The sequence below is a fragment of the Triturus cristatus genome, chromosome 10, assembly GCF_964204655.1.
Source record: "Triturus cristatus chromosome 10, aTriCri1.1, whole genome shotgun sequence".
Classification (NCBI taxonomy): domain Eukaryota; kingdom Metazoa; phylum Chordata; class Amphibia; order Caudata; family Salamandridae; genus Triturus; species Triturus cristatus.
Window position 1 is genome coordinate 43,302,620 of NC_140593.1, and position 288,358 is coordinate 43,590,977.

A 288,358-nucleotide genomic window follows, 5' to 3' on the forward strand; every position below is an offset into this window, starting at 1 on the left:
GACACAGCGCTTCCCTCCGCATTGCCGTGTGTAGCACTACAGACCCTCAGTGACACAGCGCTTCCTTCCTCGTGGCCGTCAGTAGCAGTACAGACCCTCAGTGACACGGCGCTTCCCTGCGCACGGCCTTCAGTAGCAGTACAGACACTCAGTGACACAGCGCTTCCCTCCTTGTGGCCTTCTGTAGCTGTACAGACCCTGAGTGACACAGCACTTCCCTCCGCACAGCCTTCAGTAGCAGTACAGACCCTAAATGACACAGCGCTTCCCTCCTCGTGGCCTTTAGTAGCAGTACAGACCATGAGTGGCACAGGGCTTCCCTGTGCATGGCCGTGTGTAGCGGTACAGAGCCTCAGTGACTAAGCGCTTCCCTCCTCGTGGCCTTCAGTAGCAGTACAGACCCTCAGTGACACAGCGCTTCCCTGCGCACGGCCTTCAGTAGCAGTACAGACCCTCAGTGAGACACCGCTTCTCTCCTCGTGGCCTTCAGTAGCAGTTCAGACCCACAGTGACACAGCGCTTCCCTGCGCACGGCCTTCAGTAGCAGTACAGACCCTCAGTGACACAGCGCTTCCCTCTTCGTGGCCTTCAGTAGCAGTACAGACCCTTAGTGACACAGCGCTTCCCTCCGCATGGCTGTGTGTAGCAGTACAGACCCTTAGTGACACAGCACTTCCCTCCGCATGGCCGTGTGTAGCGGTACAGGCCCTCAGTGACACAGCGCTTCCCTTCGCATGGCCGTTTGTAGCAGTACAGACGCTCAGTGACACAGTGCTTCCCTCTGCATGGCCGTGTGTAACAGTACAGACCCTCAGTGACACAGCGCTTCCCTCATCGTGGACTTCTGCAGCTGTCCAGACCCTCAGTGACACAGCGCTTCCCTTTGCATGGCCTTTGCTAGCAGTACAGACCCTCAGTGACACATGGCTTCCCTGTGCATGGCCGTGTGTAGCAGTACAGACCCTCAGTGACACAGTGCTTCCCTCTTCGTGGCCTTCAGTAGCAGTACAGACCCTCTGTGACAGCTCTTCCCTCTGCAGGGCCTTCGCTAGCAGTACAGACCCTCAGTGACACAGCGCTTCCCTGAGCATGGCCTTCAGTAGCAGTCCAGACCCTCAGTGACACAGCGCTTCCCTCCTCGTGGCCTTCTGCAGCTGTCCAGAGCCTCAGTAATACAGCGCTTCCCTCCGCATGGCCGTGTGTAGCGGTACAGGCCCTCAGTGACACAGCGCTTCCCTTCGCATGGCCGTTTGTAGCAGTACAGACGCTCAGTGACACAGTGCTTCCCTCTGCATGGCCGTGTGTAGCAGTACACCCTCAGTGACACAGCGCTTCCCTCATCGTGGACTTCTGCAGCTGTCCAGACCCTCAGTGACACAGTGCTGCTCTCCTCGTGGCCGTGTGTAGCATTACAGACCCTCAGTGTCACAGCACTTCCCTCTGCTAGGCCTTCAATAGCAGTACAGACCCTCAGTGACTCAGCGCTTCCCTGTGCATGGCCGTGTGTAGCGGTACAGACCCTCAGTGACACAGCGCTTCCCTCCGCATTGCCGTGTGTAGCACTACAGACCCTCAGTGACACAGCGCTTCCCTGCGCACGGCCTTCAGTAGCAGTACAGACCCTCAGTGACACAGCGCTTCCCTCCTTGTGGCCTTCTGTAGCTGTACAGACCCTGAGTGACACAGCACTTCCCTCCGCACGGCCTTCAGTAGCAGTACAGACCCTCAGAGACATAGCGCTTCCCTCCTCGTGGCCTTTAGTAGCAGTACAGACCACGAGTGGCACAGGGCTTCCCTGTGCATGGCCGTGTGTAGCGGTACAGACCCTCAGTGACACAGCGCTTCCCTCCGCATAGCCATGCGTAGCAGTAGAGACCATCAGTGACTAAGCGCTTCCCTCCTCGTGGCCTTCAGTAGCAGTACAGACCCTCAGTGACACAGCGCTTCCCTGTGCACGGCCTTCAGTAGCAGTACAGACCCTCAGTGAGACAGCGCTTCCCTCCTCGTGGCCTTCAGTAGCAGTCCAGACCCTCAGTGACACAGCGCTTCCCTGCGCATGGCCTTCAGTAGCAGTACAGACCCTCAGTGACACAGCGCTTCCCTCTTCGTGGCCTTCAGTAGCAGTACAGACCCTTAGTGACATAGCACTTCCCTCCGCATGGCCGTGTATAGCGGTACAGGCCCTCAGTGACACAGCGCTTCCCTTCGCATAGCCGTGTGTAGTAGTACAGACCCTCAGTGACACAGCGCTTCCCTTCGCATGGCCGTGTGTAGCAGTAACAGACCCTCAGTGACACAGTGCTTCCCTCTGCATGGCCTTCGCTAGCAGTACAGACCCTCAGTGACACAGGGCTTCCCTGTGCATGGCCGTGTGTAGCAGTACAGACCCTCAGTGACACAGTGCTTCCCTCTTCGTGGCCTTCAGTAGCAGTACAGACCCTCTGTGACAGCTCTTCCCTCCGCATGGCCTTCGCTAGCAGTACAGACCCTCAGTGACACAGTGCTTCCCTGAGCACGGCCTTCAGTAGCAGTCCAGACCCTCAGTGACACAGTGCTTCCCTCCTCGTGGACTTCTGCAGCTGTCCAAACCCTTAGTGACACAGCGCTACCCTCTGCATGGCCTTCGCTAGCAGTCCAGACCCTCAGTTACACAGCGCTTCCCTCCTTGTGGCCTTCTGCAGCTGTCCAGACCCTCAGTGACACAGCTCTTCCCTCTGCATGGCCTTCACTAGCAGTACAGACCCTCAATGACACAGCGCTTCTCTCTGCATGTCCTTCAATAGCAGAACAGACCCTCAGTGACACAGTGCTTCCCTCCTCTGCAAGGCCTTCAGTAGCAGTCCAGACCCTCAGTGACACAGGGCTTCCCTGCGCACGGCCTTCAATAGCAGTCCAAACCCTCAATGACACAGCGCTTCTCTCTGTATGTCCTTCAATAGCAGGACAGACCCTCAGTGACACAGTGCTTCCCTCCTCTGCAAGGCCTACAGTAGCAGTCCAGACCCTCAGTGACACAGCGCTTTCCTCCACATGGCCTTCAGTAGCAGTACAGACCCTAATTGACACATCGCTTCTCTCAGACCCTCAGTGACACATCGCTTCTCTCAGACCCTCAATGACACAGGGCTTCCCTCTGCATGGCCGTCAGTAGCAGTACAGACCCTCAGTGACACAGCTCTTCCCTGAGCACAGCCTTCAGTAGCAGTCCAGACCCTCAGTGACACAGCGCTTCCCTCCTCGTGGCCTTCTGCTGCTGTCCAGACCCTCAGTGACACAGCGCTTCCGTGAGCACGGCCTTCAGTAGCAGTCCAGACCCTCAGTGACACAGCGCTTCCCTCCTCGTGGCCTTCTGCAGCTGTCCAGACCCTCAGTGACACAGCGCTTCCGTGAGCACGGCCTTCAGTAGCAGTCCAGACCCTCAGTGACACAGCGCTTCCCTCCTCGTGGCCTTCTGCAGCTGTCCAGACCCTCAGTGACACAGTGCTTCCCTTTGCATGTCCTTCGCTAGCAGTACAGACCCTCAATGACAAAGCGCTTCCCTGCGCATGGCCTTCAGTAGCAGTCCAGACCCTCAGTGACACAGTGCTTCCCTGCGCATGGCCGTGTGTAGCAGTCCAGACACTCTGTGACACAGTGCTTCCCTGTGCATGGCCGTGAGTAGCAGTCCAGACACTCGGTGTCACAGCGCTTCCCTGTGCATGGCCGTGTGTAGCAGTCCAGACACTCGGTGTCACAGCGGTTCCCTGTGCATGGCCGTGTGTAGCAGTCCAGACACTTGGTGTCACAGCGCTTCCCTGTGCATGGGCGTGTGTAGCAGTCCAGACACTCGGTGACACAGCACTTCCCTCCGTATGGCCGTGTGTAGCGGTACAGGCCCTCAGTAACACAGCGCTTCCCTTCGCATGGCCGTGTGTAGTAGTACAGACCCTCAGTGACACAGCGCTTCCCTTTGCATGGCCGTGTGTAGCAGTACAGACCCTCAGTGACATAGTGCTTCCCTCTGCATGGCCTTCGCTAGCAGTACAGACCCTCAGTGACACAGGGCTTCCCTCCTCGTGGCCTTCAGTAGCAGTACAGACCCTCAGTGACACAGCGCTTCCCTGCGCACGGCCTTCAGTAGCAGTACAGACCCTCAGTGAGACAGCGCTTTCCTCCTCGTGGCCTTCAGTAGCAGTCCAGACCCTCAGTGACACAGCGCTTCCCTGCGTACGGCCTTCAGTAGCAGTCCAGACCCTCAGTGACATAGCGCTTCCCTTCTCGTGGCCTTCAGTAGCAGTACAGACCCTCAGTGACACAGCGCTTCCCTTCGCATGGCCGTGTGTAGCAGTACAGACCCTCAGTGACACAGTGCTTCCCTCTGCATGGCCTTCGCTAGCAGTACAGACCCTCAGTGACACAGGGCTTCCCTGTGCATTGCTGAGTGTAGCAGTACAGACCCTCAGTGACACAGTGCTTCCCTCTTCATGGCCTTCAGTAGCACTACAGACCCTCAGTGACACAGCGCTTCTCTCCTTGTGGACTTCAGTAGCTGTACAGACCCTGAGTGACACAGCACTTCCCTCCGCACGGCCTTCAGTAGCAGTACAGACCCTCATTGACATAGCGCATCCCTTCTTGTGGCCTTCAGTAGCAGTACAGATCATCAGTGACACAGGCCTTCCCTGTGCATGGCCGTGTGTAGTGGTACAGACCCTCAGTGACACAGCGCTTCCCTCCGCATGGCCATGTGTAGCAGTACAGACCATCAGTGATAAAGCGCTTCCCTCCTCGTGGCCTTCAGTAGCAGTCCAAACCCTCAGTGACACAGCGCTTCCCTGCGCACGGCCTTCAGTAGCAGTACAGACCCTCAGTGACACAGCGCTTCCCTCTTTGTGGCCTTCAGTAGCAGTGCAGACCCTTAGTGACACAGCGCTTCCCTTCGCATGGCCGTGTGTAGCGGTACAGACCCTCAGTGACACAGCGCTTCCCTTCGCATGGCCGTGTGTAGCGGTACAGACCCTCAGTGACACAGCGCTTCCCTTCGCATGGCCGTGTGTAACAGTACAGACCCTCAGTGACAAAGGGCTTCCCTGTGCATGGCCGTGTGTAGTGTTACAGACCCTCAGTGACACAGTGCTTCCCTCTTCGTGGCCTTCAGTAGCAGTACAGACCCTCTGTGACAGCTCTTCCCTCCGCATGGCCTTCGCTAGCAGTACAGACCCTCAGTGAAACAGCGCTTCCCTGAGCAAGGCCTTCAGTAGCAGTCCAGTCCCTCAGTGACACAGCGCTTCCCTCCACGTGGCCTTCGCTAGCAGTCCAGACCCTCAATGACACATCGCTTCTCTCTGCATGTCCTTCAATAGCAGAACAGACCCTCAGTGACACAGTGCTTCCCTCCTCTGCAAGGCCTTCAGTAGCAGTCCAGACCTTCAGTGACACAGGGCTTCCCTGCGCACGGCCTTCAATAGCAGTCCAAACCCTCAATGATACAGCGCTTTCCTCTGCATTGGCTTCAGTAGCAGTACAGACCCTCAATGACACATCGCTTCTCTCAGACCCTCAGTGACACATCGCTTCTCTCAGACCCTCAGTGCCACAGGGCATCCCTCTGCATGGCCGTCAGTAGCAGTACAGATCCTCAATGACAATGCGCTTCCCTGCGCACGGCCTTCAGTAGCAGTCCAGACACTCAGTGACACAGCGCTTCCCTCCTTGTGGCCTTCTGCAACTGTCCAGACACTCAGTGACACAGCGTTTCCTTCCGCATGGCCGTGTGTAGCAGTACAGACCCTCAGTGACACAGTGCTTCCCTCCTTGTGGTCTTCAGTAGCAGTACAGACCCTCAGTGACACAGTGCTTCTCTCTGCATGCCCTTCCCTAGCAGTACAGACCCTCAGTGACACAGCGCTTCCCTGTGCATGGCCGTGTGTAGCGGTACAGACTCTCAGTGACACAGCGCTTCCTTCCGCATGGTCGTGTGTAGCAGTACAGACACTCAGTGACACAGCGCTTCCTTCCTCTTGGTCTTCAGTAGCAGTACAGACCCTCAGTGACACAGCGCTTCCCTGTGCATGGCCGTGTGTAGCGGTACAGACTCTCAGTGACACAGCGCTTCCATGCGCACAGCCTTCAGTAGCAGTACAGACCCTCAGTGACACAGCGCTTCCCTCCTTGTGGCCTTCATTTGCTGTACAGACCCTGAGTGACATAGCACTTCCCTCCGCACGGCCTTCAGTAGCAGTACAGACCCTCAGTGACATAGCGCTTCCCTCCTCATTGCCTTCAGTAGCAGTACAGACCCTGAGTGACACAGGGCTTCCCTGTGCATGGCCGTGTGTAGCGGTACAGACCCTCAGTGACACAGCGCTTCCCTCTGTATGGCGTGTGTAGCAGTACAGACTGTCAGAGACAAAGCGCTTCCCTTCTCATGGCCTTCAGTAGCAGTACAGACCCTCAGTGACACAGCACTTCCCTCCTTGTGGCCTTCAGTAGCAGTCCAGACCCTTATTGACACACAACTTACCTGCGCACGGATTTCAGTAGCAGTATAGACCCTTAGTGACACAGCGCTTCCCACCGCATGGCCGTGTGTAGCAGTACAGACCCTAAGTGACACAGCATTTCCCTCCGCATGGCCGTTTGTAGCGGTACAGACCCTCAGTGACAAAGCGCTTCCCTTCGCATGACCATGTGTAGCAGTACAGACCCTCAGTGACACAGGGCTTCCCTGTGCATGGCTGTGTGTAGCGTTACAGACCCTCAGTGACACAGTGCTTCCCTCTGCATAGCATTCGCTAGCAGTACAGACCCTCAGTGACACAGGGCTTCCCTGTGCATGGCCGTGTGTAGCAGTTCAGACCCTCAGTGACACAGCATTTCCCTCCGCATGCCCGTGTGTAGCGGTACAGACCCTCAGTGACCCAGCGCTTCCCTTAGCATGGCCGTGTGTAGCAGTACAGACCCTCAGTGACACAGTGCTTCCCTCCTTGAGGTCTTCAGTAGCAGTACAGACCCTCAGTGACACAGTGCTTCTCTCTGCATGCCCTTCCCTAGCAGTACAGACCCTCAGTGACACAGCGCTTCCCTGTGCATGGCCGTGTGTAGCGGTACAGACTCTCAGTGACACAGCGCTTCCTTCCGCATGGTCGTGTGTAGCAGTACAGACACTCAGTGACACAGCGCTTCCTTCCTCTTGGTCTTCAGTAGCAGTACAGACCCTCAGTGACACAGCGCTTCCCTGTGCATGGCCGTGTGTAGCGGTACAGACTCTCAGTGACACAGCGCTTCCATGCGCACAGCCTTCAGTAGCAGTACAGACCCTCAGTGACACAGCGCTTCCCTCCTTGTGGCCTTCATTTGCTGTACAGACCCTGAGTGACATAGCACTTCCCTCCGCACGGCCTTCAGTAGCAGTACAGACCCTCAGTGACATAGCGCTTCCCTCCTCATTGCCTTCAGTAGCAGTACAGACCCTGAGTGACACAGGGCTTCCCTGTGCATGGCCGTGTGTAGCGGTACAGACCCTCAGTGACACAGCGCTTCCCTCTGTATGGCGTGTGTAGCAGTACAGACTGTCAGAGACAAAGCGCTTCCCTTCTCATGGCCTTCAGTAGCAGTACAGACCCTCAGTGACACAGCACTTCCCTCCTTGTGGCCTTCAGTAGCAGTCCAGACCCTTATTGACACACAACTTACCTGCGCACGGATTTCAGTAGCAGTACAGACCCTTAGTGACACAGCGCTTCCCACCGCATGGCCGTGTGTAGCAGTACAGACCCTAAGTGACACAGCATTTCCCTCCGCATGGCCGTTTGTAGCGGTACAGACCCTCAGTGACAAAGCGCTTCCCTTCGCATGACCATGTGTAGCAGTACAGACCCTCAGTGACACAGGGCTTCCCTGTGCATGGCTGTGTGTAGCGTTACAGACCCTCAGTGACACAGTGCTTCCCTCTGCATAGCATTCGCTAGCAGTACAGACCCTCAGTGACACAGGGCTTCCCTGTGCATGGCCGTGTGTAGCAGTTCAGACCCTCAGTGACACAGCATTTCCCTCCGCATGCCCGTGTGTAGCGGTACAGACCCTCAGTGACCCAGCGCTTCCCTTAGCATGGCCGTGTGTAGCAGTACAGACCCTCAGTGACACAGGGCTTTCCTGTGCATGGCTGTGTGTAGCGTTACAGACCCTCAGTGACACAGTGCTTCCCTCTGCATAGCCTTCGCTAGCAGTACAGACCCTCAGTGACACAGGGATTCCCTGTGCATGGCCGTGTGTAGCAGTTCAGACCCTCAGTGACACAGCGCTTCCCTTCGCATGGCCGTGTGTAGCAGTACAGACCCTCAGTGACACAGGGCTTCCCTGTGCATGGCAGTGTGTAGCGTTACAGACCCTCTGTGACACAGTGCTTACCTCTGCATGGCCTTCGCTAGCAGTACAGACCCTCAGTGACACAGGGCTTCCCTGTGCATGGCCGTGTGTAGCAGTTCAGACCCTCAGTGACACAGCGCTTCCTTCCTCATGACCTTCAGTAGCAGTACAGCCCCTCAGTGACACAGCGCACGGCCTTCAGTAGCAGTACAGACCCTCAGTGACACAGCGCTTCCCTTCACATGGTCTATATAGCAGTCGAGGCTCTCAGTGACACAGCGATTCCCTGTGCATTGCCGTGTGTAGCAGTCCAGACCCTCAGTGAGACAGGGCTTCCCTGTGCATGGCAGTGTGTAGCGTTACAGACCCTCCGTGACACAGTGCTTCCCTCTGCATGCCTTCGGTATCAGTACAGACCCTCAGTGACACAGCGCTTCCCTCCGTAAGTCCACCCAGTACCCCAAAGCAAGGATGGCCAAACTGTGCCAGTGCATGCAGCCAGAACCAACACTGGAGGTAGGCTGGAGGCAGTAAAGCTGAGCCACTATTAGATTGAGCAATATCGTTGCTAGTACTGCGCTAAGTCTTCAAACTCAATTTCTTTTATGAGGACACATCTTGAAGGTGAAACAAAAAGTGTCTAAGACTTCTCTTTTGCTTGAATTAATCAATATTTTTAATTATTTTCTTTATTAGATTTTTAGCCTTCCAATTGCCAAAACAATTTTTTAAGGGGGTCAATAAATAAAAAATGACAAATAGTTTGTGATAATTTCACCACACCATTCATTAATTCACAATTAACATACTGTTCTCGCATACCAAGCAATCTTATCCATTCATGCATTCGCATACATGCTTTTCAATCAGGAAGTTTTTAAATGAGGAAACATATTTAGCAATCTTTCTATTTGGACCACAGAAAAGACATTCTACAACATGAATCTCTGTAAATGTTTTTTGTCTAAAAAGTTACGGAATTCTTGTGGTCTTTTCACAAGATTGATTAATTCAAGCAAAAGAGAAGTCTTAGACACTTTTTGTTTCACCTTCAAGATGTGTCCTCATAAAAGAAATTGAGTTTGAAGACTTAGCGCAGTACTAGCAACGATATTGCTCAATCCAGTGCATGCAGCCAGCACCTCAGAGCAAGGACAGCCAAGCCACACCGGTGTATGCAGCACAGCATCCCGAAACAAGGATGGCTGTTACACCACTGCATGCAGCCCACCACCTCTTCCTTGAATCCCTCTGTTTGGATTTCAAAAGAACAAGCTGGAGAACATGGCGGCCATTAGGATGTGACCGCCATCTTTGGTAGCTCTGGCAAATGGAGCAGAGTAAACTACTTTATGCCATCGTTTTATGTGATGAAGAAACCTCAAGACACACTGCATAAAATGTAAGCCAAAGAAGTAAATAAAAACAGTATTGCACTACTGGAAATTTGAAGTTTTATTTCTGATATTTTAAAGAAGAAACATTGATTTTAAAATATGCTGATATTTTGCGGCCCGAATCCAGTGTGGTAAGCACCCACACTGAGCGTACCAAAGGAGAGCTGCTATCCCTACAAGTGCTTTAGTAGCGGGGGACTCTGGGCACAGGGGTCAAACTCAGAGTGCTCGTCACTGAAGGATATGACGTTGAGGCTGGAACATTACAACGAGGACAGGTATCTCCCCAGAGCAACACTTGTGGTTTTACTTCAACATCACTTCCTTCCTCTGAGCTCATGGGACTCCCCTAAGCGACAGGAAGCAGAGCAAACACGTCTGTGCCCAGCATCGAAAGGAGTTAAAAGGGCGCCAATCACACCTACGCCAAAGAGCCCTCACAAAACACACAGGCCAGCTGCCATACTGCAGCTCCTTCTCATCTACACCAAGACATGTCCCAGAGGGCGAGGATGGTGGGCACGCCATCAAAATGAAGTGGGGCCGCAGGACTAAGAGGGCAGCTGCCACTGGGGTAAAAATCTCTTCCCCTCACATTTCCGTCCCTTGTCCCCCAGACGCGTGAGACATTCTAAACCAGCCAGAAAACAATATGTGGTCAACCAAGTCAAAGGAATAGGATGCCTGGCCAAATCTGTCCTTGAACATGATTCGGACAAATTCAGTGTTTAGTAGGAAGCGAAGGCATTATTGTTGCTGCCTTGGCCCAGCGGCTCGAGTCCAACTACCTCACACTAGAGTGATCTGACAAATGGTGTACTATTATTGAATCCAACAGACAGCTCACTGCGCAAAGGAGCCTTTCGAACCTCAACTGACTCCGCTAAGATCGGCGCCAGGAACAAAGGACCTAAGCCACAACCCAAGAATTCTGCACAGTCCAAATAAAACCTGCATGCCCCTTTCATAGGACTTCAACACTCTTCAGCTGTGGACAGCCACTTCACCTTCAAAGAAGATTATGGAAAGAAGGCATGAGGAAAAATGGACTGCTCCATATGAAAATCTGACAGAATTTTAAGTCAAAAGATTGGCGGTCTCAGGACTTCTTGTACTAGCACAGCACATTATCAGACTGAAGGTGTGTCAGGGGTTATAACTACAAATCGGCCAACCTTCTGGGTGAGGCGACCACACTGAGACAGATGGCAGTCCAGGTCATTTGTTTAATGTCTCAAGAAGCTACAGATTCAAAGGGCTCTGAGCCAGCAAAAATAATACAACAATTAAACGCTAAGCGGGTCTGGATCGTCTGCGTACATAAGAAAGCAACCCTTTAAAATGCTGTTTGAAGGCAGAATATTTGATGACGAGTTGTAAAGGAAGCCACTGGTGCTATTCTGAGGGAGTGGGTTCCACCCAGTGACCGGCCTCCTTGAATCCCCATCCAATCCTCATTTTATTTCTTTGGCAGTGGACTGAAGGGCTGTCTCTTGGTTCCTATATTAGGCAAATAGAAGCTCATATCCTGTGCCAAGCATGGTAGCCCACCACCAGACCACAGGTTAAGGGGATCTCTGGCACGTAAAGAAGAAGTGGAATGCTTCTGTAAAGCTACGGGAGTGCACTATGGAGGATAAACTGGAACCACAGCTCAACCGAATAATGCTCAGATTAGGGTTTGGCGCTTTGATGTCTAAAGGATTATTTGACTTCATTCCCTGAAAGACCAAGATCCGAGAGAAGCAATATCATGTGTTGCAGAGAGACTGCTGCTGAAAGGAAGACATCACCAGCAATTCATCATGGTGGCAGCCCAGGTTAGCATCTGGATGACTCAAACGTGCCACCACTGACTGCATAATGTTAGCGTGAATCCTGGGTTCAGAAGTAGAGCACTCATCACAAATCTCGGACAGTTTTGGTGGAGTTTTGAACTTGGCATGTGGAAACACACTTCCTTGATATCTACGTAAGAAAGCTAGTTCCTTTTCTGAAGGCAACGATGATATGTTAGGCCCCAGGAACATCTTTAAAAATATGTTCAGTTAGGAATGAATGTTACAAAGAGCTCAGCTCTTGAATACCGCAAGCAGAAAAGGATGAGCGACGCTAGCGGAACAGTTTCTCTTACATCTACGTATAGAATTTACGGGCTTGTAACAAGTGCTCTAAACAGAGTGCATGAGCATGAGAAGGTCATTCCACAGAAGGGTGTGAATCTCACCAATGACAAAACCAAAGGGTTTTTCAAGAGTTGTTTTCAGTCTTCGAGGCTAAGAGCCAAGGGGTGGGTCATATCAGTGTGAAGTCAATTCTGTTTCTTGTGCTTAGTTGAACCAATAAAACCCTCTATGATCCTTGTGCCTTTCCCTTCTGGCACTGGAGGATAAGCTGGTCTAGTGCTGGAGCTGGTGAATCTCCATATACCAAGGATTGCTCTTGCCCAATCAGCCTTCAGAGGCAGCAGCAGGTGGGTGAGAGATCCGTGGAGGAAGTGTAGAGAGAATATATACAAAGATCCTTCTGTCACTGTGGCTCATCTGGCCATGCATCATGAGTTCTAAGCCTGTAGAAGCTGCGACTGATCATTTCCCTTCAATTGGGAAAGTAAGCACCTTTTCCCGTGGTTAGAGAGAGAGGTAAAAAGTAAAATGAAAACTTGATAAAACGTAAAAACTAAAAGAAAATGTGTTGTCTTATAACCTCATCTTACCCAAAGATTGGCTTAAATGGCAAGGTGAATAGTGTCAAAAAATTGAATACCTTTCCAGTGCTGCACAGGAAGATGGGCTTCTGGTGCCACAAAGTGCTCCCCGATGCCAGGCAAGAACGATTAACAGAGGTCACGCTTCATGGACTGAATTACTTCATGGCACAGTAATGCCTTTAGAAAATACACTACCCTTCTTAAGCACATTCTTTAAAATCAGGATAGTGGGTACTTAGAAGGGCCTTTGGAGAAGTACGAGGGTCAAAACAATCACCCGATCCGTTCCATGATGCTGCCCCTGTGTATGTAGTGTGCTCGCTACACTACAACGTCCTTCAGTCTTTTCATGTCGGTGGCAGGTTCTGTGCTTGGCTAACTCAGGAGAAGAATAGACAGCAGTGGCCTCCAATAGTTAGAAGGAATGGGCCAGGGATGGCTCAGAAACTGGATCCACACATGGAGGTGGTTCAGGTCTGTAGAAAGGACAGTCAAGGTGAGGCCCAAATAGAAGCTTAGGGCACAGTCTGCAACATCAGTAGCCCTGGTGGAGTAAAGAAACCCTATAGGCTCAGAGGGAGGTTACTAGACTGCTCAAATATGGGGCATACTTGGCTAAAATATCTGAGGCAGCAACATATACACAGATATTACGCATAATTCACTGGGGGAAGGTGCGCCGAAGGCTACTGGGCTGGAGGAGCAAAATAGTGGGTGCAGAAAACAGGTGGAACTAAGCCTTCAGCACGATCCTGAGATGGTCACTGACCAGGAATTCATAAGCTAGGCACTAGAAAGGCAGGACGGAGCAGCTCATGCATAATTCACCAAGAATTACTTCTTCAGGAGTGGCTGTTCTTGGGATTGACTCAGAAAGAGAACCACAAGAGAGCACAGAGAGGTCCGGAGTGCACAGGATCGCAGCTGAAGAAACTACAAGAAAGCAAAGAGAGAGTGCATAAGACCTCATCTGAAGAAATCACAGGACAGCACAGAGATCCTGAGCGCACTGGACTTCAGCTGAAGAAACCACAAGATAAAACAGAGAGAGATCATAAGTGCATAGGACCTCAGCTGAAGAAACCACAAGCGGGCACAGAGAGAGTCTGAGTGCTCAAGACCTCATCTGAAGAAACTACAAGAAAGCATAGAGAGATTCCGAGCGCATAGGACCTCATCTGAAGAAATCACGGACGAACACAGAGATATTTTGAGTGCATAGGACCTCAGCTGAAGAAATCACTGGACAGCACAGAGATCCTGAGTGCACTGGACTTCAGCTGAAGAAACCACAAGATAAAACAGAGAGGGATCATAAGTGCATAGGACCTCAGCTGAAGAAACCACAAGCGGGCACAGAGAGATTATAAGTGCAAAAGACCTCAGCTGAAGACACCACAAGCAGACACAGAGAGATTCTGAGTGCACAAGACCTCAGCTGAAGAAACTACAAGAAAGCACAGAGAGATTCTGAGTGCATAGGACCTCAGCTGTAGAAATCAGAGGACAGCACAGAGAGATTCTGAGTGCACAGGACCTCACCTGACGAAATCACAAGAAAGCACAGAGGGCATAGGACCTCATCTGAAGAAATCACAGACGAACACAGAGAGATTCTGAGCGCATAGGACCTCAGCTGAAGAAATCACAGGACAGCACAGAGACTCTGAGTGCATAGGACCTCACCTGAAGAAACCACAAGATACCACAGAGAGAGTGCCTATGACCTCATATGAAGAAATCACAGACACGCACAGAGAGATTCTGAGCGCATAGGACCTCAGCTGAAGAAATTACAAGAAAGCACAGAGAGGGACACTGAGTGCAGAGGACCCCAACTGAAGAAACTATAAAAAAGCACACACAGAGTGCATAAGACCTCATCTGAAGAAATCACAGGAGAGCACAGAGAGACCTTGAGCGCACGAGACTTCAGCTGAAGAAACCACAAGATAAAACAGAGAGAGATCATAAGTGCATAGGACCTCAGCTGAAGAAACCACAAGCGGACACAGAGAGATTCTGAGTGCACAAGACTTCAGCTGAAGAAACCACAAGCGGACACAGAGAGATTCTGGGTGCACGAGAACTCAGCTGAAGAAATCACATGAGAGCACAGAGAAAACCTGAGTGCACGAGACCTCAGCTGAAGAAACCACAAGAGAAAATAGAGAGAGATCATAAGTGCATGGGACCTCAGCTGAAGAAACCACAAGCGGACACAGAGAGATCCTGAGTGTACAGGACCTCAGCTGAAGAAATCACATGAAAGCACAGAGAAAACCCGAGTGCACGAGACCTCAGCTGAAGAAATCAAATGAAAGCACAGAGAAAACCTGAGTGCACGAGACCTCAGCTGAAGAAATCACAAGCGAGCACAGAGAGACCTTGAGTACACAGGATCTCCATTGAAGAAATGACAGGAGAGTACAGAGAGATTCTGAGTACACTGGACCTAAGATGTAGAAACCACATGTGAGGACAGAGAGATCCAGAGTGCAGGGGACCTCGGCTTAAAAAAACACAAGCGGACACAGAGAGATTGAGTGCACAAGACCTCAGCTGAAGAAACCACAGGATGGCACAGAAAGCTCAAGAGTACACGGGACCTCAGATGAAGAAATCACAAGAGAGCACAAAGAGATCCAGAGTGCTTGGGTCTTCAGGTGAAGAAATCACCGAAGAGCATAGAGAGATCCCTAGCACACATGACCTCGGTTGAAGAAACCACAAAAGAGCACAAAGAAATACAGAGTGCATGGGACCTAAGATGAAGAAACCCCAAGATGGAACCTAGAAATCCTGAGTTCATTGGACCTCAGATGAAACATCTTTGAAGCGGGAGACCTGCAGCAAACGTATCAAAACAACAAGACAATTGTGGTGTCCCAAGGAAACAACCTGCATGTACACCTCCTGTGCACAGATACCTCCAACCTGTGCAAACAAGATGTCCAGATTCCTACCGCAGACAGAAGAAATGTGGGCATGAAAGCCAGTGAATGAGTAGGTAGGGCGCTCAGAACAGGCACCAACAGGCCTGAAGGAAGGAGTGCTGAGACACAAGAGTAAAGGGCTCACAACTTGTGCTTAGGCAAAGCTTTAACATAATCCAAAGACCCAGGAACCCCATTCCCATTAAGAGACAGAAGTAAATAAATGACAGTGAGGTACACAATGGCATGGAGGAGTGCCCCGTGACCAGCATCACTCTTAGTATCTGTGATTGGGAACTGATGAAATGGGTCTGCAATTGCTCCTTGAAGCCAAGAGGGAGCTTAAATGCAGGTGGTCCCCAGTCAGACCTGGATCATTGGATTCAGAATCAGGCAAGTGACAGGGAAGTGATGAGGCAATATCAACATAAGCCACTAAGGCACTGACTCTGTCCTCTGCGGACATCCTACAGGAAGTGATTGGGAGTACAGGAAGCTTGCAATTCACTCAGAAGGCACTATAAAAAGCACACAAGTATATAACTAGCAACAACTAATACTGCATTGCATGGCTTGAGTGAGACGACACACCAGCACAGTACAGGCTGCAGCCACCACAAGCCAGAACTAATCGGTGCTTTCCCGTAGTAGAGCAGCCCTCCTGTATGAGGCGAGGTTCTCGATACCCACAAAGTGCATTATTCTGGGTCAAAGGAGTGCAAAGGTTTCTCTTTCTTGAAAGACCTTGAAAGCTTCTGAAAATCAAGTTTCATGTGTACTGTTTCCACTACGCTTTTAGTCCAAGTAGGCGAGCAGAATTCAGGACATCATCCCTGGTGATATAGCAGCCGCAAAGTTGCCGGTAACCGTTGAAAGACTCTCGGCCATGCAAAACACGCCAGTTGTCCACAAACAGTGCCTGGAAGAAAAGGAAATGTATCAGGACCAAATGTTCTCATCTTGAAGCCCCAGACAATTTATGCTTAGTTACTATTATATTTTTTTACTATTATTATAGTTTCAATACAACTTTTGGTGTCACTTGTTGCGGGACTGAGACTGTTCTGAACAGCAGTTTTGTACTACTGACCCAGATCTGAGGAGGAAAGACTGGCAGACTCCTCTGATGTACACTGCGTTTGCTTTCAGGTCTAAAATGATGACCGGCTAAGAATCTGTTCATATTTCTCAGGACGATGCAGACATGGACAATCTCTGGTACTTACTGCATGGCTCTATGAGTCACAGAAGGACTTCCACACAAAATGCAGATCCTGCCCATCCATGCTACTTATTGCAATGCTTCTGAGTGAGTCCTGAAAGTATTATTAAACAAGATGCAGACCCAGCCCATCTCTGCTACTCATTGCACTGCTCTACGAGTCTGACGTACCTCTAAACAAGATGCAGACCCAGCCCATCTCTGCTACTCATTGCACTGCTCTACGAGTCCGACGTACCTCCAAACAAGATGCAGACCCAGCCCATCTCTGCTATTCATTGCACTGCTCTACGAGTCTGACGTACTTCCAAACAAGATGCAGACCCAGCCCATCTCTGCTACTCATTGCACTACTCTACGAGTCCGACGTACCTCCAAACAAGATGCAGACCCAGCCCATCTCTGCTACTCATTGCACTGCTGTACGAGTCTGACGTATTTCCAAACAAGATGCAGACCCAGCCCATCTCTGCTACTCATTGCACTGCTCTACGAGTCTGACGTATTTACAAACAAGATGCAGACCCAGCCCATCTCTGCTACTCATTGCACTGCTCTACGAGTCTGACGTACCTCCAAACAAGATGCAGACCCAGCCCATCTCTGCTGCTCATTGCACTGCTCTACGAGTCTCACGTACCTCCAAACAAGATGCAGACCCAGCCCATCTCTGCTACTCATTGCACTGCTCTACGAGTCTGACGTACCTCCAAACAAGATGCAGACCCAGCCCATCTCTGCTACTCACTGCACTGCTCTACGAGTCAGACGTATTTACAAACAAGATGCAGACCCAGCCTATCTCTGCTACTCATTGCACTGCTCTACGAGAATGACGTATTTACAAACAAGATGCAGACCCAGCCCATCTCTGCTACTCACTGCACTGCTCTACGAGTCTGACGTACTTCCAAACAAGATGCAGACCCAGCCCATCTCTGCTACTCACTGCACTGCTCTACGAGTCTGACGTACCTCCAAACAAGATGCAGACCCAGCCCATCTCTGCTACTCATTGCACTGCTCTACGAGTCTGACGTACCTCCAAACAAGATGCAGACCCAGCCCATCTCTGCTACTCATTGCACTGCTCTACGAGTCTGACGTACCTCCAAACAAGATGCAGACCCAGCCCATCTCTGCTACTCATTGCACTGCTCTACGAGTCTGACGTACCTCCAAACAAGAGGCAGACTCAGCCCATCTCTGCTACTCATTGCACTGCTCTACGAGAATGACGTATTTACAAACAAGATGCAGACCCAGCCCATCTCTGCTACTCATTGCACTGCTCTACGAGTCTGACGTATTTAAAAACAAGATGCAGACCCAGCCCATCTCTGCTACTCATTGCACTGTTCTACGAGTCTGACGTATTTACAAACAAGATGCAGACCCAGCCCATCTCTGCTACTCATTGCACTGCTCTACGAGTCTGACGTATTTACAAACAAGATGCAGACCCAGCCCATCTCTGCTACTCATTGCACTGCTCTACGAGTCTGACGTATTTACAAACAAGATGCAGACCCAGCCCATCTCTGCTACTCATTGCACTGTTCTACGAGTCTGACGTATTTACAAACAAGATGCAGACCCAGCCCATCTCTGCTACTCATTGCACTGCTCTACGAGTCTGACGTATTTAAAAACAAGATGCAGACCCAGCCCATCTCTGCTACTCATTGCACTGTTCTACGAGTCTGACGTATTTACAAACAAGATGCAGACCCAGCCCATCTCTGCTACTCATTGCACTGCTCTACGAGTCTGACGTACTTCCAAACTAGATGCAGACCCAGCCCATCTCTGCTACTCACTGCACTGCTGTACGAGTCTGACGTATTTACAAACAAGATGCAGACCCAGCCCATCTCTGCTACTCATTGCACTGCTCTACGAATCTGACGTATTTACAAACCAGGTGCAGACCCAGCCCATCTCTACTACTCATTGCACTGCTCTACGAGAATGACGTATTTACAAACAAGATGCAGACCCAGCCCATCTCTGCTACTCATTGCCCTGCTCTACGAGTCTGACGTACTTCCAAACTAGATGCAGACCCAGCCCATCTCTGCTACTCATTGCACTGCTCTACGAGAATGACGTATTTACAAAGAAGATGCAGACCCAGCCCATCTCTGCTACTCATTGCACTGCTCTATGAGTCTGACGTACCTCCAAACAAGATGCAGACCCAGCCCATCTCTGCTACTCATTGCACTGCTCTACGAGTCTGACGGATTTCCAAACAAGATGCAGACCCAGCCCATCTCTGCTAGTCACTGCACTGCTCTACGAGTCTGACGTATTTCCAAACAAGATTCAGACCCAGCCCATCTCTGCTACTCATTGCACTGCTCTACGAGTCTGACGTACCTCCAACCAAGATGCAGACCCAGCCCATCTCTGCTACTCATTGCACTGCTCTACGAGAATGACGTATATACAAACAAGATGCAGACCCAGCCCATCTCTGCTACTCATTGCACTGCTCTACGAGTCTGACGTACCTCCAACCAAGATGCAGACCCAGCCCATCTCTGCTACTCATTGCACTGCTCTACGAGAATGACGTATTTACAAACAAGATGCAGACCCAGCCCATCTCTGCTACTCATTGCACTGCTCCACGAGAATGACGTATTTACAAACAAGATTCTGACCCAGCCCATCTCTGCTACTCATTGCACTGCTCTACGAGTCTGAAGTACCTCCAAACAAGATGCAGACCCAGCCCATCTCTGCTCCTCATTGCACTGCTCCACGAGAATGACGTATTTCCAAACTAGATGCAGACCCAGCCCATCTCTGCTACTCATTGCACTGCTCTATGAGTCTGACGTACTTCCAAACAAGATGCAGACCCAGCCCATCTCTGCTCCTCATTGCACTGCTCCACGAGAATGACGTATTTACAAACAAGGTGCAGACCCAGCCCATCTCTGCTACTCATTGCACTGCTCTACGAGTCTGACGTATTTCCAAACAAGATGCAGACCCAGCCCATCTCTGCTATCCATTGCACTGCTCTACGAGTCTGACGTACCTCCAAACAAGATGCAGACTCAGCCCATCTCTGCTACTCATTGCACTGCTCTACGAGTCTGACGTATTTACAAACAAGATGCAGACCCAGCCCATCTCTGCTATCCATTGCACTGCTCTACGAGTCTGACGTACCTCCAAACAAGATGCAGACTCAGCCCATCTCTGCTACTCATTGCACTGCTCTACGAGTCTGACGTATTTACAAACCAGGTGCAGACCCAGCCCATCTCTGCTACTCATTGCACTGCTCTACGAGAATGACGTATACACAAACAAGATGCAGACCCAGCCCATCTCTGCTACTCATTGCACTGCTCTACAAGAATGACGTATTTACAAACCAGGTGCAGACCCAGCCCATCTCTGCTACTCATTGCACTGCTCTACGAGTCTGACGTATTTACAAACAAGATGCAGACCCAGCCCATCTCTGCTACTCATTGCACTGCTCTACGAGTCTGACGTACCTCCAAACAAGATGCAGACCCAGCCCATCTCTGCTACTCATTGCACTGGTCTACGAGTCTGACGTATTTACAAACAAGATGCAGACCCAGCCCATCTCTGCTACTCGTTGCACTGCTCTACGAGTCTGACGTACTTCCAAACTAGATGCAGACCCAGCCCATCTCTGCTACTCATTGCACTGCTCTATGAGTCCGACGTATTTACAAACAAGATGCAGACCCAGCCCATCTCTGCTACTCATTGCACTGCTCTACGAGTCTGACGTATTTACAAACAAGATGTAGACCCAGCCCATCTCTGCTACTCATTGCACTGCGCTACGAGTCTGACGGATTTCCAAACAAGATGCAGACCCAGCCCATCTCTGCTACTCACTGCACTGCTCTACGAGAATGACGTATTTACAAACAAGATGCAGACCCAGCCCATCTCTGCTACTCATTGCACTGCTGTACGAGTCTGACGTATTTACAAACAAGATGCAGACCCAGCCCATCTCTGCTACTCATTGCACTGCTGTACGAGTCTGACGTATTTACAAACAAGATGCAGACCCAGCCCATCTCTGCTACTCATTGCACTGCTCTACGAGAATGACGTATTTACAAAGAAGATGCAGACCCAGCCCATCTCTGCTACTCATTGCACTGCTCTACGAGTCTGACGTATTTCCAAACAAGAGGCAGACCCAGCCCATCTCTGCTCCTCATTGCACTGCTCTACGAGTCTGACGTTCCTCCAAACAAGATGCAGACCCAGCCCATCTCTGCTGCTCATTGCACTGCTCTACGAGTCTGACGTACCTCCAAACAAGATGCAGACCCAGCCCATCTCTGCTCCTCATTGCACTGCTCCACGAGAATGACGTATTTACAAACAAGGTGCAGACCCAGCCCATCTCTGCTACTCATTGCACTGCTCTACGAGTCTGACGTATTTCCAAACAAGATGCAGACCCAGCCCATCTCTGCTACTCATTGCACTGCTCTGCGAGTCTGACGTACCTCCAAACAAGATGCAGACTCAGCCCATCTCTGCTACTCATTGCACTGCTCTACGAGTCTGACGTATTTACAAACAAGATGCAGACCCAGCCCATCTCTGCTACTCATTGCACTGCTCTACGAGTCCGACGTACCTCCAAACAAGATGCAGAGTCAGCCCATCTCTGCTACTCATTGCACTGCTCTACGAGAATGACGTATTTACAAACAAGATGCAGACCTAGCCCATCTCTGCTACTCACTGCACTGCTCTACGAGTCTGACGTACTTCCAAACTAGATGCAGACCCAGCCCATCTCTGCTACTCATTGCACTGCTCTACGAGTCTGACGTATTTACAAAGAAGATACAGACCCAGCCCATCTCTGCTACTCATTGCACTGCTCTACGAGTCTGACATATTTACAAACCAGGTGCAGACCCAGCCCATCTCTGCTACTCATTGCACTGCTCTACGAGTTTGACGTATTTACAAACAAGATGCAGACCCAGCCCATCTCTGCTACTCATTGCACTGCTCTACGAGTCTGACGTATTTACAAACAATATGCAGACCCAGCCCATCTCTGCTACTCATTGCACTGCTCTACGAGTCTGACATATTTACAAACCAGGTGCAGACCCAGCCCATCTCTGCTACTCATTGCACTGCTCTACGAGTTTGACGTATTTACAAACAAGATGCAGACCCAGCCCATCTCTGCTACTCATTGCACTGCTCTACGAGTCTGACGTACCTCCAAACAAGATGCAGACCCAGCCCATCTCTGCTACTCATTGCACTGCTCTACGAGTCTGACGTATTTACAAACAAGATGCAGACCCAGCCCATCTCTGCTACTCGTTGCACTGCTCTACGAGTCTGACGTACCTCCAAACAAGATGCAGACCCAGCCCATCTCTGCTACTCATTGCACTGCTCTACGAGTCTGACGTACCTCCAAACTAGATGCAGACCCAGCCCATCTCTGCTACTCGTTGCACTGCTCTACGAGTCTGACGTACCTCCAAACAAGATGCAGACCCAGCCCATCTCTGCTACTCATTGCACTGCTCTACGAGAATGACGTATTTACAAAGAAGATGCAGACCCAGCCCATCTCTGCTACTCATTGCACTGCTCTACGAGTCTGAAATATTTCCAAACAAGAGGCAGACCCAGCCCATCTCTGCTCCTCATTGCACTGCTCTACGAGTCTGACGTACCTCCAAACAAGATGCAGACCCAGCCCATCTCTGCTACTCATTGCACTGCTCTACGAGTCTGACGTACCTCCAAACAAGATGCAGACCCAGCCCATCTCTGCTGCTCATTGCACTGCTCTACGAGTCTGACGTACCTCCAAACAAGATGCAGACCCAGCCCATCTCTGCTACTCATTGCACTGCTCTACGAGTCTGACGTACCTCCAAACAAGATGCAGACCCAGCCCATCTCCGCTACTCATTGCACTGCTCTACGAGTCTGACGTATTTACAAACAAGATGCAGACCCAGCCCATCTCTGCTACTCATTGCACTGCTGTACGAGTCTGACGTATTTACAAACAAGATGCAGACCCAGCCCATCTCTGCTACTCATTGCACTGCTCTACGAGTCTGACGTACTTCCAAACAAGAGGCAGACCCAGCCCATCTCTGCTCCTCATTGCACTGCTCTACGAGTCTGACGTATTTACAAACAAGATGCAGACCCAGCCCATCTCTGCTTCTCATTGCACTGCTCTACGAGTCTGACGTACCTCCAAACAAGATGCAGACCCAGCCCATCTCTGCTACTCATTGCACTGCTCTATGAGTCTGACGGATTTCCAAACAAGATGCAGACCCAGCCCATCTCTGCTACTCATTGCACTGCTCTACGAGTCTCACGTACCTCCAAACAAGATGCAGACCCAGCCCATCTCTGCTACTCATTGCACTGCTCTACGAGTCTGACGTACCTCCAAACAAGATGCAGACCCAGCCCATCTCTGCTACTCATTGCACTGCTCTACGAGTCTGACGGACCTCCAAACAAGATGCAGACCCAGCCCATCTCCGCTACTCATTGCACTGCTCTAGGAGTCTGACGTATTTACAAACAAGATGCAGACCCAGCCCATCTCTGCTACTCATTGCACTGCTCTAGGAGTCCGACGTACCTCCAAACAAGATGCAGACCCAGCCCATCTCTGCTACTCATTGCACTGCTGTACGAGTCTGACGTATTTACAAACAAGATGCAGACCCAGCCCATCTCTGCTACTCATTGCACTGCTCTACGAGTCTGACGTATTTACAAACCAGGTGCAGACCCAGCCCATCTCTGCTACTCATTGCACTGCTCTACGAGTCTGATGTACCTCCAAACAAGATGCAGACCCAGCCCATCTCTGCTACTCATTGCACTGCTCTACGAGAATGACGTATTTACAAAGAAGATGCAGACCCAGCCCATCTCTGCTACTCATTGCACTGCTATACGAGTCTGACGTATTTCCAAACAAGAGGCAGACCCAGCCCATCTCTGCTCCTCATTGCACTGCTCTACGAGTCTGACGTTCCTCCAAACAAGATGCAGACCCAGCCCATCTCTGCTACTCATTGCACTGCTCTACGAGTCTGACGTACCTCCAAACAAGATGCAGACCCAGCCCATCTCTGCTGCTCATTGCACTGCTCTACGAGTCTGACGTACCTCCAAACAAGATGCAGACCCAGCCCATCTCTGCTCCTCATTGCACTGCTCCACGAGAATGACGTATTTACAAACAAGGTGCAGACCCAGCCCATCTCTGCTACTCATTGCACTGCTCTACGAGTCTGACGTATTTCCAAACAAGATGCAGACCCAGCCCATCTCTGCTACTCATTGCACTGCTCTACGAGTCTGACGTATTTACAAACAAGATGCAGACCCAGCCCATCTCTGCTACTCATTGCACTGCTCTACGAGTCCGACGTACCTCCAAACAAGATGCAGAGTCAGCCCATCTCTGCTACTCATTGCACTGCTCTACGAGAATGACGTATTAACAAACAAGATGCAGACCTAGCCCATCTCTGCTACTCACTGCACTGCTCTACGAGTCTGACGTACCTCCAAACAAGATGCAGACCCAGCCCATCTCTGCTACTCATTGCACTGCTCTACGAGTCTGACATACCTCCAAACAAGATGCAGACCCAGCCCATCTCTGCTACTCATTGCACTGCTCTACGAGTCTGACGTATTTACAAACCAGGTGCAGACCCAGCCCATCTCTGCTACTCATTGCACTGCTCTACGAGTCTGACGTATTTACAAACAAGATGCAGACCCAGCCCATCTCTGCTACTCATTGCACTGCTCTACGAGTCTGACATACCTCCAAACAAGATGCAGACCCAGCCCATCTCTGCTACTCATTGCACTGCTCTACGAGTCTGACGTATTTACAAACAAGATGCAGACCCAGCCCATCTCCGCTACTCACTGCACTGCTCTACGAGTCTGACGTATTTACAAACAAGATGCAGACCCAGCCCATCTCTGCTACTCGTTGCAGTGCTCTACGAGTCTGACGTATTTACAAACAAGATGCAGACCCAGCCCATCTCTGCTACTCATTGCACTGCTCTACGAGTCTCACGTACCTCCAAACTAGATGCAGACCCAGCCCATCTCTGCTACTCATTGCACTGCTCTACGAGTCTGACGTACCTCCAAACAAGATGCAGACCCAGCCCATCTCTGCTACTCACTGCACTGCTCTACGAGAATGACGTATTTACAAACAAGATGCAGACCTAGCCCATCACCGCTACTCATTGCACTGCTCTACGAGTCTGACGTATTTCCAAACAAGAGGCAGACCCAGCCCATCTCTGCTCCTCATTGCACTGCTCTACGAGTCTGACGTACCTCCAAACAAGATGCAGACCCAGCCCATCTCTGCTACTCATTGCACTGCTCTACGAGTCTGACGTACCTCCAAACAAGATGCAGACCCAGCCCATCTCTGCTGCTCATTGCACTGCTCTACGAGTCTGACGTACCTCCAAACAAGATGCAGACCCAGCCCATCTCTGCTACTCATTGCACTGCTCTACGAGTCTGACGTATTTACAAAGAAGGTGCAGACCCAGCCCATCTCTGCTACTCATTGCACTGCTCTACGAGTCTGACGTACCTCCAAACAAGATGCAGACCCAGCCCATCTCTGCTACTCATTGCACTGCTCTACGAATCTGACGTACCTCCAAACAAGATGCAGACCCAGCCCATCTCCGCTACTCATTGCACTGCTCTAGGAGTCTGACGTATTTACAAACAAGATGCAGACCCAGCCCATCTCTGCTACTCATTGCACTGCTGTACGAGTCTGACGTATTTACAAACAAGATGCAGACCCAGCCCATCTCTGCTACTCATTGCACTGCTCTACGAGAATGACGTATTTACAAAGAAGATGCAGACCCAGCTCATCTCTGCTGCTCATTGCACTGCTCTACGAGTCTCACGTACCTCCAAACAAGATGCAGACCCAGCCCATCTCTGCTACTCATTGCACTGCTCTACGAGTCTGACGTACCTCCAAACAAGAGGCAGACCCAGCCCATCTCTGCTCCTCATTGCACTGCTCTACGAGTCTGACGTTCCTCCAAACAAGATGCAGACCCAGCCCATCTCTGCTGCTCATTGCACTGCTCTACGAGTCTCACGTACCTCCAAACAAGATGCAGACCCAGCCCATCTCTGCTACTCATTGCACTGCTCTACGAGTCTGACGTACCTCCAAACAAGATGCAGACCCAGCCCATCTCCGCTACTCATTGCACTGCTCTAGGAGTCTGACGTATTTACAAACAAGATGCAGACCCAGCCCATCTCTGCTACTCATTGCACTGCTCTACGAGAATGACATATTTACAAACAAGATGCAGACCCAGCCCATCTCTGCTACTCATTGCACTGCTCTACGAGTCTGACGTACCTCCAAACAAGATGCAGACCCAGCCCATCTCTGCTACTCATTGCACTGCTCTACGAGTCTGACGTATTTACAAAGAAGGTGCAGACCCAGCCCATCTCTGCTACTCATTGCACTGCTCTACGAGTCTGATGTACCTCCAAACAAGATGCAGACCCAGCCCATCTTTGCTTCTCATTGCACTGCTCTACGAGTCTGACGTACCTCCAAACAAGATGCAGACCCAGCCCATCTCTGCTGCTCATTGCACTGCTCTACGAGTCTCACGTACCTCCAAACAAGATGCAGACCCAGCCCATCTCTGCTACTCATTGCACTGCTCTACGAGTCTGACGTACCTCCAAACAAGATGCAGACCCAGCCCATCTCTGCTACTCATTGCACTGCTCTACGAGTCTGACGTACCTCCAAACAAGATGCAGACCCAGCCCATCTCTGCTACTCATTGCACTGCTCTACGAGTCTGACGTACCTCCAAACAAGATGCAGACCCAGCCCATCTCTGCTACTCATTGCACTGGTCTACGAGTCTGACGTACCTCCAAACAAGATGCAGACCCAGCCCATCTCTGCTGCTCATTGCACTGCTCTACGAGTCTGACGTACCTCCAAACAAGATGCAGACCCAGCCCATCTCTGCTACTCATTGCACTGCTCTACGAGTCTGACGTATTTACAAACAAGATGCAGACCCAGCCCATCTCTGCTACTCATTGCACTGCTCTACGAGTCTGACGTACTTCCAAACTAGATGCAGACCCAGCCCATCTCTGCTACTCATTGCACTGCTCTACGAGTCTGACGTATTTACAAAGAAGATACAGACCCAGCCCATCTCTGCTACTCATTGCACTGCTGTACGAGTCTGACGTACCTCCAAACAAGATGCAGACCCAGCCCATCTCTGCTACTCATTGCACTGCTCTACGAGTCTGACGTACTTCCAAACTAGATGCAGACCCAGCCCATCTCTGCTACTCATTGCACTGCTCTATGAGTCTGACGTACTTCCAAACTAGATGCAGACCCAGCCCATCTCTGCTACTCATTGCACTGCTCTACGAGTCTGACGTATTTACAAAGAAGATGCAGACCCAGCCCATCTCTGCTACTCATTGCACTGCTGTACGAGTCTGACGTACCTCCAAACAAGATGCAGACCCAGCCCATCTCTTCTACTCATTGCACTGCTCTATGAGTCCGACGTATTTACAAACAAGATGCAGACCCAGCCCATCTCTGCTACTCATTGCACTGCTCTACGAGTCTGACGTACCTCCAAACAAGATGCAGACCCAGCCCATCTCTGCTACTCATTGCACTGCTCTACGAGAATGACGTACCTCCAAACAAGATGCAGACCCAGCCCATCTCTGCTACTCATTGCACTGCTCTATGAGTCTGACGTACCTCCAAACAAGATGCAGACCCAGCCCATCTCTGCTCCTCATTGCACTGCTCTACGAGTCTGACGTACCTCCAAACAAGATGCAGACCCAGCCCATCTCTGCTACTCATTGCACTGCTCTACGAGTCTGACGTACCTCCAAACAAGATGCAGACCCAGCTCATCTCTGTTACTCATTGCACTGCTCTACGAGAATGACATATTTACAAACAAGATGCAGACCCAGCCCATCTCTGCTACTCATTGCACTGCTCTACGAGTCTGACGTACCTCCAAACAAGATGCAGACCCAGCCCATCTCTGCTACTCATTGCACTGCTCTACGAGTCTGACGTATTTACAAAGAAGGTGCAGACCCAGCCCATCTCTGCTACTCATTGCACTGCTCTACGAGTCTGATGTACCTCCAAACAAGATGCAGACCCAGCCCATCTCTGCTTCTCATTGCACTGCTCTACGAGTCTGACGTACCTCCAAACAAGATGCAGACCCAGCCCATCTCTGCTGCTCATTGCACTGCTCTACGAGTCTCACGTACCTCCAAACAAGATGCAGACCCAGCCCATCTCTGCTACTCATTGCACTGCTCTACGAGTCTGACGTACCTCCAAACAAGATGCAGACCCAGCCCATCTCTGCTACTCATTGCACTGCTCTACGAGTCTGACGTACCTCCAAACAAGATGCAGACCCAGCCCATCTCTGCTACTCATTGCACTGCTCTACGAGTCTGACGTATTTACAAAGAAGGTGCAGACCCAGCCCATCTCTGCTACTCATTGCACTGCTCTACGAGTCTGATGTACCTCCAAACAAGATGCAGACCCAGCCCATCTCTGCTACTCATTGCACTGCTCTACGAGTCTGATGTCCTCCAAACAAGATGCAGACCCAGCCCATCTCTGCTACTCATTGCACTGCTCTACGAGTCTGACGTATTTACAAACAAGATGCAGACCCAGCCCATCTCTGCTCCTCATTGCACTGCTCTACGAGTCTGACGTTCCTCCAAACAAGATGCAGACCCAGCCCATCTCTGCTGCTCATTGCACTGCTCTACGAGACTGACGTTCCTCCAAACAAGATGCAGACCCAGCCCATCTCTGCTGCTCATTGCACTGCTCTACGAGTCTGACGTACCTCCAAACAAGATGCAGACCCAGCCCATCTCTGCTACTCATTGCACTGCTCTACGAGTCTGACGTATTTACAAACAAGATGCAGACCCAGCCCATCTCTGCTACTCATTGCACTGCTCTACGAGTCTGACGTATTTCCAAACTATATGCAGACCCAGCCCATCTCTGCTACTCATTGCACTGCTCTACGAGTCTGACGTATTTACAAAGAAGATGCAGACCCAGCCCATCTCTGCTACTCATTGCACTGCTGTACGAGTCTGACGTACCTCCAAACAAGATGCAGACCCAGCCCATCTCTGCTACTCATTGCACTGCTCTACGAGTCTGACGTACTTCCAAACTAGATGCAGACCCAGCCCATCTCTGCTACTCATTGCACTGCTCTACGAGTCTGACGTACCTCCAAACAAGATGCAGACCCAGCCCATCTCTGCTGCTCATTGCACTGCTCTACGAGTCTGACGTACTTCCAAACTAGATGCAGACCCAGCCCATCTCTGCTACTCATTGCACTGCTCTACGAGTCTGACGTATTTACAAAGAAGATGCAGACCCAGCCCATCTCTGCTACTCATTGCACTGCTGTACGAGTCTGACGTACCTCCAAACAAGATGCAGACCCAGCCCATCTCTGCTACTCATTGCACTGCTCTATGAGTCCGACGTATTTACAAACAAGATGCAGACCCAGCCCATCTCTGCTACTCATTGCACTGCTCTACGAGTCTGACGTACCTCCAAACAAGATGCAGACCCAGCCCATCTCTGCTACTCATTGCACTGCTCTACGAGAATGACGTACCTCCAAACAAGATGCAGACCCAGCCCATCTCTGCTACTCATTGCACTGCTCTATGAGTCTGACGTACCTCCAAACAAGATGCAGACCCAGCCCATCTCTGCTACTCATTGCACTGCTCTACGAGTCTGACGTACCTCCAAACAAGATGCAGACCCAGCCCATCTCTGTTACTCATTGCACTGCTCTACGAGTCTGCCGTACTTCCAAACAAGATGCAGCCCCAGCCCATCTCTGCTACTCATTGCACTGCTCTACGAGTCTGACGTACCTCCAAACAAGATGCAGACCCAGCTCATCTCTGTTACTCATTGCACTGCTCTACGAGTCTGCCGTACTTCCAAACAAGATGCAGACCCAGCCCATCTCTGCTACTCATTGCACTGCTCTACGAGTCTGACGTATTTACAAAGAAGATGCAGACCCAGCCCATCTCTGCTACTCATTGCACTGCTCTATGAGTCTGACGTACCTCCAAACAAGATGCAGACCCAGCCCATCTCTGCTACTCATTGCACTGCTCTACGAGTCTGACGTACCTCCAAACAAGATGCAGACCCAGCTCATCTCTGTTACTCATTGCACTGCTCTACGAGTCTGCCGTACTTCCAAACAAGATGCAGACCCAGCCCATCTCTGCTACTCATTGCACTGCTCTACGAGTCTGACGTATTTACAAAGAAGATGCAGACCCAGCCCATCTCTGCTACTCATTGCACTGCTTTATGAGTCTGACGTACCTCCAAACAAGATGCAGACCCAGCCCATCTCTGCTACTCATTGCACTGCTCTACGAGTCTGACGTACCTCCAAACAAGATGCAGACCCAGCCCATCTCTGCTACTCATTGCACTGCTCTACGAGTCTGCCGTACTTCCAAACAAGATGCAGACCCAGCCCATCTCTGCTACTCATTGCACTGCTCTACGAGTCTGACGTATTTACAAAGAAGATGCAGACCCAGCCCATCTCTGCTACTCATTGCACTGCTCTATGAGTCTGACGTACCTCCAAACAAGATGCAGACCCAGCCCATCTCTGCTACTCATTGCACTGCTCTACAAGTCTGACGGATTTCCAAACAAGATGCAGACCCAGCCCATCTCTGCTACTTATTGCACTGCTCTACGACTCCCGGACGTACTTTAAAACAACATGTAGACCCAGAATATCTCTGCTACTTATTGTCCTACTCTACAAGTCTGACGTACTTCTAAACAAGATGCAGACCCAGCCCATCCCTGCCCCTTATTGCACTGATCTACGAGTCTGCAAGTACTTCCAAACAAGTCGCAGACCCAGCCCATCTCTGCTCACAGCAATGCTCATCGAGTCCAAAGCCTACCTTGCACTCTTTAATTTTAAAGTTTCTGGTAGGAAGACTCAGGAGGCATGCAGGAACAGATGCTTTATTAAGGACCAAGTTATGAGTAAGAGAACCTTACCAGCAGCTAGGTTGTAACCAGCTCAGCCGTTGTCTGTAGACAGAAACCCCCACTGACAAGGATAGAAGTTTCACACTAAAGACATCACACCTTCCTCATGAACCACACTCAACTAGCGAGAACAGAGACACCAATCTAGAACAAGGTCAGGATCCCATGGACTTCTATCTGTTTCCATCATGACTGCCCCATCATAAGCTATTGAGGGGTAAAGCTCTTGTGGCAGCTGTATACATATTGTGCTCTGGACCGAAGTAATCCCAAGGCGTGCATGACATGCATGAGTGGGGAGAGTTTGAACATTTCCATAGTGTACCCCAGACATTGCCATCCACCCACAGTCAGAAGATCAACAAAGACTTTGGGAGAGTGAATGGTCTCTCTCATTGTGAAGATATTCCTGGCAGAATATTAGTGATTCCTATCCAACCCCTTTGGGAACAAGACAACCAATTAATGCAGCAACACTGACACCCTTCATTCAACAACCAATGACTGCAGCAACACTGACACCCTTCATTCAACAACCAATGACTGCTGCAGTACTGAAACCCTTCATTTAACAACCAATGACTGCTGCAGTACTGAAACCCTTCATTCAACAACCAATGACTGCTGCAACACTGACACCCTTCATTCAACAACCAATGACTGCAGCAACACCGACACCCTTCATTCAACAACCAATGACTGCAGCAACACCGACACCCTTCATTCAACAACCAATGACTGCAGCAACACTGAAACTCTTCATTTAACAACCAATGACTCCAGCAACACCGACACCCTTCATTCAACAACCAATGACTGCAGCAACACTGACACCCTTCATTCAACAACCAATGACTCCAGCAACACCGACACCCTTCATTTAACAACCAATGGCTCCAGCAGTACTGAAACTCTTCATTTAACAACCAATGGCTGCAGCAGCACTGACACCCTTCGTTCAACAACCAATGGCTCCAGCAACACCGACACCCTTCATTTAACAACCAATGGCTCCAGCAACACCGACACCCTTCATTTAACAACCAATGACTGCAGTATTACTGGAACCCTTTATTTAACAACCAATGTCTGCAGCAGCTCTGAAAACCTACAAAACCCAGCAGGGAATCTTCAGGAATTGACAGTAATAGGGTGAATTTCTACCTCACCAGGATACAACTGCAGACAAACAGAATCCTTTGAGGAACAAATGCCAAAAAGCTAGAATATAAGTGCTTGTCAAGGAGTTAGGATGACAAGTCTGTCTTAGGGGATCACGCCTCCTTCCCCAGTTCTTAGCAAAAGAAGTTCATTGTTAGATGACATGCTTGAAGTAGGGGTGTCAGATGGGAGTTTGGAGGAACTGTCATGTTGTGGGGTTGGCATTCCTGAACAGAGACGTGCATATTACAATGCAGTGGGTGTGATGGTTCCGTGGGCATCAATTTATTGATCAGACCATGTAAGTCTTTACCACTCCTGTCGATGTTTCCAGAGGATGAGTAAACAAAGTAAAGTTCAAGTTGAAGGTATCCAGTTGTGAGTTGACTTCATTACTTAAGTAAACCAAAGGAGCCCAGTGAGTTAAAAAGAAGCCAGATGCCTTTCTCCGCCAGGCAGCCTCACCAGTAAGCGACTGCAGCATCTAACAGGAAAAGATCACAGTGTGTGACACCTTGCACACAGACTGCGGTCCAGCATAGAGCAGCCACTGATGGGCCACTGATGGAGATGCTGCTGTAGGGGCTTCCATCTCCCCTCTTTTGCCAGGTGTTGGCAGATCAAACCTTGCGGGTTGGGGTGACCTGCCTGGCAGGTGTAGTTGCCTCACTCAGCATCATCTGCCTTCTGTGGTGGAGACACTGGGACAAGCATGGCAGATGACAGGACTCCTGACATATCTGTTCTCACTTCTTTTCAATTCCACTGCCAGCGCTGTTGGTTGCATGGGGATGGATGGCATCTTGGGAAGTGGCATGTGGAACCTGCAGCCCCCTTGGAACTTGAGATCTGGTTCCATCTGCAGAATAATGGACCGCTGGTCATCCTGTGCCCCCATCTCTCATCTGAAGCCTCCATTTCATGGTGTTCTTCCTTGTTGGAAGGCGGACCTCGGGGGGGTCGGAAAGACCACCCAGGGGGGCCCCCACACTGTACGAAGTAGCCGAGCGCTGCTGAGAAGCCTCCTAGGAGAGGTCCTTCTCCTATACCGTACTAGCACAGTAACACCACCACACAGGACTCGAGGATGTTTATCAAGACGAGCAATTCTTTATCAGCATTTAGGACGTTACGGTTATCGATATATACAAGGGGGATCGAGGGATCCGCAAGAGTCTCAAAGTCTTTGGTAGGGACGGGGTAGCGGACAGTCTTTAGTAGCAGCTGGGTACGAGGGTACCTTAGGCCCAGTTCTTGATCCTCAAGCTGGAGGGACTCCGGGTCCCGGAGTGGTCGAGCCGCGTCGGCGTCAGTAGGGCTCTAGCGATCAGTTCGTGGAGCTTGAGCCGCGACTAGGTCAGCAGGGCTCTTAAGGTGTTTCAGTTCAGCTCGAGCCGCGACGGCGTCAGCAGGGCTCCGGGGGAGGTTTCAGCGAGGTTGGGCCGCGACAGCGTCAGCAGGGCCCCGATGTTCCGTGAGGTTCCTTGTCTCAATAAGGTGGAGCCGCGACGCAGTCAGCAGGGCTCGTGGTATAGTGTCAAGCAAGAGTTCTTCTCCGTAGGGTCAGCCGCGATTCCATCAGCAGGGCTCTTGACTCCGGGATACAACTACTGTCCCATTGCGGGGTTGCCCCAGATATAGGTCTGGAGCCCTTTGATGTCCGGACCCTTGCGCCTGGGGGGCGGAGAGGCCGGGCTGGGAGAGGCCAGACGCCCAGCGGGAGAGGCGCCAGGCCCGGGGAGGCCGGAGGACGATCGCACCTAGGTGTTGAGGGACGGTGGGGGTCCCATCGAAACTCTCCTCCTCCGGGAGTGGTGAAGTGGCCATGCGGTGCCCCCTGGCCAGATCTTGGTGCCTCGATGTCGGGGCTTCGCTGGGGCCGAGGCCGGTGGGAGCCGGGCTGCGTGGGTTGGTGCGTGGAGCAAGCATGGGGGGGACCCCGAAGGGATGAGGGGTCCCTGTGCGGCCTGGAAAAGGGGGCCGCTGAGGCGGGTGTAGGAAAACGGGTACAATCCAAAGGGGGCCTCGAAGGGAGGAGGGGTCCCTGGCGGCCTGAAAGGGCGGCCCGTGTAGGCCGGTGCGGGGGACAAGCACAATCCAAGAGGGTTAAGACCACGCCACGAGGCCGGGTCCAACAGGCGTCCCCCCCAGCCGAAGGCAGGGAGAGTCACCCATTTCCTTGGGGGTTCTCCTCGTCGAGGCGGAAGAGGCGGGACAGGCCGTCGGCGTTGGCGTGGTCATTGCCGGGCCGGTGTTCAACAGAGAAGTCCATCCCTTGCAGCGAGATGGACCATCGCAGCAGCTTGGCGTTCTCGCCCCTCATTTGCATTAACCACCGCAAGGGCCGGTGGTCGGTCTGGACCCGGAAGTGGGTGCCGAAGAGATAGGGCCGGAGCTTTTTGAGGGCCCACACTACAGCGAAGGCCTCTCGCTCGATGGTGCTCCACCCCTGCTCCCGGGGCAGCAGCCGTCGGCTGATGAAGGCCACGGGTCTGTCGAGTCCGTCCGAATCTACCTGGGACAGGACGGCCCCAATTCCATATTCGGAGGCGTCCGTCTGCACCAAGAACTCCTTGCTGTAGTCAGGGGCCTGTAGCACGGGGGCAGTGCACATCGCCGTTTTGAGAGTCTCGAAGGCCGTCTGGCAGCGGGGGGTCCAGTGTACCTTCTTGGGCTGCTTTTTTGACGTGAGCTCTGTGAGGGGGCCGACAATGCTCCCATAGTCTCTGATGAATCGCCGGTAGTACCCGGTGAGGCCCAGGAAGGCCCGGACAGCTGTCTGGGTGGTGGGGGGTTCCCACGCCTGGATGGCATCAACTTTCGGTTGGAGGGGAGCCACCTGACCGCTCCCTACTTGATGGCCCAGATAGGTCACCGATCCTTGGCCTATCTGGCATTTGCTGGCCTTGATCGTGAGTCCGGCCCTTTGGAGGGCGGCCAGGACTGCTTTGAGGTGCCCCAGGTGCTCAGCCCAGTGGCTGCTGTATACGGCAATGTCATCTAAATAAGCCGCGCTGAAGGCTTCTAGCCCGGCCAGGACCTTGTTCACTAGTCTCTGGAAGGTGGCCGGGGCGTTCTTCATGCCGAAGGGCATCACCCGAAAGTGGTAGTGCCCATCAGGGGTGGAGAAAGCAGATCTCTCTTGGGCACCGGGGGTGAGCTGGATCTGCCAGTACCCGGCGGTGAGGTCAAAAGTGCTCAGGTAGCGGGCTGCTCCTAAGCGGTCGATGAGCTCGTCGGCCCGGGGAAGAGGATGGGCATCGGTCTTGGTAACAGTGTTCAGGGCCCGGTAGTCCACACAAAATCGTAGCTCCGGGGGGTGCCTGGTGCGGCGGCCTTTGGCACCAGGACGACGGGACTGGCCCACGGGCTGACGGAGGGCTCGATGACCCCGAGGGCCAGCATCTTCGCCACCTCCGCCTGGATGCAGGCCCGCACCCGGTCAGGTACTCTGTAGGCTCTGTGTCGCACGGGGGGACTGTTCCCAGTGTCGACGTCATGGACACACCATGGCGTCACCCCCGGAGTGAGGGAGAAGAGGGCCGCAAAGGGCTGTAACAGTTGCTGACAGTCGTGGTGCTGTTCCGGGGTCAGGGAGGAGGCGAGTTGGACGCCTTCGATGGTCCCGTCGTGGTCGTTGGCCCGCAGGAGGTCGGGTAGGGGCTCGGAGTCGCCTTCGCCCCCGTAGTCGGTCGCTAGCAGTAGGCTTAGTTCGGTCCGGGCAAAGTGGGGTTTGAGCCGGTTAGCGTGTAGAACCCGGAGGGGGTTCCGGGGAGACTCCATGTCGATCAGGTAGGTGACAGGGCTCTTCTTTTCCACCACCTTGAAGGGCCCTGTCCATTTGTCCTGGAGGGCGCAGGGGTCAACCGGTGACATGACCCAGACTTGCTGGCCCGGCTCAAACTCGATGGTAGAGGCGTTTTGATCGTACCATCTTTTCATGTCCTCTTGGCTGGCCTCGAGGTTGGCTTCGGCCAGGGCTCTGAACCTCCGTGTCTGGTTTCGTAGGGTCAGGAGTTATCTGTAGACGTCGGGAGGGGCATCTCGGGGCTTCGTCTCCCAGCTCTCCTTGACCAGGCTGAGGGGTCCTCGGACTGGATGCCCGTACAACAATTCGAAAGGGCTGAACCCCAGGGACTTCTGCGGGACCTCCCGATAGGCAAACAGGAGGCACGGCAGCAGGACATCCCAACTCCGCCGTAGGGGTTCTTCCAGGCCCTTGATCATGCCTTTTAAGGTTCTGTTGAACCGCTCGACCAGTCCGTTCCCCTGAGGGTGGTATAGGGTGGTGAACTTATACGTGACCCCGCACTGCTGCCACAGGGACGGCATGTATTTAGAGATGAAGTTCGTACCTCGGTCGCTCACCACTTCTCGGGGGAACCCCACTCTCGAGAAGATCCCCATTAAGGCCCGGCCCACTACGGGGGCTATCACAGTTCGAAGCGGGATGGCCTCAGGGTACCTGGTCGCGTGGTCTACGAGGACCAGGATGAAGCGGTGACCCAGGGCGGTCCGGGGGTCCAGGGGCCCTACGATGTCTATTCCGACCCGTTCGAACGGGGTGTTGACTGCTGGGAAGGGCTGGAGAGGGGCTTTGACCCGTCCCCCCGTCTTGCCGCTGGCTTGGCAGGTCTGGCAGGACCGGCAGTGGTTGTCCACGTCCCTCCGCATCCGGGGCCAGTAAAAGTGGGTCACCAGGCAGCTGTAGGTTTTGTCCTGCCCCAGGTGCCTGGCGAGGGGCACATCATGTGCCAGGGTAAGGAGGAACTCCCGGAATCGGAGGGGGACCACCAGCACTCGTCTGGCCCCCAGTTCTGCAATCTTCTGCTCGCTGTATAGTAGTCCTTCGGCCCAATAGACCCAGTGGGTTCCGGTCTGGTCACCGTTGGCCTGCGAGGCCGCTTGCTGCCGGACTCCTTCAAGGGAGGGGCAGGTCTTCTGTTCCTGCAAGAACTGTTCTCTGGTGGGGCCCCCGTCGTGGCGCCATTGGGCAAGCTCCGGGAGTGTGCCGAGAGGGGCGATTTCGTCCGGGGGGGGGTACCGTGGATCTGGCATCGGTGTCCGCTTCTTCCTCTCTGGAGGCAGGTGGTGGCACGGGCCCCTCGGGCTCGACGGTGTCGGCGGCCATGGACGAACGGGGGGCCTGGGCGGCCATGGACCGGGTGGTGGCGCAGGCCCATTCGGGTAGTCCTAGCATTCGGAGATGCTCTTGCCGCTCCACTTGAGCCCAGGGGGAACTCTCGAGGTCGTTCCCCAGGAGGCAGTCCACCGGAGCGTCGTCGCGGACAGTCACCTTCAGCATGCCCGTCACCCCTCCCCATTCGAAGGGAATCTGGGCCATCTGGCACATGCTCTCGCTGTTGTCGGCTGTACGGACGGGGCATAGCACATTCAGCAGGATCTGTTCGGGGGCCACCAGGTGGCAGCGGACAGCGGTGACACTGGCTCCGGTGTCACGGAGGGCTTCGGCCCGTCGTCCATTGATAGTGACCCACTGTTGGTACTTCTGGGTGTTGCTCGGGATGGGTGTTCGGGGCACCATTTCTAGGCTGCCCAGGCAGACCAGGGACATGGCCGCCGGCTCCCACTCAGTGGACCCCCCGTAGAGGGGTTCTTCCTCTTCCTCCCCTTCTCCCAGGGCGGCAGCCGCGAGTTGTCGGGGCGGGGGCCCGCTGGTCCCACTTCGTCGGTTCATGGGGCAGGCAGGGTCGCTGGCATAGTGTCCTGTTTGTTGGCAGCCGTAGCAGGTTATCGTGGGCCGGGGTCCGGTTCTGGCTGGCGTCGTCCCTCTTCGGGCTAGGTTCGGGGAGGTGTGTTGCCGGGGCGGCCCCCGAGGCGGACTACGGGGCGGCCCGGCTGGGATGTCCCGATTCCTGTTCGACCCTCCTCCCCCGCCACGCTGGCGGGGGGATCCGGTGGGGTTTCACTGGTACTCCCCCATCGAGCTCCGGGGGACTCGGGTGTTGACCCATCGATCGGCCTCGGCGGCGAGCTTCCGCGGCTCGGTCAGCTTGCTGTCGAGGAGGTGTTGTCTTAGCTCCACGAAGCAGTTGTTGGAGAGGTGTTCCCAAATAATGAGGTCGACCAGCTGCCCGTAGGTGGTGACCTTGCTCCCCTTGATCCAACCTTCTAGGGCCCGGCTGAAAAAGTCAACATACTCTACCCACGTGGTACCGGGGATTTTCTTGCAGTCTCTGAAACGTTGGCGGTACATTTCCGCGGTTAGTCCATAGCGGGTGAGCAGGGCCTCCTTCATATGGTCGTACGAGGTCATCACCTCTTCCGGGAGCTGGAGCAGGGTGTCTCGGCCCCCGCTAAGGAACCGACCCCATAGGCCGGCACCCCAATCCTTCCGGGGTACCCGATGGGAGGTCATGGCCACCTCGTACGCCTTAAACCACTGCTGGATGTCGTCGTTTTTATAGTACTCATTGACAACATCTTTGGGAATATGGACCTTGGCTTCGGTGGGCGGCAGAGCGTCTCTATTGCTGGGGGTGCCGGTCTCCCCCCTCTGGGCCTTGAGCTCGAGTTCTTTGAGGCCCCGCTCGTGTTCGAGGGTCAGCCTTTTCTCCTCCAGCTCTCGATGCCGCTTCTTCTCCTCTATCTCCTCTTGTAGCCGTAGCTGTTCCATGGCCAATTTCTTTTCGGCCAGCAGGAGTTCGCCGTCCAGCCGAAGTCGTGCGAGCTCTAGCTCATGGGTCCGGACCTTCTCCCGCTCTCGTATTTCTTCCGCGGAGAGGCCGGTTTCCAGGCTGTTTCTCCCTCCGTTCGCTGGGGTCGGTGCTGGTGGCGTGGCTGCATTCAGGGGCAGGGGACCTTCACTCTGGGAGGGACCCGCCTCGGACTCTATCCAGGTTCTCAGGGCTTTCTGCATCTCTTCCTTGGTACCTAGGCCGGTGGTCGCAATGCCTTTGTCCTTGCAAAACTGTTTTAACTCTTTGTGCGTGTACTCTTCCAATCGTTCTGGTTGGAACTCCATGGTCGCGGTGGTTTCCTGGTTGCTCATGGTCTCTGTTCGTCTGGATGGATATCGAGTGGGTTACTTGCTTGTACGATCTGCGTTCGGCTCGGATCCCGTCGCTGGCCACCAAATGTTGGAAGGCGGACCTCGGGGGGGTCGGAGAGACCACCCAGGGGGGCCCCCACACTGTACGAAGTAGCCGAGCGCTACTGAGAAGCCTCCTAGGAGAGGTTCTTCTCCTATACCGTACTAGCACAGTAACACCACCACACAGGACTCGAGGATGTTTATCAAGACGAGCAATTCTTTATCAGCATTTAGGACGTTACGGTTATCGATGTATACAAGGGGGGATCGAGGGATCCGCAAGAGTCTCAAAGTCTTTGGTAGGGACGGGGTAGCGGGACAGTCTTTAGTAGCAGCTGGGTACGAGGGTACCTTAGGCCCAGTTCTTGATCCTCAAGCTGGAGGAACTCCGGGTCCCGGAGTGGTCGAGCCGCGACGGCGTCAGCAGGGCTCTAGCGATCAGTTCGTGGAGCTTGAGCCGCGACTAGGTCAGCAGGGCTCTTAAGGTGTTTCAGTTCAGCTCGAGCCGCGACGGCGTCAGCAGGGCTCCGGGGGAGGTTTCAGCGAGGTTGGGCCGCGACAGCGTCAGCAGGGCCCCGATGTTCCGTGAGGTACCTTGTCTCTATAAGGTGGAGCCGCGACGCAGTCAGCAGGGCTCGTGGTATAGTGTCAAGCAAGAGTTCTTCTCCGTAGGGTCAGCCGCGATTCCATCAGCAGGGCTCTTGACTCCGGGATACAACTACTGTCCCATTGCCCCAGATATAGGTCTGGAGCCCTTTGATGTCCGGACCCTTGCGCCTGGGGGGGCGGAGAGGCCGGGCTGGGAGAAGCCAGACGCCCAGCGGGAGAGGCGCCAGGCCCGGGGAGGCCGGAGGACCATCGCACCTAGGTGTTGAGGGACGGTGGGGGTCCCATCGAAACTCTCCTCCTCCGGGAGTGGTGAAGTGGCCATGCGGTGCCCCCTGGCCAGATCTTGGTGCCTCGATGTCGGGGCTTCGCTGGGGCCGAGGCCGGAGGGAGCCGCGCTGCGTGGGCTGGTGCGTGGAGCAAGCATGGGGGGGACCCCGAAGGGATGAGGGGTCCCTGTGCGGCCTGGAAAAGGGGGCCGCTGAGGCGGGTGTAGGAAAACGGGTACAATCCAAAGGGGGCCTCGAAGGGAGTAGGGGTCCCTGGCGGCCTGAAAGGGCGGCCCGTGTAGGCCGGTGCGGGGGACGAGCACAATCCAAGAGGGTTAAGACCACGCCACGAGGCCGGGTCCAACATTCCTCTATCGTTTCTTGAGAAGGGGCTGCAGCGTCTCCTTCCATTCTTCGGGGCGGGGGGGGGGTCCTGCGTGTTTATGACATGCAATTCATGCTGTGTTGGGATGTCCTGAGTTGTGGGCATGGGGCCACTGACACAAGGACTCTGAAGTCAGGACTCCATGCATTTCTTTTTGAGAGGCAGCAGTGAGACTGCAATGAATTTTGTTTAAGTCTCTCATCCTTATGACAGGCATTGACACAAGTCTTTTCTTTCTTACCATTTTGTTTTCACCTTTTATTCGATTTCACTTGTTTGACAGATGGTAATACCACTGGACGATCCCAGCTGGAACCAATGGCTCTGGTGCCCTACTAACCTCAGACAAGGCGCGCAGCCTATCTATGCACTTCCAGGACAGGGTTGCTGGAGGCATCAATAACAACACCCTGCGTTGCCAAGTCCTTTCTCAGCGAGCACATACCAAGTCAAGAAACACAGTGGGACAGACTAGGGACGCTCACCTGGCACCAACATGCGACAGTGCCCAGGGGCACCAGGGCAAGCACTCTAGAACCTACCAGTCCTGGCTTCAGCTTCACCCACAGCTTGTTTTCTGGCTTCCTCAGCTCTGTTGTCAGAGTTCGGTGTGCCACGTACCAGCGATGCACAACGTCATGAGGAACAGTAGTGATGACAGCGCGGTCATAGTTGTTATATCTAGAAAGAAGGAGAGCACGTCTTTAAATAATTCAGACATTGGGGTCATTCATACCATGAACATAAGGCTTGCCACAGCCCCTCCACCCAACATTCATAGACCAAGAGAGGTTGTGCCACCACCCAGCATGAAGTCCAGCATTGCCCAAGCACACCACAGCAAATGCCACTAACCCCTAAAACTAACAACTCTCTCTCCCAATGAAGAGGCTTCTCGCTGGACCCCCATAAGGAGCAGTGATCACAGACAAAGCACACAAAAACGAGCTGCAGGGCATTGGGCAAATCCCAGGGGTTTCTCACCATCCATAGACCTCTGTTCTGCATGAGCCCCTTGTGTTTGAACTTTAAGAGGAAGCCTAGTTATAAGTAAACAATGAGCAGATAACTTTACTTCGAGAACAGTTTGTCAAACCCCACTGTAAAGAAGCAGTGATTTCATCCTCCGATTCCAGAGTGAGCACCTGATCATGTAGAGCTCCTTGTTCCAGGAGTAGGCGCTGAGCACCGGTCCGACGCCAATCATGTGGTTGTCGCAGATGTGCGTGTGCTCGATGTACTCGTGCTTCAGAGGCACCGTGCTGAGAAGGTGGAAGTCTTCCGGGTGGTGCTGATGTAGCTGCTCTGCTGCGTAGAACCCGTCTACCAGCAGCGTGCGACCCCCCGTGCCACTGTGCGCCAGGCAGTGGAAGAGTTGCATTCTGGGAAAGAAGAAGAATGAGGAGAACCATCAGGCACATCACCATCACACAGGGTCATGGACAGTGAGGTCAGCGGTGAGAAGGACTGACAAGAGTATGTAACCAGGGAACCCATCACCTTTATCCAGGGTCATGGAGAGTGAGATCAGCAATGATGAGGGGCAGAGAAGAGTGAGTAACCAGGGAACCCATCACTTTCACTGAGGGTCATAAAGAGTGAGGTCAGCAATGATGAGGGGCAGAGAAGAGTGAGTAACCAGGGAACCCATCACCTTCACTGAGGGTCATAGAGAGTGAGGTCAGCAATGATGAGGGGCAGAGAAGAGTGAGTAACCAGGGAACCCATCACCTTCACCCATAGTCATAGAGAGTGAGGTCAGCAATGATGAGGGGCAGAGAAGAGTGAGTAACCAGGGAACCCATCACTTTCACTGAGGGTCATAAAGAGTGAGGTCAGCAATGATGAGGGGCAGAGAAGAGTGAGTAACCAGGGAACCCATCACCTTCACTGAGGGTCATAGAGAGTGAGGTCAGCAATGATGAGGGGCAGAGAAGAGTGAGTAACCAGGGAACCCATCACCTTCACCCATAGTCATAGAGAGTGAGGTCAGCAATGATGAGGGGCAGAGAAGAGTAAGTAACCAGGGAACCCATCACCTTCACTAAGGGTCATGGAGAGTGAGGTCAGCAATGATGAGGGGCAGAGAAGAGTGAGTAACCAGGGAACCCATCACCTTCACCCATGGTCATACAGAGTGAGGTCAGCAATGATGAGGGGCAGAGAAGAGTGAGTAACCAGGGAACCCATCACCTTCACCCATGGTCATAAAGAGTGAGGTCAGCAACGATGAGGGGCAGAGAAGAGTGAGTAACCAGGGAACCCATCACCTTCACTGAGGGTCATAGAGAGTGAGGTCAGCAATGATGAGGGGCAGAGAAGAGTGAGTAACCAGGGAACCCATCACCTTCACCCATGGTCATAGAGAGTGAGGTCAGCAATGATAAGGGGCAGAGAAGAGTGAGTAACCAGGGAACCCATCACCTTCACCCATGGTCATACAGAGTGAGGTCAGCAATGATGAGGGGCAGAGAAGAGTGAGTAACCAGGGAACCCATCACCTTCACCCACGGTCATAAAGAGTGAGGTTAGCAATGATGAGGGGCAGAGAAGAGGGAGTAACCAGGGAACCCATCACCTTCACCCATGGTCATAGAGAGTGAGGTCAGCAATGATGAGGGGCAGAGAAGAGTGAGTAACCAGGGAACCCATCACCTTCACCCATGGTCATAAAGAGTGAGGTCAGCAATGATGAGGGGCAGAGAAGAGTGAGTAACCAGGGAACCCATCACCTTCATTGAGGGTCATAGAGAGTGAGGTCAGCAATGAAGAGGGGCAGAGAAGAGTGAGTAACCAGGGAACCCATCACCTTCATTGAGGGTCATGGAGAGTGAGATCAGTGGTGATGAGGGACAGTGAAGAGTGAGTAACCGGGGAATCTATCCTCTTCACTGAGGGTCATGGAGAGTGAGGTCAGCAATGATGAGGGGCAGAGAAGAGTGAGTAACCAGGGAACCCATCACCTTCATTGAGGGTCATGGAGAGTGAGGTCAGCAATGATGAGGGGCAGAGAAGAGTGAGTAACCGGGGAATCTATCCCCTTCACTGAGGGTCATGGAGAGTGAGGTCAGCACTGATGAGGGGCAGAGAAGAGTGAGTAACCAGGGAACCCATCACCTTCACCCATGGTCATAGAGAGTGAGGTCAGCAATGATGAGGGGCAGAGAAGAGTGAGTAACCAGGTAACCCATCACCTTCACCCATGGTCATAGAAAGTGAGGTCAGCAATGATGAGGGGCAGAGAAGAGTGAGTAACCAGGGAACCCATCACCTTCACTGAGGGTCATGGAGAGTGAGGTCAGCAATGATGAGGGGCAGAGAAGAGTGAGTAACCAGGGAACCCATCACCTTCACTGAGGGTGATGGAGAGTGAGGTCAGCAATGATGAGGGGCAGAGAAGAGTGATTAACCGGGGAACCCATCACCTTCACCCATGGTCATAGAGAGTGAGGTCAGCAATGATGAGGGGCAGAGAAGAGTGAGTAACTGGGGAACCCATCCCCTCAACTGAGGGTCAAGGAGAGTGAGGTCAGTGATGATGACAGACAATAAACAACAACTATTTGAACTTATATCAATGCTAGTAGATTGCATGCTTTACCCACCACTCCCTCTTAATAGGAAGACCATGTGGGGTTAGTGGAGGTTCAACAAGACTGCCAAGAACGGGAGCTTTGAGGTGGCCCCAATCCTCTTCTGCTGATTGTGTAAGAGGGGCCTGTTGGACAGTGCAGGGTAAGGGGCAAATATTCCCTTCAGCACAAAGGGGTCTCTTGCTTCCAAGCACAGCTCACTGACATCTCCTTGCTGCAGATGGTTTGAAGACGACGGCATTTTTGACTGCTCGGAGGAAGAGAGCAGCAGAGGCCTCCAAAGCAGGAGCAGAGAGAAGTGTCGTGGGTTTTACCCTGAGAAATGCAAGTCAATTGTGTGTCTACTCACATTCCCTGCGGAGGAAGCATACTGCATGCATGCATAATGTACTAGAAGCATTTTTGTAATTTTCTAAAGTGGTGTACGGTGTGGCACTAGAACGCTGCCTGCTCTGCCCCTCAGTGCGGTCACTGTGGCACAGCGAAGGATTGACGCAACGCCAAACTATGCACTTCTGAGACCCCTGAGCGCTCAGTGGCTCCCTCCCCCTCCACTCACAGCAAACGCTGCAGCAGTGCATCCTGGCCCTGGCGCTCTGTGGCTCCCTCCACTCACAGCAAACACTGCAGCAGTGCATCCTGGCCCTGGGGCTTTGTGGCTCCCTCCACTCACAGCAAACACTGCAGCAGTGCATCCTGGCCCTGGGGCTCTGTGGCTCTCTCCACTCACAGCAAACACTGCAGCAGTGCATCCTGGCCCTGGGGCTTTGTGGCTCCCTCCACTCACAGCAAACACTGCAGCAGTGCATCCTGGCCCTGGGGCTCTGTGACTCCCTCCACTCACAGCAAACACTGCAGCAGTGCATCCTAGCCCTGGGGCTCTGTGGTTCCCTTCACTCACAGCAAACGCTGCAGCAGTGCATCCTGGCCCTGGGGCTCTGTGACTCCCTCCACTCACAGCAAACACTGCAGCAGTGCATCCTGGCCCTGGGGCTCTGTGGCTCTCTCCACTCACAGCAAACACTGCAGCAGTGCATCCTGGCCCTGGGGCTTTGTGGCTCCCTCCACTCACAGCAAACACTGCAGCAGTGCATCCTGGCCCTGGGGCTCTGTGACTCCCTCCACTCACAGCAAACACTGCAGCAGTGCATCCTAGCCCTGGGGCTCTGTGGTTCCCTTCACTCACAGCAAACGCTGCAGCAGTGCATCCTGGCCCTGGGGCTCTGTGACTCCCTCCACTCACAGCAAACACTGCAGCAGTGCATCCTGGCCCTGGGGCTTTGTGGCTCCCTCCACTCACAGCAAACACTGCAGCAGTGCATCCTGGCCCTGGGGCTTTGTGGCTCCCTCCACTCACAGCACACGCTGCAGCGGTGCGTCCTGGCCCTGGGCCTCCATGACTCCCTCCCCTTTCAACTCATAGCACACGCTGCAGCAGAGCGTCCTGGCTCTGGGGCTCCACGCTGCCCTCTTCTCCCTGACCCTTTGTGGGTGCAGAAAGCAGCACCCATATTCTGGGCATCCTTTGCTTCTGGGTCACAGTGTTCACAAAATGACACATCACTGTGGGCACCCATGATTCCGATTCAGACCTAAATATTGGCATTTCATGTCTGTATCACACATCAGAGTTCTGTGTTTATCTTTAATGTCAGCCTGCACATATTCCTCTCTCCAGCGCTGTCCCCTCCACGAAAAGGCAGTGGTGTGTGTATCTCCCCTCATTCAAGCCCAAAGAGCAGTGTGTCTATCTCCCCATTCAAACCCTCCACTAAAGAGCAGTGTATGTGTGTATTTCCCCCATTCAAACCCTCCACTAAAGAGCAGCATGTGAGTATCTCCCCATTCAAGCCCAAAGAGCAGTGTGTGTATATCTCCCCCATTCAAACCCTCCACTAAAGAGCAGTGTGTGTGTGTATATCTCCCCACATTCAAGCACTTCACTAAAGAGCAGTGTGTGTGCGTGTGTGTGTGTCCCATTCAAGCCCTCCACTAAAGAGCAGTGTGTGTGTCTCTCCCCCATTCAAGCCCAAAGAGCAGTGTGTGTATCTCCCCCATTCAAACCCTCCACTAAAGAGCAGTGTACGTGTGTATCTCCCCCATTCAAAGCCTCCACTAAAGAGCAGTGTGTTTGTGTGTGTGTACCTCCCCATTCACACCCAAAGAGCAGTGTGTGTGCATGTCCCCCATTCAAACCCTCCACTAAAGAACAGTGTGTGTATCTCCCCTCATTCAAGCCCACCACTAAAGAGCAGTGTGTGTGTCTCCTCCATTCAAACCCTCCACTAAAGAGCAGAGTGTGTGTTTCCCCCATTTCAAGCCCTCCACTAAAGAGCAGTGTGTGTGTCTCCTCCATTCAATCCCTGCACTAAAGAGCGGTGTATGTGTATCTCCCCCATTCAAGCCCTCCACTAAAGAGCAGTGTGTGTGTCTCCCCCATTCAAGCCTTCCACTAAAGAGCAGTGTGTGTATCTCCTCCATTCAAACCCTCCACTAAAGAGCAGTGTGTGTGTGTCTCCCCCATCCAAGCCCTCCACTAAAGAGCAGTGTGTGTATCTCCTCCATTCAAACCCTTCACTAAAGTGCAGTGTGTGTGTGTGTGTCACCTCCATTCAAACCCTCCACTAAAGAGCAGTGTGTGCGTGCATCTCCCCCATTCAAGCTCTTCACTAAAGAACAGTGTGCGTGTGTGTGTATCTCCTCCATTCAAGCCCTCCACTAAAGAGCAGTGTGTGTGTATCTCCCCATTCAAGCCCTCCACTAAAGAGCAGTGTGTGTGTGTGTGTGTGTCCTCCATTCAGGCCCTCCATGAAAGAGCAGTGTGAGTATCTCCCCCATTCAAGCCCTCCGCTAAAGAACAGTGTGTGTGTATCTCCCCCATTCAAGCCCTCCATGTGAGAAAGTGCCATCTTTCTTGCATGGTAGGCCCCCACTTTTTGCTGAATTGCTGAATGTACTTTGACTGAGTGTGCCCTGGACTCCTGCCAATCAGGTGCCCAGGGCCTATTTTCCTTCCCTAAAACCTAAAACCCAAATTGTCAAACCCTGGCCACATGGCAGCCCCTGGTAAATGGTACCCTAGGTACCCAGGGCCTTGTGACCAGGGAAGGCCTCTAAGGGCTGCAGCACTTATTGAGCCACCCTTAGAGGCTCCGTACCCTAACACAAACACACTGCCCTTGCAGGCTGAGTGTCTGGGTACAAGACAAAGCAAAGAGTCCCTGTGTGCCATGCCCACAACCTACACTGCCCTGGCATACATCAGCCACCCCTCTAGCTGGTTGCCTTATGCCAGTGGTGTGGGCACAGGAGCATGAGCCCTGTGCCCCTACAGTACCCAGGTCCATTCTTGGGCACAGTAAGTGCAGTGCTGCCATTTAAGAGTATATGGTGCTGAGAGCTCGTCAAACACGAACTCCACAGCACCATAATGGCAACACTGAAGACTGAGAAGTTTGGTATCAAACTTCTCAGCACATTAAGCCTGCACTGATGCCAGTGTGGGATTTAATGTACAAGGCACTACAGAGGGCATCTTAGAGATGCCCCCTGAAACCTAACCTACAATCCACGTCTTGTATGAGAGACTGCCTAGGCTGCCACACAGCAGACATGTTGCTGGACCCCTGGGTAGAGAGCCCCCGCTCTCCTGGGTCTGCAACAATGCACATCCTGGACGAGGTGCTAGGTCTCCTCCCCCAGGATGGGCAGGGGGAAGCTTCAAAGGCATGCCGCCTTTGTGAGCTTCTCCAGGTCACTTGCTGTACCCAGCAACTGGCCCCCACCGGTTCTGACCCCCACTCTAGCGGGAAGACTGGCCGGAAACCCCAAGTAAAGACAGGGGATGTGCCAGCCTCTGCCAACCCCACCCCTCAGGTGGGAGAGGCGAGGTGAAGCACATCGCCGGGCTCTCAGCATCTTGGAGATGGGAAGCCCTGCCCAATCAAGACTAGGCTACTGCCCCCCTCCCACAGGAGAGTGGCAGGATAGGAGGTGTACCCACCCCAGGGCAGGGACCCATTGGTCCCTGCCCTTTACCTACCTGTACACCCCTAAATCTAGTATTTAGGGCCACCCTGAACCTTCCTTCCTTAGATTCCAGATTCTGAAAAAGCAAAGAAGAACAAGAAGAAAGAAGACCTGCCGTGCAGCTGCTAAGAAGAGAAAGACACCAACTGCTTTGGCCCCAGCCCTACAGGCCTGTCGACCCTCGAACCTGCTCAATCCCGGCACCTCCTGTGGCCAGCAACCTCACAAACCCTGGAGGGCCTGGCTACCTTGTCACTCTGAGCATCTGGGACTCCCATGAGCAGTGGCTCTGCTCAAAGCAAGTTTCTAACCCCTGGCATCAGCCCGGAACCGCGAACCCTGCACACTTTGCACCCACCAAGCCTGGCCTGTGCCGGAGTGGACAAAGACCCCAAGGACATCCCCCCAGCGACTGTGACCCCGAATCCGGCACCCAAGGACCCACCTCAACGCTCCTGACGACGCCTGCAGCCTCAGAACCAGGGACCCCACCAACCGTCATCAACAGAGGGTAAGATCTCCCGACATCAAAAGGCACCCCTGCACATGGCGCCCTGCGGCCCCCTGTGCCCGACTCCTGGGTACCTACCTATCCTCCAACTACCCAACTTACCTCTCGAAGTGGTGGTGGTACCCGAAGAATCTTCGTCCCCGAGCTTGCAGCCTTTGTTCGTCCTTGAGCTTTCCCATTGAGATCCATTGAGCGCCCGAAGGCTCAAAAGCACCCTGCACCCAAAGCACCCTGCACCCAGCCGCCCGAGTGGCCCTGGCAGTGCAACTTCTACTCCTACCTACTTCCCCATTTGCCCTGAGCAAGTGACCAGGAGTCCAGCTCCCACAGCCGCGAGGCCTGCTAGTCAGCAGCCACCCACAAAGGCCATCTGCCTCCCGTAGGATAATATTGGGCCTAACTCACTCTGCACCCAGCCGCTTCAGTGTCGCTGAGGGTGTAACAACTGTACCTACCTGACCCTGGGAGACCCCCGAGTCTGTGCTCAGAACCTTAACTCTGCCAGTCGAGTACTTACCCTAAAGCCGATAACCCAATTTCCTTCCATAGGGTAACATTGACTGGTTTCTTCTGAAATTTCTTTCAAGTGTGGAGTTTCTAAAACTTAAAATATTGACCTAAAATCAACCGAGTAACGAAAACGGAAATACTCACCTGCTATTAGGAGAGATACCAGTGCTGGATCTTGGTGCCCAGCACTGACCCTGAAAAGTATTCACAACCGTACTTACCTCTAACTCAATTATCTCCCATAGGAAATCATTGACTGTTTTTCTGTGAAATTTCTTCTAAGTGTCGATTTTTGCAAACTACAAATATTCTTTAAAAATCGTACCAACTATGAAAACGTAATTACTTACCTGTTTTTGATAGAGGTCCCAGTACTGAGCCTAGAAGCCCAGCCCTGGATTACAAAAGTAACGAGAACATACTTTACCCGTAACTTGAATTTTATCCCATAGGGAACCATTGACTGTTTTTCTATGAAATTTCTTCTAAGTGTCGATTTTGCAATTCCTTAAAAATTGCCTGTATAACTTAAACACAGTTTCTCAACTGCTTACAGGTGGTACACCAGTGCTGGATCCAGGATCCAACACTGACCTAGAAAAAATAACCATAACCCCACTTACCTGCTAAGTGAATTTCCTTCCATAGGATAACATTGGTAATTTGATCAGAAAAAGTTTCTAAGTGTCAACTTTTAAAATAGCAAAATATTGCTTATAAATCACAACAGTAACTTAACCGAATTTACTTACTTGTTTCCAAGAACTGTCCCAGGACTGAATCTAGGATCCAGTCCTGGGGTTAGAAAAGTAATCTTGAAAGTAATCAATTGCAGATAACTTAAAATTCCCATTGAGCTCAATGTATTATTGTGTTTGAAATTGTGTTGCCTATTGCAACAAACTGTAATTATTATCTGCAAAAGTCAATTGCCTATTGCAAAGTATTTAACTAAAGCATCTCATTCTGAGAAAGTATATTTTGATACCTATTGTTGGTTCTAAAATAAAACAACCATATATTTTTTATACAAACCATTGGCCTAGAGTTCAGTTCTTGAGTGTGTGAGACCATTTGCTGACTGAGTGTGTACAACAAATGCTTTACACTGTCCTCTGATACTGCCTTACTGCTCGACCAAGCTACCACTTTAGAGAGTAAGGTTATATCTAACTTTAACCTCTGCCAAACCTCTGGGGACAAATAGGTACACACTGTACCTATTTGGGGACAGTATATACAGAGCCACTTTCTCACATTGGTGGATCAGCAGTGGGATACAAACATGCATTTGTTGCACTACTTGGTTACCATCTGATCACACGACAGAACTCTTAAATTTGCCTTTAGAATTCTGATTGGTCTTTTCCAAAAATACTGAAAGTCTTGTCAGGGCCTTGCTTAAGTCCCATTTGAATTTTAGAAAAATAAAAGTCACTATAGTCAGGGTAGAGGATTAAAACTGCCAGGTTAGAATGACTCGAACAAACCCAGCTATTAGTGAAGATAATAACATGCAGGACCTGGTGGAGGAGCTCGACCTCACACCTTACTTACATTTGTCTTTCAAGGAATTGAGGTCCGTATGCAAACTTAAAAATTTACCAATGGGCCTGCATCCAACCAAACTAGGGCTCCAGGAGCTCTTGGCTGAGTATGCTAAGGACCACTCATCTGAACATGGTGATGGCCATCAGATGAGGAAAGGGAAGAGGAGGAGGAGGGTAATAACCCCCCTACAATATTCCCTAGGAAGGAAAGGGCCCCCATGCCCTTGAATCCAAGAATTAGCATCTGGGAACCTAGAGATCACACAGGTGAACCAGGTACCAGAGAGATCACTGGAGGACCCACCAGGGAAGAGGACAGCTTTTTAGCAAATCTGGCCAAAAAGTTGGATCTAGAGTCCAGGCTCCTGGCTCTAGAAAAAGAAAGGAGAGAGATGCGTTTAGCACCCATCAATGGAGGAAGCAATAATAAAAACAAGGATAAGGAAGAAACTTCTGATCCTAAAATCCCCAAAGGGATTGTCCCTAAATTTGAGGAATGTGATGACATCACCAAATGGTTCACAGCCTTTGAGAGGGCTTGTGAAATAAGAAGAGTAAAGAAACCTCTCTGGGGGGCACTCCTGTGGGAACTGTTCTCTGGTAACTGCAGAGACAGGCTACTGACCCTCTCTGGGCCAGATGCAGGATCCTATGACCTCATGAGGAAGACTCTGATTGAGGGATTTGGAATCACTACTGAGGAGTATGGAATTAGATTCAGGGGGGCTCACAAAACCCAGACCCAGTCCTGGATTGACTTCGTAGACTTCTCAGTAAAGACACTGGATGGTTGGTTAGCTGGACATGGTGTGCATGATTTTACTGGATTGTACAATTTTTCCATGAAGGAACATATATTAAGTAATTGCACAAATGAAAAGTTTCATCAGCATTTGGCAGACCTAGGTCTAAATTCTCCCCAAGAATTGGGAAAGACGGCAGACCACTGGGTCTAGACTAGGGTGACAAGGACAGCCACTGGGGGTGACCAGAAGAAGGTGATCACAAAACCTCCCCAGGGGAAAGGTGGTGAGAATCCCCAAGATAAAAAGTCTGAGTCTTCCAAAGGGCCCCAAAAACCTGTTCAGGGGGGAGGGACCCAAACTAATCCCTATGTGCCTCAACCCTATAGGGGGAAGAACTTTGATCCCTTAAAGGCCTGGTGTAATAACTGTAAGAGGTCAGGACACCTAACTGTAGATAAATCTTGCCCCCACAACAACGCCCCTAAGGCACCCAGTACAGCTACTCCTGGGGCAGCAAGTTTACAGATGGGATCAGAAGTGTACCCTGAGCAAATCTGGGAACACACTGAGGCAAGTCTAGTCTCACTGGGGGAAGTGGAGTTTGCCACTGTAGATGTGTGGCCACCCAACTTAAATACATATTTGCAGTACCCCTGGGTGAAAGGAACTAGGGTAGAAGCTCTGAGGGATACAGGTGCCAGTGTCACTATGGTGAAAGACACACTGGTTTCCCCTGAGCAATATTTGATTGGGAAAACTTACCCAGTCACCAATGCTGACAGTGTCACCACTAGTCATCCCATGGCCATGGTGACATTAGGCTGGGGGGGTTACTGGCCTGAAACAGGTAGTGGTCTCTCCAAAGTTGCCAGCTGCATGTCTGCTAGGAAATGATCTGGAAACCTCAGCCTGGGTTGAAGTTGAGTTGAAAACCCATGCAGCCATGCTGGGTATCCCTGAATTGGTGTGTGTGCAAACCAGAGCACAGAGCAAGAGGAAGGGTGAAAAAGTAGGTTTGGAGCCTGAAAGTATGGCCCAACCAACCAAGAGAAAAGGCAAGAAGACTGGGGGGCAGTTTCTGTACAGCAAACCACTCAGGATCCCTCCCCACAGGGAAAGGACCTGGACACCCCAGAGGGAACTGAGCCCATGGAGTTAGACCCTTACCAGGTTGAACTCTTGGGCCCAGGGGGACCCACTAGGGAAGAGCTGTGCCAGGGTCACCGAGACTGTCCCACTCTTGAAAGCCTGAGGCAGCAAGCTGTTTCGGAAGCAAAGGGAGATGTCAGTGGTACCCACAGAGCTTATTGGGCAGAGGGATTATGGTATGCTGAGACAAGAAACCCCACTCCTGGAACCACCAGGAGGGCGGTAGTGCCACAGAAGTACAGGGAGTTCCTCCTAACTTTGGCTCTTGACATCCCACTAGCTGGACATCTGAAGCAAACCAAAACTTGGGAAAGGCTAATTAGTCCCTTTTACTCTCCCCAGATGCACCAAAAGGTGAAGGAGTTTGTCAGCTCCTCTGTTACCTGTCAAGCCAGTGGTAAGACAGGTGGCCACCCAAAGGCCCCTCTAATTCCACTGCCAGTGGTGGGGGTACCCTTTGAAAGGGTAGGTGTGGACATTGTGGGTCCACTTGAAACTCCCACAGCCTCAGGGAACAAATTCATTCTAATAGTAGTGGATCATGATACTAGGTACCCTGAAGCAATTCCCCTTAGGACTACTACAGCTCCTGCAGGAGCCAAGGCCCTCCTGGGTGTCTACACCAGGGTAGAATTTCCTAAGGAGGTGGTTTCAGACAGAGGTTCCAACTTCATGTCTGCTTACCTGAAACACATGTGGAAGGAGTGTGGACTGCAGTACAACTTTACTCCACCCTACCATCCACGAACCAATGGCCTTGTTGAGAGATTCAACAAGGCATTGACAGGCATGAACATGGGACTCCCTGAAAAACTCAAGAGGAGATGGGATGTCCTGTTGCCATGCCTGCTTTGTGCTCACAGAGACGTGCCACAGAAGGAAGTAGGTTTCTCACCCTTTGAACTTCTGTTTGGTCATCCAGTGAGGGGACCACTTTGTCGTGTAAAGGAGGGCTGGGAGAGGCATCTCCAAGAGCCCAAACAAGACATAGTGGTCTATGTGCTTGGCTTAAGGTCCAGAATCGCTGAGTACATGGAAAAAGCATCCAAGAATCTTGAGGCCAGCCAGGAGCTTCAGAAGCACTGGTATGACCAAAAAGCTGTACTGGTTGAATTTCTACCTGGGCAACAGGTGTGGAGTTTGGAGCCAGTGGCACCAAGGGCACTCCAAGATAGATGGAGTGGCCCTTACTCTATCCTAGAAAAAAAGAGTGAGGTCACCTACTTAGATGACCTGGGCACTAGCAGCAAACCCAAAAGGGTTATCCATGTGAACCGCCTTAAGCTCTACAATGACAGAGCTGACATCACCATGCTGATGGTGACTGACAAGGAACAGGAAGCAGAGAGTGAACCTCTCCCTGATCTCCTCTCCTACAGCCCAAAAGATGGGTCAGTAGATGGAGTTGTCTTTTCAGACACCCTCTCTGCCCAACAGCAGACTGACTGCAAGCAAGTCTTGCAACAGTATGCTAGTCTCTTTTCCCTGACCCCTGGTCTGATAAACTGGTGTACCCATGATATGGACACTGGTGACAGTGCACCTGTCAAAAACAAGATCTATCATCAGTCAGACCAAGTCAAGGAAAGCATTGAAGCTGAGGTCAGCAAGATGCTGGAGTTAGGGGTAATTGAATCCTCTGAGAGCCCCTGGGCTAGCCCAGTGGTTCTAGTCCCCAAACCTCACCCACAGGGTGGAAAGAGAGAAATTAGGTTTTGTGTGGACTATAGAGAGCTCAACTCTGTCACCAAGACAGATGCTCACCCTATCCCAAGAGCAGATGAACTGATAGACAAACTAGGGGCAGCCACATTTCTCAGTACCTTTGACTTAACTGCAGGGTACTGGCAGATTGGCATGGCCCCAGGAGCAAAAGAGAAAACAGCATTCTCCACACCTGATGGGCATTATCAGTTCACTGTGATGCCTTTTGGGTTAAAGAATGCCCCTTCCACCTTCCAGAGGTTGGTGAACCAAGTCCTGGTTGGGTTGGAGTCCATTCGTGCAGCTTATCTTGATGATATTGCTGTCTTCAGCTCCACCTGGCAGGATCACCTGATCCACCTTGGGAAGGCTCTAGAGGCTCTGCAAAATGCAGGCCTCACTATCAAGGCATCCAAATGCCAGATAGGGCAGGGCACTGTGCTGTACTTGGGCCACCTTGTTGGTGGAGGACAGGTACGAACCTTACAGCCCAAGAACCAGGCCATCCTGGGCTGGCCAGCTCCAACAACCCAGACCCAAGTCAGGGCATTCCTTGGCTTGACTGGGTACTACAGGAGGTTTGTGAAGGGAAATGGGTCCATTGTGACCCCCCTCACAGAACTCACCTCCAAGAAGATGCCCAAGAAGGTTAACTGGACAGTTAGTTGCCAAAAGGCTTTTGACACCCTGAAAGAAGCAATGTGCTCAGCACCAATTCTAAAAACCCCAGATTATGCCAAGCAGTTCATAGTGCAGACTGATGCCTCTGAGCTAGGAATAGGAGCGGTCCTATCCCAGACCAATGATGAACGTCATGACCAACCTGTTGCTTTTACAAGCAGGAGGCTACTCTCCAGAGAGCAGCGTTGGAGTGCCATTGAGAGGGAGGCCTTTGCTGTGGTTTGGTCCCTGAAGAAGTTGAGGCCATACCTGTTTAGTACTCACTTCCTGGTTCACACTGACCACAGACCTCTCAGATGGCTAACGCAAATGAAAGGAGAAAATCCAAAACTACTAAGGTGGTCCATCTCCCTATAGGGAATGGACTTTGAAGTGGAACACCGACCAGGGACTGCCCATGCCAATGCAGATGGACTTTCCAGGATCTTCCACTTAGACAATGAAGACTCCATAGGGCAAGGTTAGTCTCATCACTTTTCGTTTGGGGCAGGGGGTGAGAATGTGCCATCTTTCTTGCATGGTATGCCCCCACGTTTTGCTGAATTGCTGATGTACTTTGACTGAGTGTGCCCTGGACTCCTGCCAATCAGGTACCCAGGGCCTGTGTTTCTTCCCTAAAACTGCATGACAGCCTAAACCCAATTGGCATCTATGGCCACATGTCAGCCCCTGGTAAATGGTACACTAGCTACCAAGGGCCTTGTGACCAGAAAGGGCCCCTAAGGGCTGCAGCACTTATTGTGCCACCCTTAGAGGCCCTGTACCCTGACACAAACACACACTGCCTTTGCAGGCTGACTGTCTGGGTGCAGAAGAAAACAGAGTCGACATGGCACACATCCCTGTGTGGCATGCCCACAACACACACTGCCCTGGCATACCTCAGTCACCCCTGTAGCTGGGTGCCCTATGCCAGTGGTGTGGGTACAGGTGCATGAGCCCAGTGCCCCTACAGTACCCAGGTCTATTCCTGGGCACTGTAAGTGCAGTCCTGCCATTAAGAGAAGATGGTGCTGGGAGCTCGTCAACACGAACTCCACAGCACCATGATGGCAACACTGAAGACTGAGAAGTTTGGTATCAAACTTCTCAGCACATTAAACCCGCACTGATGCCAGTGTGGGATTTAATGTACAATGCACGACAGAGTGTAACTTAGAGTTGCCCCCTGAACCTAACCTACAATCCACGTCTTGTCTGAGGGGCTGCCACACAGCAGACATGTTGCTGGACCTCTGGGTAGAGAGCTATTCGTTCTCCTGGGCCAGCAACAATGCACATCCTGGGCGAGGTGCTAGGTCTCCTCCCCCAGGATGGGCAGGAGAAGCTTCAAAGGCATGCCGCCTTTGTGAGCGTCTCTAGGCCACTTGCTGTACTCAGCAATTAGCCCCTACCGGTTCTGACCCCCACTCTGGCAGGAAGACTGGCCGGAAACCCCAAGGAAGGAAAGGGGATGTGCCAGCCTCTGCCAACCCCACCCCTCAGGTGGGGGAGGCGAGGTGAAGCACATTCCCCGGCTCTCGCCATCTTGAAGATGGCAAGCCCAGCCCAATCAGGAATAGGCTACTGCCCCCCTCCCACAGGAAAGTGGCAGGATAGGGGGTGTACCCACCCCAGGGAAGGGACCCATTGGTCCTGCCCTTTACCTACCTGTAACGCCCCTAAATTTAGTATTTAGGGGCACCCTGAACCTTCCGTCCTCAGATCCAGATTCCGAAACGAGAAAGAAGAACAAGAAACAAGAAGACCTGCTGTGCAGCTGCTAACAAGAGGAAGACACCAACTGATTTGGCCCCAGCCCTGCAGGCCTGTCGACCCTCGAACCTGCTCCTGCTAAACACCGGCATCTCCAGTGGTCAGCAACCTCAAAAACCTTGTGACTCTAACTAATTGGGACTCCCACGAGCAGTGGTACTGCTCAAAGCAAGTAACAAGCCCCTGGCATCAGCCAGGAACCGCGACTCCTACACACTCTTTCTCTGCCAAGCCTGGCCTGTGCTGGAGTGAACAAAGACTACGAGGACGTCCCCCCGGCGACTGTGACGCCGAATCCAGCACCCAAGAACCCACCTCAACGCTCCTGACGACTCCTGCAGCCTCAGAACCAGGGACCCCTCCAACCGCGACCAGCAGAGGGTAAGATTTCCCAACGCCAAAAGGCATCCCTGCACCCGGCGCCCTGCGGCCCCCTGTGCCCAACTCCTGGGTGCCTACCTATCCTCCAACTACCCAGCTCACCTCTCGAAGTGGTGGTCGCACCTGAAGAATCTTAGTCCCCGAGCTTGCAGCCTTTGTTCGTCCTTGAGCTTCTCCGTTGAAATCCACTGAGCGCCCGAAGGCTCAAAAGCACCCTGCACCCAGCCGCCCGAGTGCCCATGGGAGTGCAACCTCTGTCCTAATCTACTTCCCCATTTGCCCTGAGCAAGTGACCAGGAACCCAGCTCCCACAGCCGCGTGGCCTGCTAGTCAGCAGCCACCAACCAAGGCCCCCCTGCCTCCCATAGGATAACATTGGGCCTAACTCACTCTGCACCTGGCTGCCACTGTGCCGCTGAGGGTGTAACAACTGTACCTACCTGACCCTGGGAGACCCCTGAGTCTATGCCCAGAACCTTAACTCTGCTATTCGAGTACTTACCCAAAAGACGATAACTCACTTTTCTTCCATAGGGTAACATTGACTGGTTTCACTTGGAAATTCTTCTAAGTGTCGAGTTTTGAAACTTTAAAATATTGATCTAAAATCAGCAGAATAACGAAAACGAATTTATTCATGTGCTATCAGGACAGATCCCAGTGCTGGATCTTGGTGCCCAGCACTGACCCTGCAAAGTAATTACAACCGTACTTACAATTAACTTGATTTTCCTATATAGGAGAACATTGCCTGGTTTTTGCCAGAAATTCTTCTGTGTCGATTTTGCAAACTTACAAAAATTAGTTAAAAATCGCCTGTATAACAAAAACACATTTTCTCAACTGTTTACAGGAGATGCACCAGTGCTGGATCCAGGATCCAACACTGAGTAAGAAAAAGTAACGATAACCCCACTTACCTGCTAAGTGAATTTCCTCCAATAGGATAACATTGGTGATTCGATGTGAAAAAGTTTCTGTCAACTTTTAAAATACAATAATATTCCTTAAAAATCACAACTGTAACCAAAACGTTTTTACTCAAGTGTTTACAGAAGATGTCCCAGGACTGAATCTAGTATCCAGTCCTGTGGTAAGAAAAGTAATCCCAAAAGTAATCAATTGCATTTAACTACAAATTCCTATTGAGCTCAATGTATAATTGTGTTTGCAATTGAGTTGCCTATTGCAACAAATGTATCTATTGCCTTCAAAAGACTATTGCCTATTGAAAATATTTATCTAAAGCATCTCATTCTGAGAAAGTATATTTTGATACCTATTGTTGGTTCTAAAATAAAACAACTATATATTTTGATATAAAACCATTGGCCTAGAGTTCAGTTCTTGAGTGTGTGAGACCATTTGCTGACTGAGTGTGTGCAACAAATGCTTTACACTGTCCTCTGATACTGCCTTACTGCTCGACCAAGCTACCACTTTAGAGAGTAAGGTTATATCTAACTTTAGCCTCTGCCAAACTTCTGGGGACTGTGGACACTGTGCACACTGTACCTATTTGGGGACAGTATATACAGAGCCACTTTCTTACACCCTCCCATTCATGCCCTCCACTAAAGGGCAGTGTGTGTGTATCCCTCCCATTCAAGCCTTCACTAAAGAGCAGTGTGTGTGTCTCATTCAAGCCCTCCACTAGAGAGCAGTGTGCGTGTATCTCCCCTATTCATGCCCTCCACTAGAGAGCAGTGTGTGTGTATCCCTCCCATTCAAGCCCTCCACTAAAGAGCACTGTGGGTGTGTGTGCGTGTGTCCCATTCAAGCCCTCCACTGAAGAGCAGTGTGAGAAGTTGGCCTGGTATATGCTGGTCACTAGTTAAAGTGGCCACCTTGCACCAGTACAATTCGACTCTTATGGTAGTAGGTTTAAGACAACCCTTTTAAGAAAGCTATCCAAGTGGTAGCTGTGGAGAGCAGCCTTCAGGCTAAGTCTTTAGAGGAATGTAAAGCAGCTTGTTTTACCTTATAATCTCTTGAATCACTAAATGAAAGGACACTATACAGGTATATATATAAAATATATATGTATTTATTACTAGACACACTCTACTAATCTCTTTATGAGATTAGAAGTCAAGGACATATGCACAAATCAACATTTAACAAGAAGATAAGCACAAATATGGTTGGGGCCATAGGGGCGTACCAGACCATATACCAAAAAAGAGTCTTAGGAATATCGACTTGCGAGGGGACATGGCCTAGGGCCTTCAGAAGCTCTGGGGCCTCACTAATCCACCCAAGGCAGGTAAGTGAAGGACCTACGGGAGACGCCTGCAGTGTGAGAACACAGCCGCGGATCCCAATTGACTTCAATGGAGCAAGTCGCGGTTGGAATTTTAAAGTTTTAGGGTACTTCGGGAGAGTCTACAAGCAAGTCACTTACAGGGTAAGTAGTTCTAGAGCCAACACACACAGGAGCACCATAGTGCTGGAGTTACCTCACCCAGGGAAGCAGGGTGCATAGGTGTCTTTTGGTGTCGGGTCGCTGCGTCGTTTTCAATGGGAGCCAAAGAAGACTTGCTGCTTGTGAAGACAGGAGAAGTGTCCGCTGGAATCCAAGGCTGGATTCAGAATGAAGAAGACCTGAAAGCAGAGGGGACAGTGTTCAAAGTCACTTGGCAGTGAATCCGGGGCAAGGAAGATGGATGCCCACAGTCGTCGGGTGATTTCAGGTGATCACTGGTGTCTTGACTCTTCGGCCACGAGGTCCAGGAGGCGTCGACGGCAACAAGGAGCTGGATTCTGCGTGTCCCACGAAGTCTGCAGCTAACTGAGGTGTCAGCGACCAGATTGGAGCCAACAAGCCTTGGCAACAGCAAGTCTCGTGGAAAGTGTAAAAAGTCAGCGGTGCAGACCACCAAGGTCAGGGAAGGCCTGTAGCAACCAGGGAAGCCCTTTGGTTCTGTAGAAAAGTCTTCTGGGGACCCACAAGCCAACCGGCAAGGGATCGCGAAGACGCCTCGGGAGGATTCACTCAAAAGGGGCCCATGATCACTCGGGACGGGGTAGGACTCTGATCTTCCGTGGAAATCCTGCTGGAGGCTTGGGCCACACGTGGTCCAAAGCACAGGTTTATAGAACGTCGTGAAGGGGTTGCACTCGAAAACAGTGCACGGTACCCAGGGATTGCTGTTCCTCGTCACTCGTACGGTCCACTTGCCTCAACGTCGCTGGGGACTCAGGATGGCCTTGGAGAAGTCAGGAAATCCTCTTCCTAGGATGCAGGGACTTCGAACTCCGGCGGGAGCGGGAAAGTTTGCGACCGTTGATTCAAAGTTTCGGTGCCTGCCAAGCAGGGTAGTCAGCCCTTGACTCCAAGGGAGATTCTTCAGTTTTCCAGAGGTAGTGGAACGTCGAAGGTCCAGGATTCTTCTTCAGAGCGTCATCCAGGGATTTCTAGTTTGCAATGGCAAGGGTTCCCTAACTTATACTACAAGGAAGGGAGGGACTAGCTCTATGACCCCACCTATGGGAGGGTCAGGGGAGTGGGTGGCCACACCCACTTCCCTTTGTCCAGTTTCATGCCAGAGCAGGGGCTGGTAGCCCCTGATCCGGTTTGAGCTGGCATATGCACAGGGGAGCCTACTGCTCCCCCAGTGCAGGACTTCAAGCACTCTAGGAGTGCACCCACCCAGCCCCAATACACTAAATCCTGTCTGGGAGGTGACCACACCTCCCGGTGACAGGATGTCTATTGTTGGGCCTCCTCCACTGCGAGTTTCGGTCATCAGCAGGAGGGCAGTCCAGTGTCTGTGACTGGTGGCATCCATTTTGTGATGCCAGGGCTCTTCAGGATTCTACTGTGTTTCCACAGTGGGTACATGTCTATTCCTCTAGAAGGGTAGGATCATACTCCCACACCAGTTTCTGGTGTGGGGTTATGATTCCAAAGCGTTTGACACCAAACACGACATGTTTTGATGCAGCCATCCCAAAGTTAGCATTTACCGCTAGGTTATAATGCACTTAAGAGTATATGATTTAACCGCATCCACAAACAGCTACAGGGAATGGACTCTGAGAGCTGCAGAGTGGCCCTGCTCAGGCAGAGGCACCCCCTCACATGGAAACCAAGCACCCTGCCCTCAGGATTGATAGGGCCTGCCTTAGGGGTGACTGATAGGACAGTGTACCTATAGCTCAGTGAGGAGTGCTAACACTACCTTACCCAGGCTGCAGTAGCAGGCCTGTGGTGTCAGATTTAGTCTGCTTCCCAGGGGTGGCATAATCCATGCTTCAGCCCCTGGTAGGCCTGTGAAGTACCTATGCCCTTGGTACCTAATGTACCATATACTAGGGGCTCATAAGGTACAACAATATCCAATCACTAGTGCATCTATTATGCACTCCAAGTTGTTTAGAGAGAACAGAGAGGCTGGGGCCCTGATTAGCAGGGTCCCAGCCAGACTATAGCCAGAAACCAGTGTTAACATCAGAAAAAAAGTGGGGGCAACATAAGTGCAGATCCTACTCTCCTACAAGCAGTGTGTGTGTATCTTCCCCACTAAAAAACAGTGTGCGTGTATCTCCCCTATTCAAGTCCTCCACTAAAGAGCAGTGCGTGTATCTCCTCCATTCAAGCCCTCCACTAAAGAGCAGGGTGTTTGTGTGTGTGTGTGTGTGTATCTCCCCCATTCAAGCCCTCCACTAAAGAGCAGTGTGTGTGTCTCCTCCATTCAATCCCTGCACTAAAGAGCGGTGTATGTGTATCTCCCCCATTCAAGCCCTCCACTAAAGAGCATTGTGTGTATCTCCTCCATTCAAGCCCTCCACTAAAGAGCAGTGTGTGTGTGTGTGTCTCCTCCATTCAAACCCTCCACTAAAGAGCAGTGTCTGTGTGCATCTCCCCCATTCAAGCCCTCCACTAAAGAGCAGTGTGTGTGTGTATCTCCCCCATTCAAGCCCTCCACTAAAGAGCAGTGTGTGTGTGTATCTCCCCTATTCAAGTCCCCCACTAATGAACAGTGTGTGTGTCTCCCCCATTCAAGCCCCCAGTAAAGAGCAGTGTGTGTGTGTCTCCTACATTCAAGCCCTCAACTAAAGATCTGTGTGTGTGTATATCTCCCTCATTCAACCCTCCACTAAAGAGCAGTGTGTGTGCAACTCCTCTATTCAAGCCCTCCACTAAAGAGCAGTGTGTGTGTGTGTGTGTCCTCCATTCAAGCCCTCCACTAAAGAGCCGTGTGTGTGTATGTGTGTGTCTCCTCCAATCAAGCCCCACACTAAAGAGCCGTGTGTGTGTGTGTGTGTCTCCTCCATTCAAGCCCTCCACTAAAGAGCAGAGTGTGTGTGTGTCTCCTCATGTGACACCACCCAAGTCGTTTCTGGTAGCCACCATCATGCCCCTTTGGGCGACCACATGAAGCGGACAGACTTCAAAGGGGAGTCAAAACATCCCTCCGGGATGTCTGTCTCGCATCAGTACCCAGTCTCCCTCACAGATATCTGACATTTTGGCGTGGAGTGCTGGCTGGCTCTATCATAGTTCTCCGTTCTCCTTAACTGCGTGAGCAGTTCTGGCTCCATGTTGATGCGTGTAGTATATCGTCCAGGACAGCATGTCCAAACATGATGACGGCAGGCACTCTGTGGGTTGTGCTATGGCGAGTGCTTCTGTATGCTACAAGGGCTTTGTGGACTGATTCCTCAATGTCGACTTGCTGTGCACACCCTATCGGATGGTCTTGTTGAGGGTGTGCATCAGTGTTTTCACCTCAGTTGCCTTGGATCCATCGGGGAGGGATCTTCCTATGTTCAATGTCTAAGAATTGTAGATACTCCTTAAAGTCCAGACTTTGAACTGGGGGCCCATTATTGCTCTTAACAGTATGGGGGACTCCAAAGATGGCGAAGACCTTGTCAAGGCATCTCCTGGTGTGGTCAAAAGGTGTCGCTAGTGAGATCGCAACAATGGGGAGCTTGGAGAAAGTGTCTGAGATGACCAGCATGTGCCGGCCATCCAGTGGGCTCCCAAAATCCATGCTGATGTTGCACCATGGCCCCTCACTCAGGCTGTCAGTCAAAATCGGGGAGGTTTGTCCTGTAGCTTGCAGGCTTGGCACAAGGGACACTGTGTAACCATATCAGCAACCTCAGTGTCCAAGGCAGGGAACCACACTTTCTGCCTCAGTCAGGCCTCAGTCTTCGCAGCCCCTGATGGTTGGAGTGTGCGAGAATCATCAGTTGCAGCGACCAAGGGACGACGATCCGGTGTCCGTGTAGGAGGAGGAGGAGGCCTGGTGGCACAACACTGAGCTTGTGGTGGACATTCAAGAGGGAAGACAAATCCAGTTGGGTGGTGTTGTTGTGCTTCCTCAGGTCCTGGAGGTAATCCTTCCATTGCTACTCTCTGTCCAGGCCAGCGGCACACTGCTACTCTCTATCAAGGCGAGCGGCCCACTGCTACCCTCTGTCCAGGCCAGCGGCCCACTGCTACTTTCTAGCCAGGCCAGCGGCCCACTGCTACGCTCTGTCCAGGCCAGTGGCCCACTGCTACTTTCTAGCCAGGCCAGCGACCCACTGCTACTTTCTAGCCAGGTCAGCGGCACACTACTACTCTCTATCCAGGCCAGCGCCCCATTGCTAATCTCTGTCCAGGCCACATGCACACTGCTACTCTCTATCTATGCCAGCAGCCCACTGCTACTCTTTATCCAGGCCAGTGGCACACTGCTACTCTATCAAGACCAGTGGCCCACTGCTACTCTCTATCCAGGCCAGCAGCACACTGCATCTCTCTATCCAGGCAAGCAGCACACTGCATCTCTCTATCCAGGCCAGCGGCACACTGCATCTCTCTATCCAGGCCAGCAATCCACTGCATCTCTCTATTCAGGCCAGCGGCACACTGCATCTCTCTATCCAGGCCAGTGGCACACTGCATCTCTCTATCCAGGCCAGCAATCCACTGCTACTCTCTATCCAGGCCAGCGGCACACTGCATCTCTCTATCCAGGCCAGCAGCACACTGCATATCTCTATCCAGGCCAGCAATCCACTGCTACTCTCTATCCAGACCTGCGGCCCACTGCATCTCTCTATCCAGGCCAGCGGCACACTGCCACTCTCTATCCAGGCCAGCAGCCCATTGCTACAATCGATCCAGGCCAGAGGCCCATTGATACTCTTTGCCCAGGCCAGCGGCCCACTGCTACTCTCTATCCAGGCGAGCAATCCACTGCATCTCTCTATCCAGGCCAGTGGCACACTGCATCTCTCTATCCAGGACAGCGGCACACTGATACTCCTTCTCCAGACCAACGGCCCACTGCCACTCTCTATCCAGGCCAGCAGCCCATTGCTACAATCGATCCAGGCCAGCGGTCCATTAATACACTTTGCCCAGGCCAGCGGCCCACTGCTACTCTCTATCCAGGCCATCAATCCACTGCTACTCTCTATCCAGGCTAGTCGCCCCTTACTAATCTCTAGCTAGGCAAGCGAGCCATTGCTACAATCTATCTAGGCCAGCAGCTCACTGATACTCTCTCTCCAGGCCAGCGGCCAACTGATACTCTCTCTCCTGGCCAGCGGCCCACTGATACTCTCTCTCCGGGCCAGTGGCCCACTGCTACTCTCTCTCTGGGCCAGCGGCCCACTGATACTCTCTCTCCGGGCCAGTCACCCATTGCTACTCTCTGTCCAGGCCAGCGGCTCACTGATACTCTCTCTCCGGGCCAGCGGCCCACTGATACTTTCTCTCCGGGCCAGCGGCCCACTGATACTCTCTCTCCAGGCCAGCGGCCCACTGCTACTCTCTCTCCGGGCCAGCGGCCCACTGATACTCTCTCTCCAGGCCAGCGGCCCACTGCTACTCTCTCTCCGGGCCAGCGGTCCACTGATACTCTCTCTCCGGGCCAGTGGCCCACTGATACTCTCTCTCCAGGCCAGCGGCCCACTGATACTCTCTCTCCGGGCCAGTGGCCCACTGATACTCTCTCTTCAGGCCAGCGGCCCACTGATACTCTCTGTCCAGGCCAGCGGCCCACTGCTACTTTCTAGCCAGGTCAGCGGCCCATTGCTAATCTCTGTCCAGGCCAGAGGCACACTGCTACTCTCTATCTATGCCAGCAGCCCACTGATACTCTTTATCCAGGCCAGTGGCACACTGCTACTCTATCAAGACCAGTGGCCCACTGCTACTCTCTATCCAGACCAGCGGCACACTGCATCTCTCTATCCAGGCCAGCAGCACACTGCATCTCTCTATCCAGGCAAGCGGCACACTGCATCTCTCTATCCAGGCCAGCGGCACACTGCATCTCTCTATCCAGGCAAGCGGCACACTGCATCTCTCTATCCAGGCCAGCGGCACACTGCATCTCTCTATCCAGGCCAGCGGCACACTGCATCTCTCTATCCAGGCCAGTGGCACACTGCTACTCTATCAAGACCAGTGGCCCACTGCTACTCTCTATCCAGACCAGCGGCACACTGCATCTCTCTATCCAGGCCAGCAGCACACTGCATCTCTCTATCCAGGCCAGCAATCCACTGCTACTCTCTATCCAGACCAGCGGCCCACTGCATCTCTCTATCCAGGCCAGCAGCACACTGCATCTCTCTATCCAGGCCAGTGGCACACTGCATCTCTCTATCCAGGCCAGCGGCACACTGCATCTCTCTATCCAGGCCAGCGGCACACTGCATCTCTCTATCCAGGCCAGCAGCCCACTGCCACTCTCTAACCAGGCCAGCAGCCCATTGCTACAATCGATCCAGGTAAGAGGCCCATTGATGCTCTTTGCCCAGGCCAGCGGCCCACTGCTACTCTCTATCCAGGCCAGCAATCCACTGCATCTCTCTATCCAGGCCAGCGGCACACTGCTACTCTCTATCCAGGCCAGCAATCCACTGCATCTCTCTATCCAGGCCAGCGGCACACTGCATCTCTCTATCCAGGCCAGCGGCACACTGATACTCCTTCTCCAGACCAACGGCCCACTGCCACTCTCTAACCAGGCCAGCAGCCCATTGCTACAATCGATCCAGGCCAGCGGTCCATTAATACTCTTTGCCCAGGCCAGCGGCCCACTGCTACTCTCTATCCAGGCCAGCAATCCACTGCTACTCTCTATCCAGGCTAGTCGCCCCTTACTAATCTCTAGCTAGGCAAGCGAGCCATTGCTACAATCTATCTAGGCCAGCGGCTCACTGATACTCTCTCTCCAGGCCAGCAACCCACTGATACTCTCTCTCCTGGCCAGCGGCCCACTGATACTCTCTCTCCGGGCCAGTGGCCCACTGATACTCTCTCTCCGGGCCAGTCACCCATTGCTACTCTCTGTCCAGGCCAGCGGCTCACTGATACTCTCTCCCCGGGCCAGCGGCCCACTGATACTCTCTCTCCAGGCCAGCGGCCCACTGATACTCTCTCTCCGGGCTAGTGACCCACTGCTACTCTCTCTCTCCAGGCCAGCGGCCCACTGATACTCTCTCTCCGGGCCAGTGGCCCACTGATACTCTCTCTTCGGGCCAGCGGCCCACTGATACTCTCTGTCCAGGCCAGCAGCTCACTGATTCTCTCTCTCCAAGCCACTGGCCCACTGCTACTCTCTCTCAGGGTCAGCGGCCCACTGATACTCTCTCTCCAGGCCAGCGGCCAACTGATGCTCTGTCTCCGGGCCAGCGGCCCACTGATACTCTCTCTCCAGGCCAGCGGCCAACTGATACTCTCTCTCCGGGCCAGTGGCCCACTGCTACTCTCTCTCCTGGCCAGCGGCCCACTGATACTCTCTCTCCAGGTCAGAGGCCCACTGATACTCTCTCTCCGGGCCAGTCGCCCATTGCTACTCTCTATCCAGGCGGCAGCCAACTGATATTCTCTCTCCGGCTCAGTATTACTCTCTCTCCGGGCCAGCGGCCCACTGATACTCTCTCTCCGGGCCAGTCGCCCATTGCTACTCTCTATCCAGGCAGGAGCTCACTGATACGCTCTCTCTCCGGGCCAGCGGCTCACTGATACTCTCTCTCCAGGCCAGTGGCCCACTGATACTCTCTCTCTGGGCCAGTTGCCCATTCCTACGCTCTATCCAGGCCAGCGGCCCACTGATACTCTCTCTCCGGGCCAGTGGCCCACTGATACTCTCTCTCCGGGCCAGTCACCCATTCCTACTCTCTATCCAGGCCAGCGGCCCACTGATACTCTCTCTCTGGGCCAGCGGCTCACTGATACTCTCTCTCCGGGCCAGCGGCCCACTGATACTCTCTCTCCAGGCCAGTGGCCCACTGATACTCTCTCTCTGGGCCAGCGGCTCACTGATACTCTCTCTCCGGGCCAGCGGCCCACTGATACTCTCTCTCCAGGCCAGCAGCCCACTGATACTCTCTCTCCGGGCCAGTCGCCGACTGCTACTCTCTCGCCGGGCCAGCGGCCCACTGATACTCTCTCTCCGGGCCAGTCGCCCATTCCTACTCTCTATCCAGGCAGCAGCCCATTAATTCTTTCCATACATGCCATTGGCACATACAGATCGGGCGGTATGGAGTCCTACAGTCAGGTCCATAGTCTTAGCCAAACCTGCTCTCAATAACAATACAGTTTGGCCAACTGATTATCCTACCAATAGCTTGTGTGCAATGCTTAATGCTTGCAACAAGGATGCGTAAATGACCAATTATCAGTCACAAAGTGGTGAACGCGTTGTACAATAGCCACAGAAGCTGCCCTGGCTCTGACCACTTGAGCATAGAATCCCTTAGGATTAGAGAAATACCTTTCCAATGAAGGATGCTGCAAACAATTCATCAGGCTACAGAGGCCTGCGGATCCTACTCCCAGGTGAGGCGCCCTCAGTGGTTCCAAAGGCCTGTCTGATGCTCGGGCCTTCTCTGCAGTCAGACTGAGGAGAGCCCGTTCCAAGTTAGGAGCTGACGGATTGAAAATTGGAATAGAACTTGGGGAAGGAATAGGATGTGCATTGTATCCGCAGGTCCACTGCATCCCTGTGAAAAACAATGTCATGTTCTAGCGAAGGACAGGCCTACAGTTCACTCAGGAGGCAGGCACAAAATGCCACAACTCAAAGCTCATTTGTTATGTCTGTACATTTTGTGATACGTGCAGATGCACTGCTGAAAATGGAAACAATCACTATGGGAACCCTCAAATTCGGTGAGGGTAGGAGTGGTGGCAGAAAAGGGTGGAGTTGTGAGGGGCTGAACGATGATGGGCGGAGACTATGATGATGACATATGGGTCATCAGTACATACATATGCATGCATTTACAACTCTATCCAAAAGAAAGTGACTGGGGAATATGTGACAGAAAAACTGTTCCACCTCCCTCAATTTGTCATAGACTGCATTTAAGATACAAGTTGCAGACATCTATGAGTCTCCTGCATGTCTTAGGATGTAACATACTGATAAGATAGCTCTGATCGGTAGTAGACTTTAAGGAGAGAGCTTTAATATTCTGATAAGAGAGCTCGGATAGGAAACCGACTTGAAGGAGAGATCTGTAATCTTCTGATAAGATAGCTCAGATAGGTCATAGACTTGCAATAGAGATCTGTAATCTTCTGATAAGATAGAGCCGATAGGTCATAGACTTGCAATAGAGATCTGTAATATTCTGATAAGATAGATCCGATAGGTCATAGACTTGCAATAGAGATCTGTAATATTCTGATAAGATAGATCCGATAGGTCATAGACTTGCAATAGAGATCTGTAATATTCTGATAAGATAGATCCGATAGGTCATAGACTTGCAATAGAGATCTGTAATATTCTGATAAGATAGATCCGATAGGTCATAGACTTGCAATAGAGATCTGAAATATTCTGATAAGATAGAACCGATAGGTCATAGACTTGCAATAGAGATCTGTAATATTCTGATAAGATAGACCCGATAAGTCATAGACTTGCAATAGAGATCTGTAATATTCTGATAAGATAGTTCCGATAGGTCATAGACTTGCAATAGAGATCTGTAATATTCTGATAAGATAGTTCCGATAGGTCATAGACTTGCCTGAGAGATCTGTAATATTCTGATAAGATAGCTCAGATAGGTCGTAGACTGGCAGAAGAGAACTGGGTTTAATCTGTGGTTGTTCGATTCAGACAATCATTTAGAAGGTTAATGCACTTGTTTCAAAGCACTGCTTACAATGTATGCGTCACCAATTTGTATTTTGTGTAAGGTAGCTCAGTAGATAACTGTGTTTGTTCCAGAGAGCCTTAGATAGCCCAAAGGTCATACATAACAATAAAGGTACAGAAGTTCAGTGACATGTGCGCCTGCTGCAAACACATTGATTTAGCCTGCAAGTGAACTTAGTATGCAGGCATTGTATGGATGATAAAATGGGTTCTCATTGTTGCTGCTTTCAGGTGCAGCTTGGAATGCAGCTCCATGGCTCAGTGATTTGAGAACACTTGATATTGAAACATGTGATGGTCTATAGGTTTACGAGGTCCCAGATGTAAGACTTCAGACTCATCTTTCCAGTCTTCCAAGGTTAGAACATTGAGTACCATTAGAGTGAACGATACTAACATTGGTTATTCACATCACTTAGACCCAGGCAGTGTGATATGAAGCCCTATATCAATCAATCAATCATGTCATTTATAAAGTGCGCTACTTACCCGTGAGGGTCTCAAGGCACTGGGGGGTGGGGGGTGCTGCTACTGCTCGAAAAGCCAGGTCTTGAGGAGTCTCCTGAAGGTCAGTAGGTCTTGGGTCTGCCGTAGGTGGATGGGGAGGGTGTTCCAGGTCTTGGCGGCGAGGTGGGAGAACGATCTGCCGCCGGAGGTCGCTCTTCGGATGCGGGGGACTGTGGCGAGGGCGGCGGAGCTGGCGGGTATCAAAACTTTATTCGGTTCTACACAAACGATTATTATTGTGGTAACACATACATCTCACATTTGAATCTATCTGCAAGTGAGAAGCTAATCACTGATTTATCTATGAAACAAAACAATTTGTTTTCAAAAATCCTCAGAAAAGTTGAAGGTCCTATTTGTGCTTTGTGAACAATTCCACACATGGCGTCTGTTCACATCAAAAAACTACAACTGAGGTGCACATAATGGACCCCACATCTCTCTCCGGCTCCTACAAAGGCTGAGCGTTCTAGAGAGCACCTGAATACAACAATAATGAAAGAGCATCTTTGTTAGGGGAACCAACCTCCATTTGGTACTGGAACCCGCCAGGTTCAACGGCGAGGACCCGGAGACTGTCACAGCTTTGCGGACATGCAACGTGTATCATGTTTGTCAAGGTTGTTGAGTGGGCAGCAAGAATAGGAAAGTTTTAACTTCACACTTCCAGCGGGTCTTGAGATGGTTTCCACAAAGTGTGAAGGTGTAATATCTTTATCTTTCTTTATATTGTTGACCAATGTTTATTGAATAGAATATTTACTAAGGAACTGAGAGAGTTGAGAATGTGGAATATGGAATGTATGTGAGGCTGCCACTCATATCACTTGGTCTCTTGCTGATTGGCTGGGGCGTTTCTTTTGATCAGCAATACTTTTTAGGTCTGCGCTGCTCTGCGAGACATTTAGTAAGTGGGTTTTGAAAGTGATACCACAGGCTTTTGCTGGCCTCAAGCTTGCGGTTACGCGCGCGTGCACGCGTGCAGCCGCCATCTGTGTCACGGGTCATTAAGTGCATGGCGATCACTTTCGCGGCTACGCGGCTGCATTACTTTCATGGCCGCGCGGCCAATGCTTGTGATTCTAGTGGTTTTGAAGTGAAACATCTGTGTTTTGTTATCCGTGGTTAAGCAAGAGCTGCAGAGATGATTATTTTCCTACAGCGGGATCTCTCTTTTTTCATGCTAGACTCTTAGAAAGAATCGGCCTCGTTTTTTAACTTTAGATTTCCAAATGTTTGTTAGCACTCGAAGTAGCTTATAGTGCATTCCCGACTGGCAAATGGCGCGTGACGTGTGGTGCGTTCCTCCCCGATTGCTTAAAAAGGACGGCGCATGCATGCTGAGACTTGTAGGCGCTTGCTTACAGTCGGCACAGGGCCCATGCATGTTTTATGGAGACCATAAGTTAACAAGTAATGGGCAGCATGCAGTTTTTCTAATGATTTCATGTGATTTGTAGGCTTTGAAATTAGAAATACTGCCAGAAATCTTCCAAAATCTAAATGTTAACTGCTGTTCGTGCCGGCATCCAGATACTATATCGGAGCTATGATCCGTTCAACGCTGGCTGCATCGGTTTTTTCCCCCTTATTTAACTTATTCCCATACACTCTGTTTCTTCTACCCTCCCTCCCATCCCTGTTTTTTTCCTCAAAACCTCCCCTCCCCTCCGTCTAATCTCTCTATTTACTCAACGTATTTATTAAGCCCTAAGTACAGATTTATTATCAGCTGTCTCTCTTGTGTAGAGCTCTGCCTGTGTTCCTCTCTCTCCTTTGCTTTTTGCCTCTCATGCCCCCTTCCCACCCGGCTGTATTGTTTCAGCAGCCCATTCTTCCCGCACCCCCTCCGCCTCCCCATATCCAATGACTGTGAATGGATTCTCTCTGCACAGTGTTTCCAGCCACATCATCCAGGGCACGGGCAGCTCTTGCTGTTCCCACAGGCTAGTCCAACCTTTGCCTATAATAAAGTTCCACCAGGAGCCAGCACCAGCTGCTACTTCCCTCTGGTGTCTCTCAGCTGAGTAACAGTCTCTTATCACAAAAAACGTAGCTCACACAGAGTCTGCTTTAAACATCCCATTCTGTAATACACACTGCTACAAACGCCGGATCGCTTTCTGTTTTGCCATGACATGCTGCTAAGGGACAGTCATTGCGATGGTTGTCTCCTGCTATGAAATGGGGGGCGGACTGGGAAGAAAACAGACTTCTGTGGCGAGTAGAAATGAGCAGCAGAATGCCACAGCAGTATGGAAGTCTGTGCACTTTCAAGTACGCAGCGCAGATCTTCGGTCCTTTATTCCTGCGTATTGCACCACCTGAAACCCTGCTGTCACATTTCGGCCTTCACATGATTTTTGGGGAGTATTCAGTAGTTGTATTCAGCTTGCAGTGTCCATGTTGTACAAGTTATTGTTATGTGCGAGACAACGTAAGGGCACATATGTGCAAAGATGAGCATCCCTTTGATACGCCTCAGCACACCCGATGTTTTCCTCTCCCCACCCGATGTTTCTTTCTCCGCACTCGCTTTATTACAAAAACACTTTTGCGCTTTTTTTCTTTTCAAGGGGCTGTCTGCAGAGCACCACTCATTGTTGAGCATTAGTCGATATATTTCAGGCTTTACAATGCCACTTCTGATGGCAACCATTATCCAGGGTTTAGTCACAAGGTGTCTTTGGCATAGCATCATTCTTTTAAGTGTGAGTAATCATATTAATACTCCTGTGATCAACAAATGCTTGTCCATACTTCCACAAACAAGCATTGGCATAGCCAATAGGTCTCGCCTGTGGGACCTTATAAATGTTTAGCCTTGCAACAGTTGATGTTGTTGCACCAAGGCTATTGTGCTGCATAACTAAATACTTACAAGGTCCCAAAAGCGAGACCTATTGGCTATGCCAATGCTTGTTAATACATTCTCTCTGGACACCTCTATCCGTGTGCAACCATCCTCGTCACAGAAGGGTTCATTAAAAGTGCTCTCAGTCACTTACATTAATGAGACGCCCAAGAGAAGTAGGAAATGCTGACAAGATAATATTTAAGCGTAGAATGGGATGTAGAAATCGTGTTCTCAGCACTTGGATAAGCGAAAGAAAGTCAGCAAGTAACTCAGGGTTCCTCACAAAAGTTAACATTTCAACACGTTGACTGCTGTTCTGTGACCTTGCAGTGTTCAGATGGCTGCGTTCCTGTGCGCAATAAACATCCCACAATTTACCAAAAATGTCACACCCTCGGTGAAGGGAGCCCTTCTCATGGCAGTAACAAATGGCCTTTAATGCCAAACATGTGGCTTAAACCAGCATTACAAATCTAATAGGTCTGTCATTAGAGCCAGCCATCTGGATTTGTCTGCTTGTTTTCTTTTGTCATGGTATTTGCAAAGCATTGTTGCTGGGGAACTGTTGGGACTTCTTCAATCTAAAAGGCACATTGACTAAAGGCAAAAGTATTTCTTGGTCTAAAAACGCACACATTGCCCTACTAGACCTTGGTGTTTATGTGAACTAGAGTGTACCTGAATGTGCTCCTTGTGAAAGGGCAGAATGCTGTCACTCACATTGAATTAGCCAATCACAGAAAAGGGCTGCGGCAGCCATACTTTGGGGAGAGCTACATTATTTTTAAGGTGAATGCAGTGTTCTAAATAAATAAAGGATATCCAACGTACAGCACGTATAGGGTAAACCTGGCATACTTTCAGTTTGACCCACACTGCCAGCAGTGCAATGACTGAAGCAGGCAGAACCACTCCCTCACTCTGAATGATGACCTGGGAGAAGATCCATCTTCAGAGTGACTATTCAGCCTTCAGTGTCTGAAGAAGACACACCGAAATCCCTTTTCACCTGAATAGGAAGGATAGCATATGTAGTCATTACAATAAATATGGCAACAAACCTAAAGCTGTTTAGCCTGCCCTGAAAAGACTCCCCTCAAGTCTACAGTGGAAGGATACAGCCCATCCAATTAGAACAATGTGAGGCTGAAAAGCTCTTACGCGCAACAACCACAAGACTAGAGAGGAAAGCCATTCAATCAGGAGCAGAGATGAGAGAGAGAGACAACAGAGCCATCCAATCAAGAGGAAGGGGCTAAACCAAAGCCCACATGAAAAACTTGTGATGTACTGGAAACAAAAGTTCTGTCAACAGGTAGCTGTAGCAGCCTGTAGCCAAGACCTAAAAGGAAAATGCTACTTACCAGTATGCATCTGTTTTTGGCATGTAAAGCTGCCGATCCGCACACTTTGCATTAGATCGCTATCTGGTGTTGGGCTCGGATGCTTGCACCTTGTTGTTGTCTTGGAAGAAGTCTTTGTAGTCACGAGATAGGTGACTCCTCCCTTGGACGATAGTGCGCATGGGCATCGACTCCATCCTCAGATTGTTTTTCGCCATGATGGGAAATGATGGAGTTAGTAGAAAAGAAAAAGATGTCCATGTGTGTATATCTAAATAAGATAGTACTGGAACAGATACAGGTCCCGGGGAGGTGGGTGGGCATGTGCAGATCTGCAGCTCTACATGCCAAGAACAGATGCATGCTGGTAAGTAGCATTTTCCATTCGCGGCATATGAGCTGCAGATCGACACTTTGCATAGACTGAATAGCAGTGTCTCCCCTAGCGGTGGTCACCTGTAACGGTTGCAGTAGTTTGAAAGAATGTTTTAAGAACAGCTTGGCCTACAGAAGCTTGTTGCTTGGCCTGCACATCAACACAATAGTGTTTAGTGAAGGTGTGTGTGGTAGACCATGTTGCTGCCTTACAAATGTCTTCTAGGGGAATGTTCCCTAAGAATGCCATGGAAGCCCCTAGTTTGCGTGTGGAATGCGCTCTAGGGTAAATTGTTAATGTGCGTTTAGCCTTGTGGTAGCATATTTGGATCCACTTTGCAATCCCAGCTTTGGAGATGGGGTTACCTTTATGAGGTGGGGAGAAGGCTACAAACAATTGTTTTGTTTTCCGAAAGGATTTAGTCCTGTCATTGTAATAAAGTAGGGCTCTTTTGACGTCTAGTGGGTGAAGAGCTCTCTCTGCTACGGGGTCTGGGTTTTGAAAAAATGCCGGTAACTCCACCGATTGGTTAAGATGAAATGCAGAGACGACTTTAGGAAGGAATGTTGGGTTTGTTCTGAGAACCACTTTGTTACGATGCATTTGTAAGAAAGGTTCTTGTACGGTTAAAGCCTGGATCTCACTTACTCTTCTGAGAGAGGTGATTGCAATAAGGAAAGCTACTTTCCATGTAAGGAACAGAAGTTCACATTTATGTAGAGGTTCAAATGGGGGTCCCATGAGCCTAGTAAGTACAATGTTTAGATTCCACACCGGAGAGGGTGGTAATCTGGGAGAAATTATTCTTTTAAGGCCCTCCATAAAGGCTTTAATTGCTGGGACCCTAAAAAGTGACAAGTGTTGTCTGTTTTGTAAATAAGCAGCAAGTGCTGCTAGATGTAAACGTATGGATGAATATGCTAAATTACATCTTTGCAAATGTAGTAAGTAGCAAATGATGTCTTGAATGGACGCATTCAGTGGATCGATAATATTGTTAGTGCAGTAAATGGCAAACCTCTTCCATTTTGCCACATAGCAAGCTCTAGTGGTAGGGCGCCTGGCTTCTTTAATGATGTTCATACAGTCTGGTGGAAGGTTAAGATAACCGAAATCTAGGACTTCAGGAGCCAAATTGCCAGATTCAGCTGACCTGGATCGGGATGCCTTATCTCTCCATGGTTCTGCATTAGTAGGGATGGGGAGAGGCGTAGTTTTTGGTGTTGAACTACTGAGAGTTCCAACAGGGTCGTGAACCACGGTTGGCGTGCCCATGTGAGAGCTACCAGGATCATTTTGAGAGACTATTGTCGGAGCTTGCGTACCACTAGGGGAATCTGTGGGAGTGGCGGAAAAGCGTAGGCAAATCTGCCTGACCAGTTCATCTATATCGCATTGCCCTTGGACAACGGGTGTGGAAACCTGGTGGCGGAGGTTGGGCATTTTGCGTTTTCGTGTGTGGCAAACAGATCTATGTCTGGTTGGCCCCACATCTGGAAAAATGGTAGAAGAACTGTGGGATGTAGCCCCCATTCATGAATCTGCTGTGTCTGTTGACTTAACAGATCCGCAATCTGATTGTGAACTCCTAGAAGGTGTTGTGCAAGCAGGTATATGTTTTGTGGGATAGCCCATCTCCAAATGTTCTGTGCAAGCTGGGACAGCTGCAGATAATGTGTGCCTCCTTGTTTCTGTATGTAATACATGGCTGTCATGTTGTCTGTCCGGATCAGGACAGCCTTGTTCTGCACATGTAGTTGGAACGAATTTAGTGCTGGGAATATTGCTAGCAGTTCTAGATGATTGATATGGAGCACTTTTTGAGTGGTCCATTTACCTTGAGTTGTGTGATTGAGGAGATGGGCTCCCCATCCTGTGAGTGATGCGTCTGTTGCTAGTACTATCTGTGGAACAGGTTCGAGGAACGGCCGCCCTTTGGATACGTTTGTTGTGTTCCACCACTGCAGAGAGCGATGTGTGTGGCTGTTCACCAACACCAGATCTGTAAGTTGTCCTTGAGCCTGATTCAACTGATGTGCTAGACATTCTTGTAAGGGGCGCATTTGAAGTCTTGCATAAAGTACAATAAATATGCAAGATGCCATCATGCCTATGAGCAAAATACACACTATGGCTGGGAGAGAGTGTTGGGTTTGAAATTTGGGTGATGAGGGCTTGTATACTGGCTATCCTGGCTGGACTGGGATATGCTACAGCTGTGGAAGTGTTTATTGTGGCCCTCAGATATTGGTGTATATGAGAGGGCTGGAGATGCAACTTGGTGTAGTTGACTGTGAATCCCAAGTTGTGCAATGTTTGGATGGTTTGATGAGTGTGTTGAACACACTGGTTGAATGACTTGGCTTTTATTAGTCAGTCATCCAGATATGGGAAGACATGGATTTGTTGTCTCCTTAAGTGTGCTGCTACCACTGCAAGGCACTTCGTGAATACTCTGGGTGCGGTGGTGACTCAAGTGTGGAAAGGAAGTCTCCTTGTTGCAGCAGTGGAAGCACTTGTTGTAGAGTTATCATATGAAAATGATCAGAGTGTATATACAGATTGAGGGGTTTGAGATCGAGTATTGGTCTCAGTGTCCCATCCTTTTTGGGGATTTGGAAATACAGCGAGTAAACCCCTGTTCCCTGATGTAGTAAGGGGACTGGCTCTATGGCTTGCTTTTGAAGCAGTGAGAGAACTTCTTGTTTTAAAAGTGTCAGATGTACTGTGGACATTGGACGTTGCTTGGGTGGTATGTTTGGGGGGGTATCTGTAAGTTCCAAGCAGTAACCATACTGGATAATCTGTATTACCCACTTGTCTGTTGTGATGGAGTTCCAGACAGGTAGGAACTGTGATAATCATCCCCCGACCTGAGTGGAATGGTCTGGGGGGAGTGGAGGGAAGTCAGTGTTTATTAGCAGGGGTGGTGCGAGTGCTATTGTTACCTCGGCCTCTCCCTTTGTTGTTATTCCCCCAGTATCCTCCTCTAAAATATCCTCTGTTGGGGGATGTTTGAGTCGTATTTTTGAACGAAGATGAGATGTCTGCACCGACGTTTTTGGAGGCTCCTCTATAAAAGGAGCAACGAAAGGAGCCACGTGTGTGAGGAGACTGTAGCGCTCCCATGGACTTAGCAGTCTCTGTCCTTTTTCATTTTTTCAAGAGCAGTGTCCACAGCCGGTCAAAAAAATTGTTCTTGATTGAACGGCTAGTTGAGAATGGTTGTTTGGACCTCTTGCTTAAAGCCTAAAATGCGTAGCCAGGCATGTCGTCTGAGCAGTACACTAGTACTAATGGAACTAGAGGCAGTGTCTGCTGCATCAAGGGCATATTTAATTGAGGTGTTTGTTATTAATTTGCCCTCTTGTATTAGATCATTCGCCTGAGTTTTGTATTGGTCAGGCAAATGCTGTAATAGGGTTTCCAGCTGGTCATAATGGGCCCTTTCATATCTAGCCAGCAGTGCTTGCGTGTTGGCTATGCGCCAATGATTGGCCGCTTGCGCAGCTACCCTTTTGCCAGATGCATCTAGCAATTTAGATTCTTTATCGGGGTGGTGCATCCCCGGATGTTTGTGAATTGGCGTGTTTCCTAGCGTTGGAAACTACTAATGAATCTAAAGGCAGCTGTCCTTTGATGTACACAGGGTCGTCAGGGGTAGGTCTATATTTTTTATCGATTCTAGGATTAAGAATCCTGGCTCGTATAGGATCTTTGAATATGTCAGGGGCATGTTTGATGACCCCTTTAATAATTGGTAAGATTTGTACAATCGTTTGGGACTGTTCAAACGTATCTAGAAGAAAATCCTCCTCTGTTGTGTCTGAGTGCATGTACACACTGTGAAAAACAGCAGCCCTATTGATAAGTTGTCCAAAACCAATGTTGTCGTCTGGGGAGATGGTTTTGTTGGGTATGGTTGGGGGCTTGGGAGGTCTGATGGATCTTTTGGGTCATTGTAATCATCCCAATCATCTTGTGGTGTGTCCTTTGGATCGTTGAACAGGTCATTAGGATCTCCCTCTCCCCCTAAGTCATCGTCATCATCATCATGTGGTGGTGGTGTATGTGGTGGAGAGGTTACAGGCAGAGGTGGTGTAACAGGTTTAGGGGGAGGAACGGGATTAGAAGGAAGGATACGAGAAGAAGGTGGTATGGGTGAAGTGGCACAGTCCCTCTTCTTCACGGACACTGGAGGGGTGTGTGCTGTATCTAGCTTTCTCTTTTTGCATGGCACAGTTGTGACATGTCCTGTTTTGGGATGAATGTAGATCTTTTTCCATTTGGGATCGACAGGATTCGGAGGAAAAAGTTCCTCTTCCTCGATAACCGCTTTCGGCACCGATTTTTTCGATTCCGAGCGGGGCTGAGGTTTCTGCTCCTTGGCCTTAAGAGGTGTGGTAGAATCCTTTGGCTTGTTTTTCGGTTCCGAGGGTTTGGGTTTTGGAGCCGAAATGTGATCTTTAGGCTTGGAAGTGTCCAGAGCCGGTTTGTCTATCGGCCTCAAGGTGTTCGGGGCCGGTTTGTCTTTTGGCGTCAAAGTATTCAGAGCCGATTTTGGAACCAAGTGTTCTTTTGGCTTCGGTACCAAAGGCGCCTGTGGAACTATTACATGTGGTTTGCTCGGTCCCGAGCTACCGGAAGGCTTGTCTTTCTTCTTCAGAGCCCGGCCCGGAGGCGGGGCTTCTGAAGTGTGTTTTCGGTCGTGACTGGGGCCAACAGGCGAAGTCTTGACCAGTGCCTTCTGTTTTGGTGGTGGGCAGTTGTACTCACTTGTTGACCAGGAGTGATGGGGTCGTCTGAGTCTTCTGCCTCTGACACGATTTCCAGGTCTTCGGAATCTTCCTCTGGGACATATGGGCCTTCGTCGAAGATGTCCACTGGTTCCAGAGCTGATCTCTCCACCATGATGTGTCGTCGGGCCCAACGATCTCGGATAGTCTTTTTCGTTCGAAAAGAGGCGCAGGCTTGGCAGTTGGACTCGTCATGTTCTGGCGAGAGGCACAGGTTACAGACCTTGTGATGGTCACTGTGTGGGAACTTTGCTCCACACTGGGGGCATTTTTTGAATGGCGTCCTTTCCATGAGCCGTAGGCCTTTACGGCGTTGATAGGCCCAACGGCCCGCGTTGACGATTGGAATTGAGCTGATGAAAGGTGCGTCAAAGATTTAGACGTTCAAAGTCAATTCCGAAGAATTAGAGAAAGTTTTGCGCGTCGAAAAGTTTGAAGATGAAGTTTCGAACAGGTGCGCAAAAGTTGCATCCGAACCCAATGGCAGAAAAAAACAATCTGAGGATGGAGTCGATGCCCATACGCACTAACGTCCAAGGGAGGAGTCACCTATCTCGTGACTACAAAGACTTCTTCCAAGACTACAACAAGGTGCAAGCATCCAAGCCCAACACCAGATGGCGATCTAATGCAAAGTGTTCGATCTGCAGCTCATATGCCTCGAACATGAAGTTAACTAGCCATCCAATCAACATATGTTTGCCTTCCCCGAGTGTCTCACATCAGGATGAAGTAGACACGTTTCTGCTACTCCAGGTGCTGGCTCCAGAGTTAGAGACATTCTCTTTGAGGCCACTGGAAAGGTTACTGTTCTAACTCGGTTGATAATGTGATCCACGCCTCTTTCTAGGGTTTCAACGATGATCTAAGCAGCGACTTAGCCCAGCGCATGCACGAGCACCCTAGATGAGTTTAGTAAACAGGGACAAAGAAGAGGCGAATGCTGACCTCCATTCATTGCACTGATTCAACACATTTTTTACGCTATATATTTCTAGATGTGAAACTCTGTTTATTGCCAGTTTTCAAAAGAGCAGTATAATACAAAGTTCACACCAGGTGTGCTACAGATACATCGTTCCTATTGGTACCTGGTTCCTCACCTATACCCGGCTGAAAAACCATCATAGGCGAAACATGAACATAAACCCTCCCCACCAACCCCCCTCCTCCCATATTAAGTCAGCAAATCACTTTCAATGTCTTGTGCATCCGCCTGCCCATCACCCCTCCTCCAAGATCAAGTCATCCAATCACTTTCAATCTCTTGTGCATCCGCCTGCCCATCACCCCTCCTCCCAGATCAAGTCATCCAATCACTTTCAATCTCTTGTGCATCCGCTTGCCCATCACCCCTCCTCCCAGATCAAGTCATCCAATCACTTTCAATCTCTTGTGCATCCGCCTGCCCATCACCCCTCCTCCCAGATCAAGTCATCCAATTACTTTCAATCTCTTGTGCATCTGCCTCCCCATCACCCCGCTTACCTGTTCTAGTCAGCCAATCACTTTCAATCTATAGTGCACCCCCTACCCATCACCCCTCCTCCCTGATCCAGTCATCCAGCCCCTTTCAGTCTCTAGTGTATCTCCCTCCCTATCACCCCTCCTCCCTGATCTAGTCATCCAATCACCTTCAATCTGCAGTACATCGCCACCTACCTGCGCAGGCTGCATACAGGGAGATGTGACCTGTCTCCTCATCCCTTAATCATCGCTCTTCTTGGTATGGCCCACCCCCTACTCAATGAAGGAGACCTGTAGCTTGCCACCCCGGAGGGACACATGCTCGGCCAGCCTCAACACATGATCCAACAGGGGTCTCCGCATACTCTCAGATTTACTGTGAGTATCCGCTATATTAGCACTTAGTGTTCCATTGACTTTGAAACCACTGAAATCGGTGGTGTATCTTCCACGGTACATTTATATGAAAGAAGGTCTGAGGTATTACTTACCCACAGGGCTCCTGGAAGTAGGTGGTGTCGGTGTGGCAGTCTAGGGCAATCTTTGTGTACGCTGTGTCTCCACGGGAGTAGTCTGAGGTCAATGTCCACATCTGGCCAAAGATGGTCTGTCTGAGAACCAACAACACAGGAGCAGAAATGAGGAAATGCACAGGACACGAAATGAGAGAAGCAAAAGGTCAGGAGAATAAACGCAGGAACCAACAGAAGATCACAACACATGAAGGGAAATAACAAGACACCACAACACATGAAGGAACCAACAGAACATCACAACACAAGAGGGAACCAACAGAACATCACAACACATGAGGGAACCAACAGAACATCACAACACACGAGGGAACCAACAGAACATCACAACACACGAGGGAACCAACAGAACACCACAACACAAGAGGAAACCAGCAGGACATCACAACACATGAAGGAACCAACAGAACACCACAACACATGAAGGGAAATAACAAGACACCACAACACACGAGGGAACCAACAGAACATCACAACACACGAGGGAACCAACAGAACATCACAACACACGAGGGAACCAGCAGAACATCACAACACAAGAGGAAACCAACAGAACATCACAACACAAGAGGAAACCAGCAGGACATCACAACACAAGAGGAAACCAACAGGACATCACAACACATGAAGGAACTAACAGGACACCACAACACAAGAGGAAACTAAGAGAACATCACAACACAAGAGGAAACCAGCAGGACATCACAACACAAGAGGAAACCAACAGGACATCTCAACACATGAAGGAACCAACAGAACATCACAACACATGAGGAAACCAGCAGGACAGCACAACACTTGAGGAAACCAACAGGACATCACAACACAAGAGGAAACCAACAGGACATCACAACACATGAGGGAACCAGCAGAACATCACAACACATGAGGGAACCAGCAGAACATCACAACACATGAGGGAACCAACAGAACATCACAACACAAGAAGGGAAATAACAAGACACCACAACACATGAAGGAACCAACAGAACACCACAACACATGAAGGAACCAACAGAACATCACAACACATGAGGGAACCAACAGAACATCACAACACAAGAGGAAACTAACAGCACATCACAACACAAGAGGAAACCAGCAGAACATCACAACACAAGAGAGGAACAGCAGGCCATCACAACACATGAGGGAACCAACAGAACATCACAACACATGAGGGAACCAACAGAACATCACAACACAAGAGGAAACTAACAGCACATCACAACACATGAGAGGAACAGCAGGACAGCACAACACAAGAGGAAACTAACAGCACATCACAACACATGAGAGAACCAGCAGGACAGCACAACACAAGAGAGGAACAGCAGGCCATCAAAACACAAGAGGAAACTAACAGCACATCACAACACATGAGGGAACCAACAGAACATCACAACACATGAGGGAACCAACAGAACATCACAACACATGAGGGAACCAACAGAACATCACAACACAAGAGGAAACCAGCAGAACATCACAACACAAGAGGAAACCAGCAGAACATCACAACACATGAGAGGAAACCAGCAGAACATCACAACACAAGAGGAAACCAGCAGAACATCACAACACATGAGAGGAACAGCAGGACATCACAACACATGAGGGAACCAACAGAACATCACAACACAAGAGGAAACTAACAGCACATCACAACACATGAGAGGAACAGCAGGACAGCACAACACTTAAGAGGAACAGCAGGACAGCACAACAAGTGAGGTGCCTAACTTGATGTTACAACAAATGACAGAAACAAGACATATGCATATCAAATTAAGAAATGTACAGGATATTGCAACAGCAGACACAGTCAATAGGATATAACAAGTAAAGGAGTCAACAGGACTGATTAACACATGAGAGAAATAACTGGCATCACAACAAATAAGGTATACCAGTAGGACCAAACAAGACATCGAGGGAAAGAGCAGGACACCACTTCAAATGAAGGCACAAAAAGGGCATGACAATAAAAGTGGAAACAAGAAAAGGCCAACCAAAGAGTTGGCCAACAAGACATGACAATCACTGAGGGATACTCAGAACACTGTAAACAATGAGGGGGCCTAGAGGACATCATGAAGATTGAGGAATCCAAATTGGCCTGACAGCAAATTAGGGTCCAACACTGCTTCAGCGCTGAAGTATCCTCTAGAAATGGGTTTAAAGCACTGCTTTGACAGTGAAGCATCATCTAGGAGTGGGTTTAAAGCACTACTTCGACAGTGAAGTATCGTCTAGAAATGGGATAAAAGCACTACTTTGACAGTGAAGTATCGCCTAGAAACGGGATTAAAGCACTGCTTCAACAGTTTAGTATCATCTAGGAATGGGTTTAAAACACTACTTCGACAGTGAAGTATCGTCTAGAAATGGGATTAAAGCACTACTTCAACAGTTTAGTATCCTCTGAGAATGGGTTTAAAGCACTACTTTGACAGTGAAGTATCCTCTAGCAATAAGATTAAAGCACTACTTCGACAGTGAAGTATCCTCTAGAAATGGGATTAAAGCACTGCTTCGACAGTGAAGTATCCTCTAGAAATGGGATTCAAACACTGCTTTGACAGTAAAGTATCCTCTAGAAATGGGATTAAAGCACTGTTTCAACGGTGAACTATCCTCTAGTAATGGGATTAAAGCACTACTTCGACAGTGAAGTATCCTCTAGAAATGGGATTAAAGCACTGCTTCGACAGTGAAGTATCCTCTAGAAATGGGATTAAAGCACTGTTTCAACAGTAAAGTATCCTCTAGTAATGGGATTAAACTACTGCTTCGACAGTGAAGAATCCTCTAGAAATGGGATTAAAGCACTGCTTCAACAATTTAGTATCATCTAGGAATGGGTTTAAAGCACTACTTTGACAGTGAAGTATCCTCTAGAAATGGGATTAAAGCACTACTTCAACAGTGAAGTATCCTCTAGAAATGGGATTAACACACTACTTCGACAGTGAAGTATCCTCTAGAAAAGGGATTAAAGCACTACTTCGAAAGTGAAGCATCATCTAGGAGTGGGTTTAAAGCACTACTTCGACAGTGAAGTATCCTCTAGAAATGGGATTAAAGCACTACTTTGACAGTGAAGTATTTTCTAGAAATGGGTTTAAAGCCCTACTGCGACAGTGAAGTATCCACTAGAAATGGGATTAAAGCACTGCTTCGACAGTGAAGTATCGTCTAGAAATGGGATTAAAGCACTACTTTGACAGTGAAGTATCGCCTAGAAACGGGATTAAAGCACTGCTTCAACAGTTTAGTTTCATCTAGGAATGGGTTTAAAGCACTACTTCGACAGTGAAGTATCGTCTAGAAATGGGATTAAAGCACTACTTCAACAGTTTAGTATCCTCTAGGAATGGGTTTAAAGCACTACTTTGACAGTGAAGTATCCTCTAGCAATAAGATTAAAGCACTACTTCGACAGTGAAGTATCCTCTAGAAATGGGATTAAAGCACTGCTTCGACAGTGAAGTATCCTCTAGAAATGGGATTAAAGCACTGTTTCAACAGTGAACTATCCTCTAGTAATGGGATTAAACCACTACTTCGACAGTGAAGTATCCTCTAGAAATGGGATTAAAGCACTGCTTCGACAGTGAAGTATCCTCTAGTAATGGGATTAAAGCACTGCTTCGACAGTGAAGAATCCTCTAGAAATGGGATTAAAGCACTGCTTCAACAATTTAGTATCATCTATGAATGGGTTTAAAGCACTACTTTGACAGTGAAGAATCCTCTAGAAATTAGATTAACGCACTACGTCGACAGTGAAGTATCCTCTAGAAATGGGATTAAAGCACTACTTCAACAGTGAAGTATCCTCTAGAAATGGGATTAACGCACTACTGCGACAGTGAAGTAATCTCTAGAAATGGGATTAAAGCCCTACTGCGACAGTGAAGTATCCACTAGAAATGGGATTAAAGCACTGCTTTGACAGTGAAGTATCGTCTAGAAATGGGATTAAAGCACTGTTTCAACAGTGAACTATCCTCTAGTAATGGGATTAAAGCACTGCTTCGACAGTGAAGTATCGTCTAGAAATGGGATTTAAGCACTGCTTCAACAATTTAGTATCATCTAGGAATGGGTTTAAAGCACTACTTCGACAGTGAAGTATCCTCTAGAAATGGGATTAACGCACTACGTCGACAGTGAAGTATCCTCTAGTAATGGGATTAAACCACTGCTTCGACAGTGAAGAATCCTCTAGAAATGGGATTAAAGCACTGCTTCAACAATTTAGTATCATCTAGGAATGGGTTTAAAGCACTACTTTGACAGTGAAGTATCCTCTAGAAATGGGATTAAAGCACTACTTCAACAGTGAAGTATCCTCTAGAAATGGGATTAACACACTACTTCGACAGTGAAGTATCCTCTAGAAAAGGGATTAAAGCACTACTTCGAAAGTGAAGCATCATCTAGGAGTGGGTTTAAAGCACTACTTCGACAGTGAAGTATCCTCTAGAAATGGGATTAAAGCACTACTTTGACAGTGAAGTATTTTCTAGAAATGGGTTTAAAGCCCTACTGCGACAGTGAAGTATCCACTAGAAATGGGATTAAAGCACTGCTTCGACAGTGAAGTATCGTCTAGAAATGGGATTAAAGCACTACTTTGACAGTGAAGTATCGCCTAGAAACGGGATTAAAGCACTGCTTCAACAGTTTAGTTTCATCTAGGAATGGGTTTAAAGCACTACTTCGACAGTGAAGTATCGTCTAGAAATGGGATTAAAGCACTACTTCAACAGTTTAGTATCCTCTAGGAATGGGTTTAAAGCACTACTTTGACAGTGAAGTATCCTCTAGCAATAAGATTAAAGCACTACTTCGACAGTGAAGTATCCTCTAGAAATGGGATTAAAGCACTGCTTCGACAGTGAAGTATCCTCTAGAAATGGGATTAAAGCACTGTTTCAACAGTGAACTATCCTCTAGTAATGGGATTAAAGCACTACTTCGACAGTGAAGTATCCTCTAGAAATGGGATTAAAGCACTGCTTCGACAGTGAAGTATCCTCTAGTAATGGGATTAAAGCACTGCTTCGACAGTGAAGAATCCTCTAGAAATGGGATTAAAGCACTGCTTCAACAATTTAGTATCATCTATGAATGGGTTTAAAGCACTACTTTGACAGTGAAGAATCCTCTAGAAATTAGATTAACGCACTACTTCAACAGTGAAGTATCCTCTAGAAATGGGATTAAAGCACTACTTCAACAGTGAAGTATCCTCTAGAAATGGGATTAACGCACTACTTTGACAGTGAAGTAATCTCTAGAAATGGGATTAAAGCCCTACTGCGACAGTGAAGTATCCACTAGAAATGGGATTAAAGCACTGCTTTGACAGTGAAGTATCGTCTAGAAATGGGATTAAAGCACTGTTTCAACAGTGAACTATCCTCTAGTAATGGGATTAAAGCACTGCTTCGACAGTGAAGTATCGTCTAGAAATGGGATTTAAGCACTGTTTCAACAGTGAAGTATCCTCTAGTAATGGGATTAAAGCACTGCTTCGACAGTGAAGAATCCCCTAGAAATGGGATTAAATCACTGCTTCAACAATTTAGTATCATCTAGGAATGGGTTTAAAGCACTACTTCGACAGTGAAGTATCCTCTAGAAATGGGATTAACGCACTACGTCGACAGTGAAGTATCCTCTAGAAATGGGATTAAAGCACTACTTCGACAGTGAAGTATCCTCTAGAAATGGAATTAAAACACTACTTCGACAGTGAAGTATCCTCTAGAAATGGGATTAAAGCACCGCTTCAATAATATAGTATCATCTAGGAATGGGTTTAAAGCACTACTTCGACAGTGAAGTATCCTCTAGAAATGGGATTAAAGCACTACTTCGACAGTGAAGTACCCTCTAGAAATGGGATTAAAGCACTACTTCGACAGTGAAGTATCCTCTAGAAATGGGATTAACGCACTGCTTCAACAGTGAAGTATCCTCTAGAAATGGGATTAAAGCACTGCTTCAATAGTTTAGTATTATCTAGGAGTGGGTTTAAAGCACTGCTTCAACAGTTAAGTATCCTCTAGAAATGGGTTTAAAGCAGTGCTTCAACAGTGTAGTGTCATCAAGGAATGGGTTTAAAGCACTGCTTCAACAGTGAAGTATCCTCTAGGAATGGGTTTAAAGCACTGCTTCAACAGCCTAGTATCGTCTAGGAATGGGTTTAAAGCACTGCTTCAACTGTGAAGTATCCTCTAGGAATGGGTTTAAAGCACTGCTTCAACAGTGAAGTATCATGTTATGTTATGTTATGTTAGGAACATTTATAGAGCGCATGGCTGCCCTGGCAACAGGGCATCCCAGCGCTAAATATGGCAGAGCGGTAGGACGAGGAAGCTAGTGGTTGGAGAAGAGCCACGTCTTGATAATTTTTCTGAAGGAGCAATGGTCTTGCATGTATCGAGTGGCAAGAGGGATTGAGTTCCAAAGGGTTGGGGCAAGTGCCCTAAATTAACGCCCCCCTGCTCTCGACCTGCGTACCCGTGGGACACGGGCCAAATACATGTATCTAGCACTTTTTTGTGTACAGCACGGATATTATATTTAAATCTCAGAGCAGGTTAAATGAACTCTAAATTCCAGCAGTAGAGCAAGCTCAGCACAAGGGTATAAACTAACAGCTGCAGACTTTCCAATTGAGTCAATCCTGTCAGGAAAACATTCAATGGAACAGACTGCAAGATCACCATCTGCAGTTCACCTCGAAAACACCTTCAAGAGACCAATAACTACCTCAAATCACGAGGTCACCACAAGCTGTTCAGCATCTGGTCATCATCAGTAGCTCATCAGATCACCCGACTAGGCCGCAAAATCTCATTTCTGGGAAAACTGCAACAAAGAGCAGGTGACTCCTAAATGTATTAATGTGTTGAGGAAAGCAATCTACTTTCAGGTCAACAATCTGAGATCTGTCAGGGAGAGGAACAGCGTATGCACGATCTGAGCCAACTCCAAAATGAATTGCAGACAAACATGAAGTGGAAGAATAATTACACTTGCACTCGTCAGTAGAACTGGAAACTGCCCATCACTGGACACTACTACAGATGCCGGAGAAGCTTTGTGAATAAGGAAATACTCTAAAACGGATGTCTTCCTATCTGCAAGGCACACAATGACTGGTAACAGATCCACCACTGACCTCACCTCCTCATGCCACCCTTTGATGTGCCCACAAGCCTCAATCATTTCTCCACTCGTTTTAAACTCCACCTGTCCACCTTCCCAGACCTGATCAGATCATTCTACTTCATATTACAGCTAGCAGATGACATACAGATTATCCGACAATAGGAAAACTCTAAAGATACAGACACATCTAGGTATGGCAAGTGCCCCTGTGCCACAGATAAACAGATGACAAGCAACCATCTCAAACTCAACTTTGCAAAATCTGAGATCATGACCTGCAGACAAAAGAACAAATACCACCAACTATGACACAGCCCAAGAGCCTGAGGTTCCACCAGCAACAAGTCAGGTAGGAAACCTTGGAGTGAAAGCGGACTGAACCCTATCCTTGAACTCCCATGTCAATAAAATCACTAGGACAACTTTCTACAGAAAGAGAACATTAAGAAGAATCTTCCTCCCCTAGGGCACCAACAGGAACTACAGGACATTCTCACCTGCATTATATTATGTTTAGATTAGTAAAAGGTCTGTACCTAGGAGCACCATGATTGTACTAAGAAAACTGAATGGATTCAAAACACCAGAGACAGACTGCTAACCCTTCAACTAAGAAACCACACGACCGGTGCTTCAAACACGCACAGTCAGATGCTGTGTCTTTAAGGCACTCTGTATTGTCCACAGAGATACCCAAGGAAACACATGGGGGTACATACAGGTGAAAATCCAATGATACTCTGGGGCAAACAAGTTACTTACCTCTGGTAACACTCTTTCTGGTGATACTCCTTCTAACTGCAGATTCCTCACCATAGAATACTCCCTAGATCAGGGATCTTCAATCTGTGGGGCGCGACCCCCAGGGGGGGCGTGGAGTCCTTGAAAGGGGGTCACGCATTCCCTTCGCACTTTCGCCTGGAACTGCCTGAAGCTGCAACCCCAAAACGTTCGCTCTTCGTGTTGGATTCCGAATAGTGGCATCTTCAGGCGCTCTCTCATTGGAGGACATCGTGAAAGCATACAGCGTCATCGGTGATTGTCCTCCAATCAGAGAAATTGCAGATCTAACATCAGGAAATGCCGGGAACTGGGGCCAGAAGTATGCTCTGGCGAAGCGTCTGGCGTGCTTCAATGTTTGTCGTTGCTGCTGCCTTGCACTCCTGCTGCATTTCCTGGACTTCCTCGTCGTCCCTGCTGCTGCTGTGTTTTTCCAGCAGCTGGTGTCCTTTTCGTGCTTCTTCTTCGTGGCTGCCTTTGAAATATGATCCCGTGGCTGTTTCCTGGTTTCCGCGACAACAGGAACTTCGTGTTCGATAATAGGATTTTCTTTAGAGAACAATGTTTCTCTTTCACATTTATTTGATTTGGACGCACTAACAAACAGGATTTATATGGCACGTACACTGCCAGTAGTTACAGTAAAACCTTGAAAAATACATAGCTAATGAGAGCAGATGTTTTAGTGAGATCGGGTGCCTCGCAAGCAAGCAACGCTGCCAGTGTTTTTAGATCACATTTCGCGTCCTTTGCTATTAAATAGTTTCTCTCTCCCCTAAATCAAGTCCATTCTTACTTTCTCCCCCCATTTTTGTTTCCATCTAATATCTTTCTTCATTACTCCTTGTATTTCAATTTTTTCTTGTATTAACCGTAAAGATATTTTAGGCCCAAGTGTTTATATGAATGAAAGAGTGGGAGGAAGAGAAACGGAGAAAAAGAGAGAGCGAGACAGAAGGTGAGAGGAAACAGGGAGATCAATTAGGACAAAGAAAGACAAAACCAGGGATTGAGAGAAGATACAGGAGGCGTGATAAGGACATGGATAGAGAGGGAGAGCAGAAGAGAAAAGTGAGCAGTGGGAGAAGGTGCAGAGTGCCAGAGGTGGAGGATAGGTGGCAGGCATGTTTGCAGAATGGCAGGGAAGGATGCAGTGTGGGAGAGAATAGCTTCGGGGAGGAGAAAACGGTCCAGTGTAAAGGCCAAGGTCGAGAATCATGGGGTACATTTGGAGGGATGGTTGGGACAAAGAGGAGGAAATGGGCAGGAAAGTCAAATAAGGAATTGCCATTTTTCTGCACACACTGGAAGCTCTGAAAACCTATTCTCCTCTTCTGTATTTGGTCCTGTACAAAATGTATTTCAAAGGCCACCCTCCAAGTGTAACAAAGAAAGCCATTATCTTCTCTTTCACAAAACTAATCCATGTGCTGACTCTCAAATAATGAAAAAGTGGAGAAAGCGCGTAGACGATTTCACACAGGTATCCCTGAATTATTTCTTTCTGAGTACCTCTAGAGCAGGGGTCTTCAATCTGTGGGGCGCAACCCCAGGGGGGGCGTGTAGTCCTAGAAAGGGGGTCGCGCATTCCCATCGCACTTTTGCCTGGAACTGCCTGAAGCTGCAATCCAAAACGTTTGATCTTCGTTTTGGATTCCGAATAGTGGCATCTTCAGGCGCTCTCTGATTGGAAGACATCGTGAAAGCATACAGCATCATCAGTGATTGTCCTCCAATCAGAGAAATTGCAGATTTAACATCAGGAAATGCTGGGAACTGGGGCCATAAATATGCGAAGCGGCTGAAGTGCTTCAATGTTTTTTGTTGCTGCTGCTGCCTTGAACTCCTGCTGCATTTCCTGGACTTCCTCGTTGTCCTGGCTGCTGCTGTGTTTTTCCAGGGATGGGTAGGTGAGTCTATCCTAGATACTGCATTGTCTGTGGTTGCCTTGTGGGCTGTGGCCCAGGTCCTGATCTCTGAGGGTAGCAACCCTGAGACAGAGAAAGTTAGGACTCGGAGGCAGGTTTCACCTGCAGCAGTGAGGATAAAGGAGGGTAGTAGGAGAGTGGGCCATGCTTAAAAAGAATTGCTGAGAAACATTTTCTCCTCAAACCAGTCTCTTGCTGTCTGTATTTATACGTATTTATTTATCCATATTTATTTTGTTTTGTGAATAGGTGATGTGATAACTAGTATATTTCCACATTTACCTAACAGATAGACGCGCACTCATACTTTCATGCCTGTCGCGTTTTAGCAAATTACACTGCCAAATAATATAACACACATCAAAAAATTGGCATAATAGCACAAACACCTGTTGAGAAATGCAACAATTAATTTAAGCAAGACTCAGCGAGCTTTATAACTCCCTACGCTGGCAACGTGTACAGCCACTGGCCTGAGAGTCAATAGACTCAGCATAGAGTCACCCAAAAGAAGCCAGGGAGCACCAATTATGAGGAGGACTAAGAAATGTTTGTAGGGAGGGGGTCCTCATGCCTGAAAATTCTTGACAGGGGGGTCTCGGCATCCAAAAGTTTGAGGACCTCTGCCCTAGATGATGGATTGGATCCGGAAACTTGTGTTCTGCAGTGCTCCTGAGAGCCACTAGGTGGTGCAATGCGCCTCCACATTGGCTCTACACTGTGTGGGAAGTTGTGGAGCTAAGCCACAAAGAAGCACCACCCCTCTATGCTGACGTCAGTGTTTTATTTCCTTTTGTGTACCCTCAGACAGGGAGCATGAACAATTGTCGGTGACAGTGTGGTGGGTGATCTCTAACATGGCACCATTTCAGATGTTAACAAGCATTGGCATAGCCAACATGTCTCGCTTTTAGGACAGATTTCCGTTTTCATTCAAATAGCCCTTCTCCTGAAACAAGACTCAAATTACACACCTTTCCCTATAAACAAAGAATGAAAACAAGAGGCATCCTAGGTTGAAGCCATAATGTGAATTTAACATTCAGATTATGTAAATAATGCTTCACAGTCAAAGTAACTATGAAGTAAAGGCACCAAAGTTGAGCTGCATAAAAACAACTCACACGGAAGAGGAGTTCGACGCCTACACGTGCAGAAGGCCATAAACAAACATGTACTTAGTTGTGCATTAAGGGGCTGTTTCTTGTCTTCAGCTCATTACAAGTGATGTTGTTCCTGATTGTTCTACTTTCCATATTTTACACTAAAGTATTTGAATACCGTAACTCTCTAAATGTGCCAACCATGCCACACTAAAGAGCGCCGCGCCGCCCAAAGATATAGGATTGTTGAACTCCATTCAGAGAAGCCAGGCTCGCCGGCGAGGTGATCCTAAAAGTGCCGCAGCGCTGAGGTGCTATTTCCAGCCGCGTCATAGATTTAGTGATGTTGATAATTGTTACATGAGTGAGGTCAGCGTTCACGTGATGTCACGCTCTGTGATCCCGTCAGTTTGAAAAAGTAAAGTGATATAATTGGCTATGATGTCACAATCACCAAAAGTTTTAGAAGCCATGACATGTGCAACACGGAAAAACAAAAAAAAAGCAGAGAACATTGTTGTCATTAAAAAAAAAATTGGAAACCATTGAAGAAGAACGAAATGTGACATAAGGGGCGCAAAATTGTCGAACAAAAGCAGAGAGCGTGAGCTAACAGACACATTTCTGCACCTGCTCAACTACTGATCTGGGCTGGAATCAATCATTGATAGACCAGTGCCTGGTTAGACATTAGATGTCGGTTCAGTGCTTTCGTAACTGCGTGGAGTTCAAAATGTGTGTTGTGCCGACTCTTCAGTAACGTTTTCACCAGCGACCCCTAGACCTTCTGGTAGGTCGCTCTCCTCCCCCCCGCCCCCCCCCCCCCTGCAGCTCCGCCTGCACCCCCGCTGTCGCCGCTGCCGCCGGAGAAGTCGAGGCCCTCCACCACCCGCAGGCTTCCACCTGCGCCTCATCCCTGGTGGCCAGTGGTGGCCTTAGGTTGGTTCATTTGCCTTGTGCTGTCTCTCGCCTTTTCTGCCTCTCTGACTGTTTCGGTGCATGTATCTGCCGCGCCCCCTGCCCCTGGCTCGCCGCTCCACTGCTTTGTCCCCTTTAATTTCTGTACCACCTCGCCGTCCGCGTCCTTAATTTGTGCCTGTGACCCTGTTTTGTGCCCCGCTTTCATTTCTGTACCACCTCGCCGTCCGCGACCTTAATTTGTGCCTGTGACCCTGTTTTGTGCCCAGCTTTCATTTCTGTACCACCTCGCTATCCACGTCCTTAATTTGTGCCTGTGACCCTGTTTTGTGCCCCGCTTTAATTTCTGTACCACCTCACCGTCCGCGTCCTTAATTTGTGCTAATTTGTGCCTGTGACCCTGTTTTGTGCCCCCCTTTCATTTCTGTACCACCTCGCCGTCCGCGTCCTTAATTTGTGCCTGTGACCCTGTTTTGTGCCCTGTTTTCATTTCTGTATCACCTCGCCGGTCTCCTGTCCCCCGTCCCTGCCGCTGCCTCCCCTGCGGCCCAGCCCCCTCCACACCCATTCGCCGCACCCGTCCCTCGCCTCCCACCTGCTCCTCCCTCCCCACCTCCCCATATATGGCGGCCGCTGCGCAGTGAGGAGAGCGACCCTTGACCTTCTGGTAGGTCGCTCCCCCACCCCCCGCTGCAGCTCCGCCTGCACCCCCGCGGTCGCCGCTGCCGCCGGAGAAGTCGAGGCCCTCCACCACCCGCAGGCTTCCACCTGCGCCTCATCCCTGGTGGCCAGTGGTGGCCTTAGGTTCGTTCATTTGCCTTGTGCTGTCTCTCGCCTTTTCTGCCTCTCTGACCCTGCTTCGGTGCATGTATCTGCCGCGCCCCCTGCCCCAGGCTCGCCGCTCCGCTGCTTTGTCCCCTTTTATTTCTGTACCACCTCGCCATCTGCGTCCTTAATTTGTGCTAATTTGTGCCTGTGACCCTGTTTTGTGCCCCGCTTTCATTTCTGTACCACCTCGCCGTCCGAGTCCTTAATTTGTGCTAATTTGTGCCTGTGCCCCTGTTTTGTGCCCCGCTTTCATTTCTGTACCACCTCGCCGTCCGCGTCCTTAATTTGTGCCTGTGACCCTGTTTTGTGCCCTGTTTTCATTTCTGTACCACCTCGCTGGTCTCCTGTCCCCCGTCCCTGCCGCTGCCTCCCCGGCGGCCCCGCCCCCTCCACGCCCATTCGCCGCTCCCGTCCCTCGCCTCCCACCTCCCAGCTGCTCCTCCCTCCCCACCTCCCCATATATGGTGGCCGCTGCGCGGTGAGGAGAGCGAACCTTGATCTCCTGGTAGGTCGCTCCCCCAACCCCCGCTGCAGCTCCGCCTGCACCCCCGCTGTCGCCGCTGCCGCCGGAGACGTCGACGCCCTCCACCACCCGCAGGCTTCCACCTGCGCCTCATCCCTGGTAGCCAGTGGTGGCCTTAGGTTGGTTCATTTGCCTTATGCTGTCTCTCGCCTTTCCTGCCTCTGTGACCCTGCTTCTGTGCCTGTATCTGCTGCGCCCCCTGCCCCTCATTCGCCGCTCCACTGCTTTGTCCCCTTTTATTTCTGTACCACCTCGCCATCCGCGTCCTTAATTTGTGCCTGTGACCCTGTTTTGTGCCCCGCTTTCATTTCTGTACCACCTCGCCGTCCGAGTCCTTAATTTGTGCTAATTTGTGCCTGTGCCCCTGTTTTGTGCCCCACTTTCATTTCTGTACCACCTCGCCGTCCGCGTCCTTAATTTGTGCCTGTGACCCTGTTTTGTGCCCCGCTTTCATTTCTGTACCACCTCGCCGTCCGCGTCCTTAATTTGTGCCTGTGACCCTGTTTTGTGCCCCGCTTTCATTTCTGTACCACCTCGCCGTCCGCGTCCTTAATTTGTGCTAATTTGTGCCTGTGACCCTGTTTTGTGCCCCGCTTTCATTTCTGTACCACCTCGCCGTCCGCGTCCTTAATTTGTGCCTGTGACCCTGTTTTGTGCCCCGCTTTCATTTCTGTACCACCTCGCTGTCCGCGTCCTTAATTTGTGCTAATTTGTGCCTGTGACCCTGTTTTGTGCCCTGTTTTCATTTCTGTACCACCTCGCTGGTCTCCTGTCCCCCATCCCTGCCGCTGCCTCCCCGGCGGCCCCGCCCCCTACACGCCCATTCGCCGCTCCCGTCCCTCGCCTCCCACCTCCCAGCTGCTCCTCCCTCCCCACCTCCCCATATATGGCGGCCGCTGCGCGGTGAGGAGAGCGACCCTTGACCTTCTGGTAGGTCACTACCCCACCCCCCGCTGCAGCTCCGCCTGCACCCCCGCTGTCGCCGCTGCCGCCGGAGAAGTCGAGGCCCTCCACCACCCGCAGGCTTCCACCTGCGCCTCATCCCTGGCGGCTAGTGGTGGCCTTAGGTTCGTTCATTTGCCTTGTGCTGTCTCTCGCCTTTCCTGCCTCTGTGACCCTGCTTCGGTGCATGTATCTGCCGCACCCCCTGCCCCTGGCTCGCCGCTCCGCTGCTTTGTCCCCTTTTATTTCTGAACCACCTCGCCGTCTGCGTCCTTAATTTGTGCCTGTGACCCTGTTTTGTGCCCCGCTTTCATTTATGTACCACCTCGCCGTCCGCGTCCTTAATTTGTGCTAATTTGTGCCTGTGACCCTGTTTTGTGCCCCGCTTTCATTTCTGTACCACCTCGCCGTCCGCGTCCTTAATTTGTGCTAATTTGTGCCTGTGACCCTGTTTTGTGCCCCGCTTTCATTTATGTACCACCTCGCCGTCCGCGTCCCTAATTTGTGCCTGTGACCCTGTTTTGTGCCCCGTTTTCATTTCTGTACGACCTCGCAGGTCTTCTGTCCCCCGTCCCTGCCGCTGCCTCCCCTGCGGCCCCGCTCCCTCCACGCCCATTCGCCGCTCCTCTCCCTCGCCTCCCGCCTCCCAGCTGCTCCTCCCTCCCCACCTCCCCATATATGGTGGCCGCTGCGTGGCCGCGCCGCGCCTAAGGCAAGCCCGTCTGCGCCCGTCCGCGCCTGGACCGCGCCCAGCGCCAGAACCCCTGGCCCCTGTGCCAGACACAAGGAGCACCGCCTCCGCTACGACGCCAAGACCCTCATCGCTCTCAACCCAGGAAGAACTCACACCTGCTGCAAAGCCGCCCCGAAGCGCACCCATGGCCCCTTCACCTGCCGAAACTGCAACTTTTCCTGCACCGAAAGCACTAAGACACCCACCACAACGGAAACCAACCAGCTCAGATGCATCCTGATCAACACTCGCTCCGCACACAAACACGCCGTCGAACTCTGGGACCTACTCGACACTACATCCCCAGACGTCGCCTTCCTGACCGAAACCTGGATGAACGAAACCTCGGCGCCTGACATCGCCATAGCCATCCCAGACGGGTACAAGATCACCCACAGAGACCGCGTAAACAGAGCCGGAGGAGGCATCGCAATCGTTCACAAAAACACCATCAAGATCTCTACAAACACCAACGACAACCTCAGCACCGCCGAACACATGCACTTCCAGATCCACACGAACCCCAAGACCACACTTAGAGGCACCCTCGTCTACAGACCACCAGGACCCCGGGCTCAATTCTGCGACTCCATCGCCGACCTCATCAGCCCACACGCACTGACCTCCACCAACTACATCCTCCTCGGAGACCTGAACTATCACCTGGAAAACAACAACGACAGCAACTCCTCCACCCTGATCGACAATCTCGCCAACCTCGGACTCTAACAGCTCGTCACTACGCCGACCCACACCGCCGGCCACACACATGACGCAATCTTCTCCTCAAGCCCCCACGTCACCTTCAGCCACGTCTCCGAACTCATCTGGACCGACCACCACTGCATCCATTTCTCCCTCCGAAACCTGCTCGCACCCCACCGCACCCTACAGACCCCCCGCCGCCGCTGGGGCAAAATCACTGAAGAACAACTCCAGACAAGCCTCGCACTCAACCCTCCGACGAACCCCACCAACCCGGATGATGGGGCACTCTCCCTCGAACGTTGGATGAGCGACTGCACCAACACCATCGCACCGCTGAAAAACCCCACCAACAGAGGCACCAGCAGAGGAGTCAGCTGGTTCTCCCCGGAACTCCTCGACTCCAAACGCACCTGCCGGAAACTAGAAAGGCGCCTGACAGCCACACCGCCTACAAAGACGCCATCCGCAACCACCACCACCTCATCAGGACTGCGAAAAAGACCTCCTTCACAGACCGCCTTGACAACAACGCGCACAACAGCAAGGAGCTCTTCACCATCGTGAAGGAACTCTCCAACCCCAGCTCCAACACCAACGGCGGCCCACCATCATAGGCCCTATGCGACTCGCTCGCAACCTTCTTTCACCGGAAAATCACCAACATCCACGACAGCTTCAGACCCCGGACGACCCCGGACGACCACGCCGCACCTAACCCACCGCACCACACCACCCACGTGGCCCTGACCCCCTGGGCTAACGTGAGCATCGAGGACACAATCAAGACCATGGGATCTATCCACTCCGGCTACCCTTCAGACCCCCTCCCACACCACATCTTCAACAAAGCCAGCAACTCCATCGCACCCCACCTGCACAAAATCATCAACCTCTCCTTCCAGACCGCCACCTTCCCTGAGAAGGGAAGCACGCAGAGATCAATGCCCTACTGAAGAAACCCAAAGCAGACCCGAGCGACCTCAAAAACTTCCGACCCATCTCCCTGCTCCCGTTCCCAGCTAAGGTCATCGAGAAGATAGTTAACACCCAGCTCACGCGACACCTCGAAGACAACAACATCCTGGACCCATGACAATCAGGATTCCGCAGCAATCACAGCACCGAGACCGCCCTCATCACCGCCACAGACGATATCAGGATACTCCTAGACAACGGCGAGACAGCAGCCCTCATCCTCCTAGACCTCTCCGCCGTCTTCGACACCGTCTGCCACCACACACTTCGCACGCGCCTCCACGACGCAGGGATCCGAAACAAAGCCCTGGACTGGATCACCTCCTTCCTCTCCGGCAGAACTCAGAGAGTCCGCCTGCCCCCGTTCCGCTCCGAGGCCTGCAAGATCATCTGCGGTATCCCACAAGAATCCTCGCTCAGCCCGACGCTGTTCAACGTCTACATGGCACCACTAGCACGCATCGCCCGACATCACGACCTCAACATAATCTCCTACGCAGACGACACACAACTGATCCTCTCCCTCACCAAGGACCCCCTCACCGCCAAATCCAACCTCCATCAGGGAATGAAGGCTGTCGCGGACTGGATGGAGGACAGCTGCCTCAAACTGAACACAGACAAGACAGAAATCCTCATCCTCGGGTCCAACCCCTCCGCATGGGACGACTCTTGGTGGCCCACATCACTGGGGTCCATCCCGGCCCCCACCGACCACGCACGCAACCTGGGAGTCATCCTCGACTCAAAACTCTCCATGACCAAACAAGTCAACGCAGTCTCCTCCACCTGTTTCAACACCCTCCGCATGCTCCGCAAGATCTTCAGATGGATCCCGACAAACACGAGGAAAACGGTCACCCAAGCCCTGGTCAGCAGCAGGCTCGACTACGGAAACGCCCTCTACGCCGGAACCTCGGCCAAACTCATTAGCAGACTACAGAGAATCCAGTATACCTCTGCACGCCTGATCCTCAACGCCCCGCGCCACGACCACATCACCCCCCACCTGAGGAACCTGCACTGGCTCCCTGTCGACAAGAGAATCTCCTTCAAGCTCCTGATCCACACACACAAAGCACTCCACAAAACCGGTCCAGCATACCTCAACAGCCGACTCTCCTTCTAGGTACCCAACAGGAAACTCCGCTCCGCTGACCACGCCCTGGCCACGGTCTGGAGAACTACTTCCAGAGGCAGATCCTTCTCCCATCACGCCGCCAAGACCTGGAACACCCTCCCCATCCACCTACGTCAAACCGAAGACCTGCTGACCTTCAGGAGATAACTCAAGACCTGGCTCTTCGACCAGTAACTTTCTCCCCCCCCCCAGCGCCTTGAAACCCACCGGGTGTGTAGTGCGCTTTACAAATGACATGATTGATTGATTGATTGATTGATTGATTGAACACGGGCACTGCATCAGGGCACTAGTGCACTACACTTAAGTTAGGAGAATTGGAAATTTGGCGGGCTTTCTGCTAGTCCTTCAAAAACTGTGTGTAGAACATTGTGATGTACTTGCTTCCTCTTTTGTGAGGCAGCCCTCTTCAAACATTTTCTGAAATAACAACAACTGTACATTAAATAATAATTGATTGGTGGCTATTTTTAATAATTGTAATTCATACATGTAAAAAGACAGCATAGTTCTGATTAGCTGATCCCGCGCGGTATTTACAAGTGCGCCATTCATTCTGTAGGTGTATTTAATCGCTAGTACGAATTCCTTCACACTTCACTTGTCAAGCGACTTAAAGACTGTTCTCCGACTCGGTTTGACAATTACATGTTGCTCATAATCTTTGCTGACATTTCACACAAAAGTCGCAATTTAACGCTCGCAAAGCACATCTTTAAGAATACAATAGAGCGACGGAGTCAATCTGCCACCCGTGGCTTACATCACGGGAGTCACACGTGAACAAGAAGGTGTTTTGTTTGCAAAATTCCTGATGAGCCAGTCAGAGTGGGAGTCCTGTGTGTGCGGTACATGCCTCACACATGAGCAGACACCGCCGGAGCTCGGGGAGTGACAAGGGACCCGAGGGGGGCTTCACATTCCGTGATTTGTGGGATGCTGCAGTGCTTCAAGAGGCGTTCCCATGAAGGAGAGCAGTCGGCAGTCCCCCACCTCCTCCCAGAGCCAGCTGTCCCCTGAACAGGCAAAGCTAAGCCTCCTTCAGGCTCCGGGCGTCAAAAGGTCACTGCGAGATTTGCACACACCCAAACTTGAATGCCACGCGCCCTATGTGCGTGAGCCTACGAAGCTGTATGAAATGTTGAGCCTGGTTTTCACAACACCAGAGGTATTTATGTTTTACGAAACATTCTACTTTATTACGATTTTTTTTTCAACGTCGAGAAATTGCTACAGTCTTTTGACTCACTCATTTACACTAACGGTGTTGCACATTTGCACTTAAATATAAGTAGCACTAGAAGTATACTGGCGCGGAGGGAACACATAGGGATCGCGATTCAATGCTGAAATGTTAACGAAAGCGGCAGAGCAGTAGTATTATTGTATGGGAAATAAAGCACTGATTCATGGGAGTTTGCGATCCTAGAATTCTATCTTACACTTTTGCGTTTAGAATGACACACTTGCCATACTTTTGTTGAGCCTGACCAATGTGTCACTGTTTCTATGCAGCGTAAAAGTGAAAGCGATCGCGATCAAAGACAGATGGCGGCTGCGCGCGTGCACGCTCTCGTGAACGCAAGCTCTAGGCCACCAAAAGCCTGTGGCAGCACTTTGAGAACCCACACACTAAATGTCTCGCCAGACTAGCGCATTGGCTGGGTCAGGCGAGACCTAAAAAGGAGATCACTCCACAGCAAGGGAGGTGGGAGGGTGGTGAGGAAGCTGCGCTTGGATAAATATTCTCCAGAAAGAACGCTATCTTCTGATGGAGACTCTAACCGCAGATTGCTCACCTTTGGAAAGATACCAAAGCAGTTCTTCCCCAGGTGGAATGTCTGTGGAGTGGACTCGGAACAAAAAGTCCTGCAGGACCAAGCAAGCGAAGTGTTCTTTCCCCAGACCTGGCCGTCAAGACAGTAGTGCTTCATGAATGTATGCAAGGACAGGCGCTCCATGAGCCATCGCAGCCATAGCAGCCTCAGCCCCAGTAGAATGGGCGCTCACACCTTCCTGGGGCTGCCTCTTGGCCAGTGCTGAGCAGATCTTGATGCGGAGGATTACCCGCCTTCACAGGTTCCACTTCTGCACAGCCTTCCCTTTCTTCACCCCGGAGAACCCCATAAAAAGCTATTCGTCTACAAGGTGTTCCTTTGTACAATCAATGTAAAAGCTTAAAGCCCCTGTGAGGCCCCACTTATGCAGCTGCTGCTCCTCTTTCGAGGAGGAGCAAACAATCAAGGCAGAGTGATGGAGTGCACCACGTAATACATCATCATGACTTTTGGAAAGGATTCCGCCAGAGTCTTCAGCGCCAACTTGTCCGATAAGAGAATATATACCGTTACATTGCATGCCTTTACAACTCGGTCATTACAACGACCACGTTGTTACAACACAAACTATTACATCGCAAGTCGTTTCAACGACTTGCTGTAGGGGGCGCGCTGGACTTAGGAGTAGTATACTTTACTATTCCTATTCCAGTTTGTGCAACAGCAGGAAAGGTGTAGGATTTTAAATCCAACACCAGTGCGCCCCCTATAGCAAGTTGTTGTAACGACCTGCGATTTAATGGTTTGCGTTGTAACAACAAGGTCGTTGTAAAGACAGCGTTGTAAAGGTATGCGATGTTATGGCTGTTTCCCCCAATTAAAAGGTAGTGTATGCAAGTTGCTCTGAAAGTGCCTCGATTTCACTCATGTGGTGAGTTTACATTATTTCGATGAGGAAGACAGTCTTGAAAGTGAGGGGACGCAGCACTAACTTTGCATCAGCTCAGAGGGGGGGTGACACGCAAAAAAGTTGATTCCAAGTGAAGGTCGAACTCTGGAATCACAAACAGTTTGAGAGGGTACACGTGTCAAACCTTTCATAAATCTTATCCTAAAACGTGAGTTAGATAAGGACGGTTGACGGTAAATGCAGGAAGACCAAAAGAACTGCAAAATAACCTTAAATAGTGTCCACTGCAAGGCCATTCTGGGCTAAAGACAAAACATAAACAAAGATGTTTAACCGCTTTGCTTGTAAGCGGTTAATCTTATGTGTGCTGCACCAGACCACATATTGATCACAATGCCAAGACTCAAACCCAGTACCCCAGTTCCAGCAGATCCGGTTGGTACGCCACATCCTCTCCCCTCCCCTCTATGATCAGGCACTCCAACCAACTCAAGTGAAGCAGAGCCTCCAGGCACAGGATGCAGGTTCCCACTCCACCCACTTTGTTCTAATACCACATACTGATGGATGGCACACCTTCAGAGCCAGACCAGTGTCTCCAGCTCCAACAGACTGATGAGGAGCCAAGCTCCTGTTCCAGACCAAAAACCTCTGATCTCCACCTCCTCAGACGGCCTCCCCAGCCCAACAGGGGTTTGTCACCACCATCACCCGGTGAAAGAAGAGAGCCCTGCCACTGGACCAATGTTGTTTCAGCAGCCAACACTGCAGATCGTGAGCGGTCTCCTCCGAATTTGGATGACACCCATCACTTACCCTGATGCTGGGCCCATTGGAACTTCAGAGTCCATTGCAGAACAGCCATATCCTTCTTGGTATAGTTAACAAGGGGGTCTCAGGAGATTGAGAGGCCAAGAAGTCTCAAAAGTGATTCATGACCAAGACTATGACTTCGGGATCATTGCCCAAAGGTCCTGGACTCATTGCAGCAGACGGCAGGCCTGGGACTGCACTGGGTTCAAGACAGCTCCAATGTATGGAAGCCTCTGTAACAAAGTCCGGTACGACTGAGGCTTGTTGATAGTGAAACCCAAAGATGTCTGGAGGTTCACTGTCCACAGGAGATGCACTATGAATGACTGCAGTGATCCTGCCATCAACAGGCAGCATTTTGGGAGGGAAGGATTGGCATGCCCCACCTCCCAAGGAGAGCTACAACCACCGACATCACTTCTGTGAACACCAGAGGGGCGCGGGAAAGACTCAAAGGGAGCACAGCAAACTGAAAACGTTCCTAGCCGACCTTGAGCACAGGGCCTTCGTGAGCTTTTTGAATTTATCTTTCCATGGAAGGCCTTCAGAAGCTGAAGGTCCAACATAGGTCAGAGACCCTTGTTATTTGCCGCCTCGAGGAAAGAATGAGAGTAACCCCCCTCTCCTCTTTGCGATTCTGGTACCCGCTCAATGGCATCTCTAGAGAGCAAAGCTTGCACCTTCAACAGAAGAATGGGTGGGTGCTCTTCTGAAATTTTCTTGGCTGTGGGGGGAATGTTTGGCTAAAAGAAAAGGAAGGGCAGAGCCATGGTTAATAATTTGTAAGACCCATCTGTCGAATGTGATGCCTAACCACCCAGGGAAAAAGTGCTGGATACTGCCTCCCAGTGAAAGGGCGTCTGCCACTAAAGGCAAACTAAAGCAATTTGGTGACTGTAGCAGCACGGGGGAGGAAACTGGAAGACTGATGGCCTAGCCGGCCTTCGCTCTGCCTGTCAGACCCACGTCCATGGCCTCCAAAGGACTGGGATGACTTCTACATTGGTCTTTCCTTATATGACAGTTCTTTCCAATAGACACTAAACTTAAAGAATTGGTGTGGAAACTGCTTGTCATGGGCCAACAGACCACGGGAGAGTGCCATTGACCTACTTTCCAACACACAATCTGCCTTTTTTACCAAGAAGGCATGAGCCAGCAAAAGGTACATCCATAAGAGAGGCTTCTACATCGCCAGAAAATCATGTGGAGTGCATTGGTGCATGTCGTCAAAGCACAACACTGCTGCCAGCTGCATGCCCCAGGCCCTCAGTGGAATCTAGGCCACCACGGATAACATACCTGGCTGCATCTTGTTCATCATGCATTGTCTGGGCCAAAGAAACCCTGAGGTCTCCTGGAACCACCAGCAAGATCTCGCTGGCCAAGTCCCTGAGGGTTGCGTACAGTGACAGGGAGGAGAGGAAGGGAGGAGGAGTGACTGCGGAGCTTGTAAACCGCTACCCGGTTGTAAATCACCGGTGTCTCAAGTACCCCCCCTCACGAGCAGTCCCCGTACCGTCTGGTGAGTGGCCGAAGAAAGCACTGCTATATTCCTCACCCCCTTTTCCTTATGTTTGTGAAGTAAGACAAACCGAAGGGCTGATACTCGTTTTCTTTTGTTTTTCCCGGCATTTCCTTTTCAACCCGTTTTGGAGTCCACAACGCCTATCCAGGGGAACCCCCGTCCACCAAGCCTCAAGGTCTGAAATACTAAAGTTGGGACGAACCTCTCAGGAGCCCAGAGACAAAAAAGGGAACTGTATCCACAAAGGCTCTGAACTTTTGTTTCATTGTTTGTAGTTTACTTTCCACGGCCAGCGGAAAACTACATCTCCCAGCAGCCTCTTCCCCGGGCGCTTGCCGCTGACGTCATCAGGCAGCGCCTGGGATACACACTTAAGGGACGCTGTTGCCCCGCGAAGCCCGGGCCAAGGGTGGGCCCGTTTCTGGCCGTTAGTGGCCGTGTGAGGCCGGGTTGGGCCACCCTTCTTGGCTCTTTGTATTCGTACTTTGGTTATTTGCTATCTGTTATTTCAAATCAGGGTTTTTGCTTGTGTAATATCAGCGGTAAAAGGCTATAAAAGTTACATATTTTCTGTTTATAACAAGATAAATAGGTAGTGGAGGGAATAACAGTAGCACATCTGTTTCCTTGTTTGCAAGTTAATTTTAGGTGCCCATCAGGATAGAAAGACACATCCCACTACCCAAGGATGCGAACCGCAACAAGGCCCAAGCGGAAGGGCACTTGTTGTTGCTATATTAGTTTCTACTGGGTACTGTCCCGGCACTCACAGTGTTTAAAGGTTACTGTCTCATTAATTACAAATGATACATGCAATTGTGTATTACATAATGCGTTAAGTCGTCCTGGCTAACCCCCTTCTGGAACACTAGAAATTAACAAGAATTCAGTTTAAACTGACCAGGAGGAGACAAAGAAGTCCGAAAAATTATATGGTTTAATTCATTATATTAACATTCATTTGAAACCATTCTTCAAGGACCTGTACTCTGAAAGTTGCAGAATAGAGTATTCACAATGTAATATGTACATAGATTCACAAAATTAGATTCACAAAATGAAGTCAACATGTAGTCTTTTTCACATATGTCAGAGATTTCCAAAAGGTACACTGGAACAGCCGACACGTGTTTCGTTACATAGAGTAACTTTTTCAAGGCTGCAAGTATAACAAATATACAGACATTTTAGTGAGTGCATTACACATGGCTGAAATTGTTCTTAGAGACACAACTCTTTTTTGAAGTCTGGAAAAAATGTGTGATACGCCAAAAAAGTCCCAGCAAGAGATACGGTCCAAGATCCTAGTTTGTAAGTAGTATGAAAATGTTAACGTGATGGAATGCCATCACTCGTGACTGAATAGAGAAGGAAAGTAAGTAACTAGATGCAGGAAGGTAACTCCAGAAGAATATATTCCCGTTACAACACCAACAGAGTAATAAAGAAAAAACCACCTCCTAAGTGATGCGTCAAAGTAAGAAAGGAAGGAAGTGTTCCAATTGTACACTCGGAGAGCACTGGCAAAAAGAAAGTATAATATACTGTGACAAAGACCTGCCGCACTTAACATGAGTAAAAACCGAATCAAGGTGAACGATAGAAAGGTGTGATCCTACAATCCCAGGCGGCGGAATAAATATATCGCCAAATTGCTGAGAGAATAAGTCAGTTTTACCTTATAAATAGAAAGAGTTGAGAACAAAATCGAAGTAAAATATGGGTGCAAAAAAGTCCATCCTCTGCTGTGCGAGCACCTTAGCCAAAAGTATCGATACAAACTGATCAGACAGCCTTCTAAGGTCCTGGACATGTGAGTAGGATGAGAAAGAAAAAAGCGATTAATTTCTTGGGCTAGTTGTGGTATCGAAAACATAGTTATGTGAATTGCGAGAGTCTAAATAACCTAAGTTTCAAAAAGCGACAGGAATTATCCAGCTAGTATATATTCTAGGCCCTAGTAAGCACTATTCCAACATGTAAATAATTTGGTAAGTCAATATGGTAGAAAAAAAGGAAGAAAAACTCACTTCCAAAGTACTGGAGTCAGTCCTGAAGTTAATCCGTACCAAGAGTCAAAAAAGAAGGGGCTGTTATCGTAAAGTGTTCCCAATGGTCCTGGTAACAAAGTGTACTGAAATGCAGAAAGTAATAAGGCTGACCGTAGGTCCGTGATAAAACAACCTACTAGAGGGCTTAGAAAATGACACTATTTATTTGTCCGAAACAAAGAGTAATCCGCTAAACGGAGTTAAAAGAAAGAAATAAACTACTGTAGGGGGTGCCTGAGAGTATAGGGTGAATTCATGACTCTGAGTTTCATCTATAACTATTCCAGTCCTAACTCCTACTTACTTCACGGTAGTTAATTGTCAGAGTAAGACCATTTCGGCGGCACCTGTGTGACGCTGTTCTCTCCTTTTTGTAGGGAAAAGTATCCTTCTATATCAAAATAGGTGTTAACAATCTCCAATCTGTGTTATTCCTAGTGAGGAAAAAAACAAACCATAATGGGTAAGCGATACTCCGAAAGGCAAACACATTAATGCAAATCTTAATAAGAAGATTATGGAGAGTGTGTACTGCTGAGAGAGGAGGGACAAGCTACCACTTCATACTTAACTATCTCCAGTGGCAAATAGTCATCGTTTGGAAGCACTATGGTGGGTGCCTGAAACGAAAGAGAGAGCATGGCTACTCGGTGTGTCTATAGAGTATCAGAAGGAGGGGGGTGCTAGCGATAAAGTCACTATATACAATGACCAGGGGAATACGGTAACCCCCAAGGTACACTTACTTCCAATTGTCCAGATTCCAGTGGGAAGAGAGGGGCAGCGTCCGTGCGGAGAAGTGCTAGTGAAACCCGCCGCACGTTTTATACGTAGTTACCTACGAACATCAAAAGAGGACTTGCCACAGGGGCCATACTACTTTGTCCCATCTTATCATGGCCGAAGTTCAACGGAACGTGCACACTAGGTTCCCCTTTTCTATGTCCGCCACTGGGAACCGGCTCGGAATTGCAAGTACTCAAACCTATATGTCGGTGTATGGGCACCAGGCACTCAAGTGAGGCACTCCGTATTCTAACATCAGACACCCGGACATTGTACGTTTGTGGTCTTTTAAAATTTTTATCGTGGACATGGTCCATTAGAGCCAAAAGGCTAGCATCTAATGTTTAATTTGCTTTTTAATTGAAGGATCAACTCTAAATCTCAAATTTTTAACTTTGTTTTTATTCTCTTTGATATGTTTTGGAAAAAATGTCCATAATTAACGGTTAATTTAAATTTGTTTTTGTATAAATGCCTTTTTGTGTTAATGTGATGCTTTTATGATTTGATTTATCAAAATAAAGCCTTAGACAATGACAACGACAATGCGTACAGTGACCAATAGGCAGACAGCTTTAACCAACTACAAGGCTGGACGGGCAGCGAAAAACACGCTTGCCAAAGCCTTAATCACCTTAGACTCCCTATCTGGGGGAGTCCTGGAGAAATAACTTTAATTCATTTTACTGCTTAAAGCGTGAACCACAAAGCTCTCCGGAGTAGGATATTCAGTACGAAAATCAGGGTCACCAGGAGCCGGTCTGTGATTCTTTGTCCCCTGCCTATTATCCAGGGGACAGGAAAAGTGTTTTGATCACGTGGCCATCAAGGTATTGGTGAAGGCCTTGCTAAGAGGAAACATAGGTTCAGACGTGTCTGGCCCAGTTTGAAAAGTATCCGTAAACACGTTAAGTTTTATTTTTGACTAAGGGCAGCTGTAAATCTAGAACATCAGCGGCCCTCCAGGCCACCACGGTAAATGAGACACTTCAGGCCATTGATGGCCCAAAAGGGGAGTCCAATCCTGTCTCAGCAGAGGTGGCAAGCCCACTGGCCTCTTATAAATCCATGTAAGAGGCATCATCCCCAATCTTTGGTGTCCCTTGCTCGGAATCACAGGCAAAAATATAATTGAGCCTCAGTGGTCCAGTCACACTGGGAGAGGCCCCGGGTCAGAGTCAGGATGTTTGACGACTGGTGGCGCTTCCGTACAGCTCCTAGCGGAACACTGGTCAAGATCAAGCCAAGGTTTCATTGCAGTGTCCAACACTGGAATGAGCACTGGTATTTCCAGTAACAGCTTTGACATGGAGGGCCTGGTGAATTCTTAGAGCCGGACTGGATGCATGTACAGGAGTCAGTTAGACGACACCAAGTAAGTATGTGCTGATGGTAACTCGACTAGGGGCCCCTTTGGTTCCTTGGGGCCCACCTGAAGCAATGTCGGAGGGAGCTGGAAGCACACCAAAAATCTGGAAAATGGCCGCCTTAATGGCTTCAATCTGCTGCAGCATCGCCAATGGCCCTTATATCATGACACCCGTGCACCTTCCCTGTGGTGAGATGGGACCGGGTCCCATTTCACGTTTTTTGCATTTGCGCTTGGACTTATAAAAGGGCATTGTGCGTGGAAGTGACTGCTCACAGGAACTGTCTTTGCAGCGGGACCAGGTCCGTGCCTGCAACATGCAGTGAGACTTGTGCAAAGACCACAACTTCTTCTTGTGTTCTGCCGCATAAAGCTTCAAGTCCCAGATCACCTTCAGGTGCATGAGGGAACATTTATCACACAACTTCGGTAGGGATATTGTTCCTTAGAAAACTGGGATTTGATTTAGAAGACTTCGGAAAACAGACAAAACAGGGAGCAAAGCTTTTGGATCCAAGTCAGAACATGTGGAAAGAAAGAAACTGATGCCAGGCCGCAGGGGTGGTGCTTATCTGTGGATATATAACGAGCCGCACGGCACTACCAGTATGCACACGGGAGCACTGAAGAAAGTTTCCAGATCTAGGCACCAGTGGTGCAATCGAAGGTGTGGAATCTGCGGTTAGAAGTATCCTTGAGAACTGGATACTACCCTCAAGACTAGCACCTCAAGGTATTGTGTCTACCTTCTGTGAAAAAAGACCATTAGCAGAACAGCATTCTCAGTATAGGAGGCAAAAGGTACAAAGCACACAGAAGCATAAGAGGCTGGCTCTTCCTGAGAAAAAGATGCCAAACATTCAGGCCCCCGACATCAAAACTGAACGATGTGCGAGATCAGAACATTAAACTCTCATTGAGATGCCGATGGACCACAGGAACACTACAAATGGATGCAACAATAGGTAGCATTAGGGCAGGCTGACTGGCCGTGGTCTTCCAATGTCACAGATATCACCATCATTGAACTACAGCTGACTGCCAACCGCTCGAGCTAGATGGCAAGGATGCAGTCCTAGACTGACGGTTATTACCAGAACAGACTGAGCTTTCCATGGAACATGCCTACTCTGTCGGAAAACCATCGCCAGACCCCCGGGACCAAGCCATACCATACCAAAGAAGGCACGTGCCAATGCATGAAGAGAGCTGCCAGGTATCGTTGCATCCCGGGGACTTCAACATAGTCCACCAAGGCAGATTCCGCAATCACATCTCACCATGTTAAAAGAGCGGAGAACTACGACATCGTTCAAGGATGGGACCACTGCAGTGCAGACCATGGAGGCGAGTTCTTGCCCTGACTCCCACCTATGTCTCGCGTCCAAAGACCCTCATGATTGAGAGTGTGATGTCAAACTGCTCCATTCAGCACAGGAGGGAGTTGTTGAAAATCCTTGGTAATCACCGTGAACTTACCATGGGACATGCAAAGTAACTTAAACCAGCAGCTAATATACCACGAGCATGCTCTGTCCCTCCCTTATCCGTTCTACATCACACAGCCAAGAGCTGTGACTGCGGCATGATATTAGCACCACTCTTCACTCACATACAACACCAACATGCTTGCTACAGAGGCTCACAGCAAACACAACACTCTTCAAACCATGACCCTCCACCCCGCGGTGCAGTATGCCACCTGTCCAACAAAAGCAGCCTGTCCTCCTACAATGGATTAGGAAATGTTGTACAGATATACCACAATATCTGCAGGAGACGAGCAGAAAATCTCACTGGTCCCCTAGAAGCTATGCAATGCCATTTATTTTTTACATATCGCACTATTTCTCAACTGGGCGTTCTGGAGCTTAGAAGTTCACAGCACTCTGCGTTTTATAGAAAGTGCTTTGATTTTTAGCAGAGCTCAGCACATGAAAAAAGAGGGGCGGGTTCCTCGATTCAAGGCTCACAAGCATCAGACCTCATAGGTTTACTGAACCCACAAATGTGAGTGGTGAACCTCAGCACTGCTCAGCATGAGAGACACAGATTAGAGGTGACAAGGAAAGACAGATCCCGAGGCCTTCCTGCATGTGCCCTCGCTAACTAGAACATCTTAAGTAAAATTCATCCCATTTTGGTATTCATGCACTGGAATGTCTTATCCGTGGGGTGGTAGCATCATGGCCCCACTCCATATGTTGCCCCACCTTAGACACCATTTTTGCGTCATTAATTGGTTTCACCTCTGAAACGCGTCCCATTGGACACAGACTATCCGACCCTGGACTAACTTAGTTAACTGGACTTGAGAGTCTGAAGAGTTAACCCAGGCGGCTAAAACGTCTTCACTGACAATGACTAGGGTTTCTTTTCCAGGACATTTTGGGGTTGAGTGATTTTTGGTCCAGTCTGGTTGGGGACAACAGCACAGTCTCAGATTCATGACGTGTCCAGCCGCTCAAAGAGGCACACAGAAACTAGGGCAGACGAAAGGTCGTTCATATCGAGTTGGGTACGTTGTATCTCCATGTCTGGCTCCTGTACCCACGGTAACTGAGCTGTAAAGACAGTGAAATCTTCATCCAGACTTTGAGACTTTAACCACAGACTACAATGAATCAAAGTAGTTTGAGGGGTCACCTTTTGAAAACATACAGGCCATTAATTTTGTTTGTAAAGCACCCAGCGTCTTAATGCTATAAAAATGCTTGGATTTGTAATTTCTGCTCAGAAGGTGGTAACAAAGTTTGGTTTGAGGTCTTTATCCTAATGTTAACTGCCCCATGTTACTAGTGGGAAAGATACACATTCAGTGTATTGTGTTATTTACTGAATGGCACTGTATTCCTCCTGGGGTCAAACCAGACTGTCTTCGCTACACCTGGAGAGCGAAGTGTCCACACCGGAGTAACTCGGCTGACATCGCTGATGGCCTGGGTACCCCAGTGGAAAATGTGAGTAACAAACAGAGCTGCTGCCCGGTACCCCCTCTCTGACCCAGGACTTCAAGAGCAGAGTGCACCCTCACCACTGCATAGATGGATCTGCTCTTATGCAGGCTATGATCGGAAAGAACCCCAAACATTTTACCACCTAAGATGTCAGAGGGGCCTGGCAATGCCCTCCAGACGTGGAACTGACACCCCAGGTGTCGACTCCAGGGTTAATGTCATAAAGGACTTACTTAAGCTCAGTGAACACAACATGAGGGTTGGGTGTGATCACCACACATCTGAACATCATATTCCACCCTCACTTTAGTGCACTGGAAGAACCCTACACTTATGAGAAGACTGCGGGAAGCGCAGACCCCGGAAGGACACTTCCCTGCAGCATTAGGTGCTGTTATAAAGGAACAACCTTCACCTTCAGCTTGGCTCCAGGGAAGGTGCGACTGAGGCACAGCTTGTCTCCAGCATTTACAGCAAACTCCGGCAGGTACATGTATCGAACGCAGACAGTATTTTCAAAGGAAGGTGTTCTGCTGGTCGACCATGACGTCCATCTGAAAGAGGCTCCTCCCTCAACTCCAAAAGATTTCTTTTTGCGCCTCGTAATAATAATGACTTGTTTTCAGCGGTGTTTGTGCTGTGGTCTGTCAATGGAAGTCTGCCCACGCCAGTGCTTTGACTTGGATTATCACACGTTCAATGCTGGTCAGTGAGCGCCTGTAGTCTCACTGCATGAAGATGGGCGCTGGGTCAGACTGGTCAACTTCAAAGCACTGTAAATATAATGACACTGAACCCCTCAACCTCAGAAGGCGACAACTATGTGGTCCCTTTGTGACCTGACCGCCTGCATTACAGAAAGCACAGATGTCAGTAGTGAGTGGTTAACTCATTTGGGCGCCTGGCCGAAAAGGTACAGTGCCTCATGCGAGGAGCAACAGCAGCACATGCCCCCTTGCGTGCGCTGCAACAGTCACTATAAATAGTGGGACACTAGTCTTCAATCACATAGTTTAAAAGTAACACAGACATGACATGCTCAAAGGAGGACTGGTTCATGAGCCTGATAGAGATCTTACCTGACTCCTCTGCCCCCCCCCCCCCCACATGGGCTGAAGCGAGCCCCCTTCACCCGATTACCTGATGAAGCTGACCCTCTTTGCCACCTCTGCTGTAGCCTCCATGGTCGCAGGGACATCTTCCACAAAAGCGATGCCGTAGAGCAGGAAGTTTTTCAGGAATGTCCTAAGTCCTTCTTCGGTCTCCATGAAGTCCTTCATGGGCACGGGGGGCACATTGGCCTGGTTGTAGGTCTCCACGTTCCACAGAACACGAGGTTGCATGAGGTGCTGCTTTTGGGCTTCATAGCTGTGCTGATGGAGCCACTCCAGGGCGTACTTCGTCCTGTGACCATCCGGCCCTGGGGAGGACAAGGAGAAGAAGCCACGGTAAGGCTGTGGGTGCGGGTACAGTTTGGGACACCTATGCAGCAGCCGCGCCTACGCTGGTGCCAGGTTGGCACTGAGAGGGGACAGCAGTCTGCAGGGGAGGTGAACATACAGAAAGAAGGGAGGGTTAAGCTCGGAGGGGGTGAGTGTAGGGGAGGGGTGCTGGGGTGGGGGGGGGGGTGTCTTAGTATTCAGGCCCTGGCTTAGGGAAGAGAGCTATTCTGGCAATTATCAGATGGGTGAGTTTGAGTCCAAGGTTTGATGCATTCAGGTGGTGCAACTGTAGAGGATTCACCTCAGTGGCCTGAGTGATAGGTTTACAACTTTTTATTTGCTAAAAACAAGATCAGGTTCGCACAAGCACAAAGGTATCACAACAGAACACATACATAGAAGGCGCACCAAGCCTCCAGCCATTGTCACTCACTGCTTATCACTGCAACATTGAATACAGCTTGGACAATCCTGTGTACAATATAACCAGTGGCTCATAGTGGACCACAAAGAGGAGGAGGGAAGACATTCAAGCCAGAGCAACAGAGGAAGACAAGTGCTATAAAGTTAGAAAACATTATTTAACATCCCCCGGAGGTCCTACCCAGAGGGGGCACTTCCCCAGCCTAAAGCGTCCTTAAATATCACCCCATCCCACCCCAAGTCTCAAGGAGTTGCAGCGGGCGGAGGAGAGACACCCCACTCAGGAACCACACAGACCCTGGCACACACTGCCCCCTGACTCCCATCACCCCTCACCCCTCTGTTCCTGGTTAGAGTGTCAGGGCCCTGGCACGCACTGCCCCCTGACTCCCATCACCCCTCTGTTCCTGGTTAGAGTGTCAGGACCCTGGCACACACTGCCCCCTGACTCCCATCACCTCTCTGTTACTGGTTAGAGTATCAGGGCCCTGGCACGCACTGCCCCCTGCCTCCCAACACCGCTCTGTTCCTGGTAAGTGTCAGAGCCCTGGCGCACACTGCCCCCTGACTCCCAACACCCCTCTGTTTCTGGTTGGAGTGTCAGGGTCCTGGCACATACTGTCCCCTGACTCCCATCACCTCTATGTTCCTGGTAAGTGTCAGAGCCCTGGCACACACTACCCCCTGACTCCCATCACCTCTCTGTTCCTGGTTAGGGTATCAGGGCCCTGGCACACACTGCCCCCTGACTCCCATCACCTCTCTGTTCCTGGTTAGAGTATCAGGGCCCGGGCACACACTGCCCCCTGACTCCCATCACCTCTCTGTTCCTGGTTAGAGTATCAGGGCCCTGGCACACACTGCCCCCTGACTCCCATCACCCCTCTGTTCCTGGTTAGAGTGTCAGGGTCCTGGCACATTCTGCCCCCGGACTCCCATCACCCCTCTGTTCCTGGTTAGAGTTTCAGGGCCATAGCACACACTGCCCCCTGACACCCATCACCCCTCACCCCTCTGTTCCTGGTTAGAGTGTCAGGACCCTGGCACACACTGCCTCTTGACTCCCATCACCTCTCTGTTCCTGGTTAGAGTGTCAGGGCCCTACACACACTGCCCCCTGACTCCCATCACCTCTCTGTTCCTGGTTAGTGTCAGAGCCCTGGCACACACTGCCCCCTGACTCCCATCACCTCTCTGTTACTGGTTAGAGTATCAGGGCCCTGGCACACACTGCCCCCTGACTCCCAACACCCCTCTGTTCCTGGTTAGAGTGTCAGGGTCCTGGCACATACTGTCCTCTGACTCCCATCACCTCTCTGTTCCTGGTAAGTGTCAGAGCCCTGGCACACACTGCCCCCTGACTCCCATCACCTCTCTGTTCCTGGTTAGTGTCAGGGCCCTGGCACACACTGCCCCCTGTTTCCCATCACCTCTCTGTTACTGGTTAGAGTATCAGGGCTGTTAGACGGACCGGGAGGGTCGGCCGAGGACAAGGGGAGAGGTCTCCGGGGAGAGCCGTCTCCAGCGATCGTACAGATAAATAACTTCCCCCCCACAGACAGACACCACACAAGGAGATGAGTTAGCGTTCTTTATAAGCACTTCTTAAGGTACGATGAAAAGGTACAAGGAGGTCTGGACTCAGGGGTCCCCTCGATTCAAGTCTCTCAAGATGGGAAAAGGGGGTAGCGGGATAGTCTGGTTACCAGTCGGGTAGTTGAGGTGGTATGGTGGGTAGCTCACAATCCTCGAGCTTGTTGGTCTAGCTGGTACGGGCCGCGGCAGCGCCAGCAGGTCCCAGTGAAGATGGTCGATACACGGTCCGCGGCAGCGCCAGCAGGTCCCAGTGAAGATGGTCGATGTACGGTCCGCGGCAGCGCCAGCAGGTCCCGGTGAAGATGGTCGTTACAACGGGCCGCGGCAGCGCCAGCAGGTCCCGACGAGGATGGATGTTGCAGAAGGCCGCGGCAGCGCCAGCAGGCAGGTCGATAGTTCACAAGATAGGGCTACGGCAGCGCCAGTAGTCCGTCAAGGCTGAGTTCTCTCGGTGTCTCTCGACTCCAGGATACAACTGCCTTCCTGCTCCGGAGCTGCTCCAGTTATAGGGCAGGTGCCCTTTGATGTCCGGACCCTCGCACTTGGAGGTCGGAGGGTCCGGGATGAAGGCGTCCAGACACCCAGCAGGGGGTGGAGCCGGTGCCTGGGGGAGCTGGAGGCGATCATCACCTGGCGGGGGAGAGTCCTTGGCGCTTCGTTCTCCCATTGACCTGCCAAGTGGTCCGCTCACCTCCTGGGTGGATGGTGGTACCGGGATGTCGGGGCCGGCCAGGCCCAGGGTTAGGGTCGGGGGGAGGCCATGCGGCCTCGTGGCGCAGGGCCCAAGATGGCGGCTTGACCCGGCCGAGGGAGCCGGTGGTGGCTTGGGCCCGTGATACATGGAGGTCCAAGGGCAGGAGTTCCGTCGGGAGACGGGGTGCGGGTGATTCTCGTGGGTCGCGCCTGGGGGGCCGGGGCTTGGGCCCTGTCATGCGGGGAGGGAGCAAGCCCTTCGTGTGGCCTGTCCAACATGCGTCCCCCCCAGCTGAAGGCGGGGAGAGTCACCCATCTCCTTGGGGACTCTCCTCGTCGAGGCGGAAGAAGCGGGACAGGCCATCTGCGTTAGCATGGTCTTGGCCCGGTCGGTGCTCCACGGTGAAGTCCATTCCCTGCAGGGAGATGGACCAGCGCAATAGTTTTGGGTTTTCCCCCCGCATCTGCATCAGCCACTGCAGGGGTCTATGGTCGGTTTGTACCCGGAAGTGGGTACCGAAGAGATAGGGCCGGAGCTTTTTGAGGGCCCACACCACTGCGAAGGCCTCCCTCTCGATGGTGCTCCAGCGCTGTTCTCGGGCCAGGAGACGTCGGCTGATGAAGGCCACCGGCTGGTCATGACCCTCGGGGTTCACTTGGGAAAGAACCGCTCCGATGCCGTGGTCGGAGGCATCTGTCTGTACTACGAATTCCCGACTGTAATCGGGGGCCTGGAGCACAGGGGCGGTGCACAGGGCGGCCTTCAGCTTTTCGAAGGCCGCTTGACAATCGGGGGTCCAGTTAATCCGCTTCGGTTGGTTCTTGGACGTGAGACCCGTGAGGGGCCCCACAATGCTGCCGTAGTCCCTCACGAACCGCCGGTAGTAGCCGGTGAGCCCCAAGAAGGCTCGGACTTCGGTCTGGGTGACGGGGGGCTGCCAGGACTGGATGGCAGCAATCTTAAGTTGCAGCGGGGCCACCAGCCCGCTCCCCACCTGGTGCCCCAGGTAGGTCACGGACCCTTGACCAATTTGGCATTTGCCGGCCTTAATCGTGAGGCCGGCCCGCTGGAGGGCCTGTAGGACCTCCTGGAGGTGGAGGAGGTGGTCGGACCAGTGGCGGCTGTATACAGCGATATCGTCCAGGTAGGCAGCGCTGAACTCTTCGAGCCCCGCCAAGACCTGGTTCACAAGACGTTGAAATGTAGCGGGGGCGTTCTTCATGCCAAAGGGCATGACCTTGAAGTGGTAGTGGCCATCGGGGGTGGAGAAGGCGGATCGTTCTTGAGCCCGGGGCGTGAGACCGATCTGCCAGTAGCCCGCTGTTAGGTCGAAGATACTGAGGTAGGGGACGGCCCCCAGCCGGTCGATCAATTCATCCGCTCTGGGGATAGGATGAGCGTCGGTTCGGGTGACAGCGTTCAAGCCCCGGTAGTCGACGCAGAATCTCAGTTCAGGTGTGGTGCCGGGGGCAGCGGCTTTGGGGACCAATACAACCGGGCTGGCCCAGGGACTGTCCGAGGGCTCGATGACCCCGATCGTGAGCATTTTGGCCACTTCCTCTTGTATACAGGCCCGTACCCGATCTGGTACGCGGTAGGCCCGGTGTCGGGTAGGGGGACGGTCCCCGGTGTCCACGTCGTGCAAGCACCAAGGGGTGACCCCGGGAGTGAGGGAGAACAGTGAAGCGAACCGCAGCAGGAGGTCCCGGCAGCCCTGGCGTTGCTCTGGGGTGAGGGCATCGGAGAGCCGGACCCCGTCCACGGAACCGTCGTTCTCCTGAGTCTTCAGGAGATCCGGGAGGGGTTCGGAGTCCTCCTCTGCTCCACTGTCTGTAGCCATCAGGAGGCTGAGTTCTGAGCGCACAAAGTGTGGTTTGAGTCTGTTGGCGTGGAGGACCCGAAGGGGGTTCCGGGGGGTCCCCATGTCGATGAGGTAAGTGACGGGGCTTTTGCGCTCGACCACCTTGAAGGGCCCCGTCCACTTATCTTGCAAGGCACATGGTTCGGTGGGGGACATCACCCACACTTGTTGTCCAGGTTCGAACTCGACGGAGGAGGCATTGTGATCATACCATCTCTTCATGTCTTCCTGGCTGGCCTCGAGGTTCGCCTTGGCCATCTCCCTGAAGCGCCGGGTCTGATTACGTAGGGCCAGGAGGTACTTGAAGACGTCTGGAGGGGTCTTTAGGGGGGCCATCTCCCAACCTTCTTTGACTAGGCTGAGGGGCCCTCGCACAGGGTGCCCGTACAGGAGTTCGAAAGGGCTAAAACCGAGGGACTTCTGGGGAACTTCTCGGTAGGCGAAGAGGAGGCACGGGAGTAGTACATCCCACTGGCGACGGAGGGGCTCTTCCAATCCCCCAATCATCCCCTTGAGAGTGCGGTTGAATCGCTCCACTAGTCCGTTCCCTTGGGGGTGATAGGGGGTCATGAATCGGTAGGTGACCCCGCACTGTTGCCAGAGGGACTTCATGTATTTGGAGATGAAGTTCGTGCCTCGGTCGCTGACGACTTCTCGGGGGAAGCCCACCCGGGAGAAGATCCCCATTAGGGCCCGGCCAATCACCGGAGCTGTTACAGTTCGTAGAGGCACCGCCTCGGGGTAGCGGGTGGCGTGATCCACCAGTACCAGGATGAACCTATGTCCTTGTGCCGTGCGGGGGTCCAGGGGCCCCACAATGTCTATTCCTACCCTCTCGAACGGGGTGGTGACCACCGGGAAGGGTTGTAGAGGGGCCTTCAGCTTACGGCCACTCTTCCCGCTGGCCTGGCACGTGGGGCAGGACCGGCAGTGGTTCAGGACGTCGTTCCGCATCTTCGGCCAGAAAAAGTGGGTCACTAGGCGACTGTAAGTTTTGTCTTGGCCCAGGTGTCCAGCCAGGGGGACATCGTGGGCCAGGTTGAGCAGGAAGTCTCTGAAGCGGAGAGGTACCACCAGTACTCGACCGGCCCCTAGCTCTGCGATTCTCTGTTCGCTGTATCGCAGGTCGTTCTCCCAGTAGACCCAGTGAGTTCCGGTGGAGTCCCCTGCGCTCTGGGCGCTGGCTTGTTGGCGGAGTCCCTCGAGGGAGGGGCAGGTCTTTTGCTCCTGGCGGAACTGTTCTTGGGTGGGCCCCCCTTCTTGACGCCACTGAGCCAGGCCGGGGACGTCCTGGGGTTGCGCGTCCCCTTCGGTCGTTGGCTCCGGGGGGTTGGCCTCGTCGTTGTCTTCTACTGGGGCGACCGGGGGCGGAGGTGCTGGCCATTCCGGTTCTTCTGGTCGGGGGACGGCACGGGCGGCCATGGACCGGGTGGTTACGCAGGCCCAGTCCGGAAGGCCCAAAATCCCCAGGTGCTCTCTTCTCTCGACGGTGGTCCACGGGGAACTCTCAAGGTCATTCCCCAGGAGGCAGTCCACGGGGGCATCATCCCGGACCGTCACTTTCAACAGGCCGGAGACCCCTCCCCATTCGAAGGGGACGCAGGCCATTTGACACAGACTTTCGGAATTGTCGGCTGAGCGGACGGGGCAGAGAATGTTCGGCAGGATCTGCTCGGGTTTCACCAGGTGACAGCGGACGGCCGTCACACTGGCGCCCGTGTCACGTAAGGCCTCGGCCCGATGCCCATTAATGGTCACCCACTGACCGTATTTCCTGGTGTTGGCGGGTAGGGGAGCCCGCGGGACTATGTCTTTTCCCCCTAGGCACGCTAGAACCATGGCGGCCGGTTCCCACTCTTGCTGGGCCGGCTCATACTCTTCCTGTTCCTCTGATAGTCGTTCTTCCCCCAGGGCGGCGGCAGCTACCTGGCGGGGCTTGGGTGTTTGGTTCTGCGGGCAGCTCGGGTCATTGGCGTAATGGCCGACTCGCTGGCATCGGTGGCACGTGACATTGGCTCGGAACCCTGGACGCATCGGGGGGTTTCCCCGGCCGGCCGGGGGCGGGGTGCTGGCCACGGGTGTTGCCGGGAGGGTGTCTCTCCCTCGCCCCTGGCCTCCTCCTCCTCCCCGGGGACGGTGCTGGCCTTGGTTGTTTCGGTTCTGCTCGTGCGGTCCTCTCCGGCCCACTCGGGTGCTCTCCCATCGGTCAGCTTCAGCGGCGAGCTGCCGGGGGTCGGTCAATTTACTGTCGAGGAGGTGCTGCCTGAGCTCGACGAAGCAGTTGTTCGACAGGTGTTCCCATACCATAAGGTTAAAGAGTTGTTCGTAGGTCGTTACATGGCTCCCCTTGATCCAACCCTCGAAGGCTCGGCTGAAATAGTTTACGTACTCCACCCAAGTTGTACCCGGGATCCGGGTGCAATCTCTGAACCTCTGGCGGTACATCTCGGGTGTGAGGCCGTAGCGGGTGAGGAGGGCAGCCTTCATGTGGTCGTAGGACGACATCTGGTGATCTGGGAGCTGCAATAGGGCATCGCGACCTTCGTTGATGAACCTCCCCCATAGTCCAGCTCCCCAATCACTCCGGTCGATCCGGTGGGAGGTCATGGCGATCTCGTAGGCTTTGAACCACTGCTGTATGTCGTCTTCTCGGACATACTCTCGGACAACATCCTTGGGGATGTGGACTTTTTTCTCGGTTGCCCCTGGGGTGTGCGGTCGCTCAGGCACCCCCAGTTCTTTATTCTGTTTCCGAAGTTCTATTTCCGCCAGTTTGCGCTCGTGTTCGAGTGTTATTCTTTTTTCCTCAAGCTCTCTCTGTCTCTGTTTTTCTTCTCGCTCCTCTCGGAGCCGCAGATGCTCTAGATTTAGTTTCTGCTCGGCCAACTTTAGTTCACCGTCCATCTTGAGTCGTGCCATTTCCAACTCGTGTAATCTGGTCCTTTCTCTTTCCTGGATCTCCTCCTGCGAGAGGCCCGTTCCCCGCTCCTCGGGAGCCGTGGCGTTCCCCTCTGGTGCGACACTGTTTTGGTCGGAGGATCCGGTGATCCCAGTTTCTGCCCACGACTCAAGGGCGCGCTTCAAATCATCTTTGGTACTCAGGCCGGTGGTAGCAATGCCTAGTTCCATGCAAAATTGTTTAAGTTCGCGGTGGCTATATTCTTCCAACTTATCCATTTGGAACTTTTCATTGGAACCGCTATCTTTGGCTGACATCGTGGTTTTGTCGTGGGGTGAGCTACTCTCTGTACGATTACGCGTTGATTCGGATCGCGCCGCTGGCCACCAATGTTAGACGGACCGGGAGGGTCGGCCGAGGACAAGGGGAGAGGTCTCCGGGGAGAGCCGTCTCCAGCGATCGTACAGATAAATAACTTCCCCCCCACAGACAGACACCACACAAGGAGATGAGTTAGCGTTCTTTATAAGCACTTCTTAAGGTACGATGAAAAGGTACAAGGAGGTCTGGACTCAGGGGTCCCCTCGATTCAAGTCTCTCAAGATGGGAAAAGGGGGTAGCGGGATAGTCTGGTTACCAGTCGGGTAGTTGAGGTGGTATGGTGGGTAGCTCACAATCCTCGAGCTTGGTGGTCTAGCTGGTACGGGCCGCGGCAGCGCCAGCAGGTCCCAGTGAAGATGGTCGATACACGGTCCGCGCCAGCAGGTCCCAGTGAAGATGGTCGATGTACGGTCCGCGGCAGCGCCAGCAGGTCCCGGTGAAGATGGTCGTTACAACGGGCCGCGGCAGCAGGTCCCGACGAGGATGGATGTTGCAGAAGGCCGCGGCAGCGCCAGCAGGCAGGTCGATAGTTCACAAGATAGGGCTACGGCAGCGCCAGTAGTCCGTCAAGGCTGAGTTCTCTCGGTGTCTCTCGACTCCAGGATACAACTGCCTTCCTGCTCCGGAGCTGCTCCAGTTATAGGGCAGGTGCCCTGTGATGTCCGGACCCTCGCACTTGGAGGTCGGAGGGTCCGGGATGAAGGCGTCCAGACACCCAGCGGGGGGTGGAGCCGGTGCCTGGGGGAGCTGGAGGCGATCGTCACCTGGCGGGGGAGAGTCCTTGGCGCTTCGTTCTCCCATTGACCTGCCAAGTGGTCCGCTCACCTCCTGGGTGGATGGTGGTGCCGGGATGTCGGGGCCGGCCAGGCCCAGGGTTAGGGTCGGGGGGAGGCCATGCGGCCTCGTGGCGCAGGGCCCAAGATGGCGGCTTGACCCGGCCGAGGGAGCCGGTGGTGGCTTGGGCCCGTGATACATGGAGGTCCGAGGGCAGGAGTTCCGTCGGGAGACGGGGTGCGGGTGATTCTCGTGGGTCGCGCCTGGGGGGCCGGGGCTTGGGCCCTGTCATGCGGGGAGGGAGCAAGCCCTTCGTGTGGCCTGTCCAACAAGGGCCCAGGCACACACTGCCCCCTGACTCCCAACACCCCTCTGTTCCTGGTTAGAGTGTCAGGGTCCTGGCACATACTGTCCTCTGACTCCCATCACCTCTCTGTTCCTGGTTAGAGTATCAGGGCCCTGGCACACACTGCCCCCTGCCTCCCAACACCCCTCTGTTCCTGGTTAGAGTGCCAGGGTCCTGGCACATACTGTCCTCTGACTCCCATCACCTCTCTGTTCCTGGTAAGTGTCAGAGCCCTGGCACACACTGCCCCCTGACTCCCATCACCTCTCTGTTCCTGGTTAGTTTCAGGGCCCTGGCACACACAGCCCCCTGACTCCCATCACCTCTCTGTTACTGGTTAGAGTATCAGGGCCCTGGCACACACTGCCCCCTGACTCTCAACACCCCTCTGTTCCTGGTTAGAGTGTCAGGGTCCTGGCACATACTGTCCTCTGACTCCCATCACCTCTCTGTTCCTGGTTAGAGTATCAGGGCCCTGGCACACACTGCCCCCTGACTCCCATCACCTCTCTGTTCCTGGTTAGAGTATCAGAGCCCTGGCACACACTGCCCCCTGACTACCATCGCCCCTCTGTACCTGGTTAGAGTGTCAGGGTCCTGGCACATTCTGCACCCTGACTCCCATCACCTCTCTGTTTCTGTTTATAGTGTCAGGGCCCTACACACACTGCCTCCTGACTCCCATCACCTCTCTGTTCCTGGTTAGAGTATCAGGAGCCTGGGACACACTGCCCTCTGACTCCCATCACCCCTCTGTTCCTGGTTAGAGTATCAGGAGCCTGGGACACACTGCCCCCTGACTCCCATCACCTCTCTGTTCCTGGTTAGTGTCATGACCCTGACACACACTGCCCTCTGACTCCCATCACCCCTCTGTTCCTGGTTAGAGTATCCGGGCCCTGGCACGCACTGACCCCTGACTCCCATCACCGCTCTGTTCCTGGTAAGTGTCAGAGCCCTGGCGCACACTGCCCCCTGACTCCCAACACCCCTCTGTTCCTGGTTACAGTGTCAGGGTCCTGGCACATACTGTCCCCTGACTCCCATCACCTCTATGTTCCTGGTAAGTGTCAGAGCCCTGGCACACACTACCCCCTGACTCCCATCACCTCTCTGTTCCTGGTTAGGGTATCAGGGCCCTGGCACACACTGCCCCCTGACTCCCATCACCTCTCTGTTCCTGGTTAGAGTATCAGGGCCCGGGCACACACTGCCCCCTGACTCCCATCACCTCTCTGTTCCTGGTTAGAGTATCAGGGCCCTGGCACACACTGCCCCCTGACTCCCACCACCCCTCTGTTCCTAGTTAGAGTGTCAGGGTCCTGGCACATTCTGCCCCTGGACTCCCATCACCCCTCTGTTCCTGGTTAGAGTTTCAGGGCCATAGCACACACTGCCCCCTGACACCCATCACCCCTCACCCCTCTGTTCCTGGTTAGAGTGTCAGGACCCTGGCACACACTGCCTCTTGACTCCCATCACCTCTCTGTTCCTGGTTAGAGTGTCAGGGCCCTACACACACTGCCCCCTGACTCCCATCACCTCTCTGTTCCTGGTTAGAGTCAGAGCCCTGGCACACACTGCCCCCTGACTCCCATCACCTCTCTGTTACTGGTTAGAGTATCAGGGCCCTGGCACACACTGCCCCCTGAGTCCCAACACCCCTCTGTTCCTGGTTAGAGTGTCAGGGTCCTGGCACATACTGTCCTCTGACTCCCATCACCTCTCTGTTCCTGGTAAGTGTCAGAGCCCTGGCACACACTGCCCCCTGACTCCCATCACCTCTCTGTTCCTGGTTAGTGTCAGGGCCCTGGCACACACTGCCCCCTGACTCCCATCACCTCTCTGTTACTGGTTAGAGTATCAGGGCCCTGGCACACACTGCCCCCTGACTCCCAACACCCCTCTGTTCCTGGTTAGAGTGTCAGGGTCCTGGCACATACTGTCCTCTGACTCCCATCACCTCTCTGTTCCTGGTTAGAGTATCAGGGCCCTGGCACACACTGCCCCCTGCCTCCCAACACCCCTCTGTTCCTGGTTAGAGTGTCAGGGTCCTGGCACATACTGTCCTCTGACTCCCATCACCTCTCTGTTCCTGGTAAGTGTCAGAGCCCTGGCACACACTGCCCCCTGACTCCCATCACCTCTCTGTTCCTGGTTAGTTTCAGGGCCCTGGCACACACTGCCCCCTGACTCCCATCACCTCTCTGTTACTGGTTAGAGTATCAGGGCCCTGGCACACACTGCCCCCTGACTCTCAACACCCCTCTGTTCCTGGTTAGAGTGTCAGGGTCCTGGCACATACTGTCCTCTGACTCCCATCACCTCTCTGTTCCTGGTTAGAGTATCAGGGCCCTGGCACACACTGCCCCCTGACTCCCATCACCTCTCTGTTCCTGGATAGAGTATCAGAGCCCTGGCACACTGTTGGACAGGCCACACGAAGGGCTTGCTCCCTCCCCGCATGACAGGGCCCAAGCCCCGGCCCCCCAGGCGCGACCCACGAGAATCACCCGCACCCCGTCTCCCGACGGAACGCCTGCCCTCGGACCTCCATGTATCACGGGCCCAAGCCACCACCGGCTCCCTCGGCCGGGTCAAGCCGCCATCTTGGGCCCTGCGCCACGAGGCCGCGTGGCCTCCCCCCGACCCTAACCCTGGGCCTGGCCGGCCCCGACATCCCGGCACCACCATCCACCCAGGAGGTGAGCGGACCACTTGGCAGGTCAATGGGAGAACGAAGCGCCAAGGACTCTCCCCCGCTAGGTGACGATCGCCTCCAGCTCCCCCAGGCACCGGCTCCACCCCCCGCTGGGTGTCTGGACACCTTCATCCCGGACCCTCCGACCTCCAAGTGCGAGGGTCCGGACATCAAAGGGCACCTGCCCTATAACTGGAGCAGCTCCGGAGCAGGAAGGCAGTTGTATCCTGGAGTCGAGAGACACCGAGAGAACTCAGCCTTGACGGACTACTGGCGCTGCCGTAGCCCTATCATGTGAACTATCGACCTGCCTGCTGGCGCTGCCGCGGCCTTCTGCAACATCCATCCTCGTCGGGACCTGCTGGCGCTGCCGCGGCCCGTTGTAACGACCATCTTCACCGGGACCTGCTGGCGCTGCCGCGGACCGTACATCGACCATCTTCACCGGGACCTGCTGGCGCTGCCGCGGACCGTGTATCGACCATCTTTCACTGGGACCTGCTGGCGCTGCCGCGGCCCGTACCAGCTAGACCACCAAGCTCGAGGATTGTGAGCTACCCCCCATACCACCTCAACTACCAGACTGGTAACCAGACTATCCCGCCACCCCCTTTTCCCATCTTGAGAGACTTGAATCGAGGGGACCCCTGAGTCCAGACCTCCTTGTACCTTTTCATCGTACCTTAAGAAGTGCTTATAAAGAACGCTAACTCAGCTCCTTGTGTGGTATCTGTCTGTGGGGGGGAAGTTATTTGTCTGTACGATCGCTGGAGACGGCTCTCCCCGGAGACCTCTCCCCTTTTCCTCGGCCGACCCTCCCGGTCCATCTAACATTGGTGGCCAGCGGCGCGATCCGAATCAACGCGTAATCGTACAGAGAGTAGCTCACCCCACGACAAAACCACGATGTCAGCCAAAGATAGCGGTTCCACTGAAAAGTTCCAAATGGATAAGTTGGAAGAGTATAGCCACCGCGAACTTAAACAATTCTGCATGGAACTAGGCATTGCTACCACCGGCCTGAGTACCAAAGATGATTTGAAGCGCGCCCTTGAGTCGTGGGCAGAAACTGGGATCACCGGATCCTCCGACCAAAACAGTGTCGCACCAGAGGGGAACGCCACGGCTCCCGAGGAGCGGGGAACGGGCCTCTCGCAGGAGGAGATCCAGGAAAGAGAAAGGACCAGATTACACGAGTTGGAAATGGCACGACTCAAGATGGACGGTGAACTAAAGTTAGCCGAGCAGAAACTAAATCTAGAGCATCTGCGGCTCCGAGAGGAGCGAGAAGAAAAACAGAGACAGAGAGAGCTTGAGGAAAAAAGAATAACACTCGAACACGAGCGCAAACTGGCGGAAATAGAACTTCGGAAACAGAATAAAGAACCGGGGGTGCCTGAGCGACCGCACACCCCAGGGGCAACCGAGAAAAAAGTCCACATCCCCAAGGATGTTGTCCGAGAGTATGTCCGAGAAGACGACATACAGCAGTGGTTCAAAGCCTACGAGATCGCCATGACCTCCCACCGGATCGACCGGAGTGATTGGGGAGCTGGACTATGGGGGAGGTTCGTCAACGAAGGTCGCGATGCCCTGTTGCAGCTCCCAGATCACCAAATGTCGTCCTACGACCACATGAAGGCTGCCCTCCTCACCCGCTACGGCCTCACACCCGAGATGTACCGCCAGAGGTTCAGAGATTGCACCCGGATCCCGGGTACAACTTGGGTGGAGTACGTAAACTATTTCAGCCGAGCCTTCGAGGGTTGGATCAAGGGGAGCCATGTAACGACCTACGAACAACTCTTTAACCTTATGGTATGGGAACACCTGTCGAACAACTGCTTCGTCGAGCTCAGGCAGCACCTCCTCGACAGTAAATTGACCGACCCCCGGCAGCTCGCCGCTGAAGCTGACCGATGGGAGAGCACCCGAGTGGGCCGGAGAGGACCGCACGAGCAGAACCGAAGCAACCAAGGCCAGCACCGTCCTCGGGGAGGAGGAGGAGGCCAGGGGCGAGGGAGAGACACCCTCCCGGCAACACCCGTGGCCAGCACCCCGCCCCCGGCCGGCCGGGGAAACCCCCCGATGCGTCCAGGGTTCCGAGCCAATGTCACGTGCCACCGATGCCAGCGAGTCGGCCATTACGCCAATGACCCGAGCTGCCCGCAGAACCAAACATCCAAGCCCCGCCAGGTAGCGGCCGCCGCCCTGGGGGAAGAACGACTATCAGAGGAACAGGAAGAGTATGAGCCGGCCCAGCAAGAGTGGGAACCGGCCGCCATGGTTCTAGCGTGCCTAGGGGGAAAAGACATAGTCCCGCGGGCTCCCCTACCCGCCAACACCAGGAAATACGGTCAGTGGGTGACCATTAATGGGCATCGGGCCGAGGCCTTACGTGACACGGGCGCCAGTGTGACGGCCGTCCGCTGTCACCTGGTGAAACCCGAGCAGATCCTGCCGAACATTCTCTGCCCCGTCCGCTCAGCCGACAATTCCGAAAGTCTGTGTCAAATGGCCTGCGTCCCCTTCGAATGGGGAGGGGTCTCCGGCCTGTTGAAAGTGACGGTCCGGGATGATGCCCCCATGGACTGCCTCCTGGGGAATGACCTTGAGAGTTCCCCGTGGGCCACCGTCAAGAGAAGAGAGCACCTGGGGATGCTGGGCCTCCCGGACTGGGCCTGCGTAACCACCCGGTCCATGGCCGCCCGTGCCGTTCCCCGACCAGAAGAACCGGAATGGCCAGCACCTCCGCCCCCGGTCGCCCCAGTAGAAGACAACGACGAGGCCAACCCCCCGGAGCCAACGACCGAAGGGGACACGCAACCCTAGGACGTCCCCGGCCTGGCTCAGTGGCGTCAAGAAGGGGGGCCCACCCAAGAACAGTTCCGCCAGGAGCAAAAGACCTGCCCCTCCCTCGAGGGACTCCGCCAACAAGCCAGCGCCCAGAGCGCAGGGGACTCCACCGGAACTCACTGGGTCTACTGGGAGAACGACCTGCTATACAGCGAACAGAGAATCGCAGAGCTAGGGGCCGGTCGAGTACTGGTGGTACCTCTCCGCTTCAGAGACTTCCTGCTCAACCTGGCCCACGATGTCCCCCTGGCTGGACACCTGGGCCAAGACAAAACTTACAGTCGCCTAGTGACCCACTTTTTCTGGCCGAAGATGCGGAACGACGTCCTGAACCACTGCCGGTCCTGCCCCACGTGCCAGGCCAGCGGGAAGGGTGGCCGTAAGCTGAAGGCCCCTCTACAACCCTTCCCGGTGGTCACCACCCCGTTCGAGAGGGTAGGAATAGACATTGTGGGGCCCCTGGACCCACGCACGGCACAAGGACATAGGTTCATCCTGGTACTGGTGGATCACGCCACCCGCTACCCCGAGGCGGTGCCTCTACGAACTGTAACAGCTCCGGTGGTTGGCCGGGCCCTAATGGGGATCTTCTCCCGGGTGGGCTTCCCCCGAGAAGTCGTCAGCGACCGAGGCACGAACTTCATCTCCAAATACATGAAGTCCCTCTGGCAACAGTGCGGGGTCACCTACCGATTCACGACCCCCTATCACCCCCAAGGGAACGGACTAGTGGAGCGATTCAACCGCACTCTCAAGGGGATGATTGGGGGATTGGAAGAGCCCCTCCGTCGCCAGTGGGATGTACTACTCCCGTGCCTCCTCTTCGCCTACCGAGAAGTTCCCCAGAAGTCCCTCGGTTTTAGCCCTTTCGAACTCCTGTACGGGCACCCTGTGCGAGGGCCCCTCAGCCTAGTCAAAGAAGGTTGGGAGATGGCCCCCCTAAAGACCCCTCCAGACATCTTCAAGTACCTCCTGGCCCTACGTAATCAGACCCGGCGCTTCAGGGAGATGGCCAAGGCGAACCTCGAGGCCAGCCAGGAAGACATGAAGAGATGGTATAATCACAATGCCTCCTCCGTCGAGTTCGAACCTGGACAACAAGTGTGGGTGATGTCCCCCACCGAACCATGTGCCTTGCAAGATAAGTGGACGGGGCCCTTCAAGGTGGTCGAGCGCAAAAGCCCCGTCACTTACCTCATCGACATGGGGACCCCCCGGAACCCCCTTCGGGTCCTCCACACCAACAGACTCAAACCACACTTTGTGCGCTCAGAACTCAGCCTCCTGATGGCTACAGACAGTGGAGCAGAGGAGGACTCCGAACCCCTCCCGGATCTCCTGAAGACTCAGGAGAACGACGGTTCCGTGGACGGGGTCCGGCTCTCCGATGCCCTCACCCCAGAGCAACGCCAGGGCTGCCGGGACCTCCTGCTGCGGTTCGCTTCACTGTTCTCCCTCACTCCCGGGGTCACCCCTTGGTGCTTGCACGACATGGACACCGGGGACAGTCCCCCTATCCGACACCGGGCCTACCGCGTACCAGATCGGGTACGGGCCTGCATACAAGAGGAAGTGGCCAAAATGCTCACGATCGGGGTCATCGAGCCCTCAGACAGTCCCTGGGCCAGCCCGGTTTTATTGGTCCCCAAAGCCGCTGCCCCCGGCACCACACCTGAACTGAGATTCTGCGTCGACTACCGGGGCTTGAACGCTGTCACCCGAACCGACGCTCATCCTATCCCCAGAGCGGATGAATTGATCGACCGGCTGGGGGCCGCCCGCTACCTCAGTATCTTCGACCTAACAGCGGGCTACTGGCAGATCGGTCTCACACCCCGGGCTCAAGAACGATCCGCCTTCTCTACCCCCGATGGCCACTACCACTTCAAGGTCATGCCCTTTGGCATGAAGAACGCCCCCACTACATTTCAACGTCTTGTGAACCAGGTCTTGGCGGGGCTCGAAGAGTTCAGCGCTGCCTACCTGGACGATATCGCTGTATACAGCCGCCACTGGTCCGACCACCTCCTCCACCTCCAGGAGGTCCTACAGGCCCTCCAGCGGGCCGGCCTCACGATTAAGGCCGGCAAATGCCAAATTGGTCAAGGGTCCGTGACCTACCTGGGGCACCAGGTGGGGAGCGGGCTGGTGGCCCCACTGCAACTTAAGATTGCTGCCATCCAGTCCTGGCAGCCCCCCGTCACCCAGACCGAAGTCCGAGCCTTCTTGGGGCTCACCGGCTACTACCGGCGGTTTGTGAGGGACTACGGCAGCATTGTGGGGCCCCTCACGGGTCTCACGTCCAAGAACCAACCGAAGCGGATTAACTGGACCCCCGATTGTCAAGCGGCCTTCGAAAAGCTGAAGGCCGCCCTGTGCACCGCCCCTGTGCTCCAGGCCCCCGATTACAGTCGGGAATTCGTAGTACAGACAGACGCCTCCGACCACGGCATCGGAGCGGTTCTTTCCCAAATGAACCCCGAGGGTCATGACCAGCCGGTGGCCTTCATCAGCCGACGTCTCCTGGCCCGAGAACAGCGCTGGAGCACCATCGAGAGGGAGGCCTTCCCAGTGGTGTGGGCCCTCAAAAAGCTCCGGCCCTATCTCTTCGGTACCCACTTCCGGGTACAAACCGACCATAGACCCCTGCAGTGGCTGATGCAGATGCGGGGGGAAAACCCAAAACTATTGCGCTGGTCCATCTCCCTGCAGGGAATGGACTTCACCGTGGAGCACCGACCGGGCCAAGACCACGCCAACGCAGATGGCCTGTCCCGCTTCTCTCGCCTCGACGAGGAGAGTCCCCAAGGAGATGGGTGACTCTCCCCGCCTTCATCTGGGGGGGACGCATGTTGGACAGGCCACACGAAGGGCTTGCTCCCTCCCCGCATGACAGGGCCCAAGCCCCGGCCCCCCAGGCGCGACCCACGAGAATCACCCGCACCCCGTCTCCCGACGGAACGCCTGCCCTCGGACCTCCATGTATCACGGGCCCAAGCCACCACCGGCTCCCTCGGCCGGGTCAAGCCGCCATCTTGGGCCCTGCGCCACGAGGCCGCGTGGTCTCCCCCCGACCCTAACCCTGGGCCTGGCCGGCCCCGACATCCCGGCACCACCATCCACCCAGGAGGTGAGCGGACCACTTGGCAGGTCAATGGGAGAACGAAGCGCCAAGGACTCTCCCCCGCCAGGTGACGATCGCCTCCAGCTCCCCCAGGCACCGGCTCCACCCCCCGCTGGGTGTCTGGACACCTTCATCCCGGACCCTCCAACCTCCAAGTGCGAGGGTCCGGACATCAAAGGGCACCTGCCCTATAACTGGAGCAGCTCCGGAGCAGGAAGGCAGTTGTATCCTGGAGTCGAGAGACACCGAGAGAACTCAGCCTTGACGGACTACTGGCGCTGCCGTAGCCCTATCTTGTGAACTATCGACCTGCCTGCTGGCGCTGCCGCGGCCTTCTGCAACATCCATCCTCGTCGGGACCTGCTGGCGCTGCCGCGGCCCGTTGTAACGACCATCTTCACCGGGACCTGCTGGCGCTGCCGCGGACCGTACATCGACCATCTTCACCGGGACCTGCTGGCGCTGCCGCGGACCGTGTATCGACCATCTTTCACTGGGACCTGCTGGCGCTGCCGCGGCCCGTACCAGCTAGACCACCAAGCTCGAGGATTGTGAGCTACCCCCCATACCACCTCAACTACCAGACTGGTAACCAGACTATCCCGCCACCCCCTTTTCCCATCTTGAGAGACTTGAATCGAGGGGACCCCTGAGTCCAGACCTCCTTGTACCTTTTCATCGTACCTTAAGAAGTGCTTATAAAGAACGCTAACTCAGCTCCTTGTGTGGTATCTGTCTGTGGGGGGGAAGTTATTTGTCTGTACGATCGCTGGAGACGGCTCTCCCCGGAGACCTCTCCCCTTTTCCTCGGCCGACCCTCCCGGTCCGTCTAACACACACACTGCCCCCTGACTACCATCACCCCTCTGTTCCTGGTTAGAGTGTCAGGGTCCTGGCACATTCTGCCCCCTGACTCCCATCACCTCTCTGTTTCTGTTTATAGTGTCAGGGCCCTACACACACTGCCTCCTGACTCCCATCACCTCTCTGTTCCTGGTTAGAGTATCAGGAGCCTGGGACACACTGCCCTCTGACTCCCATCACCCCTCTGTTCCTGGTTAGAGTATCAGGAGCCTGGGACACACTGCCCCCTGACTCCCATCACCTCTCTGGTCCTGGTTAGAGTGGCAGGGCCCTACACACACTGCCCCCTGACTCCCATCACCTCTATGTTCCTGTTTATAGTGTAAGGGCCCTACACACACTGCCTCCTGACTCCCATCACCCCTCTGTTCCTGGTTAGAGTGTCAGGGTCCTGGCACATACTGTCCTCTGACTCCCATCACCTCTCTGTTCCTGGTTAGAGTATCAGGGCCCTGGCACACACTGCCCCCTGACTCCCATCACCCCTCTGTTCCTGGTTAGAGTATCAGGAGCCTGGGACACACTGCCCCCTGACTACCATCACCCCTCTGTTCCTGGTTAGAGTGTCAGGGTCCTGGCACATTCTGCCCCCTGACTCCCATCACCTCTCTGTTTCTGTTTATAGTGTCAGGGCCCTACACACACTGCCTCCTGACTCCCATCACCTCTCTGTTCCTGGTTAGAGTATCAGGAGCCTGGGACACACTGCCCTCTGACTCCCATGACCCCTCTGTTCCTGGTTAGAGTTTCAGTAGCCTGGGACACACTGCCCCCTGACTCCCATCACCTCTCTGTTCCTGGTTAGAGTGTCATGACCCTGACACGCACTGCCCCCTGACTCCCATCACCTCTCTGGTCCTGGTTAGAGTGGCAGGGCCCTACACACACTGCCCCCTGACTCCCATCACCTCTATGTTCCTGTTTATAGTATAAGGGCCCTACACACACTGCCTCCTGACTCCCATCACCCCTCTGTTCCTGGTTAGAGTGTCAGGGTCCTGGCACATACTTTCCTCTGACTCTCATCACCTCTCTGTTCCTGGTTAGAGTATCAGGGCCCTGGCACTCACTGCCCCCTGACTCCCATCACCCCTCTGTTCCTGGTTAGAGTATCAGGAGCCTGGGACACACTGCCCCCTGACTCCCATCACCTCTCTGTTCCTGGTTAGAGTGTCAGGACCCTGGCACGCACTGCCCCCTGACTCCCATCACCTCTATGTTCCTGTTTATATTGTCAGGGCCCTACACACACTTCCCCCTGACTCCCATCACCTCTATGTTCCTGTTTATAGTGTCAGGGCCCTACACCCACTGCCTCCTGACTCCCATCACCTCTCTGTTCCTGGTTAGAGTGTCAGGGCCCTACACACACTGCCCCCTGACTCCCATCATCTCTCTGTTCCTGGTAAGTGTCAGAGCCCTGGCACACACTGCCCCCTGACTCCCATCACCTCTCTGTTCCTGGTTAGAGTGTCAGGGTCCTGGCACATTCTGCCCCCTGACTCCCATCACCTCTCTGTTCCTGGTTAGAGTATCAGAGCCCTGGCACACACTGCCCCCTGCCTCCCAACACCCCTCTGTTCCTGGTTAGAGTGTCAGGGACCTACACACACTGCCTCCTGACTCCCATCACCTCTCTGTTCCTGGTAAGTGTCAGAGCCCTGGCACACACTGCCCCCTGACTCCCATCACCTCTCTGTTCCTGGTTAGAGTGTCAGAGTCCTGGCACATTCTGCCCCCTGACTCCCATCACCTCTCTGTTCCTGGTTAGAGTATCAGAGCCCTGGCACACACTGCCCCCTGCCTCCCAACACCTGTCTGTTCCTGGTTAGAGTGTCAGGGCCCTACACACACTGCCCCCTGACTCCCATCACCCCTCTGTTCCTGGTTAGAGTGTCAGGGACCTACACACACTGCCTCCTGACTCCCATCACCTCTCTGTTCCTGGTAAGTGTCAGAGCCCTGGCACACACTGCCCCCTGCCTCCCAACACCCGTCTGTTCCTGGTTAGAGTGTCAGGGCCCTACACACACTGCCCCCTGACTCCCATCACCCCTCTGTTCCTGGTTAGAGTGTCAGGGTCCTACACACACTGCCTCCTGACTCCCATCACCCCTCTGTTCCTGGTTAGAGTGTCAGGGTCCTACACACACTGCCTCCTGACTCCCATCACCTCTCTGTTCCTGGTTAGAGTGTCAGCCACACATTAGGGCAGTGGAGAAGGCGCCTTCCTGTTGGCAGTGCTGCCTGTGACAGCCTCGCGCAGATGTCACATCACCGTCACTGTCCTTTTAGAGTTGGACTAGTGTCTTCCCATTCTCGCCAGTAGCCTGCACGCCTGGTCTGCCACCAGAGGGACGTCTTCTCCCTGAAACTTGAATAGTTCTTGAATCTCTTCCTCCATGCCCTTAGTCCTGGCCTCTACGGCGAGTGCTGGGGCAGACCCAGAACCTTGGGCTGGACACCTCGCCTGAGCCCGTCCAGCACATCAAACCTCTGCTCCATTCTAACACTGCCCTCATGGCGCAGGCCCCACAAACCCCCATATCCTCCAGCCTCCCTGGTCCATCTGTGCCTCTAAATGGGGACTAGAGCTAAGCGGATGGCTGCTCCACCTGGCAGACGTCCCTTCCACAGACCTCAGAGTGGATTCAGTACACCTGAGGGTTCTCATGAAAGGCATTGACCGAGCTCTGAAGTCTTTTGGCAACTCACTCATCCGAGGGCGCCCTCGTACCCCTTCCACCCCGCGTATGCACACTGGCAAGTGATGTAAAGAATCAGTCCTTCATTGTATTCAGTCATGAGGCTGTACTCTGTAACCGAGTCTTCACTTGGCTACAAAGGTCCCCTGACTGAACTTGCTTTAATAAAGGTCATGACAAAGAGCGCATTAGCTCCACTCACAGTGGAGTTCCATGAGCATACCACTTGGAGCAGGCCTCAACAATGCAGGTACAGGCCTCCGTCTGTGGTGCCACTCTGGACACATGCCCGCGGGTGCTGCGGCTTGGATACAGGGCTTGCAGATGCCACAGATGGTGCCCTCGCGCATCCAGGGGCACACTGGGCAGATGCAACACGTCTCTGGGAGGCCGCACCGAGAGACTTCCTGGCATCAGATGAAGAGGCGAAGGAGTCGGTCACTAGAATCTTTGAGACTTCATTCAGCTCTGAGCCAGGCTGGGCTCCCCTCCCGGCCTGGGGGTAGATGATGACTGTAGTGCTAGCAGAGTACATCGGTGAGCTATAGAGTCACTACTAACATCTGCTGTGATTGGAGGCCACGATCCTGACACGGACGACTCATCCTTCTGAGGACAGGACATGTACATTCAGTGCATCCGGTGACAGTGATGTTGTTTGCAGTCCATTGAAATGTCAGTGTGGTGCCTCGTGCTGTATAAACAGGTTCTTACTGAAGGTGGTCACAGAGCTGGCGCCTTTTACAACAATACTAGAGTGCTGGCATCAAGCGAGGGTTGAAGCTACATGAAGTGTTCTCATAAACTATACACGCTGAATCCATGCTCTCGGTGGATGGGAGAGTGTTAGAAGGTGGTTCTGACACTATGAGCTTTTACTGTGGGGGAGCCTCATAAGTTGGGACTCACCCACTGCAAACTCCTAATGAAAGAGACTGCATGGGGATTTCACTGGTGTCCCCCTGGCCTGACCAGGCCACTGCGCAGCAGCAGGAGTGTGGGACACCGGGCTAGTTACATGCAGGCACATGTGTACATGTGTGTGCACACGTGTGCAGGCTGCGCAGGGAAGATTCCTGGCGTGCGCAGCCCCAGGGCAGATACAAGGGGAATGGTGTGGCAGGACTTCTACAGAATTGGGTGGTGACATGGAATAGGCTTTATAGAGTGGACAGAAACATGCCAGGGAAAGCCAGTGTGCTTTACAGTGTTTATTCCATTATTCTCTTATGGAGATAGGGAGCACCTGGGCTAGTTTTACTTTCCTAGGGCCTACAACTTCCAGACACGCACCAAAGTCCACTGTAACGGATGTGAGAAGAAGTATTCTGCAGAGTCCAAAGTCATATTTGTACTGCTTTTGGGTCATCCAGAACTTTCATATTTCTCTGAGTCTGCCCATAACCAGGGCCTGGCTGAGGGATGGGACCGGGCCCTGAGAAAATTAAGCGGATCGGCCGGGGGTGGGCTCCCCGAGCCGCGCACTCACCTGGGGGCCCGGGTGGGACCGGGCCCCCCAACTGAGACCCAGGAAGGCGGCAAAGCAGCAGCACCACCAGCGCTTTTCTCCCCGGCACGGCGGGAGAGCCGCTTATCAAATATTCATAGAAAGGAGCCTGAAGCGCTCCATAATGCCTTGCAAGGCATGGGGAAATCATTGTTTTGGTGCCTGGTGGCCCCCAGAGGAGGGGGGTCACCCTCATGTGTGAAAAGAGGTGCAGGGGGAGATGCAGGAGCAATATAGCCTCCCCCAGCACACAGAAGAACAGTCCGCCCATAAGTTTCACGGGGCATCTGAAAGAATAACCCCTCAGGGGCTCAGCCGGCATTTCAACACTTTCTGGGCTGGAACTTTTGTTCTACAGCTGGGGGTTTGTGGAGCAGTGCATCACGGAGTGAAGGGCTGAGTTGGGGGTGTCTGGAGGAGGGCATCCCCTGGAGGTGAAGAAACACGTTATTTCTTTTAAAGGGACTGAAAGTCACATGTGCAATGTTAATTTCCTGTGTAAGGTGATGTCATAAACAAAGTGGGGTTATGTTGACAGACAGTCCTGCTAGGGTGTCTGGTTATATATGCGTAATCCTGTGATTTCATCTGTGATGCCTTTAGGGGCTGTAATTGCAATGCATTCAAATGATCAGCCAAGGTGATGAGTACTGTCATTCCAAAGTGTGCGTAAACATGGATTCTTGCTGCTGCGCTTAGGTGAAGACCTCAGACTGCTATCCCTTAAGATATAGAGGTGCATACTTTATGGTCAGTAGGAAATGCTCAGTCAGGGTCATGTGTCACCAAGGCAGGTTTACCCCTTTTTAATGCTTGTGGAGGTAATGGGGTGGGTCGCCACTGGGATGGTGCCATTCCGCAGGGCCCTCGCTCCAGGTTACATTCAACTAACTGCATTGGGGCCAAGATGATGTGCATACCTGGGAGTTGTGTTACTAGACCCCACCCCCCCCTGCGGGAGTGGTGGAGATGTTATGCAATGTCACAAAGTAATTCCAACAGCTTATGTATATTTGTAAATGGTGCATAGTATTGAGTGGTGTGTGTGTTTAATAAATGTACTCTTAATTTTATAAAGCAAAGTACAGACTGGACAATCAATTATTGAGTGTTATTTTTGTGCACCTGCAAATGGCGATTACTAGCCCACACCACCTCCCTTGAGTAAGCCTCAGACTGCTCTGCAACGCTATCCTCTGAGAGTCAGGCGCTACAATTGGGTGTTTGGTTCCCAGTGAAGGACAAATGTAGCCATGTTATTTGTGCAAACCTCACAGATACTGCCTCGTTTTCCAACAGAAAGTAACCTTTCAGAAAGGTCTGCTTTGTGATAAAGGGGTGTACATAAGGCATGCCTCTATCCGATATGAATCCCGCGTTCATCGCTGGACTGAGGGGCTCAGGCTAGTGAAAAGAAGGTAATCAATGCTAGATGTTTGCCTTCTCTATTCGCGTGAAGGAGAGATCCCTCCTGGAGAGGAGGCTTCAACAAAGACCACTGATGGATCCGGGAGCCCAACAGATGGAAGAATGTGTGTTTCATCTTGGGATAGGGTTAGCCGTGCAGTTTATGCACTCTACTGCAGTCAATGAGTCAATAACAAAGTCCAGGCATAGGTGGTTGTGACACCGGCCTCGTGGCGTGGGCCCTCCCGACCAGCAAGTTACCCTACAACCACGCCGAACCTCGTGGACACGGCCTTCCGGCTCCCGTGGGCCAACATCCTGAGGGCCGACCAGATCCCCAACACGCATGCCCGGCCGAGGGAGAGCGAAACCCCCCAAACCAGACCGAGAGGCGCCGACCCTGTCACACCTCTGGCCTCTCCCCCGAGGGTGGTTTCGATCGCCCACCAGGCCCCCGGTGAGCGGGCGCCTCGCCTGCTGGGTGTCTGGAGTCCCTCCCGGACCCACCTGAACAGATCAAAGGGCCGAGCGACAGGAAACCCCGTCACACCGCCCCCCAGGCACCAGACCCCTCTCCGCGAGGACTCCGGACTTCAAAGAGGAGGGGGAGTATAACAAGGGGTGCTGACGGGACGGGAGCAGAGAAGACCTGGACTGACGAGAGCCTGCTGACTTGGTCGCGGCTCGATCGCTCCCCGAACAGAAGAACGCTACCCGAACTCTGAACCATCTGAGCCCTGCTGACGCTGTTGCGGCTCCCCAAACTCTGAACCATCTGAGCCCTGCGGACGCTGTCGCAGCTCCCCGAACTCTGAACCATCTGAGCCCTGCTGACGCTGTCGCGGCTCCCCGAACTCTGAAACCATCTGAGCCCTGCTGACACCGTCGCGGCTCCCTGAACTACGACCCTCCGGTGCCTGCTGAGTGACTCGCGGCCCGCTCCTCCAAGAGAATTGGCAGAGATTGCCGAGAGAAGCGACATCCCCTCAGCTCGAGGATGGAGAGCTGTGCGCCGGATACCTCGCAGAGACACTGATTCAAAGACTGTCCCGCTACCCCTTTTCCCCTCATCACGAGATCGCTGCCGCTTGTGGCATTAATTCTGCACCTGCCTGCCGGATCATAAAGATCCCTGACAACCCCCGATAAAAGCATATTATCTTGCAACGAATTACTGTGTGGTGTCCCTCTATCCGAAGAAGAGAGTAAGCGCAGCGTGTGCGATCCTAGGTGCGAGACCCTTCCAGGAAGGGCCTCCCTGCTCTTGCTCGGCCTAACTCTGGGTAAGGTGGGCCTCCGGGTGGTCGGGAACGCATTCCGCAGCCTGCCCGGGGAACGCCTTCCAACATTTGGTGGCAGCGGTAGGATCCGAGCCAACACCTAGAGATCGTGCAGTAGACGGCTTACGCACTACCAAGAAGAAATGGAAGGAGAAACTTCCCTGGGTGCCGCAGGCACCAACCCGAGCACGGCATTCCAAAAGGATCTGTTAGAATCTTATACGCACCGAGAACTGAAACAATTTTGCAAAGACTTTGGAATCGCTACCACCGGACTAAGCACGAAAGAGGATTTCCAGGGGGCATTAAAAACCTGGGTCGAGGCGGAAACTCCCCGGACGCAAATAGAAGGAGAGCCTCCCAACGAACCACGAAGCACCCCGGGGAGGAACGGCGCCCCTGAGGGGGGCCTATCCCCAGAAGAACTAGCGGACCGAGAAAGAGGTCGCAACCACGAACTAGAACTAGCAAAATTAAAAATCGAAGGAGAGCTAAAACTGGCTGAAAAAAAACTGGCGGTGGAACAGTTACGCCTACAAGGAGAACTAGAGGAAAAAAAACGACAGAGAGAACACGAAGAGAAAAAACTCCAACTAGAGCACGAACGTAGCCTAAAAGAAATCGAGCTCAAGGCTAAGAAGGCGGAGGCCCGACCCTCGGAAACTCAACCCATCTCCTCCACCGTGGAACCAAAGGTCCACATCCCCAAAGATGTGGTGAAAGAATACTATAAGAACGACGATATTCAGCAATGGTTCAAGGCCTACGAAGTCGCCATGACCTCCCACCGAGTCCCGCAGAAAGACTGGGGGGCTGGGCTGTGGGGCCAGTTCCTGAGCGAGGGGAGAGATACCCTGCTGGACCCGCCCTCCACGGTGATGAACTCCTACAGTCACATGAAAGAGGCCCTGGTAGCCAGATATGGGCTCACCCCTGAAATGTACCGGCAACGGTTTAGAGACTGCAAAAAGATACCCGGTACCACCTGGGTTGAATACGTGAACTTTTACAGCCGGGCCTTGGACGGATGGATCAAGGGCAGCAAGGTCTCCACCTTTGAGGAGCTGTTCGACCTAATCGCATGGGAACATTTGGCCACTAATTGCTTCGTAGAGCTGCGCCAGCACCTCCTGGACAGCAAACTCACAGACCCTCGCAAACTGGCCGTCGAGGCTGACCGGTGGATGAACACCCGGGCCTCCCGGGGCCCCGTGGGAGACTACGGTCGCCACAGTCAGGGACCCCCCCGCCAGAGGGGCGGAGGGAATCAAGGCCGGCAAAGGGAGCTCCCGGGGGGATCCCCGCTCAGCCCTCCCAGAGGACAATCTCCGCCCTTTCCAGCTCCACCTCCGGCCAGCACCGGGCCACCAGGGAGGCCGGGGCCCCGAGTGAGGATCACCTGTTTCCGCTGCCAACAGACCGGACACTATGCCAGCGACCCTCAATGTCCCATGTACCAGCGAACCGCCACAACAACTCCACCGGCTCGACAAATGGCCTCCGTAGCCCTGGGGGAAGAGATGGAAGACACCGAAGAATGGGAACCAGCCGCCATGGCCTTGGTCTCCCTAGGGGACCGGGAGATGGTCCCCGGAACGCCCCTGCCCGCCAACACGAAGAAGTACCGACAGCAAGTAACGGTCAACGGTCACCGCATCGAGGGCCTCTGGGACACGGGGGCGAGTGTCACGGCGGTTCATTGCCGCCTGGTCTCCGAAGATCAGATCCTGCCGTGCGCCTTTTGCCCCGTCATATCATCAGACAGTTCCGAGAGCCTCTGCCGGATGGCCCTAGTCCCCTTCGAATGGGGGGGAGTCACCGGCAAGTTAAAGGTGGCGGTCCGAACCTCCCAGCCCGTGGACTGCCTCCTGGGCAACGACCTTGAGAACTCCCTGTGGGGACAAGTGGAACGAAGAGCCCACCTCGAGATGATGGGCCTACCCGAGTGGGTATGCGCCACCACGCGCTCAATGACTCTCAGGGCGCCTTCCTCCGAGGGGGGAGAGGCCATGCCGCTAAATACCGCCACCATCCCCGAGATCCAGAATACACCACCAGCGGCCAACGACCCCCTTCTGGACGAACCGACCGCTCCCGATGGGTCAGTGCCTTCCGACCCCGAAACCCTGACCAAACTCGGGGACTTGCCAGAACTGGCCCCGTGGCCCTGCGAAGGGGGCCCCTCCCGTGAAGAGTTCTGCCAAGAACAATCCACCTGCCCGTCCCTCATTGGACCCCGACAACAGGCCGAGGCCCAAGCAGCAGGCGACCGAACCGCCACCCACTGGGTATACTGGGAGAACGGCCTCCTGTACAGCGAACAGAAGTCGGCCGAGTTGGGATCGGCCCGGGTACAAGTGGTACCCCTACGCTTCCGAAGTCTCCTCCTGGGCCTGGCCCATGATGTACCCCTGGCCGGACACTTAGGCCAAGATAAGACCTACCAACGACTCGTCACCCACTTCTATTGGCCCAAGATGCGAGCAAATGTGGAGGCCCACTGCAAGTCTTGCCTGTTAGACGGACCGAGAGGGTCGGCCGAGGACGAGGGGAGAGGTCTCCGGGGAGAGCCGTCTCCAGCGATCGTACAGACGAGTAACTTCCCCCCCACAGATGTACACCACACGAAGATAAGGTTGAACGTTCTTTATAAGCAATCTTTAGGTACGATAAAATGTAACAAGGAGGTCAGGACTCAGGGGTCCCCTCGATTCTAGTCTCTTGGTTGGGAAAGGGGGTAGCGGGACAGTCTTGTTACCAATCTGGTAGATACGATGAGATGATGGGTAGCTCACAATCCTCGAGCTTGGTGTTCTAGATGGACGGGCCGCGGCAGCGCCAGCAGGTCCCGGTGAAGGTGGTAGTTACAACGGTCCGCGGCAGCGCCAGCAGGTCCCGGTGAAGGTGGTAGTTACAACGGTCCGCGGCAGCGCCAGCAGGTCCCGACGAGGATGAAGGATGCAGAAGGTTGCGGCCGCGCCAGCAGGCAGGACGGTAGTTCGCAAGGCAGGGCTACGGCAGCGCCAGTAGTCCGTCAAGGATGAGTTCTTCACGGTGTCTCTCGACTCCAGGATACAACTGCCTTCCTGCCCTGGAGCTGCCCCAGTTATAGGTCTGGCGCCCTTTGATGTCCGGACCCTCGCACTTGGAGGTCGGGAGGTCCGGGATGAGGGAGTCCAGACACCCAGCAGGGGGGTGGAGCCGGCGCCCGGGGGAGCTGGGGGGCGATCGGCATCTGGCGGGGGAGAGCCATCGACACTTCTTTCTCCCATTGACCTGCCAAGTGGTCCGTTCACCTCCTGGGTGGAGGGTGGTGCCGGGATGTCGGGGCCTGGCCAGGCCCAGGGTTAGGGTCGAGCTGAGGCCACGCGGCCTCGTGGTGCAGTGTCCAAGATGGCGGCCGGACCGGGCGAGGGAGCCGGTAGTGGTTCGGCCCCATGATACAGAGATGTCCGGGGGCAGGAGTCCCGTATGACACGGGGTGCGGGTTGCTTCTGTGGGTGACACCTGGAGGGCCGGGGCTCGGGCCCTGTCATGCGTGGAGGGAGCAAGCCCTTTATGTGGCCTGTCCAACATGCGTCCCCCCCAGCTGAAGGCGGGGAGAGTCACCCATCCTCTTGGGGACTCTCCTCGTCGAGGCGGAAAAAGCGTGACAGGCCATCCGCGTTGGCGTGGTCTTGGCCAGGTCGATGTTCCACAGTGAAGTCCATCCCCTGCAGGGAGATGGACCAACGCAATAGTTTGGGGTTTTCCCCCCGCATCTGCATTAGCCACTGCAGGGGCCGATGATCTGTTTGCACCTGGAAGTGGGTACCGAAAAGATAGGGCCGGAGCTTTTTGAGGGCCCACACCACTGCAAAGGCCTCCCTCTCGATGGTGCTCCAGCGCTGTTCTCGGGCCAGGAGGCGTCTGCTGATGAAGGCCACTGGTTGGTCAAGTCCCTCGGAGTTCAACTGGGAGAGGACCGCCCCGATGCCATGGTCGGAGGCATCTGTTTGTACGATGAATTCCCGACCGTAGTCGGGGACCTGGAGCACAGGGGCAGTGCACATGGCGGCCTTCAGCTTCTCGAAGGCCGCTTGACAGTCTGGGGTCCAGTTGACCTTCTTCGGGTGGTTTTTGGATGTGAGTTCCGTGAGGGGCCCCACAATGCTGCCATAGTCCCTCACGAACCGCCGGTAGTAGCCGGTGAGCCCCAAGAAGGCTTGGACCTTGGTCTGCGTGACTGGAGGCTGCCAGGACTGGATGGCAGCGATCTTGAGTTGTAGAGGGGCCACCAGACCGCTTCCCACCTGGTGTCCGAGATAGGTCACGGACCCCTGACCAATTTGGCACTTGCTGGCCTTGATTGTGAGGCCGGCCCGGTGGAGGGCCTGCAGGACCTCCCGGAGGTGGTGGAGGTGGTCGGACCAGTGGCGACTGTACACAGCGATATCGTCCAGGTAGGCGGCGCTCAACTCCTCGAGTCCCGCCAAGACCTGGTTCACCAGTCGCTGAAAAGTAGCTGGGGCATTCTTCATACCGAATGGCATGACTTTGAAGTGGTAGTGGCCATCGAGGGTGGAAAAGGCGGATCGTTCTTGAGCCCGGGGTGTGAGGCCGATCTGCCAGTAGCCCGCTGTCAGGTCGAAGATGCTGAGGTAGCGGGCAGCCCCCATGCGGTCGATCAGTTCATCCGCTCGGGGGATGGGATGAGCGTCGGTTCTGGTGACAGCATTCAAGCCCCGATAGTCGACGCAGAATCGGAGCTCAGGAGTGGTGCCGGGGGCAGCAGCTTTGGGGACCAGCACGACCGGGCTGGCCCAGGGGCTGTCCGAGGGCTCGATGACCCCGAGCGTGAGCATCTTTGACACCTCCTCTTGGATGCAGGCCCGTACCCGATCTGGTACGCGGTACGCCCGATGTCTGATAGGGGGACTGTCCCCAGTGTCCACGTCGTGCAAGCACCAGGGGGTGACCCCTGGGGTGAGGGAAAACAGGGTCGCAAACTGCAGCAGGAGGTCCCGGCAGCCTCGGCGCTGTTCCGGGGTGAGGGCATCTGAGAGTCGGACCCCGTCCACGGATCCATCTTTCTCACGAGTCTTTAGGAGATCAGGGAGAGGCTCGGAGTCTTCTTCCGCTCCACTGTCTGTAGCCATCAGGAGGCTGAGCTCCGAGCGCACAAAGTGGGGTTTGAGTCTGTTGGCGTGGAGGACCCGGAGGGGGTTCCGTGGAGATTCCATATCGATGAGATAGGTGACGGGGCTCTTGCGCTCGACCACTTTGAAGGGCCCCGTCCACTTGTCCTGCAAGGCACATGGTTCGGTGGGGGACATCACCCACACTTGTTGGCCAGGTTCGAATTCGATGGAGGAGGCATTTTGATCGTACCATTTTTTCATGTCCTCCTGACTGGCCTCCAGGTTCACTTTCGCCATTTCTCTGAATCGCCTGGTCTGATTGCGCAGGGTCAGGAGGTACTTGAAGACGTCTGGAGGGGTCTTTAGGGGGGCCATCTCCCAACCTTCTTTGACTAGGCTGAGGGGCCCTCGCACCGGGTGTCCGTACAGGAGTTCGAAAGGGCTGAAGCCGAGGGACTTCTGGGGGACTTCCCGAAATGCGAAGAGGAGGCACGGAAGTAGCACATCCCACTGGCGACGGAGGGGCTCTTCCAACCCCCCAATCATTCCCTTGAGTGTGCGGTTGAACCGCTCGACTAGTCCGTTTCCTTGAGGGTGATAGGGGGTCGTGAATCGGTAGGTGACCCCGCACTGTTGCCAGAGGGACTTCATATATTTTGAAATAAAGTTTGTGCCTCTGTCGCTGACGACTTCTCGGGGGAAGCCCACCCGGGAGAAGATCCCCATTAAGGCCCGGCCGACTACCGGGGCTGTTACAGTTCGCAGGGGAACAGCCTCGGGGTAGCGGGTGGCGTGGTCCACCAGTACCAGGATGAACCGATGTCCTTGTGCTGTACGGGGGTCCAGGGGCCCCACAATGTCTATTCCCACCCTCTCGAATGGGGTGGTGACAACTGGGAAGGGTTGCAGAGGTGCTTTAAGTTTGCGGCCGCTCTTCCCGCTGGCCTGGCACGTGGGGCAGGACCGGCAGTGGTTGAGGACGTCGTTTCTCATCTTTGGCCAGAAGAAGTGGGTCACCAGGCGACTGTAGGTTTTGTCCTGGCCCAGGTGTCCAGCCAGAGGGACATCGTGGGCCAAATTTAACAAGAAGTCTCTAAAACGGAGGGGCACCACCAGCACTCGACTGGCCCCCAACTCCGCGATTCTCTGTTCACTGTACAACAGGTCGTTGTCCCAATAGATCCAATGGGCTCCGGTGGTGTCCCCTGCGCTCTGGGCGAGGGCTTGCTGGCGGAGTCCCTCGAGGGAGGGACAGGTCTTCTGCTCTTGACGGAACTGTTCCTGGGTGGGCCCCCCTTCTTGACGCCACTGAGCCAGGTCGGGAAGGTCCTGGGGCTGAGCGAGCCCTTCGGGGGTTTGCTCTGGGGGGTCGGTATGGTCGGTGTCCTCTACTGGAGCGATCGGGGGAGGAGGTGCTGGCCATTCTGGTTCTTCTGGTCGGGGGATGGCACGGCCGGCCATGGACCGGGTGGTTACGCACGCCCAGTCCGGGAGGCCCAACATCCCCAGGTGATCTCTTCTTTCTACGGCGGCCCACGGGGAACTCTCAAGATCATTCCCCAGGAGACAGTCCACGGGGTTATCATCTCGGACCGTCACCTTTAACATGCCGGAGACTCCTCCCCATTCGAAGGGGACGCAGGCCATCCTACATAGACTCTCTGAATTGTCGGCGGAACGGACGGGGCAGAGAATGTTCGGCAGGATCTGTTCCGGGGTCACCAGGTGACAGCGGACGGCCGTCACACTGGCCCCCGTGTCACGTAGTGCTTCGGCCCTGCGTCCATTAATGTTCACCCACTGACTATATTTTCTGGTGTTGGCGGGTAGGGGAGCCCGCGGGACCATGTCTCTTCCCCCTAGGCACGCTAGAATCATGGCGGCCGGTTCCCACTCTTGTTGTTCTTGTTCGCATTCTTCCTGTTCTTCGGAGATTTGTTCTCCCCCCAGGGCGGCGGCAGCTACCTGGCGGGGTCTCGGAGTTTGGTTCTGTGGACAGCTCGGGTCATTGGCGTAGTGGCCGACTCGCTGGCATCGGTGACACGTGATATTGGCTCGGAACCCCGGGCGCAACGGGGGGTTGCCCGGCTGGCCGGGGGCGTGGTGCTGGCAGCGGGGGCGGCCGGGACGGTGTCTCTTCCTCGTCCCTGGCCTCCTCCTCCTCCTCGGGGACGGTGCTGACCTTGGTTGTTCCGGTTCTGTTCGTGCGGCCCCCTCCGGCCTACTCGGGTGCTTTCCCACCGGTCAGCTTCGGCGGCGAGCTGCCGTGGGTCAGTCAATTTACTGTCGAGGAGGTGCTGCCGGAGCTCGACGAAGCAGTTGTTAGAGAGGTGCTCCCACATCATGAGATTAAAAAGTTGCTCGTAGGTCGTTACGTGGCTTCCCTTGATCCAACCCTCGAAGGCTCGGCTGAAATAGTTCACATATTCCACCCAAGTTGTACCCGGGATCCGGGTGCAGTCTCGGAACCTCTGGCGGTACATTTCGGGTGTGAGCCCATATCGGGTGAGGAGGGCAGCCTTCATGTGGTCATAGGATGACATCAGATGGTCTGGGAGCTGTAACAGGGCATCGCGGCCTTCATTGACGAACCTCCCCCATAGACCGGCTCCCCAGTCACTTCGATCGATCCGGTGGGAGGTCATGGCGATCTCGTAGGCCTTGAACCACTGTTGTATGTCGTCGTCTCGGACATACTCTCGAACGACATCCTTGGGGATGTGTACTTTCTTTTCTGTCGCTCCTGGGGTGTGCGGTTGCTCGGGCACCCCCAGTTCTTTGTTCTGCTTCCGTAGATCTATTTCTGCCAGTTTGCGCTCGTGTTCGTACGCTAATCTCTTTTCTTCGAGCTCTCTCTGCCTCTGTTTTTCTTCCCGTTCTTCTCGGAGCCGCAGATGTTCTAGGTTCAGTTTTTGTTCGGCTAATTTTAGTTCACCGTCCATTTTGAGCCGTGCCATTTCTAACTCATGTAGTCTGCTTTTTTCTCTCTCTTGGATCTCTTCCTGCGAGAGACCCGTTCTTCGCTCCTCGGGAGCCGTGGTGTTCCTCTCTGATGCTGCAATGTTTTGGTCCAGGGGTCTGGCGGCCCCGGTTTCTGCCCACGACTCAATGGCGTGCTTGAAATCGTCTTTGGTACTCAGACCGGTGGTAGCAATGCCTAGTTCAATGCAGAATTGTTTCAACTCACGATGGCTGTACTCTTCCAATTTCTCCATCTGGAATTTTTCGGTGGATCCGCTCTCTTTGGTTGTCATTGTGGTTTTGTCGTGGGGTGAGCTACTCTCTGTACGATTACGCGTTGATTCGGATCGCGCCGCTGGCCACCAATGTTAGACGGACCGGGAGGGTCGGCCGAGGACGAGGGGAGAGGTCTCCGGGGAGAGCCGTCTCCAGCGATCGTACAGACGAGTAACTTCCCCCCCACAGATGTACACCACACGAAGATAAGGTTTAACGTTCTTTATAAGCAATCTTTAGGTACGATAAAATGGTACAAGGAGGTCAGGACTCAGGGGTCCCCTCGATTCTAGTCTCTTGGTTGGGAAAGGGGGTAGCGGGACAGTCTTGTTACCAATCTGGTAGATACGATGAGATGATGGGTAGCTCACAATCCTCGAGCTCGGTGTTCTAGATGGACGGGCCGCGGCAGCGCCAGCAGGTCCCGGTGAAGGTGGTAGTTACAACGGTCCGCGGCAGCGCCAGCAGGTCCCGGTGAAGGTGGTAGTTACAACGGTCCGCGGCAGCGCCAGCAGGTCCCGACGAGGATGAAGGATGCAGAAGGTTGCGGCCGCGCCAGCAGGCAGGACGGTAGTTCGCAAGGCAGGGCTACGGCAGCGCCAGTAGTCCGTCAAGGATGAGTTCTTCACGGTGTCTCTCGACTCCAGGATACAACTGCCTTCCTGCCCTGGAGCTGCCCCAGTTATAGGTCTGGCGCCCTTTGATGTCCGGACCCTCGCACTTGGAGGTCGGGAGGTCCGGGATGAGGGAGTCCAGACACCCAGCAGGGGGGTGGAGCCAGCGCCCGGGTGAGCTGGGGGGCGATCGGCACCTGGCGGGGGAGAGCCATCGACACTTCTTTCTCCCATTGACCTGCCAAGTGGTCCGTTCACCTCCTGGGTGGAGGGTGGTGCCGGGATGTCGGGGCCTGGCCAGGCCCAGGGTTAGGGTCGAGCTGAGGCCACGCGGCCTCGTGGTGCAGTGTCCAAGATGGCGGCCGGGCCGGGCGAGGGAGCCGGTAGTGGTTCAGCCCCATGATACAGAGATGTCCGGGGGCAGGAGTCCCGTATGACACGGGGTGCGGGTTGCTTCTGTGGGTGACACCTGGAGGGCCGGGGCTCGGGCCCTGTCATGCGGGGAGGGAAGAAGCCATTTATGTGGCCTGTCCAACACTGCCCCACGTGCCAGGCCAGCGGAAAGAGTGGGGGCAAGCTCAAGGCTCTGCTACAGCCCTTCCCCGTCGTCAGTACCCCTTTTGAGCGGGTAGGAATCGACATTGTGGGACCGCTGGACCCCAAGACCGCCCAGGGCCACCGGTTCATGCTCGTCCTGGTGGATCATGCCACCCGTTACCCCGAAGCCATCCCCCTCCGCACCGTGACGGCCCCCGTGGTAGGCCGGGCCTTGATGGGGATCTTCTCCCGCATGGGGTTCCCCCGCGAAGTCGTGAGTGACCGGGGTACGAACTTTATCTCCCGATATATGAAGTCCCTCTGGCAGCAGTGCGGAGTATCGTACAAGTTCACCACCCCGTACCACCCCCAAGGAAACGGCCTAGTCGAGCGCTTTAACAAAACACTGAAAGGAATGATCATGGGCCTCGAGGAACCCCTACGCCGGAGGTGGGACGTCCTCCTCCCATGTCTCCTGTTCGCCTACCGGGAGGTTCCCCAAAAATCCCTGGGATTCAGCCCATTCGAACTACTATATGGACACCCCGTCCGAGGACCCCTGAGCCTGGTCAAGGAGGGGTGGGAAACAACCCCCCGGGGGACCCCTCCGGATGTGTTCCGATACATCTTGGCGCTCCGCAACCAGACCCGGAAATTCAGAGAACTCGCAGAAGCGAACCTCGAGGCTAGCCAGGAAGAAATGAAGCGCTGGTATGACCAGAATGCTACGCTGGTCGAGTTTCAGCCGGGCCAACAAGTCTGGGTCATGGCCCCGGTGAGACCCTGCGCTCTCCAAGATAAATGGACTGGACCCTTCAAGGTGATCGAGCAGAAGAGCCAAGTCACCTATCTCGTCGATGTGCAGTCCCCGTGGAACCCCCTCCGGGTTCTCCACGTGAACCGCCTCAAACCTCACTTTGTACGGACCGAATTGAGTTTACTCCTGGCCACCGACGATGGGGCCGAAGAAGACACCGAGCCCCTGCCAGACCCCCTGGGGGCGAAAGAGACCGATGGGTCCGTGGAGGGAGTGAGACTGTCAACCGCCCTCACAGCCCAACAGTCCGCCGACTGCCGCCAGCTACTAGGGCAGTTCGCGGACCTCTTCTCCCTGACCCCTGGGGTCACCAACTGGTGTGTCCACGACGTGAACACCGGCGACAGCCCGCCAGTGAGACATCGGGCCTACCGGGTCCCTGATCGGGTCCGAACCTGCATCCAGACCGAGGTGGCGAAGATGCTAGACCTCGGGGTGATTGAACCCTCCGACAGCCCCTGGGCCAGCCCGGTAGTGCTGGTTCCGAAAGCGACTACCCCGGGTGTTGCCCCCGAGCTGTGGTTTTGCGTGGACTACCGAGGACTCAATGCGGTCACCCGAGCGGACGCTCACCCTATCCCCCGTGCCGACGAGCTCATTGACCGCCTTGGGGCCGCTCGCTACCTCAGCACCTTCGACCTGACTAGTGGATACTGGCAGATTGCCCTCACCGAGGGAGCCAAGGAGCGCTCCGCCTTCTCCACCCCGGATGGGCACTACCGCTTCAGGGTGATGCCGTTTGAAATGAAGAATGCCCCGGCCACCTTCCAGCGGCTGGTGAACAGGGTCCTGTCCGGACTAGAGAGGTTCAGCGCAGCATACCTCGACGACATAGCGGTCTTCAGCTCCCAATGGACCGAGCACCTCCAGCACCTCCGTCAAGTCCTGCTGGCTCTGCGCCAGGCCGGCCTCACCATTAAAGCCAGCAAATGTCAAATTGGGCACGGCTCCGTAACCTATCTGGGGCACCAGGTCGGAAGTGGGCAGGTCGCCCCCCTCCAGCCGAAGATCGACGCCATCTTGTCCTGGGAACCTCCCGCAACCCAAACGGAAGTCCGGGCCTTCCTGGGCCTCACCGGCTACTACCGAAGGTTTATTAAGAACTATGGCAGCATCGCAGGCCCCCTCACAGAACTAACCTCCAAAAAACACCCCAAGAAAGTACACTGGACTCCCGCCTGCCAGAAGGCGTTCGACACCCTAAAGGCCGCCATGTGCGCGGCCCCAGTGCTCAAAGCACCCGACTACGCCCAGGAGTTTGTGGTCCAGACGGACGCCTCGGAACACGGCATCGGGGCAGTCCTCTCCCAGTTCGACGACAAAGGCATAGATCGGCCCATAGCCTTCATCAGCCGAAGGTTGCTGCCCCGGGAACAGCGGTGGAGCACAATTGAAAGAGAGACCTTCGCAGTAGTCTGGGCCCTCAAAAAGCTATGGCCCTACCTGTTCGGAACCCACTTCCGAGTACAAACAGATCATCGACCCCTGCGGTGGTTGATGCAGATGCGAGGGGAAAACCCCAAGCTGCTACGCTGGTCCATCTCCCTCCAAGGGATGGATTTCACTGTGGAACATCGCCCCGGGACGGACCACGCCAACGCGGACGGCCTGTCCCGATTCTTCCGCTTCAGCGAGGAGAACCCCCAAGTGGATGGGTAGTTCTCCCCGCCTTTCAGCTGGGGGGGGCACGTGTGAGACCGGCCTCGTGGCGTGGGCCCTCCCGACCAGCAAGTTACCCTACAACCACGCCGAACCTCGTGGACACGGCCTTCCGGCTCCCGTGGGCCAACATCCCGAGGGCCCACCAGATCCCCAACACGCATGCCCGGCCGATGGAGAGCGAAACCCCCCAAACCAGACCGAGAGGCGCCGACCCTGTCACACCTCTGGCCTCTCCCCCGAGGGTGGTTTCGATCGCCCACCAGGCCCCCGGTGAGCGGGCGCCTCGCCTGCTGGGTGTCTGGAGTCCCTCCCGGACCCACCTGAACAGATCAAAGGGCCGAGCGACAGGAAACCCCGTCACACCGCCCCCCAGGCACCAGACCCCTCTCCGCGAGGACTCCGGACTTCAAAGAGGAGGGGGAGTATAACAAGGGGTGCTGACGGGACGGGAGCAGAGAAGACCTGGACTGACAAGAGCCTGCTGACTTGGTCGCGGCTCGATCGCTCCCCGAACAGAAGAACGCTACCCGAACTCTGAACCATCTGAGCCCTGCTGACGCTGTCGTGGCTCCCCGAACTCTGAACCACCTGAGCCCTGCGGACGCTGTCGCGGCTCCCCGAACTCTGAACCATCTGAGCCCTGCTGACGCTGTCGCAGCTCCCCGAACTCTGAACCATCTGAGCCCTGCTGACGCTGTCGCGGCTCCCCGACTTCTAAAACCATCTGAGCCCTGCTGACGCCATCGCGGCTCCCTGAACTACGACCCTCCGGTGCCTGCTGAGTGACTCGCGGCCCGCTCCTCCAAGAGAATTGGCAGAGATTGCCGAGAGAAGCGACATCCCCTCAGCTCGAGGATTGAGAGCTGTGCGCCGGATACCTCGCAGAGACACTGATTCAAAGACTGTCCCGCTACCCCTTTTCCCCTCATCACGAGATCACTGCCGCTTGTGGCATTAATTCTGCACCTGCCTGCCGGATCATAAAGATCCCTGACAACCCCCGATAAAAGCATATTATCTTGCAACGAATTACTGTGTGGTGTTCCTCTATCCGAAGAAGAGAGTAAGCACAGCGTGTGCGATCCTAGGTGCGAGACCCTTCCAGGAAGGGCCTCCCTGCTCTTGCTCGGCCTAACTCTGGGTAAGGTGGGCCTCCGGGTGGTCGGGAACGCATTCCGCAGCCTCCCCGGGGATCGCCTTCCAACAGTGGTAATCTTTGGAGATTACAGAAGAGAGTTATGGTGTGTATTACAAATGGAATGTCCATGGTGTGAGCTCAGCGTCAAGCTTTCAGAGCTGTCACCCATGCTCGCCTTCAGAACCACCTCCTCCTTAAAGGTGAGGTATTCATTCCAGACGACCTTCTTGGTGGTACACACAAAAAGCTCTACCTGTTGTAATGTTTGGTACTTTCATAAAATGGCAGATTTAGACCTATACATTGGAATAAGCGCACAAGTGTAAATGTACATCGTTGTTGTGAGAATCAAATCCATATTACGAGCAGATACACATCATGTAATATGCGATATAGAACCATTTTTGTGTATTAGGGGGCAATGGCTCACGAGAGGTAAAGCCTCGGGGGGGGTTACACTGCCCCCTCCATTCCCTCAACAAAAGTCACATTATTTAATGTGAATCTGCATGCATGGTTTACGCCAGTTACAGCCTTATAAACATATGTAAAACTAATGTACCAAAGCACTCAACAAAAAGTAAAACACTGGTATTTGTCACTGTGCGTATTATTGCACAAACACCAAAATTAGAGAACAGGAGTCAAAGATTTGTTGTAGAAACTTGTATTGTAGTCCAGAATACAGCCTACACATGTTTCGTCACACGTGAAGTGACTTCTTCAAGGCTGTAATTACATATAGACTTATATAAACGTCTGTGTACATAGAGCATGTGGTGTAAACATACAAGTTCATCTCATTCTTTGCGTAGTTATTTAATTCATAAAATACAATATGAGTCTACTGCAGCACAAACACATATAACCTTACATAGACGCATAATGTAGATTCTACACACATTGAATTCTTAGAAGTTACCTTGTATGCGGAAGGTTCTCGTATATTGCTTCCAAACTTTTTAGAAAATCTACAGCATGCAACTCTATATTACATGTCGATAATGTACATCCATCTGCCCACATGAAAGGCATCCCACTAGGCGAGATGACACGTATGCACAGAAAGTGTAGTGATGACCCTGTGTGCAGAAAGGAACTGGCCATACTTGAGTCTAGGTTTAGAAGTAGAGGCTACACACAAGACTTTAACAGGGGGAACGCAACAGGATTGCTAATACTAAACGAGACTTGCTGCTCAAACCTAGACACAAAACACGGAAGACCAAACAACGTCTGGCACTTTTCACCAGGTACTGTGCGCAAAGCCAGAACATATACAAGAAACTCAGTAAGCACTGGTACATTTTGAAATTAGATCCAGCCATAAAAAAACATATCTCTAAGAAACCCATGATTACATACAGTAGAGGTACAACACTCAGGAACTTACTTTGCCCCAGTTATATCACATGTACAACACAGGACGAGACGGGATTCAAACTGCCAAAGAAACCGAATGGTTTCAATAAATGCACAAGATTCAATGTATGCCAGTATGTGGTGGACAAAACAACATAGTTTCAGTGCAATACTAAGTCCAAATACCATATACATCAATTTATTAACTGCAACACAAAATTTGTAGTATACTGTATTGTGTGTATATCCCAACAAATCTATATAGGGAGTATCATTCGTCCTCTCAAGGAACGCATACAGGAACACATCAGGGCAATCAGGAATAAGAATTCCAATTATCCCTTGGCTACACCTTACAATACGATGCATACAGGATTTGAGGTAATGAAGATCAGGTGAAATGGACTAGCCCACATAGTTAATCACCCGAGGGGTGGGGGTAGAGCCCTGTCCCTCAGAAAGGAAGAGACGAAGTGGATAACTAAGCTGAGATCAGTGGCAACGGGGCTCAACTCTGATAAGGAATTACATGTATTCCTGAGGGACTGATTCTAAAATGGGCTATTATTTCAAATAGTCTGTCTGTGCCTGTAATTATGTATTGCTTCTAGTGCAAAAAATTGGGATTCTGTCTCTTTCGCGTAGAGTCGAACTATGTAATGCAAGATGGATGTACTCAGTTTCGAACCATATTTAACATTTACATGCCGTAGAATTACTGATGGTGTATTCATGTTGTCTTGGATACAATGCTTCATCTTTGCATTTTAAGGTTGAATGTATTAATGAACTGTATTTGTATGCATCATGTACTTGTGTAGCTTGGACCAGTTGTATTCTATAAATCCTTTTGCATGCAACTCCTTCACTCCTGCTGAGGAACTTGTTCTCAATTTTATTTTTTGATGTGCCTTCCTGTTTTTTCCTTTCTAGTATGGATTGGCAGTTACTTTCACAAATATTGGAATGATATATTTCGCCACATTCCGAGTGGTTTCCAAGCTTACATCAGTCTTTAGCTCGGTAACATGATCCCCAAATATTTTGAATGAACCACTACTTTTAAGGGGATATATAGGGCACACATACTCTGACTCACCATTTTATGCACTATGGACCACCATGGATTGGGTCCCTTTGTCTGCTTCATGTAAGCTGGGCGTTGTCACCACGTCCATCTTAGAATATTTTTTACTATCTGGTTGCACAAAAAGTGCCACACTGAGATGAGGCAAAAGAAACTGGGTTATTTGAAATGTCGCGGGAATCGCACACACTGCGATACCTTTATCATGACAATATAGCCACCGTCTATACCTGTAGCACCAATTAGCCTGTCTGTAGTCCTTACACTATTTTTACATACCTTGCACACTTGATAACGAGGGCACGCCCGCCAGACTCATTCTACTTCCTGTTGGGCGATTTTTGACAAATCGGGACGTGGCATTCGAGATAGAGGTGAGGAACTTAATTCGGGAATCCCTATATAAACGGTTTGTCCACACGGAGTGACACCACCTCCTTGGACACTTCCGTACTCATCGCGCCCATTAGAGATATTCTCGTTTACATGAGGGACTTATGCAAGCTTTTACTGTGCAGGCTTCCATCTTTGTGTCTTCGATTAGATGTTTGCGTTGATGACATTGTTATTTTTGATAATTTTGTATACTGGGAAAAGTTATTACTATCATTTCGGGGACGTCTCTACCGTATTGCAAAAGGAATAAATTATGGGTTGTTTCTTTTTTCGGAAGTCAGGTTCCCTTGACAATTTACGTTAATGATTTGTTTCGTTTTTTCCACTCGTTCGGACTGATAAATATGTATTTTTGTACACTTTCCAACTAGAAGGCTTGTCAGGGCGCTCCGGAACGGAACATCTCCATACAATTTTCTACTAGATACATAATTTATTGTCTCAGGTAGGCTTACTCTTAAGTCTTCCATATCTGACTATGGTAATTACTCTATTAGCTCTCTTACCATTTTGTATTTCGTCATAGGGCCCAACAGGTCATTATTTAAAACATGTTAATACCGGCTCTTTCATTTTCTGGATTACGGGAAATACCTTGGAAGCTCTCCGTCTAGCGGAATCAATCAATCAATCATAGCATTTGTAGAGCGCGCTACTCACCCGGAGGGTCTCAAGGCGCTGGGGGAGAGGGGTCTGTTACTGCTCGAAAAGCCAGGTCTTGAGTTGCTTCCTGAAGGAGAGATGGTCCTTGGCCAGCTGAAGGTGGATGGGGAGGGAGTTCCAGGTCTTGGCTGCCAGGTAGGAGAAGGACCTTCCTCCGTTGGTGGCTCTGCGGATGCGTGGTACGGCGGCGAGGGCGAGGCTGGTTGATCGTAGCTGGCGGGTGGGCGTGTAGAAGGTCAGGCAGTTGTTGAGGTACTTGGGGCCTAGGTCGTGGAGAGCCTTGTGTGCGTGGGTGAGGAGTCTGAACATGATCCTCTTGCTGACGGGGAGCCAGTGCAGGTCCCTCAGGTGACTGGAGATGTGGCTGTGTCGGGGGATGTCCAGGTCGAGTCGTGCGGAGGCGTTCTGGATGCGTTGGAGTCTTTTCTGAAGTTTGGCTGTGGTTCCTGCGTACAGGGCGTTCCCGTAGTCCAGTAGGCTGGTGACGAGTGCCTGGGTGACCGTCTTCCTGGTTTCGGTGGGGATCCATCGGAAGATCTTATGGAGCATGCGTAGGGTGTTGAAGCATGATGAGGAGACGGCGTTGACTTGCCTGGTCATCGAGAGGGAGGAGTACAGGATAAAGCCCAGGTTGCGTGTGTGGTCCGTTGGCTTGGGAGTGGCGCCCAGGGCAGGGGGCCACCAGGAGTCGTCCCAGGCGGAGGGCGATGGTCCCAGGATGAGGACTTCCGTCTTGTCTGAGTTCAGTTTCAGGCGGCTGTTCTTCATCCATTCGGCGACGTCTTTCATCCCCTCCTGGAGGCTGGTTCTGGCGGTGGCGGGGTCGTTGGTGAGGGAGAGGATCAGCTGGGTGTCGTCAGTGTAGGAGATGATGTTGAGGTTGTGTTGGCATGCGATGGCTGCGAGGGGGCTCATGTAGACGTTGAAGAGGGTCGGGCTGAGGGATGATCCCTGTGGTACGCCGCAGATGACTTCGGTGGCCTTGGATCTGAATGGGGGGAGGCGGACTCTCTGAGTTCTTCCAGCGAGGAACGAGAAGATCCACTTCAGTGCTTTCTCTTGGATCCCGATGTCGCTGAGGCGCTGTACTAGGGTGCGGTGGCAGACAGTGTCGAACGCTACGGAGAGGTCCAGGAGGATGAGGGCCGCTGTTTCCCCGTTGTCGAGCATGGATCTGATGTCATCGGTGGCTGCGATCAGTGCGGTCTCGGTGCTGTGGTTGGCTCGAAAACCGGACTGCGAGGGGTCGAGGGATCCGTTCGTCTCGAGGAAGGCGGCGAGCTGTCTGTTGACGGTCTTCTCGATGACTTTGGCAGGAAATGGGAGGAGCGAGATGGGACGGAAGTTCTTGAGGTCGGTGGGGTCGGCTGTTGGTTTCTTCAGGAGGGCGCTGAGCTCGGCGTGCTTCCAGCTCTCCGGGAAGGTGGCGGTGTGGAAGGAGGTGTTGATGATGTCCCGCAGTTGGGGTGCGATGATGGAGTCGGCCTTGTTGAAGACGTGGTGGGGGCATGGGTCGGCAGGTGATCCGGAGTGGATGGTGTTCATCGTGCAGGTGGTGTCTTCGGTGGTGACCGGGGTCCAGGCGCAGAGGGTGGTGGTGGGGGGCGTTGGTTCGGCGGTTGGGAGCGTGGTTGGTGCGCAGAAGCTATTGTGTATGTCGGCGATCTTGCGGTGGAAGAACGAGGCGAGTGAGTCGCAGAGGTCTTGTGAAGGAGTGATGTCGTTGTTTCCGGTGCTGGGGGTGGAGAGCTCTTTGACGATGCTGAATAGGTCCTTGCTGTTGTGGGCGTTACTGTCCAGTCTTTCTTTGTATGCTGTCTTCTTGGTGGTGCGGATCAGCTGGTGGTGCCTGCGGGTGGCGTGTTTGAGGGCGATCATGTTGTCTGTGGTCTGGTCGTGGCGCCAGGCTTTCTCGAGGGTGCGGCAGTTCTTCTTGGAGTCCTTGAGTTCGTCGGTGAACCAGGGGGTTTTCTTGCTGCCAGGTCTGCTGGGAGGGTTCTTTAGTGGTGCGAGGTCGTCGGCGCAGGTGGTCAGCCACTGTGTGAGGTTGCTGGCTGCTTCGTTAGGGTCTGTTGTGCTGGCGGGAGGGTTCAGGCTGAGGGAGGTGGTGTGCTGCTCGGCGGTGATCTTGCCCCAGCTCCGGCGAGGGACCTGTTGCGGGTGGTGGTCGGTCGTGGTTTTTCTGAAGCTGAAGTGGACGCAGCTGTGGTCAGTCCAATGAAGTCCGGTAGAGTGGCTGAAGGAGATGTGTTTGCTGGAAGAGAAGACGGGGTCAAGCGTGTGGCCGGCGTAGTGGGTGGGGGTGTTCACCAGCTGCTTGAGTCCGAGGTTGGCGAGGTTGTCCAGCAGGGTGGTGGTGTTGCAGTCCTTGTTGTTCTCCAAGTGGAAGTTGAGGTCCCCTAGGAGGATGTAGTCGGCGAAGAGAAGTGCGTGCGGGCTGATGAAGTCTGCGATGTCTTCGCTGAATTGTGCGCGAGGTCCCGGAGGTCTGTAGATGAGGGTGCCTCTGAGGGTCGTCTTGGAGTCGGAGTGTATCTGGAAGTGGAGGTGTTCGGCGGCGGTAAAGGTGTTGTCGGAGTTGGTCGTGATGCGGATGGTGTTCTTGTGTACGATGGCGATGCCTCCTCCAGTCTGGTTGACGCGGTCCCTCCGGGAGATCTTGTATCCGTCCGGGATGGCTGTGGCGATGTCGGGCGCTGAAGAGGCGTTCATCCAGGTTTCTGTGAGGAAGGCGACATCTGGTGATGTTGTGTCGGGGAGGTTCCAGAGTTCGACGGCGTGTCTGTGGATTGAGCGGGTGTTGAGCAGGATGCACTTGAGGTGGTTGTTGCTGGTGTTCGGCTTGGCGGGTGCGGTGCGGGTCCGGCGGCAGGTAAAGTTGCAGGATTGGCAGGTGAAGGGTCCGTGGGTGCGTTTCGGGGTGGCTTGGTAGCAGGCGGGGTTACGGCCGGGTTTGAGAGCGTTGAGGGTTGCGGTGTCGTATGTCCGTCGTGTGGGCTCGTGTCGACGGGGGCCAGGGGTCCTGGCGCTGGGCGCGGTCCGGTCGCGGACGGGCGCAGACGGGCTTGTCTTAGGTGCGCCTTCGGCGCGCCAGCGGCGCGCCCGCTGCGCGGCCTCCATATAAGTGGGAGTGGGGGGGAGGAGCAGATGGGAGCGGGGTGGCGAATGGGGCAGCAGGGGGCGTGGCCGCAGGGTGCTGCAGCGGGAAGGTGGACCAGAGGGCGTGGGGGGAGGGGGGCACGGGCAGGAGCGTGGGAATAGGGGGGCGGGGTACAAAAAGAAAAACAGGATACAGAGGGGCACAGAGCAGGGCACAACAAGCGGGGGAGCAACAGGGAAGCGGGGTACAGAATAAAAAACGGGTCAGAGTTAGAGCAAGGAAGCGGGGTACAGAATAAAAAACGGGTCACTGGGGCACAATCAAGGCAACACGAAGCGGGGTACAAAATGAAGAACGGGTCACTGGGGCACAGTCAAAGTCACAAGAAGCGGGGTACAGAGAGAAAACGGGTCGCTGAGCAGAGCACCGTGGGCGGGGTGTCAGCAGGCGCAGGGACTCACTTGGCAGCAGCAGGGCACAGGAGGACCGTGTGGCGGCTGGGGGGGCTACCTACCTGCAGGCAGGGTCAAAGGTCGCTCCCTTCAGCGCTGCGCGGCCTCCATATAAGTGGGAGTGGGGGGGGAGCAGCTGGGAGGTGGGAGCGGGGTGGCGAATGGGGCAGCGGAAGGCGTGGCCACAGGGTGCAGCGGCGGGAAGGTGGACCAGAGGGCGTGGGGGTAGGGGGGCACGGGCAGGAGCGTGGGAATAGGGGGCGGGGTACAAAAAGAAAAACAGGATACAGAGGGGCACAGAGCAGGGCACAACAAGCGGGGGGAGCAACAGGGAAGCGGGGTGTAGAATAAAAAACGGGTCACAGTCAGAGCAGGGAAGCGGGGTACAGAATAAAAAATGGGTCAGAGTTAGAGCAAGGAAGCGGGGTACAGAATAAAAAACGGGTCACTGGGGCACAATCAAGGCAACACGAAGCGGGGTACAAAATGAAGAACGGGTCACTGGGGCACAGTCGAAGTCACAAGAAGCGGGGTACAGAGAGAAAACCGGTCGCTGAGCAGAGCACCGTGGGCGGGGTGTCAGCAGGCGCAGGGACTCACTTGGCAGCAGCAGGGCACAGGAGGACCGTGTGGCGGCTGGGGGGGGCGACCTACCTGCAGGCAGGGTCAAAGGTCGCGAATAACTTGATATAATATTGGAATCAATTTCTACTTCCCTCGACGTAAGTTGTTGTGCGTTACTGGTCATGCTCACTACATTAGCGGCCTCATTGCACTTGATTCGGAGCCTTAACATTTTTAATGAATGTTTTTCTAGACAATATGTTTAATTTACGGATCAGTTGATGGATCCTTTCATGGTGTGGAACACTGGGACACGTTCCAAAGACCTGGGAGGGCACACTGCTCCAGGCCATGACCGTAAGTTTGGTTTAGTTCCACAATGGATCGACCAATCTGAATCCTTTGGTCCATCAATGACGGGTTGATATTTATCTTTAGCGTTTTTTCTGTGAACAGTTGTGAAATCTTTGTCCTCATCCAGCCCTGTTGACCCACAGGATCGTGACAACAGTTTTATACCATTTTGGTAAAATCCCCTTCATTTAGCTTTACTTTATCTTATCCTCTGGTGATCACTGGCCTATGTTTTTACCTTTTCACAATATCACTTTGTTTACCACTTTTTACAAATCTTCATAGCAAATTCATATTGCTCTAAACCACTTTTCTTTTGGATATTCTCACCGAGGATCAGCATTCTCTCTGGCCTGGATGTTCCCAGAGCACATGCCTATACTGAGACAATCTTTATTCGTGTGGTGATTCTATTTTGTGGTTTTCAAGAACTATTTTCTGTAGTAAACTCATATTGTATTTGATTAATTATATAACTACGCAAAGAATGAGATGAACTTGTATGTTTACACCACATGCTCTATGTACCATGACATTTATATAAGTCTATATGTAATTACAGCCTTGAAGAAGACACTTGTGTGACGAAACACGTGTCGGTTGTATTCTGGACTACAATACAAGTTTCTACAACGAATCTTTGACTTCCGTTCTCAAATTTTGTTGTTTTGTGCAATAATATGCCTGGTGACAAATACCAGTGCTTTGCTTTTTGTTGAGTGCTTTGGTACATTCGTTTTTCATGTGTACGGAGGGGTTTCGCCAATGTATTTGATGCATATTGGGTAGTCGGATACATCTGCACCTCTTAGCACCACTATCACTGTACTGTTTAAGTGAATATTGACAAATATACTGGCACATTCCAAGTAGTGGTGCGACCAAGTAGAGCCAACACCACCCAGCCTTAGTTTTGTAAGTTATAAACAAATGTATTTAACCAGGATGCAAGGGGTTGGGTAACACTAAACTCAATGGGCCTCGCGCCGGTTAGCAGAGGTGGGGGATCAGAGCAGCATGCCATCTGTAAGAGAATCCGCGGCCTTCACTCAAGCTGGCTATGCCATACTGTAGTAATACCACAGAGCTTGATTTGTGCACTGGGATAATGCATGTGTGAATCTGTGTTTATTAGTACACTTGCTTTATTGGCACACATGCATTGTCACTCCCATGCCACACATATATGATCACTTCCAGCAGGACGCCAGCTGCCACTCACAGGTGAAGTAGATGGAGTCCTCGTCTGTCCGCACGTTTGTCGGCTTGATGTCCAGATCCACGGAGCATGTGTCCAGCATGCGCTGATGGGTCTTCGTATCGTAACATGTGGACGAGCGGCAGTGGTCCCGTAGCCAGACAAAATCAAACCGCATGCAGGTATCGGCATATTTGAACTCTGTAACAACAGAACCACACAGTTATACGCAAGTGGAAACAGTGGAAGCCAGTTAGATATCCACTCAGAGGGCCCAATCACAGAGGACGGTGCTCAACATACACAGAGACTACGCACAGGAGCTAGGCATGGCACAGAGGCTGGGCACTGGAGTTAGACCTGGTACGAAGGTTGGGCACTGGAGTCAGACCTGGCATAGGGGCCGGGCACTAGAGTCAGACCTGGCACGGAGGCTGGGCACTGGAGTTAGACCTGGTATGACGGCTGGGCACTGCAGTCAGACCTGGCATAGGGGCTGGGCACTAGAGTCAGACCTGGCACAGAGGCTGGGCACTGGAATCAGACCTGGTATGTAGGCTGGGGACTAGAGTCAGACCTGGTATGGAGGCTGGGGACTTGAGTCGGACCTGGTTCGGAGGCTGGGCACTGGCGTCAGACCTGGAATGGAGGTTGGACACTGGACTCTAAACTGTTATGGAGGCTGGTGACTCGAGTCAGACCTGGTTCGGAGTCTGGGCACTGGAGTCAGACTTGATATAAAATCTGGGGACTGGAGTCAGAGCACCAATCACTAACAATGGACTAATCTTCCCTGCTCTTCATAAAATGGTGCTGTTGGAAGGTGGTTTATTGATAGGTGCAGGTAGGCACCTATAACTAGTAATAACACCACAATCGGAAATAAAATCCAGTCAAGTCTCAATAAATTAATCCTTGCTCAACCCTCGGTAGCTTGGCTGATAAGCAGTCAGGATTAACTTAGGAGACAGGTGTGTAAAGCAATTCATAACTCCACAACACAAAATAAGACATAAAACACAATAAAATTCCAACACCACTTCATACACAGAGAGAATAGTTTTATCTTTAAAATGCCACCAAAATGACAACAATGTAATGTAGGGAACTGTAGATATGAATTTGTAAAGTTTAAATTAAAAAACGTGCTTTCTAGCACCTAACAGTTAAAAGCGTGCTGGACCGGGACCAAGTCAAAGTTTCAGGCTGGCCGCGATGGAGTGGGGGTCGGCTATGATGAGCAGTAGGGCCCAGTCAAGTTTCTAACTTCTGACTTACTCAGTTTTTAGGATCTTTTTCTCTCGACAACGGCGACCTGCTGCAGCACGATGCCTTGGCGAGTCCTGGAGGTCTTTGTCTTTCTCGTCAACGTCAAAGAGCTCCGGAACTTTCAGCAGGGCAAACCTGCAAGTCAAGCCGAGTCAACGTTGCCGGCTTCACCCTCGTCATCGAGGTCGGTGGACTTATGGAGCTTTTTCCCAAAAGTAGTCTAGAAGTTTCCAAACTTCCAGAACGTCTTCTGGAAGGTCTCTTGAGGTTGTTTGTGGGTCGACAACACCAGCCAAGGGTACAGATGCTGTGATTTGGCTCTTGGGAGTTTGGGACAATACTTCTCGCAGTGCACCTGGTCAAATCCAGTAAAGTCAAGGGGAAGCTGATCAGCTGGGCTTGTCCTTGTTAGAGATGATGTAGGTGAGCTCTTCCACCACTTTTCTTCCTGTTGCCGATCAGGGAGTCCACTCCCTAATCTTGGAGGCCAGGCAAAGTCCTCTTTTGTGAAGCCTTGAGTGTGCAGCAAGTGTAATACTTGTGAGTGTAGTCCTCCCTTTGTGCAGACCAAGGGTTCAACAGGGCAGTCCTTCTTCTGATGTCTTCAAGCAGAGATCTGAGGTGCTGTGCAGCTCTTCCGTATTCATTCCAAATTCTGGAACGGCAAGAGGGGGGCACTGCAACCAATGGGGTTCAACCTGCCATGCTCTGCGATGACCACTTACTTAAAATGGTGGCATTTCAAATCAGTCCAAATCAAAATGGGAAAAAAAACCTAACTTCCCCTTCCAGTCTCTTTCCTTGTTGAATTAGAGGTGGTCTGTCCAGGTGCAGAGCTGCACCACTAACAGACACAATTATTCTCTAACCTTCGATGTGGGACATGGGGCTGGGGGTGAAGTAGGGAAGGGGGGCCACTGCCCAATGAACATCCATCATTTCTTGCTTGCCCTCCCAGACTGTAATGCCATTCACGAATAGGACTCTTTACTATGCATTGAAAACATCGCATGCCATTACAACGTGGTCATAAAAATGACTGCATTGTTACCACGTGAACCAGTACATCACAAGTCAGTACAAGGACTTGTTGTAGGTGGCGCGCTGGCATTAGGAATAGTGGGGCACAGCGCATCAAAATAAGGAATTGCGATTCCTTAATAGTGATTTTTTAGAAATCGCTATTGAGGAATCGCAATTCCTTATGAATGTAGGAATCGCTAACGAAATTGCGATTCCTGCATACTCCTTAATTGCAAATTGCGATTCGCAATTAAGGAATAACTTCCCATTCATTCCTATGAGTCTCCAGGCCGATAGGAATGAATGGGACTTGCATGCGCAATTTGCGAGTACCAAATAGGTACTCGCAAATTGCGCATGCAATTTCAAGGGTGCCAAAAGGACACCCTCATGCACCCCTGAAATTGGCATGTGTGTGTGCCACTTGGCACTTTGAAAAATGCCCTTTTATGCATTTTTCAAAGTTTTTGCAAATTACCATCAACTTGAAGTTGATGGTAATTTGCGATTCCGAATTGTGAAATCGCAATTTGGAAGTGCACGATTGAATTACATTTAGGGAATCGCAATTTGCGTTTCCCTAGATGCATTCGCAATTTAGGTAATCGCAAATTTTGCGATTGCCTAAATTGCGATTTTGCATTTAGGTTGATGCATCCCAAATTCAAAAATACCCTTCGCAAAGGGGCTGTTTCGCAGAATCGGCCCGTTTGCGACCGGTATTTTCAATGATGCATGTGCCCCAGTATTATGTACTATTCCTACTCCAGTTTGTGCAACAGCAGGGAAGGTGTTGGGTTGTAAATCCAACACCAATGCTCCCCCTACAGCAAATTGTTGTAATGACTTGCGATGTACTGGTACGCGTGGTAACAACGACCGCGTTGTAAAGGTACCACGTTGTGGAGACAGCGTTGTAAACGCTGTTTCCCCACTCACCAGCCATGAATCCAGACTGAACAGTGGACCCTGAAGGGGTGGTCATGCCTCGGATGGGCCACACCCTGACACAGTGTATCTCAGTCATCACGCCATGCAGCTGCAGCACACCGCAAGTGGGGCAAATGTGGATACATGACCAGTGAGCACCGTGTCCATCCCCCTTCCAACCTAAAACCTCGGACAGCCGGCTCCGTTGGGCACCCAAGGAACCTTCAGAGCGTCTTTCACTTGGATCACCGCCAAGGGCACATGCAAGCTCCGTTACTGCAGAAACATGGGAGAACCACCGGGTGACCAGCACCCCACTTACCAAAGTGATCGTCATGCACAGTCCAAGAGTAAGGCATAGGCTCGGAGACGGTGCTGTGCCAGCGACCCGCAGCGGGCACCACCCCTCGTAGGTAACAATACCATGGTCCTGGTCGTGCAGCGCTTCTCCTCAATGCATGCCGCGTGCCAGAGAATACCCGTGCCAGTCCACCACACCACATCCTGCCCTAGGGGAAAAAGGGGGGTACAATGAGATCGAAGAACCTGTTCCTCCAAAACAGCAGACATTGACGGTTCCCTGTAGAAAAGGGACCCTTTAATGGGTTATGAATACTGAAAAGGGCCCTTTGTCGAAGTGTAAGGTATGCAAATGTCTTAATGAGTAGGGTATCCAAGTGAGGGACCAAGCGTCGGACTGGTAAGGTGACCAAAGCGAAGGACCCTGTATCTGAACGGTAAGGTGCCAGTCCGTCAGATTTCGTTTATTAAAACAAGTATTACAGAGACTACAGAGATCTACAGAGACTTCTCACAGGGCTCTAGCCTCTCTGCGGAGACTCGCGATCTTGCATTGGGTGAATCGACCTAGAAGCACCAATTATAAAACCATGCTAAAAAAGAACAGCCTGTTAAGTTTGAGTCCATTCTTATGGCCTGGACCACTGGGGCTTTTGAAAAGCATTCACCTTCTAAAGGGTCTCCCAAATATCTACCCTTCAGGCAAAGAATTCTGCCCCTTACAAGAGCTGAGGGTCGATCACAGAATCGGCAGATGAGACGGCGCGAGCGAGGGTCCTCAAACCCTACTAAATGTCTGAAGAGCCACTAGAGTGCAGGGCTCTAGTCTTTTTTGTGTTCAAAAGACTTTATCTAGTACTACAAATATATAATATACATCAATACATAAAAAGCAAAGATATAATAGCAACCCGATAGCAATTAATACATTATATCTAAAACATTAAAATCTTCATAAATGTTCTTTTTGGGGAAGGGAAGCAATAGAAGAGGGAGAATATGAAGAATTCCCATACATATAAATAGAACATAAAATCCTATCCTCATCTAAGCTTTATTATAAGAAAGCAATACAACAATTTGTATTTAGAAATTATAAAATTACATTTGAGTGCAAAATAAGGCAGAATAAAATAATTACGGGGGGGAAATGTCCGTTAATGTAGGAACAGTATGTGATGAAGTACCTCCAATCTGATGAAATGTAGAAAGAAGTAACCATAAGCTTGGAAGACTGAGAGGACAGACATTGCATGATACACACAGTATCCCACGTATGATGTGAACATACAGAATCCACCACACTCGGGGGGAACATTTACCTGATGATTTCCAGGTGGAAATGATTAACGGATATGCAATTGCCAATAAGTCTCTAGTTTTGAAGCATTCAATCTTTAATCTTTTCATGAACCAATACATCAAGATGTTTCTTTAGTGGTGCCCACCTCCAAGAAAAAGAAGAGGGCTTGGACCAACGTCAATCTTTTCCAAGCTTTGTGTGAACGTGGAGTCCCTCTGTGTACAGGATTTGGAGGACACGTCTGAGGGAGGGGCTCAGTCAATAATCCATTTCTGTAAGGTTTGCTTCCCCGCCAGAAGGAACAGTGCCCTGAGGCAGACACTCCCTGCAGGCGCCGCTCAGTTATGTATGAGTTCAGAGGCAGACGCTGCGCGGGGGCACGCCAGGCCAGGTGTAGGGCACAGGAGAAACCCTGCATTCCTGGAAAGCCAGGCCATGGCTGATATCAAGAGAGTGACCACCCATCGTACAAGCTGGGGTGGGCACGCCATGGCACCGCATGTACTGTGCCAGCGAATGTGCCCAGCAGCATGGCCATGCCACAGAGGAGGAGATAAGACCGTCTGTGCCCACCAGGGTCCCAACACAGCCTTGGATACACGTGCGACCGAGGGAGTGTTCCACCTCTACGCTCCCTTCTCTCACTCACTCTCTAGGACTCGCTCTCTCTACGAGGCTGTGTTGCTCACTTTCTGTCCGATCCCTAAAATTCTTACCCTGTCACACTGACCCTTCTCTTTGTACTCACAGATGCCTAGGTTAAAACTGGGCACTGTTCCAAGCTCAAGCGCGAACTGCTGCATGCCTCCAAAAAAGAGTGTTAGGGTGCAGTGGCATACGCCCCTCTGTGGGGTTACCCTCTGCACTTTCACTCGGTCAAACCTGGAGCAGCCGGGAGTGGGGAGATGCAAACAGCGCGGAGAGCCGGTTTACACATCGGAGTGTTAGAGTGCAGTTTCATACGCCTCTCTCTGGGGTTACCCTCTGCACTTTCACACGGTCAAACCTGGAGCAGCCGGGAGTGGGGAGATGCAAACAGCACGGAGAGCCGGTTAACACATCGGAGTGTTAGAGTGCAGTTTCATACGCCCCTCTCTGGGGTTACCCTCTGCACTTTCACACGGTCAAACCTGGAGCAGCCGGGAGTGGGGAGATGCAAACAGCACGGAGAGCCGGTTAACACATCGGAGTGTTAGAGTGCAGTTTCATACGCCCCTCCGTGGGGTTACCCTCTGCACTTTCACACGGTCAAACCTGGAGCAGCCGGGAGTGGGGAGATGCAAACAGCACGGAGAGCCGGTTTACACATCGGAGTGTTAGAGTGCAGTTTCATACGCCCCTCCGTGGGGTTACCCTCTGCACTTTCACACGGTCAAACCTGGAGCAGCCGGGAGTGGGGAGATGCAAACAGCACGGAGAACCGGTTTACACATCGGAGTGTTAGAGTGCAGTTTCATACGCCTCTCTCTGGGGTTACCCTCTGCACTTTCACACGGTCAAACCTGGAGCAGCCGGGAGTCGGGAGATGCAAACAGCACGGAGTCGGCTTACACAGCTCTGACTCAGTGAACAGGTAGAGTTGGCGTCTTTCCACATTCTGAGACCTTCCCAGCCCCCAAGGCCAAAGTAAGCAGCGAGTGCAGAATGAACCGGCAGCACTGCACTCTGTTTGTGACAGGGCCGCTCTCCCACACCCGCTATGTTCCATTCTTCCAACAGCACCCCCTACTGTCAGCTGCCTCCCACACACCCGATCCGGGACCGGGGCCCTGTACATGTGAGGAAACATGAAGCGATGAGGTACAGACTGTGGTCTCACTCACTCCCTAAACTCACAGCACATTACACTGGGCTTCACCCTGCTGGCCGCAGCTCCCCTCCCCCCCCCCCCCCCCCCCCCAACAGTGCACCAGCATCTGGAGTGAGAAGAAAACCCAGGGCTCCCACAGAGGAGACACAACCCTGTACGGATGTCAGACTGCAGGCAACGCAGCTGCGAATGAGGAATAACAGGGAACGTACACACCCTGCCCCTGTGAAATGCAAAAGAAATAGAGTATGCAAACTAGGGGAGAGGTGGGGGGGGGGAGACTATTGAACCAATGAAAGACCAGCGCAATCCTGTCCTGCACACCAGCAAGAGGTCGCTTTTCAATGGCAACTTGACATCATCGAGTCGTGGCAAGGAAGCCAGTTTGCTTGAAAAAAAGTTTCATGTAAATCATTTGTAGTTTTGGATTGCAGCTACAAGGCAAGGTGCAAAGCGCACGAAAGTGCTTCACACGGAGAAAAGAAACGTGAAAGAACAAGTACACATTTCAGTCAAAAAGCAGAGACACAGATGGAGATATTTAATACACTCACAGGTAGAAGAAATCAACTGTCAAGAGAAGGGAAAGGAAACTTGTATGCGGTACGCACGAAGCAGCTTGGGTAGGGATGGAACGTTCACTGTAATGCAAATGACGAACAGTTCACAACACCTGGTGTGAGGTTTCATTGCACCCTGCAGGTAAGCAGAACTGATGTGAAAAAGCAGACGTCTCGGGCATGGTAGGGAGCAGTGGTGTCCGAAGGCTTCAAGGCACTTCTTGTGAGTGCAGCCAGGGACGCCGCTGCACTCTCCCGCCGGCTAGTGCTGCCTTTCATTTAGGATTTTACCATCACATTTATTTACAATAAATGTGTCTGCCTCCACTCGGCGAGCACAGCCGCTTCTAGGCGCTCTTGAATGCCCCTGCGCTGAGGTTAATGACACTATGTGCAGCCCCCCCCCCCCGCACCTCCCATAAAGTGAACCATGGTGAGAACCCAAACACCAAGATGGCCTCTTCTCCCTAATGACCATCGCCTTCTTAGGCTGGTAATACCTAGAACATTCCACTCGTTCTCTCCGGAAGCCTCTCTGGGTCCTGTGTATGTTGTCTAAATCCCATGCATAAAGCAGGCACAGTGTGTGGGTCTCACCCATCCAAAGACCAAAGGGAGACGTCTGAGCTAAGGCAGGTGGGAGGACAGCAGGAACAAGCATTGAAAATGCAATAGGTCTCGCCTTTTATTAAGTTAAAGCCATTTGCTTTGCTAATGGTATTGTATAGCAAAGCAAATGGCTTTAACTTAATGAAAGGCGAGACCTATTGCATTTTCAATGCTTGTTATTGAAGCAGAGTCCATCTGCCATTCAGCCAGTTTCTCACTCATCTCCAACAATGAACTAAGGACACTAAGCATCGCAGGACCGCATGAGCCCGTGACATATTCTTGGTTTATCCACACAGCGCAAACTCAAAATCCAAGGAAAAGGGGTCATTTACAATTTTTTAAGCATAGGAGAAAGGGATAAATCACAAGAAAATTCGAAGACCAAAGAGACCGACCAGGACACAACAAGCATTGGCTACGTTCTAGATGAGCGTCTATAGAATAACTCCTTTTGTAGCATTTGATTCCTGGGTCAGCGTCTCCCATCGTCCCCTGAAACAATATTTTCCCCAGTGCCATAGGCTCCCCCAAGGCCCCCATGCTGATCAGTTCACATCCTTCCTAGAGACCGGCGTAAATCCTATTCCAGAGCCAGAGAATGGATGCTACTGGACTTCGTAAACACCCCCAGTGCCTGAAGTTTCAGGGTATTCAAGAGCATTTCCCCTGGAACTGTGTGTAGATTTCCTCATGTCAAGGGCATGTGCAAGTCCCTTTCCAAAGCGGGCCTCGGGAGAGGAGGACGCCTCGAAACTGTTGGGGTGGATGGGTGGAGGCCCCTCCACAGAGGTGCAGTAGAGAGGCGGGGAATATTTTCACCATGGAGAAACATAAAATAAAGTGTTCCTTCACAAAGCGATGGCATTTCCCCAGTCCCATGTGCGAACAAAAGAAATCTCTTCACATGGCCCTAATTTGACATTCACAAAACCTTCCCAAGAGTACTCCTGCAAGGCGCAGCTGTAGCAGGTCTCTAGGAGCTACGAATTCTTGGTATTTGTGAGTCTGCACCCGCAAGGTCGCGACCCAGAGAGGGCAGAATTGTCATCAGCTTTCGAAACAGGGCTTTATTTCCCTCTGAAAAAATACTCAAATGCATGCTCTCACACACCCACACACACTTCTAGAAAATGAGGTCTTTTGTCTCGTGTATGCAGTCTGTCTCAAACACAACACATAAAACAAGCATTGGCATAGCCAATAGGTCTCGCCTTTGGGACCTTATAAGTGTTTAGCCCTGCAACAGTTGCATAACTAAACTTATAAGGTCCCAAAAGCGAGACCTATTGGCTATGCAAAGCGGCCGCGAAAGTGAAAGTAATCGCTGTCATGCGCTGGGTCAGGCGAGACCTAAACACACATTCGCTGTGTCACACACACGATCCTGCACAGTACCTGAGACTTTGTCATATATTACAGGCTCCAGTGCTTGCTGTCTCACCTCAACATTGTTTCATGAAGTGCACACACATTCCCTCACTCACACTGCTGCTCCTCGTGTGCAGTGCACACAGACATTGTGGCAGACACGCCAGCATAACACAAGATATTCTGATACTAGAACGCCTCGCACCAGGAGTAGTTAAAGCTACATACATACATGCATGCACAAGCAATACAACAAAGTACACACGCTTTTTTCTTCACGACATACCGCCGATATTCGTCTCCACTACACACAGACATTCAGACATATTTTCACTTCTATGCGCTTGTACAAACTCATCATGAGCTTCTGCAGTTACATACAAGACACTCTTGCGCACACACATTGTGTCTCACTGGAAATGCACACACGTCATCTTCAACATGCTTACACATTATGACGGACCATCCCACACGCTCACAGCCATTCTGAGTAACCCACTAGCGCTTTCTGTGCCGCTGACGGACTTCTAGACACTCTGACTTCCCTTACACACATACGCAGACGCGCCCTAGCAAACAACGAGGGAGAGGGTGGTGGCACACACAAACACGGACGCTGGCTAGCTTCCTAGGGCAGAGATGTGTGGCTGCGAAGAGGGAGGGAAGGCCCTCCGGCATGAGGCAAACCATTGGGAGGCGAGAGAGAATGCTGCCAATACAAGCTGTACTATTTAAACAAGTAAGGAAACGATGGTCGGTCCAGTGGGCCAAGGAAGTAAAGATTTTTTTTCTTCATGACACAAAGCTGGATGTCAGCGGTTAAAACGTCGATATTTTCCCTTAACACCCTTCTCAATGACTTAATCGTGTTCTGTTTGCGCAGAAAACGTCCCTAGAATATATTTAAAACAAGCGCGGTCCCGAAACTGAAAGGAGGATCGAGCATGGGGATCTCTTGTCTTTATGGGGCCATGTGTTTAATACATGGCCCCATAAAGATAAGAAAGTGCTTTGCAACAGATGCAAAGCAGGCCACAGAGTCCGGCTCAGAGGGGCGTCTACAGAAAACCCTCATTTCCAATGGCAGGCCACCGAGTCCGGCTCAGAGGCAAAAGGGCGTCTACAGAAAACCCTCATTTCCGGTGACTGCCAGCCAAAGGAAATGAGGGGCAGGGCTTAACGCCCACATCTGAAAGTCCGTGTTAACAATAAATCTCGCGAGGCAAGTAGCGCATGCGCTGCCACGCCACGTGAGACCTAACGAGGAAAGCAGCGCATGCGCTGCCACGCAAGACCTAATGAGGCAAGCAGCGTATGCACTGCCACGCCACGTGAGACCTAACGAGGCAAGCAGCGCATGCGCTGCCACGCCACGCGAGACCTAACGAGGCAAGCAGCGCATGCGCTGCCACGCCACGCGAGACCTAAAAAGGGCCAAGAAGATTGCAGCTGGAACATGCCCGATACCAGCCTACTTTAATGGGAAGTGCCCTCTATAGGGAGCCCTCTACATCAATCTGAACTCAGGCCCCATCTCCTTCTTGAAACTCCCTCAAGGTCATCAAGGCACTCTGGAATATACAGAACCCAAAGGAAATGACCAGTTCCGAAGAGGCCTGGAAGTCGACAAAGCAATAAGAAAGATTGCCCCTTGTCGCTATCGACTTCCAGGCTCAAGGTTATAGTACAGAGAGTTGGCCAGGGTGGAGCGAGCTTCATTGACTCCGCCGCGCCTTCTGGCATCACGCCTCGGCCCCTCTTCAATCCTCCAGATGATGGAGGGTTATTTTAGCGGATAGTTCTGCCCCGACATCAGTCAAATTTAAAAATCTGTAATTATTTGGGATCATCCAAATTAATCATCACTTTAATAATTGCCCCTTTTCAACTTCCTAGGAGATTTCCAGGTGGTAAGCACCAGTGGAGAACTCTGTATTACATCTAATGGCTGTGGCAGGAAGGGCCCCGGACCCTGCAGCTCTTGTGAGGTTCGAAGGCCAGCTGCTCTTTTCACAGATGGCACAGAACACAACAACACCATCTCATCATCACACAGAGAAGGCTCCCGTGGGGCTTTTAGTGACCAAGAGAACACAGCTCCTCCTAAGAACGCACCCAACTTTCCTCGGAGACTATAGATACCACATCCGATTCCTTCCACGGCCCCACTGGACCCATAGCCAGACATTCCTAGTATCTTTAGACTTTAACTTTTGAACAATCCCTGCATGTCTGAGCTCCACCTTTGCAGTGTTTACCATCTGGCTATTGTAGTTGCATGCCAGTACAACATACTGCTATCCAATACCACCACATTAACAAGCCTTGGCACGACCAATCAGTTCTGAATCACAAATGGAATTTGCTTATGTGTCATTGGTGGGTTTAGGCTGTCAACAAGTCTTCATACATCCACTCGGTCACTCATCTTGGCACTTTGCATTCATGAATCTACTACCCATGCGTGCATCCTCCCTCGGACAGAGCCATAGGACTGCACGCGCAAACTCAGGCACATATTCAAGATGAATTGCAAGAATACAAATAGAAAAAGAAAACATGCTGCTGTCCAAACACAACTGTAACAAAACTAAGCGTAGCAAGAGGTGTCCGTCCTACCGTGGCACTGTACGTAGTCTATGGTTGTTTAAAGATGGCTGCCACATTTAGAACCAAAGTGTTAGCCATCTTGGAATGGTAAAACAAGGATTCACCATGGAAAACAGCATTCAATATGGCCGCCTGGCTAGAGAAGTGGCGAGGTGGAATGAGGCGCCCTGCAGACGAAGTGAGCAGCACGCATCCGGCCCTAGCACTGCCTGCGGAGCTGTACGGTCCTCTTAAGGGGCTGCAGCGATCCTACTCGATGCACAAATCCAATGTTTACTATTGGACATTTGCACTATGTTGGCCTCACACTTAGAAGGTGAGCAAGAGGCCCTGGAGTAGCTGCTCATAGTTCAGCGCTGGATGAACTTGTCTTGAGCAGTCAAATTGAGATCTTGAGGAAGAGGCTCCGCCCCTTTCCACAGTGCAGCTTCCGCCAGGATTCTCCTGAGCTCTGTGGCTTGTCGGTTCTTCTTCCCACGATGGCAGTTCACCAATAGCATTCATGGAGGCATTCTGCGCCCCTTCACGTGCCAATATATGTTCCTTGTTCGGGGTCCCTGAGTTTAGGTCACAGGGCCATGGAAACCCACTGCTCAGTGATGTCATCAATGCGCACTTTCCTTTCTTTGCATAAACCGCCCTTTACTGGATTGAACAAAAAAACTAGGGCTGCCTTTGGCAAACAGATTGTGTTTGACTCTGAGTGTTTAAGTCCTCTCTGTGGCTCCAGGTTTTCAATTCTTTACTAATTACACAAATTAAGTAACTAATATCGGGGGTCTCGAGGCGCCAATCATAGGGAGCCCGCAATTCGCACCAGAAGCCCTCACGTGAGCAATACCCAAGAAAGCCAGAAGGGTGAGAAAGAGAAGTGGCAAGGAAAACAGGAAGCAAAAGAAAACAAGCATTTGCAATGCAATCGGTCTCGCCTTTGGGACCTTATATGTATTTAGCTATGCAGCACATTAGCCTGGGTGCTGAAACATCTACTGTTCTTTAACATGGAGGGGAAAGAAGCCCCAAACTGCGTGACGCGCCCGGTATGGGAACACATGAGAGAAATGTTGCCTTTCAGCGGGAAATGGTTTAGTCCAAAGCTCTGTTTTTAATATAAAATCAGGGCCTTCAGTGGTCATATCACTGAAAATACAAGATTTGAAAAAAATATTATTGCCTACGAGTGCTCGTGGAAGACAATTTCTATGGACTGGAATCTAGAGAACGCTAAAGTGATGCTGGTATTTTACTGACCTCTGCTGGTCGTTTTCTAACAAGACAGATAAATAGAGACAGGTGAACAGAAACAAAAGTCCCTAAGCGGAAGCAGACAAGTCCTAGGGCTGATCTCCAGAGCACACAAAGTACATACACATAGAAGGATATACTAAAGTATATACAAGAGGTCTCGAATGCTCGACCTAAAAAGGGGCTTCAGAGAAGCAGATGCACCTGGAATTTATTTCTTAAAAAGACCTAAGGATGAGGCCGCTCTGAGGGCCGTGGGCAACCCTCTCCGACCCAAGACATAAGAAAAGAGAAGCCGCTGTCTGCGTTTGACCCAGAAGCGATGCGTTCCACCTGAGCTGCTTGGACACCTTGGGTTAAACGGCAGATGCTACATGGGACTCCGGTGGCTTGGCACTACAATACCACTGGTCCAAAACCCGCAACATTTATTGGGCTGCTTTGGATCACAATATGTCCCTTAATTCGACAGGATGAAAGTAGAGGCTAGAATTACAAGCGACAGCGATTTGTGGGGAGGGCAGAGATTCATAAAACAGGTCCCACTTGATTTAATGTCTTGGTGGGGTTTCCATTGTCCCACTGACGCAAGAGATGGAAAGCTCCGATACTTTGAGGATCTGTGGACAGTGAGGAAGCTTGTCAATGATGAGACATTGAAGGCATTTCTTCCGGTCTGAAACCAGACGTCCAGGCCCATCCAATGGAGCCGCTTGTGAACCGGCTTTGAGGGGTTCCCTGGTGTCGTCTCGATGCTGCATGCTCAATATTCTGAGCGCCATGCTTGAATCAAAGGGCGTGGCTCCGTCCCTGGACAGCATGGCTCAGGAAGTCACTTCCATGAAGGGTTCTTCTGCCCTGGACAGCATGGCTCGGGATGTCACTCCCATGACGGGTTCTTCTGCCCTGGACAGCATGGCTCGGGATCTCACTCCCATGACGGGTTCTTCTGCCCTGGGCAGCATGGCTCAGGAAGTCACTACCATGACGGGTTCTTATGCCCTGGCTCGAGAAGTCACTCCCATGACGGGCTCTTCTGCCCTGGACAGCATGGCTCGGGATGTCACTCCCATGACGGGTTCTTCTGCCCTGGACTGCATGGCTCGGGATGTCACTCCCATGACGGGTTCCTCTGCCCTGGACAGCATGGCTCGGGATGTCACTTCCATGACGGGTTCTTCTGCCCTGGACAGCATGGCTCGGGATGTCACTCCCATGACGGGTTCTTCTGCCCTGGACAGCATGGCTCGGGATGTCACTCCCATGACGGGTTCTTCTGCCCTGGGCAGCATGGCTCGGGAAGTCACTCCCATGACGGGTTCTTCTGCCCTGGACAGCATGGTTCGGGATGTCACTCCCATGACGGGTTCTTCTGCCCTGGGCAGCATGGCTCGGGATGTCACTCCCATGACGGGTTCCTCTGCCCTGGGCAGCATGGCTCGGGATGTCACGCCCATGACGGGTTCTTCTGCCCTGGACAGCATGGCTCGGGATGTCACTCCCATGACGGGTTCTTCTGCCCTGGGCAGCATGGCTCCGGATGTCACTCCCATGACGGGTTCCTCTGCCCTGGGCAGCATGGCTCGGGAAGTCACTCCCATGACGGGTTCTTATGCCCTGGACAGCATGGCTCAGGAAGTCACTCCCATGACGGGTTCTTCTGCCCTGGACAGCATGGCTCGGGAAGTCACTCCTATGACGGGTTCCTCTGCCCTGGGCAGCATGGCTCGGGAAGTCACTCCTATGACGGGTTCTTCTGCCCTGGACAGCATGGCTCAGGAAGTCACTCCCATGACGGGTTCTTCTGCCCTGGACAGCATGGCTCGGGATGTCACTCCCATGAGGGGTTCTTCTGCCCTGGACAGCTAGGGTTCGATATAAGCTTTCCACTGACTGAGATGCTGCCCCGTTATCCGAAAGGTGCCAAGTTCATTCAGTGTCTGTCCTGCGCCGGGCACGCATCCCTCCGGTGAAACTAGGCGCGTTTGATCCGTTGCTGTCTAATGACTGGGGTTGGAGGTTTCTGTGCTCGTCTACTTTGGGGCTTGGATTGGTGAGGGGTCGGGGGGGGGGGGGGGTCTCTACCATTACCCTGGCACTGGGCTGCACCTCTAATGGATGCTCCGGGACACCAGGGTTTACTTCTTGACACATCGACTCCACTGTCCTATCAGTAAAGAAGAGCAAACACAGCTCAGTGCGATGATCGATCGATAGATATTGATCATCTCAGATGATTCTACTCAGGGGCCCGGGCTGCGGCGGGTGGTGACGACTCTATGGAACGTTGTATTTATAATGTAAGCAATGTGTCTTGTGGTGTGCAGTGCTTGTTTTATCGCTATTGTGGGGCCCCTGCACCGCCAGCTGGGTTGTTGTTTAGTTTGTTACGAGTAAAAATTACTTAAAAAAATTATCACTCACTAGCAAGTGACACGTGGCTAACAATCTGAAGTGGGCGGCCGCAGAGGTTGCAAAAACACCCCAGGACAAGCATCGTATCTGTCAAGGACCCGCCATCACTCTGAACCAAATGAACACTTCTGTTTTTAAACGGAGAAGAACGCACACACAGGTTTCGCATGAGGCTTTGTGCACCCTATTAGCTGCAAGTGCACCCCTGTTTTATGCGGCGCCGTCACCTTGATGCAAGTCACGCGCCGTATAAATGGTTCAAACATTTACACACACCAGATTTTATAACAAGCATGTGCAATGCAATAGGTCTCGCATTTGCGATACTTTGGTCATCAAATCAAATCAAATCAAAAGACCTTTATTCGAATTACTTGAATTCATAAAAGTACAGACATAAAAACAGTTAATTAATACAATATACAAAGTACAATATTTTTAAAAATTAAAAAGGGAACTAAGACAGCAATCTTTCAGGGGTTTTCCATCATATTACGTACACGGATTATTAATCTTAAAAAGGTACTAGTACGAAAGGTCAAGCGGTGTGTAAACTCGCACTTTCTACTTATGGTCGGTGCATTGTCTGGCCTTGACTTGCAGCCTATTCTTTTCCGAGATATTTCGATGCCGCATAAATCATGCCACCCAAAGGGTAGAGTAGTGAATTCTATCCACAAATTCTCCAAAGGAATCTTACAAGAACGTATATCTGTGCATCTCACGCAGCGTTCTTAATATTTTTGAGTGAGATATCACTCATTTGAAATATAAAAAATAAATAACGTTTTGGGACAAAAGAGTGTCGATATCATAGTTAGAACAATGTATTTGACAAAAAAACACTCATGTGCCATGCAGAAGGAACGTTGCACTTAACAATGTACACACCTCACTGTAGAAGTAGGAACAGGGGATTGTTGACATCTAAAAGGCGAACGTTTATTTTCTACTCTAGATACAATTATTGAAATTGGCCGATTTCAATTAGGCTGTCACATCTGAAACTCTATTTACTCCTGTATCGTCAACTTAGAGATAAAGAATCAATGTGTGTATTATCAATTCACAGTGAGACATTGATAATAAGGCAGTTTGCCTCTATAGGTGATACGTAATTATGTTTTTGTGCACGTATTATTATTAAACTTCGAAACCTCATCCAGTCACCGCCATACTAGGTGTGGCACCACAATAATGTAGTTGAGTATACGGGAAGGCAAAAAAGCATGTTTACCTTTCAATAATAATAACAAGCATTTGCAATGCAATATGTCTCGCATTTACGCGAGTTTGAGCTATTGACATTGCAAATAACAATGCCTTTTATTTGTGTTTTCGTTTTTAAAACATAAATAAAAGGCATTGTCATTTACAATGCCAATAGCTTAAACTTGCGTAAATGCGAGACCTATTGCATTGCAAATGCTTGTTTAATAATTATTGGCGAGGGAGGCATGTAGACCCCTCATCGAGCCGTTACAGGTCCCGAGTACCCCATCCTCTGGTGCCGTATTATTGTTAGCGGGGAGGGGGATGCGCAAGCCCCTCCCCAGCCTTTAGGGACACAGACGCCCCACATACACCTATACACACTAAGCGAAAGAGTATGCGAAAGGATACATTTAAAGGTAAGCAGCAACACCCTCTTGATTGTCTCGCTCACTGCTGATACTCTAGTTATCTTGTCCCACAAAATGTTACCATTAAACACCAGTCAGCCACACCTTACACTCTAATGCTGTACTCTATACAAAGCCAAACGTGCCTATGCGTGTTAAAATAGCCAAAGTTAGGCAGCTTGGGTACAATGTGACAAAGGAAGGGAGGTTTAAAGTTTTATACTTCAGAGAATATAAAGAATCCAAAGACAAAAAAACCAACAATACAGCCCTTTGCCTGAACTACAAAATGAAGTGGAAGAAATACCTATGAAATATATAGTCGAGGCAACACACACAGCATTATTTATGGCTCATGTTTTGTTCGCCACTTTAGGCACGCAGAAACCAGGTTGACTCGGTATGTCCTTTTTTCTCTACTTCATTTAAAAACGTGCACCCCCGGGACATGCTGACAGATGGAGTCTGCAGGTAGGGACACTCCGCTTTCCTAGCCATCATAGGGGCATATTATCAAGCCAGGCGATAAAATTATCGCCGCTTTAGCGGCAAAAAACTGCCGCTAAAACGGCGATAATGGGCTTGATAATATGCCCTATGGAATTCCAATTGAAGCCCAGGTTAGGCGTCCTTCACATCTAACATGGGCTTCAATTGGAATTCCAAAGAGCATATTATCAAGCCCATTATCGTCGTTTTAGCGGCAGTTTTCTGCCACTAAAGCGGCGATAAATTTATCGCCTGGCTTGATAATATGCCCCATAATAAGCTGATATCAGAGTAAGATGAAGCGGACTGCAGGCTTCATTTCAACCCTCTGTGAGCGTTAAAGGTCAGCGGTGTTAATCTTTTCTCAAACTCCCCCCACACAGCCCGACAGTGTGTGACAGAATGTGCAACAGCCGCTAACACCCTTCTTAATTACACCGGCCCTGGGCAGCAGAACGGGCGTCAGCAAGTTATAATAAGTTACTGACAGACCGCCACGCCGTATGAGCGCATCTTAACTTGGTTATGACATCCAAACGTGTGATGAGCCCGTCAACAAATGTGACCTAGATTTGCCCCAGATTCCGCCAGCTCTGCCCAGCTGCTATCAAGCGCCAGTCATCCCTGCTGGAAACACAGCAGAAGGCTCAAACGCCAAGGTGTTTTATTAAAAGGCAGCTGGGAAAACTTGATTCGTCCGGAGTCGACGCTGTGCACTAAACACATTTTCAAAACTCTCTTAAAATAACCCCGCGTTGATCTGTACCTGCAGAGTCGATAAGCTCTACTTTGCAGAGCATAATAAAACGCTGTATTTCAAAGTATGTGTATTTTCTGCTGGATTCAAAGTATGTGTATTTTCAGCTGAAAAGTGTTTTGGTGTCCTTATTTTTTTCTAATAATGTCACCCAATATTGCATTTTCCCTTGCGAAGTGTACAGGACGGAAGTAGCAGCAGGGCTGAACTGCACCTACGGGCAGGACGGCAGTAGGTTTCATTTTATCTGTAGTCTAGACGAGGGTGAGGACGCAGGAGCGGCCTCACATGGTGAAGAACCCACGGTGCAATGGGACACACTAGCGATGAAGGGCAACGTATCCTGTGCCATTGTGCTCGATACATAAAAAGAAGAAAAACACAAGCATTGGACGCGCGAGACGCGATGGTAAAAAACACAAGCATTGGACGCGCGAGACGCGATGGTGGGGGAGAGAAGCGGGAGTTCTGATAAACTGGTGTGAAATAGCAGCAGGGAAGGGGGCGGAGAGGAGCTATGAGGGAGAGCGACGTAAAGCCATATGGCTGCTTTGCACGCGTGCACGCCTCGTGCACTGTAGCTCTATGCCAGGGGAAGCACTTTTAAAACTCACTTACAAAATGTCTCAAAGAGACAGCTTTCGCTGTCTCAGCGAGACCTAATAAACGGAAGCAAACTGGGATAAAAAGTAGTTAAGTGTACTGCAATCGATTGAAATAAAAGGAACAGATGATGGCACATGTGCACTGTGAAGCCAAGCTATATACATGAATGTGTTTTTGTGTAATGTAACTGGTGCGCATGTCAAGCGCTCCAATACCTCCGGGTCGAGTTGGCGCTATATGAAACTGCTAAAACAATAGAAAATAAGGTTTTGCGGCGGAGGTAGCGACGTATTCCACTTGAGTTAAGTCTGTGGCTGCGTTCTTTCCTGCTGCAGCCATGTCTGTGAGTGACTCGGCAGGAGTAATTCAAAGGGCAGTTGAAAGTTAGTGGCTGTCTAAGATCTCTACATCTTGTCTCCGCAGCCTAAAAACGCTCAGTGTATATTTAAGTACTCAGTGCGTTTTCACATGAGGAGCCTAATCCTGCTAGGTTATTGTGGTGCCAGGCCATATAAATGAATGTGTTTTTCTCTAATGTAACTGGTGCGCATGTCAAGCGCTCCAATACCTCCGGGTCGAGTTGGCGCTATATGAAACTGCTAAAACAAAAGAAAATAAGGTTTGCGAAGGGGGTAGGAACACATTCCACTTCAGTTAAGTCTGTGACTGCATTCTTTCCTGCTGAAGCCATGTCGGTGAGTGACTCGGCAGAAGTAATTCAAAGGGCAGTTGAGGGCTAGTGGCTGTCTAAGATCTCCTCCACTGCATGCCTCCACAGCCTAGCCCTGCTCGGTGTACATTTAAATACTAAGCGCGGTCTCACACGAGGAACCTAACCCCGCTCGGCCACTTTGAAGCCAGGCTATATAAATTAATGTGTTTTTGGTGTAATATAACTGGTGCGCATGCCAAGTGCTCCAATTCCTGCGGGTCGACTCGGCGCTATAGGAAACTTCTAAAACAAAAGAAAATAAGGTTTGCGTGCGGAGGGGTTAAGGGGTGTATTTCACTTGAGTTAAGTCTGTGGCTGTGTTCTTTCCTGCTGCAGCCATGTCAGTGAGTGACTCAGCGGAAGTGAATCAAAGGGTAGCTGAGGGCTAGTGGCTATCTAACATCTCTTCTACTTCATGCCTCCGCAGCCTAACCCCGCTCGGTGTACATTTAAATACGGTGCGGTCTTAAATGAGGGGACGTGGTATCTGAAGTCACGTTGGGAGGCAAGATAAAATTAGGAGGAGGGGAAGGAAAAGCATGAAAACAATACAGATAAAAAAGCAAAAGACGACTGCTGCGGGGGCTGTGTGCGCTAGGAGGAGGGGGGGAGGGCTTATAACATGGATGCAGAAGCAAAATGAAAACGGAGCGGTGAAATGAAAACGGAGCCGGAAAAAGATAAAAAAAGGTCTTTGAAACAAGTGATAACAAGGCAAGCGAAAGGACACTGTACTTTACTGGAGCTCCTGTGCCTTGGGAGGAAGTGCTCTCTCGGCTGCGGGAACGAGACAGGAGGCAAGAAAAAAGAAGCGTGGTCCGGCCGCAAAAGTAAAAATGGCACGACTGGCAAATTCCACGGCAAATTAATTAAATAATGAAGCGCGGTCCTGAAAATGAAAGAGGACCGTGCTGCAGCCGGAGCATGGGTGCAACAAGCATCGATCTCTTGTCTTTATTGGGCCATGTGTTTTTAATTAGAAACACATGGCCCATAAAGATAAGAAAGTGCTTTGCGACAGCAGCAGAGCAGGCAAGCCAGTCTGATCGGAGGTGAAAGGGCGTCACCCAAGAACCCTCATTTCCAATGTCAGGCCAACATTTAGCATAAACGGTGATGCCAGCCAATGGAAATGAGGGGCGGGACTTAAAGCCCTTTTCTGAAAATCCTCATTCACAATAAATCTCGCCGAGGCGAGCAGCGCTTTGCGCTGCAACGCCAGCGAGACCTAAAAATGATGTAGTACACAATGCGCCACTGGCACAGTGTCCAGTTGTGCAGCTGTGATGAAGCTCAGCGTGTCTGACACAGCTGAGCATGCCCCTGCATGGATCCGGACATCCCCCCCACCCTTGTGCCCCCGCTGCACGAGTTTCTGACCCGCTGGCATGGAATCTGGTCACGGCGAGCACGGACCCTTCCTGCGCACCATGGCCGGGCCCGTTCTTGTGGCAGTGTGCTCTTGTTAGACTGGGAGAGCTGTCCCTAGCACTGCCCTCAGAGCGGTAAAGGGCACTGCCTTCAGAGCGGTAAAGGGCACTGCCTTCAGAGCGGTAAAGGGCACTGATCTCAGAGTGGTTAAGGGACCTGCCCTCAGAGTGGTAACGGGCACTGTCCTCAGAATGGCAAAGGGCACTGCCCTCAGAGTGGTAAAGGGACCTGCCCTCAAAGTGGTAACGGGCACTGCCCTTGGAGTGGTAAAGGGCACTGCCCTCAGAGTGGTAAAGGGACCGGCCCTCAGAGTGGTAAAGGGCACTGCCATCAGAGTGGTAATGGGCACTGCCATCAGAGTGGTAACGGGCACTGCCCTCAGAGTGGTAAAGGGACCGGCCCTCAGAGTGGTAAAGGGACCGGCCCTCAGAGTGGTAACGGGCACTGCCATCAGAGTGGTAATGGGCACTGCCATCAGAGTGGTAACGGGCACTGCCCTCAGAGTGGTCACGGGCACTGCCCTCATGGCAATGCCCTCAAAATGGTAACAGGCATTGCCCCCAGAGCAGTAAAGGGCACTGCCCTCAGAGCGGTAACGGGCACTGCCCTCAGAGCGGTAACGGGCACTGCCCTCAGAGCAGTAAAGGGCACTGCCCTCAGATTGGTAACGGGCACTGCCCCCAGAGCGGTAAAGGGCACTGCCCTCAGAGCGGTACCGGGCACTGCCCTCAGAACGGTAAAGGGGACTGCCCTCAGAGCAGAAAAGGGCACTTCCCTCAGAGCGGTAAAGGGCACTGCCCTCAGAACGGTAAAGGGGACTGCCCTCAGAGCAGAAAAGGGCACTGCCCTCAGAGCGGTAAAGGGCACTGCCCTCAAAGCGGTAAAGGGCACTGCCCTCACCTTGGTAATGGGCACTGCTGTCAGAGTGGTAATGGGCACTGCCTTCCGAGTGGTAGAGTGGTAAAGGGCATTGCCCTCAGAGTGGTAATGGGCACTGCCCTCAGAGTGGTAACGGGCACTGCCCTCAGAGTGGTAACGGGCACTACCCTTGCCAGGCGTTACAGCAAACCAGAGCAATGGTGATAGCAGAGCCCCTCTGTGACATCAGTGGTGGGCAGAGGCCTCGTGATCTGTGACACTAGAATAGCGCCTACCGGCCCACTAGCACTAGGTTCTGCGGCTGTGTACTTACCTCCCTCTTGGTCTATATGACGTAAGTATGTAGGGATGTGCAGCACGTGGTACATTCTACTCCTCCAGGAGAGACGTATGACACACGAGGAGGCCAGGCTGTGCACAGGGGCCGCGTGTGGCATCACAAAATACCTCCAAGCAGCTCCACACAGGTGTGCCTGCACTTGGATACAAACCTCCTGCTCGCTCCGGTGACCATAGGTCAGTGGTGCTGCCAGACGGGGGTTACACTGCTCTCTCCAGAGATGCGGAGTGAAAACGAGCGACTGTGCTTATTCAAGAGCAGACTCTCGGGTTCAAGCTGCAGAGGCGACAAGTAGACGAGCTTTGCAGATAAATGCCACCTTATCACCTGCCAGTGTGCCTACTCCTCAGTGCGAGATGGACAGTGCACCCACGGGCCCTGCTCCTGGTGCGAGATGGACACTGCTCCCACGGGCACTGCTCCTGGTGCGAGATGGACACTGCACCCACGGGCACTGCTCCTGGTGCGAGATGGACAGTGCACCCACGGGCCCTGCTCCTGGTGCGAGATGGACAGTGCACCCACGGGCCCAGCTCCTGGTGCTAGATGGATAGTGCACCCACGGGCCCTGATCCTGGCGCGAGATGGACAGTGCACCCACGGGCCCAGCTCCTGGTGCGAGATGGACAGTGCACCCACGGGCCTTAGCTCCTGGTGCGAGATGGACAGTGCACCCACGGGCCCAGCTCCTGGTGCGAGATGGACAGTGCACCCACGGGCCCTGCTCCTGGTGCGAGATGGATAGTGCACTCACGAGTCCTGCTCCTGGCCCCTGGTGCTAGATGGATGGTGCACTCACTGGTCCTGCTCCGGTCCCCTAGTGATAGATGGATTGTGCACCCACGGGCCCTGCTCCTGGTGCGAGATGGAAAGTGCACTCACGGGCCCTGCTCCTGGTGCTTGATGGATAGTGCACTCACGGGTCCTGCTCCAGGTGCAAGATGGATAGTGCACTCACGGGTCCTGCTCTGGGCCCCTGGTGATAGATGGATTGTGCACCCACGGGCCCCGCTCCTGGTGCGAGATGGAAAGTGCACTCGCAGGCCCTGCTCCTGGTTCGAGATGGATAGTGCACTCACGTGCCCTGCTCCAGTCCCCTGGTGGTAGAAGAATAGCGCACTCACGGGCCCTGCTCCTGGTGCTAGATGGATGGTGAACTCACTGGTCCTGCTCCGGTTCCCTGGTGAAAGATGGATAGTGCACTCACGGGTCCTGGACCTGGTGCGAGATGGATAGTGCACTCACAGGTGCCTGCTCTTGTCCCCTGGTGATAGATGGATAGTGCACTCACGAGTCCTGCTCCTGGCCCCTGGTGCTAGAAGGATGGTGCACTCACTGGTCCTGCTCCGGTCCCCTGGTGATAGATGGATTGTGCACCCACGGGCCCTGCTCCTGGTGCGAGATGGATGGTGCACTCACTGGTCCTGCTCCTGGTGCTAGATGGATAGTGCACTCACGGGCCCTGCTCCTGGTGCTAGATGGATAGTGAACTCACGGGCCCTGCTCCTGGTGCTAGATTGATAGTGCACTCACGGGTCCTGCTCCTGGTGCTAGATGGATAGTGCACTCACGGGCCCTGCTCCGGGCCCCTGGTGCTAGAAGGATGGTGCACTCACTGGTCCTGCTCCGGTCCCCTGGTGATAGATGGATTGTGCACCCACGGGCCCTGCTCCTGGTGCGAGATGGATGGTGCACTCACTGGTCCTGCTCCGGTCCCCTGGTGATAGATGGATAGTGCATTCATGGGTCCTGCTCCTGGTACGAGATGGAAAGTGCACTCACAGGTGCCTGCTCCTGTCCCCTGGTCCTAGATGAATAGTGCACTCATGGGTCCTGCTCCTGGTGCGAGATGGATAGTGCACTCATGGGCCCTGCTCCTGGTGCGAGATGGATAGTGCACTCACGGGCCCTGCTCCTGGTCCTAGATAAGTAGTGCACTCACAGGTCCTGCTCCTGGTGCGAGATGGATAGTACACTCACAGGTGCCTGCTCCTGTCTCCTGGTCCTACATGAATAGTGCATTCACGGGTCCTGCTCCTGGTGCTAGATGGATAGTGCACTCACGGGCCCTGCTCCTGGTGCTAGATGGATAGTGCACTCACGGGCCCTGCTCCTGGTGCGAGATGGATAGTGCACTCACAGGTGCCTGCTCCTGTCCCCTGGTCCTAGATGAATAGTGCACTCACGGGTCCTGCTCCTGGTGCGAGATAGATAGTGCACTCATGGGCCCTGTTCCTGGTACGAGATGGGTTGTGCACTCACGGGTCCTGCTCCTGGTGCAAGATGGACAGTGCACTCACAGGTCCTGCTCCTGGTGCAAGATGGACAGTGCACTCACAGACCCTGCTCCTGGTGCTAGATGGATAGTGCACTCACGGGCCCTGCTCCTTGTGCTAGATGGATAGTGCACTCACAGGTGCCTGCTCCTGTCCCCTGGTCCTAGATAAATAGTGCACTCAGGGGCCCTGCTCCTGGTGTTAGATGGATAGTGCACTCACGGGCCCTTCTCCTGGTGCTAGATGGATGGTGCACTCACTGGTCCTGCTCCGGTCCCCTGGTGATAGATGGATAGTGCACTCACGGGTCCTGCTCCTGGTGTGAGATGGATAGTGCACTCACGGCTCCTGCTCCTGCTGGGAGAATGATAGTGAACTCATGGGCCCTGCACCTGGTACGAGATGGAAAGTGCACTCCAGTTCTGCTACTGGTGCAAGATAGACAGAGCAGTCACGGGTCCTGCTCCTTGTGTGAGTTGGATAGTGCACTCTCAGGTGCCTGCTCCTGGCCCTTGGTGCTAGATGGATAGTGCACTCACGAGTCCTGCTCCGGGCCCTTTGTGGTAGAAGGATAGTGCACTCACAGGTGCCTGCTCCTGTCCCCTGGTCCTAGATGAGTAGTGCACTCACAGGTCCTGCTCCTGGTGCGAGATGGATAGTGCACTCACGGGCCCTGCTCCTGGTGCTAGATGGATAGTGCACTCACGGGCCCTGCTCCTGGTGCTAGATGGATAGTGCACTCACGGGCCCTGCTCCTGGTGCGAGATGGATAGTGCACTCACAGGTGCCTGCTCCTGTCTCCTGGTCCTACATGAATAGTGCACTCACGGGCCCTGCTCCTGGTGCTAGATGGATAGTGCACTCACGGGCCCTGCTCCTGGTGCGAGATGGATAGTGCACTCACAGGTGCCTGCTCCTGTCCCCTGGTCCTAGATGAATAGTGCACTCACGGGTCCTGCTCCTGGTGCGAGATGGATAGTGCACTCATGAGTCCTGCTCCTAGCGCTTGCTGGTAGATGGATAGTGCCCTCACATGTGCCTGCTCCGGGCCCCTGGTGCTCGATGAATAGTGCCCTCACGTGTGCCTGAAACTGCTCGCCTGGTGCTAGATGTATAGTGCCCTCACAGGGGCCCGTTCCTGGCCCTGGTGCTAGATGGATAGTGCACTCACACACGCGGAGGTCAGGCTGTGCACAGGTGCCTCGTGTGGCATCACAAACTACCTTCAAGCAGCTTCACACAAGAGTTACTGCACTTGGCTACACAGACAGACAGACCTCTCACCAGTGGATGCCTACACAGACAGACCTCTCACCAGTGGTGCTCCTGGCCCTACACAGACCTCTCACCAGTGGCGCTCCTGGCCCTACACAGACAGACCTCTCACCAGTGGAGCTCCTGGCCCTACACAGACCTCTCACCAGTGGCGCTCCTGGCCCTACACAGACCTCTCACCAGTGGCGCTCCTGGCCCTACACAGACCTCTCACCAGTGGCGCTCCTGGCCCTACACAGACAGACAGATCTGTCACCAGTGGCGCTCCTGGCCCTACACAGACCTCTCACCAGTGGCGCTCCTGGCCCTACACAGACCTCTCACCAGTGGCGCTCCTGGCCCTACACAGACAGACCTCTCACCATCTCACCAGGGCGCACTCCTTGTCCAAGGTCAAAGGCCAACAGTCCTCTCACCTGTGCCCACTCCTGGTCCAAGGTCAAGACCGAGAGTCCTCTCACTTGTGCATCGTCCCAAGTGCCAACAAGACATTCTTCTCACTTGTGTGTGCCCCTGGTGTGGCACGGATAATCCACTCATTTGCTCCGATTCCTGGTCCCTCGACCTAGGCAGTCAGACCTCTCACCTCTGCCTGCTACTAGTCCTAAATATACAGAATTCTCACCTCTGCCTACACCCTCCTGGGCCTGCACAGACTGATCTCTCACCCCTGCGTGCTCCTAGCCTGTCATCATAGATGGGCAGCCCTCTTACCAGTGTCTGCTTCTGGTACCAGAGAGTCCACTTCTTATCTCTGCCTGCTCCTGGTCACACACAGATGGATCTCTAACCTCTGCCTGCTTCTGGTCCTACACAGACCGACCTCTCTCTCGCCTCTGCCTGCTCCAGGCCTGTCACCCTAGATAGGTAGCTCTCTTACCAATGTCTCCTCCTGGTACCAGAGAGTCCACTTCTTATCTCTGCCTGCTCCTAGTCACACACAGATGGATCTCTAACCTCTGCCTGCTTCTGGTCCTACACAGACCGACCTCTCTCTCGCCTCTGCCTGCTCCAGGCCTGTCACCCTAGATGGGCAGCTCTCTTACCAATGTCTCCTCCTGGTACCAGAGAGTCCACTTCTTATCTCTGCCTGCTCCTGGTCGGGTCCCAGCTCTGGGTGGACAGACGCCTCTCCTCTCCCTGCTCCTTGTGCCAGGAGACAGACAGGCAGACTCCCCCGTGCCTGCCACGGCCCTTGGCCCCGAGCTGCTGAGTGCCTGCTCTCTGCTGCAGTCCCACAGTGGAAGCTGCTGAGAAGTCCCCTCTTCTAGAACGGGGAGGATGTGTGCACGACTAGTTTTATTTACGCCACATACAGTTTCCCAGGGACCCGTGAATGTGCTGGAAATGCGCCGGTCCTGTTTGCAGAGCCTCGGGGCTCGCCCTGGGTCAGAGCGCCGTGTTCCTTCCATTGAACCGGTGCCAGAACACAGGACTGAGTTAACAGACCGTGTCCTGTTTATTGAGTTACTTCTGCTCCGCTGGAGGGCGACAGAAAAATGTCTTTCATGTTCAGTGTGCGGACGCAGCTCACGTCCGCCCATGCCCTGGCTCTGCCACTCTTTGCCCAGCCACCGAGGAATGCCCCTTTCTGCACCGGCCTGTACATTTCAGGGAATTCTCATCACGAGGCAGGGGTCAACTGAAGAGGTTAAGAACCAACCTGCTGCTATGAAGACCTGTTAAAGGCACAAGCAGCTACAGAAGCGCATAGAAGCTGAACTCTTGCACGAATATATGCCGTTGCAACGCATTCTGTTGCAACGCATGCCTCTACCACGCATGCGTTAAAACGGAATGATTTTTCTACGCATAACCTTTACCACGGTTATTCCTTTACCACGCATAGTTTTACAACGATTTTCGTTGTAAATTTATGCATGGTAATGGCATACTCTTGGTAAAGGTTATAGCCCTCCCCTGTACCCTTACCTGACCCCGCCCCCCAATACTTATTATTAATACCCCTGCCCGTTACCCTTAATCCTTATAAGGATTTTTTTTTGTGGGGGGGAGACCCCCCAAACCTCCTTTTTTTCCCCCCGCCTTTTTCTCATGTCTTCGTCGACACTAAAAAACTACTAAATCGGATGAGGAAGAAGACGTTCCGTGAAGACGTTGCTTGCGTGGTAAAGACGGTCGTGGAAGCAATATGCGTTGTAAAGACATTTACGTGGTAAGTGTACCGTTGTAAACGTAACGCGTAGAAAAGCCTTCATGGTAAAGGCTGTTTCCCCTCTTGCCCATGGGCACTAGCAGAAAGGATCCAAGATTGCGACATAAACTCTCATCACCAGCAGTGCGCATCTCACCTTATAGCGGTGCTTTAACCCAAAGCGCATAGAAGCTGAACTCTTGCACATGGGCACCAGTGGAGAGATACAAGATGGCAAATTAAACTCTCTTCGCCAGCTGTGCATATCTCACCTTATAGCGGTGCTTTAACCCAAAGCCCATAGAAGCTGACCTCTTGCCCATGGGCACCAGTGGAGAGATCCAAGATGGCGACTTAAACCCTCTTCGCCAGCTGTGCGCATCTCATCTTCTAGCAGTGCTTTAACCCAAAGCACATAGAAGCTGAACTCTTGCCCATGGGCACCAGTGGAGAGATCCAAGATGGCAAATTAAACCCTCTTCGCCAGCTGTGCGTATCTCATCTTCTAGCAGTGCTTTAACCCAAAGCGCATAGAAGCTGAACTCTTGCCCATGGGCACCAGTGGAGAGATCCAAGATGGCGACTTAAACCCTCTTCGCCAGCTGTGCGTATCTCATCTTCTAGCAGTGATTTAACCAAAAGCGCATAGAAGCTGAACTCTTGCCCATGGGCACCAGTGGAAAGATCCAAGATGGCGACTTAAACCCTCTTCGCCAGCTGTGCGTATCTCATCTTCTAGCGGTGCTTTAACCCAAAGCCCATAGAAGCTGAACTCTTGCCCATGGGCACCAGTGGAGAGATCCAAGATGGCGACTTAGACCCTCTTCGCCAGCTGTGCGTATCTCATCTTCTAGCGGTGCTTTAACCCAAAGCCCATAGGAGCTGAACTCTTGCCCATGGGCACCAGTGGAGAGATCCAAGATGGCGACTTAAACCCTCTTCGCCAGCTGTGCGAATCTCATCTTCTAGAGGTGCTTTAACCCAAAGCCCATAGAAGCTGTACTCTTGCCCATGGGCACCAGTGGAGAGATCCAAGATGGCGACTTAAACCCTCTTCGCCAGCTGTGCGTATCGCATCTTCTAGCAGTGCATTAACCAAAAGCCCATAGAAGCTGAAATCTTGCCCATGGGCACCAGTGGAAGGATCCAAGATGGCGACTTAAACCCTCTTCGCCAGCTGTGCGTATCTCTTCTTCTAGCAGTGCTTTAATCCAAAGTGCATAGAAGCTGAACTCTTGCACATGGGCACCAGTGGAAGGATCCAAGATGGCGACTTAAACCCTCATCGCCAGCTGTGTGTATCTCATCTTCTAGAGGTGCTTTAACCCAAAGCGCATAGAAGCTGAACTCTTGTACATGGAACCAGCGGAGAGATCCAAGATGGCGACTTAAACCCTCATCACCCACCGTGCGTATCTCATCTTCTAGAGGTGCTTTAACCCAAAGCGCATAGAAGCTGAACTCTTGCCCATGGGCACCAGTGGAGAGAACCAAGATGGCGACTTAAACCCTCTTCGCCAACTGTGCGTATCTCATCTTCTACAGGTGCTTTCACCCAAAGCGCATAGAAGCTGACCTCTTGCCCATGGGCACCAGTGGAGAGATCAAAGATGGCGACTTAAACCCTCTTCGCCAGCTGTGCGTATCTCATCTTCTACAGGTGCTTTAACCCAAAGAGCATAGAAGCTGAACTCTTGCCCATGGAACCAGCGGAGAGATCCAAGATGGCGACTTAAACCTTCATCACCCACTGTGCGTATCTCATCTTCTAGAGGTGCTTTAACCCAAAGCGCATAGAAGTTGACCTCTTGCCCATGGGCACCAGTGGAAAGATCCAAGATGGCGACTTAAACCCTCTTCGCCAGCTGTGCGTATCTCATCTTCTAGAGGTGCTTTAACCCAAAGAGCATAGAAGCTGACCTCTTGCACATGGGCACCAGAGGAAGGATCCAAATGGAGATGTGAACTCTCATCACCAGCTGTGCACATCTCAAGGGGCTTGAATTACCAAAAGGGGACTGGACCCAAAACATCGGAGATGTTCGCTGACCGGAGAAAAGGAAATGTCCAAGAGAGAAAGCATCACAGAGCTGGGGAGGGAGAAGCAAAAATGCATGAACGCAATGTGGGGATAAACACATGGGCGAGAAAGCGCACCACGGAGCCGAAGCGCACTATAGAGACAGCTGGAAAGCACATGCACTCTCGTGAGGTACTTAAGACAAAAGGATAAAGTAGTTCCCTAAAAGTGAGCAGTGGAAGGATGCAAGTAAACTTTCAATGCTGCAGGGAAGAGACAGACTCGGGATGCACAGACAGGCATTGAATATGAAGCAGGCAAATGAGAGTGACAGTAAACACAGCCAATGGTAAGCAAAGGGCGGGGTCAAAGCCCCTCTATGTTTTCCACAATATGTTTTTCTCACAACCAGACAGGCTCGACCTAAAAAGTAGATCCCGGAATATAAGCAACAACAGCACACAAGTCAACCAATCAAAGGGAAGGTAAATAAGCCATACTCCAGAGTGAAGCAACCACAAGAGGAGACAGAGAAGCCATCAAATAAGAAGCAAACACACAAGACTGACAAGAAAGCCAACCAATGTTAAGCAGTGGGTAGGCCCAAAGCTCTCTTTAGCTATTGGTAACCTAGACAATACGTCTTTCGATAAGTGACAGCTAAAGGAGCCTGCAGGCAAGGGCTGAAGGCAAAGGACTCCTAAAGGAAGAGCCCAGAAGTGTTTGTGGCTGTACCAGAAGAGCAAGAAGACACACAGTCATTTCTCGCTGCAATATGTGTTGCATCCTGCTCTCGATAAAGACTGGGAAAATCAGGGGGCAAAGCACCAGGCCCTGACGGAGTGCCTATAGACCTCCTCAAATATAATCAGACATTTTGGGCTCCATTATTAGTAAATGTCTTTAGTAGCCTCATCATTGCTCCCATCCCAGAATAAAAGTCGACATTGATTATAGTCCCAATTTTCAAAAAAGGGGACCGTTCTAAGCCCAGTTGTTACAGACCTATATCTCTAATAGACACCACTTTAAAAATACTGGGCAGAGTTTGAAATAAACGTATAGAAGACTGGACACAAGAAAAAGCAATATTGCATCCCAGCCAGTATGGCTTTAGACCAAAAGTGGGTACTATAGAGCAGGGCCTAAATCTCAAATTAATTATAGGAAAGTACACAGTGGCCAAAAGCTCCCTATGCACCTAGCTTTTATGGACCTATCAACAGCGTTTGATAGTGTTAACCGGTCTAAGCTATGGTTTATTTTAATTTCTCTCGGTCTAGACGAAGCACTAGTTCACTTTCTAGTGTATTTGCACAGAGGAGTGAAAGCCAGAGTAACATCCATGGTGAGGTGTCAAATGATGTCAGTATTATGAGAGGTGTGAGACAGGGTTGTGTTTTAGCCCCACTTTTATTTATTTCATATATAAATGATCTCCACTTCTTAACTACTGACACCTCTGATGTTCCCTTGATCAGAAGCTCGCCGTTACCTGCTTTGTTGTACGCAGATGACGCTGTGCTGATGGCCCGTACACCAACGGCTCTTCCTCTTTTAGTGAATGGATTTGTTAAATTTATGGCATCATAAGACTTGCAGACAAATTTTACTAAATCTTTTATCATGTCCTGTGGCCCTAAGAAATATAAAACACCCTCACTGAAGGCAGGTGGGCAACGATTACTAAGCACGGGCCCTTTTACCTATCTAGGCATGGCTTTTAACGATAGTGGCTCTTGGAAAACACACATAGTTAATAGTGGGAACAAATTGTCTAGAGCCGTAGGATCGTTACTCAGCTTGCCATGCCCTAAGAAAGGCATTTTTTTTAATTCCCTTATTGCAGATTTACAGATCACAGTGTCTGCCGTCCGCGACCTCTGGGGCAGAGGTTTGGGGGACCGAGAGTACTCTCTGAGTATAATGAAAGGAAAATAGATTCCATCCCGAGCTAGGTCTCCCCTTTGTTGAGGGTTATATTCGCCCGCGCCCCCTGCTTTTTTGTATGCCAGCTGGCAAAACACAGAGCGCGCACTTACAAAGGACATCATAAGCGACTGCCTTGCACGTGACGATGGTAGAAAAATCCCTTGGATAAAGTACATCGAATCCTGCCTGCGCAAGATTGGTTTTAACCAACTATTTCAAAATCCGGAGGGCCCTCGTTCTATTACCAAGAAACAGCTGCAGGCGCGTTGGTACCAAAATGTGCCGGAAGAGAGAATAAAGAGGGAGATAGTAAAACCAAGAGTATCGGCTACCTTGCTAGGAATCAGGGGTGGATTGGCTCACCCCAAAGTTACCTGACAGGCAATATGAGTGATTGGGAGCGCAGATTACTCTCCCGTTTTAGAGAAGGCGCTATAAAATACTTACTGAACTTCCCATTAGGCTTCCAAGCTAACTTAGAGACCCGCCCCTGCCCCTGTGATGGGAAATCCGGTCAATCGATGTACTTTTTATTTTTTTGTATTTTTTATCTTTTATATACTAAAACTATCCTTCTCCCCTTGATTAAGAAGCGACACCTTAGTAATTTTAGAGAATCTAATGATGCGCTACTTCGACTGGAAGATCATCTTGTTTTTGAAAGTTGCAGTGCTGGCACACAAGTCAATGTTTGCATTAGAATTTTAGCTTGTCTATGAGTCTATATTTGTATTTAAAAATCTGTCTGAGATGAATTGTGCTGTTTTTATCATATATTTTATTCTATTTTTATCATGTACTTTTATGGCTTAAAACACTTGAACCGAATAAAGAATTTATTGATTGATAGATATGCAAGTGTTTGTGTATAATTAAATGCATAAGGACTATTCCCAAAGCACACAATACAAACTGCACTATGTGGCCAATAGGTATTACTAATCACCTTACTTTACGTACCTGGGTGTGAACTTTTGAGTTAGCCCTGAAAGGCTTGCATCTGTTTCTGGCTTGGCACGTGCAGATGTTTTCATATTGAACTATGTGCAGCACAGAAACTTGTGCCCGTGAAGTTACACAAGGATCACTGCCAGAGGCGCTGGGACACCCAAACACTTGATTTACAAGTTACACACTGTGCTCTGTGAAAGGCACATACACCCTGAGAAATATTGTACTGATATTCAAAAGTGTGGCTTGTGGATTGAACACAGCTCACTGCAGCAAGTGCATGAACCACCTGAACTTTCTTGGCAGTATTATAGCCTGAGAGTTGGTGGATACATGTAAATGTGTGCCACAGGCGCCTTAACCCCTTGAGACTTCTTACTAAAGATAAGCTAGACCAAGAGATTGTGCTCTTAAGGGAGATATGATAGTGGTTAGTGCTTGACCTGTTGTAAAGTGAAGTAATGAATGGCAGTGGCTTGAGTCTTGTTCAGACCAACTCAGCATTTCATTCTTGCACAACTGCCAACTCTTATTTCGTCGGCTGGAGGCTTGAGGCAGGTCAGGGGTCACCGGATCTTGGGTCGGGATCGCTGGGGAGACCTCCTCTTGGTGCTGGGCCACTCGAACTTGGGCCGTGGGCATCGGGTGCAGAGTGGTGCAAACTTGCGGATCCTTGCGGAGCTGGAGTCTGTGGTTGAACAATCAGTTGAAGACGGGCGACGGAGTCTTTGGGATGGAAGGCAGGCAGGTCCTCCATGTTTCTCGAGGTTGCTGGCTAGAGGACACATTGGGATTTCGCTGGAGCAGGTTCGAGGTGGGTACAGGCCGGTAGGGTTTGGGCCAAGTCAGTGGGCGTCCTCCTCTTGTTGGCTTCAGCACGGCTGTTCGGTCCTTTTTAGGTCTCGGCTAGCGAATGCTGCACTTGCGCAGTCTCGCTCGCGAGACATAATGACTTGGAGAGGAGGGGCTTGAACCCGCCCCTCTTCTCTCCTCTTCTCCATTGGCTGGCCTCTTAAATGCTGGCCAGCCATTGGAGAAGAGGCTTGTCTCGCAAAACAAGCCCCGTCCTTTTTTCGGATTCGGGGGCGTGTTTTTTCGTTGCTTTTCGCTGGGCGTGTTTAAACGCCTCCGAATCCGAAAACACGCCCCCGAATCTGAAAACGCCGCTGCCTTTCTCCGAGGCATTTCTGATTCACCTCGGAGAAAGGCAGCAAGGCTCAGCTCAGGGCACCGCAGTCTGCCACATTTCCAGCGCCCAAGCCACTCTTCGAGCCTCCACCGCGGCACAAAAGGCAGATCCCTTCTGCGTCCGTGCACGTGGCTACTGCCGAATCCCTTCGGCATATGCAAACGTGGCATTGAGGTTGGAATACGATCAGTTACTATTCGCTACACTGCCGATATGGCTTCCAAGAAATAATATATTTATAAATGAAAAGCAGACGTCATGAACTCCAAAGAACACGTGGCATCCTGTATACTCTCAAGCTTTTAAAGATGCATCTGGCAGGTATTTAAAAATGTAGCTTTCAACGGCGAGGTAAAAACACGTATGACTCTCTCTTACTTGAACAGGCGTGCGAAACGATCTCGGAGAGGCAGAGGTGTCGGCCATCTTGAAAAGTGCATGTTTAAAAATTATGCAGAAATTTGAAAAGAAGTCCTCACTTTAAAAAGATGAATATTAACGGCCGACAGAGGCAGGCGCCTGGCTGGAGCTCCCAGCTCCTCTGTTCTCCATGCACTGCTTCGCTGTGTCAGTCCGGCGGCGCGCCCAGGATTGTCGGGCTCTTGCTCTGCGGGATGTATTAGAACCCACTGGGCCTCGCCGAGTCTGGCAGGAAGCGGCTCTTCAGCAGGACGAGCTAGCGACCCAGCGGCTGCAGGAGCTGCTGGGCCTGGGCCTCCGTTTACTCCACAGTGAACTAGGGCTTCACCTGGGACTGGAACCGGCACACTTCCCTTCCTGGGCGTTTCTGTTGGTGCCCGCGCTGCTGCTCATTCTGATATTTGTCTCGGCCTGCGCAAGCAGGAGGGAGAGCCGGGCCAGCCCCACTGAGTCTCTCAGCGGTGTCAGCAAAGTCCCAGCGGGGTCCAAGAGCACCAAGAGCGAAGAGGCCAGAAAGAAGAGCAAGAGAAAGGGACCCGATAAGAGTAAGGTGGGAGTCTAAGACGAAGCAGTTTTGGTACACTTATTTAAAAGAGACTCCTTTTCAGGAGTATTCTGCATTTATTTTTGGTACAGATGTGGCACACAAGCCACACCCACTAACAAAGAAGAACACAAAAGAATTGAATCTAAAGCGTGAGCAAGAAGATAGTAGTAGTGGTATAACAGCGGTACTCGGTCGTTGCTGGAACCTAATTCCCTGCACCACAGTAAAGTGGTTCATTGTTGGCTACCCGCTGGTACTGAGGCAGTGCCCAAGCGCCTTCCTTTAGAAAAGGACACATTACATTAGTGGTGGACTGTTTTTCTATCCTAAAAGCATTAGCAACAATCAGGGCATGCTTACTTATTCATTTAAAAAACTCCAGGTACAAGCAGCTTAAATGAGGTTTGCCACTCTGTTGCATAACGAGGCAGCATCTGTGAGGCAACATGAGTGTAACAGGACTACATTTGTCCTTCACTGGGAACCAAACACCCCATTGTAGCCCTTGACTCTCAGAGGGTAGCGTTGCAGAGCAGTCTGGGGCTTACTCAAGGGAGGTGGTGTGGGCTAGTAATTGCGATTTACCAGTATGCAGAAATAACACTCAATAATTGATTGTCAAGTCTGTACTTTGCTTTATAAAAAGTGCAAAGAGTACATTTATTAAACACACACACCACTCAATACTATTGCACCAATTTTACAAATATACATAGGCTGTTGGACTTTGTGACATTGCATAACATTTCCCACCTCATTTCCTGTGTATGGCATCATCTTGCTACTAATGCAGTGGGTTGAACATAACCTGGAGCGAGGGCCCTGCCCATTGGCTCCATCCCAGTGGCGACCCGCCCCATTACCTCAACAAGCATTTAAAATGGGCACACCTGCCCTGGTGACACATAACCCTGACTGAGCATCTCATACTGACCATACAGTACACACCTCTACGTCTCAGTGGCTAACAGTCTGGGTTGTTCTTCACCTAACGCAGCAGTAAGAATACATGTTTAGGCATCACTTAAAATGACAGTACTTATCATAACTGATAACCGTTATAAGTCATTGCAATTAAAGCCCCTAAAAGGCATCACAGTTATAATCCCGGGATTAAGCATATACAGCCAGACACCCTAGAAGGAATGTCCAGCAACATCACCCCACTTTGCTTATGACTTCACATTACACATGTGACTTTCAGTTTCTCAAAAGAAGTAACATTAGGTAAATGCACTTCTAGTGCAATTGTACCTCTTCACCTACAGGAGATGCCCTTCACACCTTGGTGCAGTCCCAAACACACCCCCAGATGAAAAACAAACGTTCCAGCCACAGGTTTCCGTTGGAAAATGGCTGAGCCCTTGACAGGTTATTTCCTTTGAGTCCCCCAGAGTCTTGGGGGGGGAAGGGGGACTTCTCATCTTCGTGCTGGGGTGGCTGTGTTGTCCCTGCAGCTTCCCCTTTATCCCCATTGAGCGATGACCCCGTCCTCCTGGGGCCACCACACGCGGAAAACAGGCATCTTTTCATGCAGGCCTGTCCAGGCTCTGCAAAGCATTATGGGGCGCCTCTCTCCATGCCCTTACATATTATAGCAGTGGCTCTCTCCAGCTCCGGGGAAAGCCTCGCTAGCCTGCTGGCGGCCTCAAGCCGCATCTGCACTTCGTGGTGGGGGGGGGGGCGTCCCACCCGGACCCCTTCCTTTCGGTGAGTGACTCGTGGCATTGCAGCTCGGACAGCCCACCCCGGCTGCTCCTGCTGCCTTTCGGAGGCCAGGTCCCACCCGGGCCCCTCACTTTCCCAAGATGTTGGAGAGCTGCTCGGGGAGCCCACCCCTGGCTGCTCCTGCCAGCTCCCCAACTGGACAGCACCCTTGCGTGCTACCACGGGAGCCAGCACTTCCATTTTGGCAGACCCAGAGGCTGGGCCTGGGCTGGCAGGACTTAGGGGGAGTGCGACAGCACTCCCCCCACCTTCCTCCTGCCGCAGAGGAGTGCAACCGCACTCCCCCTTCTCTTGGCATCACTGGGGCCTGGAGTTGGGGGTCCCGGGTCCCTAGGAGGTCTTCGGCATGCCGTGCTGCGGGTGAGTGCGACGGCACTCCCCCCTCCTTCCACCAGTCACCGGGGGTCTGGAGTTGGGGATCCCAGACCACATAATCCTTCGCGGGGAGCACAACAGCGCTTCATGACTTCAACTTTGTTGTGGGGCCCGGAGTTGGGGCTCCTGGGGAAATACTTCACGGGGAGCGCGACGGCGCTCCCCGGCTTCTGCTTCTTCAGGGGTCAGGGTAGGCTCCTGGCACCCCTATCGGCACCTTCACGGGGAGCGCGACGGCGCTCCCCGGCTTCTGCTTCTTCAGGGGCCAGGGTAGGCTCCTGGCACCCCTATCGGCACCTTCACGGGGAGCGCGATGGCGCTCCCCGGCTTCTGCTTCTCCCGGGGCCAGGGTAGGCTCCTGTCACCCCTATCAGCACCCTCATGGGAAGTGCGATGGAGCTTCCCAAATTCTTCTTTGTAGGGGGCATGGGAGGCTCCAGGCCCCCTCCAGGGCAACTTCACGGGGAGCGCGACGGCGCTCTCCAACTTTCTCTTCTTCTGGGGCAGCTCCCAGGACATGACCCACCCCGGGGGCACATCTAAGACCGGCAGCGGAGCCCCACATGCTTCGGCATGGTCCAGCACAGCTTGGTGCTGGCACCAGGTGACAGCTGCTGATGGATAACCTGCAGCCCACCCACCATCTCACCCTCTTGGAGAGCAGACCTTTGCCCTTGGAATGCTTGCAGTGAAGGGCTAGGCCTCTGATGCTACAGCTTGGGGTGGAAGGTAATTAATCCAACCTGGCATGGTCACACCCAGCCAGGCTCTGGTTATGAGCTGAGTCAAAGGAATATGACATTTCTGGATGATCCATAAGCAGTACAGATATGGCTTTGGAATACTTCTTTTTACCCAACGTACAGTGTACTTTGGTGCGTGTCTGGAATTTGTAGGCCCTAGGAAAGCTACCCCATGTGGTCCCCATCTTCATAGGAGAATAATGGAGTGTTCCTTCAGTGAAAACAGTAAAGCACACCGACCTTCCCTTACATGTGTCCTCCCAGAGTATAAAGCCTATTCCATGTCACCACCCAACGCTGCATGATTCCATGCCACACCATTCTATCTGTAACTGCTCCTGGGCTGCGCATGACAGGAATCTCCCCCGCACAGCCCTTTCATGTGTGCACATGTGCCAACACGTTACCAGTCCGGCGCAGCGGCCTGCTCTCACAAGGGGGACACCGATAAAATCCACATGCAGTCTCTTTCATCATGAGCTCACTGTGGGTGAGTCCCGGTTTATGAGGCTTTCCCACAGTAAAAGCTCACAAATTAGGTGTTTGCAAAAAATAAGGGCGGCTCAGATGGGCAGAACCACCTTCTAACACACTCTCTCTCTCTCCTTCCCTCGATGTCTTTCACACATACATAGACACACTTTTTCTCTGTCACTGTCTCGCACACACACAAACACTGTTTCACACACTTGCAAACATGTGCGCTCTCTCACAAACATGCAAACACATACGCTCTCTCACACACTCACACGCATACACACGTGCTCCATCTCATAGACTATGCTATTGAACGGGGTATACATGAAAAATAATTATTTGCTTCTACAGCAGGTGGGTGGCACGGAAACAGTGGGGTGATTCATGGGTAGAGGCGTGATTCATAAAAAAGAAAAAAAGGTTAAATGAATAGGTGCACACGCTTCAGCCACCGGCGCATTTTAGAAAAAAAGAATTGCTGATATAAATCTTGCCAACGACTGCCTGGAATATGTCATAATGGGCCAGGGGATGTTACCAGGAGCTGTGCGGCTCAGAGGAGTAATATTACCAAAATAATACACTTCCCCCAGCTGGTAATCCTCCCAGTCTGTTCACTGTTAGTAATGTTAGCTCCGGGTGCAGCAGTTAAAAAACTCCACTCCACTGCCGAGTAATCGGTATCTGCGTTCTTCGTGGAATGCGGAGTTGCCGAATTCCGCACACGGAGCGGAGTTTTGTGCCCAGACCTACTAATTTGCATTAGCCTGCAATTGTCACCCAGTTGGTGAACAGACTGGACTCGATGTAAAAACTGCTCCCAGAGCACACAATGGCAAGGGTGTGGGGAGGTGGTTTTGTTCCTTCGGCATAAAGACCAGTTGGGCTGTGGCCAGGAGCTTTATTTAAATCAAAGCGCCCTCCTCAGTCACAAATCGATGTCAGATGACATCTGTACAGGCCCCTTCTTTTGCCTGCCAGTCAAGCAGGTAGGTAGGCAACTACCCAGTGGGAGGCAAGCAGCCTACAGAAGTGGTTTGGAGTGACCGCCAGGGAAGGGCTGCTCATTACCCGGGTCACACCCCTGTGTGGGCACACAGGCTATGTACAATGGGAGAAGGTTTACTCCATCTTAGACTTGGTGAGTGAGAGGCACCACAGGATTGTTTGTGCTTGGACGCACATGAACTGCTATAAAATTGGGTAGGGGTAATCCTGGGGACTTTTACGCAATTGGTTAAGAAAGGCCAGAGTCACCCTCACCCACAAGCTAGCGCCAGGCATAAAAGTGACAACTTCGGGCACTTTGTCAAAACACTACTGGACCTGTGGAAGAATGGAACAAGGACGCCGCCTGCTGTTTCACATCTCCAAGGAAACCTGAAGGGCTAGATCTGTTTCCAGTAGAACCTGCGGCAAAGAAGTGGACTCCAAGGGTCAGTTGGCTGACCTCCAGTGTAAATTACAGAGCCACAAAAAGCTGCAAGACACCTTTCTCTGAAGTGCTCAGCTGACCAGTTCCACCTGGACCTGCCTAGACTCTGCTGGTGACGCTTTCTGTTGATCTCTGCTGGAGTGAGTATTGACCCCCAAGTGCTGTTCCTGAGTGTCTAACTGGACGTCTCCTAACATCCCTGAAAATCTGGGACTTAAAGCCTTTTGGACTTGAAGACACCAGGAGGACAGGGACAAACATGTCAAGCCAATTGGGATGTGGTGTGCTGCTGCTAGGCTCAACAAACAGGATTCCCTTACTTGGCGTTTCTCTGCAGCATCAAATCCGATTCAGCAGAACTTTAATCCAAAGGTATTCGGCCTCCTGGGGCCCAGCAGCCGAACCCCGCTAGAGGATTTCATGCTCCGAAAAAGAGCAAAGTTTGTGCTTAGAAATCTTGACTGAACAACGGCTCCAAAAGTGTCTGAGAGATGGGAGCACCTCCATGGACATGAAAATCGAATCTTCCTGCTCTGAGTTTTATCTGCCTAAAGCAACGGCTACACCGAGACCTCGCCCATTGGGTATCTGACATCATGGAACCCTCCTCGGATCCTGCCCGCTGCCGTGTCCCTCTGAAGGATTCTGTCTTTCATTGCTGTGACTAAGTTTCAAGGAAAAATGTCCAACGGGGTGAAACCTGGTTGGTTCATCCAACCTGCTTAGCATCATGATCGGTCTGAAATCACACCTGGGACTCGGTCTACTGAGAACCAGTTGGTGCGATTGTTTCACTTAAATCTTCTAAAATTCATATCTTCAGTTCTCCTTATCGCGTTTTTGGTTTTGTGGTGTCATTCTGTTCATTTAAGTATTTTCTATTTTTATAACTGGAGTTGGATTTTTACTGTATTATGCTTTTAACTGTTTTGGTGTTTCTAAAAGCTTCAGCGTTTTCCGGAGTCAAGTCTGTCAGCTCTGTGCCATAGATACCGTTTGAATTACTGAAACCTTAAGCTGGGCCTAGCAAGACAGCGGCCTAGTTACCTGTGCTGGACTACCACTCACCCCAATCAATAATTCACGTTCTCACACTAACTGTGGAGACAGCAGAGGTTTCTGTTTTCCAATCCACTTAATACTGCCGGAGCTACCAACAGCCGGCACTGTGTTGTCCTGAGCGACGCCCATTTTACAGTCAGGCAAAACGTCTTGTTTAACTAGAGTTACCGGTCCCATGTAAATGAAACCCCTGCAAAAGTGCCGCCTCACTACAACATGGTCGCTGCTCGTGGTGTAGAAAAGTGCTAAGATTCGAGGCTTCAAAACATAGCGGGAAAGTGCTGTTGTTCAAGCAACACTAGGGAGAGAACTGGGGTGAAAGAAAGTAAAATGGAAAGCACAGGAGAGGAGAAGCACACAGGCGAGAGAGAGCAACATGGCTGAAGGTGGGGGGGAGAAGTACACCGGTGAAACACAGCAACGCAGACAGGAGGAGAAAAGCACTGGAGGGAGGCAGCAGGAAAACACATGCACTCTCATGGAGGGCTTAAACAAGAACAAAAAGCGGTGCCCTAAAAGCGAGCAGTGGAAGCATAGAGGGTAGAGCAGTCATGCTCCATGGGAGGGACAGCACAAGATTGGCAGTCTGGGCCTTGAAAAGTCATCGAATCAGAATCAGGGAAATGAGATCGCGAGTAAAACCAATCAGTGGCAAGCAATGGGCAGGTCGCAAGCCCCTGTATGCAGTTGGAAAGCCCAAAATATGTCTGCCACAACCAGGCAGCTTTCTTTGTCTGGCAAGCACAACATAAAAAGAAACCTATAAAAATGCACTGATGAAAAAGAAAACCCACATGGAAACCACACAAACTTAGTGAAAAAACACAATGGAAGCTTAGAGTAACCCCTTGGTCACCAGGGACGGATAATTCAGTAGCTATGAAGAGGAGAGCTGCAAGCCACAGCTGCGAGACCAATAAATGTTGCCTAGTATAGCAGCCTGCACGCAGACTAGTGTACAGTATGCATACACAAGCATTGGCAAAGCCAAAACGTCTTGCCTTTGGCACCTATTGGCTTTATCAATGGTTTTAACCACACGCCACAGCATCCCAGTTACTGTGCCGCATTGCTAAAGAATCATTTTTTTAAAACAGCGTTTGACACGGCAAGCCTACAAAATGACTCATCTGCTTTTTTTTCTTAGTTAATTTGAGTTGGACATGTAACTAAAAAAAAGAAACATTAAAACCTTTTTTTAAAAAGCGATTGGAGAATCAAAACGAGGGGCAGAGCAACAGATAGTGCTTGTGGGGTGGCAAATGCAAAATGGGGAGCAGATGGAAGTAAGCAACACAGAGGGGCGCGGGTGGGGGGGGGTCAAACTGGTCAAAGACAGCAAAATGGACATGGCAGAGAGAAACGACATGGACAAGCAGGCGATGCGTGGGGAGTGGGGGAGATCAGCACGGGTGAGTGAATCATGGAGTTCAGCAGAGAAGGGGAGTGAAGCACTTGAGGGAGTAAGTTGGAAAACACATCCAGTCTTGTAGGGTGCATAAACAAAGAGAAGAGAGTAGCACCTGAAAAAGCGAACAGTGGAAGGACACAGTAATGCTTCCATGCTCCAGGGGAGGGACAAGTACAACAAAAGGAAGGAGCGTCCATACAGCTGATGAATAATAAGTAAGCATATGAGAGTGACAATGAGGACAACCGATAGTAAGCAATGGGAGGGCTCCAAACCCACCATAAACTAACAATACGTCTTCCAACAGACAATGTATGTGTTGTCTAGTAGGCAAGACCTAACACCTACCCCCCCCCCCCAAAAAAAAAACAGATAAATCACTCAGGTGCGTTATGTGCCACAGGAGTAGGAGGCTGCCTCACACTTGCCCTCTGGCAGCCAGGATGCTCTAAAGGCTTTTCTACAGCTGATGCAGCAAAGTTGCTTGCATTATCAACTGGGAACCGAGTAATCATTATAATACTGGCAGACCGGAGAGGCACCGAGATCAGAACCCTGGCAGAATTACTGAACACAAACGCCCCAATCTGTAGTGTCGGAGTGCCCACACGAACGAAGGATTGAAGGAATCAGACGAGGATGAGCGCCAAGTTTACCAGTGAGCACAGGAGCCTTCGCAGACTGTGCCCAGATACGAGCAGCCACCTGCCTCAGTACTTCAAACCACCAACACTGCTCACACAACCCCTCACCATCACCAGGGGCACGAGCCACGTGAAAAGGTGAGTGCGAGCAACCTCACAATACGTTTAGGAAAAGCAACAGTGCACTTTTATAGAACAGCAAGAGTGGTACAACTGGACTACAGGACAGAACACTTCCCTCACAACGACAAGAACAGGAAAATATATATTTTTTATAAATAGTTCACACCATAACATAATCCTGGAATCTTGTGGGTGAGATGATATTCTGTCCAGTCCGCCGACAACGATTAGTATCCACGGCTCGCGTGCCGTGTTAGCGTCCAGGTTGGAAACCGCGTCAACAGTGGGATGACACCACTCATCTTCAAACTCCAAATCTTTAAATCATACTAAAAACACAAAGGACTGTGGCTAATATGGCTTGTTGGCATTTACAGTTACCACATCAGCATTCCACCCAGACATCATATCAGCATGTTCATTCACCGACACATGACTATCGTTTCAGCATGTTCATTCACCGACACATGACTATTGTTTCAGCATGTTCATTTACCGACACATGACTATTGTGTCAGCATGTTCATTCACCCACACATGACTATCGTTTCAGCATGTTCATTCTCCGACACATGACTATTGTTTCAGCATGTTCATTCTCCGACACATGACTATTGTATCAGCATGTTCATTCACCCACACATGACTATCGTTTCAGCATGTTCATTCACCCACTAATGACGATCACCCTCTTCCCTGATTCTGTGGCCGCTCATACTTTCCGCCGGTGCATTCTGAAGCCCTGTTTAAAGTCCGTCGACCTCTATTCCTGAGCACCACCGCATTCTTAACAACCTTAACGACTGTGAGGCAAAAACTTACCATTTCCTTCAACAAATAGAGGTTTTCTGATCATTGCCCAATCACTGGTCTTCCCTGATTCACACTAGGGATGGCATTTGTGGTCACAATATTGCTCACACTTGTCCTGAAATGTGCTGGCATTGGCCTTGACCACTTCTTTGCTTTTCACACATTTTTTGCCTCACTTGACACCCATCCCTGGAGTACGATGGCACCTGCTAAATGAGCCCTTGAACGCTTTGCTGCCCAATTAGGGATGAGAAGCCTTCAGGTAGCTGCAAACATTGCTTGGCAGACATTCTGCAACATCCAACCCAGACGCTATCGCCGTTGAACGCCTTCTTCGATCAATGTATCAGCGTGTTCCACAATCCTTCTACACTGAGGTGAGCACAATGCCAATGTAAGAAGTGCAACTCCCACATCCTTCAAAAGAAGTCCTCCTTTTATGGGAACTAACCTTGTGTCTTTACCAGAAATCACTTTTGGTAAACCCTCCAAGGAAACAACTTTCTGAAGGACATGAAGAGCAACCATCGTAGTTATTTCACCTACAAAGAGTATTGAATCCCTTGGGAAGAGTAGTCAATAAGTAGAATAACATAGAGTAAGAGTAATGGAAGGCAACCAAACGTTCTGATAACTTTGATGGCAACTTTACCCCATGCATATTTGGGCAGTCAAGCACTTCAAAGATTTCTCACTCACCACCCAGTGCTTTGCAGACACATTCCTTATAAACCTTTCTGTGATCCTGAACCATTGTGCCCAAATCAGTTCTCCACTAATGATTTCTGATTTGAGGCCGAAACATCTAGACGTCCCTCAAGTGCACCTTCAAGTAATCTGTTCTTGAGAGACACAGGGGAACAAACAGCGAACACACAGTTCCCACACTCAATTCAGACGCCACTCGATGAAACCTTTCAGCTACACAGAGCGTCCTCTAGAATCCTTGGGGAATCCGCAGTTAATGATCCTATTTAAATCCTGAATAAATTGTGCCTTTACCACATTCCTAAGACCATTCGTCACATGAGATGAGCCCTCTGTCCTCGGTGGAGGCATCAACCAAAGTACACCACTCTCACCCACCAACACTTCCTCAATACCTGTGGCATTTGGATCAGAAATTAGAAAAGGCGACAAAGCTACGGCTTTGATGCTAAAGATGCCACAACCAATGACAAACGTCGGCTTTGATGCTAAAGATGCCACAACCAATGACAAACGTCGGCTTTGATGCTAAAGGTACCACAACCAATGACAAACATCGGCTTTGATGCTAAAGATGCCACAACCAATGACAAACGTCGGCTTTGATGCTAAAGATGCCACAACCAATGACAAACGTCGGCTTTGATGCTAAAGATGCCACAAACAATGACAAACGTCAGCTTTGATGCTAAAGATACCACAACCAATGACAAACGTCGGCTTTGATGCTAAAGTTACCAGGAATGTACAAAATTTAAAAAACTGACTCCTGTAGCTTAGAAATGAGCCTGACCAGGAAAGATGAAGTTTACCAATCTCATGTCCACTTAACAGATACGATAATGATGATACAACAACAACAATGCCAATACTGCAACTCATATTCAATTGTGAGGGACCATCTTGAAGAAAACAAAAACGGACCTTAGACATCTCTTTCCATCGATTTAATCAATGAATTTTTATTTTTAATTTCCATTCTTAACACCTTCCATTTTAGATATTAATCATGTATTCACATTCATCTCATGCATTCAAAACATACATCAATTTAATTCAGCATAACTAGATTCCAATTTTATAAAATTCTTTTCATATAAGCCACAGAAACAATGCTAAACAAAGTCGTCACTGTGTTAAACACTTTTTAAATGAATGATTGAAGGGGTCTTGAAACGCGTAGACCTTGATATTTGGCCATAAGAATTACGAATTCATTTAAAAAGTGTTTAACACAGTGACGACTTTGTTTAGCATTGTTTCTGTGGCTGCGGGTGGAGCTGCTTACCCTACCTGTAGGCTTTCTCACGTAACTTTGAGATTATCAATTGCAAGACTTGGATGTGAGCCTATACACAACACATCACAGTGGTGCTCGACATCCTTATGTTGGGATCCTCCTACTAGCCATCATCCGTTCGTGGTCTAGATATAGACGGTTCACATTTTTGGACTCAATATAATACTTGACGGGGAATAGTTTATAAGCAACGAAGCCTGCGACTCACTAGCCTTTGGATGTGTTTGACCCACCCAAAATTTAGTGCCCTGAAGAAGTTCTGCACTAGGACGAAACGCGTCAGCTGTACTGTGTGAAGAGTCATAAAACTTGACTCCGTTTTTTAATCCACTAGAAATGGAATAAAAAGAGAGAAATTGAAGAACGTCTCTATTGGATATGGACTATATCATTGATCTTGCTGTTTGAATTTTGATGTGTGGTGCACCTGTGCTTGTGTTCTGAATTGTTAGGTTCCCAAGGGAACTAGCACTGTGACGGTGGGTGCGATTCAGTGTGCACACAGACTGCAGCAAGTATAGAGGGGCTAAGACTGGTGGACGGATAGCAGGTAAGGTGCTGGCAGCTAGAAGGTTCCACTGTCAGGTTCGCCTGTTTACGCATTACTATGGCCAGGTAGTCCAACTCTTGCAGTCCATATTCACATTTGTTCCTGTCATTCCATCTCTCAAGATAATCAACACCTTCCGCACAGTGGCATTATGTTGAACCAGGTCATCAGCAGAAGCCACAACTGTTGAACTTCGGAACAATGTCCTATAATATTATCACACTTCATGCATTTCCTGTTTACATCAGGGCTTCATGTGGAATGACCCAGGTGAGACTTGGCCCCACATCTGTAACAACCAGCATTCTTAGGGATAGTCAGATCTTTACATTCCTTGCTATCTTTTGTCGCTCACTTGCACAACCCTCACACCTACTTCACATCCACTGTCTGCATTAGTCAATGCTTTTAAAAAAAACTTATTTTTATTATAATACTGCATTGTTAATCACAAGAATTAGCACATTCTACATTTCTCGTATTCCGCCTATGAGGCCATTATCAAGGATTACATTGCGGTATGCGTAGTTTACCAGGGTTTACTCACCCAAGCACCATTTGTGTGCAGTAGTATTAATTACAATTCACATGCAGTAATGACAGTGGTAAGAGTCACACAGTATGAGGAAAACAAACCTATAACATTAAGCAGCAGTGACTGGTGACGGAATTTGCTCTAAGTATCATGGTTACCAAACCTTTTAATCGTTCATTTTGCAGGACAGGGTATCTGCCTACCATTCAAGGGTTATTTGGTCGGAGGAGGGGGGGCTTCCACTGCTCAGCCATATCTGACTTCCCTGCGCGCAGGCGCATGGGTTATCCCCTTCTCTGTAGGTGGCAAAGAGGTGTTTGAAGGAGTTCCTTGTGTGTTATCCTAGTCAGGTTCTAGTTGAGACTCCGGCCTTCGCAGCCCTTCCAACATGTCACCCCAGTACTCTAGGTCTCGTTCTGCATTCTCGTCTGTACGGACTGCTTTCAGACGGCTTTCTTCCGCTACACCCCACTCCTGCATGTCTGACAACCATGTGTCTAGCTTTGGGGGGAGGGTTTGAGTCCAATATATCGCAATGCGCCGTTTGCCAGGACTAGGCCTAGGAGCACGAATTTGTGTCTTATGTGTGTTACCTCTTTTGGTATCGGGAGTACCCCCAGCAGGCAGTATTTTCTGGTTTGTTCTAGCCTAACCGATGTGACAGCACGGAGTATTTGGATGACCTGATGCCTGTACCTTTGTAGTCGGATGCATGATCGAGTCATGTGCAGAAAAATTGAAGGGTCTGCGCTACACCAGGGGCAGTGGGAGGGCGTTCTGGGTTAAACGAGCTAGTCTCTGAGGTGTCAAATAGGTGCGATGTAGGTAATGGAACTGGGTACGTTTGAACCTAGCATCCTCCCGCACCGGTGCAAATGCCCTTTTCCACTCTCCTTCGTAAGGGGGACTATTAGGTCTTCAGACCACCTGTCTTCTATCAGGGACATCTCAATGTTGCAGTCTTCTTTAAGCGCCTTGTAGATGCAGGAGATATGGCCTCTAGTGGACCCCCGGTTGAGCAGCAGCACTTGTGTGCGCGACTCTGTGGCTCATCTGGAAAGGAGGGTCACATTCCATGGACTGTATGGAATATTTTAGTGCATTGTAGGAAGTGTCCTTCAGGTATTTGGTACCATTCCATCGCTTACTCATATGTCAGGAAGGTCCCATTAGCAAGTAGATCTCCGGCCGACGAGCATCCACCTTCGTGCCATTTGGAGATATCCATAACTGATTGGATTTGGCAGAACCCCTGCAACCAATGTAAGGGAAGTGAGTTTGTATAAGGTGCCTTGCGGATAACCCAGGAGACTGCCTGTTCCCAGATTGCCCCTACCTGTTGGATTACAAATGTGCATGTGTTGGGGACCGGAGCGCCCATCATCAGGTACTTCAGCAGGTCCGAACCTTTATTGCGGCCTGCTAGTAATGCTTTCTCTATGCTGCGCCCCTCCATGCACCACTGCACAGCATATTGTAACAGTCTAAGAAAGTAAAACAGCCTGGCTCCCCTGAATCCGTGTCTAGCTTGAGTGTGTCCGGTTTCACCTTACTTCGGCCTCCAGCCCATACCAGCGAGACTAACAACTTATTCAGGGTAGCAAAAGTAAGGGGTAAGTGCTGCACTATACAGTGCCAAATTTTCAGAATTTAGGGGTCATTGAGAAAACAGAGAATATTTTTAAGAGATCGATTCTGGGCTTACCTCGAAATGCGCCCTTAATCCCAACACGTTTGTATCTTGGTCTCCAAAATGTCGTACACGTTGCATCATTCAGACCCCTAGCTTACTGGATACAAGTCTGGCACAATAGTTCTCCACTTCGTATGGGAGAACCCTTTCTCGAAATAATGGCACTCGACAGCGAAGGGAGTATCCCATGGTTAAAAAAATTCAAAATTTGGGTATTTATTTAATCTTGGTATGAGTGAATTGTGGACCAATCCCCACTGTATTAAGAAAAACACCTAGGTGTCTCTTAAGAACAGGTACTGGCTCCAAATGCGTGGCCTGTGATTGGACTGTGCTACAGCGGGAGATCGAACTGGCAGGTTCTTGAATTTTAAAGACAATCCGTATTGTGAGGAGTTCATGAATCAGATCGAACCTTCTCAAGTGAAACCGTTAAACCTACAATTGAAATATGGCATTTTGTCACTTAATGGATTCCGCTGCAGATGGAATGGGAAAATATCTCGTCCTTTTGTCCATTCTGCCAAGATGCCCTGAAACTGGAGAGTACTTTCTATTCATCTGCCCCAGATATGATGGGGCAGGAGATCTTGGCTGGTTCCGATTTGCTGTATTTTGCCGGTAAGACAAATGAGGCCTACCTACCATTAGAATTCTCAGAAGTGACGCCACTGCATGGTTGATTTTTGCTCTATCCAGATACCTATTATATGAGTGGTGACTTAGAAGCAAGAAATATATCTGGAATAATAGCTTAGGACTTAGAAATGAGTTATAACGAGGGGCTAACTTCTATTCATAGCTGAGATCAATGATTAATTAATCTCACAAGGAGGGACAGGGGCTTGGGAGGTCCGGCATACAGGCCCCGTGGGATTATAGTAAACAAAAGAGTATGCTGTTCCTAATAGGGAAAGGAAGAAGGAAGCAGAAGGGGGAGGACGAGTAGGAAACCTGAATGGTAGCTAGGGAAAGCTATGTTAGTTACAAACAGGTGCTGGGGATAGCTCCAATAAGGAGCAAGGGCCCTCACACACCCCGAAGGGTGTCATGCTTCATCATAGGGCAGCTCCTCGTTGGGCCGGTGCTGCAATGCCCAATGGGCCCTGCAGGGGGGCCCCTTCCAGAGGTTTTCTCGGTTTGCCTTCGTGAAGCTAAAAGATGTTGTGAGGGAACTTATGTGTTGTGAGCAGAAGTGGGAAGGTGTGCGTGTGGCTACAGGATTCTATGCCCTATGATGAAGCACGACACCGTTCGGGGTGTGTGAGGGCCCTTGCTCCTTTGGCTTTATATGAAGATAACATCACCAGAGGACATAAAAATCTGTCCCAGAGGAGCATGACCTGGACATTACCCAAGATGGTGGTGGCGTAGAGGAACTCCTGGACCCAACCGAGCAATGCCTAAAATTAATCAGAATGCTGCAAATCCCGACATACCTGACCCTACTTTCTATGCGGAGATGACAACAGGAATCTAGCATAATAAAAAGGATATTGGCTAAATGGCATGTGCTATCATGAATCATCAATTTTGAATTATTAGTGAATTAATAAGTGTATAATTTCTTTTGTTTTCATTGCTGTAATTGAAAGCTAAAGTGCTACTTGTAACATTGTAATCATGCATAATAAAAAAATCTAAAATAAAAATCAAAAAGGAATCTAGCAGGATGTTGTGCTTTAGCTGGGATGAACAGAGACCTTCCCAAAGTGCTGCAAGAGAGTCTTGCATATCATCTCCTGGGCACTCTGCTCTTTGGCCACACAGCGATGCCAAGCAAATGAAGACGCCAGCTGGGATGGTGCTGGCCCAACGAGGCAATAGTGGTGCTGTTGGAACGATGCATGAAGCCAGAGACGCCTGAAGAGAGTGATGTGGCTGAGCAGTGGTGCAGGACTGGGCTAAAGCTCGTGAAACTCACCTGTGTGGTGCTCCCATTCACAAGAGGAACTTGACCTGGATGCACAAGACCTGGTGGGTGCTGGAGGTGGATCCGGGTGAATAGACAGACCCCCCTCACAAGGCTTGCCCCCATAGTCCTCACGCCTTCACCCCCAACCCCCTAAGACTGGATTGTGGCAGAGTGCTGCCCCACATAAAGGGAGACAGTGATGTGACCAGAGATCTGGTGAGGAGGACAAAGCGGGCCTGTGCCCCCTCTATGGGACCCAAGGCACTGCCCATACTCACTATGTACAAAGTGTCACTAGAGGTGGGTATGGCTGAAGAGACGTGGCTGATGAGGTGCAACTGACTTGAAGTTAACGGGACCTTCTCTGTCGAAAGTGACATGCTCTTGGTCTTACCTTATTTCTGACCTTTTTGTTTCTCAGTGTAGCAGAGGGATGAAAGTAGACGCACATTCCCACGAAAGTAGGAACACAAGCTTTAATGAACCTTCAGCATCAACCACTTGGCAGCAACGGCCAACATAGAATTCCTCATTTTCTAACACTCCATGCGGGGACTGATTCCAACATGCTATCTTATCATGAACCCTTCATACCGCCCTTCCTTCACAAAACACTGATGGAAATCAACCAGCACTCACATGAAGAACCAACAAAGGAAGAGTAAGACAAACACATATTGCATAACAACAATCGTACAGGAAAACAAAATAAAACTGAGAAAATATTGTACAAGAAGAAGTGCGCATCAAAATGCAGAACATTTGCCATATGTGTCAAATGGGACAGAAATACAAATGCATAGTTTGTCTACATTCTATAAAATGGAAATACGCAAAACAGATTTCCATCACATTGTATACTCCTTACATTTGACAGGACTTGCTCCTACTCTATAAGACCTTCTTCGACAATGTTCTTTCTCCAAATTAGAATTCACTTTACTAATGGTGTGAACTGTCCTCTTTTCACACACACACTCAGACTTGAACTCTGGTACAATTAATACTAAACGCTTGGTCCGTGCTTTCTCATTTTCCAGTACAATCACATGATCCTTTAACTCCTTCACCCAAACACGTGCTACAAAATTAGATAAACCTTTACGGATGTGACCTGTTTTTTTTAAAATCCATATCCAGTCTCCAACACAGAATATATTTTTTTAAGGTGATCATGCATTAACAGTACTGTATCTCTTTTAAGTACAACAGACCCCACATCCATCACACTTCCTGACTTAGATGAATCAACAGTCTTCCTGCACATACCTTCCTTGTCCAATTTGGCTCTCAATAGGGTGAAAGGAGAAACCTGTGTGTGATATGAGAAGTAGTCTTCATGGCTATAGCTTGTCACTGAAAAATGGATTTCCAATCCAAACCATTAGTTAATGCTAATTGTAACTGATCCTTAATGACAGGATTAAATCTCTCCACTCAACTATTAATGTGTGGATGGTATAAACATTTTCACATGTGTTATGCCAGCAAATTACAGAAATTATTTCATTTCGTTCACGGCAAATGGTGGCAATTATCAGTCACCAGTTCCTCTGGATAACCTTCTCTTACAATTACCTGTTTAAACAAGTGTATGAATATGTTTAGGAATTTACATCCCTACAAATGTCAACTCTGGCCACACAGATAAACAAATCAATCATAACAAGGGCACATTTTCACATCACATGGTGAGTTATTTGCTACAATGGGAGGGACAGCAGATGGACCTGTCACCTGAGATTTGACAAACCATCTTGAATGTAACATTCCAATGACAAATCTACTCCAGGCCACAAGAAATCTCTTACTCTGAGCTTCATGGTGCACACACACCAATCTCTCCATTGTGCGAACAATCCAACACTTTTTACAAATGCTCAGAGGAACCATCAATTCCCAACACCTGCATACAATGCCACTAACAACAGACAGCTCCTCAGAAATTCTTTTATAAGGCATTAATGTTTCCAATATATCTTTATTATCAGTTCAGCAACTGGTGATACATTTTACAGCCTCCTGTATATCCTTATCATCAGATCACACCTCTACCCATTCTTCTTTGGACAGGGCTCCTTTCATGGCATTACCAACTGAACTCACAGCGCATACCATTTCAAAATCATTCACCTCATTAATACATTCACATTTCTTCAAAAGTAATCAATTTGCCACAAACTTTTTAGCAACTGCCACATATTCCAGCTTATAATGGAACTCTTGTAAACTATATTGCCACTTGGCACTGAGAAGAGTAGCTCTTCCTCCACCCCTCAAGCTGAACAAATACACCAACCATTTATGGTCTATCCTCAAAATACAGTTGCTGCCCCCACACAATTTTTAAATATTGAACAACCTACCACAAACCAAGTGCTTCCTTTTCTATGGTTAAGTATGTGCCTTTTGCATCTCTCACAGTTCTCAACACAAAGGCAATAGTCTCCTTACTTCCATAACTTTTTTTGTATAAGTACTGCACCCAGGGCACCTAGAACCACTCTGCTCTCATCAGGAGAATTAATGCAAAAATCATTGGTGTCAAAAGGTTTGAGAAGTCAAGAAGATACAACTTCATTTTTGATGAATTCAAAATTGTTGTCACATTCATCGTCCCCTATGTACTTTGAGTTTTTTCTTTAGAAGTTAGTGTAAACATGCTGTTTTCTCAGCACAGAGGCCTGCACATTTGGCCTCAAGCTACTAGGCCTAGAAAAGAATAAGGCTGATTGTCATCAGTGGGTTTGGGTGCTTTCTGTATTCCTTCTCATATATTAACTTTAGGTTCAACGCCTCCTCTAGATACCTGATGGCCTAAATGGTCTACCCCATCCTGGTAAAGCTTGCATTTGTCTTTTCTTAATGTTAATCCACTGGAGTTGATGATTTCTAAAATAGTTCTTAACCTGATGTGAGGTGTCTCAACTCTGGACTTATCTATTCCTGATGGTTTGCTGCAGACAGAGTAGTGTTTTTGGTCAGTTTCTGTTTTTGCTTGATATATTTGCTCTTGCATAAATCCCACATTCATAATCCCCAACCCTGAGCTCAGCCCTGCCCCTCCTGCTCCCCCAATTCTTGCCTCAGTAGAGGGGGCCCTTTTCCTTACAAGTATTAAGCTTCAGGTCACCACGGCTGCACAGGGAACAGGGCCCCAGGCAACAGAGCGGTGAGATGTGGGGCTGGCTTATCCTCTCCCTTTTTAGGTCTCGACCTTGCTATTGCGTAAGCGATCGCGAAGCGAGACTATTGTAAGGGGGTAAAAAAGTGCTCCCAAAAAGCGGATTGCATGGCTAGCACGCGCACAATCACACGCATCGTGCCGCCATGCAATCTGCTTTTTAGGAGCACTTCAAAGGGTCTGCTCCCCCGCCTGGAATGCGCTCCCCCGCCCCCGCCAAGCGCGCGCGCCACGCTCTGCCGGGCTTGTCTTGTTCTTTCCTTCGCCTGAACTGACGGTTTGCTTTTATTCTATTTACATGCCTTTATAATTTCTCTTTTGATCACCTTATCTTACCGGGTTGATAAACATATAGTAACTCTTCTTTGTCCCCTTGGATGTCATCACTCTGATGATACCAGCCGCTTCTCATGTTAGGTTAGAGATCATTTATTCAAGCCCGGCTCTGAGTCGGAACTCAGTTTTTCCCGGGACTGCAGAGACCACGTTGCTTAGACTACTGGAAGGATGGAAGGAAGGAAGTAATTAGACCTTGCACGGCCCATTACTAGTTTTGCATGCCGCTCATTTGTCACCTTGAGCCTTAATTCGCCGCCGAAACGTGACTTTTTATTATACTTTGTAAATCTCAGCCGCAACAGGGAACGCGCTAACATGACCATCGGAGCACGAATTGGGAATGTTTTACATAGTTCCTTCCACTCTTAACTGTATTGTAATGTTCAGCCAAATTAGTTCACACGTGCACATGACCCTCGGAGCACCGGTGAATAATGCGGTAATTTGTCACCTTGGTTTCACTTTTCACTTTCTTCGAGTTTCCTAAGGAGATTTTGTCTTGCTTAGCCCTTTCCTGCCTATTTTCCAGTCTAAACCTCAGTCCGCTCACGGTTTTCCAGCTCATCGCGTGGTTCCACATTAATTCTGCCTTCAACACCGATACGCTATGGCTTTGTGAGCCTTTCATAGATAGTCCGGCGGACTGCACAGCCTTACCCACGGTACTTGGATGTTGCCATTATAATATAATTCCGACCTTCAATACACTACTCTGTTTTCAGACTATAGAACCACATTTCTAAAATTTCGGTAAGCGCATTTGACTTTTATTTTTAATAATATGTAGTGCATTTAAGTGTGATGGAGTACTTGGTGTGCTTACTCATGAGGCGCCCTACGGTATACGATTGCGATCTATTTGTTCTCAAAACATAATGTCTTATTTGCAGTTAGTTTAGATTAATGACGACCATATAGCCATATCTGGTTAGTGATGTTTCTCCTCTTTGGAACATTTTCGGTATAAATACTGCACATACACGGTGACTACAATTGTACATGCTGATAATGACAACTTCCTTGTTGATTTACTGGATTACCGATATGTGTGTCTCTCCCTCTCTCTCTCCTGGAATTTGTCCTGTGATTTAATTGCACACTAGATATATCCCGGAGTAAGGACGCTACTTTTGTGAAATTGATTTGCGACGTGACAGATCTATTGAATAAGCTATGCCATTTCTTCGGGTGATTTGAAGATCCTTTTTTTTTACTTTTGATAATTCTTTTTTCTTTGGTTTTTCTCATTTTTCCGATTTCGTCATATTCCTATTCTCATTGCCTTACACACATCTTTCACTTACCTAATTTACTATGTTTGTGTTTTCACTATCTTTTGTTTTATTATGCCCTTTTGTAAACATTTGACAATTTTGTTCTTACTCTTTCTACCACTTAATTATGTGGCCTTTTTTTTAATAAAGTATCCAATATGGTTTTGCTCTTACGTTAAATGTGAGGTTGGTAGGAATATAGAGAATTATTCTGAAACATGTTAAGGGTACTTCCAGATGTGCCTTCGTCACTGACAGCTTCAGTGATTCTTTGTTTATCCATATAATGTGCAGTACATTGAATTGCTAGTTGTTATTGCCATCTAGCCCCTGCTGAGGTGCTTATCCAGAGCACATGCATCTCTGCCCGTTGTTCTGGGTGTGTTAGTCTGAAACATGCTCTAATTGTAATCCATGGGCTCCCAGCTAGTAGATCGTCAGAAGTACTTGTCACTGTGTGAGTAAATGTGTAAAAAATGATTTGTGGTGACATCAGGCAGATAGGTTGTGCGGTGCACGGATGACATGTATTTTTCTGGTTCTTACAGTAATCTCTCTGGTTTAGACAAGACTGAGCTGGTGGCTGCAGGTGGGACCTGGTGGTTAATTTGAGCCGGTGGCTGCTCGGGTCCATCAGCTCTCGATTTTTCAGACCGGCTCTTATTTTCATTCAACAGATGCAGGAGAGAAAAAAAAACGTCACAAAAGTGGACACTTTTCAGGGAGCGCGCTTCAGCAGCATAGCTCTGTAGATCTGGGGCTTTCTGCTGAGAATTGTAAACCTATTTCTGTCGGGGTGCAGACTGCCTCTTAATATGAGGCTGCTGTGATTTAAAAAAAAAAACAAAAGAAAAACAAACTTATTTTTGTGTTGTGTGGGTCCGTGTTAACTCGCCCCTCCCTGCTTCAGTACCAAGTCTGCAGAGCAACTTTGATGTCAGTGTGCTAGCCATCGACCAACCCCATGGCTTGATGACTATATCCAGGCATGGGTTTTCATGCAACACAAAGCATTCTGGTATTTATAGTGCCCTAATGAAACTGCTCCCAAGGTGCTTAATGCTGGAAAACAAGAATGGGATCAGACGGCATCATACCATGGCAGGTGTTCAACTTTACAATTGTTTTTCCTTTAGTTTACAATATAATTGACCACCTCCTTAAGAATTTCAACAAGTGTTTACCTGACCTTGCCAATCTGTTATTGTTGCCTTAATAGTAGCCAGTTGATCAGAAAATCAAGGCCTAAAAATAGCAAATTAAGACCCCCCTCCCCCGCCTTTGAAGTAGATGTGATCCGCAAATTGACATCTCAGATAGGTCAGCAGTGGCCATTGTAATGCCTGTGATGTATGTTGTGAGCAATGGCACAATGTGAGTGAGACATTTAACAACTGTCAGGCTAGACCTAAAATTACAGAATCCATGGTCTAGGGCAGTGGCGCTCCCAGGAGGGTGGTAGGGTTCCTGAGCCCCCATTCGGACAGTCGTGCATGGGTGACTTTTGAATAATTGCGGTGTTTAATCTGGAAGTGCATGCGCTCAAACGTTAGTTTAGGTGCCCATCTGGTGCTGTCGAATGGCAGGGATGATTAATACCAGGGCTGCCTAGTCTACATTCCACTCATACCTCTTTCTTCTACCCCCACAAACTACATGTCTCCTTATCTCACCCTTGCGATCCTTGCTTTCTTATTCACATTTTTTTAATACCTTTTTTGCATTCAAATTGGGTCAGACTTTGATTAAAAAAAGAAAACTAGTACAGCCAAAACCAATAGGCCTTGCCTTTATGAAAAGTGCCAAGCTATTGCATTTGCCCGTGTGTTTTTTTTAAAGTAGAAACCTTTCAAGATACTGTAGGAAGAGCATATCTAAATGTATTTCAAAATAGTACATGGAATTCTTTATTTTCTAGCTTTATAAATTAGATGGCTTAAGTTTCCAGATAGTTTCAATCTGCAAACTGGCAGGATTTAAATAATTCTTTTCATTTATAAGGAAAACACTTGCCAAGGCATGATTATTTTACACAGGGCTTGGCATTTGGTCCGCTGCAGTAGATTACAGCAGAGGTTCTGAACTTGACTTCCATGGAGCCCCGATTATTTATTAGTGAAATCCAGGGACCCACACGGAGTCATTGCAGGAAGCTGGGGACCCTGGCTTAAGCCTTTTCAATGATTATAAGCTCCAAACAAATAGATCTTTGTGGACCTGTTCTGAGATTGGGGAATCTCTGCTTCGTAACGCAACGAAGCTGTGTTTGAGTTGGTAACATGCGGCGCTCTCCAGTTCATTAATGTAATCTAATTTCTAATTTAAAACATTTATAGAGCGCAGCGTACACCGAACGGTTTCTTAAAAGTGGCTACGACTTGCTTCATCTATACAGGTTGTTGTAACAACCCATTTGTGGTAGTCCTGGTCCAGGAGGGCTGACTTGGGTTCATGACATTACTTTACCACCCATAAATCCTCATGAGGGCACACCTCTCCCCAATAGACTTGCCTCAGATTTGGTAGATGGAGATTGAGTTTTTGTGGAGGGTGTGATATAGTATTCAGGAAATATATTTTTAGGACAAACGTCTAAACAAGGATTGATTACACCGTGCTGAAGGCCACAATAGCAAGCATTTTCAATGCAATTGGTCTCGTGAGAGTTTGAGCTATTGGCATTGTCAATACCTTTTATTTGTGTTTTGAAAACCTGCTAGCGGTACATAAACATGCACTTTGTACTTATAGTCCTTGCTTACAAGAATCAAAGCTGGCAGTAACTGCGCCTCTTTTACTGTCAGTCTTGCTTCTTGTAAGAATGGACTGACTATAAGTACAAAGTGCATGTTTACGCTCCACTTGCAGATTTTCAAAACACATAAATACAAGGCATTATCTTTTATAATGCCAATAGCTCAAACTCTTGCAAATGCGAGACCTATTGCATTGCAAATGCTTGTTACACTAAGGGGCAGACAGACCACTTTAGCCCTCAGGTCTAGGACTGAAGGCAAATAAGTGAAGAAAGAGGACACAGACTGCTTTGCAGAGAGGTAGGAAGCATTGGTGTAGCAGGTGCAGTGGTACCGGGGTCCAAAGGTGTAAGGAGCTGACTAAGCCCCCATTATTGCACTTTTACTACCCTTCCTTGCTTGCATTAGCGCCCGGTGCACTCTCGCCGTGCCAGTGTTGCTGAGCTAATTAAAATTGTGCCCTGAATGATCCTTTATGGACTCCGGAGTGGTGTGCTACTCGCCCTAAAAGTGCTTCAACACCTCATCAGGGGTAGCAATATAAATGCAAACTCTTCGTTCTTCCATCCCTCCACTATCCTTTTCAATACAAATAACAGACTAGCATATCCACCACTCACATTACTTTCATATTTCAATATGACTATACTAATTCACCACTAATCCATTATGGGTTCTGGAGTTGTGTGCTACTCGCCGAAAAAGCGCTTCGACACCTCGTATGGGGTAGCAAGCACTATATAAAGGTAATTACAATACAATACACCACTCATGACATGTTAAATGACACTATTGATGACATCACTGATGATATCTCAAATGTTAGTGGGGATCAAGCAGACGCCCTTACAATAAAGTTTTACAGAAAACAACGTCAAAACAAGCATTGGCAAAGGCAAAAGAAAGACCTATTGGCTTTACCAATGCTTTTTCATATACGGAAAATGATTCTGACATTCATCAATTTGACATCTCCCCACTAGTTGAAAGTGGCTTAAATAAGTAGTAGAAAGGTTCAGTCCTCTAAACAGGTTCCATTTTTAAAAGTGGACCGAAGGTTGCGCGCAGCTCTTAGGTGGACAGCCCCAGACTGCTGTTGATTGTCCTGATCATTTCTGTTTATTTAATGTATTCCCTCACTGAAATGGATAAGGCACTGTTAAAAACAAAGCACCCGACAGACATACAGCAATAAATACCGGCAAAAACATAAATACAATCCGAAGTATACGAAAGTAAACAAAACATAGAAAAAATAACAATTCATCAATAATTCAATATGAGAAAGCCAGGTTAGAAAAGTAAAGGCGTTACTTAGAGTTTTGCGGATAAGACATTGCTCGAAACGTGGTGAATGTCTGATATGCCGTACTTAGAGTGCTGGCGACTATAATGCACTTGTAATACAGCGGACTGGACATCTGTCCCTTCAAGAGTCACCCAGTCCACCAAATTCTAAGCAAGGCCCTGTCCTCAATGGCTGGAGGTGAAAGACCAGAAAGACTAGAACACAGTGGACATTTACAGGAGGTGCAATCGATGACAGGGGAGCAGCGATGGCGAGTGCATAGTGGAGGAAGCAGCACACGAAGAAACTTTTAGACCATGCCCTGGCGCCTCCTAGGCCGGGAGAAGCCCACCATCCCTGACGTCACAGCAGGAGGCTGATCAGGAGGAAGGGCCATGAACAGTGTCCGGTGAAGTTTGACTTAAATTCTAAAGCGATAGCGTAACTAGTGAATATTAAACACTACAAACATATGTTTGTGGTAGAACTCAAAAAGCAAAAGTCAGTAGCAGCTGCCACTAACAAAGGGTGGTGCGGCAGATGAGGAGAGTGCATAGGGGAGAGCGCAGGGGGGCATGTCAGTGATAATAAAATAAAGAACTTACCTGAAGCCGCTGGCCGCCTACCCCATTGCGCCGCTTCGGCTGTCCTCTTCCTGGTTCCAGCAGCCCCTGGGTCAGACTGCCAACCAGTGCCCGTGCTGCAGAGTAGTGTGGGAATTAGCCTGAGTGGGCTGGAAAGACGCTTCGCTCAGGACAGGGAGTCTGTGGGATTTCTCCACTCCCGCTGCTGAATGCAGCTGGGCTGGAGAAACCTTAGTGCGCATGTGTGTTTTTGTCAGCCTGAGACGGCCAGCCAAACACATATGCACACTTAGAGAGTGCACAAGCACTCCTCCTCCCCCTCCCCCTCCCATGCCCCGCCCCTCCCTGCACAAGCTGGCTCACAGCCAGCAAATGAAAAATAAAACGATGCTAGCATTGTTTTATTCTTCGTTTGCTGGCTCTGCGCCAGGCAGTGAGGCGTCGCTCCTCCGCCAATGAGGAGGAGCCGCCACCGGCAGCAGTGTGAAAACAGATTTAAAAGGAGGAAGGTAAACCAACCACAATGGAATTTCCATCATTGAAGCGTGAAAGACGAGGGGCTGGACTTGGTTCTAAAACCAGAGGGGGCTCTGAGGGCTTTATCGTCTCAACAAAGGAAAGTTGATGGAGGCATCAATTTAGGATCTCACCAATTTACAGCAAGAAGGACAGTCACATTGTGAAAGGAGGAAGAGGTGAGGTACACAGCTAACATTGGTTCAAAAATAAGGCTTTTACAAGAGATCATATTGCAGAAGAAACAAGACAGCACAAATGGAAATTGAGTAACTGCACAAGTTAGAGAAGTACAAGAGATTTTGCAAAAAAAAAGTAAATGGTAAAGTTACTGTACGACCTCTTTGACTTTTAAAGGTACAATTTACTGTCCAACCTCCATGATCTTTAGAGTCTATGAATTGAATGCCCTGCAGGAAACAGGAGGTCCAGGTAGGAGCAGGCCTGCCTGTAGCCAAGTCTCAGCCACAAAAATGCCAACTACAGCATAATAAACAGAACTAACATTTGCAAAATGGGAAGGACCCCTGAGAAACACGCATTTCAAAGTAGGCTCAGACAAAGCTTGAGGCCATAGGTCTTTAAAGGGAGAACTTCTAAACAGAGAGAGTGTAAAGGAGGTATGTACGAATAGTGTACACCCCATCAGTTATCCTAACAGGAGTAGGTGCACTTGAACAGTGAAACAGAACCTACATGGAGAAGCAGAACTCCACGAGTTTCTTACCAAACTCTTGACTGGTCTTTGTGCTGGACTTGACTCCATCACCCTTGACCAAGATGTCGCAGCAGCACGCACTGAACGTATGGAATAAGACGAAGGGATGTAAAAGACCTCATCATGTGAGGAGGGTCTGACCCAATCAGGAAGCTGCCTGGGGTTAAGAGGGTCCCACTGAGACTGGGCCAAGAAGCACAATCTGAGAAGACAAACAGTGGTCTCCAAAGTGGGATCCCCCCCAGGCAGATCACACTAATATTTGCTGAAGAATATTGTAATGCCGTCTATGTAAGGCTCACTTCACAGACCACAACTAACCTTAGCTGCTGCCAAGCAGCTTGTCTTATAGTCAGCACATTAAGCCACCATGACGAACTGACGTGTTGCGGCTCGCATGGACCCCAGAGTCTTGGGTCTGGCGTGGACAGCATAAATGACTAGGCCGAAGCTGCCCTGCTGGAAACTGACTTACCGTCATGGACGCGAGGACGGAGCCAGCTGCCTGTCAGTCTGCGGGCCTGAGAGCAGAAGGAATGGGACTTTGACACAGGACGTGAGGTGTGCAGCTCAGGTTAAGCAGTAACAGGGGTGGGCCGCCTGCACACAATCAGCCAGCCATATCAGGCAGGGGAAGTCACGTCACACCTTCACTTCAATGTTCACAGGACTAGAGTTAAACTCTGAAAATAAGGAGTGGAAACATGCTAGTAAAAATGATGGCACAACTCAAATACACAGAAGACCTAAACCCGTTCACGCCACACCGGTTAAAAGTCAAACTTCTCACAGATTATAAACAGCACTGAACACCAACAGCCAAGATAACTTCTGGAAAAGAGACTGACCATTCAAAACATATCTTTAATTCAGGAATATTTTAATGAATGAGACTCAATCAACAAGTAAACAATAATAGGCACCCCTCAAGAGTGTTGTAACACAAGCCCAGAACAGTCTGTTGTCAATAGTTTTTAGATTTCCACTCTGCTAGAACTGGAGCCTTTAATCCTAAAGCTAAGAGACCTGCACACAGCTAGTCCAACTACTGGGAGAGGAGATGGTGGCTGCATGAACCAGGTGACAGCTCACCTCCAACGCTAACAAGATACCAAGAAGCATTTCAGAACAACCGCTTGTTACCACCCCACTACGACATGAACTAACCTGCAGCTCAGTGGAGAGCAATGTGGGAGGAACGATGATGGAGGCCGGCCGGACAACCCTCAGTCCTCAGCAGAAGAACCATTCTTTAAGGAGAGGATGACCCCGCCGGCAGGACTCACCGAGAAAATGTGCATCTTATCCCCAATGCTGGTCACTGAAACACGGCTGCCTGATTATTTAAGGATATACTTTCTCACGCGCATGTCCTGCCTCTCACAACGACCCCTGAGGCACTCTCTCTTTGAGAGGTCCACCGACTAAAGAGGACCCATCCATCCTTCTTGGCTTTATTTGTGTGGTCCACATTGATGCAACTTCCAAAACACATACTCAAAGATGAACATTCAGACACATTTCAAGGTGTGGTCACTCCACACACTCGCCAAAGATGAATACACAGACACTCTTCCCCTCTGTGTACACTCCACACAGTCACCAAAGAAGAAAACAGAGACAATCTTCCAAGTGTGTACACTCCACACACGCACCAAAGACGAAAACACAGGCACTCTTTCCAGTGTGCAGACTACCCACACTATCTAAAGATGAAAACACAGCCACTCTTCCCAGTGTGTACACTCTGTAAACTCACTAACGATGAAAACACAGACACTCTACCAAGTGTATACGCTCCACACACTCACCAAAGACGAAAACACAGATACTCTTTCCAGTGTGTACGCACTCACTAAAGACGAAAACACAAGCACTCTTCAAGGTGTGTACACGCCACACACTCACCAAAGAAGAACACAGGGACAATCTTCCAAGTGTGTACACTCCACACACACACACACCAAAGAAGAAAACACAGGCACTCTTCATGGTGTGTACACTCCACACACTCACCAAAGACGAAAACAAAGGCACTCTTCCCAGTGTGCAGACTACCCACACTACCTAAAGATGAAAACACAGACACTCTTCCCAGTGTATACGCTCCACACACTCACCAAAGACCAAAACACGGATACTCTTCCAACTGTGTACACTCTACACACTCACTAAATACGAAAACACAGGCACTCTTCAAGGTGAGTTCACTCTACACACTCAATAAAGACGAATACGGAGACACTCTTCCCAGTGTGTTCACTCTACACACTCACCACAGATGAAAACACAGACACTCTTCAAGGTGTGTACACTCCACACACTCACCAAAGAAGAAAACAGAGACAATATTCCAAGTTTGTACACTCCACACATACCCTAAAGATTAAAACACAGGCTTTCTTCAAGGTGTGTACACTCCTCACACTCACCAAAGATGAAAACACAGGCACTCTTCTCAGTGTGTACACTCTGTACACTCACCAACGATGAAAACACAGACACTCTACCAAGTGTATACGCTCCACACTCTCACCAAAGACGAAAACACAGATACTCTTCTCAGTGTGTACACTCACCAACAATGAAAACACACTCTACCAAGTGTATACGCTCCACACACTCACCAAAGATGAAAACACAGGCACTCTTCTCAGTGTGTACACTCTGTACACTCACCAACGATGAAAACACACTTTACCAAGTGTATACGCTCCACACTCTCACCAAAGACGAAAGCACAGATACTCTTCAAGGTGAGTTCACTCCACACACTCAATGAAGACGAATACGGAGACACTCTTCCCAGTGTGTACACTCCACACACTCACCAAAGACGAAAACACAGATACTCTTCCCAGTGTGTACACTCCACACACACACAAAAGATTAATATACAGACACTATTCCCAGTGTGTATGCTCCACACACTCACCAAAGACTAAACACAGACACTCTTCTCAGTGTGCACACACTCACCAAAGATGAAAATACAGACACTCTTCTCAGTGTGCAAGTCCGCACACTCAAAGATGAAAACACAGACACTCTTCCCAGTGTATGCAGTCCACACACTCACCAAAGACGAAAACACAGATACTCTTCCCAGTGTGTACACTCCACACACACACACAAGATTAATATACAGACACTATTCCCAGTGTGTATGCTCCACACACTCACCAAAGACAAAATTGCAGACACTCTTCCCAGTGTGCTCACTTTACACACTCACCGAAGAGGAAAACACAGACACCCTTCCCAGTGTGTACACTCCACACATTCACCAAAGATGAAAACACAAACATTCTTCCAAGTGTGTACACTCTACACACTCACTGAAGGGGAAAACACAGACACTCTTCCCAGTGTGTATGCTCCACACACTCACCATAGACAAAAACACAGACACTCTTTCCACTGTGTGCACTTTACACACTCACCAAAGACAAAAACACAGACCCTCGTCTCGGAGTGTACACTCCACACACTCACCAAAGATTAATAAACAGACACTCTTCCTAGTGTGTACACTCCACACACATGGCCGCCCTCTGTACTACCATTATCAAGATCCACTGAGATTGAATACTAAACACATTTCATCCAACACATAATGGTCGTGTCAAAACATTCCTAAAAGAAAACTTTCCAAACTATTCCCATACATGAAATCACATTTAAATCACAATGCAACCAAAACAGAGTAAACCTGAGGACTATGCTTTGTAGGTTCCAATATCTGTAAGGACTTAGGGGCACATGTATCATTGCTTTTTGCGGTCGGAAAGGGGCAGATTCTCAGAATCAGCCCCTTTGCGACTGCAATTTTTGCATTTGGGATGCATCATCCCAAATGCAAAAACTGCAACTGAAAGAATTGCTAAAATTGCGATTACTTTAATTGTGATTGCATTTAAGGAATGGCAAATAGTGATTCCTTAAATGCAATGCATGAAATAAAAAAGTATTGCGATTTCGCTATTAGGAATTGCAAATTAGCATAAAACTAAAGTTGATGGTAATTTGCGATTTCTTTGAAAAATGCAAAGTTAGATTTTACACACACACATGCCCTTGGGCACGGGTGTGCGCAACATGTGTAAAAATTGGAATTCCAGGGGTGCAACAGGGTATCCTTTTGCAACCCTTGAAATTGCATACGCATTTTACGAGTACCAATGGAGTACTCACAAATTGAGCATGCAATTCCCATTGATTCCTATGGGTCTCAAGGCCCATAGGAATGAATTGGAATCAATTCCTTAATCGCAATTTGCGGCTCGCAATTAAGGAATTCTAAGGAATCGCATTTTTTTGCGATTCCTACATGCATTGCATTTTGCTATTTCTACATAGTGAATCAGTAAAATTTGCTATTTAGAAATCGCAAAATGAGGGATTGATGCATGTGCCCCTTAGTCTTGAAACCCTAAGATTTGAGACAGAACTCAAAGTCCACGTGGCCTGCCGAGGTGGAAGGATACAGGCTGTACCTTTGCATTGACAAGGTTCAGTATATGTTGTGAATGTGTAAATGAAAGCTGCAGATTGGAAGAAAGCCATGACTAAGCATCAGGGTGGAGAGAATTAACATTGTCGAACCTTCCTCTGGTGTTTTTTCAAACGTCAGTCACGATGAAGACTGAATCACGGTGTCCGTCTAACCCTTGAGAACTCAGGTCTGAGGCAGGCCTACGTGATCACCTGCTCGAAGGCTGCACAGCCGGTCTGGTTGTACCTACTGCAAACAGAGGTTTCAGAATGTTCCTTGCACAACACTCTGGAGGCACAAGTGACGTGCGTAGGAGAGAGTACTTGTGTTGCTTGAGGCAAACAAAAATACCTGTAGGGGCCTTTGACCTAGGTGAGGTTACGTGCAGAGTCTGATCTGTCAGAAGGAACACCTTAGACAGATGACGTGTGTGAAGCCCTGATTAATAGTAATCTCAAGTTTATGTCTAATGTGAACTGCGCTATCTTCTGGCTCACGCCCAAGAAGAGCTCCACCGTGCACCTGGGATGGAATTGGTTCTTGTTGCAGCTCTTAAGGAGCCGGCACTTATTCCTGACACAGAAGGCGCGGCAGGGCGGGTCCTCCAAGATCCCTCTGCAACATTCACTCTGTCTCCAACAAGTCACGTTAGCTTGATTGGGGAGGGACGCAATGCTTCGGGAAGGATACCGCTGTCTGTCTGACGGAGCTAAGGACGATCGCTTCTTCATTTTGAGCTTTCCTGGGAGTAACCTCGCATATTGTATCTCAAGTCCATAATCTCAGCATCACTAGAGGTTAGCACCTCATTTTCAAACCTCAGGCAATTAATCAATGTTTCCTTCTCCTAAGGACCTGGTGGGAGAGCTCTCCATCCCTCCTGCTGCACGTCCGTGACCCAATCCCCCATCGACGCCTTTCTAGATTATGGAAATGTCATAGGTTGGTTTTCCAAAACACGCGCTGTTCCCCATCTCTAGCATAGACCGCACGTCTCCGTCACACCTATCTGCTTTACACGGGGTTAGTTTGAAAACTGATCATTTGTAAATGCTTGTGCATTTCTCATAGAGCACTTATATTTCCCCGTCTTCCTCCGGATCACATACACATGCTGTACTCCTTCTGCAATGCTGTCGGCACAACTACGCCAACCTCTTGAGTATCCCAGGATACAACGCACCAGAATTCAGAACATCTTTCCTGCTTCTGCTGCCAAGGAACCTCTTACTGGTCCATCTAGAGCGGTTCTAATCATCCTGCCGTGAAAGCTTCCCTATGCGCCTCCCCACTGCTGCACTCAAGACTCCTTGATTCTGGAAGCCGCATCTGCAGCCGGCCCGAGACATCACTGAGGTCGATGTTGCCTTTTAGAAAACTAAGAACCCAAAAGTCAAACAAAATGGCCAAAAAGAAAAGAAGTTACTCATTGAGGAGGTCTCTATCCAGAGACGGGGAGGTAGGGCATTAGAGAGAAGATACTTCATCATCCCATCACCCTCCTTTAAGAAATGACCCAAAGCAAACAGGCATTCCGCAGAAGACCTAAGGCAGACCACAGGTGATGCCCGACTACAGTCCTCCTGGCATAACAAGCCTTCTTGAATCTGATGTCAACCCTCAGTCTCGGTGCATTGCAATCCTCCTGCGACCCAACACAGAAGCTGCAATCTTTAATTTCAGAGAAAACATCATCACCGCAGAGCCCGTGCCTGGTATTTTCAGACCTCTCTATGCGGGCATTTGACAACATCAATCGTTATATTCTTTTTGACCGACTTGCACCTACGAAGGAGTGGAGCGCTCAGCTTTAACTTGGTTCTATCCATTCCTCTCAGACCCCTCCCTCCTAGTCAAGAGGGGCTCATGAGCATCTCATATCCATCACATCACTGGCGGGGTCACCCAAGACTCCTCTCTCTGCCTCACTCAGGTTCACACGCCGGCTCCAGCGCACGCTGTAGATGCCCAGAATGTCGAACGTCATATGATGCAGAAAATACGCAGATCCAAGAAAATGGGAGATGGTTCTGCAGTTCATCATTAGGACGCCAGCAGTCTGACGCAAGTCCTCTGTTGTATGAACTAAAACTGACTCTGCCTCAACATTCAGAAGACAGAACTCTTGCGTCTGGGTGTGCACACCAATCGTCTCTATCGCTGCCCTGGCTGGGATCTAGAGGCCCGCACCTGGAGCCGGGCTAGAAGATTTTCAACTTGGGAAGGAACTTTTACAGCAAACCTTCCCTCACCCTCGTGTAGAAGCGCTTCTGATCATCGATGTCCGCTTCAATGCAGCTTAATTATCTTCGGTTTCTACAGGAGAGTGTGCGAGTCCTTGAAAGGGTTTGACCCTGACTGGACCACGGCAACAGCATCACGACTTGCCTTCCTGAGAAGAGGAGCAACACTTTACAGAGCATTGAATCCATGAGCCCACGTCTAGGCTGACCTGGGGGGCTTCGAGCTTAAAGAGCAGACCACACGACCCTGCTTAATACACTCTGCGTTCGCTACCTATCACAGCGTCAGCCCCATTTAAAAAGCGACGCATTGTGTATAAATCAGTACATAGTTGTGCGTGTAGTAAAGTTAGTTACCTGAATACTCTTTTTCAGCCCTATCTTTTGTCCAAGCAGCTGAGAACACCATCTAATCTCTTAGTAACCCATCCAACAAAGTTTAACAATTTTTGGAGTAGATTACTTCATGTACAGGGCACCTTCCTTTTGAACTCTGTTTCCCTACCACCAAGACCCGAAAATGACTTCCTAAAGTTTAGAAGAAGTCTAAATACTTATTTACTCCACACCAGCCAGTAGACCACACGTCCGATCCATCACAGAAGTATGACTTATCTGGCCAGTCAGATGCGGAAGCCTGGGTGTGTCTGCTTAATCACCACTGCGGAGGCTTTCACATCTTCTGAGACAAAAGTTACTTTCCTTTCTTCGACTAATCTTCCCTATGTTGTTTCTGTGACTCTTCCCTTTTTTAAGTTATCCCCCTGCTATGTTTACTATGTCACAATTCCCAATCCCCTCTGAAACTTTCAATTATGGTTTGAGAGTGATATAAAAAAAAACTCAAAATAAATCAATAAATTCCCCTCATTCTTTCTTGCTCCTGGTTCTAAGCCAACAGGAGGTTGTCTGATTGGTGGCCATAGCGTTGGATTGTGTCATACCAGCCAACCGTGCCTGCAAGCACAACGCTAGAACTGAAAGTGTTTCCGACACCGGTGTATTCCTGCAGCTCTTAGTGGAGGCATCACAACACGAGGCCAGGGTGGACATTAACGAGCCAAGTGCATCAGAAGCTTGTAGACCACAAAGCGGATCCCTGCAGTCAAGTAAGCAGACTTCAGTAACAACTGTGAACAGACCACATGGGTAACTTCTACAGGCAGGTAACTAAACCGCACTCTCCAGGAGTGGGCAGCGGTCTCAGGCCCTAGAATCACCAGATTCATTAACCCCATAAGCAAACTAAGGAACCCCAAACACACATCTCAGAGGCCCAGGCCGCAGAGGCCTCTTCCCAATTAGGTTCCTGAGGGTCCTTGCCCCAAATGCTCAAGCTGGCAGAGGTACCAAGGTAGGTTCGGGCCAACACGCTCACAGCTGCTCTGGGGATCCAGAGGCCCCCAGCATCAGAGGCCCCAAGAGTTCCAGGCCAGAAAGAGAGCAGAGCGCGGGCAGACAAGCAGACTCCAGGAATTACTATTCAGGTTCGGGGGTAATCCTTCTAGGACTTTCGCTCATGAATAGTGAGCCAGATGCCGCTCAGCCAGATACAAAGCTATCTTCCAGTCCTGAGTGTTACAGATTTAAGCCAGAGATAAAAACAAGCGTTCTCTGGAGGCCTCTGTGACATTGGTGCCTCAGCGAAGAGGTGTTTACGTTGATCTCTCTGTCTGGACCACTCACCACTGACCATGTGGTAAGGGACTATTTACTAAGACACTTGCACGTGCTGGTGACCAAAGGTTTAACCTGCAAAGTGTGAATTCACTTTAGTTATTCGTAAAACGTTAATTTGAACTTGAAAAGAAATGTACTCTTGTAAAGTTAGGCATAAGTCAATTCTCATCCAACGGTGTAAAGTGGAAGGTCCAGGACAGAAAGGCCCTAAAAAGTTCGAGAACATCCAGAAGTTAATTCAGAGATACTCCCACCAAGGGAGGTGTTAATCCATTTCCATGGTGGAACTGGAAAGGACGCGGCCACAAAATCCACAGGGTTGAATGGAAAGGGATTCTGCACAGGGAGCAATGCATTCCCCGTGGTGAAAGTGTAGAAACAAAAATACAGAAAACTTCACATGCACCAGTATAAAACTTGCAGAAGGATCACCTCAAGCAGGTTGGCACTGGGGTGAAAGGGTGTAGGTAGGAGTAGGGTCATTAGGGTATAGTCAGGGGCCACTGCATTGTGGAATAAGTAGGGGCAGAGGTACTAGGTGTAGGTATGGATATAGGAAGGTATACGTAGGGCACTGAAAGGGGGAGCACTAAATAGATAAAGGTAGGTATAAGTGTATTACAGCATTGGTATGCCAAAAGCTAGTAGTGTATAAGTAGGGACATAGGAGGGTTTCAGTGGGGTATTGAAAGTGGGAGCCATAAGAGCTATGAGTAGATGTAAGTGGCTTAGGGTTCAGGTAGGTATGTAGGTACTAGGGTACAGAAAAGGGAGAAAGTACTGGGGTATCAGTGGGACAGAGGCGCTAATTAACAGTTAGCAGTAGCTGTACAAAAAAATAGGTAGGGCTGAGGTTACTAGCATCTATGCAGGACAACGGCAGTAAGGGAAATATCTAGTCGTATATAATAATTAGAGAGCGGCAGTCGCCACTGTGTGGATATATTTAGGATCAGGTTTTTACAGAAAATCAATTCTTTGATTTACCAATAACTTAGGTACCATTAGAGGGATCTTCAGGAAACCTTTAAAAAAAAGAGTTCATCGCCTCAGTTCCTTCCAGGAAATGGGAAAGTGAGAGGCAGAGAAGGGGGAGCAAGAAGAGAAAGGTACGGGGCCAGGCTAAAGAGGGGGACTAAAGAAAGGCGAGGAATGGTGACGAAGGAACAAGAGGCGGGTGCAGGAGAGACTGGAGAGGAGAAAGGAACAGTGGACATGGGGCCCGTGTGGAGCAGCGATAAACAGTGAGAGCAGGTAAAGGGCAAGGAAAGAGAGGACGTAAAAAATAGAAAAGGTGAAGGAAGACAGAAACTAAGGAAGAAGTATGGTAAAAGACAAACTAAATAGAAGACAAGAGGAGCAGGACATTGAAGTTGGAAGGCAACTGAGGGGAGGAGCGGGTGGAGGGGAAAACTGGAGACAGATCTAGAGGGAAAAGAGCCATGGCGAGCAGGAGTGGGGGGGGTGAGGGTAGGAAACAGGAAGGAGGTACTGATGGACGTGGAGGGAGGCGGGAAGAGAACAGAGGGAGAGGTGATACAGAGGGCCTGAGGAAGAGAGCTAAAGGGCAAAACAAAATGTTGAAAGGGCAAGAGGGGACAGGAAGTGGTCGAGGGGCTGCAAAAAGAGTCCTTGGAAACCGGAAGTCTCAGAGTATTAATCCTCCAAGAAGGAGGATGTAAGGAGCAAGTGGCTGGAGACCCTGCCGAAGTCTATGAGTTGAGCACAACGTTTCACGTTGGGTGGCATTTATTGGATGATGTGGCACGGAAGCACGCGGTGCAATGCATTCTATTCAACCTGTTGCCTCTTAAAAGAGGGTGGAGTCAGACGTGGGGGCGGGGGTCCCATCCAGATGATGGACTGTGTTTGGAGGGGTGTCCGGTGTGCAAAGAGGGTGACCCTATAGAAGTCCACGGGAGGCATTGCTTGTTAGGAGGGTGGCTGTACGTGAAAAGAGGGTACAGGCAGCCATCCAACGGGTGTGAACTGACAGCTATATGCTAAGAGTGTCACCGTTATGAGGTGGAGGTGCGAATGGACTGTGAGGTATGTATGAGGGTAAAAGGGGACGAGGACCGGGAGGGAGGAAAGAGAAGCACTGGGCAAAAAGGGGTTATAGATAAGAAGAGAGTCTACAAAAGCAAATCTACAACACTCCTCCCCATCTCTCCCACAATACATAGAGAAAATAAATAAATTGGGCCACCAGGTCTCCTGGATATACAAAGCCCTTCGCCCCAAGCAATCTGGCCTTAACAAGAAGGTCATGGACTATTGAGAACCGCTTCCTCCTCTCCGATCCCCAAAGAGATCTGGTCTAAAACGTGGAACTCAGTCACTAGGGATAAAATGTCGCCAGCTCTATCGCAGACAAAATTCTGGCTACTTCACAAGGCATACTGGACACCAGCTCGCCTACGCCTACATAACACCAGGGAGGAACTGTGGAGGGGAAACAAGGGACTTTGCACGTTTGTTGTTTCACTGCGAGTGCGCCGCAGCATTCTGGGATGGGATCTTTGATTTTGTCTCCACACTATTTTCAAGCTCCCTTAAGAGCGAGGCCTCTATGCTGGCATTTGGTTTCCTCGGAGTCCAGTCCCGGAGTGACAATGACAGGGCCCTTCTGGACCTCCTTTTGATGGCGGCAGTTAAGTCATCTTAAATAACTGGAAGGACACAAATAGAGCGTCATTTACATGCTGGTTGAATTGGGTCTCCAACCTTAGGGGCGCTGACACAATCGCCCTCCAACACTCACCATGGAAACCCCCCCTCGGACACACGTGGGACAGCCTTGATACATATTTTGAATCGCACAAACCGCCGTAAACTGAATCCCAGGGAGATAGGGAGACTTCGGGGCGCTCCATAGCCGTACCTACACACGACTGCTACCTATGCCCTTCCACAGGGAACCATATATACTATGTCATTGCAATAACTAAGTAGAAGTTTTTCTGTAGTGTTGTTAGATGTGGATTTTTATTTTATATTATAGTTTAGATTAATGTGCATAATTTGTATATTTTAGATTAATGTGCATAATTTGTATAGTTTATTAGTAGTATTGTGTCTTACATTATATTATGTATGTTTCGTGTATTCATTGTTTGAAAACAACCAATAAAAACTTTTGAACACCAAAGATAAGAAGAGAGGGCGCTGTAGCGCAGGGTGGGCGGCGCTGAAGATGGACAGAGACGGAGACGGTAGAGGTCAAGGGCAGGCTTGGAGCATGTGTGATCTGAGGCACCGCTCTGATGATGACGCAGCGGTTCTCATCCTGAGAATTGAAAGGGAGGGAGCTGGGCTGGCGCAGGGATCCGGGGAACGTGGCAGCTGTGTGTGCTAGAAGTGGTTTCAAACCAATCCTTTGACGTGTTAGCCTCAGGGTACAAATAACACGGGAAGCATGGGCGGAGGGATACAAAGTAAACTGAATGGGGGCACAAAGTATCCCTGGGGCGAGTGCATACAAAGTATCACTGGGACAAGAAACAAGCAGTGCTGCCCACCAATGAAGGGGGGTTAGGCCGCGGGGTCCTGCCTCCATCCCCTCTACCTCCCAATACAAATCCCGCTCACCTCGCGCTGCTGCAGCCGGAAGTCCCGGGCCCGCGTCTACACTGTCTCCCCTGTGCGCAGTTGGCAGAAGCACCCCATCAGGGCGGCCATCTTGGATAAGGCAGCAGCGGGTTCACCGGCACACACAATGCGCTTCAGTTCCACGGCGCTGAAAGATGCTCAGTACCCCGGGGGAACCGTTGTCTTTCCCGAGGGGAACTATTTTAATAGCAGTACCCCTGGGGCGCCTTTGGGTACTATTAGAAAGTTCGGCTGAAGTGGACGTTATTCTTATTGATACTTATTCAAAGCGCGTGGTACCCTAAGACCTGGGGAGGCACGCCTCTGGTGCGTGACACGCTTTTTGTGCGTGACAGATTTACCCTGGGTGCTCGCACGGAAATGCATTATTGACTACAGACTTTTTTAAGATCTGAAAGAAAGTTTATTCGGTCTCTTGATTCACACAAAGAACTAATACGCTGTAGAGCATTGTAGTGAGACGAATAAAGGTAAAACGAATCCATCACTTATTGTTTTTGCAGATTTATATAGGGCGAACTCGACCCGAAGGTATCGGAGCCTTTACATCAGCACCAGTTACATTACACAAGAACACATTCTATTTTTTGTTAGGCTGGGGGAAATTATGGGGCATATCAACAACAACCGGCGATAATTATCTCTAAGCGCACTTAGCGCTAGGATAATTACCGCCGGCTAGCGTGAATTTTTATCGCTGAGATAGCGTGCTAATAGCAACGCTTATCTCAATAGCGAAAAAAATTCTCACGCTAACAGGCTAACGTGAGATTATCGCTGGAAACCCAGCGATAATCTCACGTTACCTTGTTGATAGGGACAGGCAAACTTAGCCATGATATCCTCCTTCCAGAGGATATCATGGCTAAGTCAGAAAAATACCAGACGTAAAAAAGCAGCGTTAACCACGGTTAGCGCTGCTTTTTTTGTCTCTAACAGGGTTAGCGACATTCTTGATAATAGGAGAAATGTCGCTTAGCGACATTTCTCCTATTATTTTACTCTGGAACGCCCCCTTTGCATCTCATTAGAGATGCAAGGGGAAGCGTAGAGTAAAAGGGTGCTAACATGCAAATTTGCGTGTTAGCACCCTGTTGTTGATAGGGCGCTAGTTTTATCTCTGCTTTTAAAGCCAAAAAAGCAGAGATAAAGCCCTTGTTGATATGCCCCTTAAGTGACTTTACCACAATCACAGAATGTTAAGTGATGCTTGAACCTGGTTCCCCAGCTCCAAAACCGGCCAGCTCTGGCCGTAAGGCCATAATCACTCCCAAGGTTTATCTCACTTTATTTTAAGAAGAAGAAACACGTTATTGCTTGATTCATTAAAATCTTTACAATAGAAAAACACTCTGTTAATAAAATGTTATAAAAAGAGATTCTGTAATATAAAAGTTGCCGCTCTTGTGACGAACTTGGTGAACCGGATATTGAGCATCGGGTTCGCTGGGTTCGTGGCTGCTAGGATGGCTCGGCAGCAGGAGCGAACACCAAGTTTATTTCACCCCTGATGGATGCACCTGTATCCTCCCCGTCCAGGAACTGTCCATGCAAATCCAAAAAGGTAACATTTTATGATGTTGAACAAATCTACTAATCCAGAGCACGATTCCATGACAGACTTCTAGATTACGCCTTTGCACATGTCCCATTGAAGCCACACCCATTCGTTATGTTCATTATAATTGGGGAAATGGCAATGGGAGAAGAACACATTCATTTAGTAAAATCATTTTCAAGAACAACTCATCCTGAATTGCTTTTGTGTGAAAACCCCCTCCTCTAATTCTCCTGCCGTCCCCTTTTTACACCTCCTCTGCCTTCATTTGCAGGTTCATTCACTTCTCCACATTCATCTTAGCACCTTCCTCGTCACTACTGTAGGAGAGTAGGATCTGCTTCACATGGGTACCACCACTTTTTGCAGGTGTTTCACTGTTTTTCGACCTTAGTCTGGCTGTGGCTCTGCTAATCAGGCCCACAGCCTAGCTGCTTCCTCTCTAAAATGGTTTGCATGTACATTAGGTACATATCTAATTGGATTCTTGAGTGCCTTATAAGCTGCTAGTTTATGGTATACTATGTACCTAGGGCATAGGTACCTCAGAGGCCTCCCAGGGGCTGCAGCATGTATTATGCCACCCCTGGGAAGCCACCCAAAATGACACCACAGGTCTGCTACTGCAGCCTGGGTATGGGTGTGCTTGCACCCCTTACAGTGGTATAGGCTACCTATAGCCACACATATATACAGACACATATGAAATGAAATGAAGGGTATGTTTATATAGCGCAACTGTCACTCCGACTGGAGCCTCCTGGCGCTGCAGATAACCAAGCATACTGATACAAAGCAGGCTAAATTAGAGCCAGAGAGCAGGCATCAGATAGACCAAATATCCAGGTCTTAAGGGCACGTTTAAATGGATCTTGCTGTTGTATTGCCCTCAGTTCCCTAGGTAATTGATTCCATGCTTTAGCTCCCAGTATTGAGGCAGATTTTCCTCCCCTAGTTGACAGTTTGAACCTGCCCACTGTCAAAAGATTAGCTGAGCTAGATCGTAAAGTTCTGGCAGTGGTATATGGTTTAAACCTGGCAGAGAGATAGGCGGGGCCGACTCCTCGAACAGCTCTAAAGGTTGTCAGGAGGAGTTTAAAAAGAATTCTTTTAGGAATTGATAGCCAATGTAAAGTCTTCAATGCAGCTGAGGCCGATGATTTACGAGGAAGGCCCAGGGCCAGTCTGGCAGCTGCATGTTGGACTACCTGAAGCCGTCTTAAGGATGATTTATTGGTCCCAACGAGAAGGCTGTTGCAGTAGTCCAACCGTGACAAAATCAGAGCTAATGCAACTGTTTTTCTAGCTGTTGCTGGAATGACATTGAAGAACTTTTTCAAAGTTCGAATGTGGCTAAAACAAATCCCTGTTAATTTTGATATATGCGGCTTAAATGAAAGTGAGGTGTCAAACAAGACTCCCAGATTTCTGGCAACCTCCACAATAGATGGAGGAGCTGCCGTGTCCTCTGGCCACCAATCCTTGGGTTGGAATGTGTTGTTTTTGCCAATGGGAAGGATCTCTGTTTTATCGGTGTTACAACAGAGGTGGTTGTTAGTCATCCATTTAATGATCTCTGAGAAACAGGTTTTAAAATTCTCCTCTGCTGATGTTGTTTTATCCTCCAGAGACAAAATGAGTTGAGTGTCGTCAGCGTAGGATGTGGTCTCAATTCCAAAGGAAGAGATCAACGAGATCAGCGGGGCCATGTAAATGTTAAACAGCAGGGGACTGATGGAGGCCCCCTGAGGAACACCCGTAGAGACAGTGCGTTCAGATGAAACGCAAGATCCCAAGGAGATGACTTTGACTTGTTTCCTGTTAGACAGAAATGATGATATCCATGCCAGGGCCAAGTTTGTAATGCCGCATGATCTTAATCTGGCTAACAGGATGTCATGGGAAATGGTATCGAACGCGGCAGACAAGTCTAACAAAATCAAGACTGCCTTCCTGCCACTGTCCAAGATGAATTTAAGGGTGTCCGTGATCTCGAGTAGCGCTGACTCCGTCGAGTGTCTGGGACGAAAACCCGATTGTCGAGGATGGAGGATGGACGCAGATTCAGTAAAGCTGGCCAATTGTTGACACACTATTTTCTCAGTGATCTTACCCAAGATGGGGAGAAGCGAAATGGGCCTGTAGTTGGATAATATTGAGGAGTCTACGTTCTGTTTCTTTTTTAGAGGTTTGACAATTGCGAATTTCCAATCTGTGGGCACTTTACCCAAGGCAAGAGTGGAGTTCACTATGCCATTGATTACAGGATTAACCACATCAATAATATGGTGTAGAAACGTCGGGGGGCAGACGTCCAGTGGTGAACCAGATTTGCACGCTAATATAGCCTCTTTAGTTTGAGCTAAAGTGGCCACTTGGAATGATGCCAGAACTGAAAGATTAGAACTGAGGTCTGCTTCATTTTTATCGTTACAATCTTCCGCTTTCCAAGTCCTAAAGTTTCTTTGAATGTTTTTAACTTTGTCCTCGAAAAAACATGCAATTTCATTGCAGAGTTCCACAGATGGCGGAATGGTGGTGTGCAGGACCTTGGGATCAGTAAAAGATTTTACAATTTTAAATATTTCTTTAGAATTATTCTTGGCTGTAGCGATTTTATTGCAAAAGTATTCCCTTTTTGCAGAATTAATGGCCGCCTTATATTTCTTCCTAAAGGCTTTGAAGATCAACAGACTGGATACTTCGTATCCCCTCCTCCATTTACGTTCCAGCTGCTTGCTCTGTAAATGGAGCTCCGCTAGATCCCTGGAGAACCAAGGGTCATTGTGGCTCTTCCTTTTAGAAGTTCTACTGGCTCTTCTATGGGGTTCCAGTTTATTCCCGATGGATATAATCCAGTTATTCAGTCTGTCTGAATCCTCTTCGGGTTCCCCTATAAGTTCCAGAGCAGTATTTAAAGCCGTGGCTGTCAAGAGGGGATTCGAGGCCAACAGATGCCACTTCCGCTTACTAGAATAGCTGTGGTCACTGTCGTTTATGACTGCACTAACTTTTTGGGGCATAGGAAAGTCAAAAGGAATAAAACTGTGATCAGTCCAGGCCTGTGGCACTGGTTTGCCAGTCTGTAGGGACTCTAGGTTAGAACATACAATGTCCAAAGTATGCCCTCCACAGTGAGAGGGACCTTGGACCAACTGTTTGAGATAGTTTCTAGAAAGGAAGAAACTCCCGGGCTATCCTCGCATTCTAAATGAAGATTAACATCCCCAAAAAGAGTGAAGTTCGCATATCTGAGTACTGCCTCGCTGAGAGCTTCTCCCAGGGAATCTAAAAAAGTATTACTATTGCCTGGTGGCCGATACAACAGTACTCCAGCAAAGGAAAAGGAGTTGTCCATAGCACAGCAGAATACCATGTTTTCTGCTCCTGTAAGGCCTTGGAGGGAAAAAGTCTTCACCTGCAAAGATTCCCTGTGTATAATGGCTACTCCCACTCCCCTGCCCTCCTCTCTGTCTAACCTACACATAGTAAACTCAGGTGGCAGAGCGGTTACTATGTCTGGATTGCAGTCCTCCCTCAACCACGTTTCGGTGACAAATAGGAAATCTAATTTGTTCTCCACAATCAACTCCTTAATATCCAGGGCATGCTTTCTTAGAGAACGAGCATTTATTAGGCCTCCCAGGATGGGTACTGGAAGGGAGTGGGTGGTGTATGAGTCAGACGTTGTATCCTGGTTAATTACATTGAATTGGGTCCGACATATGCGACAACTTAACGGCCCCGAAATGCTATCAACCTCGAGCGCATGACAGCATTGATTACCTATATTTAATGCCTCCAATTGCTGGGCTGTCATGGTTTGGTGTGGAGGTAAACAGGCAGCGTGGCTGGCGCTGGACGCGTCATGGTCGCGGACGGGCGCAGACGGGCTTGCCTTGGGTGCGCCTTGGGCGCGCCTTGGGCGCGCCCACTGCGCGCGTCCGCTGCGCGTCAGCACCATATCCTGTTTAAGTACTGTGTGCGAGGGAATGGGTCTGAGGACTAGACCGTAACCCTCTAAAGATGGCGGATGTCGAGTGTCCCACCGGAAGTGAGGAAGAGAAATGTAGCGTAGGCGTCCCTCCACACAACCAGCACCAGCTGTGGTGGACCGGGGAGCAAACGCAGGATCAAGACAGAAAACACAAGTTCCCAGGGTAAAATAACGTTTTTAAAATGATTACAGTGCGTAGAATAACGTTTTTAAAATGATCACAATGCGTTCACAACAACATGCAGTGCAGTGCAGTGAGGCACATAAGTATCAGAGATGTTTTCTTTCGCCTCAAAATTAAAGAAAAATTTCAACAGATTTTAAAAAGAAAGTCTTAAGCCCCCAAAACGAGCCCAAAACGAGCCTTGGTTGCAGCGTTTCACAGTCTACCCAGTTATCATATAAACCTATAAGTCACTCCTATGGCAGGCCTTCACAATCCTGAAGGCAGAGTGCTTGGTTTTGTGTGAGAGGGTGCCCAAGCATGAGCTGAGCCCCTCTGCAGCTTTCGGAAATACTTCCTTATCAGCCATACCATATACTCTTAAGTGCATTATAGCCTCACGGTAAATGCTAACTTTGGAATGGCTGCATCAAAACATGTCGTGTTTGGTGTCAAACGCTTTGGAATACTACCCCCCCCCCCGCCAGTTCTGGCCGCGGGGTAGCATTCCACCCTTCTAGAGGGAAAGACATGTTCACATTGGTCAAACCTGGTAGGACTTACCTGAGCCCTGGCATCACAAAATGGATGCCTCTGCCACAGACACGGGTCTGGACTCCTGCTGCTGACCGAAACTCGGGCAGGGGAGGCCTGGACAATAGGTTTCCTGTCGAAGGGGGGTGTAACCACCTCCCCAGACAGGCAGATGTGTATTGGGGCTGGGCGGGATCACTTTCTGATGCTTTAAAGTCCTGCACTGGGGGCACATTTGGTGTCCCTGTGCATAGTCCAGTTCAAGCCGGTTGCAGGGGCTACCTGCCCCTTCTCTGGTGCAAAACTGGACAAAGGAAATGGGTGTAACCACCCCTCTTTCCAGGCCCACCCATAGGTGGGGCCTTCAATCAATCAATCAATCAATCAGTGACACTTGTAAAGCGCGCTACATACCCGTAGGGTCTCAAGGCGCTGGGGGGGGGGAGGGGGGGTGCCGCTACTGCTCGAACAGCCAGGTCTTCAGCTTCTTCCTGAAGGAGAGGTGGTCTTGGGTCAGGCGCAGGTCGGTCGGGAGGGAGTTCCAGGTCTTGGCGGCCAGGTAGGAGAAGGACCTTCCTCCTGTAGTCGCTCTTCGGATGCGGGGGACGGCGGCGAGGGCGTGGTTGGCTGATCGGAGGTGGCGTTTGGGAGCGTGGAAGTTGACTCGGCTGTTGAGGTAGCTCGGGCCTTGGTCGTGTAGGGCTTTGTGTGCATGGGTGAGGAGGCGGAAGGTGATTCTTTTGTTGACGGGGAGCCAGTGAAGGTCTCTCAGATGTCCGGAGATGTGGCTGGTTCGTGGGATGTCGAGGATGAGTCTGGCTGAGGCGTTCTGGATCCGCTGGAGTCTCTTCTGGAGCTTGGCGGTGGTACCGGCGTAGAGGGCGTTGCCGTAGTCCAGTCGGCTGGTGACGAGGGCCTGGGTGACGGTCTTCCTGGTCTCGGTGGGGATCCACCAGAAGATCTTCCGTAGCATGCGTAGGATGTTGAAGCACGCCGAGGAGACGTTGTTGACTTGCCTGGTCATGGAGAGGGAGGAGTCCAGGAGGAAGCCCAGGTTGCGTGCATGGTCTGTCGGTTTGGGTGCGGTGCCCAGGGCGGGAGGCCACCAGGAGTCGTCCCAGGCGGAGGGTGAGGAGCCCAGGATGAGGACCTCCGTCTTGTCCGAGTTCAGTTTCAGGCGGCTGGTCGTCATCCACTCGGCTACCTCTTTCATCCCTTCGTGCAGGTTGGATCTGGCGGCGGCGGGGTCGTTGGTCAGGGAGAGGATCAGTTGGGTGTCGTCGGCGTAGGAGATTATGCTGAGGTTGTGTTTGCGTACGATGGCCGCGAGGGGGCTCATGTAGACGTTGAAGAGGGTGGGGCTCAGAGATGATCCTTGAGGGACGCCGCAGGTGACTTCGGAGGCCTCTGACTTGTACGGTGGTAGGCGGACTCTCTGTGTTCTTCCGTCGAGGAAGGAGATGATCCAGTCCAGCGCCTTGTCCTGGATTCCGATGTTGCTGAGGCGCCGTACTAGGGTGCGGTGGCAGACCGTGTCGAATGCCGCAGAGAGGTCTAGGAGGATGAGGGCCGCTGTTTCTCCATTGTCCATCAGGGCTCGGATGTCATCGGTGGCGGCGATGAGGGCGGTCTCGGTGCTGTGATTGGCTCGGAAGCCGGACTGTGAGGGGTCGAGGGATCCGTTTGTCTCGAGGAAGGCGGCCATCTGCTTGTTGACGGTCTTCTCGATGACTTTGGCTGGAAACGGGAGGAGCGAGATGGGGCGGTAATTCTTGAGGTCGGTGGGGTCCGCTGTAGGTTTCTTTAGTAGGGCGCTGAGTTCGGCGTGCTTCCAGCTCTCAGGGAAGATGGTGGTGTCGAAGGAAGTGTTGATGATGTCTCGCAGGTGGGGTGCGATGACAGCGTCGGCCTTGTTGAAGACGTGGTGAGGGCAGGGGTCGGTCGGTGATCCGGAGTGGATGGAGTTCATCGTGCGGATGGTGTCTTCGGTGCTAATCGGGGTCCAGGCGTGGAGGGTGGTGGTGGGGGGTGGTTGTTCGGTCATGGTGTGCGTTGGTTGGTTGTTGAAGCTGTTATGTATGTCCGCGATCTTGTTGTGGAAGTATGAAGCGAGGGAGTTGCAGAGGTCTTGCGATGGGGTGATGTCGTTGTTTCCTGCGCTGGGGTTGGAAAGCTCTTTCACGATGTTGAAGAGTTCCTTGCTGTTGTGTGCGTTGTTGTCCAACCGGTCTTTGAATGCTGTTTTCTTGGCGGCGCGGATCAGCTGGTGGTGTTTCCGGGTGGCAAGTTTGAAGGAGGTCCTGTTGTCTGGTGTCGGTTCCCTTCTCCAGACTTTCTCGAGGGCTCGGCAGTTCTTCTTGGAGCTCTTGAGTTCGTCGGTGAACCATGGGGCCTTCTTGCTGCCGGGTCTGCTAGGCGGGGTCCTCAGTGGGGCGAGTTCGTCCGCGCAGTTGCTGATCCACTTCGTGAGGTTGTCGGCGGCTTGGCTGGGGTTCGCTGAGCTGGCAGGAGGGTGCTGGTTCAGGGAGGTGGCGAGCTGGTCTGCTGTGATCTTGTTCCAGCTTCTGCGGGCTGCCTGTTGCTGGTGTTGGTGGGTCGTCGTTCTCTTGAAGGTGAAGTGGACGCAGCTGTGGTCCGTCCATTGAAGCTCTGTGGCGTGGCTGAAGTCTATGTCTGTGCTGGATGAGAAGACTGCGTCGAGTGTGTGTCCGGCGAGGTGGGTGGGGGTGGACACCAGTTGCTTGAGTCCCAGGTTGGCGAGGTTGTCGAGCAGGGTGCTGGTGTTGCGGTCGTTGTTGTTCTCCAGATGGAAGTTGAGGTCTCCCAGGAGGATGTAGTCGGCGGAGGGGAGGGCATGCGGGCTGACGAAGTCGGCGATGTCCTCGCTGAATTGTGTGCGTGGTCCAGGGGGTCGGTAGATCAGGGTGCCTCTGAGGGTGGTGTTCGGGTTGGTGTGGATCTGGAAATGCAGGTGTTCGGCGCTGGTCAGGGTGTTGTCGGTGCTGGTCGTGAGACGGATGGTGTTCCTGTGGATGATGGCGATGCCTCCTCCCATCTGGTTGGCGTTTCGGTCCCTCCGGACGACCTTGTAGCCCTCTGGGATAGCGATGGCGATGTCGGGAGCTGAAGTTAGAGTTAGTCCATCCCCTAAACTTAGTATACGTATAGGAATCCAGACCCTGGGACTTTAGATTACCCTGGACGAAACTCTGCAACATACATCCTGGACCTTCGACGTTCTATCCTGACTAGAAGACTGAAGAAATCTCCCTTGGGGTCAAGGAGTGACTCCCCTGCTTGGCAGGCACCAAAGAAGCAACTGACTGGTCTGCATCGCTGAAGCTCCCGCTGGACGCCAAAGTCTTTGCATCACCAGAGGTGGATTTCCAGACTTCGCCGAGGCTACCCTGAGTCCACAGCAAAGCTGAGGCACGTGGCTATTGTGGGCGACGTGGAACCTTGACCCCTGGACATCGTGAACTTTTGCAGCAACACTATCTTCCTGGTCCTCCTCGAAGTTGTGCTTTGGGTTTCGAGTAGCCCCAGCCTTGGGCACCTACTGCACCGAAGATTGCTGGCCTCCACTCCACGAGTGACCCGTGGGCCAGTTTCAAGTGCAACTGCTCAAGGCTCCTTTGCGATCACTAGCCTGTTGGCTAGCAGGTCTCCACGAAGGCAACTCCTCTTCTGCTTGGGCTTTTCTGGTTGCTCCAGACGTGCCCTGACTTACCCTTGCTGGGTGAGTCCCTCAGACCTTGATGGACTTCATCGCAGTCCTTTCTCTAAATTCCAGTGACTTGCCGTTGCCAAGGCTTGTTGGGTACATTCTGGTCGCTGACACTGCAGCACTCGACAGACTTCGTGGGACAGCTCGAGTCCGGCTCGTGGACTTCTTTGACACCTCCTGGACTTCGTGGCTGAAGAGTCAAGACACCCATCAACTCACCTGAAGCACCCGACATCTGTGGGCATTGGTCCATCCTGCCCTCGGTCACTGGCAAGTGACCCAGACTCTGTCCCCTCTGTTTTCAGGCTCCTTCCATCCTAGATCTGGGCTTGGATCTCTTCGGGCACTTCTCCTCATCCCGGCAGCAGCAGTTCTTTGCAGGCTTCCATTGAAATTGACGACGCGACCCAACACCAAAAGACACCTATGCACCCGGCTTCCCTGGGTGAGGTAACTCGAGTACTCTGGTGCTCCCGTGGGTGCTGGACCTAGAACTTCTTAAGTCCAAAAGGATTTGGTCCTGACTCGATTAGAAGTGTCCCTAATCTTTAAATTTCCAACCGCGACATTGCCCATAGAAGATAACGGGAACCCGCGGCTGTGTTTACACACTGCATACAGTCCCCGTGGGTCCCATATGTCACTACCTTGGGTGGTTCCTTGGGGTCCCAGCGATTCTACAGGCTGTAGGCGTTGTGTCTAGTTCAGTCGTGGTTCTTATACCACTTTTTTGATATATGGTTTGGCACGCCCCTAGGGCCCAAACGTGTATTTGTGCTATTACTGATGCTTGCTCACTTGTAAACTAAGTACTTCGAACTCCAGTCTCATAAAGAGACTAGAGGGTGTGTTGTATCTTAAATACATATATTTTGAATATATACCTGGTGTGGTTGTCCTTTCATTTGATAATTCAAGAGATTATAGACTGGTAAAACAAGCTGCTTTACATTCCTTCAAGACTTAGCCTGAAGGCTGCTCTCCATAGCTACCACTAGGATAGCTTTCAATAAAGGTTGTCTTTAACCTATCACCATAAGGGGTTGTTTGGACTGATACAAGGTGCCCACTAGAACTAGTGGACAGCATATATCAGGCCACCTTCTCACAATTATGAAATAAACACTCCAACCTTCCGATGCCTCTTCTAGTCTTCCTGCTGTTGTCACATATTACTGGAAATTACCTTTACTTACAGCCAGCCTACTCCAATGCCATACTCTTCCATCGCTTAGACAAACTAGTATAAACCTTTGTAACTTCTAAAGGCTCAAAAAATACACTCTCTCCTTTACAAACTCTCCTTTGTTTCTTCACATGTACCAGGTTCTCCTTCTCCAGCAGCCGCGGTCCGTGCAGGTAACAGTGGTGGGGCGGTTGGGCCGGGTAAGGGGGGAATTCAAGGGATGATGTAGAGGGAAAATTAATTAATTTATTTTCCCTTGGCATCGTCCATCAAAATCCCCCCCTTACAGGGCCCTACCGCTGTTACCTGCACGGACCTCGACTGTTCTCCAGTTTCTCCTCCTTTACATCTTGTTTTTATCATAAAATGTTCCTTAAAGCTCCTGAGCTCTCTTGATATTCCTCTTCACGGCTTCAGTAGACTTCTCCACCGGTCCAGGTTCTGGCATCCAACTCAGATTATCCTTCGTGAATGATACTCTTCCCGCAGTTATCTGCAAAGTACCCCCTCTTTTTTTTTTTAAAGAGTTTTAAATAGCGCGAACTTGACCCAAAGGTATCGGGTATCAGAGTACTTTACATAGCACCAGTTGCGTTACATGAGGGCACATTCATTTTTGATAGGCACGGGGAGATCACGTGATTTGCCCAGAATAACAGGATGTTCAGCGTCATTGCCGAGACTCAAACCCAGCTCCCCAGATTCGAGGTCGACCGCCCTAGCCGTTAGGCCAACTCCTCTTTAATCTCTCCTATGTTCGTTTGAGGATGGTCAACAGAAGGTAACTTATGTTCAACTCCATTTCGTTTTAAGAAATCTTTAAATTCTTCTGCCTTGCACTGGGTACCATTATCCATGATTGACCTCTTGGGTAACCCCTCCCTCTGGAAAATGCAGTCAAGAAAACTCGCAACGCTTTCAGCATCTGCACATTCCACAGATCCAACCAACGGCTGCTTAGACAATAATCTATGTCCATGAGAATTAATATTCAATCTTTCTAATTTTGGCCCCCTAATGGCGACCCCCCCCCCCCAGTTTTCCCATGTCATCGCAGGGCACTGCATTGGAACACGGGATGGTCTCAGGATTGCCTGATCCTTGTCAACGCCTGCACGTTCTATACAATTTTTGATGCGATGTTTATGTCTCCATCAACGCCTGGTCACCAATACGACTTCTTCACTCTTTTCTTCCCTCTAGCAGTTCCTAGGTGCCCTCGTGATACAAACTCATTATTCTCTTTCTTAATGTGAAGGAGGAACATTGTGTCCTTTCTCAGTATGTTTCCATCATCTACAGACAGTGCACCTCCCAAAATGCATGTAGATCTATCCTAAATCTCTTTTTGTCTGGTCACCGTTCATTGCATAGCGTCTCACTTGTAACGACTCTTCATCACTACCATAGACATTACTCCATCCCTCTCTAGTAATAGCTACACTTCCTGCTCCCTGATTGTCTAACCGGCTATACTGTAATTCTCACAGGGAACCTCCTCTAAGGGAAGTGGGAGCCTGCATAAGTATTCTACTACAGGGGCAGCTCCTCTGCTAAGGCGGAGGAGCATTGCCCTACTCAGAGCAGTGAAAAATAGAAAAATAAAATGATAACATAGTTATTTTCATTTTATTTTTAATTGCTGCAGGGCTGGGTGAGGGCGGGACTGGGCTGGTGGCACGGGGGTGTGGAGTGGCCCGGCCAAACCGTCATGCGCACTTTGCATGTTCTCCACCAGGCTGTGTTACAGCCTGGTGGAGAACATGCCCCGGCTCTGTACCACATCTGAGCGCCAAACTATGGCAGCGTTGTGATTGGCTTAGGGGAGCCTGGGTGTTTCCTGGTTCCTGGACTTGTCTGAAAGAGAAGCAAATAGGGTGAGACAGTGGCTGTGAAAAGGTAAGTGTTTTTTATAAATATTTTGTCATCCCCCCCGCTCTGCCACCCCACCACCTCCCCACCCCAATCACGAAAGAATGATTTAATTTGGTAATTCACACGGATCACCACAAACGGGGTATCTTGTCGCACCGTCAGTGCAGAGAGGTCAAATCCGATCTAAAACAAGGCAGTTTTTGGAGCTTTCCTGAATCTGTCATAGTCCTGACAGAAAATGGCAATTTGTTACAGAGGATGGGGGCAAAATAAGAAATTAATTATAATTAAAGCCCATAATTCTCATGGAGAACCATGTTAAACTGGGAGTAGTTGAATCCAACCCATCAGTGGTCAAGATTTTAGTAAGTGGTTTGTGATCTATTCTAACTAGTACCTCTAATCCGTAAATAAATTCCCCATAATTTTCTGAGTCCCCATACGACTGGTGGAGATGCTTGTCTGCTGTGGAGCATTGTTCATCTGTTGGGATTTGTGCTCGTGAAGGAAAGACCACAGCCACTTTCTTCCGAATACAGTCTTTTTGTGACAGCGCAACATCCACACCTTTGCAAGTCTCATTTGCTGCCACCATACATCACTGTGTGATCAACTCTTTGCAGCACTTTAAAGATGCAAATGTCTGACTTTTCTTCAACAGTTGCCACAAGGAATATTTTTGTCAGAGAAATGGCAAACAAATGTTGCATAAAATTCAACTAAACATAAAAAAGATCTTAATTCATCTTTACTAGATGGAACTGTTGATACCTTGACAGCTTTTCATAAATCATCCTCACGTTTAATTCCCCGTATGTGCCCTTCATGTCTTAGGTAATTTAACCTCTGTATAACAAATTTGCATTTAGTATACTCTGCGTTAAACTGCAACTTTTGAAAATACTCATAACTTCCCTGAAATACTTATCTTGTTGCTCCTTGCCCTCTCCCATTACATTCTGGAAAACATTGTAGATTAAATTGGTTGTTTATCAGGTCCTGGAAGACTCCAGCAGCTGGGACTAACCCTAATAGCATACAAACATAATGGAAGCATCCTTGACAATTAAAGCGCAGTCAGCATTTGTTGTCTGGATGTAAACACACCTGATGGTATGCAGATGATTGATCGATGTAAGAGAACCATCGCATCCCTTTAGTCCTGCCCAGCCTTTCTTTAGTTTTGGGTCGGGAATCTTTACACAATGGTTTTAATTTTAAAATCTCTCAGATCATTGCATAAGCTGATGCTTCTATCTGCTTGTCTGGTTACGAGTAATGGTGCTAACCAATCCACTGGTTCAGTAGGCTCAATAATGCCAGCATTCAACAGTTTATCAGTTTCATCATTATCTTCTTTCATCAAATCAACGGTCAAATCCTCATTTTATATACCTTCAGTGTGGTCCCATTTTTCAGAACAATCTTATGAGAGAATTCTGATAGCGTTCAAATTCTCCCCAGACACCACTTGGAAAATCCATTAGAACCTTGGCACCTGGGCTTCCCCTAACACTAACTCTTGCTTGGGGCTATTAGGGTTCAGAATGATATCTAAAGCTCTTTAGTCCATCCACCCTAGGACTGATGGCCCATTTCAGCTTCGTATAGGTTGCCTAAGGCCTTCCTGTTTTAAGCACAAGAGGCACAGTCCTGTAGCTCAACAATGGAATGGGCTCACCATTCTAAATGCCCAGAAAACACACTGCCTGGACTAATGTCAGATGGGTGTAGAGTGACTGTGACCTAACACTCCAGAGAACGTATCTGCCCACATGTTCTTATCCACTGTAGTGAAGGGAAGCCTGAATCTGCCACTATCATTAAATCTACCCCAGCCTTATTTGGCACATAGGCTTAGTGTGACAACTTTTGTTCAGGAGGCAAACTTGTTCACTTTTCTTCCCTACCTCAGGACATAATTGTTTGATTCTTTAAGATTTTTAAGTTCTATAATCACTGAATGTAAGTCTGAACTTGTGCATTGCTCATTCACGTAACCCTTCATGCACACCCATGCAAAGTGTCCTTGGATACCACAAGTGACAAGTTTTTTTATAAATAGCTGGGCAATGTTTGTTATGTGCAAGGTATTTTTGGCTCCCACAATGATAACACCTTCTGGTTGTCCCGGCCAGTATAAAATAATTTTTATATATTAGATCTAGAATGATCTTCCTTCAAAAGTCCTGTATTCCTGTTAGGTAACGTCATCCAACCCAGGAAGATTGTAGTAGGTTTTACCCTGCTTACCACCCTTCTTGAAACTTAAGAAACATTTCCTCCAGCTGCCTTGGCACATGTCTTAGAAACCACAGTAATGACATCTTATAACAGAGGATCACTGTGGACCCACAATCTTTTCTGAACCCCTTCAAAGCTCATATGCATTATGGTTTGGTGCCTAATAAATTCATCAGCGCAGAGTGATTAAGTCGGGTTAAACAGTTTTCGGCAATTTAGCAATGAAGATTCACCATTCAAGATGTGTTATTTGAGGTCGTAAATGTGACCCTTTTCATGGATGAACATTGTGAAGTAGCGGTGGCATCAAACGTCAAGAAGGGTGAAGGGAGTTTACAGCGAAGACAGGCACCCCATGCTCATCTGCACACGCAATGCAGGCAAGCTTGACGAAAGATGCTCCTGATATAGAGAATCGCATGCCGACTTCATACATATGACTTGGTCATCCCCAGTGGTGGCACATTACTGGCGAGAAGTGGTGTTGGACCTGGAGCACACACAGTTGAGCGGGTTGCATGCAGTAAAGTATCCCTGTCTCGGTAGTTGAGTAGTCGGGCCACCACAGGGAGATGCTGTGCGCCAGGGGGTGGACGCCTCTCCGGCACATGGTGCGCCTGTTCCAGGACAAAGAATTGAGAGAGACCCCGGGGAGCCACATCAGTACGAAACCACTTCTCGAGGTATGCCACCATGTCGGCACCCTCTGTTCCCTTGAATAGACCACCACTCTAATGTTGTTGCGTATGCTGTGCCCCTCTGCATCCTCAAACTGTTGCCCAGTAATGTGACCTTTGCAGGGAGGGTTGCTACCTGCTTCTGTAACTCATCCAGAGTGGGATGCACAGTGAGGAGAGCGACTTCAGTAGACTCCACTTTGTCTGCAAGTATGCGGTGATCGTCTTGTAGGATGTTCCTGTCTATCACCACTCTATCTATCTTAAGCTTCCAGGGTTTCTCTCGTGTGGCATTGATAGCCTCCAGGATATGGTCCAACTTGCTGGGGACTGCCCTACCCCTGCGGGGCCCTTCGCCTTCCATCTGTGTCTCCTCCACATAATGTGGCATGGTGTCAGGGCCTGAGTGGGTGTTCCGACCCGGGTCTTTGGTCGATCTGGTGCCGCCCATTTTGTGAAGAGCCAGGGTCTTAGGCCGCTATGTGGGCTAGCAGTTTAATAGAGGGCCAGAGGAAGCACATTTCAGGCACAACTGCTCGGAAACCTCATGGCGACGAAACTTCAGGGGTGCGTATGGGTTGTGGTGGCAAAGGGTGGGGCTCCAGTGCACCACTCTGGGTCCAACCAAGCACCCCAGCAATACCCCAGTCTGTCAGGACCTCCCAGCTGCTGGGTAACTCCTCAGACAAAGTGCCCAACGACTGGACAAGATGCTCAGTCATGCCAGCTGGGCCAGGAGCCCCCTCCCCCAAGCCCCCACCCCTATACCATTAACAGTACCTGCTGAGGCCCCTGGAGGCCTGGACCTCCCATGAGCCCAGCCTTCTTCTTCCTCTCACTTGGGCCCGGGGTCTTCCCCGTGGCGGTCATCTTTCCTCTTGTCTGTGTGGGGGGGGGGTCAAAAGAGTCCAAAAGTTCAGCTGATTGCTATGGTGAGGCCAAGGCAGCTCCACCCTCCTCCACTCAGCTCCAATCTCCTTAGCCAACATATGTGCCCCTCTCATGTCCCTCTGTGGCTGTTGGCCCACCCACCGGTCAGCACAGGTGAATATTTCTGGGGCCCTTGGGCCCTACAGTACTGCTGAGATGTAGGAAAGGGCCTCTTTTTGCATGGTTGCCTGATGTGATTTCAAATTTTAAGCGCACTAGGTCCCTGCTAACCAGGTTCCCAGTGCTAGATCTCCTTCCAAAACACTCTATCACAATTGACACAACTTCAGCTACTCCTGTAAGTCCCTAGTAAATGGTTTCGCTGGTACCTAGGGCAAGCTGCGTGTCTTGATGCAGAGAAATCCATAGAGTTGTCGTGTCACACAGCCCTGTGTACCATGCCACCCATACACTTCATAAGATATAGGTAAGTCACCCCTCCTGCAGGCCTTTAGCCCTAAGGCAGGGTGCACGATACACTATGCAAGGGAATATCAGCATGAGCAGATATACTCCTACAGTGTCCAGTCTATTCTGCGATGTTGTAAGTGCCCAGGGAAGCCATAAAGAGTACATGTGCTGGATACTTGTCAACAGGAGTTCCCTAGCTCCATTAAAGCTTCACTGATTTCAAAGATCTTTGGTTCCAAACCTTTGTCTTAATAAATCCTCACTGATGCCAGTGTGGGATTTATTAATAAATTCACAAAGGAGACCTTTTTAGAGGGTTTCCTGAAAACATATCCAAGTACTGGTGTGGTTCCTGATCTGTGTTCACCACCAGACATGTTTCTGACCTCATGGGGCGAGAGCCAGCACTCTCAGAGGACAGAAACAAAGCCTGCTCTGGGCAGAGGTGTTTCACACCTTCTCCAGGACAGGATGGCTTTCCTGGGTGGGAAGCTTCAATGGCAATGCCGCCTGTGAACTCCAACCCAGGAACCTCCAGAAAAGTGGGGGACACAAAACCTCCTTTCTTGCTCCTCTTTTGGTGGGAGGAAAAGCGTGAAAATTAGTTAGGCGAGGAGGAGAGTCCCCACTTAGCCTGCACCACTTTTAGGGCAGGGGAGGCAATGTCAACCCCTCTCCTGAATTTCCACCATTTTGGAATGGTGGAGAAACCTCCAGTCAGGGTTAGGGTAGTGCCCCTTCCCACTGGAAGGGGTCATTAAAGGGTGTAGACACCCTAAATGTAAGTAACCCATTGGCTATCACCTGTCTCCCTTTGTAACACTCCTAAATTCAGTATTAAGGTGGCACACCGAGACCTGAACATCAGATTTCATGGACAAAGAAGACCCACTGCTCGAGAACAGAAGCCCTGCAGCAGAAAGAAAAAGGCTCCATCCCCTGCTGGCTGCTCCAAGGCCTCGACTATCGCTGCTGCAGGGTCGTCCTAAAACCTGAGAGGACTCCAAGAACAATTTCTTCTTGGGTCTTTGATAAAAGTTCTTCTTTTAATGGTTTCTGACTGATTACTCTTCAGTCTGTTCACCACGGTGTTCTAGACACTCCTGCCGTACACGGATAATTGAGCTTCTGGCCACAAGCACTTCACCTTACACACTGGTTTATTGTGGAGGGAGTAATTGACTTCTATGCAAGTCCACTCAACATAACCACTTACTGCACAATGCTGCTGGATGACGTTCATATTTGGTTCATACCGGAACCTGCATATCTAAAACCCAAAACATTTTTATCTGGAGTGAAACAAATCCTTAGAAGCGACATCAGTCACCCCGCCATACATTTTGGTGGTGCTTACATTGCCCTGAAGAAGCCCTGTTTGGGGTGAAATGCGTTGGCTACATGTGCATTTGACTGAAACCATTAAAAGAAGAACTATTTTTATTGAAGACTCAAGAAGAAATTCTTTTTGACTGCTGAATTGTTTTCTGTTGCCTCTCTTTGTCCTATGTTTTGTATACTCTAATTGTAAGGTCTAGAAGCAGCAGACCTTGGAGGTGGGCAATGATATTATCTGGCAATCTTCCGGTCTAAGCTAATCAAAGTGACTATCTGGGCTGTGTGGCTTTAATCATCCCTAGCTGCTTATATATTTTGAAAAGTGTAGGACTCCAAGAACCCTGGAGCACCTCCAGCCTTCAAGATATCACCAAGAAGCTCCCTTGGACTGAATGTATCACTCACTCCCCTGCAGGTACCGATCCTGTGAAGTCTGGTTTGTCGACTTGCTGCTCCTCAACGACCACGACGCAGCTCCAAAGCAAGAATAGGTACAGCAGCTCCGGAGGGTCAGATCTGTCTCCCCACCAAGTTTGGAGACACCAGGACCTCCAGAGTCATGGCATACTACCACCCGGGGTACTAAACCCAAGAAGAAGAGCGCACTCTGGGCTCCCAAAGCACCAGGAGCCAGCACCCATAAAGGGACATCGAGGCACCTAAGGCCCACTTCCTGAGTGGCCCAGCTGTCCTGAGATCACCTCTCCAAGTTGCTTGCTCCTGACCTCGAGGACCTAAATATGCACAGCGCCCAGCTGACCTGTTCGCTCTGCACTTAGCACCACTGGCTCCAGAATCATCGAGTAACCTGCTGTGCTTCCATGGACCCCAGGCCCTTGCTACCTCCTCCCGTGAATGAGCCCCCTCAGACTTACCTGTAAGTCCACCTGCGCAGTGTGTTTTCAAATGGCCCCCTTCGTCTTTGCGCATAAATGTGATATATTTTACAAACTTTGAAAAATTGTAACTCCGAAAGTACTTACCTTGAAACTGTGTTCTTGTTCTGAAAAGTGACACAAACATCGACTTTAATTTTATAAATTGACCTCAGATTTATTCTTGAGTGTGTGTCTCATTTATTATCTCCATTGAGAACATCAAATGCTTAGCACTACTCTCTGATAAGCCTAACTGCTCTTCCTCACTACCACAAAAAGAGCATTAGAATTATCCACTTTTACCTCTGTGTGCCATTTGGGGATTCACTGGACTCTCCGCACAGTGTACTACTTTTTAGTACACTATATAGAGAGGCAGCTTCCTACATCGGTGATACACAGGCCTCACTCCACCACGCCCGGCGTCCGCTCCTGTGGGCCTCCCGGCCACTCTTCCTGCCATCACTTCAGATGGGGCATGCCAAACCCATTTTGGCCCGCCTTCCTCTCTCCATTTGAGGGGGGCACATCAGGGGCCCCTGAAGCCCACAGGCACAGCCAGGTACCACTCTGGGGCAAGTTGTGGACTGCTCAACACTTCTCAGTGCAGCCCGCGTTGATCTCCCTGCACCTTACAGCTGCTTCTCTGGCCACCATCTTGAAAGAACTGCTCGGGCTGCTCGCCTCCATCCCATCCGATGCGACGCCGCTACCCCAGTGGGAAATGCCTCTCCCAGCCACTCAGTAGTGTTATTATTGGGTCCATACGGGATGGCTGGCTCTAGATTAATTCATCTTTGCAGTATGTACGGCAGCGGTGGATGGTGTGCACTAATGTGCGGCCACTCGCTTGCATGTCTTGGCCATGCCCCTCACCCGGTTGTTTGCTTCTGCTATTTTCATACGACCATCAACTTTGGTCAATGCATTCTTGCTTTCAGTTTGCATTATCCGCATACCTCTTATCCGTCACACTTCATGCACATTTTTTCACATATCTCTCCACCATACATTGAACACACTGTTTAAAAACAGGTAGAAAAGAGTCTGGGCAACTTGCAGGTTCGCTATTCCCCTGTCTTTTGGTCTGTGGCCAGTTTGGGTGATGCAGCCGCATCTGCGGATAAGGCTCATGGTTATGATTCTCATTTAGTGGGGGTCCCTCAGATGACGAGTCCCCTTCAAGTGAATCCAAAAACACACTGTCGTGCAGCACACCAAGGCAACCGTCATGTTCCTTCACAAGTAGAACCGGTGCCATTGAGAGACGGTGATGCTAGAGCACAATCAATAATTCAAAGAGGTGCAGAACACAGTAATGCAGCTCACTTCACATCCCCTGGCAGCTTCCAGCCAATAATTCCTCCTTTTACTGAAATTGCAGAATGTTAAGTCACTACTGTAAATGTTTGACCATTAACTACTTCTAACTTTTTGTGGATGGTGAGTGTAGGAAGCTGGCTCTGTATATACTATACCAAAGTGAGGTATAGTGGGCACAGAGTCCAGTGGATCCCCGAAGGTACGCAGAGGTAACGTTAGATAGCACCTCACTCTCTATTTGTGTTAGTGTGGTTGAGAAGTAAGGCAGTATCAGAGGACAGTGTTAAGCATTTGTTGTACACACTCCGTCAGCAAATGAATTCACACACTCAAAGACTGAACTTCAGACCAATTGTTTTGGTATAAAACTATTCTTTTAGTTATTTTATTTTCTAGAACCAAGCAAGCCTGGCACAGGTAAGCAATACATACTTTACAGTAGTAATGCAGTTTGTAAACAGTTTGAATTGCAATTGTGAATGTACTTGTATTTGATTGCAGTAGTGTTACTGATAATCCAATGCTTTTCAGAATACAGTACATATACTTTGGATAGGATATTTAGCAAAATTACAGGTAAGTTACCTTTGAGATTACTTTTCTTACACAGTGCAGTATGCCTGGATACTGCACGGGGACGTTTTCTGTAAACAGGTAAGTAAAGGCGTTATTGTTAGTTGGTACAATTTTAAAGAATTTCTTTAGATTTTCCAACTCCACACAAAAACTTTTCATTGAAAACAGTCAATGTTATCCAATGGAGGAAAATAGTGTTATCGGTTTTAAGGTAAGTACTTTGTTGTGGAAGTTGGTGTTCCTGGATTATACTCAGGGGTCCCCCAGGGTCAAGGATGCACTCTAGTTACACCCTCAGCGGCCCTAGGGTGGCCGGTTGCAGACTGCTGAGGCCCAATGTTATCCAACGGGGGATAGGGGGCCTCCGGTTGTTGGCTGCTGAAGAGCAGGCAACAGGGTTGCGGGAGCTCCTGGGCTTAAGCTCAGGACAAATTGGGGGTTAGGCCAGCACAAAAAAGCATCCTCAGTGGCACTGGGGTGGCCGGGTGCAGAGTGCTGTTTTGACGTCGGAAGCCCTGTAGCTTTCAACGGGGAGTTTCTGGTTTGCAAACACACTGCAGGCTCGGGGACGAAAGTCTTCTGGGTGCGACCACCACTTGGAGAGGTAAGTTGGGATCTTGGGAGTTGGTTAGGCACCGTCGGTTGGACCACCTAAGGCCGTGGGGGGTTGGGTGCTGGGGTGCCTTTTAGGGTTGGATCTTCTTACTAGCTCCTGGTTGCAGTTGGGGGAGCTTCCTGTTTGTGGCTGCAAGTGTCGGCTAGATGCTTGAGGCAGGTCAGGGGTTGCTGGATCTCGGGTCAAGATCATCAGGGGGACCTCCTCTTAATGTTATGCCACTCGAACTCGGGCCATGGGCGTCAGGTGCAGAGTGGTGCAGACCCGCGGATCCTTGCGGAGCTGGAGTCTGTTATTTGAACAAATCCGGTGTTCACGGGAGACAGAGTCTTCGGGATTGAAGGCAGGCAGGTCCTCCGGGTTTGTCAAAGTTACTGGCTGCAGAACAACGGGTTTTCACTGGAGCAGGTTCAAGGTGGGGACAGGCCTGTATGGCTGGGGCCAAGTCAATGGTCGTCCTCCTCTCGTTAGCTTTGGCATGGCTGGTTAGTCCTCCTTCTTTTCACGTAGTTTCTACTGGTCTGAGGAAGCAAGGTTCAGGGGTGCATCTAAATACTAGATTTAGGAGCGTCACAGCTAAGTAAAGGTTGGGAGCAATGGGTCCCTTCCCTGGGCTGGGTACACCCCCTATTATGCCACCCTCCAGTGGGAGGGGGGCATAAGCCTTTCCCTGGTTGGCATAGTCCCCCGATTCGGCAAGATGGCGGGGACTGAGAGTTGTGCTTCACCTTGCCTCTCCCACCGTAGGGGTGGAGTTGGCAGAGGTGGGCACACTTCTGTTCCTCACTTGTTTTTCCAGCCAGTTCTCCCGCCCAAAGTGGGGGTCAGAACCAGTGGAGACAAGTTGCTGAAAGCAGCAAGTGGCCTGGGGAAGCTCACAAAGGCGGCAAGCCTTTGAAGCTTCCCTTCGTGGACCCTGCCCATCCTGGGGGAGGAGGCTTGGCACCTCGTCCCAGGATGTGCATTGCGCCAGGCCCCAGAGAGCAGCAGGCTCTCGACCCAGGGGTCCAGAAACATGTCTGGTGGTGGCAGCTGAAAGCAGCCACTCAGCCTGGACACTAGTGATAGGTCGCTTTTCAGGGGGCATCTCTAAGATGCCCTCTGTGTGCATTTTTCATTAAATGCCAAACTGGCATCAGTGTGGGTTTAATGTGCTGAGAAGTTTGATACCAAGCTTCTCAGTTTTCAGTATAGCCATTATGGTGCTGTGGAGTTCAGAATGACAAATTCCCAGCACCATATACTCTTAATGGCAGTACCGCACTTACAATGCCTAAGAATGGACTTAGACATTGTAGGGGTACAGGGCTCATGCACCTGTACCCTCACCACTGGTATAGTGCACCCAGCTAGAGGGGTGACTGACCTATGCCGGGGCAGTGGGTTATAGGCATGGCACACAGGGGTGTGTGCCATGTTCTGCACCAAAACACACAGCCTGCAAAGGCAGTGTGTGAGTGTAGTGGTACAGGGCCTCTAAGGGTGGCACAATAAGTGCTGCAGCCCTTAGAGGTCTTCCGTTGTCACAGTGCCCTGGGTACCTGTGGGACCATTTACCAGGGGCTGACCTGTGGCCAGAGTTGCCAATTGGGTTTGGGTTAGTTTTGGGGAAAGAACACAGGCCATTGGAACCTGATTGACAGGAACCCAGGGCACATCAAGTCAAAAGTGTATCAGTAGTCTGGCACAAAGTGGGGTGGGGGTTACTGAAACAGAAACCCAGCTTCTCACAGTGAGATCCTTGAGGAAACTGCAACAAACTAATGTGTACAGAGCAGCTTTTGAGGCATTCTTGCTGCTCAATTCAGGGCCCCCTCTAGGCTTCCATCTCATTGAAGAAGTTGAAAAAAAATTGAAGCCTCACAGCACTTTTTGGGATTGTGTGTAAGTCACCAATACATTTTTCTTTCTTTTATCCCAAATTTGGCAATGCCCATCTTCCCATCTATCCTGAGCAGAGATTGATTCTTGATTTGTCAGTGTAAGCTGCATTTCAATGATAACTCTGCAGCTTTGCTACAAACCCATCCAGACCAGGAATGGCTGTTCAGAATGCAGCTTGTGGTGGACCATTTCTCAGTAAAAGTTACTCCAGGCAGGATATATCAGTGGGCGAGCCTTTAATCTCATATAAAGGGCAGCTGCCGGTCGAACACTACATACCTAGTAAGAAAGCTGGGTACTGCATTAAGATGTATATGCTGTGCAAGAGTTTCACTGGCTGCGGGTTGCCTCATCCCTTTAAGAATGAGTGGAAAGGTTGTATTGGATCTCGCTCATTCACTTTCTTACAGGCTATCAAACCTGAATCTTCCCACTCCTATCTTGATAAAAACTCTACCCAGCATGTATGAGTGTACATTTTACAGGCGAGGGAAGGTCTGAAACTTCACCTATGTGCAGTCAGTGTGGACTTTACAAATGGCTTGACCGCAAGAACATTATGACCTCTTACTTTTCTGAAATCCTGAGACCAAGAGGAATCCAAGGTGGTGTCGCTTGGATTGATTGCAGTAATGTTTTACCCAGAATCTCCTACCAATTTCAAAATTATGCCTAAAACTCAATTTCCTAAATATTTATTGGAATGCTGCACTATTTGTGCCCAGGGCCAACTGGCACTCGGGGAACTCTAGGAACCCAGGGCTTTCCCGAAAACTAGAGACCCCAGGGAGTCCACTGTGGTGTGGCTTGGGTGGATCCCAGTAGGCCTCCGTAGACAGAATCTGCAAACATCAAAAGATACCTGAAAACAACAATTCCCTCTCACTTTTCTCACCATTGATGGCGGAGTGCTATAGTTTTCATGCCAGGGTCGGCTGGCACCAGCACAGTGTACCAACTATGGCTGTTTCAGAAATCTAAACATGCAGGGAAATTCAGCGTTGGATGGCTTGTATCATTCCTTTCTTAAATTCCCTGCAAAATGTCAAACAATAGCAGAAAACAAAATTCCCATACACTTATGTGACAAAGGTAGGCCTGGGCGGTAAAATCCGTTCCGCTCGCGGAATTTGCGGAATTTGGGTAATTTTGCGTTCCGCGGAGAACGCAAAATTGACCAAAAATCTGCGTTCCGCGACTTCGCGAAATTTTTGGCTTGTTCGCGTTCTCAATATGCGTGTTCGCGAGATATTTCACCCCGAGCACGCAAACAGCGATCGCGAACAGGAAAAAAGTATCGCGAACAAGCAATTCCGCGTGTTCGCGGAATTTCTGCGCGTTCGCAGAGATTTTTTACCGTTTCGCGGAGATTTGCGAAACGCGATTACGCAATTTCCGCCCACCCCTAGACAAAGGATTAAAAAAGCTCTGCCCATAATTCTCTCCATCCTGCACGCCAACCTTTCTCTCTGTAGATATAAGACTCACATGTGTGGGTGGGCCATGTGCAGGGGGCAGAGATAAGCCCAAACTGTGGACATGTGAGGATCACATAGACACTACATTGATTTCACACAAACACAGTGATCGGTTTCTCTCCTGGCGCGGTTGGCTCAGATTTAAATGTGGGGGGGGGACCATTTTAAGTGGAAGAAGAATAGGAATGCTGGAGGCGGGTGGGAATTTTGCTGTCGGTTCCAAGGTCCAAGTTTTCTGTCGGATAAATGTGAAGAGATCGAGTTTTTCCAGCCACACTTTGCAGGCATTCTGGATTAGAAGTGGTGGACTCCATTGAAGCTACAGGCATTCTGGATTAGAAGTGGTGGACTCCATTGAAGCCACAGGCATTCTGGATTAGAAGTGGTGGACTCCATTGAAGCCACAGGCATTCTGGATTAGAAGTGGTGGAATCCATTGAAGTCACAGGCATTCTGGATTAGAAGTTGTGGAATCCATTGAAGTCACAGGCATTCTGGATTAGAAGTGGTGGAGTCCATTGAAGTCGCAGGCATTCTGGATTAGAAGTGGTGGAATCCATTGAAGCCGCAGGCATTCTGGATTAGAAGTGGTGGAATCCATTGAAGCCATAGGCCTTCTGGATTAGAAGTGGTGGAATCCATTGAAGCCACAGGCATTCTGGATTAGAAGTGGTGGAATCCATTGAAGCGACAGGCATTCTGGATTAGAAGTGGTGGAATCCATTGAAGCCGCAGACATTCTGGATTAGAAGTGGTGGAATCCATTGAAGCGACAGGCATTCTGGATTAGAAGTGGTGGAATCCATTGAAGCCGCAGGCATTCTGGATTAGAAGTGGTGGAATCCATTGAAGCCGCAGGCATTCTGGATTAGAAGTGGTGGACTCCATTGAAGCCACAGGCATTCTGGATTAGAAGTGGTGGAATCCAGTGAAGCCGCAGGGATTAGAAGTGGTGGACTCCATTGAAGCCACAGGCATTCTGTATTAGAAGTGGAGGACTCCATTGAAGCCACAGGCATTCTGGATTAGAAGTGGTGGTATCCATAGAAGCCAACAACCCTGGATTCCCCAGCTTCTAGTGTTCAGAAATGTCTGGAGTTAGTCATTTTTCCATACTCCACCCTAGGTCCAAAGGCCCTAACCAACCCATGGAAATTGGGAGAATGTATATATTTAAGCATACTTTTGACACTTACAGAGCATTCCGGCTAAGAAAAAATGAAAGGATATATCTTAGCACCACCACCCTGGACACACATGTGCCTAGTTTACAGGCATGTCTGCCTTGGTAGGGGTCCTTAGTTCCCTGCCGATCCCAGACCATAAAACCGCAGGCACCCACCACCACAAATGGTTATCTTACTCAAACATCATTTTCCTCTCTTCAGACAGTCACGTGTTTGAGCCTTTCCTGTCCCATTTCATGGATCCATTTTTTATTGGAAGAATTAGGGGCGGGTCATCTTTAGTTATCAATCAAATCTCTGTATAGTTTCGTCTTCCAATTGTAAGTCAGTGTGCACAAAAACACATTTTGAAAAAGTGCCTTCAGGATCACCTAGAATTATGGAAAATAAAAATGTATCCCTATCTCGCAACTCAGACTCTTGGGTACATTTTAACAAGCATTGGTAATGCATTGGTTTCACCAATGTAATTAATAATGAGCTGTTTTCATCAATCATTGTGCAGGAGAAGGCAAGAGCTACCTGACAGATAACAAAGGAGTGGAGAGGATGTGGAGCAATGGCCAGAGCTGCTGACTCGAGAGATGGGGATCCCGCTTTCTTCAAGTCTCAGCAGAGCCGAGCACTATCCAGTGATTCTATGCAAATCACTTAATCTCTCTGGTGATAAATTGTTATATAAATATGCTGCAAGAGTAAAAGGCTAAACTTTATGAAAATGCAGTTCCACCAAAGCAGATATTAACAATATTTCGGCAGTGGGAAACTGATAAGAGAAGCGGATGAGGAACAAGCATTGGTAAATGCAGGAAAAAAAATGGTACAGCCAATAGAAATGGAGGAAAGGTAAGTGGCATGCACAGGAACGAATGAGAAGCCAGGAAAGAGAGGTTGCAGGATGTACGTCCCTTTTAAGCTTATAGTGAAAACAATAGACTACTCAGGCACAGGGCAAGCGCTGTGCAGGCGAAACCTAAAAAGACATACTTTTCCTCATCCCCATTTTCCAGACAATAAGTATTTTCTCATGAAGGTATGCATGTTGGTCTACAATGAAACATCAGTGCGAGCCAAGACTTAGTTGATGGCTGTGAGTGTCACAGGTTTTTTTTTACAATTGACAAATACTGTCTATCTCAGCAAGTGAAAGAGTCTGATGGACGCAATGACACATTACTTGTGTAAATTGGCCTTCAGGAAAACAAAGCGTTCAAATGAAAACATTGTCATGTATTTTTTTGTCCCTGCTTACCATCACTAGTTTTCTATTCACCTATTAGTTTATTTGGTTAAAAATGTTGAGTGAGCAAAAATCCTGGCCCTTGGAGAGTTTAGAAATGTGTAGATTTCCGGGTTCACCGTGGGTTTCACACAGAACTCTCACATACACTGCTAGTGGGAACAGATGGCAAAGACAGGAAACTAACACTGACCACCCCTTTGAAAGTTGCAAAATGTTTTTCAGCTCTGCATGTTTCTGAAGCTGCAAAGACGGATGTCTCAGCCCAACAAACCCTCAGTTGATGCCGTTTTTAGAAAAAACCACACACTTTCTTGCGCTGCTCTTTATTCATTAAAAAACCTCTCCAGGGCAAGTCTCGAACCGTGGGCACCTTTCAATCCCCAACACGTTGGAAACAAGGAAGCATCTTTGTCTGGGAGATCTTCAGTGGAGTTTTTTGTACTCAGACTGAAAGGGCGAGCTGCCTGCCCAAATGTCAACAAAGGGCTCTTTATGGGGTGGGATCAGCAAACTGCACACGACCTTCAGAGGGTTCAGGGGTCCCAGTTCCAGGCACGAGGAAGAGACACCGTGTTTGTGTTTTATAATGTGTAACTTATGAATTAATTTAAAAGGGGCTACACAGGGCTGGAAGTCCCAGAGTGCAAAGGGAAGCCTGGGTTGAGGCCTCTACTCGGGAATGGATTCTGGGGGGCTTGGGCTTCTGTTGCTCGGTTCCACGGGGTCACCGAGCTGTGGTGACCCCTCACCCCCATCCTTCTAGAGGCCCCATGAGGTGAGGACTGTGCCAGCCGTGCCCTGGTCACTCCAGATTTATGCTTCAGGGCTTGTCTTCAAAGGATTGGTTGTGCATCGGCCTCCTGTCCTCCCAGGCCTTCCTCAAAGCCCTCCAGGCCCTGTGAGTTTATGGCCTGCTCGCAGACACCTAGCATTATCAGATGACCCGGCAGCTCATTTCTACCTAGGGGTATTAATGTGCCATGAGAGTGCATTCTGGGAGTTGAAGTCCTGGTTCAATATCACAGAGCAAATTGAGCTAATAGACATGAAAAAAATGTAATTATCCATTGAGGTAAATGCAATCAAAGTGTATTCATTCTGAAGTGGGGTTGTGAGGCTTAGCAGTGCCCCCCTCTTAGAGTGGTATACAGCGCGGATTTTAACGGCCTCCTGTATTGGGCAGAACTGCGGGGCCATGGAAAGCCTGAACATCTTGAATACAATAAAAATAAACCTGGGTGAGGGAAGCAGGTGAAAAACAGCACAAAAGGGAAAGAGCAACACAGAGGGCGAGGGGAAGAGCACACAAGACAGCAAGATAGAGCGTGAAGGAGGGAAGTTCAGTGAGGGGGAAGCACAGGAGAGAGTGCGAGCAGCACATAAGGCAGAGAGCAACATGAAGCAGCGGGGAAGGAGGCTTCAGATGAGAGAGTGTAAGCAGCACATGAGGCAGAGAGCAACATGAAGCACTGGTGGGGGGGGGGAGGGAGCACAGGAGAGAGTGCAAGCAGCAGATGAGGGAGAGAGCAACATTAAGCACCAGGGAGAGGGGAAGCACATGAGAGAGTGCAAGCAGCACATGAGGGAGAGAGCAACACGAAGCCCTGATGTGGGGGAGGGAGGAAGCACAGGAGAGAGTGCAAGCAGCACACGAGGGAGAGACCAACACTAAGCACCGATGGGGGGGCACATGAGAGAGTGTGAGCAGTGTGAGAAGGTGGCCTGATATATGCTGTCCACTAGTTCTAGTGGGCACCTTTCTATCAGTCCAAACAACCCCTTGTGGTGATAGGTTAAAGACAACCTTATGTGAAAGCTATCCTAGTGGTAGCTATGGAGAGCAGCCTTCAGGCTAAGTCTTGAAGGAATGTAAGGCAGCTTGTTTTACCAGTCTATTATCACTTGAATGATCAAATGAAAAGACAACCACACCAGCTATATATTCAAAATATATATATTTAAGATAAATCACACCCCTCTAGTCTCTTTATGAGACAGGAGTTCGAAGTACTTCAGTTACAAGTGTTTAAGCATCAGTAAAAGCACAAATAGACGTTTGGGCCCTAGGGGCGTACCAAACCATATACTAAAATAGTGGTATAAGAACCACAACTGAGATGGGCAAGGTGCCTATCACCTCTAGAATCGCTGGGTCCCCAAGGAACCACCCAAGGTAGGGACGTCGGGGACCCCGCGAGCCACATGCAGTGTGGAAACACAACCGCGGGTTCCAATTACTTTCTATGGGGAATGTCGCGGTTGGAATTTTAAAGATTAGGGACACTTTAAATCGAACTAGGACCAAACCCTTTTGGACTTAGACAGTTCTAGGGCTAGCACCATAGAGAGTACTGGAGTACTTAAGTTACTTCACCCAGGGAAGCCAGGTGCATAGGTGCCTTTTGGTGTCGGGTCGCGTCGTCGATTCCAATGGAAGCCTGCAAAGAACTGCTGCTGCCGAGAAGAGGAGAAGTGTCCGGAGAGATCCAAGCCTGGATCTAGGATGTAAGGAACCTGAATGCAGAGGGGACAGAGTTTGGGTCACTTGCCAGTGACCTAGGGCAGGATGGACCAATGCCCACAGATGTCCGGTGCTTCAGGTGAGTTGTTAAGTGTCTTGACTGTTCAGCCACGAGGTCCAGGAGGTGCCGACGAAGTTCACGAGCCGGATTCAAGCTGTACCACGAAGTCTGTCGAGTGCTGCAGTGTCAGCAACCAGGAAGGACCCAACAAGCCTTGGCAACGGCAAGTCTCAGGAAATCAGAGAAAGGACTGCAGTGCAGACCAGCAAGGTCTGATTGACTCACACATCGAGGGTAAGTAAGCACAAGTCTGGAGCAACCAGAAAAGCACAAGTAGAAGTGGAGTTGCCTTCGTGGGGAGCTGCTAGCCAACGGGCTAGTGATCGCGAAGGAGCCTCGAGTGGTCGCACTCGCAGCTGGCTCACGGGTCACTCGTGGAGTGGGGGACAACAATCTTCAGTTGGCATTTACCACGAGGTTATAATGCACTTAAGAGTATATGGAATGGCTGTATCACAGAACAGGCATACAGAAGTATTTCCGAATGCTGCAGAGGGGCTCAGCTCATGCTTGGGCACCCTCTCACATAAAACCAAGCACTCTGCCTTCAGGATTGTCAAGGCCTGCCATAGGAGTGGCTTATAGGTTTATATGTGTCTGTATAAGATAGTGATATAGGTAGCCTATACCACAGTAAGGGGTGCAAGCACACCCTTACCCAGGTTGCAGTAGCAGACCTGTGGTGTCATTTTGGAGTGCTTCCCAGGGGTGTTGTAATACATGCTGCAGCCCCTGGTAGGCCTCTGAGGTACCTATGCCCTAGGTACATAGTATACTATATACTAGGGGCTTATAAGGCACTCCAGAATCCAATTAGATATGTACCTAATGTACATGGAAACCATTTTAGAGAGGAAGCAGCTGATTAGCAGGGCCACAACCAGACTAAAGTCGAAAAACTGTGAAACACCAGCAACAAAGTGGGGGTACCCATGTGAAGAAGATCCTACTCTCCTACAAGCAGCACATGAGGGAGAGAGCAACATGAAGCACCGGTGGGTGGAGAATCACATTAGAGAGTGCGAACAGCACATTAGGGAGAGCGCAACAGTAAGCACGGGGGAGGGGGGTAGCACATTAGAGAGTGCAAGAACACATGAGGGTGAGAACAACAGTGGGGGGGAGAAGCACATTAGGCAGAGAGCAACACAAAACACTGGTTCGGGTGGGGGAAGCACAGGAGAGAATGCGAGCAGCACACGAGGGAGAGAGCAACATTAAGCACCAGGGTAGGGGGAAGCACGGGAAAGAGTGCAAGCAGCATATGAGGGAGAGAGCAACACTAAGCACAGTGGGGGGAGAAGCACATGAGAGAGTGCGAGCAGCACATGAGGCAGAGAGCAACATGAAGCACCGGTGGGGGGGGCTGAAGCACATTAGAGAGTGAAAGCAGCACATGAGGGAGAGAGCAACAGTAAGCACGAGGGAAGCACATAAGAGAATGTAAGCAGCACATGAGGTGAAGAGCAACATTAAGCATGGGGGTAGAACATGAGAGAGTGCAAGCAGCACATGAGGGAGAAAGCAACACTAAGCATGGGAGTAGCACATGAGAGACTGCAAGCAGCACATTAGGGAGAGAGTAACACAAAGCACTGGTGCGGGGGAGGGGAGAAGCACAGGAGAAAGTGTGAGCAGCACATGAGGGAGAGATCAACATTAAGCACCAGGGGAGGGGAGAAGCACAGGAGAGAGTGCAAGCTGCACATGTAGGAGAGAGCAACACTAAGCAACGGGGAGAAGCACATGAGGCAGAGAGCAACACAAAGCACTGGTGCGGGGGAGAAGCACAGGAGAGAGTTGGAGCAGACCATGAGGGAGGGAGCAACATTAAGCACGGGGAGAGGGAACGCACAGGAGAGAGTGCAAGCAGCACATGAGGGACAGCACAACATTAAGCACTTGTATAGGTGAGGGGGGAAGCACAGGAGAGAGGGCGAGCAGCACATGAGACAGAGAGAGCCACACAAATCACTGGTGCGGGGGAAAGGGGTAAGCACGGGAGAGAGTGCGACCAGCACATGAGGGAGAGAGCAACACTAAGCTCAGGGGAAGTACATAAGAGAATGTAGGCAGCACGTGAGGTAGAGAGCAGCACTAAGCTGGGGGAGCACATAAGAGAGTGTATGCAGCACATGAGGGAGAGAGCAACACTAAGCACGGGGGCGCACATGACAGAGTACGAGCAGCACATGGAGGGAGACCAACATTAAGCACCGGGGGGAGCACATGAGAGAGTGTAAGCAGCACATGAGAGAGAGTGCAGGAAAAGTGCTTTAATATAGATACGACTAAATACTGTGCACAAAATATGTACAAAGAGGCAGGTGGCAAAACCAATAGGAACACCCTGTCAAGGGCCTCACAAACTGTATCGGTTGCACAATTAATGAAAGTCTTAGTGATCAACTGACCCTCTAAAAGCCGACTAGACCCCCAAGGGCAGAGGCACCGTTAACAGTCTGTGAACCAGCACCCGATAGCCCCTAAAACTACAATACCACCATCTGCATTTAGCAAGTCATAAAAGGTGTGCAGTTGGTTTCGTCAAAGGGTGTCCACAATTAAATAATCAGTGAAAAGATGACAATTCACAGCCCTGCCAAGTGCCACGCATCTGGGTTCATTGGAACGCATGTTAATACCAGTTTCCGCAGTCACGCATGCAGTACTCAGTCACCCTGCTGCGCCGCCCCAGGTAGAGCTGTGGGAGTCTGACCAGAGCCCGGGTGGAGGTGAGTGCTTGCTAAGGGCAACACATCCTGTCCTGGCTGCTTTGCTTTGTCTGGTGCACAGTTACTGTATATAGCGAAACAGAGGAAAGGGGGAACCTCCGGTCCCTCCTCATGTGCATCCTCATCCTGGTCAAGTCAAGTCAAAAACCACTTTATTCGATTAATTAAAATCATAAAAGTATGCTATACAAATACAATATTTAAAATCTTAATAATAACAAATATACAGGTAAGAATATTCCAATTAAAATTTCATGATTGATCATAAACAACTTAAGTAGCTAGTACAGATTCAATTTCCTAGTGATAGAGGGAATCAACGTCTTATAATATTTTTAGTCTAACCCTCCTTTCTCTAACAGCTGCTACTAAAAAACTAGCAACACTGAACATAATTAATGGACACTCAAGCAAGTATAAAAACAATAGAGCTGGCTTACACTGTGTAAAATTCATGCTTTTTAACAGAGGAGTGATAAACCTTTTCCTGGTGTGTTTAAAAAAAGGACACAAGAACATAAAGTGCATGGTGTCTTGTGGAGAAAAGTCATCACACTTACAAGGGGCAACATCTTCTAGTCTATTCCAACCCACCACATCCCATAAAACCATATGTAATTGGTTGAACCGCAATTTGGTCAACAGCCATCTATAGAAAGGGTTGGAAACTATTGTCAGGTATAATGACAGCCCTGGGGACTGGGATACCAAAACGTGAGCCCTGACAGAGGGTTTGCGAAGTTCATCTCCCTCACGCTCAGCCTCCCTGAATTTCATGAAATTAGATTTAACCCACTCAAGATCCGCCTTACATAAAGTTTCTGGGTTAGAGAAAATATCAGGTCTCCCAATGTATGTAGATAGCGACTCTATGTTAGACAGCCACTGGATTTTATTCATGTTGTCGAGTCGAATACAGTCTTTTAGAATTTTGTGATTTAAAGTAAGGTTCGGGTTTAACCATATTTTAATCCATAGCAGCAAAGGAGCTAATTTAATCATATCTGCTATGTAACCAATCCCAAGTTCCAAATGGACTGAGTAAGAAGCGGTTGAATGGGGAAGGCCGAGGAGAGAACGCAAAAATTTATTTTCCTCCATTTGGATCACGTCATGTTTAATATAACCCCAGATTGATACCCCATACCTTACAATAGAAATACTTTTGGCTTTGTAGATTGTTAATATTGCCTCTATCGGCTTTCCTCCCAGCCTTTTTGCAAAACCGAGTACTGCCGCAGAGGAGTTTCTCGCAGAATTTGCCTTTATTGAGAGCTGGGGGGTCCAAGAACCTTTGTCATCAAAAACTACTCCCAAGTAAGTGAATGCCTTCACTCTTGAGACTTCGACTCCCCCACAAAAAAATGGCTTTACATTGTTTTTTGCTTGTCCCAACGACATAACATGTGATTTGCCGTTGTTAACCACCAGGTCCAGGCTATGCATGAAGTCCCCAAACGAATCCAACAATCTTTGCAGGGCCAAGGGGGTTCTGGCCAGCAGGACAGCATCATCCGCGTATAGGAGGACCGGAATCGGGGTACCTCCCATGCGCGGAATGTCCTGCGTTACTGTCCTCATCCTGGTCAAAAACGGTTAAGAATTTGTCACACCAACATTTCTTGGAATCACAAATAAAACTCAACGTTGAAGTGCCGCTGTCAGTTGCACTGTCCAGTTTGTGGGTTGTCCTATTACAGTTTTATTTCAGGTGCATGTACAGCCAACAGCGAAGAGTTGGGAAACATTCCTGTGGTCCTTTTTGCTTTTTGTAGTTTAATGTAGCTTGGACCTACCAACTGGTGACCCTGTTCTAAAGGCGGCATCTCTGGGCATTAAGCCACATCTCCCTGAGAGGTACTTCCTTCGCAGTGATGTACACATTCATCACAATTAGGGGAAAAACAGAAAGGAGGTGGAAGAGAAAAGACATTTGGAGACAGAAGTAGTGGGCAAAAGAGAAGTCCCAATGAGTCCACAACATCAGACTCAAACAGATAGTACCAGAACCAAAGCACTCAGCAGGACACATTCCTGCCCCCATCTTCACAGCAGGAAACTCCATCACCTTCAGCCACACCTCCAAACTCCCATGGACGTACCACAGCTGCATCCACTTTATCTTCAAAACTAACATCCCCCGCAAACGTCCACACCAGCTCCAGCGCAGGAATTGGAACAAGATCCATGACGACCAGCTGGCCGCCTCCCTCAGCAACTCCTCTCTCACCACCACAGATAATGACCCTACCACCGCTGCCCGCACTCTACACAACTGGATCACGGACTGCACCAACACCATCGCCTCCTCAAGAAAACTCCATCCCATATGCCAAAAAAGTCAGCTGGTTCTCCATCGAACTCCGAGAACCTAGATGAACATGCAGACGCCTTGAAAAGCTATGGAGGAACTTCAAAACCCCAGCAGACCTCGACAACTTCAAAAAAGCCACCACCGCCCACCACAAAGTCATCATAAAGTCAAGGAAGAAAGCACTCCAGGACAGAATCTCCACCCAAGCACACAACAGCAAGGAACTCTTCAGCATCATCAAAGAGTTCGCCCAACCCAACAGTGAGACTACAGACATCACTCCCTCCCAGGACCTCTGTGGCAGACTCAGTGCCTTCTTCCATCACAAAGTCAAGACCATCTATGACAGCTTCGACAACAACATTCACGAGGAACCCACACCCACCGTCCCCTACACCATGCAACCATAACTGGACAGCTGGACCGAGCTCAGCATCGAAGACACCCTAAAGACTATGAAGACAACCCACTCTGGGGCCCCCATGGATCCCTGCCCCCACCACATCTACCACAAAGCCACAGACATCATCGCCCCCGAGCTTCAACAAATCATCAACCGCTCCTTCGAGACTGCCTCCTTCCCTGACGATTGGAAACACGCCGAGATCAACCCTCTCCTGAAAAACCTTCGGCGGACCCCACTAATCTCCAGAACTTCAGACCGATCTCCTTACTCCTGAATCCGGCAAAAGTCATGGAAAAAGCCGTCCACAGTCAACTTGCCTCCTTCATAGAAGAAAACAACATCCACGATCAGGCTTCAGGAAGAATGACAGCACCGAAACTGCCCTTCTAGCCACGACAGACTACATCCGCTCCCTCCTCGACAGAGGAGAGACTGTGGCCCTCATCCTCCTAGTCCTTTCCGCTGCCTTTGACACAGTCTCACACCGCACCCTAGCCCGCAGACTACACAATGCAGGAATCCAGAACAAGGCCTTCAACTGGAGATGCTTATTCCTCTCTGGCAGAACGTAGCGGGTCCGACTCCCTCCTTTCATCTTGGAACCCACAGCGACCACCTGCGTTGTCCCCCAAGGATACTCCATCAGCCCTACCCTGTTCAGCGTCTACATGGCCCGCTCGCATCCATCATCAGATCACACAGATTCACCATTGTATCGTACGCAGACGACACCCAACTCACCCTCTCCCTATCCAATGAACCCAACATCTCCAAACAGAACTTTCAAGAAGGAATGGAGGCAGTCACCAGGTGGATGAAGAACAACTGCCTACAACACAACAAGGACAAAACCGAAGTACTCATCATGGGCCCACTCCCGACGCCTGGAACGACACCTCGTGTCTCCCCGCCCTCGGGAACCCTCCCTCCCCCACGGACCATGCACGCAATCTCAGAATCATCCTGGACTCCGAACTCAAAATGGACCGCCAGGTCAACGTTGTCACCTTTCCCTGATACCACACCCTCGGCCTACTTTGGAAGACCTTCAACTGGATTCCCCTCCAACACAGGAAAACCATCACCCACACCCTTATCAGCAGCACACTGGACTACGGTAATGCACTCTACGCCGGGATCAACAAGAACCTCACCGCAAACTCCAGAACATCCAGAACACCGCCGCCAGACTAGTCTTCAACCTACCGCGCCACTGCCAAATCAGCCAACACGTACAGACAATACACTGGCTCCCTGTCGAGAAGAGAATCACCTTCAAGCTTCTCACCCACGGCCATAAAGCCCTCCATAACACCGGACCCGCCTACAGGAACCACCGCCTCTCTTTCCACGTACCCCAAAGACCCCTCCGTCCAGCCCAGCTCTCTCTTGCAACGGTACCACGCATCAAGAAGACCAGAACAGGAGGACGCTCCTTCTCCCTCCTCATGGCCAAGGCATGGAACATCCTCCCTCTCCACCTCCGACAGACACCAACACTCTCCAAGATCCTAAATGACCTCAAGACATGGCTCTTCGATGAATCACCGTGATCATCCAGGAGCTGTGCGCTCCCCTCCCTCCCCCAGCGCCTTGAGACCCTGATTGATTGATTGAAACACAAGAGCATGTGAGGTGTGGGAGACCAGAAGACCAGGCCACCCTGCATGTGGCTGGTTCCAAGGGGGCACTTACTGCAGGGCACTGGGCAGATTATTACCCACTTTGCTGGTCCCTCAGAGTAGATCAAGAGCTCTGCAGCCTAAATCACTTCATATCCCAGAAGACGCTGTAACTCCAGTCATGGGAAATGCATTCGAGTTCAGAGGGCTAGACCAAGACGTGTTCCGAAGCCTAGGAACAGAAGTTTAGCTCTTCCTGTTGTCCGTCCCAGACAGACATGGCGGCGCCACCCTGGGCCATGCACCGTCCAGCGTTGGCTGCTTGACCACAAGCTGCAGAGTGCACCCAGGGGCAGGCGCAGCATGGTAGTCTGTATGGAGAGATCTTCTTCCTGATGTCTTCGCTTGGGCCACATAGTGCAGTTGAATATAGGCCATACAGCACACCAAAGGGGGACTCCATGTTACCAAATCCAGAGGTTTCTGTTATAAATCTGTGTTAGCAGTTGTGTAATAGAAGCGAAGTTTAGACTGTAAGTACTGAATGCATCATATGGTCACAGACAAACCCTTCCCTCTTCTATCCCTCCACTATCCTTTTTCAATCCAAATAACAGCCTAACATGTCCATTGCTCAAAGTAATTGCATATTTCCCTATACTAGTCCTCCACTAATCCTTTTTGGGTTCCAGGGTAGTGTGCTACTCGCCGAAAAGTGCTTCAACACCTCATCAGGAGAAGCAAGAGCTATGTAAATGCAAACCCTTCCCTCATGTATCCCTCCACTATCCTTTTCAATTCAAATAACAGACTAACATTTCCACCGCTCAAATTCATTTCGTATTTCCCCATACTAATTAACCACTAATCCTTTTTGGGTTTCGGAGTCGTGTGCTACTTGCCGAATAAGTGCTTTGACGTCTCGTCAGGAGTAGTAAGCGCTATATAAATGGAATTACAATCACGATTACAGTGCAGTTGGGCGTCACCCCCACCCCTGAACTCCAGAATTGGAGGACAGCTGTGGCCATAGGCTGTCTCACTACACTTATGCCTTTCAGTTTGCATGCAGCTCTTTGAGGCCGGTTCAGAACTCTGTGAGCTATATTTTGGATTACAACATGTGATCTGCAGGTAACACATGAATGTCTGCAGTAAAAGCAGCAACCTGCTGAGCTGTCAGCATAAAATACACATCTGTGACCTGTTGCACTATTTTATGATGAGTCAAACTTGCAACTCAACTGCACACAGATTTCTCCAGCACATACATGAACCACCAATGAGGTCAGCAGCCTTCTTTTTGTTCTGCAGAGGGGCTGTGCTCAGGGTGTGAAGGGGGCGTGTCTTTGTTCCCACCTCTGATACTCTCTACCGTGCTGGATGTACCCCGAAGGTCTATATGCTGACCCTAGGGTGTCCATTACTTCCCTTCTCTGGGGGTCTCTGCCCTGCGGGTTGTAACTCGGGACCCTGGATCCAGTATTTGGGATGCGAGTCCTTTCTGGGCCAGTACACCTGTACAGAACCTGACATCCTCCCCTTATCTATGCCCACCTCAGATCCACTCTTCCGGGTTAGCCCCCCACTACCCGCCCATCCAAGTTAGCCATATTCCCTCAGTGTTGTTTGTTAGAAGATCACCCTGTGAACGAAATTGACTAATTTCTTCCCACGTCTGAACAATTACATCCTTGAGGTCTGTGTAGAGTCAAGTTTCATGTCCTATTTGATCCAAACGAGGGGAGGACAGGCAAGTAGACATTAACTGGGATGACCAAGAGGAAGAGATGTTTAATCGCTTCCCCCACAGAGATTCCAGATGTTACACCGCAGACTAAGCTGCTTTCTTAGGATAAGGCAGGACTAAAATCCAAATTGAATGATCCAGAATGGGGGGAGTTCATTGATCAATTGTCACGTTTGAGTGTTCCAGGAAACACGGGCACTGTCTCCAATTCACAGATCGGGATACTTAAATTACAGCACAGAAGCCAAACCCTGGTCAGCCGTCCGTCCATAGGGGAACCTAGCAATTTGGATAAAAACATCATTAATTTTCAAGATCAAATTGCTGAATCTTAAGAACACTGTTGTATTGGGACTATATATTAAGTCATTAATTAGGTCCTCTGAGGTAAGTTTGTTCAATATATATAATCGTGTTCTTAGATAGAATTGTGAGTCGCCGACACTAACTGTTCTTGACGACTAGGTGAAAAAATCTAACTGTGATAGACTTATTCTGGCAGGGACTCTAATGTAACCTTTGAACCACTAGATAGCACTCAAGCTCTCAGGGAGGAGGAAGATGAGGAAAGGAGTATTCCTTGGTTAACCATTCCTGCTTTTGAGAAAGGGTCAAAGTTTGCATTACAAGCTGCAGCTCTAAGATCGTCCATGGCTTGCGCGCCTGCAGTGACGGTAAACCATCAGATAAAGAGGCCAGTTCTACTTTCAAGAGGGCGCTGTCTGGGGGCAGAATTGACCATGTCCTACTTGATTTGCATTTATGGCCCAATCTATAGGATATTAAGGTTGTCAACAGAAATTATAGTGACCATAGCACCAGTGACGGCTCCTCCGCTGTGGTGCAGGAACGTTGCCCCACTGCTTCACAGCAGTGGTAACTTTAGAAACATAAAATTATAATAACTTAGTTATAATAATTTTATGGTTCATGTTCATCGACGCTGCAGGTGGGCGGGTGGGCGGTGCTGCTCTGCTCTGGGAGCAGGGAAGGAGGGGTTTGCCCACTCCTAAGTGCACAATGACTGTTTGGTCGGCCCTCTCGGGCTGCCCAAAACAGTCATGCACACTCCCCTGTTCTCCATGCAGGCTGCAATACAGGCTGCATGGAGAACATGCCCACCCCTCCAGCCCCCGCTGAGAGCCGTGTCATGGCACTCTGACCAATCTCAATGCTGCATTGCAGCATTGTGATTGGCTTAGGGGAGCGAGCCTTGCTGCCTGCTTCCTGTTCCTGTCAGAGGCAGTAGAGCAGGGAAAACGCGGGACCCGACCTCAAGGTATGACCCGTCATTCAGGTACAGTTCTAAGATTAGTTCAGAACCAAACTGATAAATAGATACATATGTAAAATCGTTTAAAAATGTTAAAATACAAAAAAGTTACATCAGTTGCGTGGTCAATGCGTACCTCCTACTGATTCACATTCTGCCTAAAAATTTAGCAACAGCATAGACAATTAGCATGCTAGAATCAGATTTTAAGATACGTAGAGCATAGCTGTGACAGCTGGTGCCAAGCTGTCTACAAACAGGAGCTATCCACCTGGATCTCAAATGGTGGTACATAGGCCATGCAAAAAGAATGTGACTGATGGACTTGGCTGCAAGAGAGCAGCCTGGACAGAGCTGGGATGTGGAAGGACGCTGGTGGAAGGACGCTGGCACCAGGAGGCAACAAAGGTGTTAACAGGAAGGGAACCAAATATAAATTGCATGTAAAGTTTCCTATCCTGAGAATTCGTAATGACCTCCAGATACAGCTCAAAGGCACCTTCCAGTTTAAACTCCATGAAATCAAGTGTCAAACGGCCCCCAGATGGATGGGAGATAAGGGACTGCGCCACCCAGTCCCAGTAATATTTCTTAATCTGGGCTTTGGTTGGAAAAGATTCTGGAGTGTTGGTGTCCCACATGCCTTTCATCCCTAGAGTGGACATCAGTGATTTCACCCTGGTTAGCCAGCCAATTTTCTTATGACGGTCCAACGCATGGACCTCGTCTAGAGCAGCAGCCTATGAGTGTAGGTCAGGGGTGGTTTTTCAATGTAGCCAAAAAAGCAGAGGGCGTAGCTGTTCTTTTTGTACAATCGAGAATCTATTTTCGGGCACTAGGAGTGCATCCAGTTTTTTCGAACCCCCAGAGTTCCGCCCTGTAAAAAGCTGCTCCCACTGCTTTGTGATTGTAAATGCAAAGTGGGGCAGCTATTGGCTTATTGGATGAGATCTTATGGTCTTTGATCAGAGCCCCTGAGATACGCCTTAGCTGGAGGTTCTGCCTCTTAACATGATGTCTCCAGGAAAGGTCATCAGAGAGAGTGACACCCAGATAATCAAAGGAACTCACTCTCTCTAGTGGTTTCCCCTCTAGGAACAGCTTCCCCTTAAAGGATCGATGAGGGTTAATCATTAAAAGCTTGGTAATTGCGGTGTTTATCTCAAGACCTCTTAGTGCGCAAAAAAGAATTGAAGCGCTTTAGAAGGGTTTGCAGGCCACTCGGAGTCTTGGACACTATCAGAGTGTTGTCTGCAAAAAGTAAGGATGTCACCTTAACCCCCCCAGGGTCGGCGCGACTGCAGGGCTCTCAGCGAGAAAATGGACAACGCCATTAATGAAGAGTGAGAAGAGAGTGGGGGCCATTACACACCCTTGTCGGACCCCTCTATCAACCCTGATCAGGTCTGACAATTGACCTTGCTTACTCCAGCGTTACTCCTGCATTGTTGTTCTCATGCAGGCGTACGATCAGTGCTAAAACTTCAGGAGGGAGGCCCATTTCCTTCAAGACACACCAAAGTTTGTGTCTGGGGATAAGGTCGAATGCTTCCAAGTTAATAGTAGGAAGCGGAAAACCTGATCGACAGTGCTGACTTTCTGTCTAAACCCGGCTTGAAAAGGGGACAGAATGTTGTAGTCTTCTATCCAGGTTTGAATTTTCATAAGTGCTTGGCCAAAGACCTTTTGGCCACTGTCGATCAGGCTAATGGGTCTGTAATTCGAGGGCAGTGAGTGATCACCCTTCTTCAACACTGGAATTACCTCAGCCCCTTTCCATGAGAACGGAATTGCAGAGCCAGCGGTTTTTCCATTGGCCAGGGCCAGAAATACAATGACCAGTTCTCAACATTACTGAGAAATAAGTCACCAGGGATGGTATCCGGCCGGGGCTTTAGATATAATAATTGCATTAATACTGGATCTTATTTCAGCTAGGGTGAAGAACCCATCAATTTCAAAACAATCATAAGTGTCTGTTGGGTCTCCAGCGTGCAGAGACGAGAAATGGCGATGCCATTCCTCGACAGCAATATTATTGTCAGGTGACTGGGACAAATTTTCCTCTCCCCTAGTTACTAAAGCCAGAAACGTTGTGTATGTTTTTTTGTGCAAGCATCACTGATCAGTGACCAACGCTCCATTTCCCAATCTTTTTTTGCCTTGAGGATCGCTTTCTCGTAGGTTCACCTGGTTTCCCTCACTTGGATCACATTATTTGATCGGATTGCAATGACCAGTTGGGGTCTAAGGTCCCCGTACTCTAGCGTGTACCATGCAAACTGCAAGTTTTAGCTTTTTTTCCCACATTATGAGCGTCGTTGTATTTTAAAATAAGTAGCCAACAAGTTAAAAAAGTTAGTGTGACAGTCAGCAATCTTGGCAAGATCACCCGGGGTTCTAGCAGACCGAGCATCAGTCTAGTGCTAGCCTCCAAGTTGGTGTTAATTAAGTCTAACTTCTCCGGGTCCAATGCTACACGTGCCCATTTAATACACCTATTATCGTTGGTGGATTGAACCACCCTGGTGGCGAGAGTAGTATCAGTGGAATTTAGGCCTCTGACCCACGGAGAGATTAGAGTTAGCTCGAGGGGATTGTGATCGCCGTCCGTAGTAGACCCTACAACCATGTCAATAACTTTGGGCCATAATCGCAGGTCTAACAGAATGTAATCAATTCGGCTCATATTGGTGGTCTGGTTAAAAGTATTTGCTCCAGACTTTTCAGAGATGGTTTGCCCATTAGAAGCCCTCAAATAATACTTGAGGGTTATTACATTAAACTGCAGTGCCGTTTGGGGCCATTTCTTGATAGGAGTAAGCTACAAAGGGGGAATAAGCAATAGCTCCTCCCCCTCCTCCCTACTTTCACATAAGTCCTCCTGTCCAAGTGGTTCGAAGGTGACATTAAAGCCTCATGCGACTATCAATGGTAATTGTGTATCTCTAGTGTCTAAAACGTTCTCCAAGTCCTGGAGGGTAGATGATGTGCTTCCCGCTTTCGTACCTCTGGCGTCCACTTTAAAAAGATCCACCCCCAATCCATCCTCTGCCCTTATCTGGACAGCTAATATATCTGGACTGTTGGTCTTGAGTTCTTTGATAGAACAGTGAAGATTGATTTTGATTCAAATCAGGAAACCCCCAGCTGGCTGCCCAAATTTGTTGGTGATCGCAGAGCGATGGAACCTGATGTACCCAGGGATAAGGATGGGCGAGGGGGGCCACATTTCTTGTAGAATTCAGATGTCATGCTTTTCTACATATTGGGTCCAATGAGCAAGTGCGAGTTTTGTTCTCACCCCGGAAACATTCCATGACAGTAGGGTGAGTTTAGTCGCATGTTCTCTATTACCTAACGCTACAGGGTTATCACCCTCTCCCATATCTCCTCCATGGGATCCGGTCCGGTGTCCCGCAGAACTGCCCCCCTCACTTCGGCCACTGGATGTGGTCAGGCAACCTTCACCGGTCGCAGTGTGCAGGGCAGTGGCCAAATATAAGGTTGAAGCATCAGGGTAGGTGGTCTCAAGAGGATAAGTGATTAAAGTAGGAGGATGTGATAAAGAGAGTGATGATGAAGTTTGGTGTGTGTTGGAGGGAGGACCACCGGGGAGTCGGGGGGACTACTCCGGGGCACCTTCCTACCGCAAAGTTATAGCCGAGCGCCGCCGAGAAGCCTCCTAGGAGAGGTCCTTCTCCTGTGATCGTACTAGGCCCAGTAACACCACTACACAGGACTCCGTATCAGTTGCTTATCTTGGTACTTTATCAATGGTAGCACATTCAATATATTTACAGGGGGATCGAGTGATCCAGAAGAGTCTCAATGTCTTTGTGGGGGTAGGGTAGCGGGACAGTCTTAGTACCAGCCTGGTACGGGGAGGCTCTGCGCCAGACCTTGCGTGCTGGTCTCAAAGCAGCTCGGACGTGGGGAGCCGCGACAGTGTCTGCAGGGCTCGGGTGGTAGTTCCGCTTGGGTCGAGCCGCGACACAGTCAGCAGGGCTCCGGTGGTAGGTCCGCTTCGGTCGAGCCGCGACGAGGTCAGCTGGGCTCTGATGGTAAGTTCAACAAGGTCGGGCCGCGACAGCGTCAGCAGGGCCCCAAAGGTTCGTGAAGGTCTTTTAAGCACGATGGAGCCGCGACGTCGTCAGCAGGGCTCAGAGGGTAGTTTCAGGATGAGTCTTTCTCCGTAGGGTCAGCCGCGATCCGATCAGCAGGGCTCTTGACTCCGGGATACAACTGCCGTCTTGTTGCCGGGTCGCCCCAGATATAGGTCTGGAGCCCTTTGATGTCCGGACCCTTGCGCTCGGGGGGGGGGGGCGGAGAGGCCGGGTCAGGAGCGGCCAGACGCCCAGCAGGAGAGGCGCCAGGCCCAAGAGAGCTGTGGGGCGATCGCACCTAGGTGTGGAAGGACGGTTGGGGGTCCCATCGATACTGCCCTCCGCCGGGAGTGGGGAGGTGTTCACGTGGTATCCCCCTGGCCAGGGGTTGGCGCCCTGATGTCGGGCCTCGCTGGGACCGAGGCCGGGTGGAGCGGGGTCACGTAGGTGGTTACGTAGAGCCACGTACAATCCAAAATGGAGGAGCCCCGAGGTGCATGGGACCTCGTGCGGCTTAGCGAGGGGGAACAGGACCACGCAACGAGGCCGGCTCCAACATGCGTCCCCCCCAGCTGAAGGCAGGGAGAGTCACCCATCTCCTTGGGGGTTCTCCTCGCCGAGGCGGAAGAATCTAAACAGGCCGTCGGCATTGGCGTGGTCGTTGCCGGGCCGGTGCTCCACGGTGAAGTCCATCCCTTGCAGCGAGATGGACCATCGCAACAACTTGGGGTTCTCGCCCCGCATTTGCATTAGCCACCGCAAGGGCCGGTGGTCAGTTTGGACTCTGAAGTGGGTGCCAAAAAGGTAGGGCCGGAGTTTCTTGAGAGCCCATACCACGGCGAAGGCTTCCCGCTCGATGGTGCTCCACCTCTGTTCTCGTGGCAGCAGTCGGCGGCTGATGAAGGCCACAGGTCGGTCGTGGCCCTCGGTGTCCATCTGGGAGAGGACTGCCCCGACCCCGTACTCCGAGGCATCGGTCTGAACCACAAATTCCTTACTGTAGTCAGGGGCCTGTAGCACAGGGGCAGCACACATGGCCGCCTTGAGGGCTTCAAAAGCGGTCTGACAGCGGGGCGTCCAGTGCACCGCCTTGGGCTGTTTCTTGGAAGTGAGCTCCGTGAGGGGCCCCACAATACTGCCATAATCCTTAATAAATCGCCGGTAGTAGCCTGTGAGGCCTAAGAAGGCCCGGACAGCGGTTTGGGTTGCGGGGGGCTCCCACGCCTGGATGGCATCGACCTTTAACTGGAGGGGCGCCACCTGGCCACTCCCCACCTGGTGGCCCAGATAGGTCACAGATCCTTGACCGATCTGGCACTTGCTGGCCTTAATCGTGAGCCCGGCCCTTTGGAGAGCGGCCAGGACTTCTCCGAGGTGTCCTAGGTGCGCGGCCCAGTGGTTGCTGAAGACGGCAATGTTGTCGAGGTAGGCCGCGCTGAAAGCTTCGAGCCCGGCCAGGACCTTGTTCACCAGCCTCTGGAAGGTCGCTGGGGCGTTCTTCATACCGAAGGGCATCACCCGAAAGTGTTAGTGCCCATCGGGGGTGGAAAAAGCGGATCGTTCCTGGGCGCCGGGGGTGAGCTTGATCTGCCAGTACCCAGCGGTGAGATCAAAGGTGCTTAGGTAGCGGGCGGCCCCTAAGCGATCGATCAGCTCGTCTGCCCGTGGCAGGGGGTGGGCATCGGTCTTGGTGACTGCGTTCAGGCCCCGGTAGTCTACACAAAATCTGAGTTCCGGGGGGGTGCCGGGGGCGGCGGCCTTTGGCACCAAGACCACAGGGCTGGCCCACGGGCTGTCGGATGGCTCGATGACTCCGAGGGCGAGCATCTTGGAGACATCGGTCTGTATGCAGGCTCGGACTCGGTCGGGTACTCTGTAGGCGCGGTGTCGCACAGGGGGGCTGTCCCCGGTGTCCACGTTGTGGACGCACCAGGGGGTCACCCGGGGCGTGAGAGAGAAGAGGGCAGCGAAGGGTTGCAGCAGCTTCCGGCAGTCATGGCGCTGTTCTGGGGTCAGGGTGGCGGAGAGGTGGACGCCCTCCAAGGAGCCGTCTTGGCCCGAGGACCCCAGGAGGTCTGGTAGGGGCTCGGAGTCGCTTTCGCCCCCATCGTCGGTAGCCAGCAGCAGGCTTAGTTCAGTTCGGGCAAAGTGGGGCTTGAGCCGGTTGGCGTGTAGGACCCGGAGGGGGTTCCTCGGGGACTTCATGTCAACCAGGTAGGTGACGGGGCTCTTCCTCTCAACCACCTTGAAGGGCCCGGTCCACTTGTCCTGCAGGGCGCAGGGGTCCACGGGCGACATGACCCAGACTTGCTGGCCCGGCTCGAACTCGATGGCCGAGGCATTTTCGTCATACCAGCGTTTCATGTCTTCTTGGCTGGCTTCGAGGTTGGCTTCTGCCAGGGCCCGGAACTTCCGAGTCTGGTTACGCAGGGTCAGGAGGTACCGGTAGACGTCGGGGGGGCATCTTGGACGTTCGCCTCCCAGCCCTCCTTGACCAGGCTGAGGGGCCCTCGGACGGGGTGCCCATACAACAGTTCGAAGGGGCTGAAGCCCAGGGATTTCTGTGGTACCTCTCGATAGGCGAACAGGAGGCAGGGCAGCAGGACGTCCCATCTCCTCCTCAGGGGCTCCTCCAGGCCCTTGATCATGCCCTTCAGGGTTCTGTTGAACCGCTCGACCAGTCCGTTCCCCTGGGGGTGGTAAGGGGTGGTGAATTTGTAGGTGACCCCACATTGTTGCCAGAGGGATCTCATGTACTTCGAAATAAAGTTTGTACCCCTGTCGCTCACCACTTCTCGGGGGAACCCCACCTTGGAGAAGATGCCCATCAGGGCCCGGCCCACCACTGGAGCTGTCACAGTGCGGAGTGGGATGGCCTCGGGGTATCGGGTGGTGTGGTCGACCAGTACCAGGATGAAGCGGTGTCCCAGGGCGGTTCGGGTGTCGAGGGGCCCCACGATGTCGATCCCTACTCATTCGAACGGGGTGTGGACGGCTGGAAACGGTTGGAGGGGGGCCTTGACTCGACCCCCAGTCTTTCCGCTAGCTTGGCAGGTCTGGCAGGACCGGCAGTGGTGGTCCACGTCTCTCCGCATTCGGGGCCAATAGAAATGGGTCACTAGGCGGCTGTAAGTTTTGTCTCGCCCGAAGTGTCCGGCGAGGGGCACGTCATGCGCCAGGTTCAGGAGGAACTCTCGGAATCGGAGGGGAACCACCAACACCCGGCCGGCTCCCAGTTCGGCGACTTTCTGCTCGCTATACAATAAGTCATTGTCCCAATAGATCCAGTGGGTTCCCGTGGGGTCCTCCGAGGCCTGGGCGGCCGCTTGCTGTCGGGCCCCCTCGAGGGACGGGCAGGCCTTCTGCTCTTGCTGGAATTGTTCGCGGGTGGGGCCCCCGTCGTGGCGCCACTGGGCCAGCTCGGGGATCTCGCTGAGGGAGGCGGCCTCGTCGGGGGAAAGTTCGGAGGGCCCGGCCTCATCGTCAGGTTCCTCCGTGCCGGAGGAGGGTGGCAGTTTTTGACCCGTAGGCTCGTCGGGGGCGCGGCAGCGGCTGGTTGGGCGGTCATGGACCGGGTGGTGGCGCAGGCCCACTCGGGCAGCCCTAGCATCCCCAGATGCTCTCGGCGCTCCACCTGGGCCCAGGGGGAGTTCTCTAGGTCGTTCCCCAGGAGGCAGTCCACTGGAGCGTCGTCGCGGACAGTTACTTTTAGAGTGCCTGACACTCCTCCCCACTCGAAGGGGATCCTGGCCATCCGGCACATGCTTTCGGTGTTGTCCGCGGTCCGGACAGGGCATAGGACATGCGGCAGGATTTGTTCGGGGTCACCAGGTGGCAGCGGACAGCGGTCACACTGGCCCCAGTGTCCCGGAGGGCTTCGGCCCGTTGTCCATTGATGGTGACCCACTGCTGGTACTTCTGGGTGTTGCTTGGGATGGCAGCTCGGGGCACCATTTCTCGGGAGCCCAGGCATACGAGGGACATGGCAGCTGGTTCCCACTCGGGGGACCCGTCCTCGCGGTTTTCCTCCTCTTCCTCTCCTTCCCCCAGGGCTGCGGCGGCTATTTGTCGGGGAGGGGGCCCAGCGGTCCCGTTCCGTCGGTTCACGGGCAGGCTGGGTCGCTCGCATAGTGGCCTGTCTGTTGGCAGCCGAAGCAGGTCACTGTTGGTCGGGGTCCAGGCCTGGCGATGGGGGTCCCTCTGCGGACCAGGGTCGGGGACGTGTGGTTGGCGGCTTGGCCTCGTGGCGGGCTTCTGGGCGGCCCAGCCGGGAATTCTCGACTGCGGTGGGACCCCCCTCCTCCGCCCCGCTGGCGAGGAGGTCCCGTGGTACTCCATTGGTAGTCCCCCATGGGGTTCCGTGGGACCCGGGTGTTGACCCATCGGTCGGCTTCGGCGGCGAGCTTCCGGGGCTCGGTCAGCTTACTGTCCAGGAGGTGTTGCCTTAGTTCCACAAAGCAGTTGTTGGCGAGGTGCTCCCAGACAATGAGGTCGAACAGTTCGTTGTACGAGGTGACCTTGCTCCCTTTTATCCACCCTTCAAAGGCCCGGCTGAAGAAGTCCACGTATTCGACCCATGTGGTACCGGGGAGCTTCTTGCAGTCCCGGAAGCGCTGCCGGTACATCTCGGCTGATAGTCCGTAGCGTGTGAGTAGGGCTTCTTTCATGTGGTCGTATGATGTCATCACCGCGTCGGGGAGTTGCAGCAGGGTATCCCGGCCCTCGCTGAGGAACCTCCCCCATAGGCCGGCACCCCAATCCTTCCGGGGTACCCGATGGGAGGTCATGGCTACCTCGTAGGCTCGGAACCACTGCTGGATGTCGTCGTTTTTGTAGTATTCCTTGACGACATCCTTGGGGATATGAACCTTTGGTTCGGTCAGTGGCAGAGCGTCCCATGCCCCGGGGGTGCTGGTCTCCCCCGTTTTGGATTTCAGTTCGAGTTCCTTGAGGCCCCTCTCGTGCTCGAGGGTTAGCCGTTTCTCTTCTAGTTCTCGATGCCGTTTCTTTTCTTCGATTTCCTCCTGCAGCCGTAGTTGCTCCAAGGCTAGTTTCTTCTCCGCCAGCAGGAGTTCACCGTCCAGCCGGAGTCGTGCGAGGTCCATTTCGTGTGTCCGGACCCTCTCCCGTTCTTGCATTTCTTCGTGGGATAGGCCGGCTTCCGGGATGCTTCGCCCCCCATCTGTCAGGGTCATGGTCGGTGGCAGGTTTCCGTCCGGGGTGGAGTGGTCTCGGATTCTGCCCAGGCTTTCAGGGCTTTCTGCATTTCTTCCTTGGTGCCCAATCCTGTGGTTGGGATCCCTTTGTCCTTGCAGAATTGTTTCAGTTCTTTGTGGGTGTATTCTTCCAGCCTTTCCGGCTGGAAGGTTGCGGCCACGGTTGCTTCTTGGCCGTTCATGGTTCCCTTCTTTCCGTCTGGTTAGGTAGTGGGTGCGTTACTTGCCTGTACGATTGCGTCTGGCTCGGATCCCGTCGCTGGCCACCAAATGTTGGAGGGAGGACCACCGGGGAGTCGGGGGGACTACTCCGGGGCACCTTCCTACCGCAAAGTTATAGCCGAGCGCCGCCGAGAAGCCTCCTAGGAGAGGTCCTTCTCCTGTGATCGTACTAGGCCCAGTAACACCACTACACAGGACTCCGTATCAGTTGCTTATCTTGGTACTTTATCAATGGTAGCACATTCAATATATTTACAGGGGGATCGAGTGATCCAGAAGAGTCTCAATGTCTTTGTGGGGGTAGGGTAGCGGGACAGTCTTAGTACCAGCCTGGTACGGGGAGGCTCTGCGCCAGACCTTGCGTGCTGGTCTCAAAGCAGCTCGGACGTGGGGAGCCGCGGCGGTGTCTGCAGGGCTCGGGTGGTAGTTCCGCTTGGGTCGAGCCGCGACACAGTCAGCAGGGCTCCGGTGGTAGGTCCGCTTCGGTCGAGCCGCGACGAGGTCAGCTGGGCTCTGATGGTAAGTTCAACAAGGTCGGGCCGCGACAGCGTCAGCAGGGCCCCAAAGGTTCGTGAAGGTCTTTTAAGCACGATGGAGCCGCGACGTCGTCAGCAGGGCTCAGAGGGTAGTTTCAGGATGAGTCTTTCTCCGTAGGGTCAGCCGCGATCCGATCAGCAGGGCTCTTGACTCCGGGATACAACTGCCATCTTGTTGCCGGGTCGCCCCAGATATAGGTCTGGAGCCCTTTGATGTCCGGACCCTTGCGCTCGGGGGGGGGGCGGAGAGGCCGGGTCGGGAGCGGCTAGACGCCCAGCAGGAGAGGCGCCAGGCCCAAGAGAGCTGTGGGGCGATCGCACCTAGGTGTGGAAGGGCGGTTGGGGGTCCGATCGATACTGCCCTCTGCCGGGAGTGGGGAGGTGTTCACGTGGTATCCCCCTGGCCAGGGGTTGGCGCCCTGATGTCGGGCCTCACTGGGACCGAGGCCGGGTGGAGCGGGGTCACGTAGGTGGTTACGTAGAGTCACGTACAATCCAAAATGGAGGAGCCCCGAGGTGCATGGGACCTCGTGCGGCTTAGCGAGGGGGAACAGGACCACGCCACGAGGCCGGCTCCAACAGTGTGCAAGTCAATCCTTTGCATCAAGAATCGAACCAGGGCTCTGCTGGTGTATCAGGCTGTGAGTGGTTGCAACAGTGGGCGCATTAATGGGCGATATTTCATCTGTATCTCCATGTGAATAGAAGGATTGAACCTAGCTTCCAATGCGATTAAATCGTGGGCAAGGTCCGCATCACCAAAAAGCAGCTCTATACAGTCTGTCAAGGAATTAACTCCATTAAGCTTTTTGGCCCCATAAATGTCCTCTCTGATTATTGAACGACACCCCCTCACATGGCGTATCCAATGTATACTTTTATTGATAAGGGAGTCTTCGTTTTCATGACAAGTGGGTGATGACAATCTGGGAACATTTGTCAGAAAAATACTCTTGGGGGGCCCTTGTGGTGAGACTCGCCTGCCAGGTATGACTCAACGGAAGCAAGTATCAATGGGGGAGGGATCGGGAGACCACAAATTGGCATCCGGCCTGGAGTACGACTGCAGACAGTATTAGCGTAGGATGTAATATTCTTAGGCATAGGATCAGAGGGATTCTAGTGGGTGGGATTTACAACCAATCCTGGAGTAGGAGCAATCGGGCTATCACGAGGAGAGGTGCGGGACAAAGATTCTACGGGACGCTCCTTAAATGGTTGGGCTTCGGTAACACCATTGCTTATTAATAATTTGATTTGTTCCGCTAGCTCTTGAACTGCCTTTTTCAGAAAGTCTACCTCGTACCTCAGATCAATTCTAATCTTAAGTGAATCATGGCCCTTCAGGACCTGGTTGGTGATGGCAATCTCGCCCATGGACCGTGCTGAAGTGTCTCGGGCCCTAGGTCGACTCTCGATTCCTGTCTCTCATCATCTAGGCTGTGGGACTCACCTAATGCCAATCCCACTTCCACCGGGGGCTCATGCATGAGCTGGAGTGGGAGAAAGCTATTAGAAAGGGTAACATCAGTAGCTAAACTAGTAACAACTGAAGCGTTGTCTAGAACCCTAGCAGGGAGTTCAGAACTTATCACCTCCTCTACCTCTTCTGCACCATCGTTTGGAATGTGAGACACTAATGAATGTTTGGGAGAGCAGTTTTTGCGCTGCGTGTTTTAGGCTTTCTAAACATAGATGGAACGCGTTTGGGCTGGCAAGACTTTGCATTAATAGAGTGAATTAATGAGCAAGGGGGAGGGGTCAAAGGTAAGTCGGCCGACGGAGTTAAAATATCTTTGCATTCAACAAGAAAATTGTCTATTAGGTCAAGAACGCAGTTACCTCCTGCCGACTTGCGTACTTTACTGGTTTTGTTAGATTTTGGTTTTGGTTGTACCCCTCCGTCCCCATTTTCAAAGTCTCTGGGCTTCCTTTTCCCCATGGTGATCTGTGAGACTTTATATGTTACAAATCTAGAGTGTTGCCAAAGTCACTCCCCGAACCCTTTCTTGTTGGGAATTAAGCTAATATACCCAGCATGCAGCCTACGGAGCACAAAGACCACAACTGCAATTACCAACAGGAGCTACTGCAACGGGCCATCATTTGCGTGTCGCTGTACCCGCTCAATAACATGACAGATCTGTGTTATGTCTGTAATAAAACAAAGACGTGGGCCGAGAAGCAGACAACAGGCGGGCATCAAACAGCCCAAGGAGCCCAAAAAACAACCCAAACGAGAAAATGGACCAAGACCAGATGCTCAACTGGTGTGGCAACTAAGGGTGGCCAAGAACAAAACCAAAGTTAGAGTCAGAGTCAGAATAGTTTAAACTCACGGTTATGCGACCCACGAATTGAAGGGGGCGGCCCTGCCCTGCCTCTTCCTGGCAATGACGGGCAAAGTCGGGCCCGCACTTGGCCCGGCGCGGCCCGTGCGTGTCCCGTGCAGCGGGAGCTCTCGGCTTAATTTATGCGCCTCTGGGTGCGGAAAGCACTATCAGCAGTGCGGGGGAGCCTGGGAAGTGGAGTTCCTAGTTCTGGCTCGCAACTCAGATGTGGCAAAGGTGCGTCCCACACAGCGGGAGGTCTCGTCTTAATGTATGCACCTCCGGGCGCAGAAAGCACTGTCAGCGGTGCGGGTGAGCCTGGAAAGTGGAGTTCCTGGTTCTCGCTTGCAACCCTGATGCGGCAAAAACACCTGTTTTTAGGTCTCGGCTAGCGAAGGCTGCGCTAGCGCAGTCTTGCTCCGAGATATAATGTTAGGAGTGGGGCTTTAACCCGCCCCTTTTTTTTACCTCTTCTCCATTTGCTGGCCTCTGAAATACTGGTCAGCCATTGGAGAAGAGCATTGTCTCTCCAAACAAGCCCCGTCTTTTTCGGATTCAGGGCGTATTTTTTCGATTCTTTCTCTCCTCTGGAATGTAAACATTCCAGCCAATGGCAAGAGGAGAGAAAGAAAAACACGCCCCCGAATCTGAAAATGACGCTGCGCTGCGTTTCTCCGAGGCAAGTGAGGCTCCGAGATTCTGAGATTTTCTTATCCTAGGGATCTGATCTAAAATGTCTTTTAGATATATATATATATAACGCCACAAACAGAACACTGTAAAAGAGAAACAGGCCAGTCAATGGGAGACGTGCTCGCTCCCTGTTTGTTCCTCTTTCCCCGACGCGTGCGCCCTACCCCCGCCCCCCTGCCAAATTCCACACGGATCTCGGGTGGAATAATAAAAAAAAATACCACAATGCCAGCATTAATCAAGAGCAGCCTGTAAGTACAGCTATGCGAAAAATAAACATTGTACAATAACCTGTTCGGTGAGATGCTTAAGTGCATTCAACACAAAACACTGTAAAAGAGAAACAGGCCAGTCGATGGGAGACGTGCTCATTCCCTGTTTGCTCCTCTTTCCCCGGCGTGTGCGCCCTACTCCCCGCCCTCCTGCCAAATTCTACACGGATCTCAGGAGGAATAATGAAAATAAAAAAAACACAATGCCAGCATTAATCAAGAGCAGCCTGTAAGTACAGCTATGCGAAAAATAAACATTGTACAATAACCTGTTCGGTGAGATGTTTAAGTGCATTCAACAATCCTTAACAAAAACTACTTCTACTGGCCAAACAATATAATACAGTCACGTGATAGGACTTTCAAAAGCGCATCACGGATCGGTTCACTATCGTAACATGTGGTAGAATCGAGTGCATTTGCTGTGAAGTTTTTATGCTGTTTGTATAGTGGATCGTGTAACCATAAGGCTGCCCCCTATGCAGGCAGTAAATGTTGTTTGTGTAGTGAAAAGAATTCGTCAACCACGCATCACGGATCAGTTCACTATCGTACCATGTGGTAGAATCGAGTGCATTTGCTGTGAAGTTTTTATGCTGTTTGTATAGTGCATTGTGTAACCATAAGGCTGCCCCCTATGCAGGCAGTAAATGTTGTTTGTGTAGTGAAAAGAATTAGTCAACCCAGCACTCTCTTTGCACATTAGTAACAGCCCTGACAGTGATGTTTCCACAGTTAGGTTGTAGCGCCCCCTGCCTCAGTTTATGGTCCCTGCAGGTGAGCTCTCCCACACATCTTCATGGCACTACATTCACGTTTTGCACAACCAATCAATCATCTAGGTGCAGCGGCAGCCTAACCCTACACTTCACACAACGACGCACCCACAAGCCCAACCTTACAACCAGAGGAGAGGACAAGATGTGGCATAACGTCCTGAGCTCAGTGCTTAATGTGTAAAAACGCATACGTTCCAGGGCCTATGGTATTTAACACCAGTCAGCTGTAGGTGACACAACCCACGTGCGACTTTAAACTGCAGATTTAACCCCGAGTTTTAACATTTTTTTAACATAAATTAAATACTTGGGGGCATATTATCAAGAACGGCGTTAAAAATTATCGCCGGTTT

General features: G+C 50.8%; 1 protein-coding gene across 4 annotated transcripts; it reads right to left on the reverse strand.

Moving 5' to 3' along the window:
• Positions 1 to 9,786: 9,786 nt before the first annotated feature.
• TMLHE (trimethyllysine hydroxylase, epsilon) lies at positions 9,787 to 233,449 on the reverse strand. 4 transcript variants are annotated; one of them, XM_085630370.1, is made up of 9 exons: positions 233,324 to 233,437; positions 221,790 to 221,997; positions 163,642 to 163,828; positions 160,122 to 160,298; positions 112,077 to 112,356; positions 80,933 to 81,052; positions 41,498 to 41,734; positions 40,895 to 41,033; positions 9,787 to 16,308 (listed from the first exon to the last, which is right to left on the reverse strand). In XM_085630370.1, exons 2-9 carry the CDS (start codon positions 221,793 to 221,795, stop codon positions 16,177 to 16,179), a joined length of 1,278 nt encoding a protein of 425 aa, XP_085486496.1. In that variant the 5' UTR covers positions 221,796 to 221,997; positions 233,324 to 233,437; the 3' UTR covers positions 9,787 to 16,176. The 4 variants fall into 4 exon arrangements, with proteins under 4 accessions (XP_085486496.1, XP_085486499.1, XP_085486497.1 ...); XM_085630373.1 differs by lacking the exon at positions 221,790 to 221,997 and having other exon boundaries at positions 233,324 to 233,449; XM_085630371.1 differs by lacking the exons at positions 221,790 to 221,997; positions 233,324 to 233,437 and adding an exon at positions 220,102 to 220,239.
• Between the last annotated feature and the right edge of the window lie 54,909 nt (positions 233,450 to 288,358).

Bases quoted from the DNA above. Each gene is read 5' to 3' on its own strand.
- TMLHE (XM_085630370.1), bottom strand. The intron at 81,053-112,076 runs GTAATCGGGTGA...GTTGGTTCTCAG, and splicing joins AAGAGGGTCAGCTTCATCAG to ACAGACCATCTTTGGCCAGA. The intron at 41,735-80,932 runs GTAAGTAATACC...CTTCTTTCCCAG, and splicing joins TACTTCCAGGAGCCCTGTGG to AATGCAACTCTTCCACTGCC.